At 44.3% G+C, this 288,358-nt stretch overlaps 1 protein-coding gene across 1 annotated transcript; it reads right to left on the reverse strand.

Moving 5' to 3' along the window:
* Positions 1 to 196,824: 196,824 nt before the first annotated feature.
* LOC144148310 (general transcription factor II-I repeat domain-containing protein 2B-like) lies at positions 196,825 to 197,139 on the reverse strand. The gene has a single exon (XM_077679863.1). The coding sequence runs from the start codon at positions 197,137 to 197,139 to the stop codon at positions 196,825 to 196,827; it is 315 nt and encodes a 104-aa protein (XP_077535989.1).
* Positions 197,140 to 288,358: the final 91,219 nt, after the last annotated feature.

The raw sequence follows: 288,358 nt of genomic DNA on the forward strand, positions 1-288,358 counted from the left end.
AAGTACATGGTTTCTTTAACGAGTGAAACATCTTTATAAAAGTGATTGGGACGCGGAATATACGCAAGATACAGACCAACGCGTGGTGCTTTTTGCTCCTATTCTAGGCGCCAGTGTGACCAGTACTGTCTAAAACAAACGATTGGTGGAGTTGGTATATTATGCTTAGTAACAGCGGCAAGATTTTTGGACAAGAGAAAAGGGTGCCAACAAAGGGCTCTGAAAACAGAAAAACATTGCAAATAATTTGCTCTATTTGCCGACTACCCAGCTCCTACTCGCGATCTCATTTCTTTCACAAAAAATGAGCTTTTCCTTGAAGTTATAAAGAAAGCAAGTAATATTACCTGGCTGTAGTATTGGGTCACATAGATAAGATCACATCGTGGCCTCACTTTTCCGCTACGAGGCTGTGTTCTAATGTATTTATTAATATTGCGATGAACTGCACCAAAACGATCCCAGGAACATAAACAGTTCTGGACCTTCTTGTGGAGCAAATGCCTTATAAATAAATAAATCCAGTCCTTGACCACAGGTAACAAGAGTTATATATGGGGTTTTACTTTTTTTTGTATCAACGAAACAAGCAAACGTTTTCTTACCAACAATAGTATTAAAAGACTCATTGCACAATGTTAAGCAGTTAAATTTTAAGTACAATTTTTTACCTTCTTATTGTTGTAGTAATAATAATTCTAAAAATTTCCGTGCTTTTTTTTGTTTCGGCTGGTAATTTGCATTTGTCTCTTGTTGAAATTTCAAATATTTCATTAGGTATTTACTTCGTAATATGTGCGTGACCTTTGATATTTCCATACCAGGTAAATCTCAGATTGATGAATTTTATTTTTTGTTGATTTACGGAGTCGTAAAATAATGCGGAAGCTGTCTGAACTTGAGGTGCACAACCACATTGTTCGAGACTCTAAAATTGCACACAAAAATTAACACAGCCCAATTTCCCTATATTTCTTGTGAACGTATCCAAAAAGTATGTTAACCTTAAATACCCTGTAGCATTCTTTCCGAATTGGAACCATCTGACGCATTTTCTCAAGTACTTCATTACGATAGACTAAAATCTTTGTGTCATACGCACACTGTCATAAAGCGGGTGTAACTGCAGAGGTGTTAAAGTTTTTATGGCTGCTGAATAGAATTACCGAAAAAAAATATACCGAGAAAACAACGGAGCGCTTGTGGACGTGCTCATACTTAGGAGCGCCTGGCGTCGGCCAGGCTTGCGCGTGCGCTGGTGCAGCATGTGGAAATAAAAAGAAAATACCAAAAAGTATCGAGCTCACGTGAGCGCATACGTGATGGAGTGCGCCCGGCGTCGGGGCGCTGGACGTCCGAGAACGCTTTGACCCGTCTTCGTGGGGCGATCACTCGCATGGTCTTCACTCGGCAGTTCACGTGCGCACCTGCAAGATTTGGACCCCAGACGCGGACTGTGTTTCAAAGACGTCGAGTACGGGAACCCAGTTGCTGCAGATTGTACCGAGAGTTGACGCGGTCCATTTGGGAGATATAATAAAGGCTGGTGAGAAATAACCAGCGCCTTCCAGTCATGGACAACATACAACGGCAAGTTTGGAAATGCATGTTAGGTACATCAGCCGGGTCTACGCCGCAGAAAGAGGGGCCGGCAGCTCTGCTGTAGTGGAGCTCCAGCCTTGCACTACAAGTGCAAGGTGTGGCCATTTTTTAACACATTCCCACACCGATGTTTCCACGGTTGTGTCAAATCGCCTTTCCTATTCTTGCCGTGCGGAATTGTTTTTTTTTTCTCTCTTCCTTATGCATTTTCCCAGAGACTGGCGCCTACATGCAATAAAACAGTTCGTAGGAGAACAACTAGGTAATCCTGTCTTACGTACAACAGAACAAGAAATTTTATGCAAGAGCTCTAAACCTAGGTGAAACAACATTTCAGGGGGCAATTTTTCTGAAGAGTAAAGCGTTCTGTCGTCCGTATTACACGAATTTTGTACATTTCTTTCTGGAACTACGAATATAATGTCCAGAAGCACCCTCCTGCTCTGTTCTACATAAATGAGTTAAAATACGCAATGCATTCATTCTTTTCCCCGAACCTAATGATAATGTTAGCATAAAAAAATAATTTTTCAATTGATGCGTATTCTTTAGCACTCCATGATTATATTTGTGGATTATAAGACAGGGGTGGAAAGTGCATGGTATCTGCGTAAGGCGTTCCATTGGAATCGCGGAAACTTGGGGGAGGGAATAACACGAAAAGCTGCACCCGCCGACCAACATTTTGACAACGCCGGAGGGCAAGGCACTGTAGTATTGTGCGCTTGTTTGGAGTGATGCGGATAAAAAGCTTTTTGTCAGCTAAAACTGAAGAATTTTTTCACCTAAAGTGAAGGTGTGCAAAAACGTTAAAAGTACTCAAGTATAGGTGAGTTTAAAGCTTTCTGCCATGTTGACTTAAAATATCACATGGAAAGTTGTAATACTTGCTTCTAATCGTCGTTTATCTTGAAAAACCCGCACTTTGTCCTTGACGCGCGTGATTGCTGCCTCCTTTAATGGCGTACAAGGATGAAACCTTCGGCCGCTCTGGCGGTCGGAGGCATTGCAAACGATTGCGGTTTACCGGAGCTTGCTTTTACTGAAATTTAGCAAAAGTTCAGTTTGGTAGATAGAGCGAAAATGTCCGTATTCTCGTCGATTCGCTGTGACTTGTGCCCGCCCCTTCATTCCCTAGCTGGCAGTGGTTCCTGAGGAACTTGCGGCGACTACGCGATCTGGCGATTCCCTAGCCGCCGTGGTTGGTCGCACCACTCGCCACTCCGCCGCGACCCCTAAAATTGTTTTTTTTTTAAAGTGAAAAACGAAAAGAAAAAATAGAGAACCATAAAATAAACCGAATGAAACAATTAAAAAGGAGAAAAAAAATCATATATATAGAGTAGGGAACGCTCGGTGAGATTCATCCTCAGGCTTCGTCGTCGACGCTAAACCAAGAGGGGGCAACAAGCCGAGGAGACGAAGGAAGATCGAGCCGCACGCCTCGAGGAGTGTCGTAACCGTACAGAGAACCAAGCTAACCAATGACATTACCGTACCTCTCGCTACGCACACTCAAGCATACCTGTAGTAACCACAGCCATTTGTTTGCAGGTGACTGCAATTGGATTTTCTGACTTCCCAAACTGTTGGTTGAAGTGTCTTGACGCTTCCATTTAGTATGCACGACTGATACCTTCAGGGCACGACTGATACCTTAAAAGCGCTTCCTTTTATATCCTCTGGAATTATTTCAGTCTGCTCCGTAACTTATTCCTTTTAGCGAACATATTTTGCAACATAGGTTTTTCTGATCACCACAACATCCAACAACATCCAACATCCAATGTTCACACATACAAAACATTGTTCACCAAATACCGCTATGACACCGAATCATGTAGGAAACTCATCAACCATGGATATTTATAGTGTAAGCGGAGATGGCTGAGTGAATTCTCTGGTTCGTTCGGCGCAGAATGACCCAGGTCTAATTTTGCTACATATGAATGCGGTGAATGCATTGCAAATGTAGCATTTCTGTGCTGGATTACCTGAAGGAACAATGAAAAGCCTGAATTTAATTTACAAATATTTTAGCACAGCGTCCACAAAATATGATTTAGAACGAGTCGTTCTATTGCGAATGATGCTCTTTAACCTGTACATTTTAATGGGTAGAAACAACACACATTTTATCTTGTAACGTATCTGCATATGCTACATCTATTCTGTCTAGCATAACAGCTCGCGTAAAAACGCTTTTTGCTTCAAAACAATAAAATACTAAGTATTTGGTAATAATACCATATACCAAAATTAGCAAAATATTCTTTTTTGTACATGAGAAACCGGGCCGTTAACTTACTGAAGCTTTAATGTAAATCTATTGGCAGTCCCGCTCACGCCTGTGCTTTTAGGGGTACCTTTGAGACCCTGTCTTTCCGATAAATCGTGGTGCTTGCGACAAACTAACATCTTTTTGTGTCAGCGAGAGGGAGGCACATGGAGGCTGAAGGTCACGTGCTCCTTGTACATCCGCTGATGTGTAAACATGTATCTTGATAAGACATGACGCCGACTCGTATCAAAGACGTGTTGTTTTGGTGTAAATGAGTGATAATTTGTAAGTAAACATAACTAATGTTAGTACTAGAATACGACAACATAACAAAAATCTCCAGGGTGGTTGTATCATCGACGACAATGGCACCCCAGCAGTCAAATACGACTTCGGCTTCAACTAAACATTTTCACAACTGAGCGCATCGCCGCTAATTGATTTGTCGCAACAATTCTCGACATCTCAAGTCACGATATTTAATGATAGGCGCTCGCCAAGATTAACAAAGACGGGAGCGAATTTTCCTTATTCATCGACATGTAAACATGCGGCAGACGTAATAAAGAACGATTGATTACCATTTGCAAAAACTTCATTTCACACTGCACACATAACGTGCTAGTCTGTATGAACGCCTTATCTGGAGTGCTAATTGTGGGGAGATTCATATTGTTTCTTTATTACGTACGTTTTCTTTCTACGGGCTTCACGATTCTAAGAAGGGTCAACCAAAGGAAAAATTCCTTGTCCTCCCGATAACCAGGATACAAATGTTATCCCCATGTCCAAGAAATAACAGATACATTAGGGAAAGTATTGTAGCAGTGACCGCTCCCCAGCCTCTGTGCAGCGATTTTGCAAGATGACACGGAATGTTTAACCTGGTTTGGCTAAGAAAGCGGATAAGAACAGGGAAACGTGATGGTCAGAAGCCTTGTCTTGCAAGGAGGAATATTTGCAAAGGCGTGGATTTTAATATGCAAAACAGGCATTATCCTACACGACAAACAAACCAAACTAGGCAAAGCTTTGTCAAAGTCGCGCATAAATAGGATAGCACTAATATGTGTGTTCAAAGAGAGGCAGAATGGGAAATGGTGAATGGTGGAAGCTTGCCCACATTCAGATACACAATCTCCTTCTCAGATAGAGTTACTGATGGTGAACTCACGCAACGTTCACCCTGGCCTGCTATCTGAGCCGTCTCTATAATTTATCCTGTTTTCTGATTGGATAGGCAAGTAATGATGCTGCAAGAATCAGAGAGTGTGGTACGTTTCAATCGTGGCAATGAATGCCCTAGTTGGCTGTGACAACCTTGTCAATGTATTAGTCCTCGCGCAAGATGTTTTTCAGGCAAGAAACTCTTTGGCCACATCGACAATTCAGATAAATAGCGCCGGAAGCCCTCCCATACGTGACATGAAGGGATTTTTGTTCTTCTTGTGGCAGATCAGCTGCCGTGGAGCTTCGCGTTCATTTAATCGACACAAACCTATCAATTCTAGGGGGCGTAAAAACAACATTTAACACAGCAATTCCACCTTTATCTATAGTCTGGGGGAAAGGTCACAAAAAACGGCATAACTGCAAGCCATTGTTTCTTCAGATGTCTTAAACGCAGTTCCATACCTCAGTCTGTCGAGATCGACTGGCGTGCTTGACGCTCCTGAGAAGGTACTCAGTAAGAGCGGGGACCAGCTGTTCCGGGAACACCGCTTCGTGAAGCCGCTGCACCTCCTGAAAGAATCTTTAATAATTCTAACGGGGGAGGACATTTTTCGCATTTGACTAACCGTACTTGGTCACACTCGTTTTACCAAGCGAGAGTGGCCCGACGGTAAATGTATCCATTGATTACTGGTGCGTGTATTGTAGCACCAACGAACACCGCCACTCATTAAAAAGGGGTTCGTATCTAAAAAACTGAGCATGCTTCCTTCCGGCACTTTCTGCGTAACTTCAAAATAATGAAACAGATCTTAAATTTTGTTGGGTCCGTCAGTAAATGAGAAGGAAAGGTTCTTGCGTCGCACGTGATGAACACCAGAAAATCTGTTGTAGCCACTGTCAGAAGCCACAGCCACGAAATGTGACTTGGGTTGGTATTTGCCCTGTAGTACTGAGTGATCTTATTACTTGAATGCGAACTAGCAATAAAACAACAATATTTTTTATGATGCCCATTAAAGGTCGAGTCTCTTCAAATTACCTTACTTGGGGGCGAAATTTATAAAGGGTTTCAATAATTCCATCGTTTTGTTTTTTCACTTGAAAGGCGTTTCAGAGTTTTAATTGACCAGAGTTATTTACAAAAGCTAGTTCTTTCAAACTGAGAAACGTTCCATTTTATACATATGGCGCTTCACCGTAGGCGTTAAACAATCATTTATAAGGTAGTTGGCAAATTGCCAATTCATATGCTCCTGAAAAATATGGTAAATAGGTGCGTTCTCTCGCCTGAACCAACTTCTAAGGCTAATATCGTTCTAGTCAACAATGTTGGTGGCTTTTCACATCGAATATTAATAGCATATTGATTCGATGTTTTCCCAGTTGCTGTGTCCCTGCGCTCTCATATTCACTTCGGTATCAGTGAACTTGTGGTTAGCCAAAGACGATGCCCTGCTTGACAATGTGGACGTTGCGAATTTTTAACTGCAGCTCCTCCAGAGAGCCGATGTTTTTTCTTCATACTTCAGGCCGTATGACGTAAACAAAACGCCATAGCGGCTTCGTTTGCTTTGTTACAAACAAAAGGCCCGTGTTGGTCATTGACCCGACCTAAAAAAACACCTGCCTGGTTAGAGGCGTCCACCTCTCGTTGGTGTTGCCGAAAAATAAAGAGAGCATTGTGTTGCTGCTGCAGAGATGCTCAAATTAAGTTGACAGCAGATTAGGTGTATATTTTATTTTCCTTCAGGAATGCATATCACAGGGCACGTTTCTCCACGGCGTTATATGCAAGTTTGCTCGTGTTTCCCAGGTACTGACTGAGTTAAACATAAGAAAGGATGCTTTGCATCACCTTAACCTTTCAAAAAACTGAATCAGGCAACGACATTTTGATTGAGGGTACATTCCTGGCGCCTATACATCGCTCAGTTATTTAACCCACAGGTTCCTTGCTCTTTTAAAGAATATATTTCCAGGTATTTCCTTTACACCGGTAACATGTTTCTTGTTCATAATATACTAAAAAATCTGTTGTTGCTACTAGCTTCCCTCCTGCCTATTTCATTAAATTATGACACAGACAGCCAACATACGGATGACGAAGCGTATTCACTTATGTGCAATGATCTGCAGATGTTGTGTTTGTTTACATCTATTTACATCTAGACGCGTCTTAAAGTTTATAAAAAGACGTATAATTCATTGCGGTGCCAGAGCGCCTGTTTTATTTCAACACAAAAGACTCAAATGTTTGACCGAACAGGGCGGTGCATAGAAGTTGTCATAAAAAAAATATCCTTTTGTTCTACGTCAAGCAGCTGGTGCATTTGGGTACCTTATGCTCGGAGCGTAAGCTCAGGTCTAAACGAAGCAAGGTACACAATCGTGGCTTTCCAAGCTCCACTTCGACACAGATGTAACACGGCTTATTAGCAAATGTGACGCCCTTCCTTATGAGTTTGACATATATCCTCAAAAGAAAGGATGGCAGTACTGAATTTATTTACATTAGCACTCAAATAAAAATCTATGTATATCTGTGTATTCAAACGGAAAACAACATAGAAATTTATTACTCCAGTTCTTCCTTGGCTATGTGGCGTTAGCCGATTCTGTTTTTCAGTGTCAATGCCATGCCAAAGTGTAATAAAATAAAAACGCTTGCGAGTTCCTGGTGTTGTGAATAAAACGTGTGATGACCCAAATGCGTAAGAGAGAAATAATATATATTTTAATGCCATTTGGACAAAATGGTTCAGTTAATAGTGGCTTGGTGCACATTTCCCTGTAAAATCTATATATTCACCAGTTTTAATTATATACAATACCAACGGCAGAAATGCTAGATGTCATTCTCACATTGAATGGAATGTAATGCATTTTAACGGGAATCGATAGAAGCGTCGGGAGATTTTTCCGGGTCTCTAGCGTTCACCTTAAAGGAACCCTGCAACACTTTTGATAAAAAATTTCACTCTTTCTTTCGTGTCTGGAAGCACTGCGAAAGCCACAGTTATCGCCAGAACGGAGCGGCACTGCGTCAGTTCGTCTTCGCACCAGATACGCCTCCCCTTTCTGCTTTGTTTGTGTGGCTTTATTTTTAACGATGCTATTGAAAAGTATTCATTCCTACGACTGAAGGAAAGCCATCCAACAGCCACTACATGGTCTCAGTGACGTAATTCGGGCCATCGGATAACGTCAAGAGCGGGAAGAAAAAAATATTATTTGAGCGAGTTTCGAAGTTTTCTGATGGGCACAAATCAGTAATTTTTGGCTGAGGTACTTCGTGACCCCCCAATCAAAGTCCTTGTTTTTTTGGGTAACCACGTCCTGCAAGCATTTAAGATTTCAAAAAAAGTCGAGAAACGTGTTGCAGGTTCCCTTTACATGTGATATCTTCTACCTTCGTAAAAGTAAAGAACAAGTTAAAAGCTAAGCAGTGATACGTCTTTTGTAGCCTGAAGGATTTGTAACAGCCTTGCTGACCGCAGAGCTGTTGAGGCTGGAACTCCTTCCATCCGTGCGGATAGTTAACACAAAACTGCCGTGTTGACCGAGTTGGATATGGGGTAAATGGTAGGCCGGTAAGTATGAGGGATACTGGAGAAAAAACGAAGAGCCCACGAGCACGTGTTGGGATCGCGCACTGCAAGACAAAACTGGGGTTTGTGAGGTCCCGGCAATCGAAACCAGGACCTCTAGGCCATGAAAATGGTAAGCTAAGTACTGGGAAACCTAAAAGGCCCGATGGTACCGGGTAAGTCGTGAGAGCCGAAGAATAGCGACGCGCTCAGGACAACTGGGAAAGGAAATGTTTTGTTTGCACGGAGTGTGCACCAGCTACAAGAAAAAAAAAGGCCAGGTGAAAATTTGCACAAATATTAGAGCCCACTCATTATTTTGAATTAAAAAAAATACAGCTGACAAAAAATTAGGCTCCCGTAGCGTGCAAACGTCATTCTATAACGCCTTCCCAGGCCTCCTCGTTACGACACGCGAAGAAGTCTCGTAATGGGGCCGACTGGGAAGGGGCACATTGTTGGGCACAAATGTGTTTGACAAGTTTGAAGGAGAAATACGAACAAAACCGACAACTGTACCACCGAAATTAAGGCCAACTGATGCCAGTTAAAACACCGCTGCCACAGGGAGCAAAAGAAAACAAAACTTGACAAGGCTTTCTTGGTCGGAATACAACCTGGATGCCTTGCGTTATGAAACCGATTTTTAGCAAATTGCGTTCAGGGCGTACAGGGCGTACAGAATTCAGGGCGTACAGGGCGTACAGGGCGTACAGGGCGTACAGAATTCCTTCAGGGCGTACATTCAGGGCGCACAGAATTCCTTTCTGCTCGGTGCAAAGGTGTTGGCTTCGGCTTACAATAAGGTGAAGAGGACTTTCCTTCGGAAGTGGGCAGCGTGTATTTTGGACTGTAGGAGAGTGTATTCTGAGCTTTAATTTACTGTTGTTTTCTCTTAAGAAAATGGCCGACCTAAGAAAAAAAAAAACAAGTTAAATCTTCACATCTCAGTTGCGTCGCTGGTAGAATTTTTGCCTGGGTAATTCTGCCATGCCTTTCTAAACTGTTTCAGTCGGATTCTTTCGCGGAGCATTGAAAGTTAAGCAGTCGAATACTTATCTTTGGCGCTCGTGCCTAATCCTTCACGTGATCGGCCGATCTCCACAAAAAGACCGCCGATGTCTCTGCTGAGGAGGACGTACAGGCAAGTGCTACTCCCATCTTCTAAGTGCAAAGTCAACGTTGTTATTCTTGGGGTTTACAGATATTGGCACTTAGAGCGTTCATTCCGTTGGAAATACTATCGCAGAGAACGATAGTTTTGGTGCAGACTATGCAACATGCGATAATAATACTCGTTGCCGTGAGCGCTACCACCTACTGCTTTCTAAAAAAATGAATTATCGTGTGTACCAAATACCATTTTCTGGGGCATGGCTCCTATTGCTGACATGGGTCCCATATGTATACTCTGTTTCAAAGAACTACGCAACTTGGTATTTCGTTTTTTTTATTATAATGATACGTTATTCGTAGTTTCCTCTTACGCTGTTTTCCCTCTTTCTCTGTGTCTTTTCCTTGTATCGCTTCGTGGTTCTTGTTAACATAGGTTGATATCTTTTGAGAAGAACTATCACTTCGGCTTCCATACATTACTTATTTGCGTCGTTAACGGAAAGGTACACTAAACCTTTTCACTGTAATCTGCCCATTATCAGTATATTATTCTTCTTTTCTCCTTGTTGTGTCACCTGAAGTATGTTGAAGTATGTTGCTTCATTTCTGTGCGTCAAAAATGCGTGTGCATTCTTTTTATATACGTACGCGGTCTGTAAACTTCATTTTGTCTGCCATGGGTAGAACGTACAGCTTTTTGAAGCCTGTTTATCTGTTTTTGTTCATACGAATAATCGTCTGTGATACTGATATAAAGCGAATTGAATTTATTTGCATTGGATTGTAGCATCATGTCGGTCTATGCCAGTTAGGCTAAGGTCGCATATTGCTTGGTATAAATAGTTAATACCAGATGGCTCGTTATAATTATACAGGAGGGCTGCTATGCCGATTGCGTAATGGCAGCTTTCGGGTGACCTTTCGACGTTGGCTGGGGCGCTCGGAGCCTTCAGAATAGCGGATGTTACCAACACAAAAGTTTGAATCACACAGCACTACTTCATATGTTTGGGAGCTGGGAAATGTTAACAAGTAAAACGGCGCCAAAGGTAATAAATTAATCAATATCAGCGCCTTCTTATATGAACAAGAGTTCTACGGTAGCGGAAAGCGTCGAGGTTCGCCCTATATACTCCTATTGTGGGTCCGTGCCTTCTTAATCCGGTGTAACAAGATTGTATGCTCTCACAGATTTGGACCTAGCGGTTGTTTTTTGTTTGTAAAATGGCATGCTTCTTACAGAAATCCGTCATTTCGTGGGGCTGGGTGAAAAGGGGTTGCACTCCTAGGCTTTTTGGCGCTGCGATAAGTTATGAACATTAGCGAAGCTACTATACCATCTATGTCCCTTCCATGAAAGCAAAAGGTAAAGGTGAAGATTATGCCGTGCGGTGTCGTAAGCAGTGTCCAAGGCAGCAAATGCGCCTGCGAAGAAGCATGGGCATTCCCGTGGGTGAACTGAGCGGCCAGTCATGCTTTTAGGCTGCTGATATAGAGTTGACACATAATTCAGTTGCACCGTATAAAAAGTTTTTTTTTTTTTTTGTCTTTGACATCGACGGCTGTTATCACTACGACCAACACATTCATGTACGCAAACATGTCTTTTGATTGCATTGAGTTCGAACACGTTTCTATCGATGACTAATTTAGCGGAAATGCCTATTCAAGTGATCAGATAATAAGACATTAAGACACACATTAAGATTGAGGTCTGGGTCTGGTTCTGTACTTAAAACTGGTTCCCACTACTGACTACTTTAATGCATATCCAAAATAACTGACAAGAGTGAAACTTGATGTCGAAGACCTTTTCTGAACGCGTTCGGCCATGGTGGCGACAGTGGGCTAATAGCCCGCTAAGCAGACATTTGTTGTCGGATACCTCGCGGTGTAAAATGCCCCGAGCTTCAAAGACCCGTGAAACCTGGGACGTTTTTGGTCACGGACATGAGAAATGATTGATTGATTGAATGTAGGGTTTAACGCGCCGACGCAACGCAGGCGATGAGGCGCGCCGTAGTGGAGGGCTCCGGATTAATTTTGACCACCTGGGGATCTTTATCGTGCGCCGAAATCTTGTACACACGGGCGTTTTTGCTTTTCGCCTCCATCACAAAAGCGACCGCCGCGGGACATGAGAAATGCGTGATAACCTTGTTACACACGTTTCGCCGACAAGCACCTTTTCTCGGTAAAACAATGGCCTTAAAGAGGGCAGATAATATTCCAGAGTACCTAAGCACTCCGTATGATCTCCCGAATGTAAAGCAATTAGATTTCGATTGAGGAGCGCATATGATGCTTTATTGTGAGGCGTCATGATTCCCCTGAGCAGTCATGCAAGCGGCCTAGAGACCATTGCGGCATACATCACTTATAAGAAATTGCTAGAATAGGGTCGCGTGAAAAACAGCGCAGTCATTCGGTGCGTCATAGTGACGTAGCATACGTCTATGTATTATCTTCCTTTTGATTATCATCCTCATCACTTTGTTTTCGCGAATAGTTTTTGCCCTTTTCGTTACTATGAGTGAGTCGAAGGTGAATCACCCTTGTTACCACTAAAAACCCCTATTGGGGGCAACATACTCTGCTACTCCCGTAAATGGTACTCGTATAATTAGCATGTATAATTTTTTGTTGTGAAGCCAATTGCGCGTCTGCAAAAGAAAACTCCAAAAGGAAGACCACCAACTTATTGCTAGGGACACCGCTAGTCGCTTGGTTCAGTGATTCCGAGGTCACGTCATATCACGGACGATTATGGGTGGAATCCCACACAGCGCAATATATACCTAAATTTTCCTACTGGATCAGCGACCCCGTTTGTCGAGGTTCTGTCAGAGTCATGGCGTCGCACCGAACATTCACAGTCCGTTTTTTGTATCCTCCCAGGCAGGGGTCGGCAACCATTGGAAGAGCAGTGGCGGGTTCGATGATGCCGACTCGGAGGTGGACGGAAGGCAAATTGGGGGGGGGGAGAGGAGAAGATTGCGCAGGCTAATGTGAACAAAAATAAGACGAAAAATGGAGAAAGGAATGTCAAAGTGAAGAAGTTATCACTAATAATGTGGAGATGGAGGAAATTGCCAAATGGAAACAATCTTTCTTTGCCCCTGAGTAATCCCGCTTCAGGTAAAAACTTCCGTTCGGCGTCCAGATGCGAAGAGAAACGTTTCAAAGGGGGTTTCTGACGCCGCACCGGAGGCCGCTAAAACTCCACCGCGGGCCGGACGTTTACGACCCTTGCTGGAATACTTCTCCCATGTGTGGTCTGGCGTTCTTCAGTCTCTTTTTGGGCAGCATACTTCGCCATGCTTTTTATAGTAAGGGATGCCGATTTTGGAACAGGATGAGGCGATTATGCTTTCCAAATCAACTCCTAAATTAAAGAAGATAAGTATAAAAGTACAAAGGTCAGCCGTGGCGCCCAGTGTGAGACCGAATGAAATCAAACACCTAAAAAAAGTGTTTTCAGCTGTCCGGTGAAGAAGAAAAGCGGCAGAATATTATCAAGCCTGGTGAAGAAACACAAAACAAATGCGAAAGTACAGTGACTTTAGTGGTCTGCTCATATTGCGCCCGCTCATTGTAACGGCCACCTCCGGTTTAGGTGGTCTGCTTGTGTAACCCTCTAAACGTTCGCCAGTTGCGTTGCTGCTAATGACTTGGAACTAATCGAGCGCAGTAAGCAATTCCTTATTATTTTTTTGGCCCCGCTCTACTGTATCGCCGGAATTTTTTGTGGAAAAAACGCTCTGTTCAAACAAACCGCTACGAAGAAGGTCAAGACTAAACGTCATGCCCTGCATTACAATACAATAATAATGTTTAGGCGTAAGTTTTTTTTTAGAAGTTATAATAGTCAACTTGTAAACGTTAGTGGCTTCGTTGGATGCAAGACTCGTGGAGACGTCAAAATTACAGACGCAATCGCTAACGCCGCTACGGCTTTTGTCCAATCCCCGTGTTTGCAAACCACCGCATGCTTACATCAAAAATTAAAAGCCTGTCTACGTTTGTTTCAACAAAATTAACACTTCGTCAAACCTTGATCATGGGCAAGAAAGGCGTTTACTATTTGCCTATTTACTAGTGAACATTGGGGGCTGGCCTAGGTTTTTGTCCTTTTAACTGTAAGGTACAGTCGCCAGAAAAAGTTTGCAGGATGTGCAGCGCCTGGCCGTGTGCCGCAACACTTCATTGCTGCGCCATCTGCAGCAAGGTAGCGCCTGGTCGATGCTGACGGAACGGGCGTACTAGGCGCACTTTGCGCATGTCTGTCCTTTCTTCTTTACGAGGCATCTCTGATCACGAGCTTGCCGTGATATCCTTTCAATATTTGCGGCAGCCCCTGTGGCGCCGCATTACCACCACTGTCGTCGTGCTATCACTGATGCTACAAAATACGTAGCCCACGGCCGCCGTTTCCGCTGTGGGCAACGTTGAATTATCAATTGTTTAGATTATCAATCACCTGCGCATCCACTTGCTCTGCTTCAAAGTGGTCTAATGGCGGTAGTTTTATTACATCTCTGTGATGTATTAGGTTCTCCGCTCTCTTCAACCGTTCAGTCTCTTGCTCTCGCGTGTCCGTCCTGCAATGGTCATTCCACTAAAAGATTGTGTCAATTCCAATATCTTTGACGGCCTTCGCACAACTCATGGACACTTTTGTGGAAAATCGTGCAACTGGCCTCATAGCTTTACGCATTGCTTTTATTTTTTTACAAAAACATTGGGAAGCGTCGCACTGGTGGCGCGAAGGTTGGGCAAACAGAGAAGCTGGAGTCCCTACCTACCTTAATCCTGGTTCAAAAACGTTTATGCGCGGTTAGCCTGGGAGACTCGGCCAAGTTTTCTCCGTGGTTATGCTTCAACAGTCGCTTAACGTTTCTACATGTTGTCCCCCTTAGCCCCTAAAAAATCAAAGAACACTCGGTCCATTGAAGTATGGAGGATGTATGTCCGCCTACCGGCTTTACGGTGAGGCACAACAAGTTACGGAAGGCAGAGCGGCACCAGTGTTTACTCAAATTGTGTGTACTCCTTTGTTGGCAGCCATTCGCCTTTAGTGGTGTGACGCGTGGAATTCTGATTGAGAAGGTGATTAAAGTTATTGCTTCTCAGTACTTCGTCTTTTCGTTTGAAAATAACTCTTCTCTTTGCTGCTTTAAAACTTCAGCCCTCGTAGCATCAAGCGATAGAGCGAGACACCCCGCTACACGTTTCGAAAGCCGCCCTTGTATCAGTTTTATTCCGCCTACGATATGTGGCCGCACGAGTCCTGCCCTAGCGGGGTGAGGCAACGCTACCAACCAAGCAACGGTGCCGCAGCGTGCGATTACATTATGGCTTGGAGAGATGTTTCTTATTACGTTCGCCGCCCATACACCAGCCTAAACAGAATTGCAGGTAAAAAGGTATAATGTATATTCGTTATAGAGAAGCGTTTCTTTTGTTGGTCTTGTATTGGTATACTGCGGCCAAGACACCAGCGTTGAATATGCGCTACGTAGAGTGAACGAGTCCGAACGATAGCGGTTGATTTAATTTTTTTTCTTATTTCTGATGGTTTTACTGTTCGTTGACTAGTTGTTCCAACTTTTGACAGGTTGTTCTAAGCCAGCGAGAGGCCGTTGAGCGGGCGGGATGGCAGTAAGGGAGGCACAGATGCAGGAACGCAGGGAAGCTAAAATTTTCGCGTTAGGGTAGACTAAGAAAAGGTACCGTCTTTAAAAAGAAAACAGCCGAAGTAGCAGCAGCTTGCATTGCTGAAAACACGCGCCCATCTATAAGTGCTTATCCCATATTATAAACATTGGTAGCTGCAGCCAGTGTATGCAACACCTCTGTCTACAAAATTTCTGGCTGTGATTATCAAGCTAACAAAGAGAAGTACTTGAAGCATATGTCTGCTTACGTACTTTAAAGCCAAAAGGTTGCTGAAGATTATTAGGAATTCTGTACTGCTGAATTGTTTTCTTCACTTTCTTGGCTATGAGATACTGTCTTTTGGCGGCAAAACTTTCGACCAGGTTCCTTTCTTCTAGATACATGAAGTCACGTTTCGGTTCGGAGCACCACGCACTCGCCCACAACTTACAGGCTCCAACTTCATCGTTTTGGGAAGTTCTTAAAATCGCTCATTAGCAGCTCGAATCTCGTGATTTCTGCAAAATCAGTTATTGTGTAACTGTACCTTAATGACAACAGCATCCTGTGTTTCCGTTGTTGGTTGATATCAACGTATATTAGATCTTTTGCAAGAGAGTTTCAACCTAAACGTGCATCAAAAAGTGATCCAGTATGTTATCCACACAGGTAAGAACTAGGTGTCTCATTTATATCAATGACCGTTGTGTGGGTGGTCGAGCGCATGGTGTTCAAGAGGCTGCAAGCTCATCTAGATAAGACGGGACAGATGCCGGCCACGATGTACGGCTTCATAAAACATCTAAGCGCAAGACGTGATGATACAGCTCAGTGAACTGGTGGTGAAGGAAGCAACGAAGACAGCACCGCGAGCTATACTGTCTCTAGATCTGAAAGGGGCGTTCGATAACGTGTCGCAGGATGCCGTGCTGCAAAATCTAGGAAGGATGGGATGCGACCGGCGCACGTTCGGCAACATCAATGACTCCCTGACCAAAAGAACAGGAAATGATCAAGATTGGCAAGCAGAAGTCAGAACACGTGGAGCTCGGCGACAGGGGCACCCCTAAGGGGTATGTTCTGTCGCCTCTGCTGTTCAACCTGGCACTCCTTCCCCTACCCTCGTTACTCGAGTGAATACACGGTGTGAGCCACGCATTATACCCCGATGACATCACGGTGTGAACCAACCGGGCGGGCTCTGACGCCTGGATGGAAGGAGTGCTGCAGAGAGAGGCGGAGACTGTCCACGGCTACGCGAAGTCCTGCGGCCTGAGCTGCACTCCGCAGAAGTCAGATCTGCTCATCGTCTAACCGGGCAGGCCAAAGAAGCAAGCACCCCTGAGTATAACCGTAACCATCGACGGCACGCAAATTATACCGACTAAACAGATTCGGATCCTGGGCCTGTTACTCAGGGTAGACGGAAAAGCCTCGGCGCCCATCATCAAGACCAAGCACTCGACTCAACAGATCGCAAGCATGATACGTAGACTTGCGAACCGCAACCGCGGACTGAAAGAAGAAGACGCCCTGCGGCTAGTGCAGGCGTGCCTCGTGTCCCGCGTAACTTACTCCGCCCCGTACCTCCGGTTAACGAAAGCGGAGAGGGAAGCGCTGGACGCGGCGATGCGTAAAGTCACCACGATAGCCATGGGTCTGCCAATGTACTCGTGAACGAAAAGATTGATGGACATGGACACCCTCGACACCACGGATGAACTCATCGAAGCAGACTTGTCCAACCAGAGAGTTCGTCTGAGCAGGACTGAACATGGAAGAGCCGCCCTACACAAGATAGGATGGCAGGTTGAACCAGAGACGGAAGAGCACCACTCCCTCATGGATGGCGTGAATCCTTCACAACCAAACCGTTAAAGGAGACATGACAGTGTAACGGCACGAAGGCAGGCGGATGGCGTGGGCCAAAGCCCTGGCCCGGAAGCTGGAGGAGGACCCCCATGTCCGGTACGTGGTACGTGGATGCCTCACCCCCAAAACACGGAACAAAGGGCGTGGTGGCCGTAGCGGGCATCGACGAGCTGAAGACGTGCGCGTCGGTGAAGACTACGGACCCGACCGTGGCAGAAAAGATACCATAGCGCTGGCCCCAGCCATGCCGGAGGTCAGCACGGGGGTTACCGACTTCAAGAAAGCGTACGCAAGCTATCGGAAGGGGATCGTCTGCTCTGCGGCAGCAACTATACTCGGGAAACATCCCACAACACCGAGACGGGTCACCGAGCTCGTGTGGGTCCCAGCTCACTCGCTCGTGGAAGGCAACGTCATCGCCGACCACTATGCCCGAGAACTGGCCATCCGGGCCGAGGAAGAGCAACCGCACCCCGTCACGAGTTATAAGGAGATCGTCCGCCTATGCAAAGAAAGTAGAACGAGGTTTCTGAAGCCACACAAGCAACTAAGCAGACGGCAGCAGACGATATTGCGCCGCTTACAGGCAGGGTCGCTCGCACACCCGGCGCTTCTGCACAAAATGTACGCTGTAGAACACGACAACACATGTCCGTTCTCCCGGGGAGACGGCACTCCCGCGCACATTATTGGGGAGTGCAAAAAACTCAACACACCCCCTACACCCTTCCCCCTGCCCCCAATTCTAACCCGCTCGACCGATGGGAGACCTTACTATCCAGCTCTGACCTCGCCATTCAGCAACAGCTGGTGGCTCGAGGAGAAGAATTACTGGACACATATGGTCCCGCGATTAGGGAACCACCCCATCTGGTGCGTGCGCGCACCATTCTTTATTTGAAGCTCAGGAAAAGTTGTTCACTCTCTCATTCATTCAAATCAATCATGCTGCGCCGGCTAAGAACACACAGTTATCTCTACAGCTATTTCGAGGGGGCTTACGTTACTTCTTTCTGCTATGCATTTTTATCTAGGAAGGCACAAAGCTTTCCATTCCTTTTTTTGTATGTTTCTTCACTGACACTAACGTTCGAAATGCAATACATGCTCACTTGCGGGTGTAAATGATCCCGAGGTGGTGAAACATAATATTGATTTCCTCCCTATTGTGCGCCGCATAGCCCATGGTATAGCTTCGGCGAGCTAAATCCCCAAACACAACCAAACAAAACGCGCCTAAACACATGTTACGCCGCACTCATTCTATTGTCACAGTGACGGTCACTCAGAATTTTTTAAGAGAGTTTATGTTTTAAATTGATGGCGTTCTTAGGCTCTTTATTCAATTTTCCCCTGCCTGCAAGACATCCGCTTTCATCCGTACTTATCGAGCCTTCACGGAAATGTGCCACTGTTGCCAAACAGAAGCAACGACGAGACAGTCAAAGGCCAAGTGGGAGAAGGAGGGGGTCTCGCTCTCATAACTCACCTTCGGCGTTTGGAAAACATCAATGGTGAATGCAAAAATGCCGCTACGAAACAGTGTCTGGACGTCCATGTAACGCTCTGGTTTCTACACCCTATTACCGGAACGTAGAGACCACTTTATGTCGATTTCAACTCCGCGCTTTATGAATCAAATATAGTGTGGCACATTCGAGCCTTGACTGGATATTTTTTCGAAACTTAACAGCACTCCCCTGCGTATGTTTTTATCCCTTGTGGAATAAATCTATTTCCTATTTCCGCACTCAAGGAGTGAGAACAGGCTGGTTTACGATCCTTTCTGTGTAACACAGAACAAGATTTTCTGAGACCTAACTTTTCGACTGAATAATATATTGAATGTAAAGGCGGGGCTACACCAACAAAGTAAAGTACACGAACACAGCGAACTCTACGTTAGTATTGGTGTTCCCATAAAACGATCTACGCATAAACCCTACAATCAATCAATAAAACGGTCTACGCTATAGGTATACAAGAATGGCTACCCATACAATAAAAAGGAACAAATCCCCCGCGGTGGAACCAGTGGCTAAGGCGTTACGCTGCTGAGCACGAGGTCGCGGGTTCGATTCCCGGCCGCGGCGGCCGGTTTTTTGGTAGACGCGAAAAGCAAAAACACTTGTGCGTGCTAGATTTTTACGCATGGTAATTATGAGTAGGTGGTCAAAATTAATCCGGAGCCCACCACTACGGCGCGCCTCATCGTCTGCGTTGCGTCAGCGTGTTAAACCCTACAATCAATCAATCAATCAATCAATCAATCAATCAATCAATCAATCAATCAATCAATCAATCAATTATTCAGTAAATAGAAGAAACTTCTTTTTTTACAGTTTTGCTGACTGCTTTAAAGGAGTAATGGAGTATAGGATCAGACATTGTACGATACAAAAACATTTTAGTCGATGGCCCAGGTCACGAGCGTTCATCGTGGTCCCTTAAAACTCTTTCGGGACCGCCGGAAAAAGTGATGAAAAAGGGAGGTCTCGGTACAAATTTTTTATTACGTAAAGCAAAGGCACCATCCTGCCTTAGCATATACCAAAATGCAGCTAATTATATGTTCTTTGACATACAATACCAAGTTTTACTTCAACACTGACGATAGAACCATGCAAAATTCTGAAAGTAAGAACTTCGTAAAAAAACTACAGAAAAAGATAGAAAAAAGCGTAAATATAAAAATATAGAAAAAGAATAAAATTATTTCAGGATATACAAAATCTAGCACAATGCTTTGTTTCTTCATTGCGAAAGTTTGATGCGGCTAGGTGAAACTGGTTTTTTGTTTTGTCTGATCTCTTTGGCACTAAGACCATGGCTACGTCGTCGCCCAGGTACATGTCGGGCTCTCGTCTCAGCGAAAACTTGGTCCGTTTCTGCGCCGGTTGCAGGAGATCACCACCATAAGTAGTTAACACCCTAGCGAACAAATATAATCCAGCCAGAACACATTTAGAGCACGCATACCTACTCCAGAGCCAATTGAATCCGAAACCAACACCTACCTTTGAGCGCGATTTGATGTTCCAGGCTGATCGACACCCGAATCCTCACTCGAGCTGAAAATCGATCTCTAAAGCCGCATTCCGACTCTTCACTGCCACTCTCATCGTAAAAATTCACAGTAGAAGGCGAAGATAAGCGAGACGAGACGAGGCGGATTTCTTATCGCGTTCGCGCGAGTATGACGCCATGTTTGTTTGCATTCGAAACCACTGCCCGTCAGAATAAAATATCTGATGCGTTGCCGCCTGGCGATCAAATGAGAAACTTCACAAAAGAGAAAACTCCAGTTTTCAAACTATCTCCTAGATGTCGCTAGGTGTTCGACCGAGCGAAAATTTGTATTGGGCAGGCTCGCGAAACCATCGATCATATGTGATCGATGGCCTATGGAGCGGTCCCGTTAATGTTCTTACTAAACCTTGACGGAAGTCATTCTGAGCTATTATTGAATAATTTAACTAGTGTTGTCGCACGCGTGTAAAAAGAGTCTTTGAGCAGCCGGTTGGTTCTATGACAATTTCGATAAATCTTAAAACGCAGTGAGTCAGCTGGAGTCCGGCAATTATCCCGGCCAGCAAGTTGTGTGAGAATTCGAGAGATAATTTGCTGTGCTTACTAAAGATACATGCTTCAGAAAATTGACGGTGAAGGTGTGTACTTCTAGCCCCTCAGGCATTTCCCTGATACGTACCAATTTCTAAAGAGGGTGCTATCCTCTCCACGACAAAAATGTAGGAAAAGAACGTGGCACGGTAGCAGCCTAGGGGCAGAGAGGAGTGCAGAAAATGTTACTTATTGTAACTTTTTATTAAAAAGATTGGGTATAGACGTTACTCGCGCTATACAACCGCAGGAAGACCGGTAGGGCACTGCGTACCAGCAGCGGAAACTCAAGGCTGTCCTATAACAAGAGCTGGTTCCACTGCTTAATAAAAAATATTTTAAAACATATACGCAACATGTTTGAGCGTAGTTTGCTATAGCAACAAAGAATATCTTTTTTGTAAAATAAAACTGTGTAACCTCGCGTGGAAAAGGCGTTGTTTGTGAAAAAAATTAAACAAAAACTTTATGTAAATGTTTTGTTAGAATAATTGTGCACATTATATATTATCATTTTTAGCGCATTGATAACCATCGATATCATCAACGGTGCAGTTCACTCTTTGTGTAATTTGTCCGTATATCTAATGGAGAGTAAAACTCCACATGTTATAGTGTATGTACGCTGCCCGGTTAACCCCGTCTCCACAGACGCATCATCCATAAAGTCAGCTTTTATTTATTTCTTTTCTGAGGTCTTCGCAGGAGATTCGCTCAAAGAGATAAAAGACATATGGTAGCAAAACGATGTTCTGCTTCAAAATGCCTACCTCACGTTCCAGAAAGTGTACACTCCCAAATACTGAAAACGTTACCTGTTCCGAGCTATACAAATCTTAGGAGAAATGAACACCAGATCGGCGGCCGGTCTGGAAGGTTTGCCAACGGAATTCTACAAGCACTGCTGGGCGGAATTAAGCTCTTCGTTAGGGCAACTTATAAATTCAACCTTAGCAGATCAGCGGCTTCCAAACTCGTTTTAGGGACACCGTCTATTCTTACTTTTGAAAGAAGGAAAACTCTCCCCTCTACCCAGTTCTTACAGGCCAATAACCGTTTTGAATGCAGACTACAAGACTTTAACTACCTTTTTGGTGTCCAGAATTAAAGCTCTTTGGCCGGACCTTCTCTCCCTCCAACAGGTTGGCTGGGTCCAATACAGAAATCCTGAAATCCGATCCTGATGTGCTAGCTCGGGGCTACCCGACCACGCGACCGCTACACTATATAAAAAAAATACTGACCGGCGCATGGTTTCGATACCACGACCCTGCGGGCGGAACGCAAGGTACATGGTGCTCTAACTCCTGCACCACAAAGCCGACACAGAATGGAGGGCTACGAACGCGCCTTATATCCTTGACTCATTCAAACTACGTCAAGTAGCTGCTGATACAACGCATTATCTACCTGTGGGCGGAACGCGAGCTGCATGGTGCTCTTCCCACTGCGCCACAATAATCATACCCACCTGCTAATATATGATGTCACTTGACCACGTTATTACGTCTCCTCATTTAATTATAATACAACAACCAACAGCAACAAGTGCAATAACATTAACGTAACGCAAACTACGTAACGTCGTGCGCCCCCGGAAATGCTCTGCATTTGATCGTGCCCCTCGCGAGGGGGATGCTTAGTTTCCTGCCGCAGCAAGAACCAGGCGGCCTCCTGCGCATTTTGTGGTGCATACCCACTTGGGGGATTAGCCAGGAACGTTTCACTTACTACATGCCGGTTACGGCAGGGTTTGACTCGAACAAATTTTTTATTTATACCGATTTAAACTAGGTAGTTTTGCAAGTTTCAAAATTGCGAGAAACTGAGAGGACTCTTATAAACGCTACTTATCAGAATCAGCTACAACTTTTGCCTTTTGCAATACTAATTACAACACGAATGAATAGCTAGCATTTCTCTTTCGGCCAGATGTCTGCACGTGGTTTTTACAGTGTGTATACCCGCCCTGCAAACCAATCCTTAGCCAACCTTTGCCAAACGACCACTTAATTCTGGCAGATGTCGGTTTCCCAGGAGGTGCTCTTGAAAACGATAATGAAGCCGTGCTAAGGAAGAATGCAATGGACCCGAAGCTGCGCCTAAATAGGACCAAAATAACGATTGCCCTAAGAGACGACAAAGCCGATGGAATCCTTCCCACCGTCGCGCCCGCCACCCCGCAGAGAACGCTGGGCCTTTGCCGTGCCATCTATACCGTGCTCCGATAGTGAAAACCGTCCTATCCCCATTCATCCATGTTAGGAGTTTCTTGTGCCGCTTGGCCGGAACCCTTGGCTGGAAGAGGTAGAAAGCTTTTCTTTAAAATGGCGTCCGTGGCAGGACTCTGAATATTTGCCAGAGGGTTGAGGAGGGAACATTACTGGCGGAGAGACCAGTACTGGGCGCTGGAACGGACATGGAGTTGGAGAAATTGTTAGCGGTTATGAAAGATCTGTGTCAGTCTGGCTGGAGATGAGCTCAGGGAGTAGGTTGAGATTCAGGCGAATTCCGCGACGCAACGAACGGATTTTCGGAGAGATCTCGATGCCAGAGGCTTCGGCTCGAATTTGACGCTCTTGACAGCAAGATCCGGCTCGCAGAGAAGAAAAAATCGAAGCGTTCGTTTGAAGAGCTATATTTCGAAATCGCAGAACTGTAGCTTCACCTAGAAGGCAAAAGATAAAAAGGACAGAACTGAAGCCGACGTACGTGAGGTACCAGGCAGCCGCGTCGCAGCCTGCAAAAAGTGAAGTGAAAAAACGGAGAAAAATGTTTTCAGCCGCCATGGCCGGACGTAAGAGGCTTCGTCCAGGTGTGAGATGTTTCCAATGCTAAGCATTTTACAAAGGCAGAAAAATCGTGTGCTGACTAGCTAACTCACGACGACGGTAATATAAATTGGCTGCGTGAGTGCACGGCGATGGCTATTTCCAGCGGGATATCTGGTAGACAGGAGACTGAGGCTGATGTTGCTGTTCTACGTTCTGCGCGTCAGGGAAAAGGTAAGACATGCACTGCTAAAAGAAATGAGCAGGAGCATTACCAAAGCCAAAAAAAGTCAGGTGGCAAAGTATCTTCCGCCTCTCCCCACTCAATGGTTCAGGAAAGTGATCCAACACTCGTGCGCGAGGGATACGTTTTAGGTAACATCCACTGGCTGATGGCTGTAAAGAGTCTGTTGGGTGACGTCTCGTGTAGTGATCACAGCAGAAAGGAAGAAAATGTGTTACAGGATTGACAGAGATCATGACGTGAAAGGTGTCGATTGGAAGTGGAACCACAAGCGAAGGCGAATGTGAAGAAGCCGGATTGAAAAGCCGGGATTGACTTCGCCAGGAATAAGAATAATACAAGTATATTACACGGCAAACAGAATAAATATTAGAAAGTGTTGTCTGGGGTAGCTTTCTGTAAATATTTAAGATTTTTAGTGCAAATGCAGTAGTACAGTGAAATATTTGTGCACTTTTAAAAAAATGGGAATAAAAAGTTGGCAGAGAAGATTTGAGGCTTGGATCTCGATTATTTTGGCCGGGTAGAAAGCCGGCATGAGCCCATAATTCCTTTTCTACATCGAAGGTTTCTCGTGCGACATTTTTGCCGGTTTACATAACGCCTAATATATGCCTATACGTGCCCGTGTTGCGTGGGAGGTTGAAGTGGGGCGCGCACGCACAGCTGCGCTCCATGGCGTAACCTATATTAATTGTTGTGTTGGTTCGAGATATAAACGTGGAAGTCTCATGGCACATTGGCTCCTTTCGGCTGTCCTCCGTAATCGAGCGGTTTCGGCTTGGGTTGGTGTGTTACACAGAGAATAAGATGCATACGACAGGGAAGAGAAACGGAAGGTCACGTATTTGCAAGCTAGAATAAATCTCGGAGACCTTCCAGCTTGTTCTGGAACGGACGGATGTCGTTCGCTTGGAGATAGAGTGGGAGTTCAAGAAGTTTCGTCCCGAACACAAGGGCGAATAGGAGCGAAAACAATAGATAGCCCCTGTCGCGGCCGTTGGGTCCTCTAATTCTAGCTCGTCGAGTAGCCGCTAATCCCCCCCTGATGAACGGCATCTTGCCCGCGTGGGACGCCGAGGCGGTGAAGTGGGGCAATATTCATTAAGCTGAAAGGTCTTCTTTCAGAATGATATTTTCGACGTTTTTTTATATTCTCAGCGCGCGACATAACCAGTTGCCGGCGTACATGGTGGTGTGGAGGGGGAGCACGCTAAGCTGTAGGTTTCATATTCTTACTGATGACGTGTTCGTTGTGCTGGCGTGAGGTTTAAACTTAGACGTCAAAAGACCCAATGTGACTTGTCCAGTGTCCTTTTGGTGATCGATCGGGTTGGGTCGGTGTGTTGCACGAACTGTAAAATACCTACGACGCGAGAGTAAAACCCACAGATACATGTTTGTCCGCAATACTGAAGCTCAGGTCCTTCGAAGTTTTATTCGGCTAATTGCCTAGGAAGTGCGCTCAATCACAAATTACGAACCAACGTGTTTTCTTTCGTAAATTCCGTGGACCCTACTTCGCAGTTCATCCATCATCACAAAGTGCAATACCACAAATTTTAAATACATTTTTAGCAAGAAAGTCATTAGCCTTTGCCGCCGAGTAAATTGGATGGAGTAATAAACGTATCAGTTGCTTTCTTGCTCTGCTTCTCTGTTTCTTTGTTTTGCTCTTCCGGCAGTAGGACGGCATTTCTAGATCATGCTGTGGCGCATGATTTCTGTGGTATTACTACGTGGTCTTGACGTAACCAACATTTGCTGAAGGGGGCAAGGCTAAGACCCGATTAAGCGTAATATTTATCTAATTGGGTTTGCACCAAGCCTTACATCAAATAACATTTACTGGCTGCGGAAGTTGTACCAAAAATTGTTACAACGCGGCTGTTATTTCAAAGTAACAACAGCCATTAGCCACTTCGCAATAGGCTCACTGTTTGGTCCTTCAAGTGGACTGTGCCTAGCATGCCAACTGCCTTTAAATACACTTACCAAAACATGGGCTCATAGGAACGATAATGAAGATCAATAACACTCGCTGGAGATTGTACACATTATTTATCATCACCAACATAATTATCATCAACAACAGCATCCACATCCGACTTGGGCCCACAGAAGGAAGGAAGCCTTTCCCATTGACTTCTCTGCTAGTTTAGGGCTTCAAGCTTGGCTAGGGTCAGTACGGAACCAAATGCTCTCTCCTAGTCTATATAGGTGATAAAATGGGGTTTAGGAAACTCTCTAGATTTTTTCTATCACTTGATTGACAACATCGATGTGATCCGCGGTTAAATACCTTTCCTAAACACAGCCTGCTCTCTTGGTTGTTGGAAATCCAGGCTGTCACCTATTCGGCGGTGGCCCGCTTAACACTACTTCTCAGTTGTTTGTCTGACCGAAAACAGGTTGTCAAAAGTTCTGACGCGTTTTTCTGTCCAATTATTATTGATGAAGGCGTTCCTCAGGAAGGCATTCTTGGACCACTTCGTTTTCGAGAATGACACGCGGACTAAACTTAACACTTCGAGCTGCATTCTTTACGCAGACGATACCCAGATATTTTGGCGCAAAAAAGACTTAAACAATTTAATTAAAAAAACTGAACCTAGATCGACCAAACACCGCCCCATAAAACGAAAATGACTGTTTGCGCCTACATTCTAGAAAAACAAACTTTAGGATTTTCATACCTATCACAAACGGCTCTTCAGCCCCCCCGCCCCCACCCCCCCTTTGAATAAATGTTGGACATCAGGCTATTTCTCGGTCCTGCATCACGTCATTCCTTGGTTTTGAGCTTGATTCGAATTTAAAACTTCATGTGCAAATTGAATCGGCGACTAAGACCGCATTACGGAAACGTGTATGATTTGGCGACGACATTACTTCCAGCCACATATCCTTCGTAGTCCACATATTCATAGTCGTCTCACTTACTGTTTGTCGTCTTTAGCATTGCATACTTCACCCATTTGTCGTGTCTATAACGTCTCCAAAATCGAAAAGTTCGTGTAACAGTTTTCAGCCCCTACAGGAACTGTGTTACAGGCATTTATGAAAGCGGGAAGGTCCTACCGCTCAGGTGTTTATTGCAGCAAATATGAGGTCTGCTAGTCTACTGTTTTCTCCCAAATAGTGTCCTTGTTGGTGCTTTTGCCACCTCCCACCTTACTAATTGAAATATTACCCTGTTCAAACAGTATAACTGATTACTACGGAAAAAAAACATAACTTACGGCAAGTGAGCTTCCCTTTCTTACAGCCACAGCACTGTGGCTTTCTTTGCCGGTAGTCGCTAGATGTTTGCTATTTCAGCATACATTTTCGCAGTGCTTTTCTGCATACTTACTCGACATGTACTTCCGTAGTTCTTGAAATATTTTTGTCTGTACTTTTTTGTTTTTTAGTTTTAGTTTAGTTTTAGTTTTTTTCTGAATATACGTTCACCTTTCAGGTTTTATTTAAAGTATTGATTGCTTAGAAATATATGGGTTATTGCGCTATCATTGGATCCTGATTTGTAGATGTCCCCAATGTGACTATGCTTTTTGATTTGTATTCACTCATTATTCGTCTAGTATTGCATACTTCGCAACTATATAATGTATGGCCTAAAACAATTAGGTTGTGTTCTTGCGAGGCCGACATACTGGTGCGGCACATGAACGTTGCAGAAACGTAATGGATTTATTCCATCGTGACAAAGGGGTGAAAGGGGTGAAAAGGGCACAACACCGCTGCGAACATGCGCTCATAACTGCTGTTGTTTCAGGCCACACTGCAATGGGCCGCCCATTCCTGGTTTCCTGAATTTCTTCTGCACTACCAAGACCAACCGCCGCTTAGTCCGGTTTTGCTGCGATACCCGCCGTGTTTGGAAGCAACTGCTCCGAACGCTTGGCCACCCGGATTCGGCACGTGTACGGACGACGCATGCGGAGCAAAGCATAAATTGGATCCAGCCGCAATCATCGTCGGACACAATACTGCCGCGAACATGCGCTCACAACTGCTGTTGTTTCAGGTCAGTTACTTAAACCGTGCGACATGTGTCAAAACCAGTAACTTCTGTATTTTTGCTGTATCGGGCCCATTAGAGCTGTCTAGCGTTAAGCAACAGATATTGTCATGTTTGTTGAGTGCATCATCTTTCCTCGCCAACTTGCTTCTCGTGTTAACAGGAGATACAGAATCGAACCCTGCCCCATGAGTAAGGCAGAGGCCGGTGCTTAAGGAACAGCAAGCTGCTACTAATGAAGAATTAAGAAGCTCATAGCGCGAGTGACTGCTCTTGAAGCTTGTGCAACCGAGGGTACTTCCTCTGAAGCGGCTCCTCCTCAGAACACCCTACAAGATATCTAGAGTCAGCTACAACAAATTATGCACAGATGTGACGCCGCTGAAAATAGGTTAAGACGTTCGAACTTGTTATTTTTCAGGTTAGATGATGAAGAGAAAGAATATTGGGCAGTGTCTAAGGAAAAGATCATAAACTTTTGCGAAAAAAACTCGAACTTCCCACAAGCACTACTCACAATGAACGTCTACACCGCCTCGGCAAATTTTCTATTTATTAAAACATGCCCATAATCGCTTTAGGACAAACAAGTATCCTGTCGGCAGCACGTAAGCTAAAGGGGACAACAATTTACATTGGTGAATACTTTGCGCCATCAACACCTGCAGTTCGAAGAAAGCTGGTAGCTTTTGCCAAACCATTAGGCAAGCCATTTAGGTTGGTACTTGACAAACTCTAAGTAGATAAAAAGGTTTATGTTTACGATAGCGACAAAGACTCAGTAGTATTATCTACCAAATACCTAAATGCGACTTCTGGCTTGCATAAGCTGCCTTTTGCGCCCCAAGCCGCTCCGTCACTCTCGTTGGTCTTCACTAACATCCGAAGTTCGCTACCTAAATGAGACAAACTTTGTTAATTTCTAGATGATTGTGATCCGGATTTTATAGAACTAAGGGAGACATGGCTGCATTCAGATATTGGCGATCATGAAATACTACCAAACATTTGTCTTTACGATATCTATAGAAACAACCGCATAGATAGGCGTGGTTGCGGCGCACTTATTGCCATTAAAAAAACACTACAGTCTTATTGTATTGATTCGATGTCTTCTCTTGAGATTGTCTGGGCTGCTTTTCCTAAGTATTCAAGTGCGGTACTTATTGGGGCATGCTACCGGGCCCCAAATTCCGACAATTCGTTTTTGAATTGCTTGCGGGAAATCGTTTCTAAAGCCATCAATCTATGTCCTGCCAGCCGTGTTTATCTTCTTGGCGATTTAAACTTTCCGTTTATCGATTGGGAACATGTCATCTTCATGTCACGCGTCCCAGGAACTAACCAAATTAACGTTAGATTTCAACCTCTTCCAAATCATTAAAGACCCCACCCGTGCTTCCAATATCTTAGACTTGGTTTTCACTAACGCTCCTGACACAGTAATATCACTTTCAAATGTGGACGCCTTTAGTGACCATAATCTTTTTCAATTAACTCTTAATTAACATATTTACTGCTCCAGTTGAGGCATGGTATATCTTCACCGGCTCTCGAGCAGCCCTTCAGCACCTCATGGTGCTGCCACAAGAGCAGCTTGCTCAAGAAATTATTGGCCTGCACACGCAGGCAATAAATAACCACCACGTCGTTGTTCTGCAGTGGCTTCCATCTCACTGCGGTGTGGCTGGCAACGACGAAGCCGACAGAGCTGCTGAATCAGCGCATTCCATCCCAATTATTACGGCAGTGCCTTTCACAAGGCGAGACGGAGCGACTCTGGCGTAATCGCTTGCCAAGAGTTCTCAGGGATTGCTTTGGACCGACCCCAATAATATCTACAATCCGTCGCACACAATAGACCCACAGTGTCGATTTCGGATGCCAAGCGGTCTGTGCAAGGGAGATGAAGCTGTCCTGCATCGAATACGACTGAAAGTGGCGTACACTTAGCATTTCCTTTTTAAACTACGTCGAGTTTCCTCACCTCTGTGCCCTACCGGTACAGTTCGCGAGGACCTGAAGCACGTTCTCTGCGCATGTCCTCGCTACGAACTTGAGCATACAAGGGCAAAGCTTTCTCTGGGCCTGCTCGCGTCAGCCCTGATCTCTTCGAGTCACCTCCTTGGGCCCTTGCTTACAACCGGCATGGCAAGTCGCGCAACAACAGTGCTCCTAACGTTCCTCCGGAGCACTGGACTTGTCAGTGAGCTATGAACTTTTAGACAAATGAATATATCGCCTGATTGTGTGTGTGCTTTTTGTGTGCGTCTGTGTGTTTGAGTATTCATGTGTAAGTTAGAGTTTTCGTTATTCTTCCTCACACCTTCACCCCCATTTGGTGTAGCAAGTCGGGCGCCCCGCCTGGCTGACCTCACTTGTTCAATTAAGATGTTTCTCTCTCTCTCTCTTGGCATCCCGAAACCTGTGCCTGGCACAACAACAAAACAAATTTGCAATTACAATAGAGACAATTACGATGAGATTAACTCTCAACTAGCACAGTTTTTCCACCTAGTGTTACTACCCTCGTTTAACTTTCGATCCGTACACCACAACTGGGTACTCTACCGGGACAAATTTCCAGAGGTAGTAGACAGGTACGTTCCGCTAGTGTCTATAACTAACGATCATTCCAACCCATGGTTCACACAGTCCCTTCGTAAACTAAGAAACAAAAAGAAGCGTTCGCACAAAAGGGCTAAAGACGTGTGCACTTCCGAGGCCTGGAAGGCATACATGGATTCTTTGAAAAGCTATTGCTCGGCAATATCTTTAGCAAAAAATAAATACTACTCACAAGACCTACCATCCCTGCTAAATTCTTACCCCAAAAAATTTTGGCAAACCATATCTCCGGCCAGAGAAGCTAACACAATAACTTTACACGGAACAGATAAAATACCCATCCCTAGCACCGATTGCCCCACAGTGTTGAACGCGTTTTTTTTTCATCTTTTTTCACTCAGGAGGGCTATTCCAATGTACGAACCTTTTCCGAACTTGACGTCGCATATATGGAACCCATTACTATGACTGTTGAATGCATTGAATCCCTCATTAGGAACCTCAAAATATCTACATCAGCCGGTATCGATAACATTAATCCGAAGATATTTAAAAACACCCTCGCTATATTAGGCCAGATCTTATGCCATATATTTCTGGAATCCCTATAATCTGGAATGTTACCTGCCCACTGGTTAGTAGAAAAAATAATACAAATTCACAAAACTGGGGATACTCACTCGCCTGACAACTATCGACCGATATCATTAACATGCATATGCTGCAAAATGCTGGAGCACATTATCATTTCTAACGTGTACAATTACCTCCAGGCACACAATTTCTTTTTTACTAATCAACACGGATTTAGGAAGGGATTTTCCTGTGAAACACAATTGTTCGAACTAATCACTGACTTGCACTCTAACATGGACCGCAACCTTCAAACTGACTCTATCTTTCTTTACTTTTCCAAAGCATTTGACCACGTGCCCCACTGTCGCCTAATCTCTAAATTATCTGCTCCACGACTTGACTCTTTAACATTATCCTGGATTCGAAACTTCCTTTCTTCTCGGCAACAGTTCAAAGTTGTTAACAATTTTTCTTCCCCACTTTCTTCTGTTAGTTCCGGTGTGCCGTAAGGCAGCGTCCTTTGGCCCTTACTCTTCTTAATCTACATTAAAGACTTACCTACACAAATAACTTTCTGCATGCGACTTTTTGCCGATGACTGTATTATTTACCGTCCCATTTACACTTCTGATGATCACTTAGCACTCCAAGCAGATCTTTACCTTCTTTGTAATTGGTGCTCCAAATGGCTCATGACATTAAACTTTACCATGTGCGTGGTAATGTGCTTCAGCCGTAAACATGTAAATTCAGAATTTTCTTATCACTTAAACAACACTGTGCTTTCGCGTACTTTTTCGTACAAGTACCTTGGTGTTCTTCTTACAGCCGACCTTTCATGGTTTCCTCATATCACGTCTTTATGCGCCAAAGCATCACGTTCGCGGGGTTATCTCCGTCGCAACTTGCGAAATTCACCTAATAACATTCGTAAACTCGCCTTTCAAACATTCATCCCGCCACAATTAGAATTCTCGTCGCCAAATTGGTCGCCTCACCAGAATTACGTAATAAATAACATAGAAATGATACAGAATAGAGCAGCCGGGTTTCATGAAAAGGAACGCACATTACAAAATCCGCTCAACCCAAGCCATGAAGGCTTGTCGGGCTGTACCCGGCAGTTCGCGACAAGTAATAAAGGTAAAAAATATGGTTAGCAAGTTTTACGTAAACAGGCTAAAAAACAAGGCTGGCTACAGAACAAAAGTAGACCAAAGCAAGCCATATAACAAACACAAAAAATACAAAGTGCTGTAGTAGCAAGGATGTACTATTATGAGCAATATGAAAGGGAACACGGGAACGCGTGGAAAACACCCTCAGACCCAGATATGAGTGATACGCAGCGGCCGCCGTCCGAAACAAAGTGGAAAGTGGGATGCTGTTCTAACAACTGTTCCCATTCCCGCCGTGTGTCTTTTCGGCTGTCCGACGATACCATATTATCGGTAAAATGACGTAAGCTGCGTCTTTGTAGAAATGTCAGCGTGGTAGGGGTGCCAACAGTTAGTGGAAGAGCGCCCTCCTTTCCCCCTTCGTTTTTCACAGCGCCATCCGCGTATCGCTCCGAGTCTGTTCCGAAGCTGTTTGCCACGCGTTCCTGCGTTCCCTTTCATATTGCTCGTAATAGTACATCAATGGAAACCTACGCATGAGAAAAAAAAGAGCTGGTCTAAAACTACAACAAGGAAGAATGATTGGTTCTGAGATACAGTTTGAGTGCACGTTTTGATGAGATAGAGTATAGCTCAGTAGGTAAAGAATTAAATATGTTAGGAACATAATACTGTCTTGAATAACGACCAAAGCGGGTATAACACTTCGGAGTAATAAATTTGTCATGGTGTCTCAGTTGCCTTATAGGGACGAACGGAAAAAGGAAATCACTCTCCCAAAAACGTTTTGTCACCACAGTCTGAAAAAATAGTGCATCAAAAGCAGGCAACTGTAAAAAGGAAAATAAATCAGTATTAGGGGGACCGACTTCATTATAAGCAACGTGTCGAAGGATAGTTTTTAACATAGAATTCAATTTTGCGCGCCATGTAAATGTACAGTAATAAAATATAGTAATTCCGTATCTAAGATAGCTATACACAAGCGCATGAACAATACCTTTTCGGACAGAAAATGGAAGCAGGTGTCTAGTGTTGTACAGGAGGCAAGATAGGGAACGAAGCTTTTTGCTAATACCTGTGAAATGCATGTTCCATGTCATTTCAGAATCAAACATGATGCCTAAATATTTTACATTACTTGAGAACTTGAGTGGCGTGCATTTGCAGTTATAACATTTTGAGTCATGAACAAAAAATGGCACAGGATGATCAATTCTTTTATGGGGATTATGAAAACAAATAAGCTTAGTCTTTTGTCTATTAATTCCGATTCCGTTATCCGTACACCAGTTCATAATAGATGTGGCATCTGCTTGAAGGTTATAAACGCAAGTATCAAACGAGGCTTGAGTTGACCGTAGGACCGTATTGTCAGCATATTGGAATAGACGGCATTTTGATACTAACTGAGGTAATTCATTGACGTAAAGGTTAAATAACAGGGGGGATAAAACGGAACCCTGGGGAACACCCGATTTTAACATTATCTTTGAACTTGTGTAGTCACCTATACGCACCACCTGAGAGCGATTAGAAAAATAACTGGACAATAGTTTTATAAAGGGGCCACGGAATCCAATTCTTTCTAACTTTTTAAGAAGAAGTGCGTGCATGACCGAATCAAACGCCTTGCTTGCGCCTAGAAAGAGACCGCATGCGAATTCGTTATTATCAAAAGCCGAGTAGATGATGTCCGTAAATTCTTCTAGCAGGGTGATTGAGCTTCTTCCCTGTATGAAACCAAACTGTGCTTCTGACAGTATATTATTCTTATTTAGAAAATTAGTCATTATTATGAGCAGGTGTTTTTCAATTATTTGACTTATTGCAGGCAGAATAGAAAACGGTCTGTAGTTATCTACTTCGCTACGAGAGCCACTCTTATGGAGTGGTTTAACTGCAGCAACTTTTAAATCGTCAGGAATAACGCCATGCTCTATGCACCCATTGATAATAAAAAGAAGTACGGATTCGAGCCCAGCATAATTACGCTGAAGATCATTCATGTAGATGCCATCTATGCCAGGTGGTTTTTTAGGTCGAAAGCTAAATAATATGCTGTGTAAGTCTCCTGAAGTAACTGGTGGAAAAAATGCCGATGATATAGTACTGGTAATAGCTCTAGCTGCATCTCCAGCGAAAGGCTGGAGATATGAGGACGTTTTAGAAAAAAAGGAGTTAAATTCCTGCACCGTGGACGGGAGATTCCTGAAATGTTTTTTAAATACATCTTCTAAAGATTTAAATTTGTTTCGTCCGAATACTTCATTAATAGCTGACCACATTTTTCTGGGGGAGTGCTTGTTTTCATAAAAAGTCTTATTACAATAGTGACGTCTTGCCGACCGAATCATGGCATTTAGCCTGTTGCGCATTGATGTGTGTATATTTCTTAGATCTGTATTGTTTGGGGCACGCTTACAACGTGACCAAAGGGCGTCTTTTTCTTTAATGGCTGTGAGTATATCTAACGAAAACCATGGAAGCTTGTGGTTACGTTTTTTTACTGCAATTGTTTTTTGGGCGGCAGTTTTTAGAGAATTAATTGTATCAACAAAACACGCGTGAGCAGTACAACTCGTGACGTTACGTAAAAATTTGTTCCAATCAAAAGTGGCCACAAGTTTGTCAAATTTGGCGATATCAAGGATGTTCAGGGAGTAAATTTTGGGGCGGGAATTACTCAGAACTGGAAATGCGAAATGACAGCCTATAATATAATGATCGGCCAGTTTACACTTGACTACTGATGAAACAGTGCTAGCCATAGGGGCTCTTACGTTAACATGGTCGAGGAAAGATGACACAAGTTTTCTTCCTAAATATTCTTCCCGTGTATACGCATCAATTGTTAGACTGACTCCCCATTTCGATAATGTGTTTAGATATTTACAAACAGCTGGCCTTGACGGCGATAGGGTGTCAATATTAATGTCCCCAATTAGGCAAACTAAGCTATTTGGTGTTAAGGAGCGGAGGAGATCGTCCAATTCGGTTATAAATAAAATTGCGTTTTCTGAGGGTGGTCTGTACATAGAAATTAAGCTGATATCGGCACCAGGCCAAGAAATTTTGAGCGCTACACACTCGGCAGAGATGAGATTCGTAGCGAAGGGTGAAACTTTCAGTCTCTCGTGTGCAAAAACCATGATGCCACCTACTCTGCCGGTCTGCCGAGTGAAACAATATCTGGAATAGTGCTTAAGCGAAAATATGGGTGTCAAATCAGCATGAATGTTAATTTCCGTTAAAACAATGGCATCTAATATGTGGTCAGTGTTATGGAAAAGCGCAAGAAACTCGTCCCAGTGGCGCCGAATGCTGCGAATGTTCATGTGCACTACTGAAAAGGCCCTGTCACCTCGAAGCGATAAGCTGCAGAAGGCAACTACATCGTCACATTCGTTAAAGACTGTGTCGATTGTCGAACAATCCTATCGAGGTCGGCAAAACCACTGATACGGAATAGGGGAGCGCCTTCTATTTTTCTGACAAAAATTTTGCAATTTTTCGACCAGACAAATTTGTAGTTCATTTCTTTGCATTTTTGTTTCACTGCCCAGAATAATTGTTTGTTGAAGCCTGTTAGATTGTCACAGAAAAACATGGGAGGGGCGTCCTTGCTTTCAACGAGCAACCTCAACTTTGCGCGGGAACTAATCCATTTTTATTTCAACACCCTATTCACAAACTTAACGAGCACTACAGGTTCCCCTTACGCTTCGCTGGCAGTCTGTGAATGGTTTCTACATCAGAATCTTCAAACGGCACTTCCAGCTTCTGCGCCAAGTCAGCGATTAACGAAAGGAGGTCCTCCTTAGGTTTCTGTGGTAAGCCATGAATTTCCATATTTGGCAACCTGCTGTACTGCTCAGCATCGTTTGCTCCCTTTCGCAGATCGGAGATTTCTTCCGACTGCTTAGAGACGAGAGAGCGCAGGGATGCTACATCCGTCTCCAGTTTGTCGATGGTCACCTGGCGCTTTGCTTCTGAAGCACGCATCTCTTCATACTTTTTTGAGAGGAAATCTATAGACTGTTCATATCACGTACAGCCGGGTTCATATCACGTAACTACACCATCAATTGCAGCATTACACAAATAAAACTAGACCTGGAACTTCCATCATTAGACAGCCGCCGTAATATTGCTGATTTGTGCCTTTTCCAGAAATATATTTTCACCCATAAACGAACCCGGCTACAACTTCAAATACCTCATTGTTTTTCACGCAGATTGCATAATCAGTCATGCTTCATGGGCATATACGGTAAAACCAATGCATTTAATTCCTCCGCACTGCCTCGTGTCTTCCGCCTTTGGAATGATCTGCCTGATAACATTGCCACCATATCTAACCCCTAAACATTTCGCAGTCAGCTACTCCTGCATTACAGAATTTATTGCTGTTAAAATATTTTTGTGTAACGCCCTCTACCAGGATTTTCGTGTATGTTGTTGCTGTGTGTGCTTTTTTTCTCTCACAAATCGTAGGCCACAAGAAAAAGTGATCGCCTTGTTCTTTCAAAATATGTATAATGCATTTACATTTTGTTGTTACGATGTTCCTGTCTTCAATTTTCGCTTTGTATTGTTATTACGTTTTCACACGCCCCCTTTACTCCATGCCCTCCGATAGGACCTGTAAGGTATGTATGAATAATAATAATGATTTAAAAGGCAGAGCTCGCTAGCAGGCGAGCTGTATTTATAACCACTGAGACGGGAGCCGAGCCCGAGAGTGTGGTGACGACATGTCACGTGCCTCAAAGGCGCGCAATGCAACATCCCTCCGGACTTAATTTATGACAACAAAACTATGCTTGGTGTCTCTCCGGTGGCTGCCTCTTTCAAAGGGGGTATTTCCGCTGCTCCGGTGGGTGCACGGGGGCCGGTTGAAGGTCCTGATCTGTAAAAGGCTGATGCTGGGCTCCGCTGCTGGCGATGGGCTTTAATGTGGCGGACGTGTCCTTCTCGGGCGGCACGCGAACGATGGGGTCTTGTGACGAGTCCACTGAAACAATCCACGAGGGGTCATGACACTCAATTTGTAAGTCACAGGTCCTGTACGCGCAAGAATTATCCCCGGCAACCACTTCTCTCCACTCCTGAAATTTCGCACTTTCACCCTATCACCCACACTCAAATGTCTCTCGTGTCGCTTCGATGAGCCTTTGCGGAGAGTCTGCGTGAACTGTTTTGCGGCAACCTTTGCTTGAATCGACGGTTTGACCGCATCGAGTCGGGTGCGGAGGCGTCTTCCTAGAATCAACACGGCTGGAGCTTCGCCTGTGGTACTGTGGGGGGCGTTACGGAATGCCAAAACAAAATGTGCGAGAGCGGACTGCACTGGCAGCCCTGCAGCTTCTCACAGCGATGCTTTCAGTGATTGAACAAAGCGCTCTGCTTGACCGTTGCTACTTGGATGATAAGCCGCTGTTCGAATATGACGTGTACCTATAGTGCGCATGTACAGAGCAAAATTTCCAGATGTAAACTGCGGCCTGTTAGCTGAGACGAGCGTCTAGGGGAACCCGAAGCGGCGAAACAAATTACGCAAGAAGCTGATCGTTTTTTCAGCTGACGTTTGCTTCATTACAAACACTTCTGGCCACTTTGAATGCGCGTCAATCACAACTAGTAGCAGAGCACCTTTGAAAGCTCCTGCAAAGTATACATGAACACGATCCCTTGGTCGGGTAGGACAGGCCAATGGGTGCAGTCGAGAGGGGCAGGGGAAGTTCCGTTGCGACTGACAAGTTTGGCATGCGCTCACTTGCCGTTCAATGTTGCGGTCAATGGTGGGCCACCAGACGTAACTTCTGGCCAACTCCTTGGTTCTGACTATGCCAGGGTGTCCTTGATGAAGTTCTTCCAGAATGAAGGACTGGTAGCGCTTAGAAATGACCACACCGGTACCAAGCACGAGGCATCCCTGCTGCAAAGACAACTCGCCCCGTCTGTGGAAAATGGTTTCAGTTCGTCGCTTGGAGCGCGATCCGGCCGACCGCTCAGCACATATGGTAACACATTCTTTAACACAGGGTCGCGGCAAGTCTCACGTGCCAGGCAATGTACTGAAACGCAACACGTAAAACATCTATTCTGAAAGGTTTTCGCTGTGATCAGGAAGTGGCAGGCGTGACAAACCGTCGGAATCTGCATTCTCTGCCGATGACATAAACTTCAGCGTATACGTGTAAGCAGATAGAAGAACGGCCCAACGTTGCAGTCTCGCTGCAGCAAGCGTTGGAATGCCAATCTTCGGGCCCAAGATTGTGTGCAAAGGTTTGTGGTTCGTAAGGAGGAGGAAGGTGCGTCCATACAGGTAGTAGTGAAAACTCGTTCACTACAAAAACTAAGGCAAGCGCTTCCTTCTCTGTCTGGCTTGGGCAGGTTCTGCCTTAGAGAGGGTACGGGGTGCGTACGCAATAGGACAACACTGACCTTTGGCATCCACACGTGACAACACCGCACCGATCCCATACACCGATTCCTCAAAGGATAGTCACAGCGGAGTGGTGGGATCGTAGGGCGTCAGCACTGGGGGCGCCGAGAGTTGACCCTTCACTTGCCGGTAGGCTGACTCGCACTGGTGGCTCCATGACCAGGAAACGTCGTATCCCAAAAGCCTATTAAGGGGCGAGACAACACTGGAAAGGTTAGGCACGAACTATCCATAATAATTCACAAGACCCAAAAGTGACCGCAACTGATGCTTCTCAGTTGGTCGTGGCGCCTTCACTATAGCCTTCAATTCAATTCAATTCAATTCAATTCACTTTTATTCAGCAAAAAGTAACGAAAACACTATCGTCTGCTGGTTGCAGTCGTCTGCTGGTTGCACTCCCTCGGTGCTTACAATGTGGCCCAAATACTTCAGATTATCTTTGAAGAACTCGCACTTGGCCGGTTGAACTTTCACCCCTTTTTCAGACAAGTGCTGTAGCAACGATTCCAAGTTGCGCATGTGTGCTTCGTTTGTTTTTCCCGTTACCATGATGTCGTCAATGTAGCACATCACTCCTTTCAGGCCTTTTAGTATGTTATCCATAGTTCATTGAAAAATTGCCGGAGGCAAAAAAATCCCGAAAGGGAGGCGATTTACTGCATACAATCTTTAATGGGTACTCAGTGCGAGATACCCTTTTGAAGTCTCGTCCAACTCTAACTGTTGGTACTCTCGGTTCAAGTCCAACTTCGAAAACTTCTTGCCTCCTGCCAGGACTGCGAACGATTCGTCGGCTCTGGGAAGAGGATAGTGTTCATGTCCAAGATTGAATTTACGGTCATTTTATAGTCACCGCAAAGCCTGGCTGACCCATTGCTCTTTTTACTGGTACAATAGGGGTCGCGTGCTTGCTACTGGTAACACGCGGAAGTATATCCAGTCTCGTCAGCTTCCCAATTTCCTCTTCGACTGAAGTTTGGAGCACAAAAGGTACGGTTCTTGCCTTCATAAACCTAGGCTCCTGATTATCCTTCAAATGAAGTTGTGCCTTCTCACCTTGAATTGTTCCCAGCTCGTCACTGAATAGATTACTGTACTTCTGGAGAAGTGCCTCGAGTACTGCAGGCGGTTGTCATGAGGCTTGCGACGCTGTCTTGATGTCATGCAGCTCCTTGAGGCTTGCCCAGTCGTGCTGGATGGGCTGTAGCCACTATCGGCCAAAAAGTGGTTTGCCTTCCTGCTGTACAACGTAGAGAGGAAGGACATGTAGCTTGTGACTGTATTCCACCGTGACGTTTACCCCTCCGGCCGGCGTGATGAGCTCTCCTGTGTATGTGCGCAGCCGAAGAGTAGTGCACTCGAGGCGCATGACGGGGAAAAGGCGCTTGAAAAGATTTCCCGGTATAATGAACACTGCAGCTCCTGCATCCAGTTCTATCTGCAAAGGAACACCTTGCACAGTCAGTGCTACCATTATGGGCGTTCACACTGCAGAAGTTGTCACGTCGTTCATGGACCGCTCCATGTCGGATTTTAAAGCCCTAACCTGGAACCCTTGCTTACTTTTTCCAAACTTTGCCTTCCAGGCACGTTTAATATGCCTTTTCGATTGCACTTAAAGCATGTGGCTTTACTACGTGGGCATCGCCGAGCTCCGTGTTTCGGCGATCCATACCGATAACAATTTCCTTTTTGCAATACCTTCGGTCGCGAGCTTCGCACTTTGTGCAATTCCGCGTCTTCCTCGGGATGTGCGTGCGGTGCCGTTGCATTCTATAATACCGACGTTAAGACAAAGCGCGATCGACGGATTTCTGAAAGGTCAAATGCTTATCTTCCGTGAAAAGATGCCTCTGAACGTCGACGGGCTGAAGGCCGTATACAAAGCGGTCACGCAAAGCTTCATCGAGAAAGATTCCGAACTCGCACGTTCAGGCTAGTCGCCTCATCTCCGCCACATACGCTGATATCGCTTCGTCTTCTTTCTGCGTTCTGCGATGAAATTTTGCGCGTTCCGCAATTACAGATGGCTTGGGGGAAAGTTCATTCCGAAATAGCTAGGAAGGGTGTCAAACGATTTTGTTGACGGCTTATCAGGCCCGGTCAAAAATTTCAGTAGTGCGTATCTCTTCGGGCCGATTAGGCTTACGAAAGCGTCAACTCGCAAATCTACGGGCGCCTTGTTAGTAGTTGGTAGACTCGTCAAAATGCTCTACTTGCCCGAACCCGCAGCCCATATCGACGGTTCCAGCTTCCAAAGACGTCATCATTTCCACTGTTGCAGCGTCGTCATTCTTGTTACAGCGGCCGTGTCACTGTCATTCGTTGAAGGGGGCGTAGTTCCGTCGCAGGCTCGTGGTCCTCGTCGCCATTATATTGTGTTCAGGCCAGGACGGCAGACGGTGGCGGCACATGAACGTTGCAGAAACGGAAAGGGTTTCTACCACTGTGACAAACGGGTGAAACAAAAAGGGAGGGCTCGCTAGGAGGCGAGCTGTATTTATAACCACTCAGAGGGGAGCCAAAGCCGAGAGTGTGGTGACGACATGCCACGTGGCCCAAAGGCGCGCAATACAACAAATTATTTTTTTTGTCGCGTGACCCGGCCACCATAAAAATTTTACTTATTTTTTGTGTGTTCCGTTCTGCAATTGTTGTAAATTTGTCTTGAGCATTAAGAGTCACGGGGTCCCGCTGACAGTTTTTAAACCGAGACCTATATGTATTATCAATTACGCATTTTGTAAAGCAAACACGTATTGAATAAACATTAAAATTTACTATTACTTTCGGTAAAAGCTTGTGCACAGCGGAGAGTAAGCTGATGTGCCTGTAATTCTTTAGGTCCTTAGGATCTGCCTTTTTAGGAATAAAAATAATGTTGGCATTTTTGGGGCTATAGAAACTTTTTTAGCGTTCAAGCATTCTCAAAGTAGTACAGCAAGTTTTTCCACTACAACATGTCCTGTCTCCTCCAAAAGATCCATCGTTATGCCATCGCCACTTGCAGATTTTCCTCTGTTCATGCCTGTGTGAGCCTTTCCGACCTCCTGTTCAGTTACTAGTGGGACATCGCAAGTGGCGCTTGTACTGAAGTAGTTTCCCCTGGTTTAACGTCCCTGGAATATAACCCGAGATACAATCATTCTGCTACCTTTATTATCTGACCCATGTTTTATAATGCAACCCTACTTGTATCTGAGTGCGTACAGACTGTCGGTGCCGATGGCTAGCTTCCTCTTTGTTACTTTCTAGCTTCCCCTTATTTTGCAGCGTTTTTTATTCACTGCCATTTTAAATGTGCGAATCTAGTCTCTTTTTCTTCTATTACCCATTTTTGACGGCTTGGTTAAGTCCATCCGATCCGCGACACTTGACACCTTCATGGTATCACACTTCGCACTTACTCCCTTCGTTTTCGTTGATTTCATGCTAGCACCCTAATCGTTGTATCTCCCATCACCTTCTGCTCATTTACTGGGGGACGATGTTGGGTTGTCAATTATCTCGGCTAAACTGACGCCGATCGGCTCGTTCATAACAGGTAATTTGTATTGAGGAGTTATTCTAAAGTCCTACTATCTGCCTCTGACTGAATCCATGTTGGGTTTCTTAGTTTTCACAAGTTTTCTTCTTTCTTTTTGGAGATTGAACCTTAGCTTGTATTCAACCATCCTATGATCGCTGCTTCAAATCTTACTTAGCCCCTCTGCTCAGTAACAATGGAAACGACACCAGACAAGAGTATAGGGCACAAACACAGTGCAGTAAACACACAAAAATGTTTTCAAACAGTTCATTTTATTTACCGCCTACATTGCTCCCAATACTGACGTCATTTCTTTGAAAAAGAAAGCGCTTTCAAATAACGGCGTGATAACAGGTGAAATAAATAAATTCTGATTGTGTCATCATCTTCACGTTATAAGGGTTTCTAATTGTCTTTTAATCTTGTGATAACAGCGCACCCCAACGTGCGCAGAGACACCCTGCTAGTGATTTGCACTTTCCTTGTAGAGCAAATGCCTTATTTAGAAATAAATGCGTTTTTTCGTCAGCAGTCTATGAGAATGTAAAGATGTATTTCCTTGTTTTGTTTAAGCAATGCAACAAAATATGTTTTTGACAAAATAGGTTTCAAACAATTATTACAATGTAAAAGCCGTTTATTTTAAGACACAGCCGTTTTATAACCAGCGTTTTATTATGCTGGTTTAAACATTTTTTTTACTTACTTCGAATGCAGTTTTACAACACCCCTCACAAAAGCGTGAACAGTACCCACCAGTCCAGCCAGCCATTTGAAACATTATACTCACGCACAATTTTGTTTTGTGGTTGTATGTGTCAACGTGCAGAGGGAATTCGAAATTCCCCGATTACCTTATGGTTTGTAACAATGTGTTTGAGGCAGCAAAAAATATTGCTGACAAAATAACTACTATACTACTTCATCTGCATTTTTCTTTAACTTACGCGTATGACAGTTACCTATAAAAAGGTTTCAAACTTCTTTCAAATTTTATTTATTTATTTATTTATTTATATTAATACTTTAAAAGCGAGGAGGGCGTTACAGCAAGGAGTGGTATTGTTACAAATACAAAAAGTATTGTACATGGCGAGATAATTTTGGTCTCGCATCAAATTTGGTCTTTCAGAGTGAGTGAAAGTATAATGTGCGATCTAGGAAAACAACTACCAAATCACATTTATGCATGTTAGGTACAATGCCAACCTGTCCTACCCAAACAAATACATGGTTTATCAATCCAGTATAACACAAAACTCTCTTTGAAAATTGATTCAAACGATAAATATACGCAAGATACAGACCAACACGCGGCGCTTTGAAATGCTTTTCTGGGCACCAAGTTGGCCAATACTGTTTCTAAAACGCACGATTCGTCGGTTTGAGCATTCTGCTTAGTAACAACCAAAACATAACCAGACAAGAGAACAGGGCACAAACACAGTGCAGTATATGCAAAAACATTTTACCAAATAGTCTCCTTTATTTAGAGCTATAGCTGGCTACGAATACTGACGTCATTTTTTTTTAAAAGAATGCGCTTTCAAAGAACTGGTTGGTTACAGGTGAAATGAATAAAGATCGTGGCGTCAGATCGTGGCGTCACCTTCACGTTATAACGGTTTCTATTTGATTTGTTATTCGTGTGAGAATAGCGCACCTCAACATGCCCAGAGACATCCTGCCAGCGCTTTGGGGCCCCCTTGTAGAAAAAATTCTTTATTTATAATTAAATACATTTGTCTGCAACATTCGATTACCACGTAATATTGTAATTTTTATTTCTGTTTAAAGGATCCGGCAAAAAATTGACAAACTAAATTTAAAACAACTTGCAATTGCAGAAAAAACTTAAATCCTAATTACAATGAATTCAACGCTGGTGTTTTAATTTGCTGATCTTAAAGTTTCTCGATTCTTCCATAACGCAACTTTACAACTTTTTTACATAAGTTTCAAACAGTTTTTGACCACGCTCATAACCCTTTATCGCCGTGTATGGTAGTGTGTGTTATGAATACAAGAGGTTTAGGGATTTTTTGTTTGTGTGTGTTGGTGCAAAGAGAATGCTTAAGTTGCTGATTACGTTAGGCTGTGTAACAATCACTGCTCTAGGAAGGAAAAAAATATCTGTTAAAATAGCTACTATACTACTTCCTCTACATTTTTTCCGTTATGCGTATGGCTTGTTGCCCACTGATATCTTGCAAACTTGTTTAGGGATATATTCATTTATTTATTTATTATTTCATTGGTATATTTTCTTTTTCAATGCCTTCAAAGCGCGGAGAGCGTTACAGAAGGGAGTGTTAATGTTAAAAAGGCAGAAAGTTTTGTATATATATCGAGGTGATTTCTTACACAAGAAATGCGGTTTAGATACAGGAAGCAATGAGGTTTGAAGAAATTATACAGGGCTGGTGGTAATATACAGGTTCTAACTAATAAATATGAAGCGAGCGCACGAAAAAAAAGTAATTATAGGTATACCTATAAAAATCGGCATAGAAGCACAACCAAAAGTTCAACCCACAGAATATACAAGGCAAACATACGAACGCATGAAAAATAAAGTCAATCACCAAAAGAAAGTCAGCATAACAGATGATAATACCCAAATACCCGTACGATACAAATACAAACACGTATGTGGCCACCAAGAAGGAAACAACTGTTTACTGAGAACAAAGTAGCTTTCCGCGGCAGCACGAAATTGGCGCGTATCCCTGATTGTGGTCATTGAGATTGGCAAGTGGTTGATTTTTTTTCGGGATCAAATATTTAAAACACAGATTTGAATGGCGTTGCGAAACGTTAGCCTTGTAGGGATGATCAGTTATTGGGGGTATATATGAGGGACTCGTTGGCTCTAAGTTTTTCAGAATTGAGTAAGAATAGTAGGTCCTGTGACAAAGGTTCAATCGAGCTATTTCACTGCTTAAAAAAAAAAGATCGGGTATATTCAGGGTGAGCTTTATAGATGTTACATTTGACATGCGCGTGTAACTGGCCAAGATAAAACGTGCGCTGCTGTTTTGGGCGGATTCTAAAGCGTTAGTAAGACAAACGAGTCCCGGGTCCTATACTGCGCAGGCATATTCTAGTTTGGGACGGATTATTGTTTTGTACATCATCAATTTCAGGACTGGAGGGCCATCAGAAAAGTTACGTCGGAAGTACCCAAGAATCCTATTAGCATTGTTAATTATGTAAAACGCACGCTTACAAAGATAAAGTATGAGTTAAGTGGATTCCTAATTAGGCACCTGTTTTAGTTTGTTCAATTTGGCGGTCTTCGATTGTGCAAACGGAAGCTTGGGGAGGATGGAGATGCCGAAAAAGTCTCGTTTTACATTTAATAATGTTTAGACGCAGTTTGCAAATATGACACCAGTTACAGACTTTGTATAAAGCACACTGTATGTGTGACGAGTCGGTATTTGAAGAAATTGTTCGCTACAGTACATAATCATCCGCAAAAAATTGAAAGGAAGAGGTATTTCAGACGGGCAGATCATTGATATCAATGAGAAAAGGAAGGGGCCGAGAACCGATCCTTGAGGCTCGCCTGACGTGACTGAAAATTAAGAAGACAAGTTGTGTTCGATTAGAAGAAAGGTTTTCAATCCAAGGAACAATAATAGAGTCCAGTTTTACTTTGGGTGCTTCATCAGAAATAAGTGATGAAAGACAAGATCGAATCCTTTGGAGAATTCCAAGAAAATCCAGTTCACAGAAGATCCGTTATCGGGTCCCCCAAAATGTCATGGGTGAAAGAAATGAGCTTGGTCTCACACGGAATTGATGTCTTAAAGTCTTGTTGGCATAAAAAAAGGACAGAATGATTTTTCAGAAACTTAACCAGCCGGGAATAATTCTGTATTCAAAAAGCTTCCATGGGAAGCAACTTAAAGAAATCGCACGGTACGTTTATGGATTGTCTGCATCACCGGACTTGAATAAGGGTACCACCTTGCCAAACATCCAATCGTCTGGTAAGATACTGGTGCTTATTGACTGGTTGAAAATCTAACCAAGAATTATGGATGAATTAGTTGGGTGCTTTCGAGAAATCTTGAATTTATTCCATCTGCTTCCGAGGGCAATATTACCTTTGCAATTCAAATGAGCAGGATGACTCCATCCAGGTAAATAACGACTCGCTTTGTAGGTGGAAAATTGACCGCTTCGATGGGATACGAGTGAGTTTTCGGGGACGTTTGAGGGAAGATCTTTTCAAACATGTCGTCAAATTAAAAACAGCTCTTTGAAAGAGAACGGCAACGCCGGTTTCATCAACCTGAAATACTGGGTTGTTTTTCGGGTCACCCATTACAGTTGAGATTTTCTCAGTATTTTGAACAAGCAACAATTAGGAATATCAACGAAAAAAACGTGCGTTTCTTTTTTTACTGCCTAATTGAAAGCATAATTTCTTTGGCGGCACAAAGATTACTCAACTGGCCGGGTGCACTTTCATGCTTGTGGAACAGTGCCTTCTTTCTATTTAAAAGGCTCTTGAGAGAATAATAAACTAAGGGGCACAGTGCTTGCAAGTAATGATGCGCAAGATAATACTTTTTAATCAAAGCGTGAACCTTAACCTTAAGTAGGTTCCGGTTAGCATTTACTGTAGGTTAATAAAATTGGACCATAATATCATCTACGAAAGGTTGCAGCTCAGTGTTAATAGCTGAAGAGTCGATCGTCGATAAAGTGTCATCACCTTCATTTTATTGGCAGTTCGTTTGTTATGATGTTTATAGTAAAATGAATAGAACAATGATTCTAAGACTTTGCCTAAAGGCGAGCGAGTGGACGAGACCTGGTCAAGTGATTGAAACAAGGTCGAGTACGTTTGCGCTTGGTAAGGATGTGCGGGTCGGATGATTTGCAAGCTGTGAAAAATGAAATGTGCTACATGAGCCGAGAAATTCTGTTGCTTTGCGGGAGGAACAAGATGAGCTCCGGTCGCTTCGAGACCAAGTTATTTCAGGGTAATTGAAGTCGCCTAAAGTGAAGACTGGATATTTGGGCAATCTTAGTATAATGGTGCCTAATACGTCGTGAATATCAGGGCAAAGCGATGAGGGTGCCTTAGGGTGCCGATAACAGGCCCAAACGTAGTGTTTTTGTGCTTGAGGCGAATACATTCGCAACACTCTTCCATGGGAGTTGCAAGCGGAATACGGAACGACTAAGATGACCAGTGACAAGAATTACGACGCCTCCACCCAACCTTGTTCCTCTACCGCAAAGATATATGTAAAAAGATACCTGGCCTTGAAGAAATTTCGCTGCGCAAAACCTTCGCAGACAACCACCACGTTTCAGTTAGACTCACTGCATCAAATTACAAGTATCGATAAATGAGGATGATTCACCATGCTTATCAAAGACACTGCGAATGTTTGATAGCAAACAGGAAACTTCACTGATGCGACCTTTAACATATAGCTATGAAGCTATGAACTGGCAGTATGTAGCTGTTTGAGTGGCAAGAACACTCATTGGCCGAGGCGTCATCGTCGGGAACAATACTTTCGCACACAATGTCACTGGACGGAACGTAAACGTATAATTTCTATTAATTATCAATTGGATGTACCGAACAAAAAACTGTTGTCCCATACCTTTAGTAACTGAAATTTGCTTCTTCCGCGTATTTCGAGTTATTATGCGGAAGTCTTGACTAAGGCTCTTTACAGAAGGTTTTAGCTATGACGGGAAAAAAAGATCGAATCTTCGATTTTGAATTGTGAAAATTTACAATCACAAGCTGTGTTTTATTTGGAACAAACTTCCAAAGTTGATGGACGTCTTCTACTTCTTCAACCTGCCGCTAAATTTTCAATGCAAAAGAATACGCTTCATGAATCCTGCTTTAGGATCCCGACCAAGATTATGCCATGCTTTCACAGAGCCCACAAAAAGAAGATTTTGCTGCCGAGATCTGTTTTTGAATTAATCTCGAGAATGATTTACGGCGTCTGTTTCACTGAGCACAGCATTGGAAAATGATCGAGAGATGTCACAACAAGAACCGCCATCTGGCGCGGCAATTTGTTCTTCCACAGCTATCAGCCGTTTCATTTATGGCGGCTTCTTTTTTTTCCAAGTTCAGCTCAATTTCCTTAAATTTATATAGCTGTGAAGGCACCTCAACAAATTTTGTGTTCAGTGACATAAAAAGGGAAGAGACATCTGCTTTGGAAGTAGAGGATGGGGATACGGGGTTTTTATGCTGTCCTCATTAGTGATTAGAGAAGGAGGAAGTGCGTTTCCAGTTCTACCCTACCCCGCCATCCTGCTTTGTTGCGGTCCACAATAACGTCGGTGCCGAAATCGCTTCCTTCTTGTTTATTCGATAATTAAGACGGTATGCACGCACCGCTACAACTTCCTCTGCTTCTACAAGAATATCGTTATCATCATTTATATCACCCTTTCTATATCAGGTTGTTCCGGGTTTTCTTCAACATCACCACGTCGGAGCAATAAATTTATAAAAAGAACACAATCGCAAAATGAAAAAAGAAAAATACTTCATCTTGGGACAAGCAGCAAACAGACGTTTCTGAAGCTTTTCAAATACGAAGAAGGGTGCGGACCACCCAGGGTAAAATAACAGATGAGAACAAAACAAAACCGCATGACGGCCGCTTTCCCGTGTCTACTGAGTTTGCATGTGGGAGGATTGTCCTTATATAGGTGCTGATGAATTAATCTGGATGACATTGGGGTTGGTGTGGGAGTTCTATATAGAAGAAGTGTGGCGCGACTATCAGCTGGCAACAACGAGCGCTGTTGTGCCATCCCTCATTGGTGACGCCTGGCCCGTGGCGCTGCTCAAAAGGTTTTGTTCATGATATGACTGTAGAACACGACGGAACCGTATGAGGGCTGCTATCCTATTCCCAATTGATGCATTTTGAAGTTTTCCTTCCGTGCTTCATAGGTATGCGTTAAAATCTTCCTGTTAGCCGCATACGATTCTAAAGCCGTTTTAACAACACAGCTCATTAGGCTGCCAAAGGTTCTGCTGAATAGTTTTGAAATTCTAGTACAACGCTCTTGTTTTTTTTTTGTTTTGTTGGGGCATTTCTCCCACAGACTAGCGCACGCATCCAGTTAAGCAGTTATCGAGAAAACAACTGGGCCATCCTCGCTAAGGTAACTACAAAGCGAGCTCCAATTTAGGCTCAAGATAGAAGCTTCTGTAAACGCCATTTGACACGACAATTTTTTGACGCGCACACGGTCTCGTCGTCAGTATAACACGGGTTTTATTACATTTCCTACAACAATTAGGCATACTATGTTCGAAAACACGATTCTCCTCTGTTAAATACCGATCAGTTAAAGCACACAATGCCTTCAGTCTATTCACCAATCCTAAATATTACCCAGTTTAGCCGAAATATCGGACGGCCCAGCCGTGGCCGAAACAGGGGTTAGAAAGAGTGTGGTGTCTGTGTTAGGCGTTGCATTAAAGCGCTAACAAGGAGGAAAGGCTTCCCTCCACATAGGGAAGTCTGGGGGAAGGGATAACAAGACACAGCCGCTCCTGTAGCACTTCATTTTCACGGTGGCGTAGAGCGATGCACTCCTGTATAGAAAACATTTTGGGCTGCATAGAGATCAGGGGCATTTTCTTGCGTGAACGAGTGCCACCCGGTAGAACTGAAAAGGCTTCGCAACGTAATCCGCCACAATGCGAATGGTTGGACCAACCAACTTTTAAGCTTGATGTTTTAAATGTCCCATTGATCAAAAACGCCCTCGATGTTGCTGTGCAGTACTGAAAATTGTCATGGCTGTAACGAGTAAATATCAAAATGGTTGTTTGTTTGTTTTTGTTAAGGAAATAAACCCAGTTATACTCACAAAAAGCTGATTGCTTGAATTTAGCTAGTTAGGGGCGGATTTTTATAGATTCTGGTATGTTGGCTCAAAATATTGCGTTGAAATCTGTCATACAAAATTCCAGCCAGCAGTTATCTTTTAAAACCCGCTCTACGTTCTTGACACCTTTGGTTGGTCCCGCGCTTCATACAGTAGCCAAAAGACTCCTTCGTCCAATCTGGCGGTCGTAGGCGTTGGGAACGACCGGGGGTTAGCAGTTTTGCGTTTACCTCAATCTTGCTAGCAGTTCAGCCTTTACATCTGACTTAAATTGCATTTTCTAGCTTCCCGACCTTTTGGTTTATTTTCCGCGAGGCTTACCTTTGCTCTACATGACCGATAGCTACAATAAGTGACTTTATAGCGTCGGCTCTAGGCTTTCGGTAGAACGTAGGTGAACTTGCCAACCTTGATGGGTCGTTTCAATTGTTTAGGATGACATTGAAAACTGCCCCAGCCATTTTTATTATATGTTTAAGCACTTATGCGTTAGATGCAGATATGTTTTAATATCACTGTACCAGTAAAAAGCAGGCACAACCCATGCGGCGTATATACGGGACAGTACCTATAATAATGGTGGAAGTATAACGAAGACTGCTGCTCACTTCCCTTTTTCTTCCCCTCCCCCCGTTCCCGCTCACACATATACTCGCTCACACGTGGAAGTTGAGCTCCGGTGCCTTTTCGGCCCCTCCTGTTGTATGCGCTGCGGCAGCCTGTATGACTTATATTTATTCTCGACATCTTGAACTATACGGTTCTGTTTATGCTTAAGTTTGCAAGTGGGCACGCATTACGGCCACCTCTATGTGACTTCTTACTCAAGCCAGAGCAAGGAGTTACTTTGGGGTTACATTACTTTTGGTACGACCCGCCAAATGTTTGCGATTGGAAATATTTCGACTGTTTCGCCATAGTTACACTTAACCAAAGGCTGTTTACACACGTCGGTCTCCTACGTATTCTAACATCCCTATTGTTTTTGGGTCTATTTGCCTAGGGGTATTTTCTGTCAACGAGTACGCTAGAGCACAGGTGATCTTCAACGGCAGCTACGCCTTGCCTTTTACAAATTGCAGAAACGAGATCTAAATACCTGCGAAATAAATGCAGCGCACAAATTAAGCGACCTTAGAAACTTTCCAACCTCAGTCTCTTCAAAGGTGTTGGGCGGTATATTCCATATATCTCGGCTCCTACACCTGCAAAATAAGTAATGTTGCGGTGATTCATCTTTCACTTTGTCAGTGTTATTAGTTATCTATAAGTTGGTAGATCTTTGGAGGAGAACCTTGATTTAGTTAAGATAGAAGTTCAGGCTTTGAATTCAATTCAAAGCATTGCAGCAAAATAAAAGTGATGCGTATACAATATACGCATTTCGTGAAGTAATGTGATTTTTCGATGCTTTTGGTTCTTCTGAACGTGTCTTTGGGTCTTATTGTATAACGGTCTAGGATACGGCCTCCTCCAATCCTGCTTGCAATATTTTTTTCGAGTGCAGCAATTTTCAATGAAAATTTTCTCAATTAACAACTGGCCGAATATTGTTGTAATTAACAGTTATCGGGATTGTTATGATTTTTTTACGCAAGGTGTAGCCTTCACTCTAAGTACTAGGTGGTTTGCTCTGCACAAAGTAGCAATAAAACACCTCGAATACACAAAAAAGGAATAGTACTGTACACTATTATCAAGTTTAGGCAGAAGTAATGTACAGTTGCTCAAACGTACAAAATACATTTTGTATCGTCCGCTGCTCCGACACCACTGTTCATCGCATTGGCATAGGAGGGATAGCGCCGCATGGCTAAGCACGGGGCTTGACTCCGAACCACTGCTTTGCTTCTAAAAAAGCCCACTCTAGTCTTAAAGAACTAATTGAGCCACACCCCACATGCGCATGCTCCTGCAGACAGATCTTAATTCTCGCAAACTTTGATGCCTTCTTCGATTTGTGCCCGTACTCGTTCTTATAAATCATGCAGATGATTTATGTTGCACAATATCCACTTTAAACAGTGGACACGCGGATTTCGTATGCGAAGCACAATCCATACGAAAAGGATTTTACTGTTAAGTAAAAAGACAGCGGAAATTCTGCTTATTGCACTCATTCACATTGCTCTCATCTCAGTCCTCTGTACCAGCACAGTTCTACAGCTAACCCACCGAGATCGGCCAGCTTGCACCTATTCCCATGGAGCCCAATCAACCCGCGACAGCCATTCTCAGTTTCCATGAAGTCACTTGGCACTCCCGGCTTCTCTCGCCGGCGCTACTCTCCACACCACTGATCACTCTCTATTACCGAGGGAGAGTACTGGCGCCTTTTGTAAACTAACAACCTTCCCTGTCGCGCCAGACTACACACAACCTATACATAAGTATTACCTTCTCCCCGATTTCCCCAATGTGGAGCCCACAAAACAGTTGCTCAAATCATTTGACAATGCCCTCGAAACTCATTCCCTCTCATCTCTTGTGTGGAGCACTGGGAGGCGGCGTAAGCTCGCCTCCGTGGGTCCAGCAAGGACTCGCTGAATTATCAGCTAAGGTCAACGCCGCCCTCCAATCGCGGGCCGCCACTTGTTGTTGACCCAACTTGTACAGAATAAAGTTTTCCCTCTCTCTGTCTCTGTCTCTCTGTCTCTCTCGACATTAAATACTTTAACTTGCCTTCACTAGGTTTTGCTGTACTATGGTGCCGTTGTACAACTTTCCGTTCATGTACCCGCGTACTGCACTTCAGTCAACTATTCCTGTATGGGCTTTTTTTAAACAATACACGCTTCTGCTGATAATTATCTGTACTCCTGTAGTGTTTTTATCCGCACATGTACTCTGACTTCAACGATCTTCTATCGAGTACCCGCGTTTACTAACGTGCGCTTGGGAGAGGCCTTGAAACGGTGATTCAGGGTAAGTGTGCTATTTAATATTTAATCAATGTGGTGGGTTTGGGGCACTTGACAAAATAACCCCTAGCTGGAATACCAGGGCCCCATGTTTTAAGAGAGCTTCTTATTCTGCGGGTATTTAACATAATTTAAATGATTTAACATGAATTATTTAACATGATATAACATGATTTATTCTGGTGGTATTTAACACGCAACATCGTGGTCAGCAGCGCAACACCTTAACTTATCCGCGGCGGGTTAATCAATTAGTTAAGACGGTGTCAAACAAAAACTTCATTTTGATGACACTTCTAGACGTGGCTGCCCTTTGAATGTAAGTTGCACCTGAAAAGGGTGCTCCGGTCACTGAGCCTCTCATACTCGTTCACAGATTGCGCAGCCGGAAATTGATGATGATGATCGGTAGAAGGCCGCCGCCCGGTTTCAAATTTCTTGCGGACGTGCCGGCATCATGCGCGTGAAATAGACTATAATTTCTGTGACGTGGGGAAAGCTATGTCATCGCGTCATGTGGTAAACCTAAACTATAATGCTTAAATAGGTGTCAATTTAGACTACCTCCGACAACATACCAAATGTAGTTTTACATCGTTATGCTGAATTGTTCTCGCCCTTTGATTTTATATTTCGCTTATCCTCATTTTAAGGCTCTATATCATCATATTGCGGCACTTTTCATGTGATCACAGTACGTCAGAAAGGTAAAAAAACACGTAAAAAAATAAAACTTGTTATGCGAAAATCGCAGTATCCAAAGGTGGTAAAGAACTGAGGAAAATATGCATACAACTTCAGTACTTCACTTTTATTGGGCAACCTTGGTGTAGCTTGTCAATTTAAACTACACTTGTCTTCAGCGCCTAGGTGTACCTTATTCTGGAACGCAAAAAAAAAACATGCCGGTATTCTCCGCTTTAGTGGACACCGTTTGGTACTACAATCCGCCTCAAACCTTCGTCTTCAATGTCCAAGAACAGAGTGATGTTGCCAACGTCTCCGCATAGGATTGACCCGTCGACGTTCACTCATCCGCTCTAGCTTCCTTGAACCATATAAACAAGACGTGTTCCATCAGCTTATGCTTCTCACTTCACGTTTGTTTTACACCCGGGGCCGAAAACTTCCAGCTTTTATTGAAGTTTCCCTTTCTGACCCGAAATAGTGCGGCGATTGTAAACTGGCAAAGCAACCTCGCATGCGAAGTCCGGGCGCTTTCTTTTCGGGTTCTCTTCACATTTTGGTGCAATTTCGGCTTCTAAACTGAGCGCCTCGCGTTTAGTCGAAATTTTTACTAGCTCTGCAGTAGAATCACGGACAGCAACAAGGCAGACAAAGGCGACAAGAATTCCTCGGCACCACAGCAGCACCCCCAAGAAGCGGAACAAAGCACAAAGAAAGCAAAGCTGACATTGGCAAGCACGGCAAAAAGTCGGAACAGAAAACGCTGCCTGCCGAGAGCTTTGAGCATATTTCTTGTTTTTGAAAATTTTCGCTAAATTTTACGGTTCAATTCTTAACATACCATCAGCATTAAACGGAGCGGCTACCCCTGCAGGGATGTTATCGTCGCAAAACCTGTGCGGCTGAGGTCTCAGCGGCTCTGCAACCTGCAGCTCGAGTATGGCCCATGGCAGAATAGTTCTTCTACCTTTATAACTGATCCTAATGTTGCGGAATATTACCCTACTCATATCTGAGTGCGTACACTCCGTCCTTGCGGATGGCTACCTTCCTCTTGGTTACTTTCAAGCTTCCCCTTATTTTCAGGGTTTTTTAATCCCTGAGGTTTGATAGGAACGAATCTCGTTTGTTTTACTTCTATTACCAATATTTGCCGGCTTGGTTAGTTCCATCCCGTCCGGAACACTTGACCCCTTCATGGTATCACTTCTTCGCACAGACTCCCTTCGTTTTCTTTGTGTTGATGTTAGAATCCTAATTGTTGTATCCCCAATACGTTCTTCTGGTTTACTGGGTGATGATGTTATGTTATCATTTATCCCGTGTATACTGATCCTGTTCTGCTCGTTCAGAATAAATAATTTGTATTGAGTTATTTTAAAGTCCTGCGATGTGGCTCTGACTGAATCCATGTGTGGATTCTCAGTTTTCACAAGTTTTATTCTTCCTTTTTCTGAGAATAAACCTGAGCTTGGATCCAACCATCCTGTGATCGCTGCTGCGAATCATACTTAGCACCCCTACGGCATGCATGACACCCGGTTTGTCATAGAAAATGAAGTCAATTTCGTTTTCAGTTGTACCATCAGGAATTTGTCTCGCCCATTTTCTATACTTTCGTTTGAAAAAAAAAATGTGTTCAGGAATCTCACATTCTTTCTCGCGGCAAATCCCAGCAGTGTATCTCCTAGACCGTTGCAGCTGTCTATTCCGGAGTTTCCTACTGACCTTTCTTCAATTTGCTTCTTCCCGAACTTTGCGCTAAAGTCTTCCACTACAATTGTGAACTGCGTTGTTGGGTTCTTCATTGCTGATTCGACATCCTCGTAGCAGCCGTCTACCACAACATGACACACCAGGTGTTTGGTGCATAGGCATGCACAATCTTCACTCTGCTTCGATTGTTTAGCTTGATCACAACAGCCAGGACTCTCACGCTAATGCTGAGTAACTCCTCCACGTTTCGTGCTATTTCTGCGTAATAAAAATCCCATCCCACCCCAGGTTCTCTCTCCTCTTGGGCTTATCTGAAGCACCAAATATGCCCCAGAGTGAGGTTCATGAAGGTATGTCTTGTTCTAATAAGTTCGCTCACGATAGGATATCCCACTTAATGTCCTACAGCTCGCCTAATAATAGCACTACGTTACCCTCGCTAAAATAGTGCCTGCGTTGAATGTTGCCAGGTTGAAATTCCCCACGCTAAAACCAATACATACTATGTTCCGCAATTTGTCTTGCAAAAACAAGAAGCTTACCTGAAGGGGGCTAATTGAGGGTTTGAAACATTTTTACGAAAACGTGCACCAAAATATATTCTCGTGTAAAAACTCTTGCAGCTCGATCTGCTGGATACCGAGTTACCGCGTTTGTCAGTAGATAGGGAACCCACATTTCTGTTCGCGTTCCTGTTTGTCTTTGTCCGCACGCATAGTAGATCCTAGGGGAGTAGCTACAGAGGCAACAAAATGGGCAGATAAGCGAGAAAAAGGGGTCGTTTTGTTCAAGGCCCCGGTTCTAAATAGACACTTGCACTAGCAATAAATAAATGAACGTATAAACGCAACGCCAACTGTATTTTCTCATTGGAATTAATTTGATGAGAATAAAGGCCAACTCAATTGTTACCACATCGCAACTCTTAACGTTATCCTATGATACCGCCGTCTGTACGGTATAAAATCGAAGCTTGTAAGGAAAAGCTAATGTGTGCTAACATGTTTGAACCAAACTATAGGACAGTGCCACAAATCACATGCAGCACCGAGGAAGTCGGTCTTGCAGTGTGAGTGAACGTATAATTTGCGACCTAGTAAATACCAACCTCTGCTGCCCAACCAAATACATGGTTTATACATTGTGTCTAACACAACACTGTCTGAAAATTGCTCCAAACGAAGTATATACGCATGATAGGGGCCAGCGCGTCGCGCTTTGTAATGCTATTCTGGGAACGAATGTGGCCAGTAATATTTCTAAAACGAACGGTTGGGCAGTTGGGGCATTCTGCTTAGGAACAACGGAAACACCACCGGATATTTTAATAGGGCACACACACAGTGCAATGTACACAAGAATATGTTTGCTTATAAGCTCATTTATTTGGCGCCTACCTGATTGACTGCATTTCCTTCATTGCCATACTAATTTCGTTTCTTTGACTAAGAATGCGCTTTTCTAATAACGGCGTGGTAATAGGTGACACGAATAAATTAATATCGTATCATCCCCTTCACGTCTTAACTGTGTTCTAATTGATTGTTTACAATGGTGTTAAAAGCAGACCCAAAGTGCGCAAAGGCATCCTTCCTTAGTAGTGGAACTTCCTTCCTGAGCAAGTGCTTTCTTTAAAAATAAAATAATTTGTCGTTAGCAGTTTATTCAAGCAAAATGCTGTAATTTTTAATTGTCGTTTCAGCAACCAGAAAAAATAAATTGATTTCAACAAGTGGAATATAACTATTTGTTCTTTTGAGAGGCATTTCAATACTTCGTGCAACCATTTGAAATTTTATGTATTAGTTGTTTAATTTGACCATTTTCATTGTGTTCTTGAGTAGGCGTGTACACCGGCCTTATAAGTTTTTAAACAATTGATACATGCGCTAAACACTTACAAATGCAATCATCTCATCGAATGTGCCTTCAATTGTTTCAGTGTTGTGTTACTTCAACGTTTTGGACTGCGTAAAGCGGGTTGTTTGCTAACTCACACATAGATTGAGCACTCGTTCAAATTACGTGTTGGTGTACTTTCTGATGCGTGCTGGTCTTTTGTATTAAGGCTAACTCATGGTGCCGCGTGTCTTCGCATCCAATCGCAACCGGCGATGTTTTCACTGCTGTGGCTTGTGCGGTCGATTCTTCTGAGTCACTTAGAAAATGAGTTTGGCAGCTCTATGCCAAGAAGCATACCTGTTACGCTGGCTCGCGCGCTTCATAGTAGTCAGGAACAACATCCTGAGCATAACTATTGTACCGTATTGAGTTTCAGCTTGTTTCTGCAATCTCTGTGTGAGCACCTGAGAACTTTTTGTTGTATAATTTTTGGAGTAGCTTGTTCCATAACCACAGGATTTGTTGGTGAAAGTGTTGACTGCCCGGTGTACTTGGAAACTGTTTGGGGTATTTTTCTTTTTTTTATACGCCAACGCTGTTTTCAATAGTCGCTGCGCGCTGATATGTGTTTTTTTAAGAAATCTTCTTTTCCACTAAGTATGACAATCACATCAAGGGATTTTTTTGTGCGCGGATGGCGCTACAGAAGGGAGTTGTAAGGTTGCAAATACAAAAACTAGTGTACATGGCGAGATCGTTTAGGATACGCAAAAAATGCGGTTTAGATCAGCAAACAATCATGTTTTAAGAAATTATCCATTGCTAATGATAGTATACAGGATTAAACAAATAAATAAGTACAAAGGAAGCGTACGAGAATATTTTAATTTTCGTATTCCTATCAAAACATCGAAATAAAAAGCACAATCAAAAGTTCAAGCCAAAGAATCTACAAGGCGAACATATGAACAAACGAAAAATGAACTCACTCACCCAAAACGAAATCACCACAAAAGATCAGAATACCAAAATACGTGTACTATAAACATACAAAGCTCGGATCTGGATAACCAGAATGAACCAACTCGTCACTGAGAACGAAACTAGCTTGCTGCGGCCGCACGAAATGTGCGCGCATCGCTGATTGTGGTCATTGAGGTTGGCAAGTGGTAATTTTTTTACGTTTTCGAAAATAAAGAATAAAAAAAATAGATTTATACGGTATTGCGAAACGTTAATATTGTAGGGATTTTCAGCTCTTCGGGATGAATATGAAGCACTAGTTAGCTGTTCGTTTTTTTGGAATTGGGTGAAAAAGATTCATTCTACCTATTTTTCTGCGTTAAAACGATTCGGTATGGTAAGGGTAAGCTTTATAGATGTTACATTTGGCATGCGGATGTAGCTGGCGCAGATAACACGTGCGCAGAAGTTTTGAACGGATTGTGAAGCGTTAGTAAAACAAAGTAGTCCCGGGTTCCATACTGTGCAGGCATATTCTAGTTTCGGGAGCACTAGTGTTTTGTACACCATAAATTTCAGGACTGAAGAGGCCCCAGAAAAATTATGTTTGAGGTACCCAAGAAAGCTATTAACATTGTTAATTAGTTTATTCTCGCGCGTTGCCCAAGATAAGTTATGAGTTCCGTGGATTTTTTAATACGTATATGTTTTAGTTTCTTCAAATTGGCCGTGTTCGATTGTGTAAACGGAAGCATGAGGAGAATTGAGAGGCCGAAAAGTTCTAATTGTTTTACATTTATAATGTTCAGACGCATTGTTCAGCACGTTCAGCACGTGGCCGCTCTGCTCCGCGAAGCGTCGATGCCGAGAAGTGGAGAGAATTGTAGATAGCCTCCATATGTGCGCTGTACACCCTACGAGGGAAAAACCACTCGGTCGTCTGCTACGGTACCCCTCTGCGCCGTACTGCTTGCGATAGCTGGGGAATTTCGCAGTCAGAAGGTCTGAGCGGCACGGCCAAGCGCCGTAGCAACCGACGGAGCTGATTCACCCGCATAGAGTGATCAGTGCGCATGTGCAGACTGTCTGCGATTCTCGCCACTTCTCGGTGTCGGCGCTTCGCGGAACGCAGCGGCTACGTTCTCTCCGTTTCCATTTATCAGTGGCCGCACTGTACTTTTTAAATCGCTAAACCAACCAAAAGAAGATTGTTGGTTTCTAATCGATGTTCAAAGCACACATGACTAGTTATCACATATCACGGGGTATGAAGCATATTCTGGTCCCCAATGGATATCTGTGTTACAGTGTACTAGCGAATGATTGCGAGAATAAAAATTGCAATCTCCATGCGCAATATGTTCTTAAATTGTCTGAGAGCCCTCATTGCGCTTTCCGCTTGCGTGCTTTCAGAATGACTGCATCACATGAAAGAAAATTGGTTAATCGCTCCAGCGAATCTCCCAGCTTAGTTACCATCATCTGCCCAGTAGCCTTGGGGTAGTGCTGCAGGTGGAAGGCCGTTAAAAATACCGTAGTGGGAAGACATTATTATGTCTTATGATGGCTCCATGAGATCGTAGTAACGAACCTGCAGTATGAATACAATATACATCGGCGAAGGCGCAATGCGTTCGCAATCAAACCGCGTAACGAGAAATGTGCGCCTTGAAATCCTTATCTGTGTAGTGGAGGCTGGGTGTGTTGGCTGTGAATCACTTGACTTTTGTCTGGTGTCCCTGCGTTCGATTCCCTTTCATAGCAGTGACTTCAGCCCTAATCCTTATATTCACCCCTGGTGGAATAAATGACCAGACAAAATATACCCTGAACTCCCCATTGAGTTGGTATGACTGTATAACGGAAGCCTAATACGACCAGCATGAGATACGCTGTTTCGGGTTCAAGAACTGCCATCGGAACTGTAAGGTCTGTGCATACAAAGCACGCAAGGAGACCCCAATGGGCCTCGAACTTTACGTTTCCTATTGCGTATACGTAGTGCAGTGATTTGGAAAAGGAAAGTAGATGCAATGTCTTGCTAAACAATTGCATGTCATCAAAGGCCGTCGAGTTTGATACCCGTCCCTACTCGTTGTTTTGTTTATTTTTTGAAGGCGGGTAGCAATTCAGGGTGTGTTCTGTGCTCAAAATGCCTGGTCATAGCCTCATCAAAAACTTGCAATTTTGGACCGCTAGAACGATTTTAGAATGCTAAAAGTACCTGACTTCAAAATATCAATATATGGAAACCAAAATAAAGCACTGACGTTACATATCACGGAAGGCGGAAATATTTGTACAAAGGAAATTCAGAAGGAGCCGCCATTCAAGGCTAATTTGGTTATGTGGTTTCTTCCCTGCAGAAAGTACGAATATTTAGAAGTAGTTCCCACCCAATTTTTACATTGCTAATGCGGTGATTGATAAATAACTGTAAATCTAGGATTATGTTGAGTAGTTTGGCTGCTCAGCACGAAATACACCGCAAAGCAGGGCACACAGTGTCTTTCAAGAGTTATTGTATATGGCAACATGCCATGTTCTTGTCTGTCAGTATGAAATATTTTGCTATGCTACGGAGGCACAAATAACAGTTATGTAATGCGCAGGGTTCATTATTGTATTATTCCTCGCTCTCGAACTCACAATATATATATGATGACTTCACTGGTTTATTCATCTTTCAGACTGTCATGAATGATTTTCTTGATTACGATCTCCTGGCCAGAGCAACCATTCCAGTGTAACGCAATCCCTGAATTGCTGGTTAGGTAATGACATTTATTCCTGAGAAATCGGCATGTTGGCGTTGCAAGTTTACCTTCGCCATGTTATACTTGTGTCTGCTTCCTGTATTCTGAGTTACTTATGACTGGAACGTTTGGCCAATCGCAATTGCTGGTATTTGTTCTTGCTTTGCCTTTGATTTTTTTTTTACATTGATTTTGAGGCAATGTCAAATCGCTGCAGGTCAAGCTGCGGGTATCGGTGAGGTCCTTACGCCGTAAAACACAGCATTAACGATAGCCTCAAGTCGGAGTGCTGTCACATGCACCACGCCCAGTGCAGCCGGCTAGCCGTTAGGTTCATCGCATAGAAATAGTGACGTGGAGTCCAGTGCTTACTCTTACATCTGCTAACTCAAAAGATGTCAGGTTGCAGGTATCTGGAACCAATATTCCTTTCGGTGCTGATAAAAAACATGATTTAGATTATCAACTTCCCGCGCATCCTCCTGTTCTGCTGCAAAGGTGGTCGAATGACAATAGTTTTCAGACATCTCTGAAACGTAACAGGCTCTACGCTCTCATCCACCGTTCAGTCTCTTATCCTCGCCTGTCCCTCACCGAATGGTTATCGCACTAAATATTGTGTCAATTTCCATAACTTTGACCGCCTTCGCAAAACCCGTGGGCGATTCTGTGGGAGCGCACGCAACTGGCCGCATTTTGTAACGCGTTGCTTTTATTTTATTTCACAAAAAATTGGAAAGCTTCGCACTTGTGGCTCGAAGACTGGGCTAACAGCGAAGCTGGCGGCCCTACCAAGCTATTTCCTGGTTCGGGAAAGTTTATGCGCGGCTACGCTCGAAGAGTCAGCCAAATTTTCTCGGTGATTATGCTAAAAAGAGTCGGTCAAATTTCTTATGTGGTGTCCTCGTTGCCCCCTCAAAAATCAATAAACACTCACTCATTGAAGTTTGTACGATGTACGCCCGCCTACCGGCTTCACGGTGAGTCTCCAAGAGTTACGGAAGGCGGGACGGCACGAGTATTTTCTCAAATTGTGTGTACTCCTTCGGTGGCCACCCATCTGTGGTGTGTCGAGCGGAACCCTTATTGAAATGTTGATTAACGTTATTGCTTCTCAGTATTTGGTCTAATCCTTCGAAAATGTTCTCGTTAATCCGGCAAAACTTCACCCTCGTCGCATGAAGCGATAGAGCGAGCCGCCCCGCGACGAGGTCCCAATGCCGCGCTTGTATCTGTTTAATCGCTCCTACGACGTGTAGCGACACGAGTCCTGCCACAGATGGGTGAGCCAAAGCTAGAAGAAAGCGGCGGTGCGGCCGCGCGCGATTACATCATCGCATGGCAAGGTGTTACTGCATACGGACAGCAGTCCCACCACCTGATTAATAGCGGAGCATATCTTGTTTTGGTCATGTACTGATATCCTGCGGCAAACACGCGTGAGTTTGTTAGACATAAGTGGAGTGAACGTGTAGGAACAATGGCGGTGGTTTTAGTTTTTTGCAGTACTTTCTGGTAGTTTTCCTGTTGACTAGTTGTTTCAACTGTTGCCAGGTTGTCCTAAGCCAGGGACGTGCCGTCGAGCTGGCGGACTGGTAGTTAGAAAGGCACAGATGCAGGCACACAGGCACGTTAAATGTTTGTGTTAGGGGAAAATAAAAAGGTTACGGTCTTTAAAAACGAAACAGCCGAAAGAGAAGCAGAGTGAAATGCTGAAAACACGTCCCCATCTACACGTGCTTATCCCGTAGTAGAAACATTGGTAGCGTCAGCTTGTGTATGCAACAGCACTGTCTAGAAAATTTCAGGCTGTCATTATGAAGCATTGAAAAAGAAATACTTGAAATATGTGGCTGTCTACGTACATTGAAGGCGGAAGGTTACTGATCCTTATTTGGAACGCTGTACTGCAAATTTACTTTTCCTTCCCTTTCCTGGCTATGAGGTCCGGTGTTTTGGCGCAAAAAATTTCGATCAGCTTCCTTTCTTCTGGTTACATTGCGTAACGTTTCGGTGTGACGTGCCAGGCACTCGCTTACAACTTATAGGCTTCAGCCTGTTCGTTTTGCGAATTTTTTAAAGTACGCATATTAGCCGCTCCAATCTCTTGATTTCTGAAACATCTATTAGTGTGTAGGGGCCACGGAGAAAGAAAATAGTGGCGACACCACATTGTGTTTCCATTGTGCATTAATATTTACGTATATCAGACCTCTTGCAAGGGATTTTCCACTTAAACATGCATCCAAAATTGACACAGTATTTTATCCACACAGGTTGGAACTATGAGTCTCATTTAAATCAATCATGCTGCACCGGCTAAGGACACAAGTGTATCTCTATAGGTAGTTCGAGGGAGCTTACGTAACTTCTTTCTGATATACGTTGTTATCTAGAAAGGCACAAAGCCTCTCATGCCTTTTTGCGTTTCTTCACTGACACTAACGTTCGAAATCCAATACATGCTGACTTCTTACGGGCGTAAATGATTAGGAGGGAGTGAAACATAATACCGATTCCTTCACTATTGCGCGCCTCATAGCCGATGGCATAGCTTCGGCGAGCTAAATCCCCCAAAAGAACCAAAGAAAAGCGCGTAGACCAAAGGTACTCTCCGTACATTTTATTGTCACAGTGGCGGTCACTCATAATGTTTAGGAGAGTTTTTGTTTTAATTAGATGGCGTTTTTAGGCCCTTTATTTAGTTGTCCGCTGCCTGCAAGCCATCCGCTTTCACACGTACTAATTGAGCCTCCTGGAAAAAATGCGCCACTGCTGCCAAACAGAAGCAACGACTTAGACAGTCAAAGGCGAGGCTGGAGAGGGAGGCGGTCTTGCTCTCTTTACTCACCTTCGGAGTTTAAAGCATCAATGGTAAAAGCAGGAACTCCGTTCCAAAACAATCTCTGGACATCGATGTAACGCTCTGGCTTCGTACATTTTAATACCCTAACGTAGAGATGACTCTATGTGGATTTCAACTCCCTGCTTTCTGAATCAAATATAGTGTGGAACATTCGAGTCCTCACTGGATATTTTTGGAAACATAACAGCACTCCCCTGCGTATGTTTTTATCTCTTGTGCAAAAAATCAATCACCCGTTTCCGCACTCAAGGAGTGAACAAAGGCTGCTGTACGATTCTTTCCTGTGTAACACCAAACAAGATTTTCTGTGACCTAACATTTCGACTGCATAATATATAGAATGTACAGGCAGGCTACACCAACAAAGTAAAATGCACTAAAACAGTAAACTCTACGTGAGTATTGGTGTTCCCACAATACGGTCTACACTATAGGTATACAAGAATGGTTATCTATGCAAAAAATTTCACCATCTTCCCGTAGGGGAATCCTGAGGAGTATGCGAAGCAGCCATGGGGTCGACTCAAGTTCCCATTAGTTCAGATGCGCGAGCTTTCGTTGCATGAGTTGCAGCTTCTTGGCGGCGTTGACCTTTCCTTTCGGCTTCGCGAGCCCGAAGTTTGGGAACGGCCTGTCGCCGCTGCCGTTTCGTGACAGCGGCTCGAGCCCTCTTCACCGCGCTGTCTGCGGCGCTGACACTGGCGTTGACTCTGACTCATCGCGGCTTTGCGGGGTCAGAATGAGAGGAGCGGAATGAGTCATTCACACCGAGGAGCTACAGTGGCGCCCCCAGTAGAGTATGAAGCGACTACCGCAGGTCTTGCCATTCGTTGCGATATCCCGGAAAGCACAGCAGCTTCGGAGAGGAGAGGAGGAATGTCGGAGAGGTGAGGAGGAATGCCTCGCATACTGCTCAGGGCTCCCCTACGGGAAGATGACGACGGTGGTTGGACGCGAACCTATCTCGTGAAGAATTCTTTGGTTGGCCATTCCCTAGAGGCATCCTTCCACAATCATAAACAGCGATGCCTGGCCAGGCATGCGCAGTGGGGATGTGGTACTGTATCTTCCCGTAGGGGAACCCTGAGTAGTATGCGAAGCAGCCATTGGGCCGACCTAAGTTCCCATTAGTTTGAAGTTCGCCGTTTCCGTGGACGTTCAGCTTCGCGTGCATTCGTTGTGTCAGCAGCTTCTTTTTGTAGTTTCAACGAGTGAAGGACATAAGGCGGGTTCGTCGCACATGCTCCCGTCTCGGTTTGTAGCGCAGTGGGAAGAGCACCACGTACCTGCCGTTGCGGCGAGAGAGTCGTGGGATCGAAACCGGGCGCCGCCTATTTCTTTTTATAGTGGACTGCTTTGACGCCCGCCCAAGCGCTTAAGGGGACTGAAGAGACGCGAATGCGCAGTACAGTGTGGACGGCGGACAACAATGACGACAACGAAGGAGGGAGGGACATAGCCCCGAGCATGAGATGCTTCGTATCTAATAAAAAGGAACAAACCCACCGCGGTGGCTCAGTGGCTAATGCGTTTCCCTGCTGAGCACGAGGTCGCAAGTTCGATTCCCGGCCGCGGCAGCCGCTTTTCTGATGGATGCGAAAAGCAAAAACGCCTGTTCGTACGAGATTTTTCCGCACGTTAAAGATCTCCAGGTGGTCAAAATTAATCTTGAGCCCTCCGCTACGGCGCGCCTCATCGCATGCGTTGCGTCGGCGCGTTCAATCAATAGAAATGGAAGAAACTCCTTTTCCCTATAGTTTTGCTGACTACTTTTAGGAAGTAACAGAGTACAGTATCAGATATTGTACGATACACTAACATTTTAGTAGAGGGCCCATGTTATGAGTATTCATGGGGTCCCTTAATGTTCTTACTAAGTGTTCACGAAAGGCATTCTCTGCAGTAGTTGATAAACAAAATCTGTATTGTCGCACACATGTTCAAACAGTCTGCTTGCAGCCTGCCAATTCTGTGAAAATTTAGACAAATCTTCAAACGCAGTGAAACAGCCGGCATCCGGCAGTTATGACAGCCACCCCGTTTTGGGAGAATTCGAGAGATTATTCTTCTGTGCGCACTGAAGATACGTGCTTGGGAAAATTGACGGTGAACGTGTTTACTTCTAGCCCCCCAGGCATTTCCCTGATACGCGCCAATTGAGAAAGAAGGTGCTATCTTCTCCTTAACAAAAATGTCAGAAAACAACGTGGCGTGGCAGCAGCCCAAGGGCAGAGAGAATGCAGAATAACGGTTACTAGAAACCTTGGTACAGAAGTTACTTCCGCTATCCAACCACTGCCAGGCAGGCAGTGCACGGCATACCAGCAACGGAAACGGAGGTCTGTCGTATGAAACGCAACCAGAGCTGCTCACACTTCGAGCTATAAACATTTTTTTCCGCAGCACAAAGGCAACATGTTTGAGCGTAGTTTCACGGTGCATTAAAGAAGATCATGTTTTGTAAAATAAAAGTGTGCAACATTAGCAACTAAAAAGGCTTCATGTCTGCAAATGATCAAAAAAACTTTTTCGATCTTTTCTTGTTTTTATTTTCGGGTTTTGTTTTGTGCTTAAAAATTGTTTAAGACATATGGTCGTGATTTCTAATGACTAAATGACTAAACCCACTATGTCTTTTATATCGATTTCCCTGTACTTGTATTTCAGTGCGGGAGATATTTGGTGATGCGTGAAACTCCACACATTATATATTGTGTGTGCGGCCCGTGAAACAGTGAAACAGCCGGAGTCCGGCAATTAAAACCGTCTGGACCAGGCGCCGATGCGGTATTATTTCTCCTAAGATGTTGTATAGTTCGGAACAGGTAACGTCCGAGTATTTCGGATGTAGGCTTTCTGGAACGTGAGGTAGAGAATTTGAAGCAGAACATAGTTGTGCCCGCCTCTACAGACTCATCAGCTATAAAATCAGTTTTTATTTTTTTCTATTGTGAGGTCTTTGCAGGAGATTCGCTCGAGCCGATGAAAGACGTTGGGCACTGTCGTTGGGCACTGGCGAAGAAATACGTTGGGCACTGGCGAAGAAATACGGCCTTGCCAGCTCCCGTCTACGTCCCAGGGCCGAGCCGCCATTCGAGACCTCCATATTCCATGGAGGACTACGAACATCACAGGCCCACTGAGCCACCGCGCTGTGTTTTTCACCGGGATTTATGCCGACATCAACAGTAGGTGACCTAACTAAAACAGGGTACAAATGATTCACCCTTGTCTGATAGAAATGAAGGAAGGCATAGATTATAAGCCGAAAATAGTAATATTAGGTGCCACTCTAAAGCGTTTAAGCACTTAAATTTTCAAAATACTTTTCAATATTCCTTCCGTTAGGTATCCGCTGAAAGCTCGGTTTGGTAAACTACAGACGCCCCACGTGGCCAAGATAATAATAACACTACAGATAGGTACGAATAGAAAACATCCACGTAGTAATTCTCTGCAGAATTGTCGACAAGCAGTTAGTTCCCAAATCACAATCCCGAAACGCAGAAATTCTTTAGCAAATTTTTGCCCACAAGCAAGTTGGAAAGAGCAAGGAATAGAGAAAAAAACTATAAGACTTACTCAACCACTGATAACGACCCGAATATTGCAGATCCTGCCGTACCACAAATTACCCGCGACAATGAAAGTGAGACATCATCACTAGTAAAGAATACAAGTTAGTTCTAGACCTCGTAATTTGCACCTTTAGAGGAACTAAGAAAGGGTGGATTGCCAGGTTAACAAAATGAGCACGCATAGATGGCTATAAAAGAAGGCGACGCCCATTAACTCGATGTAGAGATAAAATAAGAGCACTGGGAGCAAGGAAACAGCAAGGAAACAGCCGATGAAGGTCAATAGGAGAGTCCTTCATGCTGCAGTCACCCTAAATGAGATATTGGTGATAATGACGATGAATATGTCCTCAACGTGTGTCTTCCTAACGCGTTTCAAGAAATCGGACAAGCAATGCACTCTCCTGGTACCAGCAAAACGGTTGAAAAAACTAAATTGGAAGGGGCCACCATACCCCATTTGAAAAGAAACAGCCACCCCAACGCAGAAAATTTAGGCACCACCACCCCTTTGAAGGGAAACCACTGCGCACCAAGATAGACATGGCACCGATCCAGCGACACCGCCCAAAAACTATCCTCTACCAAGATTTGATACAATCCTACACAAAAATGGGCGGAATGGCAGGCTTAAGGTGATGCGGGGAACGTTTCAATACCATAATGCCACAGTATACACCGATTCCGTGTTGTACGAAAGGACAAGGTACCCGATTGCGTAGTTACGCACTCTGGAAATCTTAGTAAATGCATGATCCTTCAACATACACGAATAAAGACGTCGAATGTGGAGCCATTGACTTGGCAATCCAAAAAGCGGAAGTCTCAAATAACCCATAACATCACTACAGACTCACAATGCTCATTGTACAGTTTTCTGGAGGCAGAATATCAATGACTTCGGTAAGATATTCTTTCCATAATGCAGAAAGTAACGTAACCTGGACAGCTGAATTGAAAGGTCTGAATGCGAACGACGCCCTATACAAGAGGCACACGAACTCACATACAACGCTCTTGTGACACCAACTACCACACCGTCCGCTTCGAAAAACGTTACGAAGAAATCCTCATCGCATCCCTAGGAACACAATATTTCCCCTTAATACAACGAGGTCTTAACGCCGAAGAATCACAAAACGCTGTGAACGAAACACTAACACACTTATCTGAAAATTGATGTGCGTTAAGGGGTTGGGTGGGAACATCAGATATTAAGTTAGAACTCTGCCTAAATAAGGGAACCAAGCCCTTTCTTCGAGGAACCTAGCCATCTACGTCCAAGGGTATGGTCCGGGGAGAACAACTCAAACATAACGTATTCCATTTTTTCGAAGCATGGGAGGCAGATTTCATCAGCTCGTTACGTCAATATCAGCGCGAGCTGATTGAGAGGGCAAGGAAAGGAGCTGCTGCATCTGGTGCCGAATTTGAGTTGGTACCTTTCAGGTTCCACCTTTGAGCTCCCGGCCATCTCTTAACCATATTTTCGTAAACCACAACTATTTCTTTCTGAATAACGATCTTCTCTCTCCCTCTTTGAAAAAAGCAAAAGTATTCAGCCCAGGCTAGATATCACGAAATAAATATTTTGATACGTTGACACGGACTCCACATCTCTCAAACTGACCAACACCTCAACGCTGCAACCTTTCACGCTCACATTTTAATCCACAGAAGCGCTGGGAGCCTTTTCCTCTCCTGCGACACCGCGATTTAAATGCCTGGTTGCTGGTCTTATACTTTTCAATTAACTTTCGTGCCCGTTAAGCATAGATCGAAAAGGCAGCAGGTGCCTACGCAAACACTCCGTGGTAGTCGATAGTATCGCTATCACGCCTTACATCTTAGGATACAAACGTAGATGTCTCTGCAACTCTTTTGGTTATAAAACATCTTCACCGTCTTTTTAACGACACTATTTCGTATTATGTTGCCGATAACGTGCAATTTAGCTCTGGACGAGCCCCGTTACACATAACTGAGACGCCACGTTACTAGAACGGTACCAAGACAGCCGTAGAGAATTTCCATTTTGAGAAAGCTTTGGTTTGTTTTGTCACTAGTTTTCCTGTTGGAGTATTTCGTACCACAAGATAAGTAAATAATACTCGGTCGAAAGAATAAAACCTACTGTAGCGGTACTGCCAGGGTTTCGCCTTCAAATCTCGTAAACAGACTTATGTGCGGCAAGTAATTTCTAAACAACCAAATTGATGTGCCGCAGAACGTTTCGGCGCTATCGAAACCTTCTTGAATAATTTCTCCCGTTTAGACAGCCCAGAAGGTGGGCAATTTCAACGAGTGACGCGAACATTTATTTTATGATTGTAAAACCACAGTATGTATATTACATTCGAAGGTCTCACGAAGCGAAGTCATTAAGAACATGAAACCGACAGAACACGGACATTTTCCATAATTATTCCAATTATGTACGTTGTAGAAGTCATCCTGAAGACATCAAGGATGACGCCAAAAGTGTGAGACAGGTAATTAGCGAGTAATAATACATCTGCCCGATTTCCAGCCGTTTTTCTTCCTCAACACGTTAAGTGCAGAAAAACATCAACGGGGGGACCAGCAAGAGCAGGCAGGTCATTCGGTGAACTTGAATTACTCTGACAAGTAGGGACATTAGAGTAACACTGTAGATTTTCCCGATACTGCAATGCATAATTTGAAATAAGAATGTCATTTTACAATACATAGAATCTGAGGCAGATGCCGCGTGATAGATTCAGTTCTCCAAGTTTTTTGCGTTCTGCTCCTGCAAAGAGGCTTTCGTTTTTGCTTGTGGAAATTAATAGCCGGGACGAGGTGAAATACACAAACGAACTTCTAAGCATAAAACTGAATGCGTAGCATGATGTGTGTGGTGTAAAATGTGATGCAGTCGGTTACCATTATGTATGTTCCCCATCACAACATGAGTAATGTGGACTAAGTACCTATTCCACCGCAGTAAGTAGCCATCTATGCATTCCTATGAAGCAGTTAAGATTGTGCGCCTACTACACCAGAACGAGATGATGACTGAGCGTTGAACAAAAACTGCCGTTTCTGAGAAGCCTTGTAAACCAAACGCATAACATGTAATAGCCTCAAAAAGTATTTAGTTATGAAGGTGCTCACAAAAGCACAACGAATTCTTCAGCGCTAAAGCAGTTATGGCTTTGCCCGAACGGCAGATGGGGAAAGGGAACATGTTTAGTCCTTCACAAATTCAAGTCACTGGTGATTTTGTACTTCACGCCTCAAATAAGAAAAATGCGATGTTGACAAAAACAGTTTGAGTGCCGCAGAACACCTGGACATGGGTTCCTGGAGTTTCTTCTATGCCATCGGATACCCTTCTCTCGTCATTTTTAATGATTTGCACGGGGTTGGAAAAGAATTGGAATTTCGTTTTCTGTGAAAGGACATCACTAAAACTAAACCTTAGCGGTATTATCAAGATGAACTGCTTAAAGGCAGTTACATAGATGTCGGCGAAGTTCATTAAATTTTATATGCGGTGTGCGCGTGTATATTAAATGCGCAAGTGCATCTTCGGTCAAGAAGCACCAAATATATATGCGGTTCTTTGTTCCCGTTGATGCATGAAAGAGTGCATACTTCACTGCCGTGAACGAGTTATGTGGAACAAGACACGAGCCAAAAATATACAAACGAACTCTCCAAAACGGTTTACTGGAACATAAGTGGAACAGTAAGCGGAACCGCCAACATCGAATGACCCCATTTTTTGGGTCCCAGATAAAAACCACAAACATAAAGAAAACAAGTTGACGGTTCCACATTATGTCCAGCTATATGCCTCGTTCCAGTTATTTTTTCGTTCGGATCCGCATAAAATATGCGGATCACCCTTTCTAACAGAAACTTGTATGGAACCAGATTAACAGTGTACAATCGGTGTCGAACTGTCGTCTTCAATGTCCAAGAACGGCGCGGTATTGTGAAATTCTCTGCGTAAAATTGACCCGTAAGTTAACTCCTGCCGTTCTTGCGTATTTAAACCTAATAAGCAAGACGTGTTTCATCTGCTTATGCACCACACTTCGCGTTTGTTTTACACCGGGGCAGAAAACATGCAGCTTCTTTCGAAGTTCCACTTGCTGACCGACCATAGTGTGGCGAGTGTACACTGGCAAAGTGAGGTCGCATGCCAAGTCCACGCGCTTTCTTTTCGGGTCCTTATCAAATTTTCGTATGATTTCCGCTTCTACACTGAGCGCCTCGCGTTCCCTCGAAATTGTCAAAGCCCGGCAGTGCCATCACGGACAGCAACAAGGAACACAAAACTGTAAAAAAAGACTCAGATATATCGCAGCACCACAGAAAACCGTCTCAAGGCAGCAAGAGAACAAATCACAGCGTAGAAAGGACGGCGAGAAGTTTGAAAGGAAATCGCTGCCTGCCGAGAGTAATGCTCATGTTTATTGAGTGCAAAACGTTTTTATAAATTTCGCTTTCTATTGCCTGACATATCATCAGTATTGAACGGAGAGGCCACGCCTGCAGTGATGTTTTCCCCGCAAACCCGGAATGCTGCGGTCTCAGCGGCTCTTCAACGTGCAAATCGTGACTTGTTGGAATGCAGTTGGAGCTAGTACAGTGACGAATTTGCGTAAGATCTCCACAATGTTATGTGAAGACGCACTTTCGCATTCTAAGTATGCAATTTTAGGCAAAAAATGTGATTTTAATACACTCAGGAAAATACATTATTTCTAGGGCACGGGAGCGGAAAAAAAGAAAACGAATTAGGGTGAATATTGTATTATGCGAATCGTATCTAGGAAACTTACCTTTATATACCCATGGCGCTTACAAGCACGCATTTTAAACTGCTGGAAAGCATCATTTCAAGTTACAAGATCATTTTTACGCTCACAAAATGTGCGATCACCTTATCAACCAGCATTGGAAATGTTCTTTGTACAATAGAAACGTTCTTTCTACAACTACAAAACTCATTTCTTGCGCCCATTCTTTGTCCTCCGTTCTAGATAAATAAGGCGAAAGCCGTGTTATCTTCTTTGATGTCAGCAACGCATTTGATAAAATTCCCGACTCCGAACTAATTCGCAAAATGATTTCATTCGCTTTATCTATACAATCCTTGAATGGGTCTTATAATTCAGACACAAATATAGAAATCCCATGGGAAAGGTTGAAAGCGGTCGTAACACACTGCGTTGTTAACTATGTGCCGTTTAAAACAAACAAAACAAGAAAACATAATCTCTGGATAACGCGTGAAACTATTCATTCCAAGCGTAAAGTAAAACACCTCTAGAAAAATTTGAAGGCAAAACCTACGCCACAAATTTGGAACAAGTTGAGTCAAGCTATTAGTAACATAAAATCCCAAATAATATGTCCAAAGCAAACTATTTTAGAAGTACGCTACCCAACATTTTGAAAACGTCTCCCCAGAAGTTCTGGAACTACCTCAATACCAAACACCGTAACAGGCCCGCGGCCCCGGAAGAAAGCAAAGATAAAGCAAACTCGCTAAATAACTATTTTCAATCTGTTTGTACGATTGATGACCCAATTGTGCCTTATGTTGACATTTGCAACCACCGACATATTGAACCACTTGATGTGACAGAGTCCGGAAGCCTTATTTGTTGTTAAAATTAGATACTAAAAGGGTGCTGGTTCTGACAAGTTAGTTGCCGAAGGAATTTCTTAGGAGATATGCTGAATGGATAGCCAAATACTTGCGTATACTTTTCTATAAGTCCCTATGAACCTGTTCCACACCCCTAAATATGGAAAATGGCGAAGGTAGCCCCTGTTCATAAATCTGGTAGCGAAACTGACCCGTCAAACTTCAGACCCATTTCACAACCAGGACAACCTGCAAACTACTGGAACACATATTTCTTAAACATCTAACAATGTACATTGACCGGAATCACATCTTATCGCCATCACAATTTACAAAACGGTTTTCGCAAAAGACTATCCACAGTTACCCAACTGGTTGAACTAATTCACGACATATCCTTCAATGTAGACTGCAGAAAACAAACTGATTTAATTCTATTGGATTTCTCAAAGCCTTTTCATCGGGTGCCACACGAAAAACTTGTAAGAAAATTAGAAGCAACAATAGGCACAGGTCCACTTACTGACTGAATAGACAATTATTGGAGTATCCGAACACAGAACGTGCAAGCCAATCGCGAAAGTTCTACCATAGCCAATGTTGCGTCAGGTGTACCACAGGGCAGTGTTCTGGTGCCCATTATATTCCTGATCTTCATTAATGATTTACCTGCTGGCATTGCTGTTAATGTGATGCTGTTCGCCGATGACAGTATACTTTACCAAGAAATTAACGCCCGAAAAATCATGTAAAATTGAACAATGACTTGCAGTACATGTCTAGCTGCTGTGCTCTCTGGCAAATAACCCTGAATGTTAAAAAATCTGCTCTCTTCAGGATAACCAGAAAAAAGCATGTATCTGAATTCGTTTAGGTTATAAATACCTCTCCCCTTCCGGTAGTGACTGAACACGAATACCTAGGTTTAACTTTAACGCAAGATTTTAGGTGGGGTATCCACATTAGCCATGGCACATCAGCAGCATTAAAACGAATATTTTTCCTTCGCAGAAGTCTCGCTTCTGCGCCCCATGAAACGAAACTTCTCGCCTACAAAGCATTCGTCAGACCCGTCTTAGAATATGCAAGCGTCGCGTGGTTTCCCTTTACAAACAATCTCATAAATGCCTAGAACGAATACAACCAAAAGCGATAAGAGTTGTTTATAACAAGTGCAGAATAACAGACTCACTTACAGAACTTTTAAAAAAAGCAGGTCTCTTAACAATAAAAAACCGCGCTAAACTGGCACGTAAAAAATTAATGTATCAATTAGTGCACGAACACATAAACATAGACAGTTCAAAGTACATGTCATACGCAGAAACAAGGCCAACACGAGAAAAGCATTCACAGACACTGAATGAATATCAGTGCCGTACTGATTGTCTGAAATATTCTTTTTTACCATTCGCAATTAGTGAGTGGAATAATTTTCCAATCAGTATAACAAACAGTCAATCATTGGAACCTTTTTCATCCCCGCTTGAATGTTACTTACTGTCTTTGGAATGACAAACTCAGTTTTTTTGTGCACTGTTAACATAAATATAACATAAACATAACACTGTTAACATAAACGGTGTTCATTTAAATCCTTTCCCATTGAACTCATGCGTTTCCCAGGGAAGCCTGATTTGGAGTTTGCTTTTTCTTATCTATATTACTTAAATTACAGCGCGTTAAAAATTAGCTGCAAAATTTTCTTTTTTGTTGATTGTTGTATTTCACTCTCTTTAATTACTTCCTAATTACCAAATATTGCTTCACCAATGTGCCAGGCCATCCCTCGCTAGGGAGAGTGTAGGGGGATGAATATAAACCTTCATTCATATGTGTTTACACGCATCACCATCAATAAGCAACGATATATTTATCCGTACTATAAAAAAGAAATCCTTATTTTACTAACACAATATTACAAATATACCAGCTGAAGAAACCACTAGCAAACTAACTTGGTGTTTCCACATTGGATATATTTGTTAATTCTCGTGTAGCCATTTCTGCTACCTAAGGCATACACACAAAAGTTATTCCGCCTCTTACCAACTCCTCGCCTACAACAATTAGCCCGTCTAGTTTCGAATATGCTTGTCAGGTGTGGGTTCCGCATGCTAAAAATGATATCAGCATTCTGCAGAAAACCCTGCGATTAGCCATTAGTTTCATTATCAAGACTTCAATTCCCCAAATTCCCCTATGTTTCTCCATTTACTGATAAATATGAACCAAAATTCCCATTTTAACATGTGGAAGAAACCAGCCAGACTGAATATTTTTCAAACTGTCTCGCAAAGAAATTGTACTGGACATAGCAAACGTACTCTATCCGAAATCTTCGCGTCCAACAAGAACGTATCATTCCCACAACTTCACTTCAATCTTTGCCCGGACTAACAATTTTCAATACTTTTATTTCCTCCCACAATAAGAGATTGTTCGTACTGCCACATCACATTTTTTTAGTCTGGAAATGCGCGAAAGTATATTGAAAATATTTGTGGAAGGTGATTTTGATGTTCCTTATTGTGTTGCATATCTATGAAAAAGTGTGTTGGTGCGGGCTTGTTGGTACATAACTGAATATAGAAAAACAGCGCTAAAACGGGCCGTCTATTTTCGTCTAGCGCTAAAACAGCGCCCAGTCTTGTCACGTTCTTTTGTCCCGTTTTAGCGCTGTTTTTCTATATTCAGCATATCTATGTGTTATGTTTGCAACCCCTGTATTGTTTTGTATGTGGACAATCCTCTTTGTGTTGCAACACCCCCCTCTTCTCATTTTGCTGTTATTGCCCTGCAGTAATCTCTAAATAAATGAATAAACGTTTGATTGGCGAAGCATCTACAGGCAAAAATTCTGATTTTTTGCGCCTACATTTATGCGTACATTGGGGGATAGCCTTTTTAGAAGCTGCTTTCAGCCATTTTGCAAATGTATTTAGCAGTAGCCAACAGCGCCAACACAGACACAAGTTTCTCATATCTATCACGGTACTAAAGCTGTTAACGTTCCCAAAACAAGTCGTTATAGTTCAGCGCAAGTGAATATTGGCCACGTATGATTGAAGCTGTGAGTAAATAAAGGAATAATATGAGAGTCTCTTGAATGCCCTTGCACAATGCCCTGCAACAAGGGCCTGTAAGGTATTTTTAAATAAAATAAAATAAAAATAAAATAAATATTTATGCTTAGTTGGTGTTCTGAAAAAGTATTACACAGGTATAGTAAACGATGGTGAAGAGGGACGTGACTAAAGCATTCAGAAAAACCTGCTTACGAGAAATCCAACGCCATTTTGCCTTGCGAGTGTGTGTGATTAGAGGAGCTGAGAAGTCTATGTCACTCAGATCTTTTCGGGATAATTGATTTGGTTAAGAAAGGCAGTGTTTCCAGAGGGTTCTTTGTTGGTGGGCTGAATAAAAGCAAAGGTTTGCCATTATTCTGTATAAGCACAAGTGGCCGTATTGGCTCAGATATGTAGGAAGCCGCATTGGTGCAAATGTTGCTTTTTCAGCATCGAATAAATCAGTAAAATATGAGGGGCAAATACATAGACAGTTGGCGCAATGTGACATTGGAGTTAGCAAAAAAAGTTCTAGTTGTAAGCACAGCCGCCGGTTTGTCCATTGTAAAACGGGGGTTTTATATCTAAGTTCTTTTGATTCTGTACAAATATACACCGGACAAACCCATTGCGGCCTAAATATGAGATTGGTAAAGCACAAAAACTCCCTGAAACACACGACATATTCACGCGTCTCCAAGCATTGTTCTGAACCCGAGGGAATTCCGCTTGTTTATGATACCTCCATCTTTTGGTTGAACGGCAATGAGATCCATTGGGAAGTTATTGAGGCATATCTTTAGAAAAGGGGGGATGTGTGTAATAGCGGGCCGTTGATAACACTGCATGAATAGGATTTTTGGTTTTTTGTTCGGTAAGTCTGTTAATCACGCCTGTTTAAATCTAGTGGTGCCTCATGAAATAGTGCACATGGGTTTGGTTGCGGGCCTTGTGTTTGTGTGGCGTTCTTAATGAAGGAGTTGTGAGTACAGCGTCCTCCTGTCGTCGTCTTTTACGCGTGTCTCTTTTTATCACACGGCCTTACAAGACATCTATCCACTACCAACCCACCCAAATGTCGATACTTTATAAAAAGCTCTAAGCGGGTGCTACGGAGGAGTTTGACTGCTCCCTGCACCCGGCCAGCTAATTACAGCTTTTTCGAGTTCTTGTGTTGCTTTGTAACGGTTGCGCTTCCGAGAGCAGGAACATAATTTTTTTTTGTTCCCAGGCGTTCGGGAGTGGGGCAGGTGCACTTTGAGCAATGGCATTTCGAGTTATCGTGACGCGCTCTTTTTTCTTCTGTCCGGTGATGTGCATTCGTGTAATATAGGACACATTGCGACAGCGCTTTGCAAATTACAAGAATAGTTACGGTGGAACGAACTGCTCAGTATTTCCATTTAAGAGAAAACTCGTCGGTCCTGAATACAAGGATATCATAAATAACACTACCATGTATACGTCATTATAACTTTAGAATGCCTGAGTGGACGTACTTCTTGTTCCTTCCAGTGAACGTATTCATAAATCAAGAAACTACTAGTAAGTAATTTATTGTACCAGTTATTAATTTTTCCAGGTTTTACTTCTGTATTATTTGTCAGGTCGCATGACGCCAGTGATACGTAAAAGTTGCTTCGATGGGGTCATTACAATCTTTCGAGGTTGGACGCTGACCAGGCCTAGAAAAACTACTGAACGCTTATATGTATCCACCCCTTTGAAGGTCCCGAATTAGATCCGTTCGTCCCCACACGGACACTCAAAGGACGCTTGCAGCATACTGGTCATCTATTTTGACTTACAGCAGGAACGCCCCTCCTGGAAGCCGTTTCCCAGTGGCTTTTCCACGTTCGCAAATTTTTTCTGTGCTTTCTACCCAAAAAACAATGATTACAAAAGGTGCTTCGGATCACCTTTATATGTGCCAACGTTTAAACATGAGCCAACTTTAAAAATAGGGTATATTCTTGGTGCACCTAATTGGGGCAATTCTATCATAATTTGCAAAGTGCCTTGCTATTTTAACATAGAATTTCTGGTGTTTGCTCTCTACTGATGATGTAGTTGTTTAGAAGCAACAGAAAAACGTTGTTGCTGCACTTCACACACCTGCATGTTTTCAACAAAGTATAAAACAGACGGATGAGAACACAGGTGTTCACACGCTTGCCACGTGCCACACATAGTCCTGCTTATTTACTTCCATTTTTATACAGATGCGCCATAAAATCTATAAGACATCCAAGACCAGTGCTGGGTGAGCGCGACTGCTTTATTTGCATACAAAGGATGTAAAAAACGCGGACCAACACGGCTTTCTATTTCAGTGGTCATCACAGAGCCCTTGTTGATTCGTTGTACGTCCCCGACGGTTGCAATGTGGTTACCGTAGCCGTAAACACTGAGCTGTAGGACTAAGCTAAGCCCTGGAAATTATTGTAAAATCCAGATTTCCGCTTCTAGCGACATATGACCAAGTTCGTTATCAACATTGACACCCTGTTTTATAGCGGAGCTCTTGGCCTCCCAGCACTCTGGTTTCGCGGCGTCCATCGCCGTCGCCCTCGCTGTAACGGAGATAACGTGGAGGATGGTGTTGTACAACCGAGCAGTCACACACGTACGAAAAAAGGAAAGACACACAAGAGCTGTCAGACCCAAATACCACATAGTCTAACGAAAAAAGTCCAGTAAAAAAGCAGTAGTGGCTTGTATTCACTAAATCCATCCGCCCTTTACTTCCCTGCAAAACGGCACATATGTGCTGCAAAAGAGTTTGTACCGCGAAATCTATCGTTTCTCATCGAGACTGCGCTCTTATAGCGCTTTCCATTGGGCGAACAGGAGCACTTCTAACTGCACTCAAAGTGCTCTCGCGAGGTCTGGCGTCTTCCAGTGGTCGGGCAGGAGCAGGGGCGTTGTGTTTCATTGGTCGAAGAGGAGCACTTTTTTGGCGCCGAGCGGCGGAGTAATAGGGAACGCCGAAGAAGTCACATGACCTCTTTTACGTTACTTATGGTTTTATCCCCGGGGTGGCGGAAGAATAAATGGCGGAATCTAGCAACCGCGATAGTCGTTCAGTGCGTACGGCAGCAGCTAAGCGCCGCCGAATGGACGAAGAATGGCTGCTACTTTAACACTGGTCGCCTACTTTATCATTCGTCGCCGTGAGGAAGGCAGACACAAAACCACCGGCACGTATTTGGCACAACTGGGGCTGAATAACTGCGTGCAGACAGCGCGAGCGTGCTAAATGCTCCGGAAAGCAAGCGCGGGAAAAGTTTGTTCACATGACCCTTGACATCACGCCTTCCCTCTCTTTTCTCTGCTCCCGGAGTAGCGCGAATGTTTCATTCGCGGAGCGAAAGCACACTTCCCCGTTACTCCCGTGTGCTGGTCTGGCTGCTCGCTGCGCTTGCTCCTGTTCGCCCAATGGAATTCGCCATTAGTAACTTCTGCTTGTGTAATGTTAACGTTTACTGGTACAAACAAATTCTATGACTTATTGAACGTATTAACTACAGCCCACTTTCCACTCCAGCTAACGACTACAAAGTTGTTTAAAATTCGCACGCTTACTTGTTTACGCTGTCACTGCAATGCATAATTTCAAAATTACGGCTGAAATATTTCACATTTTTGACAAACCCACTGACTCTATCAGATGACTCTCCGCTCTGGCTACAAATGTCAGAACAAAAATGCCTTTAGGAAACGGAGATATTTACGATCTCCCTGTTCATGCAACTGGTTTTCTTGCTCATTTTATTTGCTGTTTACTTGTGAAATGTGCTTATTGAATGGGTCTTTGTTATTCCGCGCGCTCAGCCGGTTCGCGTTTTCAGGCGTAGTTTTTTTACTACGTTAGGCGTACCCAGTTACTAACAAAATATAGCTACTACCGACAGTATATTAACAGTCTTTGACGTACGTAGAAGCGTCAGGTACTTAGAGCTTTCACGGGTGACCACTGCGCCTGCTCAGAACACAAATGGTCTTCTTGAGTCGTGCGGACGCATGATAGATTCGAATGTTTACGTTGCGGTCCTTACGTTGCTTCCGTACTAAAAGTTGACCAAAATGGCGCGGCCCACCACTCCCGCTTCGCAGCGATAACAGCTCCACCGGTAATGCCTCGATGAGATATCGTGTTGTACGCTCTTGATTTCGGCCTTACATTCTTACCCTCACCTCAAGCTTCACGCGACTTATAGGTTCTGTTTTTTAGATGGAATGGCTATTTTGCAGCTGTAAAGTCAGCAGAAGTATCTTTTGTCCTCGTCATAGCGACGGCATCACGGGATCACAAGTGGCTACAGGAGTGTCGGTGTTTCGCACATGGCTCTAGACATCCAAGCACCCTACGTGGACCGTGCGTCCTGCACGTGTAACTAAAAGAGTCCCCAACTTCATGCGAGTGGACTATACGTATTCCGTACGTGGCCTGTAAGCGCACTTTGAAGTAAAAGTTCGAATAAATACTTAGTTCTTGCTGTAACAAGTTTCCAGTGTTTTGTTAGAAAATGCTTCCACATTTTTTAAGAGCGTAGGATGCGCGAAATTGAGGAAGCCTACGACATTAGCAGGAGGGGTAGGCAATGTGTGAACCTGGCTTTGATTTACTTCTTCGAAAGAACGATTGGGTTTCCCATTGAATCATGTAATCAACGCGCTTCGTTTTGTTGTCCGTGGCACATGGTGTGTCGCATTTGTGTCAATACGCGGTGTGAGGAGGCACTTAATAGGCCCTGTATAAGAGGCGATGTAGCTTTCGTGTTGGTGCCGAAAAACAAGAGCACGCAGAGTTGAAGGAAGACTAAGGAGAAGGAAAGCGGGCTCGAGGGAGCAAGGTGGCTGGCAGAAGAACGCAGACGCCGGCGAGGTTTTATTCGGATGAGATTGACGAGGAGACCTCAAGACCAGCCGCGTCCTCGTCCTCTAAAGCGACCGCAAGGCAGGCCTCTCCTGAGAGCAGGAAGCAGCGTCGGCAAGCCGCTCCCGTTTCGTGAGGAAAAGGGTCTCGGAGAGGGACCGGCTGGGTGAAAACATCCAGGGAATACCGATATCTAGCCGAGTCTACCTCCATGCAATAGAGACTGCCAAGGCATCGAGAATCCGCAACCTAGCCCATTTATGAAACCAGTAAGCGCACGGGGAACAGCGCCACGTCTTCACTTGCCAAGCCATCCCCAACGAGAAGGACACCGGGCCAGCCCACCACTCCTGAGCTCCGAAGCCATCTACTTTACACGTGAACATCAACCTTTAGGACCAGAACAGGTTTCAGAGGACTCTGAGCTAGAGTATATTTGATAGTCATTGGTATATTTGCTGTAGCAACATGTTCCGTTAATACATTTGTTTTGTGTCCGTCACCAACACGCCTCGTCCTTCCCCGCTAAATCGACTAATCTTCATTTCTAAAGCAATCTTCATCACAAACAAATTGGCTCCAATCTATGCTGTGAAGGTGGTTGGAAAGCACAGCTTTTAACGACACCCACAAAAATTGCCCATGCAACATAAATTGAATTCACATACATTGCTATACAAAGAGCGAAACCAGAGATAAGGCCAGCCATTACCTGGAATTCGCGGGGCGGCGTCCCAAACTCAGGAGCGTGGGCCACGTGCGGGTTAGAGCGAGGGACGCGATTGCTGTAGTCCCATCTCGTGGTATTCGCTCGGTTACCCTAATTGTCCAGTGGTTGTCCACTCATGTCACTACATTTTCTTCCCAAGTCAATCACTTATTCATACATTGAACTATTTTATTTTGTACTCCACTTTTTTTCTAATCCAGGCAGCTCATTTCCTGTCCCTGAGCACCACACCTAACATAATTCGTTCAATGGCTTGTTATGCCCACCTAAGTTTGCTATCTAATTGCTTAGCAATGAGCACAGTTTCAGCTCCGTATGCCATACACGGTAGTAGAACAAGTTGTATAGTTTTGTTTTCAGTGTCACCGGAAGCGTACTTTTTAATATTTGGGAGTTTTTGCCGCGTGCTCCCCAACCCATCCGTATTCAACATCGGATTTTTTTCTCATGTAAAGCGCGAGAATTACCCATCTGTGGGAGGTAGTTTTATTTTTTTACTGCTTCTAGAGATTCGTTTTCCACGCTCAATAGGACGTTCTTTGGCGTGCTTATTGATTACTTTAGATTTATTCAAAGTTTCTTTTAGCGGCACGGCAGTGCTCTCTGATCGTTGTTCCTTAAGTATTGTTTCCAAGTGTTGTACAGTGTCTCTCAATAATACTACATCTTACACAAGCCTGAACTGGCTCAGCTATTCCCAATTTATTTTTTCTCCTATGTTACCCAGTAACCCCTCCAGACATGCTGTGAATACTTTTCTGAGAGGGTATCTCCCTGTCTTACTCCCTTTCGCATTGGGAACTTATCGGTTCGGTTCGCTTGAGGAGGGTTTTCCTGCCCGTGCATTCCCTATAGTTGTCGTCTAGAAGTCTTATGTCTGTCACCTCTATTCCCTGTGGGGTTTATTAGTGCATCAAGATTATCTGGGGTGAGTGCGGAACCAATTACTCTCTTCTAGTCTACATACGCAATGGAATGTGGTTTAGTAAATTCTGTGCATTTTTCTCTCACTTGATTGACAACATGCATGTGGTCTGTGGTTGAGTACCTTTTCTAAACACGGCCTGCTCTCTGGGTCGTTGGAAATCCAGGATGTCAACAATGCGGCGGGGGTGGCCTTCTATAACACTACTTCATAGCTTTTTATCTGACAGAAAACATGTCAAAAGTTCTGACGCGTTTTCCTGTCCCATTATATTGATCAAAGCGTTCCTCGGGAGTGCATTCTAGGACCACTACGTTTCCATTATTGACCCGCGGACTAATCTGAAAACATCGCGCTGCATTCTTTACGCAAACCATACCAAGATATTTTCGCGTGATAAAGATCTATACCATATAATATCAAAACTGAACTAAGATCTACCAATAACCGCCCCATGTAGGGAAAACGAATGTTTGCGTCTCAGTCCTAGAAAAACAAACTTCACCTTTTCAAACCTATAACAAATGGCTTTCCACCCTTCCCCCCAACCCACGAAAAAAATCTTGGTGATCAGGCTAATTTTCTGTCCTGCAACACGTCATTCCTTGGTGTTTTGCTTGATTCGAATTTAAAATTTCATGTTCCAAGTGAATCGGTTATTAAGACAGCATTATGAGAAAGTGTATGATTTGGAGACAGCCTTACTTCCAGCCAAACATCCTTGGTTCACTGTAGCATGCATTTATTCATATTTCTCCCCCTTACTGGTAGTCGTCATTGGGCATGGCATACTTCACCCATTTCTCGTCTCTATAACGTCTCCACAATCCAGGTGTTCGTGTTACAATTTTAAGCACCTTCAGGAACTTGGATACAGGCATTTATGATAGAGGGAAGGTCCTAACTCAGGTGTTTATTGCCTCAAACTTGAGGTCTGCTAGTCTACCGTTCTCTTCCAAATAGTGTCCTTGTTGGTGCTTTCGCCACCTCCCACTTTACTAATATAAATATTACCAGGTTCTCTGAACAGTATAACTGAATATTACCGAAAACTATCATCTCTTATGGCAAGCGAGCTGCCCTTTCTTCAGCCACAGCACTGTGGAATTCTTAGCCGGTATGGACTAGATGTTCGTTATCTCGGCATACATTTTCTATGTGTTTGTTAAAGGAGCCATGAAGACAAAATACAAGTTAGGTTTATTAGAAAGACTGCTTAATCCCGATAACAATGATACCAATATCATCCCAATCTTCGAACAAATAACGGAGTTATGAAAGAAAACGTCTGAAGCAGTCGCGACCCCCTAGCCAATTTCCCGCAACTTTTCTATGACGTCACGGAACCTTGTTTGTGCGATTGGCGGCCGCCTAACTGACCTGTCGCGACGACACATGACTGGACGTCTGTAATGGGGCCTCTAGTTCCATTGGACCGCATCACTTGAATGCTAACGTGCAGTTAACGCACTGAAAATTATGTTTTATTGTTGGCCCGTATGACGTCATTCTTGCTCATAACACGTCACTGTGTCGCAAAAGTTGAAAGTTTTTAAATACTTCTTGCTTTTTCTTCGTTAAAAAACATCTTTTGTGGCTGTAATGGAGCTGAAGGAGATACTGAATCCTAGTTCTTTCAAATCAAACGAAGTTGTACTTTCCCTTCATGGCTCCTTTAACATACTTACTCATAATGTACTTACGTTGTTCTTGAAATATTTTTGTCTGTACCTCTTATCTTTTATTTGTATACTTCTTTCTGCATTTACGTTCAGCTTTTAAGTTCTATTTATAATATTGATTGCCTAGAATATAATTGGTGATTGCACTATCATTGGATCCTGATTTGTTGATGTCCCCAATGTGACTCTGCGTTTTGATTTGCATTGTTTGATTATTCGTCTTGTATTGCATACTTTCTAGTTTCCGTTCCTCAAACTCGCGTAAAACTATATAATGTTATGGTCGGAAACAAATATTTTTTTATCACCTGACCCTGACGCGATCGTGGTTTTACTAATTTTGTGTGTGTTCCATTCTGCCATTGTAATAACTTTGTCTTGAGCATTTAGATTCACCGAGTCCCGCTTACAGTTTTTACTTCGGGACCTCCCTGTATAATCAGATACGCGTAGTGTAAAGCATACATGTGTTGAATAAACATTGAAACGTGCGTAACACTTTGGTAAAAATCTTGTGCACAACGGAGAGTATGCTGATGGGCCTGTAATCCTTCAGTTCCTTGGGATCTGCCTTTTTATGAATCACAGTAATGTTTTCGTTTTTTAGTCTATAGAAACTTTTTTTGTTTTCAAGCAATCAGAATGTAGTACAGCAAGTTCTTGCGGTACAACACGTCCTGCCCCCTCCAAAATATCGATGGTTATGCTTTCGCAACGTGCCGCTTTTCCTCTTTTCATGCCTATGTGAGCCATTCCGACCTCCTGTTTATTTACTAGTGGGACATCGCAAGTAGCGCTTGTACTCAAGTACTTTCCCCTGGTTTAACGTCACTGGAATATAGCCCAGGTTATAATCATTCTGCTACCTTAATTATCTGATCCTAGTTTTGCGTAATGATACCCTACTCGTCTCCGAGTGCGTACACCCTGTCCTTGTGGATGGCTAACTTCCTCTTAGTTACATTCAAGCTTGCCTTATTTGCAGGGTTTTTTATTCAATGCCATTTTAAAAGAACGAATGTCGTTTGTTTTACTTCTATTAACCATTTTTGCCAGCTTGGTTAATTCCATCCGATCCCCAAAACTTGACACCTTCATGGTTTTACATGTCGCACTGAGTCCCTTCGTTTTCTTAGTTTTCAAGTTACTAACCTATTTGTTGTACCTCCAAACACCTCCTTCTGATTTACTGGGTGACGACATTAGGTTGTTATTTATCTGGTGTACACTGACCCTGTTCTGCTCGTTCAGAAGCGATAATTTGTACTGAAGAGTTATGTCAATGTCCTGCAATCTGGCTCTGACTGAATCCATGCGTGGTTTATTAGTTTTCGCCAGTTTCCTTATTTCGTTTTGGAGATTCAACCTTAGCTTAAATCTAACCATCCTATCATTGCTGCTGCGAATTTTACTGAGCAACTCCACGCCGTGCACGACACCCGGTTTGTCATACAAAATGAAGTCACATTCGTTTTCAGTTGCACCATCACTAATTTCCCGCGCCCATTTTCTATACTTTTGTTTGAAAAAGAATGTGTTCATGAACCTTAAATTATTTCTCGCGGCAAATCCCAGCAGTGTATCTTCTCCACTGTTGCACCTGTTTATTCTGGAGTTCCCCACTGAGCGTTCTTCAATTTGCTTATTACCAACCTTTGCGCTAAAATGTCCCAACAAAATCGTGAACTGCGTTGCTCCCTTCTTTATGGCGGATTCGACCTCCTCGTAGAATCCGTCTACCGCTTCATCATCATACCTGGTGGTTTATGCATAGGCATGTACCATCTTTATTCTGCATCGCTTCTTTAGCTTCATCGCAACAGCCACAACTGTCTTGCTAAAGCTGAAAAACTCCTGCATGTGGCGTGCGATTTCTGTGTATTAACATACCCACCCCCTGTTCTTTCTTCTCTTGGGCTCCTCTGCAGCACAGAATATGCCCAATGGTGAGCTCTCTGAAGCCCTCTCTTGTCTTTCTAAGTTCGCATACCCTAGAATAAACCACTTAATGTCCCACAGCTCGCCTAGCAATAGAACTACATTTCCCTCTCTAAACAGAGTGCGCGCGTGGAATGCTCCCAGAGGGAAGTTCCACACGTTAAGCCTGATATATACTAAGCCACGCAAGGGGTGTCTGGCTAAAACAAGACGCCTATCTGAAAGGGGCTAAGTCAGGGTTTGGAAGATTTTTACAAAAACGTGTAGCCGAATACAATCTCCTGCCTAAACTTTTGCAGCTCGATACATTTCTTCCAGATTTGTAATGCAGTTGCCGGTGAACCGACATGTAGGGCGGTGTTCCTATTTATCTTTGTCCGCATGCAAAGTAGATCCTATGATCGTGCTTTTCGATGGGAAATATGTTGATAAGATAAAAGGCAGCGTCAACCGAGTGACCACATCGCGACTCTTTCCGTTATCCTATAATAGTGCCATTTGTACGGTGTAAAAGCGAGATTTGTACGGAAAAGGTAATGCATGCTAACAAGTTTGAACCAAACACTCAAACAGTGTTATCAAACCCAGAAGGTGTTACATCAAAGTTGGTCTTACAGTGGGAGTGAAAGTATAAAGAGCAAAATAGTAGAAGACCTACCACATCACCATTATGCGTGTTAGGTAGAAAGCAAACCTGTGCTACCCAACCAAATACATGGTATATCCCTCGAGTGTAATGCAACACTGTCTTTGAAAGTTCATTCAAACGATGAATATACGCAAGATACACGCCAACCCTTAACAACGGAAACAACGTAAACACCACCAGACAAGAGAATCTGGCGCAAACACAGTGCAGTAAACACACAAAAATGTTTTCAAATAGTTCATTTTATTTACCGCTTACCTGGGTGGGAATACTTAAGCCATTTCTTTGAAAAATTTAAATGCGCTTTCAAATAACTGGGTGGTAACAGGTGAAAAGAATAAATGCAGATCGTGGCTTCACCTTCGCGTTATAAGGGTTTCTAATTGATTTTTTAATCTTGTGATAATAGCGCACTTCAACATGCGCAGAGACATCCTGGCACCGCTTTGCACTTTCCTTCTATAGCGAATCCCTGAATTATAACATTCGTTCTCAGCAGTCTACGACGCGGTATGTTTGTAATCGTTGCTGTTGTGTTGGAAATCCAAAATAACAACAATTTTAAAAAAATCAATTTAAAAAAGAATTGCACACCTACAAAGAACTTAAGAGTTTGTTACAGCTGATATAGTTTTAGTAATTTCCTATGGTATTTTGAACATTTTTTGTCTTTTTTGTAATCCTTCTATCCAATAATGCTATACTATGTTTTTGACCAATGTATTACGTTAGCACCCTTTATTCAAAATTACTGCGGATGTGTCATATCTCTATGTGTAAACGTCAAAATACTATGCAGAAGTCCCCGATTACCATTTGTTGTGTAACAAAGTGCTCGAGGTAGGAAATAAAATTGCTGAAAACGTTCTTACTATACTACTTCCTCTACATTTTTCTAGTGCGTATGGGTTGTTCCCCCTGAAAAAACTTGCGAACTGCTTCCAGCATTTATTTATTTACCTTTTTTATCTATTTATTTATTTATTTCAATACCTTCAAAGCGCGGAGGGCCTAACAAAGGGAGTGGTAGTGTTGCAAATACAAAAAGTATTGTACGTGGCGGGGTCATTTGTTACACAAGAAATGCTGTTTAAATACAGCAAGGAATGAGGTTTCAAGAAATTATACAGGGCTGATGACAATATACAGGTTCAAACAAATAAGTCAGAAACGAGCGCACGAAAAAATGTAATTATACGTATACGTATAAAAAAATGCAATAGAAGGCACAACTGAAAATTTAACCCAAACAATATACAAGCAAGCAATCAACGCATGAAAAATAAAGTCAACCACGGAAACAAAATCAGCATAAACGATCAGAATAGCAAAATTCGTGTACGATAAATACAGAAAGCGCGTATCTGGACAACAAGAAGAAAGTAACGGTTTAAGGAGAACGAACGTAGCTTTTGGCGACTGCACAAAATTGTCACGCATCCCTGATTGGTGTCATTGAGGTTGGCGAGTGTTTCATTTTTTTTTGTTTTTGGAACAGGAGAATAAAAAAATAGATTTGTATGGCATTACGGAACGTTAACCTTATAGGGATGGTCAGCTGTCCCTTTTTAAACTATTGGGTTAGAATGGTAGATGCTGTGACAAATATTCAATCGAGTATTTCACTGCTTAAAAAATTTAGGGGACATTACGGGTGAGCTTTACGATTTTACATTTGACAAGCGAGTGTAGCTGGCTATGATAAAACATGCGCTGCTGTTTTGAACGGATTCTAATGCGCTGGTAAGAAAAACGAGGTAAGAAAAACTGCGCTGGAATATTCTAGTTTGGGACGAATTAGTGTTTTGTAATGCATGAATTTCAGGACTAAAGGGGCATCGTAAGGTTACGTCGGAGGTACCCTAGAATTCTATTAACGTTTTAAATATGTAATCACGTCCATTTCCCAAGATATGTTGTTAATTAAGTGTATTCCTAAATACGCGTATGTTTCAGTTTCTTAAGTTGGATGTCTTCGATTGTGTAAACGGAAGCTTGAGGACGATGGAGACGGGAACCAATTTTTATTGTTATACATTTACTAATATTATGCCATTTTCTAATTATTACACCAGTTAGAGACTTTCTTTACATCGAAATGTAATAGTGAGAAGTGGGAATTTGAAGAAATTGTTTGGAACAGAACTCAATCATAAGCAAGCAATGTGGAGGGAGAGGTAATTCTAGTGGGCAGATAGCTGATATCTAGAGAATGAGAGGGAGCCGAGAAGCGATCCTTGAGTCTCGCCCGACATCGCTGAACAGAAAGAAGATAAATTGTGTCCGATTAGGCAAAAGATTTTCGATCCAAGCTACAGTATTAGAGTCCTGGTTTTACATTGGAAGCAATATAACTGATGAAAGAAAGGATCGAATGTTATGGGGAGTCCAACAAAATCCATTCCACAGAAAATCCGTTATCGGGAGCACTAAAAATATTATGTGTGAAGGAAATGAGCTGGGTCTCAGAAGAAATTCATTTGCTAAAGCCTTGTTGGCACGGACAAAAGAGAGTAATTTTCCAGAAATGTAACCAAGTGGGAATAAATTATGTGTACGAAGCGCTTACATGGGTTGGTACTTAAGGAAATCCGACAGGAATTTATTGGATTGTGGGCATCACCGGACTTGAATAATGGTATCACCTTGCAAATCTTTCAATCGCCTGGTAAGATACTGGTGCATACCGACTGGGTGAAAGTCGGACCAAGAAATATGGATCTGTATACTATGGTGCTTTTGAGAAAATTTCAATTCATTCCATCTACCCGTGAGGACGATAATACCTTTACACTTCTAATGAGCAGGGTGACTCCATCCAGGTAAATAATGACTCGTTCTGTAGGTGGAAAATTGACCGCTTCGATATAATACGAGTCAGGTTTTGGGGACGATTGAAAGACCTTTTTAAACATGTCGTCAAAAGCAAAAAAAAGCTTTTGGAACGAGATACGGCAACACCGGTGTCATCAACTAAGAATACTAAGTTGTTTTCTGGGCCACCGATTACAGTTAAGAAATTCTTAGCATTTTGAACAAGCAACAAGGAAAAGTATCAATGATGAAAACATGCTTTGCCTTTTTTTACTGCTTACTTGAAAACATCATTTCTTTGGCGGCACAAAGATTGCTCATCTGGCCGGTTGCAATTTGGTGCTTCTCAAAACAATGCCTTGTTTCTATTTGAAAGGCTCTTCAGGGAATAATAAACCAAGGGGCACAGTGCTTACAAGGAATGATGTGCAAGGGAAAAACCTTTTTTCTCAAAAAGGGAACTTTATCTTTAAGAAGGTCCTGGTTAGCATTTACTGTAGTGTAATAAAATTGGACCGTGATATCATCTACGAAAGCTTTCAGCTCAATGTTAATAGCTGAAAAGTCGCCTGGCGATAATATCTCATGAGCTTAATTTATTGGTAGTTCGTATGTTATCGTGTTTACCAAGAAGTGAATGGAACAATGATACCTAAACCTGGCATAGAGGCGAGCGAGTGGACGAGACCTGGTGAAGTGATAAAAACGAGGTCGAGTACGTTTGCGCTTGGTAGGGAAGTGCGTGTCGATTGAGTTGCAAGCTGTGAAAAACGAAAAGTGCTACACAAGTCAAGAATTTTTGTTGCTTCGCGGGAGGAACAAGAAACGCTCCATCCGCGTCGAGACGAAGTCATCTCAAAGTAACGAAGTCGCCTAAAATGAAGATGGGATATTGGCGGAATCTTAGGATAATGGTGCTTAATACGTCGTGATGGTCAGTGCAAAACGATGAGGGTGCATTAGAAGGGCGATAACAGACCCAAAGATAGCGTTTTTGTGCTTTAGGCGAACAATTCCGCAACACACTTTCAAGGGAGCTGCAAGCCGAATACGGAACGACTAAGACGACCGGAGACAATTAGTACACCTCCGACCAACCTTGTTCCTCTACCACAAAGATATTGCAAAATGGTATGTGTTCTTCAAAACATTTTGCTGCACGAAATCTTCGCAGACAACCACCACGGTTCGGTTAAAATCACTACATCGGAATTACAAGTATCGATAAATGAGGACGATTCACGGTGCTTATTCAAGACGATGCAAATGTTTGAAACCAAAAATAATACGTCATGGATGGGACTACTAACACGTAGCTACGGAGAAGTTGTTCTGTTCACCCCTGTTTGCGTGGCAAGAACCGTAATAGGCTGAGGCGTCATCGTCCGGAACATTACTTTCGCACACAATGTCAGTGGACGGAACCTAACCGTAGCATTTCTGCTAATTCTATTGTAGCGAACAAAGAATTGTGGGCCGTTAGCGTTAAAAAACTCCATTAACGTTTGCGTATATCGAGTTGATATGCAGAAGTCTTCACTAAGGCTCTTTACAGGAGGTTTTACCTGCGACCGGGAAGAAAATATCGAATCCTCAGATTTGACATGGGAAACATTGACAATTACAGGCTGGAATTTATTTAAAACAAACTTGGAAAGTTGATTGGCGCGTTCAATTTATTCATCCTGCAGCCAATGTTCAACGTAAAAGATTACGCTTCACGAATCTTGGTTTAGGATTCATGCCAGGATTAGACCATGGTGTAGCACAGCACATAAAAAGGGTATTTTGCCAGGAAAGAGCTCTTTTAAATTCATCTAGACAATGATTTAAGTCGTCTGTTTAACTGCGCACCGCATCGGAAACTGAACGAGAGATGTCACAATGAGAACCGCCATTCGGGGTGGCATTTTGTTTCTTCCACCTCTATCAGCCTTTTCATTTGTGTCGGTTCTATTTCCTTCAAGTTCAGATGACTTTTCCTAACATCATGTAGCTGGGAAGGCACCTCGACATGATTCTGGCAATGTTTGCGTTCAGCGACGTAAAATTGGAGGAGGCATCTGTTCTGGAAGCAGAGGAGGTAGAAGCGGGGCGTGCATACTATCTTATGAGTGAATAAAGAAGGAGGAAGCGCGTTTCCAATTCTACCCTACCGTGGCATCTTGCTTTGTTGCGGTTAACAATGACTTAGGTGCCGAAACCGGATCCTCCTTCGTTATTCGATATTGAAGATAGTATGCACGCTCCGCTTATACCTCCTCTGTATTCCCAAGAATATCGTTATCATCTTGGATATCACCCTTTACACCATAAGGTAGTTTGGGGTGTTTGTCAATATCCCCACCTAAAAGGAATAAATGTAGAACAAGAACACAATCGCAAAATAAAACAAAAATACTTCCCAATGGGATGAGCAGTGAACAGACGTTTGTGGAGCTTTTTGAAAACGAAGAAGGGCGCGGACAAACCAGTGTTAAATAGCAGAGGAGAACATGATGGAACCGCATGACGGCGGCTCTCTCGTGTCCACTGAACTTGCGAGTGGCAGGATTGCCCTTATATAAATGCTTATGAACTCATCTCGACGACGGTGAGGTTGGTATGGGAGTTGTATGTAGCAGACGTGTGGCGCGACTGTCAGCTGGCAACGGGCACTGTCGTACCATCCTACGTTGGTGGCGGCTGGCCCGTGCCGCTAATCCTCAAAATTACATGCTCCAGGTAGCTTAAGATAACACGACGGAATGCATGACGGCCGCTATCCTATGCACGATTGATACCGTTTAAAGCTTTTTCTTTCGTGCTTTATATGTGTAGGGCAAAATCTTCTGGTTATCCGCCTACCATCATGAAGCCGTTTTAACACCACAGCTGTTTAAGGTTTGCAAGGTTGTCCTAAATAGTTTCGGAATTCTTTTACAACCCTTTTGGTTATTTTTCACTTTTCTTCGGCCATTTCGCTCACAGACTGGCGCATACGTCCATTCAAGCAGTATCCCAGAAAACAATTGTGCATCCTCGCTAAGGTAACTACAGAGCCAGCTCCAATTTAGGCTCAAGCTGGAAGCTTCTGTGAAACACCATTTCACATCACAATTTTTTGACGAGGTCATAGTCCATTCGTCAGTATTACACGGATTGTGTAAATTTCCTACAAAAACAAGTATACTATGCTCGAGACTTCTCCTCTGCTAAATATAAATCAGGTAAAGGACGCAATGTATTCAGTCTTTTCGCCATTTCTAAATAATACCCAGTTTAGCCCGGTTCCTTAGCCTTCCGTCATTTTAAATATCGGACGGCCCTGGACGCTGCCGAAGCAGGGGTAGAAAGACTGTGGTGTCTCTGTTAGGCGTTGCATTATAAATGCTATGAGGGAGGAAAGGTTCCGCGCAACATGGGGAAGACGGGGGGGAAAGGATAACGAGACACAGCCGCTCCCGCCGCCCTTCATTTCCCCGCCACCGTATAGAGAGGCACTGCGGTATTGAAAACATTTTTGGCTGCATACATATCAATCGAATTTTGTTACAAGTACAAGTTCAACCAAGTGGAACTGAAGAAATTTCGCAATGTAATCCGACACAATGCGAATGTTTGAACCAACCAGCTTTCAAGCTCGAACCTTTATGCGCCCCATTTGTCAAAAACGCCCTGGATGTCGCTACGCGGTACCGGAAATGGCCATGCCTCTAAAGAGTAAGTATCAAAATGTTTGTTTTTGTTGATAAAATAAACCCAGTTATAGCCATATATAGCTGATTGCTTGCCTTTAAGTAGTTAGGGTGGATTTGTATAGATTTTGTCATGTTGGTTGATAATATCACGTTGACATCTGTCAGAGATAAGTCCAGCCAGCGCTTCGTCCATGACCAGCGCTTCGTCCATGACACCTCTGATTAATCCCGTCCTTCATACAGTAGAGAAAGGACTCCTTAAGTGTTTGAAACGATCGGGGTTAGCAGTTTTGCCTTTTCCGCAATGTAGCAAGCAGTTAGCCTTTACATGGGACTGCAATTGCACTTCCTAACTTCCCCAACAGTTGGTTCATTTTTCGCGAAGACTAAATTTTCTGTACCCGGCCGCTAACTTCAAAAGAGTAACTTTGTTGCGCCGGCTCTAGGCTTTCGGTAGAACATATGTGACCATGCCCAATTTCAGAGGCATTATGTCGCGACCGGCCGTTCAGCGCACATAAACACACACGCGCTGCCTGCGCTTCGACGTTGTGTGGCGGAGGTTTTTTCAGAAACACAGTTATAATTGCAAGTTGCAGGGTCCGAAAGGATCAAAAGGCTGCAGGAAAGAATTAGTGGCAGCGCCGCTACTGATGCGTGAACGACAGCCACAATAGCGAAATGCAGCCTGCCATCGTTCTGTACACGTTTCTCGCTCAGGCAGCAGTGGGTGAATAAGCATCGCAAGAAATGAGTTTAGCAGCAAGAAGAGTCGAGTAAGCGAGAAAATCATGACATTTTTTGTCAGTGGAAGGAGTAAAATTATACGTTTAAAAAAGTAAAAGTACGATTACCGCTTATGCGCAGCGCAGACACGAAGGGCCGTAAAACTAAAACGTTTGCTTTCAGTGTTTCACACACACCGCGCGCTGCGATGATACCCATGCCGTCGTAGTAGCTGCATAACAAAAGGTATTCTGGCTTCCGCAAACTATTGTTTTATAAACACTAACCTTTTTTAGCGACATTCATGGCACCGAATGAATGCCAAAAGGCGGCACAAGAATATGCATTCACAGCATTTCGCGGGTGGTTCCAAAAGCAATGTCAAGACGGTCAGTACGCATCCAGCTTACTACCCTACTTTGTTACCCGAAGTGTACATAGTTCGGCCACGCATTCCAATCGACAGCGTGGAAAGCTATAAAGTCAAGGTTGCATTCACTCGCGCTGAATGCGTTTCGAGTACTCTGAAAGTTGTGGTTATTATTGTTTAGGCAGGTGATGGGGAAGAGGAGCAAATGCGTTTTTGGAGATTTCCGAACGGCCTGAACAAACTGTATTACAATTAGCCGCTAAGACGACTCTAACATTATTCACAAGATAGAAGCCGAAACTAAACGGAATCTTCATAAAGACAACCGCCGCTCCTCAGCAGATTTCGAACTGTGTGAACTGCGTTTAGTTTGTCTATAGGTAATAATGTTTGGAATGCGCTGTTATTAGTGACAACACCAACCGAGCTAAAGAACGGCAACCGAACAAGTAACTGTAGTGTGATTGCGCGAACAGAGGAAACAATAACACAAACACGCTTCTGTCGTGGAGGGCCGTTTCGCAACGATGACTGTGCCGTCAGTTTCTTTCACGGCGTACACGCGCGCGGCACCGCTGAATCTCTGTAACTTCTCGCGCACGCGAGGCCGACAGTAGTAGTTCAGCCCCGTAATTGTCTGGAAATCGCACAGAAGCACTTGAGACACAGGGAAACTATTTGCCAGAACAGTTTTCAAGGTCGAGACACCTTTCTAAAACAATCGCAGAATCGCAAGAACAAACAACCGAGGTGCCGAATATATGAACGAGCGGCCGCCGTCTGCCTATAACCGACCCAAAGTTAGCTAAAGCTTCCGCGGGGCTCCGCTGGGTGTACGTATTCATCGCGCCCTCTGAGCAGTGACCGGTGCATATACGGGACAGTACTTATATTATTGGAACAAGTATAAGGTACTCTGTTGTCCCAATATTCTCGTTTTTCTCTCTGCTCCCCCCCAACCCCCCCGCACACATATACTCACACAAACCTGGACCCGGAGCTCAAGTGCCTTTTTGGCCCCTCCTGTTCTATACGCTGCGTCACCATATTTGACTTAAACCATACGGCTCTGTTTATGCTAAAGTTTGCATGTGGTTACGCAATATGGCCGCCTCCTCGTGACAGTCAAGCCAGATCACGGGGTTACTTTGTGGTTACATTACTTTTTGGTAAGAACCGACAAGGCTCTCCGCTTAGGAATATTTGACCTGCTCCAGCGTAGTTAGATTTAAACATGTAGCCCTAGTCGTGCAAAGGCCGTTTTCACACTTTTCTCTCATAGTTTTTTTTTCATCTCACCATGAGTTTGGGTCTATTAGCCTAAGGGTGTTTCCGATTAGCGAGTATCGCTGGAGCAGAAGGGATCTTCAAACGGCAACTGTGCCCGCCCTTTTACAATATGAAGTTGCGCGGTGTAAATAGCTGCCACGTGAACGCAGCACACCAATTAAGCCACCTTAAAAACTCGCGAACACAAGTCCCTTCAAGGATGTTGAGCGGTATATTCCTTATCTCTTCAATTCTATACCTGCTAAATAAGTACTGTTGCTCTTTTTGCTCCTTCACTTTGTAAGTGTTTTTATTTACATATTAGTCCAAAAATATTAGAAGCAGAACCAGGTTATTGTTAAGATAAAAGTTTAGGTTTTGAACACAGCCCAAAGCCTTGGAGCAAAACAAAACTGATGCGTATATCATATACACATTGCGTGAAGACATGTAACGTGTTTGTTTTTTTTTTTTGGAACACGAAGGAAGCAACCAGGGCCCATGTATAACAGCGTTCACCATCCTTCCTATCTCAACCATCAGATACGAACATTCGGGTCAATGGCTTTTAAAAAAAAACACACTAGAACGTTTTGCAAAGCATCCAACATTGAGTAGTATATTTCCTGTCATTATTCACGGCCATCAGGCTGTCGCTTCTATATCTTACAAAATGCACCGCATGAGAATATTGTGCTAAAGAACCACCCACGGTAAGACATGTCGGTTTTGGCATTCCTGCCCACATGTTGAACGGCAAAAAAAAAACATGTAACTTTTTCAATTTTCCAAACATCCACACAAAACACAGCGGAAAGAGCGTGGCGCAGGCCGCCGCGGCGGCCACAAATCCAGGTATGGCAATCCAAAACTCCAAAGAGCCTGGTAAGGGGTCGACAACCCACGTCAGGCCGTTTCGGGGCTTTCTCACTTAACTCTGCCCCCCCCCCCCCCAAAAAAAAAAAGTATCTTAAGATAGCGTAGCCTATCCCGAACGGTTTTCACTTCCCCTCTCTGGTCGCTTTGCACAGCCAGAGGGGGATGGTGTACTGGCACATTTTTCGAGCCTTCCGACTATTGCGTCATTTGAGAAAATATTTCTCTTATGGTACAATTCGAAGAGGACTGCGTGCTGTTTAATATTTCTTTGAGTTAAAGAATATCTACACCATCTTTTTGGCGACGCTATACAACAGCGTGTTTACGACAAGGTGGAGGCTAGAGGGCGTGTCTTGTTAACACACACTTGAATGACTCGTGAGAAGAACGGCTGCAAGACAGCTGCGGAGAATTGCTATTATAAGAAAGCTTTCGTTTGACGTGCCACTACTATTCCTGTGAAGTATTGCGCCCCTCAAGATAAGTAAATGAAGGCCCACAAAGCCCCACACGCGGCGTAGAGTAGAACACCTATTGTAGCAGTATAGCCACAGTTTCGCCTTCAATGCTGGCAAGTAGACGTATCTTATCTGCCTGGAGCAATTTCTGGAATTGTTTCTTGATGTGATCCGGATAACGTTTGGGTGTTATCGAAACCTTTTTAAATGACTGCTCCCTTTTACACAGCCCCAAAGGTGGGGATGTTCAACGGGTAAAGCGAGCATTCATTTCAATGATTGCAAAACCACAATATGTATAATAAACAAATTGGTCTCGCAAAACCGAGTCATTCGTAAACATGAACCGAGCAGAATACCGACATTTCACAAAAACTACTTCAATCATGTGCGTTGCATAAACCTTGAAGACCTTAAAAGGGACCTCAGAATTTGGTTACTTTCCGAGGTTTTGCGTACGTAGTCGTTTTACTTGCAGAATTGTGACGAAATATGTGAATAAACGATCTTCCTACCAGTCACCGGTATACCTATTTTTGGCGTGTGGGATCACTTAACGTGCCGTACCTCGAGACATCACAAGAATAATGTAACATTATACAATTCATCGTATAAAAACTGGCGTTCAAAACAACGAAAGTAGCAGTTTCCGGGACAGATTAAGTAGGAAGATTTCATGTAATACCAAAGTGATTATGTGAAACCCGAAAGGCACACTAATACACAAACCTAGGATGTGTATTGCTCTTGACAAAAGCACAGAAAACGCTTGAAAAACAGACATATAATTGTTACGCTGCCTGTTAGGACGTTCTAGACAAACCGCTAGAATACCCCAAATAAAATAGAAGCGTAATTGCAACACAGAACAAAGAGCACGACTAAAGGAGCAAAGAAACTTCCAATAGTCTGTTTATGTTAGTGCGACTACGCATAACTGACACCCCTTACCCATCTGGTTGGAGCGGTTGCTTAAGGGGAAGGCGAAAATATTTACAATTTTAAAAAATATCGACCAGCAGCAAGTACAAATTGAATAGTTCCCGTATACAAAATATTTTCGCAATATTTTAAATAGAAGCGGCGCAATACGCAAGCAGATGTGGCCCGAAGCTCAGCCCTCATCTTGGCGCACGATGCCGGAAGACAAAAAAAGGGAGGCGAAAACCGGCCGGGAAACGTCATAGCTGGACTAACGGGAGGAGCGGCCGCCAGTGCCACGCTCTTTTCGCCGTATTTTCTCAAGAGGCTCACCCGAGGAGAGTGCCATTCAATTTTTGTTGTTGTTTTTTATTGACAGCACTTGTGCAAGTTTTTCTTCAGAACGTTTGCACGAACGCCACATCAGACTTCCGTTACTATGTCATGCTCCTAAGGGGATACTACCATGCTCCGATGTTTCATAACATATGGAAGCGAGAGCCGAGGTGGCGGAGCTTGATGATAAAGATTACATTCTACCTGACGTTACATGCGTTGTAAAACACTGTAATGCGTTTTTTGCTTCTGAGCGATGGACATGAATGTTCATATCGGATGCTGAATATAGGAATGACGGTGAATACTGCGGTACTTTGGCCCGAGATATTTTGTTCATTTTCCAGAATAGAAGTCATATTTGTTCAGAAATGCCTATTTCAATAAACGCGTCGGTTTTCTTTCCCTGAGGAACTTAGGATCGTGCTCAAAAACCCAACTTTCAGCGAAGCCAAGGCAAGGTTCGAATCGTGAGAAAAATTCTTTTCCGGCTCAAAGCAAAATAGTATTCTTCTAAATTAAAGGAACCAAAACCACAACATTACCAAATTTGGAAGTATAGTTGCCGCAGAATGATATTTGTCTGTAAGTGAAAATACCCACTCCAACGCGTATTATACCAACGTATAATACGCGCATGGCTAAGTGGGCGTAATGTTTTGACCAAGGCATGCTGCTGATATATTAGGGGCTATTTATTTCGTGTACCTGCCTATGAAAACCTGGCAGCAACTTGTTGCCGCTGAACCTGACCTGTACTTCAGCGATATTAGTTTATAGGAAGCACCCAGAAGAGAAAAAGCCCAGAAATCACGATGAGACTAAAAATAGTAAGAGCTGAAATTGAATACACGGCCTGCCCGACCAAAGGCGTACTGGCTTCACGTCCACTATGTCCACTGTCTTCCCTACTTTCCTTCCACCACCCCTCCAGCCGACTCTTCGTAAGATCTATGGCCCTGAAGTTGAGGCTCCCTTCACACCAAATCCCTAAGGATCCATAAACTTCCCTTCTCCGTTAGTTCGCCTCTATCGTATCTCTGTGAGCCTAGGACAATATACTCTATCGTTACCCGATCCCTGCCGCAGCATACACACGTTTCGTCCTCGTACGGGTTAGCCGTGTATACTCACGTTCGCAGACATCCCAACCGTGCCTCAAAGAACAGTGCACTGCCTCGCATATTGCTATAAAAACTTTCCTTCCTGATTTCGAGTTCCTGTGTTTCATAGGTATCGAGGGGTTTTTTTCGCTTCCACTCTCTGCACCCGATTCGTTGTCTCTGCTGCGTTAACTGTTTTTAACTGTTGTTTTTACCCCACCTTCCCGTACCAAATTTCCGTATACCTTTGTCAGCCCTGTGGTATTCCGTCTCCACCGTGTGTCCACGCCCATCATGTAGAGGTACCTAAACACTCGCGCCCCAACTTTCTTCCTCCATGTCACCTAGTATCTCCTCAAACTTTATCTTGCTCTGCGCTTCCAATGACTCGTAGGCCGAGAAGCCGATATCCCCATGTACAGCTACATTCGTAGCTTAGGTATGGTAACCTGAGGCCAACCTGCCTACCACTTTATTTTCCTTTGCCCGCTTGATTTTCTTACTTTATGCATATAACGGGATTTGCGAAAGTCAATCCTGGTACTATGACCCCTTTCCAAACTCCCATTACCACTTCGCGTTTGGTTTAGCACCACCGTGCTGTATGGTTCATTATAGACGCGTTACCTCTTCTTTTTATTTTAAGGTGGGCCTCATGCGCATGCGTGTAATCTGCTGCATCGTTAAGCCATAGCCCTAATTATTCATACTCCTTTGCCCGTGGTATTTCCACTTGTCGAAGTGATGCCTATTTTCACCCCCTGTCGCCTTTGAGCACTATGATCCCTGATTTTTCTCTGCTAAAGTTGAGCCCAGGTGTCTTGCTTCCTGTCCGCATACTTTTGGGGTCATTCGCCATCAACAAAATGTCCTCTCCTTACATTATTCCTGGAATTTGCTGTTCCACCACCTGTGCGTTGTTGATTTATGATAAATAAAAACCTAGCCTAGTGCCCTCTAGCTTCCTTTTTAAACCCGAGAAGTAGATCATGAACAGCCATGGAGAAAGTGTATATCCTTGTTTTTAACCCTTATAGGTGAATACTGGCCTATTGTAAGTTACCCTGCTATTTGCACTTCTTCTCCCAGTATACTTCCCTGAGTAAATAATTAAATTATGGCTCCCCCTTCCCCACCCTCCAGGATCTTCCATGGCTGCGCCCTGTCTACGTTGTCACACGCCGCTTTAATGTCTAGAAAGGTTAGCCTTCCCGGGGAGTTAGGCGTTATCAGTGGGCCCACTGTTGAACACAATGTAGCCTCCACAGTGCTGTGTGGAATCCGTGGTGTGAACTATAGATGCGCGGTTGCTCCTTGCCGGATTCTCTGTATTCCACACTGCAGTTATAGAGTTGTTATTGTATACAGTTCACGTTATCCTCAACGAAAAATATGTACGCGAGGGATATATGTACGCGAGAGATATATGTACGCGAGGGATAAAGTTTGGGAGGTTTAAGATCTGTCTGCAGTAGCGTGCGCACGTGGGGTGTTGCTGAGTTAGTTCTGTAACACTACAGTATGCTTGTTTAGAAGCACAGCAGTGATTCAGAGCCAAGCACCGTGCTCAGACATGCGGCGCAACCCATTCTATGGCAATGCGATGAACACCAGTGTCGGAGCAGCGGATGATACAAAATTAATTTCACGTTTCAGCAACTGTGCCATACTTCTGCCTTAAATTTGTAATAATGCGCATTAATATTTGTTACGGTGAGTATTTGAGGTCTTTTATTGCTGTTATGTGAAGAGCAAAACCATCCAGTGCATATAGTAAAGGCTACGTTTGCTTAAAAATCTACAACATTCCAAAAACCTGTTAATTGCAACAAAATGTGTACAGGTATTGATTGAGAACAGTTTAATTGAAAGTTGCTGCACTCGAAAAAATATTGCAAGCAGAATCGTAGGGGACCAAAACCTAGATTGTTATATAATAAGAACCGAAGACACGTTGCAGTAGAGCCAAGAGCAGCGAAAAATCATAACTGTTCACAGAATGCGTATATTGTATACGCCTCAGTTTTATTTCGTTGCAAGGCTTTGGACTGCGCTCGAAGCCCGAACTTCTATCTTAACTAAAACAAGGTTCTGCTCCCAATGTCTCCCGACTTATAGATAAATAATAACGCTTACAAAGTGGAAGAAGAAAGACCACAATATTACTTATTTTGCAGGTGTAGGACTCGAGACATATGGAATATACCACCCAATACCAATGAAGGAACTTAGGTTCGCGAGTTTCTAAGGTTGATTTTTGGCGCGCTGCAGTGACTTGACAGCTATGTACTGTAAAATGGACGGAATAGCTGAAGTTGAAGATCACCTGTGCTCCAGCGATACTCGTTGATCGGAAACACCCCTAGGCAAATAGGCCTAAAATCATTGTGCGGTGAAAAAAAGTAGGACAGAAAAGTCTGTAAATGGCATTTGTCCGACCTGGGGTATATGGTAAGATGTAGCTTTGGTGGAAGAGGCCAAATATTTCCAATCACAAACCCTTGGCGGTTCTTACCAAAAGTAATGTAACCCCAATGTAACTCCTTGTTCCGGCTGCTCTGTCACAAGGAGGGGGCCGTGTTACGTGCCCTCATGCAAACGTAATCCTAAACAGAGCCATATGGTTCAATATGTCAAGAATAAATTCAAGTCAAACAGGCTGACGCCGCGGAAACAACAGCAGGAGGGCCCTAAAAGGCACCGGAGCTCCACTTCCACGAGTGTGTATGTGTGTGAGCAGGGCAGGGGAAGAACAAGGGAAATGGGGCAGCAGTCTGTTACACTTCTACCGTTATATAAGTACTGTGCCGTATACATGCTGCATGAGACGTGCCTGCTTTTCTCCGGTACAGTGATAAAACATATCTTTATCTAGGCCATAGGTGCTTAACCATATAAAAAAAACGTCTGGGGCAGTTTTCAATGTCATCCTAAACAATAGAAACGGCCCATGAAGGATGGAAAGGTAAGCAATGTTCTACCGAAATCCTAGAGTCATGGCTACAGAGTCACTCCTTTGTAGTTATCGATCGTGTAGAACAAAGTTAAGCCTGGCGAAAAATGAACAAAAGGTCGCGAAGCTAGAAAATACAACTTAAGTTCCCTGTAAAGGCTGAGCTGCAAGCTAAATTGAGGTAAACGCAAAGCTGCCTACCCTTGATCGTTTACAACGCCTACGACAGCCAGAGTAGCCGAATGAGTCCTCTCTGTACTGTATGAAGGGCGGGACCAACCAGAGGGGCCAGGGCGAAGCGCGGGTTTTGAAAGATAAATGCATGCTAAACTTTTGTATGGCAGATTTCTACCATATATTTTGAGCCAACATGCCAGAATGTTGACAAACCCGCCCTAACTACCTAATGCAACTCAGCTATTTATGGGTATAGCTGGGTTTATTTCCTCAGCAAAAACAAACAAACAACCATTATGATATTTACTCAATACAGCCATGGCCGTTTTCAGTACCGCGCCGCAACATGGAGGGCGTTTCTGATAAATTGGACACTTAAAATATCAAGCTCATTAGTTGGTTGGTCCTACCATTCACATTGTGGCGGATTACGTTGCAAAACCTCTCCAGTTCCACTGGGTTGCACTCGTTCACGTAACAAAATGCTACTGATCTGCATGTAGTTTAAAATGTTTTTCATACAGCAGTGCACCCCTGTACGGCGCCGTGAAAATAAAAGGCGGCCGGAGCGGCTGTGTCCTGTTATCCCTTCACCCCAGTCTTCCCTATGTTGCGCGGTGCCTTCCACCCCTCTTAGCTCTTATATTGCAACGCCTAACACAGACACCACACTTTTTCTACACCTATTTCGGCCAGCCTGGGACAGTCCGATATTTAAACTGACGGAAGACAAATGAATCCGGCTAAACCATGCATTATTTAGGAATGGCGAATAGACTGAAGATATTGTGTCCTTTATTTATATTTAACAGAAGAGAAGCGTGTTTGCCAACATCGTCTGCTCAGTTGTAGAAAATAAAAAAAACAATGTTATACTGACAATGGTACATGTGCTCGTCACAAAATTGTCTAGTGAAATGGTGGTTCACAGAAGCTTCGAGCTAATCCTAAATTGGAGCTCGCTCGTTTAGCGAAAATGGCCCAGTTGTTTTCTGGATAAATACTTAACTGGATATATGCGCCAGTATGTGAGAAAATTTCCTCAAGAAAAGAAAAAATAAACGAAAGCGTTGTACGAGAATTCCAAAACTGTTCAGCAGAACCTTAATAATGAGCAGAACAGAATAATGAGCTGTGTTGTTAAAAGGGCTTTGTGATCGTATGTGGCTAACAGGAAGATTTTAACATATACCGATGAATCACGGAAGAAATGCTTCAAACTGTATCAATTGGGCATAAGATAGCGGCCGTCATACGTTTCCGTAGTGTTCTCCTATCATATCTTTAACAGGTCACTGCAAGTAGCAGCACGGGCCAAGCGCCGCCACGCAGAGATGGTACAAAAGCGCCCGTTCTTTCCAGCTGACAGTCGCGCCACACTTTTGCTAGTTACAACTCCCATACTGACACCATCGTCCTCTACATAAGTGCAATCCTGCCACTCGCAAGTACAGTGGACACGAGAGAGCGACTGTCAGGAGGATTCGTCTTGTTCTCCTTTGCTATGTTCTCCTCTGCAACCTACTTCGCTGTAGGAAAGCTCCAGACACGTCTATGTGCTGCTCATCCCATTGCTAGGTATTTTTGTTACATTTAGCGATTTGCTAGTTCTAAATTAAGGTGGTGATGTTGAAGAAAACCGCGAATCACCAGATGGTGTAAAGGGTGATTATATCCAAGGTGATAACGATATTCTTGTAAAAGCAGCGGAGGTAGAAGCGGGGCGTGCATACCATCTTCATTATCGAATAGAGAAGGAGGGAGCAGTTTCGGCACAAAAGTTATGATAACCGCAAAAAACCAAGATGTCAAGGCAGGGCTAACTGGAAACGAGCTTTCTCCTTTATTCACTAATGAAGACAGTATGCACACCCCGCTTCTACCTTCTCCACTTCCACAACAGATGTCTCTTCCCTTTTTAGGTGACTGAACGCAAAAATTGACAGGAACTATGTCGAGGTGCCTTCGCAGCTAAATGAACTTCAGAAACGTCAGCCGAACTTGAAGAAAGAAGAAGCCTACATAAATGAAAACGCCGATAGCTGTGGAAGAACAAATTGCCGTGTCGGATCGCGGTTCTTGTTGTGACACCTCTCGTTCAGTTTCCGATGCTGTGCGCAGTGAAGCAGACGCCTTATTCGAAAGCAGATCTTGGCAGCCAGATCTCCTTTTTGTAGGCTCTCTGACAGAATGGAATAACTGTGGTCCGAATCCTAAACCAGGATTCGTGAAGCGTATTCTTTTGCGTTGAAAATTTAGCTGCAGGATGAAGAAAGCGAACGTGTCCATAAAATTTGGAAGATTGTTACAAATAAATGCCAGCATGCGATTGTATTTTTTCATGATTCAAAACGAAGGATTCGATATTTTCTTTCCCTGTCATAGCTAAAACCTCCTGTAAAAAGATTTAGTGAAGACTTCAGCACATCAAATCAAAATAAGCGGAAGAAGCTAAATCAGGTTGCTCAAGCTAGGTGACAACAGTTCTTTTTTCGGTAGAACAAATTCATAATTAACAGAAAAGGTACGTTTACGTTTCGTGCAGTAACATTGCTTACGAAAATAATGTTCCCGACGATGATGCCTCTGCCAATGAGTGTTTTTGCCACTCAAACAGGGGTGACCAGCACAACTTCTTCATAGCTACGTGTTAGTAGTCCCATCAATGAAGTATCATTTTTGCTTTCAAGCATTTGCATCGTTTTGAATAAGCATGGTGAATCGTCCTCATTTATCGATACTTGTAATTCCGATGTTGGTATTGTAACCGAAACTTAGTGGTTGTCTGCGAAGGCTTCGCGTAGCGAAATTTTTTGAAGGCCCGATATCTTTTTGCATATATCTTCGCGGTAGAGGAACAAGGTTGGGGGGAGGTGTACAAATTGTTGTCGCCGGTCATCTTAGTCGTTCCGTATTGCGCTTGCAACTCCCTTGGAAGTGTGTTGGGCATGTGTTCGCCTCAAGCACAAAAACGCTATCTTCGGGTCTGTTTTCGGCCTCCGTATGCACCCTCTTCGTTTTTCACTGATCTTCGCGACATATTAGGCAACATTATTGTAAAATTCCCTAAATATCCAATCTCCAGTTTAGGCGACTTCAATTACCTTGAAATATATTGGTCTCGAAGCGGCTGGAGCGGATCTTGTTCCTCCCGCGATGCAACACAATTTCTTGACTCGGGTGCAACATTTTATTTTTCACAGATCCCAACTCAACCGACACGAACATCCTTACTAAGGCAAAACGTACTCGACCTTGTTTTATTTAATTCTGCAGGTCTCGTCCACTCGCTCGCCTTTACGCCAGGTCTTAGTATCATTGTTTAATTCACTTCTCGGTAAACGCGATAACAAACGATGTGCCAATACAATGTAGCTAATAAGATACTGTCGCTGGGCGCCTTTTCACTATTAGCACTGAACACTGAATTAACACTGTTTCCATTAATGCCACTATTTCCACTACTAACACTGAACACTGAATTTTATTAGCCCACTGTAAATGATATTCGGGACCTCCTTAAAAAAAGTTCACTCTTTCATAAAAAATGCATTCCCTTGAGCATCATTCCGTCTAAGCAGTGCTGCCCTTGGTTTACTATTCCCTCAAGAGCCTTTAAACAGAAAGAAGGCACTGTTTCGAGAAGCACGAAAGTGCAACCAACGAGATGCGTAATTTTTGTGCCGCCAAAGTATTGATGCTTTCATGTAAGCAGTAAAAAAACAAATCACATTTTCTTCGTTGATACTCTTTCTTGTTTCTTGTTCAAAATAATAGGAATTTCTGGACAATAAACGGCGGCCCGAAAAACAACCCAGTATCTTTACTTGATAAAACTGGCACGGCCGTCTCTCATTCCAAAAGCTGTTTAGCTTTCGACGACATCTTTAAAAATGCCTTCTCTCAACCAACCACAAAAAGTGACCCGTACCCCCACGAAGCGGCCAATTTTCCACCAACAGAGTTAATTGTTGTTTAGTGGGATGCAGTCATCCTGCTCCTTGGAAGTGTAAAGGTATTATTGCCCTCGAGGGTGGATTGAATAAATTCAAAATTACTCAAAAGCACCGAAGTATACCAATCCATAATCCTTGGCCAGATTTTCACCCAGTCAATATGCACAAGTATCTTACCAGGCGATTGGAAGAGTGGCAAGGTGGTACCGTTATTCAAGTCCGGTGATGCCCGCAATCCAATAAATTGCCGTCCGATTTTGTTATGTAGCAACCCATGTAAGCTTTCGAACTCATAGTGTATTCCCGCCTGGTTAAGTTTCTCAAAAATCACTCTGTCTTTTCTTCATGGTAACAAGAATTTAGGAAATCAATTTCTTGTGAGACCCAGCTCATTTCTTTCACTCATGGCATTTTGAGTGCTTCCGATAACGAATCTTCTGTGGACTGAATTTTTTTGGACTTCTCCAAAGCATTCGATCTTGTCTTTCATCACATATTCCGGATGAAGCTCCCAAAGTGAAACTGGACTCTGCTATTGTAGCTCGGATCAAAAATCTTTTGTCTAATCGAACAAAATTTCTCTTTTTTCTGTTGAGTCACGTCAGGCGAGCCTCAAGGATCGGTTCTCGGCCCCTTCTCCTTCTAAATGATATCAATGATCTGCCCAGCTCAATTACTTCTCCCGTCAGATTGTTTGCGGATGGTTGTGTACTGTAGCGAACAAGTTCTACAAATTCCGACTCGTCACACTTACAGTGTGATCTATACAAACTCTCTAACTGGTGTAATAATTGCTAATTGCATCTGAACATTATAAATGTAAAACAATGATAATTTTTAGTGTCTCCATCCTCCTCAATCTTTCGTTTACACAATCAAAGTCCGCCAAATTGAAGAAACTAAAACGTATGCTTATTTAGGAATACACTTAACTAATAACTTATCTTAGGCAGCGCGCGTAATTACATAATTAACAATGCTAATAGGATTCTTGGGTACTCAGACGTAACTTTTCTGATGCCCCTTCAGTCCTGAAATTGATGCTGTACAAAACACTAATCCGTCCCAAACTGGAATACGCAGGCGCAGTATGGAAAGCGCGACTCGCATGTCTTACTAACGCTTTACAATCCATTCCAAACAGAAGCGCACGTATTATCTTGGCCAGTTACACTCGCACGTCAAATGTAATATCTATAAAGCTCAGTCTTAATATTCCCAATTTTTTGTAGGCAGTGAAATAGCTGAATGGAATATTTGTCACAAGATCTACCATGCTAACCCAATGCTGAAAAACGGACAGCTAACTAGCCCGTCATATTTATCGACAATCACTGATAATACCCACAAGGTTAACGTTCGGAAATTCAGCAAAAATCTGTTTTGAATTTTTTCATCCAAAAACAAAAAAGAAACGAACCACTTGCCAACCTCAAAGACCAAAGTCAGGGATACCCGCCAATTTCGTGCAGCCGCGGAAAGCTACTTTCGTTTTCATTAAACAGTTGTTTCCTTTTTGTTGTCCAGATACGTCTTTTGTATAGTTATCGTACACGTATTTCGGTATTCTGATCTGTTATGACAATTTTCGTTTGCTGTTTGACTTTATTTTTCATGCGTTCATATGTTTGTCTTGTATTTTCTTTGGGAAGTAGTTTAGATTGTGGCTTCTATACCGATTTTTTTATAGGTATACGCATAATTACGTATTTTACGTACGCTCGCATTATACTTATTGTTTTGTTTGAACCTGTATAATATCATCAGCTCTGTATAATTCCTTTAAACCTCATTGCTTGTGGTATCTAAACCGCATTTATTGTGTAACAAATGACCTCGCCATATACAATACTTTTTGTATTTGCAGTATTACCACTCCCTTTTGTAGCGCCCTCCGCGCTTTGAAGCTATTGAAAAAAAAAAAAATATAAAAATAAATAAAACAAGTTTGAGAGATTTTTTACGGGTAACAAGCCTTATGCATTAGTTGAAAATATGTATAGGAAGTAATATAGTAGCAACTTTCCAGCAATTTTTTTTCCTTTCTTGAGCACTAATTGTTGCACAGAATAAGGCAATCGGCGACTTCCGCATCCTCTCTGCACCTTTACACATGCACAACACAAACACAAAATATCTCGTAATACATCTCTCACATACAACAAGGAGTAGATATTAGCGGGGTAAGTAGTTGTAAAATCTAGTACCTCTTCAACAATCTATGTAAAAAGCGTTGCATTATTGTGTTAAGAAATGTTTTTTTGAGCAATTAAAAACGCAAAAGTTCAAAATTTGCGGAATAAAATTAGAGCACTTTCAATGTTTACAGTATGTTTTAAATTACTTTTTTTAATGTGTGTTTGTTGGACTGCCTAAACAAAAACAAAATTAAGTTAATAGATTCATATAAAAATTTCACGACGAATGCATCTTTTATAAATAAGGCATTTCCTCTACAAGGAAGGTGCAAAACGCTGACAGGATGCCTCTCCGCACGTTGGGTGCGCTATCATCACAAGAATAAAAAATCAATTAGAAACCGTTATAAGTGAAGGTGATGCCACGACCTGAATTTGTTCATTTCACCTGTGACGACCCCGTTATTTGAGAGCGCATTCTTTTTAAAACAAATGACTTCAGTATTCGGAGCGAGGTAGGCGCTACATAAAACAGATAATTTGGAATTTTTTTTTTCTTTACTGCACTGAGTTTGTGCCCTATTCCGTTGTCTGGTTATCTTTGCGTTCTTACTAAGCAGAATGCACCAACCGCCGAATCGTTCGGTTTAGAGACAATATTGGCCAATCTTGTACTCAGATTAGCGTTACAAATTGACACGTGTTGGCCTGTATTTTCCGTATATTCATCGTTTGAATCAATTTTCAAAGACAGCTTTGTGTTAAACTGGATGGTTAAGCCATGTATTGGATTGTGTAGGACAGGTTGGCTTTGTACCTCACACGCATAATGGTGATGTGATAGGTCTTTTACCAGATCGCCCATTATACTTTCACTCACTCTGAAAGACCAGCTTTGATGTATGAACTACTGCGATGAATGGCACTGTGAGAATGTTTGGTAGAAACTTGTTATCACGCATTAACGTTTCTTTACAAATGTCACTTTTATACCGCACAAACGGCACTATCATTAAATAATGACAACATGCGCGATGTGGTCACTCGATTGACGCTGCATTTAATCTCATCAAAATATTTCCCATCGAAAAAAAAAAACAGTTGATGTTTCATTTACTCATTTATTTATTTGTTTATTTATTGCTCGAGCAGGTATGTATTTAGAACCGTGGCCTTCACTAGATAAATCCCCCTATTTCTCTCGTATCTGCCCCGTATTGTTGCCTCTGTCACTTCTCTCCTAGGATCTACTTTGCGTGTGAACAGAGTTAAACAGGAACGCCGTCTTAAATGTCGCTTCCTTGGCTACTGACAAACGCGCAAACTAGTTATCGAGCAGCTCAAGCTGCAAAGGCTTATGCACAAGATTGTATTCCGGTACACGATTTCGTAAAAATTTTACAAACCCTGACATAAACGCCTTCAGATAAGCGTCTTGTTTTTTCAAGGCAAATTGCGTGACGTAGTATGTATTGGGTTTAACGTGTGGAACTTCATTCTGGCAAAATTCAACGCAGGCACTCTTTTTAGCGAGAGTAACGTAGCTCTATTACTAGGCGAGCTCTAGGACATTAAGTGGGATATTCTAGGGTAAGCGAACTTAGAAGGACAAGAGAGGGCTTCATAGAGCTCACTAGGGGGCATATTCTATGCTGCAGAGGAGCCCAAGAGAAGAAAGAACACAAGGTCGATTTTCTATTACACAGAAATAGCACGAAACGTCGAGGAGGTTTTCAGCATTACCGATAGAGTCGCGGCTCTTGCGATGAATCTAAACAAGCGATAAAAATCAAAGGTGGTACATGCCTATGCGCCAACAACCAGGTATGATGATGTAGCTGTAGACGGCTTCTACGGGGATGTCGAATCAGCTATGAAAAAGATAAAAACGCAGTTCAGGATTGTGGTGGGATACTTTAGCGGAAAGTTCGGTAAGAAGCAAAATCAAATTGCACCATCTTCCAGTAGGGGAACCCTGAGTAGTATGAGAAGCAGCAATGGGGTAGAGCAGGAGGAGGAATCAACTTTTACTGAGCCCAAGAAATCGGTGGTGCGCGCTGGCACCAGACGGGGTGGTTCCCTAGTCACGGGACCCATATGTTCCCAGCAGCTCCTGGCCCCTGTCTTTCAGTGCGAGCTGCGTCGGCAGGGCGGGGCTGATCAACAAGGTCTCCCATCGCTCAAGGGGTTGGGGATAGGGGGTGTTGTGGGGAAGGGAAGGAGGGGGGGTCTTGAGTTCTGTACACTCTGCCAAGATGTGCGGCAGGGTGCCCCTCTCTCTTTTGCAAAACGGACAGAGCGTGTCGTGTTCCGCAGGGTACATGGGGTTCATCAGTACCGGATGCGCAAGCGATCCCCCCTGCGCTCGACGCAGGATCGCCTGTTGCTGCCTAGTCAGTTAGGGGTGCGGTTCCGGCAGTCTGCACCTCTCCTCTCGGTACATCCGGGTAATGTCCCGAAAGCTGGTAACCGGGTGCGTGAAGTTCCCATTACTTGTCATTGCGTCGTTTCCGTTGACGTTCAGTTTCGCGTGCCATTGTTGTATCAGTACCTTCTTAACGCAGTTTGAATGAGTGGAGGACATAAGGCGCGTCCGTAGCACATACTCACATCTGGGCTTGTAGCACAGTGGGAAGAGCGCCCCCTACCTCCCGTTGCGGCCAGAGAGTGGTGGGATCGAACCCGGTCGCCACCTAACTATTTCTTTTTATAGTGGACTGCTCTGACGTCAGCCGAAACGCTGACGGGGCTGAAGAGACGCGCATGCGCAGTAGAGTGCGGATGGCGGACAAAGCCAACGAGGGAGGGAGGGACACAGCCTCGAGCATGAGATGCTTCGCATCTGATGGCAGAAAGGTCAGTGGTCAGTTCTGGAATAGAGAGTTGCACCAGTCGGGGAGGTGCACTGCTGAGATTTGCCGCGAGAAATAATGTACGGTTTATGAACACATTCTTCTACAAAACGGAAGTATAGGAAATATGCGCGGAATATCCGTTATGGTACAACTGAACACGAAATTTACTTTATTTTTTATGACAAACCGGTTGTCGTTCAGGACGTAGACGTGCTCAGTACGAGTCGCAGCAGCGATCATAGGTTGGTTGGATGCAAGCTAAGGTTGAATCTCAAAAAACAAAGAATGAAACTTGTGAAAACTAAGAAACCCCGCATGGATTCAGTCAGAGCCAGATAGCAAGATTTCTATAATAACTCATCAATACAAATTATCGCTTCTGAACGAGCAGAACGGGATCAGTGTAGACGGGATATATGACACCCTTACATATTCACCCAGTAAATCATCAGCCGGTGTTAGGAGGTACAAGAATAGGGTTACTAACTTTAAATTTAAAAAAAAGAACGAAGGGAGTCAGTGCGAAGCGTGAGACCATGAAATGTCAAGTGTCACGGATGGTATGGAATTACTCAAGAAATCAAAAATGGGAAACAAATGTCATTCGTTCATATAAAATGGCACTGATTAAGAAAACCCTGCAAATAAGAGGAAGCTTGAATGTAACCAAGAGTAAGCTAGCCATCCGCAAGGACAGGGTGCACGCAATTAGAGACGAGTAGGGTTACATTACCCAAACCTACGATTGGATAATAAAGGTAGAATAACGATTCTGCCTCGGGCCACACTTCAGCTACGTTAGACTAGGGGAAACCACTGAGAGTACAAGCGCAGTTTCCGATGTCCCACTAGTAACTAAACAGGCGGTCGGAAAGGCTCTCAGAGACATAAACAGAGGAAACGCTGCAGGTGTTGACGGCATAACCATGGTACTTTTGGAGGAGGGAAGACATGTTGCACTGGAAAAAATTGCTGTACTACTTTGGGAATTCTTGAACACTCAAACAGTGTCCATTGCCTAAAAACGCCAACATTATTTTGATTCATAAAAAGGGAGATCCCAAGGACGTGAAGAGTTACAGGCCTATTAGCTTACTCTTCGTTGTGCAGAAGTTTTTTAGCGAAGTAATACTTAGGTTTCAATGTTTATTCAAAATACGTTTGCTTTACGCAATCCGTAATTGAAGCTAGTGCACAAGGAGGTCCCGAAGTAAAACCTGTCAGGGGGGACTTCGTGACTCTAAATGCTCAAGACAATGTTACTACTATAGCAGAACGAAACACACAAAAAGTAGGTAAAACCACTATCATGTCAGGGTCAGGCGACTAAAAAATATTTCATTCTATCATAACATTACATAGTTTTCCTCGATTTTGAAGAACGAAAATTGGAAAGTATGCAATTCTAGACGAATAATCAAGGAATGCAAATCAAACTGCATAGTCACATTTTGGACATCAACATATCAGGATCCAATGATAGTGCAATACCCGACCGGCCTGCCGAACGCACCTCTCCGCCGGTGACGGCGTTAGTTTCCCTTTCCGCCGCAGCGTCAGTCGTGGCGCTAATCATCGGTGAAAGAAGAGCGGCGGCTGCCGGCCGCGGTCACGGTTTCAATGCGGTGTAAACGACGGCAGAAGTCAGCATCTATATAATTTATATTAATATGCGGTGATACGTGAGGGGGAAACTCACAATATAGGCGTCACGTACTAACTATTATTTCAAAAGTAGGCACAGCGCTAAATTTGTTTTCCTTTTAGCGCACCGTATGCTACATTATCATGTGGCGGATTGACAAAGTCGAGCGCAATAGGCGTATTTCTTTCTAAAGACTTTCCCAAGGTTTTCAGGAATAATATTTGGCGTGGCAAGCTAGTCTGAGCAACCGCATTTATTTATAACAAAAGCCGTTATAACTTGCGCGTACGTAAAAATTACGTAAACGTTTTGTGCTGCGCCGTACACGCCCATTTCTCAATGCGCGTTTGACAAATGTGACTGGATATTTTCACACCTTGATTTAACTGCGTTTTCAAAGGGAACTGGAATAATCTTAATACCTTTCAGGGTCCATTGGCCCATTTCTTTTGGAAATATTGTTAGACTGCGCGTTAGGTTACAGGGTACACAAAATTATGGAGGACACACGAATAAAGTGGACACGGTGAACGCAACTATGAACTGATTAATGGCAACAAGAGCACTATTTACATGGGAACCAAAACTCGGAAAGGATGCAGTTGGAATGGGGTAAAACTGTGGCAGTCGTTCTTTGATTTACACTAGTTGCAAAAAGTAATATACAGTTGAAAGGTAATTGAAATGAAATGGCTGGGACATCAAGGATAAATTTAATACACCATTTAAAGGGGGATTTATTGGGTTTGTCAGAAAATATGTAAGTCCTCTTCGCCTATGGCTAACCGGCCATCAGCTTTACAAGCGGAAAACCTTTGGCGAGAAATGTTTTCGCCAAAGCTTCAGTGAATTCTCCACAGAGCTATTAACGTCGCCAGCCCAGGTGGCAAGAAGCATCCTCAATAACTTTTTCAAGACCATTTCGCACAGCTCATGACAGTGGTACGGGTCTATCTTGATGGCGCACCACATCAGCGGACAGTCTGCGAGGTGTGGGAATACGGTGTCTGAAAGGAGCTTACAAATTTGTCTGCTGTGTCGAACTGCCTGTACAGCGCGGTCCTCCTCGAACTTCTTCACTTGTTCGCGAAATTCGTCGCAGCGTTTTTTCAGTTTTTGTAGTTTTTCGTTTAGTCTGTTTTCTTTCATTTTAAGTCGGCGGGCATTTCTCTGGGTGTTATCGAAAAAGCCTGCCAGATCCAACCAAGTCTGGCATTCTCGAGTCTCAAAATTACGTTGGCCGCATGATAGCATGTCCGTGAGAGCGTACAGGATTGTGTCTTCCTCTGCCGGTGAGTGCGGTTGATCTCTTTCTTCATTCCCAGTTAGGTCCAGAATTGAACGTTCAATCGTTTCATTTTATGCAACCATTGCGCTCACTTGCTCTTCATTGCTTGCTTGAGATGACGGCGCACACGCCTTGAGCGGCTGCCGAACAAGCGCCCTCCTTCTTTTCGGGCTTCCCGGCTGCATGTACGTTGGGTACGACGGGAATCTTGTCGGCACAGCTGTTGGTAGCAAGAACTTGCGCTTCAATACCACCTTGTAGTCATCCTCTTTGAAGTGCAGGGAGCAAACGACTGATCGGGAGCTTGGTTTCCATTGGCTGCCCTTGTCGATACCTTGACGGGAGATGTTGTGCAGCCAGGCGTCACGGAGTTGTACTTTGGCCGGAAACTCGTGGTAGCAGACGTCCGAGGTTTTCGAGGAATTCGACTTGCAGCGCGGCACGCAGCAGTACTTAGGCATTTCATAGCTTGAAGCACACTAGTACGTTATATTAAGCGTGCAATGCGCGGAAGTATGCGAAACGAAAAGCTTAAAGCGCTCACGCGAGCTTCAACACTCCCGCCACTGCTGCTTTTCGCGCCCAAACCGTAGTCTGCGCTTATACGTGGCGCCCCACTGCGAGTACAAGGGGCAACCGTAAGCTTCGCTTTCATGACCTCGCCCGTCGCCCACGCGCGATGGTGCAAGCCGAATTAATCCTTCCGACCACGGCTGCTCGATGGATCCCATCGAGGGGCCGTGTTCCAACCGTGTTGCTTGCCCGGGTTATTCCGGTTCCACTCTCCTGAAGTTAACATGTACGGATTACTAACACTGGAAGCTGAGCTAATTCGTTGCTGTTCTCCTGAAGTTAACATGTACGGATTACTAAAACTGGAAGCTGAGCTAATTCGTTGCTGTTCAAAGTGAAACACGACAAGCAGTGCAAATGCTAGACGACATAGAATCACGCAGAAATACACAAGTTCTCACTCGCACGCAGTTTTTATTACATCTTTGAATACACACCCAAGCGGCCTTTCAGACTTCACACAACAAATTTCACACATACGGGACACTCGATCGCATATGCGAAATCAAACCACGATTCAAACGAAATACGGAAAGAAGAAAGCAAACCACAAACACATTACCGATAGCACGCAGGTGTTTCTCTAGCAAAACAATCAGGTTCGCAGCGCATCTCAGCATTTTACGTCCCTGTTTAACGAGTAAATAACTGGTTTACTAAGTGATGTGGCCAACTATTTCTCCGCATTTGGGGACACGTAGTTCGGGGCAAAATTACCGTGCCTGAATTCAAACATGAGACAGCCCTGGTGCTGCTGAGCCTGTGCTTGGCCATGTTAAAACACGGCCGTTTTAACATTGTCCTTCAATTAGCATATGGTGAATGGCAGCTTAACAGAATTTTATTTTCCAGCACAAACGGGCTGCAGTGTTCAAACCGAATTGGCATTGTAAGATCTACAGTCATATTCCCGAACATCGCGGGAACTGGGTCGCGGGAGCGGTCGCATCGCTTTCGTCCTTTTAAACCGCGAGCAAGAATTCCTTACCGCCGTCAAACAGATGAAATTCTTAGATGTTGAAGGCATGTCTTTGCCGTAAATTGTGGGGTTATTATTTTCCAGATACGCATGTTACAACGCGAGTGAACGACATTTGAAGGAACGATGACCGTCGGTATTCCGTAGGCGCCCCGAAGCGACCGCCGCGGGAGCGGTCACCGATGCGTGGCGCCCCATCGAAAGTAGCGGCGGCAACTGACAACTCCACTCTCACGCCACCGCCCATTGCCGGCGCGTGAATGAGCAGACCGGACCTAGTTTCCATCGAGCGGCCGTGGTCTGGCACACCGCATACCACAGGGACAACCCCCATTGAGAAAGCAGACGGCGCCGTCGGATTCCAGGTCGCTCCGCGTGACGGCCGGAGGTGGTGGGTTTACCGGCGTCGAAGCGCGCGCCGCGCAAGACACCACTGTTAACGCACCCCGGTCAATACAGTGCACTGTCTCCGTCTTTCGCTCTCACCCCGCGGGGTCGTGCGCACCTGCTCGTTCGCGAGCGTGCCGTTGAACCAAAGATGGCGGCGCCTCATTGAATATTCCGTCGCGTGCTGAGTGACAGCTGTCTACGTGAATTTGGGCACTCCCTTAGGTGTGTACCAACGCTAAAGAGGCGTTCCCGAGAGTGCGTGATATCGAGGTTTTAAAAAGCCGAACTTGGCCGTTGGGAATCGTTCTTGTCTGAGCGCCGAGCTCGGCAGTTCCCGGCGGGTCAAGGAGTCTCTTCCGTTAAAGCTAGGTCGGGATTTGTGAGCCTCCTAGTCGAGGTTAAGATCGCGTCGGAGGTTTAGGGTGCAGCGCCGTACCGGGCAACTAGACGGATCTTGCGGCGAGACAGAGTCTCGGCCGTCGTTTCTCGAGCGGTTTGTGTACGATCTGAGAATAGGAGAGTTAGACGAAGTTGAGGAGCTCGAGTGATTTGTGCGCACTCGGAGCCAGCGTCTCGCTGAAGTTTGAAGTTTTTCTTTTCTTTACCCATGTACCCAGTTATCCTACTGTAAATAGCCGTATATAAACTCTTCGCTTCATTTCATCAACCTCAACGCCTCGAGTTCGTCAATCCGACCGCCATATCCAAGAACTTCAACATCATCGCCCTGCCAGTCTCCTGCCAAATCAACCGGAGCCTGGGCGATTGGGTTCTTCATCGACACCGAACGTCGGGGAAACGAACTACAGGACCATCATTACTGGAGGTAAACAGGTGTAGAAGGGCAGAAAGAATGGAAGCTATGGGAGTTTAAAACCGACTTGGAGGTGGGGTGTGGGGCTAACCAATTAGGGTAAAGAAAATAGGTAGAAAAAAACAGACAAATAGCTTGGTTACAACCGACATTCCAAAACAAAGGGAGAGCCTCTATCACCACCATCATCGTCGTCGTCATTGTCACCATCAGGGAAGCGACAGTAGGCGACAGGACCTTGCGGTTCAACCTGGCGATGGGGAAGACTGAAAGGCCCTCTCGAAATCCCCTTCGAGGTGAGGTAGGCGTCCTCAGTGGACCCTGTATCGGCAACAATGTAGCCTCCACAGTGCTGCAGGGCCCTCGCGGTATAGACTATGCGTTCCGTCTAAAACAGGTTAAAACAGCTCTTGCAAGTGGAACGAACTCTGTACAAAGTAAGCGGAAGCGGTGCTCACTCCAAATCGTCTAAGGCCGCCCATCACACTAACTAAATAAACAAACCAAGAAAAAGAATACACAAACTCAATGGCTAAATAACAGCTCATCTTTCTTGCAAAGGGACACAAAATAAAGAAGCAGTGATGGAGCTGGTTAGTGAGCTGGCGTGCCGCTTGTTACAGTTTGAAAAGTTTTCCCGCCAACAAAATAATTTCTTTTGAAGACGTCAACGCTTTCAGGAGATGTTTATAGAGCCTTTTAGAGAATAATAATATTTTTCTTTCGCGCATAAAAGCAAGCGCCTCGCCAATATCCTGCGCTGAAAGCAGACTTGGAACATCAAACAACTTTAAAGGATTGGACGTTTTAGGATTCTTCTGTGCCGTCTTCTGATGCCGTTCGCCGAAGCTGGGTGGGGTGCGGGCACTCGGACACAAAAGACATGTGCCATCCACCTGCACACTAGGCGGTAAACCAATTTTTCAACGCCCACCAGGTGGCTGACTGTATCTTTCGATTGATGAATCTGCTCAAGCGTTTTTCGTGCGCAACTGTGGTTGGAACGCATAGACCTCCACGAGAGAACCACTGTTGCAATCCTTGGGACGAGTAGACACAGGATATATTCACATCTCGCCGGTGAGTGGCATTTTCAACCGCTGTCAGTTCAATAAACCCCAAACACGCCAAGTGGCTCGCTAAACCTAACTTGGGAAAGGATAGCCGCCACACGTGGCGGGCGCCACGTGCCACGAGAGACAGCCTCACCGGGGTCATGCTCTGCCCCGCGTTCGCCTCCGGCACAGACCGCAGGCCTTGCCCTACCAATGGAGTTAAGTATACACCGCTCAAGATCCCCTCGAAAACCCGACAGAAGTGGAAGATGGAAGCTCATGCGCCAACTGTTTCCGGAAACCCCTCGTGCGACGCCTTTCGCAATGGAGCCTTCACAAGCCATAAAATTACGATCCGAAAACCACAAGGAAAAGGATTTCGCACCACCAGAGCAACATGCAGAAGCGAAAGAAAGCTCATGCATGTATATACACCACCGCAGCAGGCGAGGAAAACTGTCCAAGGAACGCTAATAGCTAGCACTTCAGCGGCACCACCTTAGACCACAGGCCATAAATGAACCAAAGGAAGGTACCAATGCTGACGCCTCTTCCAGGGAATGCCTCCTAGGTGATCACGCTAGAGCCCTCGAGATTCATTGGACCTCAATCACGGGACGACCGTTCTAGTGGAAACAAGCCTGCGCAGCAGGCTCAAAGCCGATACATCGAATTATTTCGTCAAAACCATCGTACGACACAATGAACTGCGCATCGACCCGAAGCAAAACATCTTTATTTACAGCACTCCGGATGTGAACCTCGTGAGCAAGGTGACCAAACGTTAAACTTTGCGTCTCGGAGCAACCAACTACGTCGTCGCGTCATAAACGGCTGCCCCGTGTGATTCAGTGGAAGGCATAGTGCGTGGAATTTCTCAGGGAACAACACTAGACGACATATTAGAAGACCTTGAAGCTCCAGGGCATGCAATTCTCTAGGCCGGAGTTTTGGGACAGACGTGCACGTCACGAATAAAGTTTGCCAGAAAACGACTCGTTTTTTCGTGCACTTCACGAACGGCGAAATGCGGTGCACTTCTACCGCCCAACAAGACATGTCTGCCGATTTTGCCTCCACGAGGGATGACACTTCGAGTTTGGCGGCCCTCAGAAGGTAAGTTCCAGACGAAAGAGGCGCTCCTGTCGCTGAGCCTCTCCTAGTCGTTTTGGTACAGACGTACACGTAATTGTGGGACGGACTTACACGGCAGTAATCACGTTCGCCGGAAACTGGTCCTTGTTTTCGTGTACTCCCTGAACGGCGAAATGCGATGCACTGTTTACCACCCAACAAGACATGCCTGACGAATTTGCCTGCCAGAAGAACACTGAGCCGACCTGTGCCCTACCGCAGACACGGAGAAGTGTCAGACATGTGGAGCAGCCTCATCCTGTCAACTACGCGTGTCAAAGTGTCTGTTGTGCCAGGGAGCACACCGAACGCAATCGCGCGGGTTTCCAAAGAGACTGAAGCGCCCGTACCACCGGACTACACCCTGCTTTTGGCCGGATGTACCGCAAAGACTTTTCGCTTCTCCGGACAGAAGACCCCGGCCACCCTTTCCAAATTCCAGGAAACCGAGTACATTCGCCGTCTTTTCGCACAGCCGAGAAGGGGCAATCCAAGGCCAGGGCCAGAGCCAGCAGCCACCACCAGCCTGACACAGGAGCACCAAAGGTGAACTGGGCAGCGCTGCTGTTTCAGAGTACCACTACCAGAGTACCAAAGACCTATGATTAGAGGTTTAGTTACAAATTGAAGTCATCAAAGTAATATTTTAGGAGCGGGTCACATTTGTCCGATTTTTAAAACGTGACCTTGGCGGTCACGTTAGAAGCATTCGCAATCCTATTCGCAAATATTTGCCCTTCGATGGAATGGCATGAAATTGTCCTCGGAAGCGGTAGCACATGTTGTACAAATTCGTAAAGAAATCAAACAACTTTCAGATCAATACAGTTAGAGCCTGTGCCTCAATATTTGTTTTTCTGTCAATACGTCTACACCAGAAGCATTCCCCAACAAAGCTCGAACTTTATTACGTATACCGCTGGCCCCCTTTTGAGCAATTCTACAAGATATGTCTCCCTAAGGAACCGATTCAATCACGGTCAACCCGGTCGTACCAAAAGCGCCGACTCAACGCCGGCAATAAGGCGCGCCGTAGTGGAGGGCTCCGGATTAATTTTTACCACCTGGGGCTCTTTATGGTGCTCCGAAATCTCGTACACACGGGCGTCTTTGCTTTTGTCCTTTTCGCTTAACCACATTCTGGTGCACTGTTCGTGTAATCCCAGTAGGTCACAAAGGTAAAAAAAGCACGTAAAAAATAAAGACCTAAACAAAAATCGTAGTATGCAGAAGTAGTAAAGAAATGAGGAATATATGCATACGACTTCAGTATTTCACTTTTATTGGGCAACCTTGGTGGAGCTTGACAATTTATACTACACTTTGTTCACTTCAGTGCCAAGGTGTACCTTATTATGAAACGCACAAAACAAGGAACATGCCGGTATTCTTCGCATCACTGGACACTATTTGGTATTACAATCCGCGTCGAACCGTCGTCATCAATTTCCAAGAGCAGCGTGACGTTGCCAACTTCTCCGCATAGGATTGACCCGTCGATGTGAACTCCTCCGGTATAGCTTCCTTGAACCATTAAGGAAGACGTGTTATATTTGCTTATGATTATCCCCTCACGTTTGTTTTACACCCGCGGCAGACATTTTGCAACTTCTTTTGAAGTTCCTCTTTCCGACCGACAATAGTTTGGCGAGGGTACACTGGCAAAGTGAGCTAGCGTTCCACCTCTACAAGCTTTATTTTCGGGTTCTCTTAAAACTTGCGTACAGTTTCAACTTCTTCTAAACTGAACCCATCGCGTTTCCTCGAAATTTTCAAAAGCCTGGCAATCCATCACGGACAACAACAAGGCCCGGAAAGGCAACAAAATGCCTCGCAACGACAGCAGCACCACCGACAAGCACAACAAAGCAGAAAGATAGCAAAGAGGATATTTGGAAGCACGGCGAGAAGTCGGAAGAGAAAACGCTGACTGCCGATAGCATTGGGGATGATCCTTGTTTTTGAAACTTTTTGCTAAACTTCACAGTTCATTACTTGACACATCATCAGCATTGAATGGAGCGGCTACGTAAGCAGTGATGTTGTCGTCGCAAAACAAGTGCTTCTGCGGTCTGAGGGGCTCTCCAACGTGCAGCTGGAGTACGACCCAGGACAGAACCGTTCATCTAACTTTATTATTTGATCCTAGTTTGGTGTCATGTATCCCTACTGGTATCTGAGTGCGAACAGCTTGTTCTTGTAGTTACTTTCAAGCTTCCGCATACTTGCATGTTTTTTTAATCACTGCCATTTTGTAGGGACGAATGGCGTTTATTTTACTTCTATTAACCATTTTTACGGCTTGGATAATTCCATCCGATCCGCGACACTTGACACATTCATAGTCTTACGCTTCGCACTGACTCCCTTCGTTTTCTCAGTTTTCAAGTTACTACCCTAATTGTTTGATATCCCAACACCTTCTGCTGATTTACTGGATGACGAAGTTAGGTTGTCATTTATCCAGTCTACACTAATCGCGTTCTGCTCGTTCAGAAGCGATAATGTTTATTGAGGAGATATTTCAAAGCTCTGGGATCTGGCTCTGACTGAATCCATGCTGGGTTCATTAGTTTTCACAAGTTTCCTTCTTTATTTTTTGAGATTCAACCATAACTTGCATACAACCATCCTATGATCGCTGCTGCGAATCTTACTTAGCACCTTTACCAGTGGGCGGCACGTTAGCCTCCAACCAAGCGTAACGGATAATTGTGGTCGTAGCACCAAATCCTCCCATGGCGAGCCTCGGAGGGCGAAAGTGAGTTGTAATTGCCATAGCAACGTCGCCGCCATCTTGAGCTTGGAGGCGTTCTAATATTCATGGCAACACCGCAAGGAGGCACAAAACGGGATGGAGGGGGCTGATGCTTTCCTACCCCCTCCCCCAGCTTCTTCCCGCTGCTCTGCTGCTGGCCCCGCGCCCTTTGCGCCGCCCGCTAGGCCTCGCCGTAACCGCTGCTCCAAAAGTAAGACAGAAGCCAAAATCGCACTTCAACGCTTTATTCATGTTACGAAAATTCGACTGACCACAAACGCAACGTGCCGTGATAAGCACTGTTGTACGACACGGCATAGCTTAAGTTTACATCGAACACGGTACACGCAGTTTTACAGCACTTTGAACGACACCAGCGCTATCGTTAATATTAAATTCACGCTTTAGGAACGAATACCTGACCTTTTGCTAACATGAAGCAAAATGACTTCTTGGTGAGCTTCGTCGCTGTGCATGGGGCATATAACCACTTTTCTGTGGTTTTCAGAGCGCTGATACAACATTTCTACTATGCTACGACACGCACCCGAGCTCCGAGGCTTCCCTAGCGCACGGCCGCCTCCACCGCCACTTTTGCTCCGGCAGCTGCGGCGACCGTTATCCCGTTGTCGCGTATGCGCGCCTGAAGTGGCCCCTGGTCACGCCGGTCGCCCCGGGAAGAGGCAGAGTGGGAAAAATAATGGGGGAACGTGGAGTGTTTTGCTCGCCCAACACCGCTGTGACTTGGGGCGGGTAAATCAAAAGGAACTATTTAAAATCACCTCGGACTGCCTTTACGTCATTCACGACACCCTATTTGTCATACGAAATGAAGTCAATTTCGTTTTTAGTTGTACCATCACGAACTTTCCGCACCCATTTCCTATACGTTCGTTTGAACAAGAATGTGTTCATGAACCTTGCGCTATTTCTTGCAGCATCACCCAGCAGTGTACCTCCTGGACTGTTGCAACTGTCTTTTCTGCAGTTTCCCACTGACCTGTCTCCAATTCGCTTCTTACCCAAATTTGCGCTAAAGTCTCCCACCACAATCCTGAACTGCTTCGTTGCCTTTTTTATTGTAGATTCGAAACACTCATAGAAGCTGTCTACTCCTTCGTCATCATATCTAGTTGTTGGCGCATTGGCATGTACCATCCTTAATCTGGATTGCTTGTCCAGCTTGCTCACAAACACCGCGACTCTCTCGATAATGCTGAAAAGCTCCTCCTCGTTTCGTGCTTATTCTGTGTATTAAAAATCCCACCTTATGTTCTTTCTTCTCTTGGGCCCCTCTGCAGCACAGAATATGCCCCATATGAGCTTCATGAAGGCTTCTCTTGTCCTAATAAGCTCGCTCACCCTAGAATATTCCACTTAATATCCTAGAGACCGCTTAGTAATAGAGAACGTTACTCTCGCCAAAAAGAGTGCATACGTTGAATGTTGCCAGGGGGAAGTTCCACACGTTAAACCCAATGCATACTTCTTCACGGAAGTTATGTCTTGTAAAAACAAGACGCTTATATGGAGGCAGCTAATTCAGGGTTTCGAAGATTTTTAAGCAAAAGTGAATCAGAATATGTGAGGATTGGCCATCATTGCTGGAAAACGGGGACCACGCGCTGGCGCACGAAGACGTGAAGGAGAAAGAAGAGGGCTGGAGTTGGAACACGGTTCCGGCGGCAGCGGAGACTCGGATCTGACGAGCGGGCAAGGACCGGGGGCGGACCCGAAGTTCCTGTGATCCCGTTCCAGTAGTTGGAGGCGTGTGAGTCGGGGCCCGCCAACCCGTGTGGGACCCGCAGACGACCGGGGCGTGACCGTGCGACTGGCCAAGGCTCGGGATCACGGCCCAGGGCGGCATCACCGCTGCACCCGCCACGTAGGACGTGGTGCATCTTCTGCCTTCTCGATCGGGCAAAGCTGGCGACAGACGGCCAGTGCTCGACCGTGACTCGGACTGGCGACGACCCGCCATCGACGTCGCCGAACATCTACCATGGAGGCGGCTGTGAGAACGTTTTTCTTTTCTCTCGGTTGAACGCTGGTTAGGGGTATCGGACTAGTGTCTTGTTGCTGTTGTGCTTCGCAACTGGACCGCTTTTCCGCTGTCTCGTTTTCTGGTGGCGCTGTTAATATACTTTCTTTTCTCTTCCCTCTCGAGTACCGTTCTTACGCGTCGTACACCCACAAAGCCAAACGAGTCCATCACAATCTGGCATCCGCGACAGGACTTTGCTCTTAATTCCACCTTAAAGAGCCTTGCCTTGTTACCGTGTGTCTGACGGACAAAAATGGAGCTCGAAAAGTTGGTGAGCCTAGGGTTGAAGTTTGGCCTCTCCGGTACTGAGTTGAAAGAATTTGTTGACAGAGAGCGTGCCAGACTCAGGGAAGAACGCGCAGCCGAACGGAAAGCGAATCGCGAAGCGGCAGCTCGCTTAGAAACGGAGCGGTCGGTCCTTGAACTCCAGTTACGAGTACGACAGCAGCCTAACTAACGCTAGCGCAGAGTCGGGCACGTCTGCAGCTACAAGCGTCGCCCATGGGTACGACAGACCCCACAAGCTGATCCCGACATTCAATGAAGAGCGCGACGAACTTGACGCTTACATCCAGCGTTTCTAACGCGTCGCGACGAGCCAGAATTGGCCGCCGGACAAGTGGGCGTTTTCATTGAACCTGTGCCTAACTGGTGAAGCTTTAAGTGTCGTCGGACGCATGGCTGCAGATGATGCGCTGAATTATGCTAAGCTGAAACAGACCCTGCTTCAGCGATTTCGCTACACTGAAGAGGGGTTCCGCACCAAGTTTCGTGGAGCCAAACCAGAGAACTCTGAGACAGGCCGCCAATTCGCTGGTCGCTTGTTAGGTTATTTTGATAACTGGCAGGAACTGGCTAAGACCACCAGAACCTACGAAGCTCTCCGTGACAAAATAGTCTCGGAGCAGTTTTTGAGCAAGTGTCATGATAAGCTGGCCATTTTCTTGAAGGAAAGGGGCTATCAAACGTTAGACCAGTTAGCCGAGAATGCTGACAACTACTTCGAGGCCCAAGGTCTTACAAACCTAGGGAAACGCCGAGAGGAGAAAGAGTCCGGCAAGCCGCCATTGCCTCCAAGAATGCTTGACCTCCAGGATGTCGAAGGAAAGCCGCACTGCTTCCTTTGTAACAAGCGAGGGCACAAGCCAGCCGACTGTTGGCTGAAGATCAGGGCTTCCACTAGCCAAAAAACCGTTTCCTGTTTTAAGTTCCACAAGACCGGACACAAAGCGGAAACGTGCCCTAACGTGGACTCTGAGAACAAAGCGTCATGTTCGCTGAGCCGTCAAACGGAGTGTCGCGATGGTAATGAGGAGAAGGTGGCAACCATTTATGAACAAAAGAACTTTGCCCTCAGCCGCAAAACCTCCCAGACTTCCAAGGACCGGATGCCTACCGCTAACGGTTGGTTGGAAGGAAGGAGAGTAACCGTGTTACGGGACTCCGGCTGTAACACTGTAATTGTGAACCGCTCTTTGGTTCCCGATTCCAAGCTTACAGGAGGAATAAACACTGTGCACCTTCTTGACCGCACTGCTCTGTGCCTACCTGAAGCCGAAGTGTATGTTGACTGCCCATTCTTCACCGGCCACGTAACAGCGACCTGCATGGACAACCCTCTTTACGAGGTGATTTTGGGAAATATCGCTGGCGTTCGTGATGCTGCAGCGCCGGATGTCAACTGGAAGGGTCAGCAACGCACTTCCGTCTCTCCAAAAGGAGATCCCTCTTCCAAGCGGAAGTCGAAGTCCAGCAAGGTCAACGACAGTTTACGTAGGCCAAGCCAATTTGCGCCACCACCGTCCGTCGAGGCGGAGGAATGCGCGAGTGCGGCGAAACGCGTGGACCAGCTACCTGTAGCCTCCATCAGCCCACTCAACATAAGCCCAACAAAGCTCGCTTCGATGCAGAAATGAGATCGCACGCTTCAGTCCTGCTTCGACTCGGTTGGCAGGAAAATTACCGTGAAGGCAGCAGAAACGGTCTTCGTCCTCGTGCACGGAATTTTTTTCCGCCGATGTCGGCTCCCATCGAAGAAGGAGATGGAACAATTAGTCGTTCCTAGTGGTCTTCGGGACTTCGTTCTAAATATGGCCCACGAAGGGATTCTCTCCGGCCACCAAGACATCAAAAGGACAACGGATAGGGTGCTGGAGGAGTTTTATTGGCCAGGAGTGCGATCCGATACCACGCGCTTTGTAAGAGTATGTGATGTGTGCCAGAGAACCGTACCGAAACATCTGGTGGGGCGCGTACCTCTTGGAAGTATGCCAGTCATCGAGACCCCGTTCCAACGGGTAGCGATCGATATTATCGGTCCTCTCTCCCCAACCTCCCAGAAGGGGAATCGGTACGTCCTCACAATGGTAGACTTTGCAACACGTTATCCAGACGCAGTTGCTCTACCGAGTATTGAGACGGAGAAGGTGGCCGAAGGGTTGATGGAAATGTTTTCCCGCGTTGGTTTTCCACGAGAAATTGTTAGCGACCGAGGAAAGTCATTTACATCAGGCCTGATGAAGGAGCTGAGCAGGCTCCACTCATTTGCACAGTTGCCCACTACACCATATCATCCCATGGCCAACGGGCTTGTCGAGCGGTTCAACGGCACGCTGAAGCAAATGGTTCGCCGCATGTGTCAGGAGAGCCCTAAAAACTGGGATAGGTATCTGGCGCCGCTACTATTCGCTTACCGCGAAGTGCCTCAAGCCAGCCTGGGTTTCTCGCCCTTCGACCTGATCTATGGCCGCTACGTCAGGGGTCCTATGGCCATCTTGAAGGAGTTATGGACAGGAGAAGGGATGGATCAGGACACAAAGACATCGTACGGTTACGTTGTCGATCTGAGACGACGCCTGGAAGACGCCTGTCGCACACGAACAGCTTAGCAAAGCCAAGGTAGTGCAGAAACGCTACTACGACAGAAGGGCGAAAAGGCGCCAACTCAGCCCTGGAGACCAAGTATTGCTTCTTCTCCCGTCCGACACGAACAAGCTCATCCTGACATGGAAGGGGCCCTTCATTGTGCTTGAAAGAAAAAATGATGTCGACTACGTCATGGACTTCGGAACGCGAACCAGCGTGTTCCACATAAACATGTTGAAGAAGTATGAACCCCGGATTGCAGCTGCACAAACACGCCAACAGGCTTCTGTCGCACTCTAGGCTGAGGACGCGAAGAACCGCCGTGTCAGCCTGTAGACCAGCAAGAAACGTTTCACGGCGTTGCGGTTTCTCCGGACTTACGCAAAGAACAAGGAGAACAAGTTACTGGCCTCCTAGAGACGCACAAAATGATTTTCTCAGATGTCCCAGGCAGGACCGATCTGGTCCAGTGCAAGTTGCGTCTCACGTCGGACACACCGATCTAGGTGCGCCAGTACCCAATCCCTTTCGCCATCCAGGAACCGGTGAACAAAGAGGTGCAGCAGATGCTACAGCTAGGTGTCATCGAGCCTTCGGATTTCCCCTTATCAGTCCCCCATCTTGGCGGTGAAAAAAAGGGATGGCACCATAAGGCTTTGTGTCCACTTCCGTCAACTGAATTCGATCCTCGTCTATGACAATGAGCCCATCTCAAGAGTTGACATGATGTTCGCAAAACTAGGCAAATAGAGATACTTTTCTAAATTTGATTTTACGAAAGGTTATTGGCAGGTGCCTATGGACGAGGATTCAAAACCAATGACAGCGTTCTCTTGCGCCTCTGGCCTGTACCAATTTCGATTTATGCTTTTTGGCATTAAGACAGCACCTGCAGTATTCCCACGGCTAATGCGAAAACTAGTCAACGGCCTCCCAAACATCTACCATTACTTTGATCACGTGCTCATCTAGACATTCTTCAGGCATTCTTCCGACGGGTCGGGCAAGCCGGCCTGACCATTCGACCGAAGGAAAGCGAGATCGGCTACTCCTCGGTCAAGTTCCTTGGTCACATGGTTGGTCATGGTCTCCTTCGGCCCCAGGTAGAGACGCTTGAAAAAATTCAGGCTGCACAACGCCGCTAGACGAAGAAACAGGTGCGCTCTTTCCTAGGCCTGACTGGGTACTACAGAGATTTTGTACCTCGATATGCCTAAGTGTGTCATCCATTGACGGGGCTTACAAAAAAGAGAGCACCGAATCAATTCGCCTGGGGTGACGCCGAGGAAGCGGCATTCAACACCCCGAAGCAAATGCTTTCCAAGGAGCCCATTCTCAAAGCTCCTGATTTTTCCGCACCATTCATCCTTCGGACCGATGCTTCCTCGATCAGCATTGGCGCCGTACTCCTGCAGAAGCATGACGGTATTGCGCACCCTGTTGCGTATGCCAGCCGACGTCTCCTACCTCGTGAGGCTGCCTACTCCACGATAGAAAGAGAAGAACCTGCCCTCATATGGGCCGTGAAGAAGTTTCACGTCTATTTATTTGGGAAATCCTTCATACTGCAAAGTGACCACCAGCCCCTAGCTTATATAAACTCGGCAAAGCACATCAATACTCGTGTGCTACGATGGAGCCTGGCTCTTATGGAATACGATTTTGTGGTGGAATACATCAAGGGTAGGGAGAACATTGGAGCCGATTATATGAGTCGACTGTCCGCACCCAGACTGTATTCATTTACCTTTCCTTGTTTTTTCCCCCACCGCTACAATGAATTTTTCACTTGTTTTGGCTAGAGTGATATGTGGTTGTTTGAAATTTATCTCTGCCTTCGCTTTATCACCGGGTGTGTGTGTTTTTTTATACCCATTAATTTGAACTATCCTCGCGCTTGTGAGTGTGCGCGCTGTCAAAGACATTGAACGATCCGCATCAAGGCCCACGGACAACCTCCGAAAAACCTGAGCAGGTTGTTTGAGCGCAACAACCTCTTGAAGTGGGGGGTGATTGTGAGAATTGGCCATTATTGCTGGAAAAAGAGGACCACGCGCTGGCGCACGAAGTCGTGAAGGAGAAAGAAGAGGGCTGGAGGTGGAACACGGTTCCGGCAGCAGCGGAGACTCGGAGCTGACGAGCGGGCAAGGACCGGGGGCGGACCCGAGGTTCCTGTGATCCCGTTCGAGTAGTTCGAGGCGTGTGAGTCGGGGCCCGCCAACCCGTGTGGGACCCGCAGACGACCGGGTCTTGACCTTGCGACTGGCCAAGGCTCGGGATCACGGCCCAGGGCGGCATCACCGCTGCACCCGCCACGTAGGACGTGGTGCATCTTTTGCCGTCTCGATCGGGCAAAGCTGGCGACAGACGGCCAGCGCTCGACCGTGACTCGGACTGGCGACGACCCGCCATCGACGTCGCCGAACATCCACCGTCTAGGCGGCTGTGAGAACGTTTTTTTTCCCCCTCGGTTGAAGGCTGGTTAGGGGTATCGACTAGTGTCTTGTTGCTGTTGTGCTTCGCAACTGGACCGCTTTTCCACTGTCTCGTTTTCTGGTTGCGCTGTTAATATACTTTCTTTTCTCTTCCCTCTCGAGTACCGTTCTTACGCGTCGTACACCCTCAAGGCCAAACGAGTCCATCACAGAATACAATCAGTGCAAAAACTCTAGCAGTTCTAGGGGCTCGATACCCAGTTTCCGCATTTGTCAGTAGCTAGCGAACCGACATTTCAGTTGGCGTTCCTGTTTGTCTTTCTCAGCACACAAAGCAGATCCCAGAAGAGGAGTGACAGAGGCAAACATAGGCAGATAAGCGAGAAATAGGGGGAGTTTTTTTTTTTTTGTGACTGGCGCGGGTTAAAGGGGCCCTGAAAGGCATTTTGAGCACACTAAATGAACTAGCGCAATCGCTAGATTGGGTCGCCAACGTCACCTGTGCCAAGTATTACTCTTTTACGCGCAGCGGAAAGCTCACACTTTTGTTGCAAAGTTTGTCGCTTTTTTCTCACCCTTTCCTTCGTGTTTTTGGACGCCGCCATCTTCACATGTCTACATCATCGATTCCCAGATGTTCGTCATGAGCTAGACATCCTGCTATTGGGCGGCTTTTTCACGCACTTCCGGCAAAGAGATGAGTTGTCTGCTCAGCGTCGGCTCGCCGGCTGATCTGCCAGCGGAGTGCCGGAGTGCTTTGACATTTTACGACAAACGAAACAAGTGTAAACAAACGCTTAACCGTTTGTATTGAATGCAACACGGCCATAACACGACGTGGATTTTATCTTACGTGAGTACGTACCATAAAGAAAGTCACGTGGCACTTCTTTGGTTCAATCGCAGAGAACGCCCTGAGCCGAATACCCGGGTTTGACGCGTACATTTTATTCAACTTCAAAACAATCCAGAGATGCGTTTCGAACGAACGCAACGTCACAACATGCGTTGCAAGTCTGAACCGCGATTGACAGACGATGAGTTGCCTCCTCCTGCCCGTCACTCACCTCACACCCGGTTTGCGGGGACGAGCAGGAAGTCACAACTCTGGCGCGCAAGCGAGAAGGCTTTTAGCCAGCACACTGCACATACCCCATGCGAGGTTGAGTGGTACGTCGTTCGAGAAAGATAATCCAGACCATGGGAAGCACTATCCACCCGCAGAAGTACAATGTCGCATTTCATCGCGAAACGAACGCGTCCACAACACACAGGAGGCGATGCACACACACACACACAGCTTCGGTCGCTGCATTGGCTTAGCTGCAAGCTTCGTTCGGACAATCAGCGATGCTACGACGATACAGAGCTGCGTGAGGACGACGTGCTAACCACTTCACGTATTTAAAAACACAGGGGCAAAGAACTAGGTTCATCGGAAGCAAAAAATCTTTCCTCCATTATAGTGCCTGAAATATACTGGCTAGTGTGCCGAGGGCGGGCTCCAGGCGGGCGTCGGGAGCGATGTACGCGGCCATGTGCCGCTTGGGGCGCTGCCGTGCGGGAGTGTGCGCGTTCATCCGGCCCGAGCAGATCGCGCGGTTACCTCCGAGCTGCGTAGCAGACGGCAGCGGCAGAACTTTCCTTTCCCGCTTGCGACGAAAGCGAGCGAAAGCGACGGGAATTCTGTCGCGCAACCAAAATTTGTCCCGACCATTCGACAAAAACGATCGTCGCGCGACAAAGCGACGGAATTCCTGCCGCTCTCACTCGCTTTCGTCGCAAGTGCGAACGGGCCTTTATGCGCAATCTCCGCCCCACATAAAAACAAGCTCTTTCTTGTCGCCTGAGCATACGGTTGATATCTGACTACGTTACACTGTGCTTTCCAGTGTATTTAAACGATGTCACTAGGTTTTAAACGTACGCGCTCGGCGTGCAGCTTTGTAAACGCAAGCGGTTTCACATACGCACGCTATTTTGCTGCTAATAGAGTTTTAGTACAGCGTTTGTGGCCTTTGCATACGCTAAACGCTAAATTTTTGCGTCCCGCTACGTGACACCGCGATGGGAGTTTTAGTAGAGCGTCTCATCAGTTTTGCGTAGCGACACACTAATGCATACGGCGCCATCTGTCAAATGTTTTCCGACATGTCTCGCCGGCTGATCTGCTAGCGGAGTGCCGGAGTGTTTGGACATTTTACGACTATCCAAACAAGTGCAAACAAACGCTTTCCCGTCAATGTTGAATGCAACACATGGGTGCAGCTTGTCAGAACACGGGTTCTCGCTGATCGAGTGCAGCGTTGGTTTGCTCTTCGCCTTCACGTTCATCGCCGCTGATAAAGCGATCCGATCCGGCGCGTTTTGTGCACGGGTTCTGTGCCGGTTGAAAATGTCTTTTTTCACATGCTGCCGGTAGTAGGAATTACAACCACCGCAAAATAACTCAACTCAATCTACTCAACTCAACTCAATCAAACTTTATTTCAGGAATGTATACATTTACATGAATAAAATGTTGCAGTACAGAGGAGGTCCCGAAGTTAGAAAACTGTCGGGGGGACCTCCGTTAGAGAATAAGTCTAGTGCAATAAAAACGCAGCAAGCAGTGAAAACACTTTGTACGAATTAAACAAAGAATGGGTAACATTTCATAACAACAAGGCAAGGAAATTTCCGTGTAACAGCACGTGGTATGGTAAGTAAAAAAGATACTAACATGGTATAAATTAGAAACATGGCATGATAGTAGAATTTAGCAAAAAACACGTTTTGTGATCAGGTACTCTTTAAAGAGTTTGCGAAACGAATAGAATGTGGGACATAACTTTATTTTAAGTGGTATGTTGTTCCAGACTGATACACCTGTAAATTTAAGAGTTAGTTTTCCATAATTGGTACGCACTTTAGGGAGAAGGAAATTGTGACAGGCTGAAAATCTGGTGTTATTAGTATTGACAAGATGTTGCGTGGATAGCCCTGAAATACATAGATGATGATAAATAAGGCGGTACATCATTATAGCTAACTTTAGAGTGAATAAATGATTAATTGGGAGCACGGAAAAATGAATAAAGAGTGGCGTAGAAGGCGATTGAAATGGAGCGAAGGCGATCAGACGTAGTGCCCGCTTCTGAAGATGTTGAAGGGGCTCTAGGTGACTGGCATATGTATTACCCCAGGATGAAATGCAATAGGAAAAATGGCTATGAATATAGGCGTAGTATAATGATAAAATAATGCGTGGCTGAAAATAAGGGCGGGCTTTAATGAGAACATGAATCCCAAAAGAAGCTTTTTTTAATATTGAGAGTACATGATAATTATATTTCAAATGTTTGTCTAGTACTACGCCTAAGAACTTCACGTGATCTGATACAGAAATAATGTGGTTGTTAAGAGATACGGAAACTGGTGTAGGAAATGTGTTCTGTGCGGATGAAAACACTACAAATGTAGTTTTTGAGGGATTTATATAAAGATGATTGTTAACACACCATTTATAAATATTAGAGATATCGGCGTTTAAGCTTCTTTCAAGTTCAGCACTTGTTTTCTTGGATGTGAAAATAGTAGTGTCATCGGCATATAGAAGACAGTTAGTATGGTTAAGAGAACTAGGTAAGTCGTTAATAAAAAGTAGGAATAGAAGAGGGCCTAAGATTGAACCTTGAGGGACTCCCATGTTAACTGGTTTAGCAGATGACGCAATGTTATTGACATAAACTACCTGTGATCGATTTGTTAAATAATCGCGAATGAACTAAATAATCGCGAATGAATAACACCGGCACCAGCGGGGCCACATATGAGACCGCGCTTTTTGGATAAACAGTGCGCGGTGCACCAAAGGGAACGAGCGCACGATTCTCCCCACGCGGCTGCGAGTTCGCCGCCGATACCAACTGCAGCCCTGCAGCTACGTACACCGCGAAAGGACAAGGCCAGGCCGCACACATGCGGCCAGGTCATTCGTTCGCTTTTCCAGCCTGTCTCCATGGTGTCTACAGAGATGAAAAAGCCGAAAGAGCTGGCCCGTAGCAGACGGCAGTCTGTAGGAGCGCAATAGCGGAAGTACGTTACCGCTGAGGAGCGGAGCATCATGGGAGGGGAGGCCAACAGCGAAGAAACAGTTGAAAGGAGGAGGAAATACGGCGCGACGATAATTCGCGGTTTTTGATTTACGATTTCTCAGCTAATACTCATCGCTTTAACAAAATTCTTGCAGGAGAAGATTGCTAATACATTGCTTTATTTGGTTACATGTACATCCATGCATCGGCGGAAGGCATTTCAGGACCCCTTTAAATTAGATACCTGACCTAGCAATAAATAAACGAATAAACGAAAGGTCATGTTTGTTTTTTAATTGGAATTATTCTGCTGTAATTATTGATTAAAGCCATCCTCAATCGAGTAACCACACCGCGACTGTTGTCGTTATCCCATGATACCTGCGTCTGTACGGTATAAAAGCTAGGTTTGTAAGGAAAAGCTAATGTGTGCTAACACGTTCGAACCAAACTCTCGCACAGTGCCACAAATCGCATGCAGCAGTGAGCAAGTTGGTCTGACAGAGAGAGTAAACGTATACCTTGCGCCCTATTAAAAATGCAACCTCTGCTACCCAACGAAATAAATTATTTATCTATCGAGTCTAACACAACACTGTCTTTGAAAATTGGCTCAAACGAAGAATATACGCAAGATACAGGCCAACGCGTGGCGCTTTGTAATGCTACTCTGGGAAGGAATGTGGCCAGTAATGTTTTTAAAACGAACGATTGGGCTGTTGGTGCATTCTGATTAGCAACAAGGAAAACACCACCGGAGAAGAAAATAGGGCACACACAAAGTGGAGTATACAAAAAAATGTTTGAAATAATGTCATTTAATCGGCGCCTACCTGGTTGACTGCGTTTTTTTTTTCATTTCAATGCTGATTCTATTAGTTTTACTAATAAATCTCTTTTCCAATAACAAGGGTGGAAATTGGTGACATAAATGAATTCATATGGTGGCATCACCTTCACGTCATAACGATGTCTTCTATTTCATTGTTTGCACTTGTGATAAAAGCCCACCCCAGCCAGTGAAACAGCCAGAGTCCAGCAATTATGACAGCCAGACCGTTTTGCGAAAATTCGAGAGATAATTCTTCTGTGCCTACTGAAGATACAAGCTTCGGAAAATTGATCGTTAAGGTGTTTGCTTCTAGCCCCTCAGGCATTTCCCTGATACGTACCAATTGGGAAAGAAGGTGCTATCCTCTCCATTACAAAACTGTAAGTAACGTGGCGCGGCTGCAGCCGAAGGGCAGAGAAGATGCAGAATAACGGTTACTAGAAACATAGAGTGTAGAGGTTGCTTGCGCTAGACAACCACAGGCAGGCTGGCAGGGCACGATGTACCAGCAGCGGAAACGGAGGGCTGTAGTACGAAACGCAACAAAAACTGCTGCCACTTCGAGCTATGAACATTCTTTGTCCAGCACAAACGCAATGTCTTTGAACGTAGTTTCACAGTGCAAAAAACAAAATCTTGTTTTGTAAAATAAAAATCTGCTACCTCGGAAACTTCGAAGACTTTATGTCTTGAAATTATCAAAAACAATTTTTCAGATTTTGTTTTTGTTGTTTTATTTACGGATTTTGTTTTGTGCATAAACAATGTTTAACACATATAGTCGTCATTTCTAAACATACATTCATCTATTGAAATTGTAGGATCCACTGCTTATGTGGTGTATAAGAACTTCACTATATTTGTGTTGGAGTTGGAGAATATTTGGTGATACGTGAAACTTCACACATTGTAGATTGTGTGCGCTGCCCGTGAAACAGCTGGAGGCCGGTAATTATGACCGTCTGGACCAGGCGCCGATCCGGTTTTCATTTCTTCTAAGATGTCGTATAGTTCGGAAAAGGTAACTTCTTTCGGTATTTCGGAGTGTGCGCTTTCTGGAACGTTAGGAAGGAAATTTGAAGAAGAACATAGTTGTGCCCGTCTCTACAGACCCATCAACTACAGACCCATCGACTTTTTATTTCTTTGTATTATGAGTTTTTTGCAGGAGATTCACTCGAGGAGATGAAATACACTAGGTAGTACAACCATGTTCTGCTTCAACCTCCCGACCTCACGTTCAAGAAAGTGTACCCTCCTTAATACTGAAAGACGTTACCTCTTCCGAGATATACCAAATCTTAGGAGAAATGAAAACCGGATCGGCGCCTGCTCCATACGGTTTGCCAGCGGAATTTTACAAGCGCTTCTGGGCGGAATTAGGCTCTTCCTTAGTGCAACATTTAAATTCAACCTTGGCAGATCAGCGGCTACCAAACTGGTTTAAGAGAGGCCATCTCATCTTACTTTTGAAAGAAGGAAAACACCCCTCTCTCCCGAGTTGTTACGGGCCTATGCCCGTCTTCAATGTGGACTACGAGATTTTAACTTCCCTTCACTTGTCCAGAATTAAAGCTCTTTGGCCAGACTTCCTCTCACTCCAACAGGGTGCCTGGGTCCCATGCTGAAATATTTTTTCGGCACTGAGCCTAACTCGAGACCTACTAGCCCCCCGCACGGGGCACCTTCAGCAATCTTGGTGACGGTACTGGCGATACCGCGGACCTCGAGCCCCCAAACATAAGCTGGATCCAACCGTGGCGATGTGTTTATAGGTGGAGGGTTAGAAACCACGAACGGTGGCCGTCGGAGCCCAGGTCAAGCTCCGGCGGATGGGCTCCCTGTCGGTTTACCAGGCAGGGAGCTCCGGGACCTCTTTGGCTACCAGGGTAAGGTCAAAGAAGAAAGTACCCCCGTCTCCCTGCTTTTTCCTATGCTATATGGATAATTCAAACCCCCCCCCCAAAAACGTGATCGGCCCCCGAAAAGGGGCCGCACCGAAGTCTAGTTTCCTCCCTTGACAGAGTTGGCATTTCCAAAACCTGACAATTTTTCCCGCTTTCTAATAATGGAATCTCTTGACAAGTCAAAGCCCGTCACTGCACAGTCTGTTTTTCTCATCTCCAAGTTCCTTGAGGGCATTGTAGGGAAATCCTACAAAGCCAAGAAACTCAGAACAGGGGAAATCCTGGTCGAAATTAACAACAGGCAGCAATCTATCAACCTCCTCAAACAAACCCGCATAGTAGATACAGACATAAAGATCACACCCCACCGCACGCTGAACAGTTCCCAGGGCGTCATCTCCGATCCTGACCTGATGAACGAAACAGAGAAAGATCTGCTCGATGGCCCTCGAGATCAGGGCGTGACGGCAGTGCGAAGGATAATCATGCGTAGAAATGACACCGAAATTCGTACGAAACACTTGATCTTGACATTTGACTGCTCAACGCTCCCCGAGTCGGTCAATGCAGGCTTCATACAATGTCCAGTCCGACCGTACATACCAAACCCGCGCCGCTGCTTCAAATGCCAGCGGTTCGGGCACGGTACCAACTCATGCCGCGGCAAAACGACCTGTGCCAAATGCGCCGCACAGGACCACCCGACAGATAACTGCAACTCCACCACCTTCCCTTGTGTTAACTGCGGGAGATCGCACGCGGCGTACTCCCGCAAATGTGAGAAATTCCAACAAGAAAAGAAAATCGTCAATGTCAAAGTAACAGAGAACATCACCTTCCCAGAGGCGCGGAAGAGGTTCGCCTCTTTCCCCTTGGGGAGGTACGCCGACGCGGCTCGCCGGGGGGCGGAGCGGCGTCTGGTGTCCACAGGGACCCAGTTCAGCGAGTCTGACCTGGTCCCTTCTGCGCCCCCCGCCCCACTGGGGTGCCTCAGGCAGCCCAATCAGTTGCCACGCCGCTTGCTGAGGCAGCAGCGGTTGTGCTGACAACCTCTTCTGTGGGGACCGGTGCCGCTCCCGCCTCTGCCTCCCCGTCCTCCAGTGCGTTGGAGGTTGCCGACCGGATGGACACCGGGGGCCCCGCATCGGCTCCCGCCGCCACCGCCCCTCCCGTGCCACCTCTGGTGCCCCGGACGCCCTCGGCGGTGGCGGCTCAAACGAAGGGCTCCCGAAAGGGGGCAAAGTCCGGGGGGCCTGGTCCGCCGGGCACCCTTCTGGCATCCGACGAGGAGATGGATGTCACGCCGTTCCTGCCTGCTACGCAGCGCAAGGAGCGGCCTCCGATGTCCAAGCAGACAGAAAAGCCTAAAAATCCCAGAATAACAGCCCCGAAAGACGACACATGAACAAACACACACACACACACACACACACACTCCAGTTAGTCTTAAACTTAAATAATGGGAACAGAAAACATCATCCAATGGAACTGCAGAGGCCTCCTTTAAAATCTTGACGATGTGTATGAGATTCTGCATACCAGTCAGCCAAGTATCATGTGTCTCCAGGAAACCCACCTCCAGTCTAAACAAACAAATTTCTTAAATAGGTACATGGTATTCAGAAAGGACAGGGTTCGCTGCACACACTCTTCAGGAGGTGTGGCAATTGTCGCCCGGAAATCCTTAGCCTGCCACCCTGTCACTCTGAAAACTGTCCTTGAGGCTGTAGCAATCCGTACGATAATATTTAATAGGTTAATAACGGTATGCTCCATTTACATCTCTCCTGATTTTGCACTTCTGAGCTCTGACTTCGAGGCGCTGGTCGACCAGCTTCCCGAACCATACATCATAACAGGCGACCTTAATGCGCACAACTCCCTTTGGGGCTCCTCTAGAATGGATGCCCGAGGTCGCCTGATAGAGAAGTTTCTTACATCCTCCGGAGCATGCCTTTTCAACAATAAGCAGCCTACATACCATACCATAGGACACAACACATACTCATATCTTGACTTGGCGATTGGCTCCGCAGTTATCTTTCCTCTTCTCGAGTGCGGTGTGGGCACTGACCCATACGGTAGTGACCACTTCCCCACCTCACTAACGTATATAGGTAAAGGCCCATACAGTCCATCTTCCCAAAACAGGTTCAATGAAGCAAGAGCTAACTGGAATACATTTACAGAGACATCCAAACTACACCACACATCCATAGGACACCTACACGTGGAGGAAGCCGCCCAACTCGTCACGGCGCACATCCTCGACGCCGCCGAAAAGTCCATTCCCCAGGCCTCCAGTGGGTCCAGCAGCCCAAGGAGGCCCTGGTGGAACGAGTACTGCAGGCGGGCGCGAGAGGCCCAGAAGAAGGAGTGGGGTGTCCTTCGCCGGTACCCCACGTCAGATAACCTCATTTCTTTTAAACGGGCAAAGGCTCTGGGAAGCGAGTGCGTCGTGAGGCGAAAAGGGAGAGTTGGCGCACCTTCCTCACTTCCATCAACTCATACACTGACACACACAAAGTCTGGACACGAACACGAAACCTAAAAGGACAACAGACACACAGCCTGCCCCTGGTTAGTACAACAGGGGACACACTGGAAGACCAGGCTAACACGCTCGCACAACACTTCGAACACGTGTCCAGTTCAGTACACTACAAAAACACTTTCATGAAACACAAAAAATCTGTAGAAAAGAAGTCCCTGCGTGATAACAACAAGTCGCACACTTCTTACAATTGTCCTTTTTCAATTCATGAGCTGACGCTTGCTCTGAGCACATGTAAGCCTTCAGCTCCAGGTGCAGACAAAATCACATACACCAGGATACAACACCTACACCCAGACACTCTTGAAACACTCCTACATCTATACAACAACATATGGCTTTCGGGGCACATTCCTCGCTCTTGGAGAGAAGCCATAGTAGTGGCTTTCCTGAAGGAAGGAAAGGACCCTTCCTCTCACGCTAGCTATCGGCCCATCGCCCTCACAAGCTGCCTGTGCAAGCTCCTCGAGAAGATGATAAACAGGAGACTCGTGTACTTTCTTGAGTACAATGGTCTTCTCGAGAGCTGCCAGGCAGGCTTCAGGGCGGGGCGGTCCACCAACGACCAACTCGTTGCGCTCGAGTCCTATATAAAGGACGCCTTGATTCACAAACTGTTTTGCACAACGGTGTTTTTTGACCTTGAGAAAGCCTATGACACCGCTTGGCGTTACGGGGTCCTCAGTGACCTAAAGTCTTTCGGTGTTTCGGGCCATATGCTCAACACCCTTGCTAGTTATTTGTCCGAAAGAACGTTTCGCGTGAGAGTAGGTGGCGCACTCTCAAGAGTTCATGTGCAAGAAAACGGCGTTCCGCAAGGTGGAGTGCTAAGCTGCACTCTGTTCATAGTTAAGATGAACTCCCTTGGGAAGGCATTGCCACCTACAATTTCTTATTCAATGTATGTAGACGACATCCAGGTGTCTTTTAAATCATGTAATATGTCCATCTGTGAGCGTCAAGTCCAGCTCGGTGCCAAAAAATTTGCCAGCTGGGCAGACAAGAACGGTTTTAAACTTAACCCAGGAGGTGTGGGATCCATCCGGACCCAGACATTATCCTTAATGGCGTATCGATTCCTGTGATGAAGGAACACAGCTTTTTAGGTGTGGTGTTGGATGAAAGGCTTACGTTCATCCCTCACATTAAACAATTGAAACATAAATGTCTAAAGGCTCTCAAACTTCTTAAAATCTTGTCCCACCAGTCGTATGGAACGGATAAGCAACTCCTATTACGTATTTTCACGAGCTTAGTGGGGTCTAGATTGGACTATGGGAGTGTTGTGTATGGGTCAGCCACTGAAACAGCACTTAAAATGCTCGACCCAGTGCTTCACTTGGGGCTTCGCCTCTCTTGTGGCGCATTCCGTACGAGCCCTGTACAGAGTCTTTATGCAGAGTGTGACAAATGGTGCTTATCACACCAGCGAACCTATGTTGATTTGTTATATGCCTCTAAAATTTCATCAATGGACAACCATCCTTTTAAACCGGTTTTTAATGATACATCTACATTAAAGCTCTTTTTAAATCGCCCATCTATTCCTGTTCCCTTCTCGCTCAGAGTAAGGGACGAGGTCACTATTCATGAGGTCTCCTTTGTAGACACATTCAAGTCATCTATCACTGATCTTGTAGCACCATGGCATCTTCGTCCTGTTGCATGTGACTTGTCTTTCTTAAAATACAATAAGAACAGGACACCAAAAAGTGGGATTTGCAGCATTTCATGTCTCTGCAGAATAAATACAAGGCTGCAGAGTTTTCAGCGATGCATCGAAAACGTTCACTGCAGTGTCTTGTGCGGCGCATGGGCCGAATTTAGAAGCATATAGAACAATGAATGTAAAGACAAGTATTTTTACGGCAGAAGCATATGGCATTTTTCTTGTTGTAAGTCACAGAGTTGAACATCATATTCCTAAATCCATCATCTATACAGATTCGTTGAGTGTCGTCCGTACATTGTCATCCGGAGAGTCCTCGAAAAACCATGTAGTTAACCTTGTTGTGAAATCAATTGTGCTGGCATATTCTTCAAACCTTGAGGTGACTGTGTGTTGGGTGCCAGGCCACTCTGGCATCGGCGGAAATGAACTGGCGGATGAAATGGCCGCCAATGCTGCACTCCGAAACACAGTAGACATAACAACACTACCTTACACAGACCTGAAGCCACACATAAGACAACACCTGCGCAGAACATGGCAAACACACTGGAACGAACAGACAGACAACAAACTACATGTAATAAAGCCACACTTGGGACGGTACACAGCTGACTCACACAACAGACACACGGAAGTCGCCTTGGGTAGGCTACGGATAGGGCACACCCATGCGACGCACTCGTATCTGCTGACGGGATCTTCTAGACCCCAGTGCAGCAGGTGCGGAGAGGCTCTATCCGTAGTGCACATACTAATCACATTCAAGGCACTTCACACAACACGACACAAACACTTCAGAGAACCCTACAGACAACATATTCCCCTACATCCATGGTTTTTTCTAGGTGACGATGCCATTGTTTCTGTGAAACGTGTGTTTGAGTATTTGTTAGACGTCAAATGTTTAAACCTCATTTCCTATCACGCATCATGAAATCTGGCCCTATACACCAGCCATACTCATTGTCGTTTTGTAATTTCACTTTTGTTTTTGCTGACTTTACTTAGTTTTTAAGGTTTCACCCCTGATATATGACTATTGTTTTGGTGCTCTTTGCCCCAGTTGGCCTTGCGCCATAAACATCCAACCATCATCATCACCAACGAGACCTACTAGCCTATAAGCACAAAATTGGTATTGCCGGTCTGTGTGTCTCTTTAGACCAAAAATAGCCATTTAATATGGTCAACCATTCATACCTCCTTGCCAGATTTCAAGCATTTGTGTTTCCCTCCTAATTGTTCAGCTTATCCGAGAATTACATGATAATCTATCCAGTGACGTGGTCATTAATGTTGTGGGGCATGGTGAAATTATAATTCATACAGGTGTCAGACAAGGATGCCCCTTCGCCGCTTGTTTTTGTCTTAGGAATAGACCCCTTCATAAGAATACCAGTTGATAACCCAAATTTTGGGGTCTCCCCTTGCCCGTACAAGGCTAGGTTAAAGTGTCTGCATACGCAGACGACCTCTATACTTTTATCCGGCACAGTGATAGCACCACGGCTTTTTTAAGGGACTTCGAGTCTTATGCTCAACTTTCAGATTCCGAGTTAAATGTCACAAAAGTGCTGTCCTCCCTCTGGGAAACGCTACACTCACCCCCAATCATAACTTAAAAATAGTTCGAGAGCTGAAGATTATTGGCGTCACATTCAATGAAGAAGGTGTTTCTCCAAACATGTGGCCCGAGTTTTTGATTGCATTCAAAAGAATGTTGCCCTAGGTAGGTCTTTCAACTTCTCTTTTTCGGAGAAATCGTATCTGATTAAATGTGTTTTTCTTGCTAAATTCTTTTTTGGCTGCAGTATTCTGCTGCCCCCCAATGCTTTTAGGCATAAAGTGTCCCGCGACGCTATTTGTTTCTTTTTGATGGAAGCACGGAGCGTTTACCGAGAGATGCCCCCAGATTCCCACTCCGCTCTGGGAACTATGGTCTCCCTTGCATCGACCTCAAGAGACAGTTGTTGGCCCCAGTCTCTTCACTTCTCAGTGACTTAGAATCTCCGGGCAGACCTTTGATCCTCTACTTTCTCGGTCCTTCTACACGGGTTCCTTGTCCAACCATGGCCAGACACGTAGACCCCAGTGCAGCAATCCCGTCGAGACTCTTCAAGGCTGTCATTACTTTAGCTTGGGAAATTAGTGCACTGAATGTGATCTGGATTTTGTGAACAAGAACCTGCTAGGCTGTGTGAAAAAACAGTTACTTCGAGGTCGGGTAGGCGTGTGGACCCACCAGTTATCCCCTGGTTACGGCTGACTTCAGGTAGGCTGCCAGAGGACGCCAAAAACATCCAGTGACAAAAAGCGTGGCGCACTCTCAAAAAAAGACCCATTATTTCTCTGGGGAGTAACACAGAACCTTTCCTGTTCCAACTGCAGTCGACCAGAATTCACGGCACACACTTCCTCGAGCTTAACTGTTCCGTGTTGCGTTTGGCGCATCATACACCGTGCGGCTCCAGGTTTCCGGCTCCACGTTTGCGTACGCAGTGGCCCTTTGCCGTCCTTTTTCAGACAACACCTCGTGAGCTTTCTGGAAGGCCCATTAGAAATTTTTGGTGAAGAACAGTGTCGGCGACATTGGTCTACTCGGTTTATTGAGGTTTTGAAAAAAAGAGTACTTATTTATGCTAGTTTTCCAAATCGTGTCCTTATGAATTTTCATTGTAACAATTGATTTCGGTCTTAGAATTGTGTTATGGCGCTACAGTACCCGTTCTGACACAACACCAACGCTGTTCTTTATAGTGCTGCATTCTTGAAGCGAATGGTTTTGTATCCTTGTTTCCCTAATGCCAAAAAGAACTTTGGGCACACAGTTCTTCACATTTCCTGCCGAGGAAGGTCAGGGGCAGCGGTGATAACCCGGCGTCAAACATGAGTATTTTAGCTTCGTTTGTGTCTCATAAGTCAGCATGATTAAAATTTGGTTTAGCCTTATGATGTCTATCTGCATCGACGGTTCCTACTGTGGCCATGTTTAAAACATAAATGGCATAAAAATCTTATTTTAGAGACGACATGACTAATTAACTGCAATTTTATGAATCTGAGGAACGATGATAGGGCAGAGGCAGTTCAAGGCTTTGCGTCGTTCACTGGTTGCCCGCTCGCTTCAATAGGTGCCAGCCGGCACCTTAGATCAAGAAACAGCAGCCAGAAAAGTCATGCCATACCTAAGTGTTTTAGAGTCAAAAACAGCAAAATGTGAACGTGCTCTTAGACAGCCTCATGAAACCTCGAACATGATAACGCACGTTTGTCCCAAACAACGCCTGACCTGACCTGCAAGGTCAAAATATGCATGAATCGCGGTATATTATAAGAGCATTATTAAAACGCTGCACTTTTATTGGCAGCAAACGTTAAACAAAATCGCAGAATAAACTGTTTTCCAGGCAGATTAAGGGGCTCCACATTTACCTTCGTACCTGGTTTTGTCTTGCCAAAGTAAAATGTTTGTACCGTGTTTGCGAAGTTGCGATAACTAGCCATAATTTACTTATGTGGTGTCAGTAAGTGCCTGATTTATAAATTACGTAGAAAAATGTAGCTGATGTGTATGGTGCGACAGATACTGCGTGTTGGTATGTGAGTGTAAACAGTTCCCTTTGTTAAGTATTGGTCACCGACAGCGTTGCGAAATAGCCACCGAGAGCGCTGTTCATCACTCTTCTACTATAACTGTTATGAAAACAGCACTATTTTTATATTAACCACAGCAATATATCAGTATCTAAGTATGTGTTCGACAGTGGGAAGTAGTTGCTTCAACTACCCCTGCACTAAAAGCTATTGTCATGCGGTCTGTCCGTCCACCTGTCGAAATAATCCGGTTGCGAGCAGACGCCTGTAAAAAATTTCATCATTTTCGTTAACATACAAAAAAAGTTATTCTTGCATGTATGCACTTCCCACAAGAGATAAAGATAGAAAACGGTAGGCAGTCGAGATAAATTGATAATTTAGAGGTGGATAACTGTGGGAACGTACACGTCACGAGCGAAGCGCATAGCGTACGATGAGTTCACGTAAAACAAGATGCTGGGTTTTCTAGACAGAATTCATTGGCATCGTCACCATTTTTCTTTTACGCACGCAAACCATGATTGTTACTTAGAACAGGTTGTTCCCGGTAAGGCGCGCGGGTTCACAACGATATCCATCTTCGTAAAATATACAGGTAATCGGGCATAGCGTGGCCAGATGTTTTGAAAAGAAAACGTTCCTATAAAAAATCCTTGTATCAATGATACAACGTAAAAATCCGAAATAAATAAAGAAGTTCAGTTCCTGTAGCTTCAAAACTAATAGAACCCAAAGGCTGCCAGTTACAGCCATTTACAGAAACAACCCTCTAGCAAGCCTAAGTTGTCGTTTGATATCTCCTCAAGTTACGAACATCTTAGACACATTTGTATAAACCGGTGTAGCAGCTCCATACTTTTTTCTGTAGAAAATGTGATGCCCAAATTCCCATTGGTTAAACCAGCGTCGTTTCTCCACAGGTATTATAGAGCTTAACGAAAAAACTGATGAAAAGGTCATCTTGATGGTTTTCTGCTTTTTCAATTGCAGATACATGTTCTAATAGCGGCAACACTCACTGCTGCAGGTGAGACCATCTTGCTGGCCAGTTGCAGTTTTTTTGTACATAAGCGCCGGCCCTGCCTCAAGATCTATGGAACCAGTCAACTCTGTATCATGTATCAGGATCACAGAAAAAAATAGCCTCAAAAATATTGAATTTATGCCGGACAGGAACGCAATGTTTCAATTAGGCTAGGAGATACCTCCACGCGTTTTCCTTATGGCGTTACATGCAAGGCTAATTTATAAAAGGCTAGGCTGATTCGTCAAGTACGATCATCTGTCTTAACACAGCTCCATATCCAGAAAGTCTTTCACCTGGTCAGAAAACGTTTTCTCGCGGTAGTGATATACTTGAATACAGTAATCCGCAATCCGACTCCTTATTATTCTGTGTCACCCTGCTGACAAGCATGATTGTAGCATGACGTAATTCGTAGCAGAAACCGCTACTACAATGTTGCTAGCTAAACATCGCTTATGGCACCAAAATTACTTATGACTGCAGGTAAACAAACAGCTGAATATCAAACATTATTTTTGCAACTTTCTCAATACTGCAGGCGGTGCATACCTGCCTTAGGTAAAGGTAACGTGAATGTATGACTATCCGTCGCGAAAACGAAAGTACCGCATTTTTTGTAGCTTCGGGCTCTGTGCCAAATCGAGCATCAAATGATTCACATTCTTATTGTGTATTATCTTACTCGTTATTACGGCGTAGAGTAACTACCAAAAACCGAGGGCGTGCATTTTTAAATATGACTTTCTTTTTATACCCGCAGACATGTCTCATGCTGACGCAAACTCGGTTGCCTTCCATATTAGGTCACGACAATTTTTTTTTTGTTTTGAATAACGTGGCCCTAGCTGGAAACTGGCAAGACCCGATCGTTTGCCGACCACTGCTTACCAGACGAAAGTGACTACAAATATTGGTTTCGAACCACGTTGTCGCCATGGTACACTCCATTTGCGTTTAATCGTTCTATAGACTCGTAGTTTACATACTCGTTTGCGGCTCGGGCCAGAAGTGTGAAGAAACGCAAGCGGGTTGCGTTCATTTTCTCGTCTGCCATGAAGCTTTCTTTGCTATATTAGCCGTCTCCTCCGCTGTCTCCTCTACCTTCCTTCCCGCTTCCCTCCGACTGCGCTAATTTTGAATAGCATGAAGTAACCACCCGGTTGCTTTGAAGCGACGCCTCGTGCAACAAACGATCTTGTCTCGAATTCTTTTTCACGAACCATCCAACAAAAGAATGGGAATGCATACCCACAAACAAGTGAAATAAAATGACAGCGTGCCCTTTTTATTTGCCTATGCGTGTACGTGCGGCGTCCGGCATGGGAACTTCGCAGATAGCCCAATTCAAAACGATTGACAAACGCATCGATTGATGTCATACGACTCATCACCCACCTGTCCACAGCTGTCGCTGTATCCAAATGCGGTAAGGTCTTTTCTTCGTGTGACAGGAGCACATGAAAATGTTTCTACCAATTCACGGTACTCGTTCTTCTCAAACAAGAAAAAAAAAACGACAGGCCAAGGTAAGACTTGGACCTCCAGGAGCCCTTAGTAGCTCAATGCTATTCGTTGTTTGCACCGGCATCCATTTTTCACATGGTTTACATCCAGGCTTCACAGTAGTGCATGTAGGGCAACTTGAGTATCTGCGATTGGTTGCGTTGGTGCGCTTGTAGTATAATTTAAACCGTCCATATGCGCGCAAGGAAGCGGAGCAGATGGACATTGCAACTGTTTCAATTGCAAAAATGGTCTCTTTCTGAGAATCAGTCTCGCAACGGCTATCACCAAAATGAACAGATCTTAACGACTAGGCCACGCTATCTTTCAGTGATCGCGCTTGCTGAAGCATCTGTTCGCGTTTACGTACGGTATCAATATAGTAGCTGCAGGCGATCGCCGCGCTCTTCTCATTCGTTTTCATTAGCATTAAGTAAAGTTGAAGTGCTGATACATTGTTTGCTGATATACGTAAAGAACACAAGGCTAACATGGTGCTCGTCCGCTTCACAAGATACCCACGTCTGTAGAGTTTTTTGGTCGCGTGGGAGCAAACCCAGGCACGATCTTCCTTAAGAAAGGTGAGTTAAATTGTCTAATTACTTTTTTTACTCGTCATACTGGCTACTAAAATAAAAATCGGATTTTGCCCCATTTTTTCACCCTACTTACGGAGTAAATCTTTTTGGTAAGGAGTTTCTATGGCACATCGCAAGTTAAAAGCTTCATTTCTGGCTAATTATTGCTTAGAGTGTGTTATAAATTGTTAAAATGCATAAGTCATTCTAACCTAACGACCGGCTTTCGCAACAGTACGGTACGATTTCTGCTTGGTTCTTGAACTAAGCTTTCCCGGAGAATACCAGATCGCTGCAACCGTAAACCTACCAACACGTAGAGTCATTTTAACGAGAATAAGAAGCAGTTAATACTCGCTGGAGGTTCCGCGTAATAAACCTAATACGTACCACGTCAGAAGTCGCAGTCAGAGTCTGGAAAATACATTACTCAAAACTATAGCCGATTTCAATGCTGTCAATTTACTCTCAGCAGCTTGATCTTCTTGATACGCTGTTCCCCCGTTATTCAGTACCAGTGAACCAACATTTCAGTCACCGTTCAGAGTTTCTTTGCTCTCGGGCAAAGTAAATCGTAATTGTGGTCTGCTGGACATAGCGATACGGAGCAGAGAATTGAGAAACAGGCAGACTTCCCATTTGAAGTCCCTTTGTTTCAATGTTACCTACAATTCATACACATAAATGAATAAACGAACCGCCAAGTGTGCATTTCCAGAATATTCTGATGAGAACAATGGCCGCCTCAATCCAACGACCGCATCATGATAGTTATCGTAATCTTATAATAGGGCTGAATAGGAGGCGTAATAAAGCGAGATTTCTCACAAGGAGCTTGTTTGTGCTAAGACATTCCTACGAAATTGCTCCATATCATCACAAAGCGGATGGCGCAGCGAGAAAAATAGTCGCAGAACGTAGCGAATGCCAATATAATGTGCGGCATATATAGCAACAAAGCTACCACATCGCCATTATGCGTGTCCGTTATTAAATGGAAACCGTTCCTCAAATATTTACATGGATTATCTATCGAGCCTAACATGGTTTCGCAAACTAGATTTAGATGAAGAATATACGGAAGACACGGGCCAACGCGTGGCGCTCTTTATTGCTGTTCTAGGCACTAGTGTGACCGCTACTGTTTCTAAAACGACCCGCCGCTGTGGCTCAGTTGCAAAGCCTTTGCGCTCTGTGTGCACGATGTCGCTGGTTTCGTTCCTTGCCGCGGGAGCCGCTTTTCTGGTATGGCGCGAAGCAAAAACGCCCCTTTTGAACGACATTTCTGTGCACGTTAAAAATCCCTAGGTGTTAAAAATTAATCCTGAGCACTCACTACGGCGTGCCTCATCGCCTATGTAGCGTCGGTGTGTTAAATCAATCAATCAATCAATCAATCAATCAATCAATCAATCAATCAATCAATCAATCAATCAATCAATCAATCAATCAATCAATCAATCAATCAATCAATCAATCAATCAATCAATCAATCAACCAATCAACCAAACAATCATTCAATTATTCAATCAATCAATCAATCAATCGTTTCTAAAACGAAAGATTGGGGGGTTCCTACATTATGCTTAGTAGCAGAGCAAATAAAAATCTAGACAACAAAAAAGGGCACCAACACAATGCCGCGGTAACAGAAAAAAATATTGGGCATATTTTGTTTTATTTACCGCCTACCTTCTCCTAGTACCGATCCCATTTCTTTGACAAAGAACGCGCTTTTTCTCTGAGTTATAGAGAAAGCAAATATTACTACCTTGCGGTGGTAATAAGAGACATGGACAAGTACATATCGTGGCCTCGCCTTCACGTTATAAGGGCGTCTTCTAATGTCTTTAATAATGTTGTGGTAATGGGGCACCCAAGCGATTGCACGAACATTTTGCAACAGTTTTAGTCCTTCCTTGTGGAGGAAATGACGTAATAATGAATAAATATCTTCCTTAAGCTCAATTTAGGTATGAATAATTTTTGCAGTTTAATGTCCCTTCGTCATTACAGGCGACGCATTGCTACAAAATATTGTTTACAGCTCTTAGAAGAGAAAAACATACAATTGAAATATCTTAAAAACATTTTAAAGTTTAATTGGAATAGTTGCAAAACTTTTTGTATATTATCTTGTTTTTTAAAGACAAAATTTAATCGACTTGAATAAGTAATTTTAAACAATATTTTTATAAACTTATGTTCTTGTTGCTTCCTAAAACTGGCATACATAATGAAGCTGGTCAGAAATTTTGTATTGTTAATACCGAGCCGCAAAAGGAATGCGAAATGTGTCTATTAGCTTGTGCATAAGATATAGTTTGAGACTGGAACCAATTTGCGTGAACAAATTACGGCTATCTCACTTTCCTTGTATTTTTTCGTACCTATTTGTATAGTATGGTAAGAGTAAAAATCATGCAACCTTCATTCCCAAATAACAACATGTGAAGGAGCTGTCTTCCGTGCTTAATTATTATAGATTAAAATATTCGTGTTATACGCACTGTTACGACCGGCAGCACGGTATTTCGAAGACCATCCGCCATATAATTTGGTTCAATAACCGATTTCTTCGGTAGTCCGGTTCCGCCGCACCCCCCCCCCCCCCCCCCCCAGCGATCCGGCTCTTATTACGCAATGACGAGGCGGCGACTGACGCTGGTACTGGACGCAAGCAGCTTTCAGCGGCCTCACAGTAACTCAAGCGGCCGCGGGTGAGGCAAGCCACATTTACGGAGAACATTCCATGGAGTGGGTGACAAAGGCGTCGCGCGGTATTGCTTTCGGTGACAATCTAAGTGATCCTGTCATCTTCGGCTGTCATCTAAACGCATCATGGGAACTCTTTTCGGCATGTCAAAAACGCCGCTGTTCAACGAGTGCCCGACGCGGGAGTACCATCAGAATCCAGGCGTCCTGCTGTCGCTGAGCCTCGCCTTGTCCTAAAGGCTTCGACCTTAAGAAGATTGCACCATCGAAGTCAACATGACGCTGACTTGTATTATAGGAAATGTGTCATTTCTGTGTGAGTGTGCTGGCATCAATTTCAGCGCCAGGGATTTTCGTGATTGGTACGTTCCTGAAAACGTGGGTGAAAGGGTAAAAAAGGGCGGTTCCAACCTAGTTATTGAACAGGGTACGGCGCAAGAGCGCAGTACCCTCTTCACTCAGTCAAACAGTATGTAAGTATCTGTACATCAAGTTTCTCTCTTCGCCCTTCTCGGGCCCAATATTTGCCCCAACTCTGGACCAACGGACGCCATAACCGCTCACGCTACCAGATTCGCCACACTGGTTGCCAGAAAGTGGGATTGTCTCCACCACGGCGAGATCATCTCCAGTGCGGATGGGATCGCCTCCATGAGGCATGGGCCGACACCATAGCAACCGAACCGACTTCATAGAACCACTGGTGCCAGGAGACATGGAGGTGTGCCTCAGGGTAAAAACCAAAAATTTACCAAACTGCCCGAACACCATCGTACAATTCAAAAGCAGATCAAAGCGCGACTCCTTGCTTTCCAAGGCAAAAAAAGCTAGGCTATCAATGAATGACCTTGGCTTTTCAGCAAACACAGCGGTGTTTGGAAATGAGCATCTCTGTTCTGCTTTGAAGAAGCTGCTAGGCATGGCTATTGCGTAGAAAAGAGACTGTCAGTGGTGATTCGTATAGACAAAGGAGGGGCGAATTCTCGCCAAAAGAGATGAACAGCCTAATATCATTCTTATACAAAGTGAAGGAGACATCGACAAGATCGCAAAATAAAACTCAATCACCATTTTTACCATCGCAACCACCATGGCCCTACGGTGCAATGATGTCAAGAACATCCTCAGTAATAATGGCAGGATAGGAATCAAATTCTTTCACCTAAATATACCTTTCGCTAGAAAGAAGGGGGAGCTCCTAAGTATCTTTTTAAAGGAACCTATTTTACTTTGACGCAGTTATGCTTACAGAAACTTGGTTTGCTTCAGAGTATGACGTAATCAGAAATGCAGGTTACAGCCCATTTTAGTTAAACCGACGCAGCAAGCAGGGGTAGGGGGGGGGGTGTTGCTCAACATAACAAAACCGCTTTGAATGTGATCTTCTCCAAGAGTTTTCCTTTTGCACCGATGATATTGAGGGTTTATCTGTCAGGAGTCGTAAATATATGTTTGTAGTAATGTATTGCCCACCTGATGGCATCATTGATAGCTTTTTCTTAATGGTCTTGAAAGTGTTTTAAACTACACAAAGCAAATTAATCTAACATTAGACTTGGGAGGGGATTGCAACCTAAACATGCTACAACCATCACCCTCGCAACATGAGTTCAAAACACTGCTGTTATCCAATGGTTTCGGTCAACAGATTAAACCGCTATGCGTATTAGAACAAATACGCAAACACTACTAGATGTTTTATCTCCAACATCTCCACCGACGAAATAATTACAGGTGTGCTCGAATCAAGCATCAGTGATCACCTACCCATGTTTTTGTTTTCAAAGAAACATACATACCGAAGAAAACCTGAATCTAATCCAAATGAAAAATTCAAATTATAGACGGCGGCCGTTTAGAAGTCTTTTGTTGAAGCATTGATGATATAAATTGGGATAAAGAGTATCAGTTCGGCAACCCAGATGAAGCATATGAGGAGTTTTTGGGCCTCTTCGGGGAGGAATACCCGCAATCTTTTCGCCTGGTTAACGTTCAAAAGCCTAGGAAGGCACGTATATCCTTTATTTAAAACGAATGCTTGAAAATGATAAAACTGAAAGATGAACTGCACAGGAAATTTCTAAAAACGCGTAAACCATCTGACAGGGAAATACTTAAGAAACATTGAAACAAAACCAATACCTTAATTCGGCATGCCAGGCAACAATATTTCTATAATTACTTTGAACTTGGCTGTAATCAAAGCCAGACAAAGTCAGGAAAAAATTAATGAACGGCTATACCACGTCCCCAGCCAGCATCCCATAATGCAATAGAAAGTAAACAAGGACCCGATTAGTGGCACTGATTTAGCTAACTCCTTCAGCCAATACTTTACAAACGCTGTTACCAGCTCTCATCCCCCTGAATCTGCAAATGATGTCATCAGAAGGGATGCGAGTCTCTTTCTCCGGCACACAACTTAAGCCGAGGTAGGCTTAACATATAAACCTTTTGCGAATAGGTCAGCACGTGACTTAGACAATTTTCAAATCAGACCGGTGAAACATGTTTTCGATTTATTTGTAGCTCCAATTACATATGTATATAGTCTTTCTCTCACGACGGGTATATTTCCTAAGAAGATGCAAGCATCGAGAGTGACTACTATTTTTAAAGGTGGCGGCCGCAATTCTCTTACGAACTACCACCCGATTACTATTCAACTAGTATTGTCCAAAGGTTTGGAGGAATTGTTGCACACTAGAATAACAGGTTTTACATATCAGTTTAATTTGATTATTCCTGAACCATTCGGATTTCGTAAGCACAGATCTACGGAGCTTGCCCTTATTATCCAAAAAGAATTTATTTTGAAAGCGTTTGAAGAAAAAAAGGTTGTAGCTGGAGTGTATATGGATCTTTCAAAAGCATTCCACCACCTAAATCATGCGACTCTACTATTTAAACTTAGAACTGTATGGCGGATGAGATATTCCATTGGCTTTATTAAAATCGTATTAACAAAATCGTACGCAAGTGGTTTCAAATGGGGAACAGTCATCTGATTTTCGGTCATTGTATGCGGGCGTTCCCCAGGGAAGTATTCTTGCACCCCTTCTAGAAAACTTTTTCGTTAGTGATATAACTACAATTAGCCAAACTCCGCAGTGCGTCATATATGCAGGTGATGCAACACTTTTATTTTCCAGCTCTCATTGCCAAACGCTTGGATCAGAGATAAATAAAACACTTTTAAAGCTGCATGGATGGAGCGTAGTGAATTTCTTAGAAATTAACACTAAAAAAACCAAAGTTGTTCTCTTCTCCTATAGACAGTGAAAAGGATTCCGAAATGCAAAAAAATACTCTTCGCAATGAAACTGAAGAAGTAGTGGATTCCGTAAAAACACTTCGTGAACTATTCAACACAAATATGTCTTGGAAGGGCCATGCAAACAATGTAATTACGCGCATATCCAAAATTGTTGAAATACCAGATGAGTTTAAGTATTTTTGCCACCTACGGTTAAACTGGATATCTATAACTCGTTGTTTATGTCTCAACTCATGTACTGCTTTCTGGTTAGGGGAAACACATCCAAAACAAACCTAAACCAAATGCAAGTGTTTGAAAAAAAAGCAAAACGACATATAGCTGGCGTAGAGCATAATGCACATACATAAAACCTGTTCCACAAACTCATTTTGATTTCAGTTCACAACCTTTGCAATTAAACCTAGCAAAATCACACCAATCTTACTTGCATCATCTTGACACTTTCATAACATAAATTGCGAGCATAACAGCAAAAGCATACAAATACCCAACGCGTTCACAAGTGATATAGACTGTACCATTTTCGCGTACTACCTTTGGAAACCAAATGATTCGACACACTTTGAATTCCTTTTTAAACCACCTTGTCGCCAATGAGATTACCACTGACCGTGCAACCAGCATTGTATTAAAAACATTTTCGTTACAACAGAAGAATTTCTGAGAAACTTTGTATAATGATGCATCGAAAACGAATTTCTCTGGAAAGATGTACTTTTGTGATGCCCGTTGCTGTCTGTAACAGGGGCTCGGACTTTGTCAAGTGAATTTTTCACTTTTTTTCGAGCGCCCGGCTTGTGGGAAATAAAGTTTTATCTTATCTTATCTTATGACTGCAAAGTTTGGTGAGCGCGAGGCCGTTCTCGTTGAGGGACTGCCAGGCTGTCTTCACAAAGTGTAGCGAGGGAGGTAAAGTGTATTACGCTTTATACGCAAAGTTGCTTTGGTGCGTCCAGGTAAAAGATTGTTTGCAGGAACAGTTGGCAGCACTCGAGACGGACATGAACCTGAAGTGGCTACGAAGGCCGCAATTCCTAGAGTTGCCAACAATGTTGGCGTTAAGCTTAGGCGATGGGAAAAGAAAGACAAAAATCATCGAGGCTATCGAAGCAGTGGGGGCAGACGACGATGAGCTCTCAGAGCGCGTGGAGGTTATGGAAGAAGCGGGAGCAAGCTCTCAGTGAGAAATGGCAAGCAGGGGAGGAGCTAGAGAAAACATTGGCCGCGTTTCTGCTCCTTTTGTTGCAAATGTCGTCAAAATACTATAGTCTTTGCAGACATTTGCAAGGAAATGCCCCCCCCCCCCCCCTTTGCTTTCCCGCTCACCGCTCATGCTGTTCCGGTAACGTCACGGTCATACCAAGGTAAACACACTAAACGTGTGCGGAAGGTAATTTGAATTTACCGCGTTCCACTGCTACAGGCCGAGTTCCTCCATACCAGCGCTGCAGTACGGCGGAGACGCGCGTGAATGGAGGTAGTAAGAACCGTAGCAAGGCTTTTCTCTGCAGATGGTAAAAGGCGGATCCTGGCAGGCTCGCCACTTTTGTAATGAATGTTGGGCCGAACCGCATAGAAGGTCACGAGCCTGGTCTACGCTTTCGCAAATGCACACACACACCTACTATAATAACTCAATAATGTACAAAGCCGGAATTAACACTGCAGCAAGCAGACGCACTACACTCGGAAACACGAAGGTACGAATGGCGTCGGACAAAGTCATGAAGGGAGTCGTATGCTCACAGACGGCGATCGGTGACACGAGATGGTGTTGATGTGACGACTCGTGAGACGCAGTTCCCTGGATGGCCACTGGGAGGTTACTGGAGTCGTTGTGGAGGTGTCTCGCTGGGCAACCTCGTAACGGTGGCCGATGACTGGCGGCGGAATGGAAAGGCTTAGGCATGCGCCACAGCGGGGCCTCACTACCCGCGCTCCACGCCACCGGAACACCGCTCACTCCGACGGGCGCAGCAGCATCTTGGGGTCCCTTTGTCGGCCGTCGTCTCGTAGACAGCCTGAGTGGTGGCTCGGACGGAAAACCCGGCGACGGTCCTCGGGCCTACACCGCGAGGGTGGCCGTCTTGCTGCCTCCAATTACAAACAGCTTCATCCACCTCCTCTACTTCAGACTTGCGTTCTCCGTAGGGTACACCTGTAAAATTTTGTGCGTTGGCCTCTCCTTGAGTTGGGGCAGCGACACTTCATCACACCGCCATCGAAGTAGCGTTCATTATTTGTTATTTTTAGGAGAATGGAACAATAAATTGTAGAAGTGGTTACTGAGTTGGACACGTAGGGAGCAATGACTCAGTTCAAAACAACGGCAATGAACAGAATGGATTCAATATGTTCAAGAGAAGAAACATACACTTCATATTTTCTGGTTACCTTGCTTGAAAAATAGGAAAGATTAGTTTATTGATTTATGGTCAGTCAAGGTAACCACATGCTATATGAAGGGGAAGTGATTTCCTGCAGCGTCGTTGCATGCTCCGAGAATTCGAAAACAGTAGATCGTATTTCCGCAATCATTATTATTCGTTAACACGGCGAACGATCAATTCCCCCTATCATCTGCTCTTGAGCTCAGCGTCGTCATCATCATCAGTAAACCATCGGAGTCATCATCGACTGACCGCCAAAGGAAGACGACATTGTTCGCTCTCGACCAGCGCGCAGCCGCTGTTTATAGGACCCAACGAGTTCATGGCAATAAAGCCAATTCCTTCATCGTAAAAAAAACAAGATCCGTCGTCCTATCTGCGGCAATCTGGTGACGGTGCTGCGTATATTCCCCCATGTCCACTGGTTCTCGACGACGCTGAGAGGCGAGTGTAATTTGAACGTGATCGTAAAATATAAAAATGGTGAAGGTCTTAGTAGACCACACCATAAATCTTTTTTTCTTAACCTTGCCTTAGATCTTCCCGAGCGACGCGAAAAAGTTCTCTACCCAAATGGTAAATAACTGCACCCCTGTTTATTTTGCACAAATTGTTTCGCTCTTTTGTGCTATTCCTGCTTCCCGTGAGAGCATTATTCTCAATATCTGAGCTGCCTCCTTATTGCTTTGGGTTGTAAAGCGCATATTGATTACCTTTTGTCGCTGTTCGCTTTCGGCGTTTTAAGAGAATTGTACGAGTATGCCCCGCCTAAAGTTAAGGGCCCAACGATTCCGTTTGAAGATCTCTCATCGATCTTGCAAGTTATTGTATCGGAGATGTCAGGTTTCGCTTGGTAAAGGCCCTTGCTGTTCCGAAAGTTTGCGAATATTCCAGGGCTAACACCATATAGACAATTTCTCGCTTTGTGTTCTCTGATAAAAATGGCAGCCCAAAAATTCGTAAAAAAAGTAATGTCCAAAAATGCTCGCCGCAAAACAACCTCTAACTATTCGTCTGAAGAGGGGGTGCGCACAAACCTTGAAAGATTCATTATTCATGATTGCAGGACTGATGATAACTACAATAACGCTCTGTGGAAGCCAAAAGAAAACTATATTCATTTTCACATCTGAGAACTTTCTGACAGGAATTGGCTGTCAACCATTGGGGAAGTGGGCGGGCGCACTAGCCGAATTATAATACAGTGCGAGAATAGAAAACTTACTTCGCGAATACAGGAATGCCTTTAATGAATGAAGTGAAGTCAGCCTGGCAGTGAGCTCTGCTTGCTACTCCACATAAACATGAGATGTACGAAAGTGAAGGGAAACGAATACACAAAAACTCATACAGACACTACAAAAGCAAATAAGCACACAAACTGACAAATGCAGGATCACGCAAACACGGCGCAAAAACTGAAGTGAAGTTCAAAGAGCGTCGTTCAGGCCAGAGTCAAGGAGAAATGACACCAAAGCCCATGTGCTCCATGTTGCCGCGGCAGTAGAAGGCATGGACCAATGGCGTTACAAAGCTTCAATGGTGCATAAGCACGCAGTCCAAAGTTGTCTTCCAGGTTAGCCGCGGGGTGTCATAACGGGGACACACACAGTACATGTTCTTTGTCCTCACGGACACTGCATACTTGACAGTGAGGGGAGGCAACTCGGCGCGCCTTGCGCAAGTATTCACTGGTAAAAGCGACGTTGAGGGGAATGCGGTGAACGACTGCTTCGTCACGCTTTCCCAGGCCACACGGCATTCGAAAGTGCAGGTGGGATCAATTCTGTATAATGGCTGACAATGTTTTGTTACGTCCGTCCATATAGAGATTTGTGACTGCCGCGCCATGGAGTACGCAAGTGTCGGGGCGTCACGTCGAGAGAAAGGAATCGGGATGATGACACTAGATTGGGTGTTGGCCGCGCAAGCTATTTCGTTGGCCCCCACATTCTAATTTACCCCACAATGTCCAGGTAGGCACTGTAACACTACCTCGTGAAGCATTCTGGCAGCCTGTGTATGCAGGGTGTGTATTTCGTGGGCCAGTTGTTCGCGCGGGAATGATGCTAGTTGGTGAAGCGCCGCCCGTGAATCTGTGAAAATCACCCACACTGAAGCTTCTTGCCCAAGAATGTACTGCAAAGCGGAGCGCAAGGCTGAAAGTTATGAGGTCGTCGACGTTGTTTTGTGGCTTAACCTGGCCGCAATTGTGGTGCGCGTTGATGGAACCCAGATTCCGACAGCAGATGATGTGGCCGTCAGCAATTCCTCAGTGTAGATATACTTGTGGTTAGGGTAACAATTCCATATGTCCTCTAGAGTGAAGTACATTAGGGCATGAATTGGCATCCTATATTCACAGCTGATTCCCGGAATTATGGCGACGATTCGCCAGGGGGAGTATTACCAGGGCGGGAGGTGAAGCGGCGCAAGGCACTTCTTACACAAGAGTGGTAGAGTGTCTTGTACCTCTAAGGCAGAACTAGAACTCAGCGGATGTCCATGCGTCCTAGTCGACAGCCGCACATTTAGGCGAAGCTGCTCCTCCTTCACCAGTACACTGGGCAAAAAGCACCTAGACTCTCGAATGGCCCCCAGCGTAGAAGTTACCTTCGGAAGACCCAGACAAAACCGCAGAGCTCGGGCCTGCATACTTTCTAACCGCCTTGTGTTGGTCTTGGAAAGAGGACCGAATACTGGGAGGCTGTATCGTAGCAGTACTTCACAGAGTTCTGTGTAGAGACGCAGGTGGGGCCCAGCAGAACAATCTCCTGAGCCGATGGTCAGCAAGCGTAACACATGAGCAAAGGAGCCCAGTTTCTCCTTCAGGAGACGAACGTGGTGCGACCACGTCATCGACCTGTCAAGTGCTACGCCCAGGAATCGGTGTCAGTCCACAAAGGCTATGGGAACCCCTGCCGCTGAAAGATGATAGCGGGAGACATCAAGCCTGGTGAAGGCTATTGCCGCACATTTCCTAGCCCAGGTTTCGATGCCAGGTCTTGTCAAAAAGTCCGCTATAAAATTGATGGAATTTTGAAGGCAAGCTTGTAAAACTCGCCTGTTGTGGCCAGAGCTCCAGATGCAGATATCGTTAGTATAGAGCGATATTTCGACAGTGTTTGGCACGAACTTCTCAATTCCAATGAGGCTGATAATAAATATGGTTGGGCTTGAAATTCCGCCGTGTGGCACACCTCGCGTGACATTGTGAGGGGCTGTTTCGCCGTATTTCGTGGACATAAAGACGGATCTGTCAGTCAGATAATCGGATATCCACGCATACAAGCGATCTCCGATGCCTACCGACCCCAATGCAGGTCTCATTGCCTCATGTGCCACACAGTCAAAGGCTGCATTAATCTCAATGAACACTGCTAGAGTGATGCTACGCCGGGATTTCGCACTGTTTATGTCATTGACAAGGGCAAGCACGTTGTCGATGCTGCTGCGGGACTGTCCGAATCCAGTCATCTGTGGGGCATACACGTTCCGCTCTGTCAATTCCCAGTCTAGGCGAGCAAGAACCATATTCTCCATCAGCTTCCCCAAGCAGCTCAGGAGTGCAATGGGGCGGTAAGACTCAGTTTCCGTAAAGATATTGCCGGGTTTGAGCACGGGAACAAGGCGACCGCGCTTCCAGACCGGTTCGAGGTGGCCCGTTTCCCAGCTGTGGTTGTATGTGCCGAGAAGGAAGCGCTTAGCTTTGTCTCCAAGGTGTGACAAAGCTGCATAGCTTATGCCATCTGGGCACGGTGCAGAAGCCTTATTTACGGAAGACAAGGCAGCACCATTGTCAATGGCTTGTCCATGACGGTCACACTTGCAGAGGGCAGAGAGACATCGGTCAGTCTTGCAAATAAGACTGGAGCCGACAAGGTTGTGACCTTGGCGCATAAATCTTCCGCGACGTCTAGATCACGGCGGTTCTGTGCAAAGCGACAGAGTGGAAATGATGCAGAGCAGTAGGCGGCTACCGTAGGCTGCGTACTAAGCTCGAAATCCTTGTAAGAGGTTTCAGAAATAGTGAAAAGATGAACGATTGCTTTTAACCGCAGCTGGGGAAAGGGAAGGCTGCCATAATTTTCAAAAGAAGAAAGTATTTGGCAAGACCTCGCGAAAACGTGCGTCGCTGAGTTCCTAAGTGCAGAATCTGACCTTTGTCTGCTCCGTAGGTTTTGAGAATTCATCGACAAGGAGAACGCGCGGGGATAGGCGTACAACTGAAGTTTCAAATAAGCGATAACCTGTTGCATTTCTTGAACACTAACGAGAATTGTTGCAAGCGAACACAAAACATCACTTTTGCACACAAAATATTCGTTACACTCTGCACGCAATAAAACTATAACATTTTATTAGAAGTGTAGAAACAAATTGAGGGTCATCAACTTATTATTTCAAGAGGGTCAAATTTGCCGTATTTTTAAATCATGACCGTTCACGTTACAAGCATTCGCAAACGTAAATGATTCAACGCAATTAATAGGCGTCCTATGAGTAAATTGCATGAACGTGTCTTCGGAAGCGGTCGCCAAACTTGTGAAAATTCACAAAGAAACAAAACAACTTTATGAACAACTATTTTCCAGCCTGTGCGTAGTTAGTTCGTTTTCGTTCTTACGTAGACACTACCAGCGTTAACTAATTAAGCTCGAAATCTATTACGTTTACCGCCGCTACTCCTCCCTTTGACGCAATCGCGAGGATATCGTTTTCTTTTTGCTGAACGTGTTCGTGTAAAATACAATGGCGGTAAACTTTCTAACTAGCTGCCCATCTGCGAGCATGCAGCGCCCCCGCAGCAGCACTGCTGCCTTAATCAGTGACACGAGTCGGCACCGTCACCGCGTTATAGAACTTATGAATGTCCTGCCCATTTCTCACATTCAGTAAGGCATAAGAATGGAGCGATGTAGCAACGGCCACTAATTTCCCAGCATATAGCGCGACCAAACGACGACAGCGTCCATAGCAGCGGCACCGACGTAAACAGAAACAAGTTTCTACAGCGGTTTTAACACCCCAAGCTCCACTATTTCAAATTAACCGCTCATTTTCCAGCATGCATTTTGGTGTAATGATGGGAGCGCATGTGGATACAGTGCAGTGCAAAGGTAACCTCGAATGCTTTCCATAGGAACAATACCATGACTTTGTGAAGCAATTGTACTCGTAATGTGACAGTCGCTGCTTCTATCCTGGCCGAACGCGGCAGCCTGTGCTGACGCCGAGAGGACAACCTACGTCGTGAGCCATGTGAACATATATGTAACAAATTAGTTAGCCCGGTGTGAAACAAAAACTGCATTTTGACAACACTTGGAGAGATGGGGGCACTGGAAAGTTAAGTTCCACCCGAAAAGGGCTCTACGGTCGCTAAGCCGCTCCTACTCGCTCGTAGATGGCGCCAGACGAAATTGATGGTGATGATCGCTTGTAGGTCTACGCCAGTTTTAAAATTTCTTGCGGACGTGCGGGCATGCAGCGCGGGAGTGAGATTATGATTACCGCGACGAAGGGGAAGCTGCGTAATGGCGTCACACAGAAAAGCTAAACTTGAATGCTTGAACAGGTGAAGAATTGCACTACTAAGGACAACGTACCCAATGTAGCTTTAAGATAGATTGCTACGGTGAATTGCTCTGCCCCTTTTTAAATTTCGGTTATCCTCAATACAATGCTTTTCACCCTCAGGCTGGCGCACCATTCGAATAATCCCAGTACTTAGAAATGGGGTTGTCACCGCGTAACCAACTACATTGACATTTTGTTAATGGGATTATCACAGGAACAGGAAAATAAAACGTGGTATGCGAAAATCGTAGTATCCAAAGAAGGTAAACAACGGAGGGAAGTATGGATATGGCTTCAGTATTTACCTTTAGTTGGGCAACCTTGAAGTAGCTGCTCAGTTTGTACTGGCTTTTATTGTTTTAACGGCCAGGAGTATATCATTCTAAAACGTAAAAAAAGAAGGTACCCGTATTTTTTGCTTCACCAGACCCTGTTTTGTACTGAAATCAGCGTCGAACCGTAGTCTTCCATGTCCAAGAACCACGCGGTGTGGTTAACTTCTCCGCGTAGCATTGAGCCGTCGACGTTCACCCCTTCGCTCTACTTGCGTGAATAATATAAGCAAGGCGTGTAACATCTGCTTATGCTTGGCACATCACATACGTTTTACACCGGGACAGAAATCTTGCAGCTTCTTTCGAAGTTCCACTTGCTGAACCACAATCGTGGGCCGAAAGTACACTGCAGAGCGAGCTCCCGTGCGAAGTCCACGTGGTTTCTTTTCGGGTTCTCTTCAAATTTACGTACAATTTCCAGTTCATCTAAACTCAGCGCCTCGCGTTCTCCCGAAATTGTCACAATGCGGGCAGTACCATCACGGATGGCAACAAGGCAGACAAAGGAGATCAAAAAGACTCAGAACTACAGCAGCTCCACCCAACATCGCAAAAACAGCAGAAAGAGAACAAAGAATAGCGTTGGGAGCACGGCGAGAAGTCAGAACGGAAATCGCTGCATTCCAAAAGCATTGCGCATGTTCCTCGGTTATGAAAACGTTCGCTAAATTTCGCGGCTTTGCTTGACATATCATCAGCATTGAACAAGTGGGCATGACCGGCAGGGATGTTTTCGCTGCAAACCCTGCGCTTCAATGGTCTCAGCGGCTCTGCAACTGGAAGATCGTGTCTTGTTCGAATGTATTTTGAACTAGTATACCGAAGAGTATATGTACGTTTTGCGGAAACTTTTGTCGAAATGCAGTTTCGCATTCGAATTGTGCAAATGTCGCCAAAAATGTGATAATATTTAACTCAGGAAAATAGATTATTTCTTAGTCACGTCGGCCGGTAATGAAAGAAAAACGTATTAGGCCAAATATTGTATTATGCAAATAGTATCTACTAGAGTTCACTCTATATACCTATGTCGCTTACAGGCACTTCTTGCACAATGCTGGAAAGCATCATTTCAAGTTACATCATCATTAATTGCGCTCATACATTTTGTGATCGCCATAATAACGGGCATTGGTAAAGTTCATTCTACGACTGCCGAAGTCATTCCATTTCTTGTCATCTGTTCTACATAAATCACACGAAACAAATGTTATCTCCTTTGATGTGAGCAACACATTTTATACAGTGCCCGGCTCCGAACTAATTCACAAAATTGATTTCATTGGCTTTCTCTATACAATTGTTGAATGGGTTTATTCTTTCTGAAGTTCACGTACCCAGTTTGTTAACATAACGGTGTTTATAAAACTATCGCCCCTTGAAGTCATGTGTCTCCCAGGAAAGCGTCCTTGGGCCTTTGCTTTTTCTTATCTATATCAGTTACTTTACAACTGTTTAGAAACAGGTGGTTCCTTTTTTGTACACGGTGGTATTTTATTCACTTAAATTTTCTCCCGAAATTACCAAATAAATGCTGATCTAATATGCCGAGGCCACCCCTCGGTGCGAAGACTTGGGGAATGAATATAAACCTTCATACTGTTATGTTTACGCGCATCGCCAACAACAAGTGACCATTTATTTATCCGTAGAGTAAAAAACATAAATCTGTATTTTACTAACAGAATATTACAAATATCTTACCTGAAGAAATCATTAGGAAACTAACTTGGTCGTCGCACATAAAAACTATTTGTTCGATCGCATGTACCAAATTCGGATAGTTAAGGCATAAACTCAAGTTCTTCCGCTAGTACCATACTCCTCGCGTAGATTAAAATTATTGTCTAGTTTGGAAAGCGCTTGTCAGGTGTGGGTTCCGCACACCAAAAAAGGATATCAGCATTCAGCAAAAAACCAAGGTATTAGTCTTTTGTTTTATTTTCAATATTGCAATTCTCCAAATTACCCTATCTGATTAACAATTTACTAATAAATATAACAAAATTTAGACCTTGGAATGCCAAAGAAAACAGCCAGGCTGAATTTGTTTCCTACCTATCACATATCTAGCAAAAATATTGTGCTGGACCTAGCAAACATTCTCTTACCCAAATGTTCGCGTCCAACAAGAACGTATCACTCCAACAACTTCACTTTAATCTCCGCCTGGAGTAATAATTTTCAATAATTTCATATCAACGCACAACAACAGACTGTAAGAACTGCCACATCAATTTTTTTTCTAGTCTCGAGATGCTCTAATGTGCATTGAAAATTATTGTACAGTGTGATTTTGATGTTTATTGCGTTGCACATCTATGTCTTATGTTTGCCACCCCGGTATTCTTTACTATTTGGCCATTCCTTTTTGTCTTGCAACATCCCCACTTTTGTTTCGGGTGCTATTTCCCTGCAGTAATACCTAATTAAATGAATCAAGCTTTTCATTGGCGAGGCATCTAGGAGCGAAATTTGGGATTGTTTGCCACTAACCTAAATACGTACATTGGGCGACTGCCTTTTTAAAAAGCAGCATTCAGCAACTATGTAAACGTATTTAGCCATAACCAATAGCGTAAACGCAGACACATGTTTGCTAGATGTCTCACGATACTAAAGTTGTTAACGTTCCACAAACGCATCGTTTTTGTTCAGCGGAAGTAAATATTTGGCACATAAGACGCAAACTGTGAGTAAATACAGAAATAATATTGGATTCCCTTGAATAAACATTTCTTCTGGGTTGAGGTTCTAAAAAAGTATTTAACAGGGATAATAAACGGAGGTGAAAAGGGACGTGACTAACGCATATCGAAAAAAAAAAACTGCTTACGAAAATCCAACGCCATTTTACCTTGCGGGTCTATGTGAACAGTTGAGCTGAGAAGTCTATGTCACTCATAGCTTTTCGGCACAACTGATGTGGTTTAGAAAGGCAGTGTTTCCATTGTGCTCTTTGTTGGGGAGTGGCGCGAAAAGAAGATATTTGACCTTATTCCGAATAAGCCCAAGTGGCCGCATGGCCTCAGATATGTAGCAAGACGGTTTGATGCAAATGGTGCTTTCTAAGCATACCGTCAATGATTAAAATATATGGGTAAATACATGGACAATTGGAGCATTGTAACCTTGGAGTTAAAAAGCTAAGATCTACTGGTAAGCGCATGCATCGATATGTCCATTGGAGAACGGGGTTTGTATATCAAAGTTGTTTTGATTGTCAACAAGTTTGCATCGGACAAACCCGTTGCTGCATAAATATAAGATTGTTGGAGCACAAAACCTCACTCAAACCCACGACATATTCACATTCTGCAAGCATTGTTCTGAACCCGGGTGCGTTTCGCTTATTTATGATACCTCCATTCTTTGGTTCCACGCCAATTAGATCACTTTGGAAGTTTGTGAGGCATATCATTAGAAAGTGGTGATGTGTGTATTACAGAGCCGTTGGTAACACCGCATGAAAAATATTTTGGTATTTGGTTCGGTCTGTCTGTTAATGAGCAGTTTCTCCTAATCTAGTGCTGCCTAATAAAGTAACAGCGCACGGGTTCGGAGAAAGACCTGATGTTGGTATTGCGTTTTTAAGAAATGAGTTCTGAGTAAAGCATAATCCTGTCGTCGTCTTTCCCGCGTGTCTTTTTCTATTACATGGTCATTCAAGACCTTTACTACTACCAACTCACACAAGTGCCGATACTTTTATCGAAAGTTCTAAGCGGGCGCTACGGGGAACTTTGACTGTTGGTGATGGAGTACACAGCACACGGCCCGGTAATTACCACCTTTTTAATTTCTTATATAGCTTGGGAACAGTTGCGCTTGCGAAAACAAGAACGTAATTTTGTCGTCTCTGGTTGGGGAGTTGGGTAGGGGCACCTTGAGCAACGGGATTTCTAGTTATGGTGGCAGGGTCTTTTTTCATCTGTCGGGTGGGTGCATTTGTGTATTATAGAAAACATGGTGACAGCGCCTTGCAAATGACAAGAATAGTTCCGGTGCAACCGACTGCTCAGTATCTTCATAAAACGAAAACTCGTCGGACCTGAATACAAGAATATTATATATACCTTAAAAAGGATTGCATAATATTACCTATAGAACGCCTGAAGGGAAGTAATCCATTTACCTTTCTGGGAACGTCTTCAGAATTCAGGAAAATACCACAAAATTATTGCACTAAATCTTTTTTTTTCTGGGTTTCACTTCTGCGTTATTTTTCACGTCGTATGACGCCAGTAATACGTAAAAGTTGCTTCGGTTGCGTCATTACAAACAATCTTCCGAGACTCAAACGACGCTTGCAGGAAATTGGTCGTCTATTTATCTTATGTCAAGAACGCCCCTCGAACAAGCCCTTTCTCAGTGGCGTTTCCACGTGAGCAACGTCTTCCTGTTTTTTTTTCACCCAAAGAAGAAGGTCTTGATTACAAAATGTACTTGGCATCAACATAAAACGTTCGAACGTGTAAAGAAGAGCCAACTTTGAAAATAGGGTATATTCTTGGCGCACCTAACTACGGCCATTTTGTCCATTTGCAAGTGCCTTGCCATTTTAACATATTATTTTAGGTGTTTACTCTCTACTGATAATGTATTCGTTCTTTAGAAGCAACGGGAAAACATTGGTGCTGTAGTCCCCACACCTGCATGTTTACAAGAAAATATAAAACAGACAGATGAAGACTCAGTTGTTCACATTTCAGCCACGAGACACACATTGTCGTCTTTATTTACTTCAATTTCCGTACAGAGGCGCCATAAACTATATAAAACATCTAAGACCAGTGCGGTGTGAGCGCTTCTGCTTTATTTGCATACAAAGGATGCAAAAGATACAAACGAACACGGCGTTCCATTTCAGTGGTCATTAAAAAGCCATCGACGCTTCGCTGTACGGTAAGCGACGGTTGCAATTTTGTGACCCTAGCCGTCAAAGACGAACTATAGGACTAAGCTTGGCCCGGGAATTATCGTATCATCCCATGTTCCGCTTCTAACAAGATCTTACCTAGTCCCTTAGCAATGGTGACCCTCTGTTTCATAGCGGAGCTCCTGGGCTCCAGTTCTGTGGTTTCGCGGCGTCCCTCGCCTTCGGCTTCATTGTAACTACGATAACGAGGAGGATCGTATCGCACAACCGAGCAGACACACGTACAAGAGACCGAAAGACACACAAGCCCTTGCAGACACAAAACCCACACACTCTGGACAAAAAACGCCAATAGAAACGTAGTAGCGGCCTGTATTCCCTAAACCCTTACGCGCTTTACTTCCCTGCAAAACGGTACATATGTGCTGCCCCTTAAAGTTGTACCCCAAATGCTATCGTTACTCATCTAGACCGTGCACTTAGCAACTGCTGCTTGTGTGATGCTAACATTTACGGATACTAACAATATCTATGACTTATTGAACACCATTACGACAGCACACTTCCCACTCCACCTAACGACTACAAAGTTTCATTTGTATAGGCTCACACTGCAACCCATCATTCCTAAATTATCCCTGAAATATTTTACTTTTTTGACAAGCCAAATGACTCTATCAGAGGACATTTTGATTTTGGCTATAAAAGTCAGAAAAAAAATGTCTTTTTAAGAAACGAAGATATTTTTTTACTGCTGATTTACTGGGTGACTATGTTAAGTAGTCATTTATCCCGTCTACACTGACCCCGTTATGCTCGTTCAGAAGCGATTATTTTAATTGAGTAGTTATTTTAAGGTCGTGCTATCTGACTCTGACAGAATGCATGCGGGGTATCTTATTTTCACGAGGGGCAAGCAAAATTGTTTTCTTTCTCATTTTAGTAGTTTTGTTTACGTGTGACATGTGCTTGTTGAATGTGCATTTATTAAATGCCGTGCGCTCGACCTTTCTGCGTTTTCACGCGTAGTTTTTTTTACTAGGATAGGCGGATCCAGTTAGTAACAACACGTAGCTACTACCTAAAGTAAATAAAGTCTTTTTACTTACGTACGTATTAGCGCCAGGCATGTGGCGCTTTCACGGGTGACCAGTGCGCTTCCTCAGAACACAAATGGTATCTTTGACTCTTAGAGACGTACGTGAGATTCGAATGTGGACGTAATGGTTCCTACGTGGCTTCCGTACTTAGAGTTTACCAACATTGCGCCGCCCTGTCCTCCCACTTCACCGCCATAGCAGATTGGCCGGTAATGCCTCGATGTATATCGTGTTGTACGCTGTTGATTTCAGCTTCAAGTTCCCCATTCTTTCCCTCACATCAAGCTTCACGCGACAAATTGGTTCTGTTTGTTTTGATGGAAGGGATATTTCGCAGCTGTAAAGCCCTACGAAGTATCGTTTGTCGTCGTCATAGCAACGATCTCGCAGGATGACAAGTGGCTACAGCAGTGTCTGTTTCTGTTTGCAAATGGCTCTAGGCATCCAGGCATCCTATGTGTGCCGTGCGTGCCGCAGGTGTAAATAAAGCAGTTTTAAACTCGTGGCGCATGGACTACGCACATTTCTTACGGTTCCGTACGTGGACTCTGTACGCACTTCAAACTTAAAGTGCATATTAACTACTTAGTTGTTCGTCTGAGAAGTAGCCAGTGTTTTGTTAGTAAATGCTATCACCTTTTTTAGGCTCGTAGAATATGCGAAATTGTGGAGCATACGACAATATCAAGAGGGGTAGCAGTTTGCAATCCTGCCTTCTATTAACGTCTTGGAAAAAAAGATTGGGTTCCGTTTTGAAACCTATAATCAATGCGCTTCGTTTTCTTCTCCACGGACACGGTGTGTCACGTTGTGTCATTACTCGGTGTGAAGAGGCGTTTAAACGGCAGTGTAGAAGGGAAGACGATGAAGCTTTTGTGGTGGTACCGAAAAAAAGACCGCGCAGAGTGGAAGGTATACTAAGCAGAAAAAAAGTGGAACCGAGGGGGCAAGGTCGCAGGCAGACTAACGTGGAGATCCGCGATGGCTTAACATGATGTTCTCTTAAATGTTCTCTCCCAAATAGCGTCCTTGTTTGTGCTTTTGCCACCTTTCACCTTACTAATAAGAATATTACCCAGTTCTCCGAACAGTATAGCTGATTACTACCGAAAACTAACCTCAAGTACGGCAACCGAGCTGACCTATTTTAGGCCACAACACTGTGGAATTCTTTGCCGGTATGAATTAGATGTTGGCTCTCTCAGCATACATTTTCTAAATGTTTGTAACATGCTTGCTCGAAATGTACTTACGTAGTTCTTGAAACCTTTCCGTTTCTACCTTTTTCTTTTATTTGTTTACTTCTTTCGGTATTTACGTTCAGCTTTCCCGTTCTATTTAAAATATTGATTGCTTAGAATTTTATAGAATATTGCACTATCATAGGATCCCGATTTGTTGATGTCCCCAAGGTGACTACGCCTTTTGGTTTGCATTCCTTGATTATTCGTCTAGTATAGCTTACTTTCCAATTTTTATTCATCGAACTCGCGCAAAACTATGTGGTGTTATGGTAGAAAATTGTTTTTTCGTTGTCTGACACTACCATGATAATGGTTTTACAGAATTTCGGTGTGTTCCTTTCTGTGTGTGCCATCGACACCTGCAGCTTTTGCTCCGTTCATGCCTCTGTGAGCCTTTCCGATCTGCTGTTATGTTACTAGTGGGCATCCCAAGCTGCGCTTGTACTCTCAGTGGTTTCCCCTGGTCTAACGTAGCTGGAATGTGGCCCGGGGCAAAATCGCTCTTCTACCTTTATTATCTGATCCTAGTTTTGCGTATTTTAACCCTGCACGTCTCTGATTTCGTACACACTATCCTTGCGGATGGCTAGCTTCCTCTTAGTTACATTCAAGCTTCCCCTTATTTGCAGGATTTTTTTATTCACTCTCATTGTATATGAACGCATGTCGTTTCTTTTACTTCAATTAACCATTTTTGACAGCTTGGTTAATTCCATCCGATCCGCGACACTTGACAGCTTCATGGTCTCGCGCTTCCCACTGACTCCTTTCATTTTCCTAGTTTTCTAGTTAGTACCCTAATTATTGTACCTCCCAACATCTACTGCTGATTTACGGGGTGACTATGTTAAATAGTCATTTTTCCCGTCTACACTGACCCCGTTATGTCTGTTCAGAAGCGATTATTTGTATTGAGTAGTTATTTTAAGGTCCTGCTATCTGACTCTGACAGAATGCATGGGGAGTATCTTATGTTCACGAGTTTCCTTGTGTCTTTTTTTGATTTTAAACCCTACCTTGCATCCAACCTACCTATGATCGCTGCACCGAATCTTAATTAGCACCTCTACGTCCAGCGCGACGCCCGCTTTGCCTTATAAAATGAAGTCAATTTCATTTTCAGTTGTACCATCAGGAATTTCTTCCGCCCATTTCCTATACCTTTGTTTTGAAGAAGAATGTGTTCATGTACTGTACATTGTTTCTCGCGGTATATCCCAGCAGTGTATCTCCTCGACTGTGGCAACTGGCTCTTCCGGGGTTTCCCAATGACCTTTCTCCAATTTGTTTCTTAGCCACACTTGCTCTGAAGTCTGCCACCACAGTCGCGAGAATCCTTGTTATATTTTCATTGCTTATTCGACATCCTCGTAGAAGCCCTCTACCCCAACATCATCATATCATGTTGTTGGCGCATCAGCATGTGCCATCTTTATTCTGCATCGCTTGCTTAGCTGGATCGCAACAGCCGCGTCTCTCTCGCTAGTGCTGAAGAACTCCTTCACGTTTCGGGATATTTCTGTGTATTAAAAATCTCACCCCATGATCTTCCTTCTCTTGGGCTCCTCTGTAGCACAGAATATGCCCCTTACTGAACTACATGAAGCCTTCTCCTGTCCTTCTAAGCTCGCTTACCCAAGAATATACAACTTATTGTCCTAGAGCTGGCCTAGTAAAAGTTCTACGTTCCCTGTCTAAACAGACTGCGTGCGTTGAACATTGCTAGAGTCAAGTTCCACACGTTAAACCGAACATATACTATGTCCCGCGATTGATGTCCCACAAAAACAAGACGCTTATCTGAAAGGGTCCAAGTCAGGTTTTGGACCATTTTTACGGAAACATGTACCCGATTAGAATCTCGTGCTTGAACTCTTTCAGCTTGAGCTCCTCGATACCCAGTTTTCGCATCTGCCAGTAGCCGGTGAAACGACATTTAAGAAGGTATTCCTGCTGGTCTGTGTCCTCATGCAAAGTGAGTCCTAGAAGTGTTGCAGCGGAAACAATAAGAGGCAGATAAAAGAGAAATAGGGCGTTGTTTCTTGCGAACGCCGCGGGTGTCAATAGATACCTGCTATAGCAACACACAAAGATATGAATACATGAAACGCCAAATGTGTTTTTCGATGGTAAATATTTTGATAAGTATAAAGGCAGCGTTACTAGAGTGACCGCATCGCAACTGTTGTGATTATGTCATGATAGTACCGTTTGTACGGTTAAAAGAGACATTTCTAAGGAAAACTTAACTTTTGCTAACATGTTTGAACCAAACTCTCGCACAGTGCAATCAATCACATTAGGTCTTACATCAAAGTTGGTCTTACAAAGCCAGCCTGTGATACCCAACCAAATACATGGTTTATCCCTCCAGTCTAACACAACACTGTCGATTAAAATTGATTCAAACGAAGAATATACGCAAGATACAGGCTAACACGTGGCGCTTTGTAATGCTATCTGGGCACCAAGTTGGCCAATAATGTTTTTAAAACGAACAATACGGGGGTTGGTGCATTCTGCTAGTAACAACAGAAACAGCACCAGAAAAAGTAGTAGGGCACCACCACAGTGCTGTAAACACAAAGAAATGTTTCCAAAAACCCTGCTTTATTTACCGCCTACCTAGATCCGCATATTGACGTTATTTCTTTGAAAAACAATTCGCTCGCAAATAACCAGGTGGTAACAGGTGAAATGAACAACTTCAGTACTGGGCATCACCTTCACGTTATAACGGTTTCTAACTGATTTGTTATTCGTGTGATAATTGCGCACCACAACGTGCGCAGACATCCAGCCAAGGGTTTGCGCCTACCTTGTAGAGAAAATGCGTTGATTATAAATAAATGCATTCGTCGCCAGCATTTTATTAGAATGTAATATTGTAATTTTATTTTTAGTTGAGCAATCCAGCAAAAAAACTTCACCAAGCGGATTTAAAACAATTTGTACTTTTAAAAAACACTTAAATTCTAATTCCAGTTATTTTAACAATTGTCTTAATTTGCTCATTTGAACATTTCTTAATTTAACGCTAACGCAACTATACAACGGTCTTCACATAAGTTTTTAAACAGCCTTTGCTAGTTCACAACATTTAGCAAGGTACATTGACCCATATGTTATATGTGAGGAGGTATAAAGGTGCAAAGGGAATGCGGAGGTGGGCGATTACCTTATGCTATGTAAAATAAGTGCTAAGGCAGGAAAAAGAATTGGTGGAAGAATTGCTACTGTACTACTTCCTCTACATTTTATCCAAGTTATGCAAATGGCTTGTTACCACAACACGACACGAACACTTCAGAGAACTCTACAGACAACATATCCCACTACATCCATCGCTGTTTATAGGTGACGATGCGATAGTTTCCGTGAAACGTGTGTTTGAGTATTTGTCCGACGTAAAGTTTTTAAACCTCATTTCCTATCACGCATAATCAAATCTGGCCCTATACACCAGCCATCACCATTGCCGTTAATTGATTTTATTGTTGCTCTGGCTTTAGTAGCCACTAATTTTTTTAAAGATACTTTTGTTTGGCGCTGTTTGCCCCAGCTGGCCTTGCGCCAAAAACTCCAACCACCATCATCATCAAATGGCTTGTTACCCGCGAAAATCTTGCAAACTTGATCGTGGATTTATTTATTTATTTATTTATTGATTTATATTGATTTATATATTTTTTAATACCTTCAAAGTGCGGAGGGCGTTACAGAAGCGTGTTTTAATGTTACGAATGCAGAAAGTGTAGCACAAGGTGAGCGAATTTGTTACACAAGACATGCAGTTTAGATACAGGAAGCAATGAGGTTTCAAGAAATTATGCAGGGCTGATGATAATATAAGAGTTTCTAAAAATAGAAGTAAGTATGAAGCGAGCGTACGAAAAAATGTAATTATACGTATACCTATAAAAAATAGGAATTGAAGGGACAATCGAAATTTGAAACCAAAAAATAAACAAGGCAAACGTACGAACGCAAGAAAAAAAAAGTAAACCACCAAAAGTAAACCACTAAACCACCAAAAAGTAAACCACTGAGTGGGCATGGGAGAGACGCAGAAATGCAGCCTCTCCAAAATCCGTTTTGTTTCGTCTTGCAGTTTTTGCTGGCGCTTGGATCATGCGTGCTCTACGTTCCCGGAGGATGGCCTGTCCCGGACAAGGCGAATTTGGCTGCACTGGCATTGCGCGCATGCGCTGCTCCCTCAAAGACAGAGCCTGACACAGCCTTCCACGTGCCAAGCATCAACGAGCCTATCAGTGCACTACCACGGTGTCTTCGCGACTACGCGCAGTGCCCTGGGTCCCTTCCGTCATCTATGCCACGCCTGGTTCCCGTTATCGGCGACGTACTCTCGGCTACAATGTCTTCACTTCCTGACGACTACATAAGAACCCGGCCGACGTGTTGTCCCTTCAGTGGGCATGGGAGAGACGCAGAAATGCAGCCTCTCCAAAATCCGTTTTGTTTCGTCTTGCAGGTTGGTACCGCTCCATCCTATCATTGTAAACGGTCAAACAATCTGTGTCTGCTTCTCTTCCCATGCCCACCAGAGTTATGCATGATTATTTGTGATTGTGTAGATACCATGAAGCTATTAGTCTTATGTGGGGATGTCGAGCTTAATCCTGGACCTAACAAACAAATCAGCTGCAACGTACTCTCAGAAGAACTAGCGACGGTAGTTAAGGCCATCAATGAACATGCTGACTCGCGTCATGATGAGTTAAAACGCATGCTGGATGATTTAAAGACCAGCCAAATAAAGCTAGAAAAAAGTGTTCAAAACATCACCACGAGACTAGTAGACGTTGAATCACGTGTTAGCTTGATTGAAAAGTCCAACAGTACTGAGCTTCAGCAAGCGGTCGCGCAAGCAGTGCAGAGCGAGAGCCTAGAGATGAACTCCCGATTAGACGACCTAGAAGATCGGTCTCGCAGGGAAAATCTGATATTTTATGGCCTGGCTGACACTTCGACCGAATAATGGGCAGAATCTGAAGAAGTAATTAGAAATTTTGCGTCCTCTACACTGGAGGTTGAAATACCCTCGGAAAGCATTGCAAGGGCGCATAGACTGGGCAATTACATCGGAACCAAATGTCGGCCTATAATTGTCAAATTTTTGTCTTCAAAGGTTAGAAGCCAAGTTTTGTCTAACAAAAGCAAACTAAAAGGTACGGATATATCGATTGGGGAGGATTTTTGCAAATCTACGCGTAATTCAAGGAAAAAGCTTCTGGACTATGGCAAAGCGAGCGGTCAGCAATACTCACTCTGGTATAACAAGCTTTATATTAACAAAAAATGTTTCGCCTACTGTTCAAAGACTGATAAAGTGTACGACATTAGCCAGATCACCGAACCTTCTGATTCCCCGAAGTCAAGTGCCCTAGGAGCATCTAATAGCCCTTCGACTGTCTAGCAATCACATCGCCATAATGCCAGTAGTACCGCATACACAGTGTCATTTCTTGTTACCAATATCCGTAGCGTTTTGAAAAAGCGTGACGATCCTACTTCCGTAATCGATGACTGTGCCGCCGACATTGTTGTTCTCACGGAGACATGGTTGTCAAGCAAAATAAAAAATAGTGAAATTCTCAAACCGCACAGGAGTATAGATTTTACAGATCCGAACGTGAGACAAGAGTTGGCGGTGGCGTCTTAATCGCTGTTTCTGCACATTTGCATTCTCATATTATTCCCATAAGATGCCCTCTCGAGCTTGTTTGCGCATGCGTTCGTTTCGGCCACAAAGAAGTTGTTTATGTGCCTGCTATCGCCCACCAATTTCATCATCCACGTTTTGCGACACACTGTACGACGCGTTACACAGCCTAGTCGTTCGATATCCCGCCTCGCCAATCTTCGTCCTGGGGGATTTTAACTTTGCGGATATTTTCTGGAAGGGAGTTAGTAACCCACCTGTTGCCCCTTCATCTGAAGGCACAAGGTTCATTAGCCTTTGTGAGGATCTCAACCTAACCCAACTGGTAACAAAACCTACACGCGTTACACCTACTTCCTCCAATGTGCTTGACCTAATCCTCACCACTACCTCCGACACCATTTCACCTGTGACATACCTAAGCGGTCTAAGTTACCATTGTATACTACAATTTACTTACAGTACCAAATTTCCTCGTAAAGAACAAACTACAAAGATAATAAGAGATTATGCAGGGGGTGATTTTGCTGCCATCAATATAGAATTTGAAGAGTTTACAGATTCTTTCATCAGCAGTTTCGAAAATCGCACAGTAGAAGATAATTGGAATGCATTTAAAACCAAAGCTTTATCACTGATCGACAAATACATACCCGCCCGTACCGTACCTTCTAATTACAAGTCTCCGTGGTTTACGTCTAACCTTAACAAGCTCCGCAACAAAAAAAAGCGCCTGTTTCGGCGCGCTGTGTCGACAGATAAGGCAGACACATGGTCCGCTTACAATATCGCTGTTTTTGAGTACAAACGGGCACTTAAAGAGAGGAAATCAAAGTTTTTCGTTACCACCTTGCCTTCTTTGCTCGAAACTAACCCGCGCAAATTCTGGAATTTAATTAATGGCTCTAAACAAAAACTGATCAACCTTTGCGATGAACAAGGCGCGGCTATTCCTTCTAACCAATGTTGCGAAGCTTTACAGGACGCATTTACTGTCTCATTTGGTAATAATCATTGTACCGTTTTGCCCTGCACAATGTGTCTTTGCCGCCAATGGATTTCATTGTTATTGACTGGGTAGGAATTCAATCGCTCATTAATAATACCAAGAATTCATCCCCTGGAACTGATGGAATTCCCGCTCAATTTTTAAAGGGCACTGCAACGTATTCTTCTATAATCTTGTCTCACATATTCACACAGTCCTTGCAATGTTCTACCCTCCCCAGTGATTGGAAGGCGGGAAAGGTGGTGCCAGTGCCCAAGCAAGGTAACACTTCTGACCCGTTGAATTACAGACCCATCTCACTAATTAGTATATCGTGCAAAATTCTAGAACACACATTGTATTCTCATCTCAGCACATTCCTTGAATTAAACAACTTCTTCACTAAATTCCAACATGGGTTCCGAAAGCACTACTCTTGCGAAACACAGCTACTACTTTTCACTAACGATCTGTACTCTACCTTTGATCAGGCTTCTGTCACCGACTGCATCTTTCTCGACTTCCGGGAGGCATTTGATTCTGTGTCACACCACCTTCTTCTTTATAAACTGAGCAAGCTTAACCTAGACTACAGCCTACTTAAATGGATAGAAGATTTTCTAACAAATCGAACGCAGTATGTCACCGCCAATAACTGCAATTCACGCATGCGCCATGTAACATCCGGGGTTCCCTAAGGCTCTGTCTTGGGCCCCTTGCTTTTCCTTATTTATATTAATGATCTTGCTGACCACGTTTCTTCTTCAATTCGACTTTTCGCGGACGACTGTGTAATCTATCGTAAAGTAACCAACCCCGCAGACTCTTCTTTACTACAATCTGACCTCAATAACGTATCCTCGTGGTGCAACAACTGGCTCATGAACCTTAGCCCAAACAAGTGCAAATATATGAGGGTCTCTAACACTACTAATCGCCATAACCTGCCTGAATACTTTCTTAACTCAACACAATTAGACACCGTTCTCTCCTACAAATACCTCGGTATTCACATAAGTAACGATCTATCATGGCACAAACATACTGATTACATCACTAACAACGCTAACCGCATGCTTGGCTTCATCCGTCGTAATTTTTCGGTAGCTCCAGTCTCTTTAAAACTGCTTCTTTATAAGATTCTTGTTAGAAGTAAGCTCGAGTATGCTTCAGCGATTGGGGACCCTCACCAGCTATCTCTTTCTTCCCTAATTGAATCGATCCAAAACCGCTCAGCTCGTTTTATTGTTTCTAACTACTCCCGAACCGCTAGCGTATCTATCATTAAATCTAACCTTGGGCTTCCTGACCTATCTATCAGAAGAAAAGTATCTCGCATCTGCCTCTTCCACAAAATCTACTTCACCAATCCTGATATTAAACACGACCTTCTCTCACCACCTGCTTATATTTCCGAACGTATTGATCACAGATTTAAAGGTAGCGTGCCGAGCTCTAGAACAAACGTGCAATTCAATTCATTCTTGCCAAGGACAGCCACCGACTGGAACCACCTTCCCGCCTCCATCGCCAGGAACCCTGACCCTTCATCGTTCAAGACGGCCATAAACCTTACCCACTCCTCTCCGTAACGCCCTCCGAGGCCTGGAGAGTATTGTAATGAATGAATGAATGAAAAAGAAAGTCAGCATAACAAATCAGAATACCAAAATACATGTACGGTAAATATACAAAGACGTATCTGGACTGCCAGAAGGAAACAACTTTTTACTGAGAACAAAGTAGCTTTGCGCGGCTGCACGAAATTGGCGCGTATCCCTGGTTGTGGTCATTATGGTTGGCAAGTGGTTCATTTTTTTGTTTTAGGAAAAAATAATTAAAAAACAGATTTGTAAGGAATTGCGGAACGTTAACATTATGGGGATGATAAAGTGATTGTGGGTATATACGATGGACTAGTTAGCGGTCCGTTTTTCAGAATTGGGTTAGGATAATAGATTCTGTGACAAAGATTTAATCGAGCTATTTCACTGCTTAAAAAAATATTGGGTATATTGAGGGTGATCTTTATAGATGTTACATTTGACATGCGAGTGTAACTTGCCAAGAAAAAATATGCGCTGCTGTTTTGAACGAATTCTAAAGCGTTGGTAAGACAAACGAGTCCCGGGTCCCATACGGCGCAGGCATATTGTAATTGGGGACGGATTAGTGTTATGTACAGCATCAATTTCAGGACAGAAGGGGCCTCAGAAAAGTTACGTCGGAGGTACCCAAGAACCCTATTAGCATTTTTTTTATGTAATCACGCGCTTTTCCCCAAAATATGTTATGAGTTAAGTGGATTCCTAAATGCGCGTATGTTTTAGTTTGTTCAAGTTGGCGGTCTTCGACTGTGTAAACGGAACTTGAGGAGGATGGAGTAGCCAAAAAAATCCCATTCTTTTACATTTACTAATGCTTAGACGCAATTTTCCGTATTACACCAGTTAGAGACTTTGTTTAGATCGCACTGTATGAGTGAGAAGCGGGAATTTGAAGAAATTGTTCGGTGCAGTACGCAATCATCGGCACACAATCTGAAGGAACAGGCAATTGAGCTGGACAGATCATTGATATCAATGAGAAAGAGAAGGGGCCGAGAACCGATCCTTGAGGCTCGCCTTACGTGAGTGAAGAGAAAGAAGACAAGTTGTGTTCGATTACATAATTGATTTTCGGTTCAAGCTACAATATCAGAGTCCAGTTTTACTTTGGAAGCTTCATTCGAAATCAGTTATGAAAGACGATACGGAATGCTTTGGAGAAGTCCAAGAAAATCCAGTCCACCAAAGATCCGTTATCGGGAGGACTCAATATGTCATGAGTGAAAGAAATGAGCTGGGTCGCAGAAGAAATTGGTTTCGTAAAGAAACTTAACCAGGTGGGAATAAATTCGGTGTTCAAAAAGCTTACATAAGTTGCTAATTCCTGAAATCAGACGGTAATTTATTGTATTGTAGGCATCACCGGACTTGAATAAAGGTACCACCTTGCCAAACATCCTATAGTCTGGTAAGATACTGGTGCATATTGACTGGGTGAAGATCGGACCAAGATATATGGATCAATATACTTCAGTGCTTGTGAGAAATTTTGAATTTATTCGATCTACCTCCGAGGGCATTAATAACTTTATAATTCTAATTAGCAGGATGACTCCACCCAGGTAAATAACGACTCGTAGGTGGAAAAATCACCGCTTCGATTGGATACGAGCCAGTTTTGGGGGACGGTTGAGGGAAGACCGTTTTTAAACACGTCGTCAGAAGAAAAACAGCTGGGTTGTTTTTCGGGAAACACATTCCAGCTCAGAATTCCTTAGTATTTTGAACAAGCTACAAGGAAGAATATCAACGAATAAAATGTGCTTTGATTTTTTACTGCTTAATTGAAGGCCTAATTGTTTGGCGGCACAAAGATTACTCAACTGGCCGGTTGCACTTTCGTGCTTGTTGAAACAGGAGCTTCTTTCTATTTAAAAGGCTCTTGAGGGAATATCAAAGTAAGGGGCACAGTGCTTAGAAGGAATGATTCGAAAGGAAACACACTTTTTATTCAAAGACTAAACTTTATCTTTAAGTAGGTCCCCGTTAGCATTTGCTGTAGGTTAACTAAATTGGACCATGATATCATCTACAAAAGCTTGCCGCTCATTGTTAATAGCTGAAAAGTCGACTCGCAATAATATCTCTTGAGCTTCATTTTATTGGCAGTTCGTATGTTATCGTGGTTACCGTAATGTGATTGTAACAATGATTCTAAGACCTGGCGTAAAGGCGAGCGAGTGCACGAGACCTGGAGAAGTGATTAAAACTAGGTCGAGTGTGTTTGCGCTTGGAGGGAAGTGCGTGTCGAATCAGTTACAATCAGAGAAAAACAAAATGGGCTACACGAGTCAAGAAATTTTCTGCTTCACGGAACGAACAAGAAACGCTCCAGCCGCTTCGAGACCAAGTCATATGAAGGTAAAGGAAGTCGCCTAAAATGACGATTGGGTATTTTGGGAATTTGCTCTTCCACGCCTATCAGCCTTTCCATAATTGTAGGCGTCTTTTTTCTCCAAGGTCAGCTGAATTTCCTTAACGTCATTTAGTGTTAAGGCACCTCGACATGATTCTTGTCAATTTTGGCATTGAGTGACCTAAAAAGGGAAGGGACATTTGTTCTGGAAGTATAGGATGTAGAAGCGGGGCGTGCATAATATCTTCATCAGTGAATAAGGAAGGAGGAAGCGCGTTTCCAGTTAGCCCTACCGTGGCATCTTGATTTGTTGCGGTTCACAAACACTTAGGTGCCAAAACTGCTTCCTCCTTTTTTATTCGAAAATAAAGATGGTATGCACGCCCCGCTTCAAGCTCTTCTGCTTCTATAAGAATACCCTTACCATCTTGGATAACACCATTTTCACCATCTGGTGGTCCGGGGTTTTTGTTCAACATCACCACCTAAGAGCAATATATTTACAAAAAGAACACAATCGCAAAATGTGACAAAAATGCTTAGCCATGGGACGAGCAGCAAACAGACGTTTCTGGAGCTTTTTCAAAGCGATTAAGGGCGCAGACAAACCAGTGAAATAGCAGAGGAGGACATGACGATACCGCATGACGATTGCTCTCCCGTGCCCACTGAACTTGCGAGTGGCAGAATTGTCCCTATATAAGTGCTGATGAACTCATCTCGACGATGATAGGGTTTGTATGGAAGTTGTATGCAGAAGTGTGGCGGGACTATCAGCTGCCAACAACGGGGCTGTTGTACTATCCCTTCTTGGTGGCGCTTGGCCCTTGCCGCTACTCGAAATGACCTGTTCAAGATATAATAGGAGAACACGATGGAACCGCATGACGGCCGCAATCCTATGCCCAATTGATACAGTTTGAAGGTTTTTCTTCCATGCTACATAGGTATAGGTTAAAATCTTGCTGTTATCCGCATACGATCATAAAGGCGTTTTACAACACAGCTCATTAGGCTGCGCAAGGTTCTGTTAAATAGTTTTGGAATGCTTGAACAAGCTTTTGCTTATTTTTTTCTCTTGAGGATGTTCGTTCACCGACTGGCGCATACATCCAGTAAATCAGTGATCCAGAAAACGACTAGGCTAACCTCGCTAAGGTAACTACAGAGCGAGCACCAAATCGAACTCAAGCTCGAAGCTTCTGTGAATCACCATTTTACAGGACAATTTTTTACGAGCACATGGTCTCATGGTCAGTATAAGATGGCTTTTGTAAATTTTCTACAACAACCACGCGAACTATGTTCAGAAACACGCTTCTTCTCTGTTAAATATCAATCAGTTAAAGAGCGAAATGTCTGCAGTCTATTTGGCATTCCTAACTAATAACCAGTTAAGACGGATTCGCTAGCCTTCCGTCATTTTAAATATCGGATGGCCCCTGACGTGTCCTGCACAGGGCAGAAAGAGTGTGGTGTTTTTGTTAGGCGTTGCATTAAAAGTGCTAAAAGGGGGAAAGGCTCTGTGCAACATAGGGAAGAGGGGGGGGAAAGGATAACTAGACACAAGCGCTCCTGCCGCCCTTCATTTTCACAGCGCCGTACAGCGAGGCACTGCTGCATTGAAAACATTTTGGACTGCATGCTGATCAGTAGCATTTGTTACGTGAACGAGTGCAACCCAGTGAAACTCAAGAGGCTTCGCAACGTAATCCGCCACAATTGGAATGGTTGGACCAACCAACTTTAAAGCTTAATCTTTTAAGTGCGGCATTGATCAAAAACGCCCTGGATGTTCCTGCGCGGTACTGAAAACGGCGATGGCTGTAATAATTAAATATCAAAAAGTTTGTTTGTTTTTTAGAGAGAGAGAGAGAGATAACGCAGTTTAATGGTACTGACGAGGTCTGTCCAGCAGATAGCCTAACATGCTACGTCAGGTGAATAATGACACAAACGAAACAAAAAATGGCAAGCGTTCTGTGGACAGAGTTCAGTAGTTCAAGGTAAAAATGAAAGAAGTGTAAAACACACTAGAGAAATGATCTAACGCACTAAGGAAATGTTCGCTTTCAATTTTAGCAGAGTTCAGGCAACTGCGGAGCGGCTACACGTGGTCATAAGATCACAAGGTCAGGTTAAAAATAAAAGAAGGGGTAAACACGCAATGGCTGAGGAAATTAACCCAGATAAAATTGTAGAGGAAATTAACCCAGTTATGCCCATAAATATATGAGTACTTGCCTTTAGGTAGTTAGGCCGGATTTGAGTTGATTCTGGAATCTTGTCTCAAAATATCGCGTTGAAATCTGTCATATGTAAATACACCCAGCCTTTATCTTTCAAAACCAGCGCTTCGTCCTTGACACATCTGGTTTGTCGCGCCCTTCATACAGTGGAGGGAGGAATCCTTCGGCTACTCTGGCTGTCGTAGGCGTTGGAAACGATCGGGGGTTAGCAGCTTTGCGTTTACCTCAATTTAGCTTGCAGCTCAGCCTTTGCATGTGTCTTAAATTGCATTTTCTAGATTCCCGACCTTTTGGTTCATTCAACTTTGCTCTACCCGACCGATAACTTCAAAGGAGTTACTGTTGCGTCGCCTCTAGGATTAGGTAAAACATATCTGACTTCGCAAACCTTAATAGTCGTTTCTGTTGGTTACGATGACATTCGAAACTGCCCCACATGTTCTAGATTGTATGGTTAAGCACTTATGCCTTAGGTTCAGATACGTTTTATAAACAGTGTACCAGCGAAAAGCAGGCACGTCCTATGGGGCGTATATACGGGGCAGTACTTATATTTATGGTACAAGTGGAACGGACACTGCTGCGCATTTTCCTAGTTCTGCCCTCCCCCCGATCACACAGATACACACACGCACGTAGAAGCAAAACTCCAGTGCCTTTTCGGCCCCTCCTGTTCTATCCGCTGCGGCAGCCTGTTCGACTTCAGTTTATTCTTGACATCTTACACCATACGGCTCTGTTTAGGCGTACGTTTGCAAGTGGGCACACCATACGGCTACCTCCTTGTTACATACAAGACAGAACAATGAGTTACCTTGTGGTTTCATTACTTTTGGTAAGAACCGCCAAGGTTTTGTGGTTGAAATATTTGGCATTTTTGGTAGTTGTTCGAACTATTTGAAGAAGCTGAAATTCTTAAAAATAATAGCGCCATTTATTGAGGCAGGCAGAATAGCAGTATTGGTTAGATCTGAACGTTCCAAGCAAACCACGTTACGTCGTGCAGATATCCCGGAGACGTCAGCAATCGACATTGCAAATGTCCAGGAGACGTACCGTTGGGATCAAAGTTACATATATTCAACGTTCCTACAACTGCAAAAAACCCATCCAAATCACACAAAGGATATTGTAGAATAGACGTCTCATGGTACTTTTATACAATGTTTACCGGACGTTACCTTAGTGGTACGTCTTGTGGAAATTGTCGTGGTACGCAGGCAAAACGTATATAGATGTCTGTTCTAGATACGTTTTCTGGCTTTGGCACAAGCGTTAGTTCTTTATATTCATGACTAGTGTACGTTAGTATGATATTGTTGAGATGAACCTGTATGCCTGAAATGTACATTATTTATACATTATTTGGACGTTTGGCCAGCCCCCTTTTCAAGGTAGCCTACGTGTTGTGGGCATTTATACTTCAAATACATGTCTTACTAGCTATTCAGCACTGTTTGCTGTTACTTGTCACCTGGTTTCTAGATTAAGGTGATCCCACTCATGAAGTGCTACATACTGCATGAAGTCTCATATATGAAGTGTCAAGCTGACCACACACACTCGCAGAAGCACACGAAGCACAGCTCTAAACAAGAAATGTCGCATCGAAAACAAGAGGCAGTAAGTAATAGCAAACCAGTCCTGATCAGCACAAGCGCCCTGGACACTAAGGCAACCACAGTAGCGTCATCGAATTGTACCATACAGCATGGCTGTACAGGCCTTCTGCAAATAAACTATCACAGAAACAAATAAAAATTAAACTAATTAAAATAACAGGCTCCCATTCTATCTGTAAGTACCTGCAGCTGGGTAGTAAGAACGCTTTTAAAGTAAACATAAAACACAAAAGAGTTCAGGTAAAACAGTTTATATTAACTTCCAAATTATGTAATATGCTTTCGCAACACAACCACTTTAATTTTCATTCCTATCTGCCCTGGCCCACAGGGTACACATTGTACAATTAAAAGAATAGTACAAATATTCATGAATAAAAAGAAGTCACACACAGCAGAAAGGTTGAAAAAAAAATAGGAAGAAAACCAAACATGTAAATCCATGGTACAAGCACAATATAGTTACGCAAGTTGAAATATCGCTCATTAAAATAATTGGGTGAAACACAACGCAAGAAAAGTGTGAAAACAAAGAAATGATTGAATGGTGGTTATAAAAACACAGCAAATGTACGAAAATAAATAGTTCAATTGTAGTGAAAAGTTTGTGGAACAATGAAACAAAAGCACCTAAGAAACACAGAAGTGGTGTTGAGTGGTGGTTGTGAGTGCCATACACATTTAAGCTGCTTTAAACAAACTTACGACTAGGGAAATGATTATGAGCTATAGAAAAGGTTTGTATTAAAAAAGGACTCTACGGCGCTTACAGGAGCAGTAGAATTTAAGTGATCAGATGATTCACACTTAGTGAAATGGCAGGACAACAATAAAACAACAAAAACTTTAGAAACAACTTATTGAGTTCTGGTTAGGAAAAAAAAGTTACACTATTTCAATGTTTCACACAAATTGATATGATTTGGGAACATACGAAAAAACGGGGAACACGGAAATGATTGAATATTAGTTACACGAAGACAGATTTACTTGATTCCGTGATTCACATCAAGTGATACGCTCAAAGAACAATCACACAAAATAAAAACGTATGGAAGCACGGAAATGATTCAATGGTGGTTCGATGGTGCATGCCTCCATCATCAGTAATGGTAGGGATTCTTGAACAGTTTGCGTTCTTCGATGTGGTGCCAAAAACTGCCAAAATAGTTGCAGACCGGCTTGGTTGGAAAGTGAGTAAAAGTTTCATGGTCCAAAGGCTGAAAGATATTTAATACCGCTTTCAGCTATAAAAACTAAGCAGCCGCAGGTTGTCGACAAAGCTGGTATTTGCACAGGATGTGACTGACAATAAAAATTGGGCCCTAAACATTATCTGGTAAAAGACTTTGATGTCTGTAACTACACGAACGTATCTAGTTACACACAATGCAGGATGCCACTCGCAGGTGGAAAAAAGCGCGTTCCCTGTTTCCCAAACCAGGAGAAGGCCGGCGCCAAGTGGACCGTCAACCACAGCTTGAGCAGGCGCCTTGTGCAGACTGTTGCAGTAGCACCTCCCTTGCAAGCCAGTTCATCAATCTAGGCATGGGTACAGGAAAATCTGTGTTTTTAGAACAGATTTTTAAGACTGGTATAGTACAGAATGGCCGCTTACATTGTCCCTGAAAAAGACAGTGTATGACAGCTGCATCCTACCGGTACTCGCCTACGGGGCAAAAACTTCCAGGCTAACTCAAAGGGTCTAACTTTAATTAAGGACGATTAGCAGGCAATAGAAAGCTTGAAGATGGGTGTAACTTTGAGGGACAGGGAGATAGCGGAGTGGATATAATTTAATGTCAGTATTGACACTACTAAGACAACCTTAACACTAGGTATGACAGCTAATGTGAGGTACCACTAAACATAAGAACTATATTTCGTGAATGAGGACTCTGAGGACATTTTAGCCCAGCTACAGGTCCGATCTGAACTTGCAAATTTTTTTTCTGTGTCTATCCTCACCTCTTGGTGGATTGAAGTGACAATATATACACGGATGAAGCCATGTCCACAAAATGTGGCAAAAGGAAACATGCACAAACCACGACAGCGTGAATGCCATGGACGTAGACTTCGGGCAGCAGAATGGCGAGGTGGACTAGTTGGTATATATGCATAACTAAACCTTCAAAAAGCACATCACTGAAACACTCGTCTAGTTGTCCTGTTCGCTTGTCCTGCTAGGCTTACATTTTTAGTTGAAGTATATGTTGTACAGCGGGAAGCATCAAAGTAGTGCAAGAAATTTTTACAGCACAATCACGTTCACACATAGTCTAACCAGTCAGCAGCCTGCAACATGTAAGCTATTAGCAAACGACAGGCCATACACCAGAATCATACTCTGTCTTAAACCTGCAAAATCCCAAATGTCGTGTTACTCTGATCACCAAGGTGTGTTACGCACTAAATTCATTAAGCTGAAAATTCCATAGGTGACAGAAATTTACCAGCCATTTTTGAATATTTTTACTAGGTTCTGAAAGGTTAATGTACGTTTGCGATGCTGCAGTAAGAGCACGAATCACAACCAGCGCTGCTCATACTACTGTACCAGTTATGACTTGCGTGTATTTCTGACGTTACAAACAAATTCGGTTTGCATAAACGTTGTTTATTTTAACATTTCACGACCAAACTGAGCGTTCGAAAAGATTGAACACTCAATTGTAACTCGAAAAAAGCATCCAGATGGCATTTTAATTTAATGCTGTACTCTCGGAATTCACTCGATTTATTATTTTAGTTCAATGCTACACGTACGGCACGACAATCATTCAATTTATTGTGCACGTTTTTTAACCGAAAACTATGATGACGGAAAAAGACGGCATCTGCGGAAACGAAACAAAAACCAACATCACGATAAAAGTCTAACGCAGCAGCGTCTTTGAAAATTGATTCAAACGAAGAATATATGCCAGATACAGGCCAACACGTAGGGCTTGGTAAAGCTTTTCGGGGCACCAAGTTGGCCAATATTGTTTTAAAATGAACAATTCGTGGGTTGTTGCTTTGTGCTTACTAACAACGGAAACAAAACCGGAAACGAAAATAGGGTACAAACAATGTGCAGTAAACACAATTTTTTTTTTCAAACAGTCTACTTTACTTAGCGCCCACCTGTCTCCCCCTTATGTAATGCCTTCGGGCCCTCAAGGAAGTAATAAATAAAATGAAATACTGAAATTATTCCTTTAAAAAAAGATAGGGCTTTCAAATAATGGTTGGTAGCAGGCGAAATGAATACATTCAGGTTGTGGCATAACCTTCATGTTATAACGGTTTTTAACTAATTTTTGAATCTTGTGATAATAGCGCACCGCAACGTGCGCATAGACAGCCTGCCAGAGCTTTCCTCCTTGCTTGCAGACCGAATGCGTTATTTGCAAATAAATGCTTTAGTTGTAAAGAGTTTTCATAAGTGTTTATATAATTTTTTGTCCTTTAAGCAATATTCTTGAAATAGCTCTTTTAAACAAACGCGTTTAAAAGAATTTAAACAATAAAAAACAGCCAGAGTACTCATTCCAACAATTATATCTTAATGTTTTATTTTGCAGATTAATAGATTTTCCTGACTTTTTGTATGTTTAATGTGCACTGCTCTTCTTATATTTTCCCGAACAATTTCCGTTCCAGTACAAAACTCTTTCATCCCCCCGTGTGATCTGGTGGTATGGTACTGCTCAATTTTTTGTAGTGGTTGCGTGAACGTGCTAAGACAATGCGAGCCCGCCTATTACCTTTTGCTGTGTATCAATGAGTATTCCAGGAACGAAAAAAAAATGATGAAAAAGATTGCTGCTATACTGCTTCCTCTACAATTGTTCCTAAATTATGCATATGGCTTGTTACCCGTGAAGTCTGGCAAAGTTGTTTTAGGATTTATTTATTTATTTATTTATTTAGTTAATTTTTATTTATTTATTTTTGAATTTTTTATGTATTTATTTATTTATTTCAATACCTTCAAAGCATGAAGGACATTACAGCAGGGAGTGAAATGATTGCAAACACAAAAAAGTATTGTAGATGGCAAGATCACTTGTTATCAATAAATGCGCTTTAGATACAACAAACAATGAGGTTTCAGGAAATTATACAGGGGTTATGATAATATACAGTTTCAAACAAATAAATAAGTACAATGCGAGCATACGAGAAAATGTAATTATATTTATAGCTATCACTAATTAGAAATAGAGGCCACAGTCGAAGCTTCAACCCAAAGAATATACTTGCAAATACATGAACACATAAAAAATACACTCAGCGACCAAAAGAAAATCAGCATAACAGATCAGAATACCGAAATACGTGAAGGATAAATATACAAAGCACGTATATCTAAAACAAGAAGGAAACAACTGTTTACGGAGAACGAATGTAGCTTGCAGCGGCGGCACAAACTTTTTGCGCATCCCTGATTGTGGTCATTCAGATTAGCTAGTGGTTATTTTTCTTGTTTTCGGGATAAAGGAATTCAAAAACAGATTTGTGAGGCATTGCGGAACGTTAACCTTGTGGGGATGATCAGTGATTGTCGATAGATATGACGGACTAGTTAGCTGTCCGTTTTTAAGCATTAGGTTAGAATGGATGATCGTGAGACAAAGATTCAATTGAGCTATTTCACTGCTTAAAAAAAGGTTGGGTATATTAAAGGTGAGGTTTATAGATGTTACATTTCAAATGCGAGTGTAAGTGGCCAACATGAAACGTGCGCGGCTGTTTTAAAAGGATTCTAAAGCGTTTTTAAGACAATCCAGTCCGGGGTTCCAAACTGAGACAGCATATTCTTGTTTGACGGAGTAGGGTTTTGCACAGCATCAACTTGAGGACTGCAGGGACAACAGAAAAGTTACGTCGGAGTGCTTAAAAATCCTATTAATGTTGTTAATTATGTAAGCACGCGCGTTCCCAAGATAAGTTATGAGTTAAGAGGATTCCTAAATGAGCGTATGTTTTAGTTTCTTCAAGTTGGCGGTCTTCGATCTTGTAAACAGAAGGTTAAAGAGGATCGAGATGACGAAAAATTCTCATTACGTTACATTTACTGTTGTTTAGACTTGTTATCGTATTATTACACCAGTTAGAGACTGTTTAGATCACACTGTAAGAGTGAGGAGTCGGAACTTGAAAAAAAAAATAGTTCGGTACAGAACACAATCATCCGCAAACAATCTGAAGGAAGCGGTAATTAAGCTTTCCCGATCATTCATATCAATGACAAAGAGAAGTGGCCGAAAACCGATCCTTGAGGCTCGCCTGACGCGACTGAACCGAAAGAAGACAAATTGTGTCCGATTCGACAAAAGCTTCTCGATCCATGCTACAACATAGAGTCCAGATTCAGTTTGGAAGCTTCATCCGAAATAACTGATGAAACACAAGATAGAATGCTTTGGATAAGTCCAAGCACATCCAGCCAACAGAAGAGCCGTTATCGGGAGGTCTTAAAAAGTCATGTGTGAAGGAAATGCGCTGGGTATCACAAGCAATTGATTTTCTAAAGCCTTGTTGGCGCGAAAAAAAGACAAAGGGATTTTCCAGAAATTTAACCAGGTGGAAATAAATTATTTGTTCGAAAAGCTTACATGGGTTGGTACTTAACGAAATGGGACAGTCATTTATTGGATTGTGGGCATAACGGACTTGAATAACGGTACCACCTTGCCAATCATCCAATCGTCTGGTAAGATACTGATGCATATTGACTGGGTGAAAACCTCACCAAGAAATATGGATGAACATACTTCGGTGCTTTTGTGCAATTTCGAATTGATTTCATCTCCCCTGAGGACGATGACACTTTTACAATTTTATTAAGCAGGATGATTCCATCCCAGTAATTAACGACTCGCTCTGTTGGTGGAAAATTGACCGCTTAGATATGATGGGACGGTTGAGGGAAGGCCTGTTTAAACAAGTCGTCAAAAGCAAAACAGCTTTTGGAATGAGAGACGTTAGCATCGGTATCATCAAAGAAATATACTGGGTTGTTTTTGGGGCCACCGATTGCAGTACAGAACATCTTAGTATTTTGAACACGCAACAAGGAAGAGTATGAACGAAGAAAACGTCCTTTGCTTGTTTTACTTCTTACTTGAAAGCATCACGACTTTGGTGGCCGTTAGATTACACGTCTGGCCGGTTGAACTATCGTGCTTCTCGAAACAGTGGCTTGTTTCTATTTAAAAAGGCGCTGTCAGGATAATAAACCAAGGGGCCCATTGCTTACAAGGAAAGATGCGCAATGGAATACGCCTTTTTATCAAGGAGTGAACTTTCTCTTTAAGGAGATACCGGTTAGCATTTACTCTAGGTTACTAAAATTGGACTACTATATCATCTACGAAAGCTTACAGCTTAGTAATTATAGCTGAAAAGTCGCGTGGAGATAACATCTCACGAGATTCATTTTATTGGGAGTTCGTTTGTTATCGTGTTTACCGAGAAGTGAATGGAACAATGATACTTATACCTGGCGTAACGGCCAGCGTGTGGACGAGACCTCGAGAATTGATTAAAAGAAGGCCGAGTACGTTTGCGCTTGGTAGAGAAGTGCGTGTCGAAGAGTGGCAAGCTGTGAAAAACGAAATGTGCTATACAAGTTAAGAAATTATGCTGCTTCGTGGGGGGGGGGGGACAAGAAGCACTCCAGCCGCTTCGGGAGCAAGTTATTTTAAGGTAACTGAAGTTGCCTAAAATTCTGATTGGATATTTGCGGAATCTTACGATAATGGGGCTTAATACGTCGTGAAAATCAGTGTGAAACGATGATGGCGCATTAGGAAGACGATAACAGACCAGAATCTAGCGTTTTTATGCTTGAGGCAAACTCATGCGCAAAACACTTCCAAGGTAGTTGCAAGCATAATATGGACCAACTAAGACGACCGGCGACAACAATTAGTACACCACCACCCAGCCTTGTTCCCCTATCACAAATAACTATGCAAAACGATATGTGGCCTTTAAAACATTTCGCTGCACAAAACCTTCGCCGACAACCACGACGTTTCGGCTAAAATCACTACATAGGACTTACAAGTATCGATAATTGAGGACGATTCACCATGCCTATTCAAGACAATGCGAATGTTTGAAACAAAACGAATACTTCATTGATGATACTACTAACATGTAGCTATAAAGAAGTTGTACTGGTCATGCCTGTTTGAGTGGCTAGAACACTCATTTGCAGAGGCATCATGGTCGGGAACATTAGTTTTGCGCACAATGTCAGTGGACGGACGTAAACGTAGCATTTCTCTTAATTATCTATTTATTTTAGCTAACAAAGAACTGTTGGCCGCTAGCTTTAACAAACTTTAATAACGTATTCCGCGTATTTCGAGTTGATGTGCAGAAGTCTTTATTATAGCTTTTTACAGCAGGTTTTAGCTGTACCGGGAAGAAAATATCGAATCCTTGGTATCGAAATGTGAAAAATTGACAACAACAGGCTTTCATTTATTTGGAACAAACTTCCAAAGTTGATGGACGCGTTCACTTTCTTCATTCTGCAGCTAAAGTTCCAACCTAAAAGAATACGCTTCACAAATACTGGTTTAGGAGTCGGACCAGTATTAGGCCATGCTGTCGCACAGCACATAAAAAGGGGATTTTGCCGCCGAGAACTGTTTTCGAAATATTATACAGAATGATTTAAGGTGTCTCTTTCACTGCGCACAGCATCGGAAACTGAATGAGAAAACCATGACGTGTACACACTCCGGAACAGGGTGCGCCAACCACAGCCAGCGCGTCGGCTTCGTGACGGGAGCCCCGAAGTCGGTAGTTTGGGGCAAGTGGCAGATGATGTCATGTCAGCTCGCTCTGGGCTTTCTCGTGCGGGCGAAGGTTAAAATGAATTTAAAATATGTTCCGCCGAACGATTGCTGTTGAAACTTGCTGGCAGATATCTCGTGATAAAGGGGAAAGATTTTACATAGTTACCTCAAGTTTGAAATTTTGTATGAGTACTCATTTACTTCATTTACTTCTGAAGGCACCTCGACATGAATCTTATCAATTTTTGCGTTCAGTTACCTAAAAAGGGAAGAGAGATCTGTTGTGGAAGCAGAGGAGTTAGAATCGGGGCGTGCATACTATCTCCATTAGTGAATAAAGAAGGAGAAAGCGCCTGTCAATTTTTCTCCTACCGTGGCATCTTGGTTTGTTGCCCTTCATAATAACTGCGGTCCCGAAAAATATTTCTCCTTTTTTATTCGATAATGAAGATAGTATGCACGCCCTGATTCTACCTCCTCTGCTTCTACAAGAATATCGTTATCATCTTTACACCATCTTGTGGTTCAGAGTTTTCTTCAACATTACCACCTAAGAGCCATACATTTACAAGAACAATATCGCACAATGTAACAAAAATACTTAGTCATGGGACGAGCAGCAAACAGACGTTACTGGATAGTTTTGAAAACGAAGAAGGGTGCGGACTAACCGCTGTAAAATTGCGGAGGAGAACATAGCGAAACCTCATGGCGTGCTCCCTCCCGTGTCCACTGAACATGCGACTGGCAGGATTGTCCTTGTATAGGTGCCGATGAACTCATCTTGACGACGAGGGGGTAGGTATGTGAGTTGTATGTAGCAGAAGTGGGGCGCGGCTGTCAGCTGGCAACAACGGGCACTGCAGTACTATCCCTCCTTTGTTGCGTTTTGTCCGTACCGCTACTAGGTTTGAACATTTCAAGATATAATAAGAGAACACGACGGAACCGCATGACGGCCACTATCCTATGCCCGATTGATACACTTCGAAGCTTTTTCTTCCGTTCTTCATAGCTTAGGTTATAATCTTCGTGTTATCCGCATACCATCATATAGCCGTTTCACCACCAGAGCTGTTTAGCTTTGGAATTTTCTGCTGAATAGTTCTTGAATTTTGTAAAACGGTTTCATTTTTTTTTCTACGGGCATTTCGCTCACGGACTCGTGTATACATCCAGTTAAGCAGTTATACAGAAAACAACTGCGCCATCCTCGCTAAGGTAACTACAGAGCAAGCTCCAATTTTGGTTCAAGCTCAAAGCTTCTGTGAAACATCATTTCTCATGACATTTTCTTGAAGAGCTCATACCCATTGTTAAAATTACTTGGGTTTTGTAAATTTCCTAAAAAAACTAGGCACACAATGTTCGAAAACACGCTCTGCTCTGTTAAATATAAATCAGTTAAAGAAAACAATGTCTTCAGTCTTTTCCCCATTCCAAAAGAATACCCAGTTTAGCCTTGTTTGTTACACGTCCATCATTTTAAATATCGGACGGCCCTAGAGATGGCCGAAACTGGGGTAGAATGCATGTGGGGTCTTGTTTAGGCGTTCCGTTAGAAATTCGAGGAAAAAGGAAAGGCTCCGCGCAATATAGGAAAAATGGGGGAAACGAATAACGAGACACAGCTGCTCCCGCTGCCCTTAATTCTCCCGCCGCCGTGCAGCGATGCACTGCGGTAATGAAAACATTTTGGACTGCATACAGATCAATGGCATTTTGTCAAGAGTACGAGTGCAACCACGTGGAACTGAAGACGCCTCGTAACGTAATCCGCCACAAATCGAATAGTTTCACCAACGAACTTTTATGCTTTATATTTTAAGTGCCCCATTGATAAAAAACGACCTCGATGTCGCTGCGCGGTACTGGAAACAGCCATGGCTCTAAAGAGTAAGTATCAAGATGGTTTTTGAGGAAATAAACCCAGTTATATCCATAAATAGCCGAGTGCTTGCCTTTAAGTAGTTAAAGCGGATCTGTATAGATTCTGGCATGTTGGCTGAAAATACCGTGTTGAAATCTGCCATAGATAAGTCCAGCCAGCATTTATCTTTCAAAACCTGCGCTATCTCCTTGACAACTCTGATGGGTCCCGCCCTTCATACACAAGAGAGAGGACTCCTTCGGACACCTCTGATTCGTCCCGCCCTTCGTACAGTAGAGAGAAGACTCCTTCGTCAGTCCGACTGTCGTAAGCGTCGGAAACGATAGGGTGTTAGCAGCTTTGCGTTTCCCATAATTTAGCTAGCAGTTCTGTCTTTTTTTAAAACTTAATTGCATTTTCTAAATTTCGGAACTTTCGGTTCATCTTTCGGGAAGCTTAACGTTGCTCAACACGACCGATAACTACAAAGGAGCGACTCTGTAGCGTCGGTTATAGGCTTTCGGTAAAACACAGCTGAACTTGCCAACCCTCATGGGTCGTTTCTATTGTTTAGGATGACATTGAAGACTGCCCCCGCTATTTTAGGTTATATTGTGTGAGCACATATGCCTTCGATTCAGATATGTTTTATAAACATTATACAAGCGAAAAGCAGGCATGTCCCATGCAGTGTATATACGGGGCAGTACTTATATTATTGGTACAAGTATAGAGGACTCTGTTGCACCATTTTTTTTTTGTTCTTCTCCTCCCCCCGCTACCGCACATACTCTCACACACGTGGACGCGGAGCTCCAGTGACTTTTCGGCGGCTCCTGTTGTATATGTTGCGTCAGCCTGTTTGTCTTGAATTTAATCTCGACATCTTGAACCATGCGGCTCTGTTTAGACTCAAGTTTGCCTGTGGGCACGCAATATGGCCGCCTCCTTGTGACACGCAACCCGGGACACGGAGTTACTTCGTTGTTACAATACTTTATAGTAAGAACCGCCAAGGTTCTGTGATTGGAAATATTTGGCCTGGTCCACCCTAGTTACATTTAATCATATACCCCTATTCGGACAAAGGCTGTTTACACACTTTCCTCTCTAACTTGTTTTCACCTCACCATGACTTCGTGTCTACTTGCCTAAGGGTGTTTCCGATCAGCGAGTATCCCTGGAGCAGAGGTGATCTTCAACGGCAGCAATGCCTTCCCTTTTACAATATGCAGGCGCACGATGTAAATAGCTGCCAAATTAACGCAGCCCACCAATTAAGCAACCTGGGCAACTCGCGAACATGAGTTCCTACAACGTTATTTAGCGGTATATTGCTTATCTCTCAAATTCTATACTTGCAAAAAAAGTATTGTGGCTGTTTTTGCTCTTTCAATTTGTAAGTTTTATTATTTACATATTAGTCGGAATATATTAGGAGCAGAACCATGTTTTTGTTGAGATAGAAGTTTAGGGTTTGAACACAGCTCAAAGCATTGCAGCGAAATAAAGCTGATGCGTATATAATATACATATTTCGTGAAGAGATGTCACATGTTTTTTTTTCTTGAACATGAAGGAAGCAACCAGGGCCCATGTATAACAGCATTCATAATGCTTCGCACGTCAACCATCAGATACGAACATTCGGGTGAATGGCTTTCAAAAAAAAAAAAAATAGAACGTTCTTTGCAAAGAATACAACATTGAGTAGTATATTTCCTTTCATTAAGCAGGGCCACCAGGCTGTCGCTTCTATTTCTCACACAATGCACCGTATGAGAATATTGCGGTAAGGAACCAGCCACGGTAACATACGTCGGGATTGGCGTTCCTGCGAACTTCTTGAATAACGAAAAAAGCAGGTAACATTTTTAATTTTCTGAACGTAGCAAAAAACACATCGGAAAGGGCGTGGCGCAGGCCGCTGGTGTGGCCCCAAATCCAGCTGTGGCATACCAAACCGCCCACAAGCCTGGTAAGGTGTCGACAATTCACGACAGGCAGTTTCGGAGCCTTTTCACTTATCTGCCCCCCCCCCCCCCCCCAAAAAAAAAACCCTCGTAGCATAGCACAGCCTATCAAAAACGGTTTTCACTTCTGCTCTCTGCTCGCATTGCGCAGCCAGAAGGGGGCAGAGTACTGCGCACGTTTTTTCGAACCTTCCCTGTATTGCGGGTATTGCGAAAATATCTCAGTTATGGTACAATTCGACGAAGACTTGTTGCTGGTTAAATGTTCTTTTATTTAAAACATATCTTGACATTCTTTTTAGCCACTATATACAGCAGCGTGTTTACGACAAGCTGCGAGTTTGCTCTGGGCGTGCCTTGTTAGGGTAAACTTGAATGACACGTCACAAGAACGCTTTCAAGGCAGCTGTGGAGAATTCCTATTATAGGGAAAGCTCTGGTTTGACGTGCTACTAGTATTACTGTGAAGCATTTCGCAACACACGATATGCAAATAAAGGCCCACAAAGCCCCACGCACAGCCTAGAGTAGAAAGCGTATTGTAGCAGTATAGCCATAGTTTCGCCTTCAATGCTTGCAAGTAGACGAAAGGGCCTCGAGCAATTTCTGGACAACTTTAATGATGTGCCGGATAACGCTTGGGTGATATCGAAACCTTTTTAAATGACTGCTCCCTTTTACACAGCCCCAAAAGTGGGGAAGGTCAACGGGTAAAGCGAAAATTCGCTTCCATGATAGCAAAACCACAATATGTAGATTCAACAAATGGGTCTGACAAAACGAGCCATTCGAAAACATGAACCGAGCCGAATACCGACATTTCACCAAAACTACTTCAAACATGTAGCTTGCAAAAATCATCTTGAAGGCCTTAAGGGTGACCACGAAATTTCCTTACTTTCCGAGGATTAGCGTACATAGTCGTTTTGCCTTGCAGAGTTGTAATGAAATATGGGAATAAATGATCTTCTTCCCAGTCACCGGTATATATTTCTTCGCGTGCAGGATCAAGGAAGGTGCCGTTGCTCGAGACCTCACAAGATGATTGTAACATCATGCATCTAAACATATTAAAACTGGCGTTCAAAACAACGAAAGCAGCAGGTTCCAGCAAAGCTTACGTAAGCCAATAAAATGTAATAACAAAGTGAATATGAAACCCCTATAGTGTGAAAGTGAAACCCCTATAGGCACACTAGTACAAAAACCTGGGATATGTATTGCTCTTGCCAAATTCACTGAAAATGCTTGAAAAGACAGAGAGGTAATTGTTACGCTGCCTGTTAGGACGTTCTAGACCAGGGGTCTCAAACTAACATGAGGTAGGGGGCCGCAGTCACGAATTTTCGCCCCGCAAGGGCCGGTATAGTTAAGAAGGTTGAAACGAAGGGAGGGGGGGGGTAGGGATAACAAAATGTGAGATAACGCTGCCGTTTGAAAGAAATAAGTGTTGTACATATGATTGGTCATTCATGAAAAGAATTGGTGTCACAATTTGAGACACATATCGATACCGATCTAAGGATGACTAAATTGGGGACGCCGATTCTGAATTATAATTATTTGTTGCAAAATTATGCTTCAACACATGGTGACCGCATTGGGTTATTCACACACAAAAAAAAGGTTTGAAGGCAGTTGCGTCTGTGTATCTCACGAGAATAAAGCGTTATTGATAGTAATAGACGAGAAAATATTGCGAGTATTATTTAAAAGAGTCACAAAACTTTAATCCTTGAGAAGAAAAATATAGCTGATATTGTTATAAACATGCCATCTTGATGCCTAGGAACGCTTGGCTGTGACTAGATAGAAATGTGCGAATGAATTCCTTGCGAAGATACGATCCTCATGGTCTATCGCAGGTGCTCATCAGTCATCCTGGACCGGACAGCTGACTTGTTCACCTTCAACAAGGAAACCAGGTGCTCGCACAAGTAGGTACTTCCGAACTTGGCAATGATCCTGGCAGCCTGTTTACGTAGCGCCGGGAAACTTGCGTCGTCAAGAAACCTGTAGACGTATGGTAGAGCCACGATCTGAAATGCCTGCTTAAACAGGTTGTTAGCCTGCAGCTCATGAAGTTCCATCTGTAGCTTGGGCGCGGCGCCATTCACCGGCACCGAAAACGGCAAAGAGAAGATTCGGAATTCATCACCGAGGCTGGCCATGTATTGAAAGCTCCCCTCGAATTCTCTTTGGAGACCATGGAGGAGGTCAGCGAAGTTATCACAGGGTTTTTTATCCCCGTATTCCAGCGACTTCAGGGTTAGAAAAGGATCAAACTTCTGAATTTTCATCTGTCTCTCCTAAAGCTGCAAGTTGAATTGGGAGGCCTGAATGTCGTCATGGATTTTTCTGATCAGTTTGTTTTTTCCCACAATTTTAACGTTGAAGCAGTTGAAATGATCCGTGATATCAGTGACAAACGCCAGGGACACAAGACACGCTTCGTCTGACAGGTCAACAATGGCCCTGTTCTTGCTCTTCATGAAGGCGTCAATTTCGTCTCAGAGATCAAAAAATCGTTTCAGCACTCTTCCACGACTCAACCATCGCACCTCTGTATGGTACAAACTTTCACCATATTCGCTGCCGACGGCTTCTAAAATAGATACCAATTGGCGGTGGTTAACAGCTCTTAAACGGATGAAGTTCACTGCGCTGAGCACGATTCCCATAACGCTCTTCATTTGCATAAACTTGCCGCACAGCGCTTCTTGGTGCAAATTTTACTGAACCGGGGCAAATTGATTGGTGATTCCGAGTGCAGCGAGTTTCGTCCGCAATCGACCAACAAGCCCGCTCTTGCATCCCGCCATTAAAGGCGCACTGTCTGTAGCCAAACAAACCAACTTTTCCCACGGTAGTCCTGCGTGTTCGACCACTCTTTCAAGAACAGAAAGATTATCCGCCTCTGTGGTCATGCCTTGCATTGGGATTAAGTCCAGAAGTTCCTCAGTGACGTTCAGGTTTTAGTCGACACCCCTTTAATAATAGCACGTTGTACGTTGTCTGTAATTTCAGTGCTTTCATCAAATGAAATAGAGAATGCTTCAAACTCGTGGCATTAGTTGAATAATCCTTTTCCAATGTCTCCATTGATCTCGTTAATTCTCTGGGCGAATGTGTTTGGAGAGAGGCTTATTTTCTCCAATGTCTTTTTCATGCTGGGACAGGTAGCATGAGCAACTCCGAGCAGGCACTGCTTCACGAACAGACCTTCAGTGAAGGGCGTGGATTATTTGGTTATAAGCTCAGCAATGACGAAGCTTGCCCTTGCCGTTTCGTCGCTTGCTTTGGCCGCCTTTTTGAACAAGTTTTGTTGCTTTCCCAACGCCCTTCAGTTGAGTACCGCTGTGCTCGCGAACGTTGCCAGTAGGAGCACCATAATTCTTGTGATGGCAAGATATGAAGTGGCGTCGGCCATTGTATTTCTTCAGCGCAGCCACAGTATGGTGGCAGACTAAGCACAACACCTTGTCTCTTGATTCTGTGAAGAAAATTGCGTCCACCTGCCCGCGAGGGGAACCCTGTGTAGATGCGACGCATCGTGGAGTTCACTTGGTGTTTCCGTTGAGTTGATTCTGAAATCGCGTGAAACGTGTCGAGAACGCGTATGATTATGATTATTATTATGTTTTATTGGCCAATCTTGGTCAATCTCTCTAAGTGGTATGCTTTGGGCTTCGCTGTCGCAACGACCTTTACTCCATCATTGTTGCTGTAAGTGGGAGCTTCTTTTATTGCAAGTGTTAATCATTGCCCCATCATGCGTTGTATCAGTAGCTTCTTAACGTAGTTTGAATGAGTCAAGGATATAAGGCGAGTTCGTAGCATTTGGTTCTGTATCGGTTTTGCGGCGCAGTGGGAAGAGCACCATGTACCTCGCGTTCCGCCCACAGTGTCGTGGGATCGAAAACGGGCGCCGCTAGTGTTATTTTTTTATAGTGTAGGGGGAGAGGTGTGGGCGGACAACGCCGTATGGAGGGACAAGTCGAGTGAATGAGATAAAGACGCATCTAATAACAAAGTTCCCATCGCTCCTGGAAGCCCCTATTCTCGTCTTCCACTTCGCGTTTTGCAGCATGCCTGGACAATGACAGACATTGAGGCCCGTTAGACTTCCACATCAGAAACCTTCGTCGTTTGAAGATCTTCCAAAAACCTACAGGTCAAAAATCTACAGGCCACTTATCTACAGGTCACTTATCTACAGCTCACTTATCTACAGGTCACTTATCTAGTGCGCCTAAACCCACGTGGTCGCATTTTGTTGCCCGAAACCAGAATTCGACGTGTGGCTGCGGCCTTTTCTCCACATCTGCAGTGAAGTAAAAGTGTTTGACACGAAGACAAACAGGAAAGCAAGTATCCTCAAACACCACACAACGCCCGGAAACCTTTGCACTTTCACGGAAGCCTGGAGAACTCCGGTCTAGGAGCTTTCTTCTCATTAGCGGTGTGCAGCTCCGTACGCAGGGGCATCAAACGCCGCGTGGAATTTCTACGCGGCCCGAGCTCGCCCAGCACGGTGCACACTGTAGAGTTTTCGATTCACAATTCGCAGTTGCTCGCGACCATGTGCACCTGATTTAACGGCGCCCAAATCTAGGAACCTCTGGAAAATAGGGTGTCCACTCCGGTAACGCAAACCCGTGAAAGACGATACCTACGCATTTTCGAGCAGTCTCTGGCCATCTGCGTCTTTGGCGGCACATGCAGGGCACGCAGTCACGAAGTAGGTTAAAAAACAAAAAAATAATGAACCAGGACACTCATGAGAGGGCCGCGGGCCGCCATAGAAGAGTCCGAGGGGCGCATGCGGCCCGCATGCCGCGTATTCGAGACCCCTGTTCTAGACAAACCGCGAATAACCCAGAAAGAAATAAAGTGTAATTGCAACAGAAAGAAAAGTCAACGACCAAAGGAGCAAAGGAACTTCCAATAATCTGTTTATGTTAGAGTGATTACGCACAGCTGGAACACATTACCCATCTGGATTGAGCGGCTGCGGAAAGAGAACGTGAAGATGTTTTAGAATTGAAAGGAAAGTTGATCAGCATCACGAACACATTCAATAGTTCCCGTGTACAAATTATCTCACAATACCTGCAATAGAAGCGGCGCAATACGGAAACAATGTGACCCGAAGCCCCCCCCATCATGGAGCGCAATGCCGGAAGACAGAAAAGCGGAGGCGAAAAGCGGCCGGGAAACGTCATAGCTGAACTTCCGGGTGGATCGGCCGCCTGTGCCACGCTCTTTTCTCTGTGTTTTCTCTAGAGGCACACCGCAGGGAGAATTCCGTTCAGTTTTTTTGTTTTGCTTGACAGCGCTTGTGCAATTTTCGTGTTCAAAAAGTCTGCACGAACGCAAATCAGACTTGCGTTACCATGCCATGCTCTTAAGGGAGATACTCCCATGCCCGGATATTTCATAACATACGGAAGTGAGAGCCGAGGTAGCCGAGATTGATGAGAACGAATATACTACCCGACATTGCATAATTTGTAACACACTTTTTTGCATTTTTTTGTTTTCTTTTGACAGCAATGGAAATGAATCTTCATATGTGATGCTGGATATAGCCATTAAGATTACTACTTCGTACTTTCGCACGGAATGTTTCGTTCATATTCCAGAAAAAAAAGTCGTATTTTTTAAGGAAATGGCCATTTCTTTATACGCGGCAGTTTTCTTTTCGTGAGGGAGTTAGCATCGTGCAAAAAATCCAACTTTTAGCGGAAGTAAAACAGGGTTAAAATCCTGATAGAAATTCTGTCCCGGCTAATAGGAAAATAGTATTCCTCTAAAGTAAAAGAACCAAAACCACAATGTAACCTAATTTGGAAGTATACTTTTCGCAAAATAATATTTGAAAGTAGAAAATACCACTCCAACGCGTATCTTTGACCAAGGCATGTTGCTGATGTATATGGGGCTATTTATTTCGTGTGCCTGCCTATTATAACCTGCCAGTAACTTGTCGCCGGTGAACCTGACCTGTACTTCAGCGATATTAGTTGAGATGGAGCACACCGATGAGAAAAAGCGCAGAAATTACGATTAGACTAAAAAAGTAGAGCGAAAATTGAACGCACGGCATTTGCCCGACTAAAAATAACAATGGTGGGACAAACCAACCATTTATTTTCGCAAACCATTGATGATTGCTACCAAAAAGGATCTAACTACAATATTACTACGTATGCCAGAAATGGGCAACACATGCGAAAATTCAGCCCCACTAGATCTGTTAATTTTGCGGAGGAACCAGTATGCTACAAGATTTCGAGAACGAATGCAAGGCAAACAGGAAGGCACCACTGATCGAACCGTCGGAAGGGATCAAGGAGGCACGTAGCGGCGCTGCTAAAATCGCGCGTCTGCCCGCATGCGCGTGTGAGGGCGAAGGTTGCGGTGTGGGAAAACGAACAAAGCAAATTTGAAAGCACAGTCCTCCTATCATCTTTAGCTTGTACTGGTAAGATAGTGCTACCCCCCATATCGCTAACAGCGCATCAAAGCATTATTTTTTGCGCAGGGCACGTACCTGCTTTAGACATTCCATAAACACTACTTATTCTTAGGCGTAAATGGTTTCTTACATATGAACGACCAGTTGAGGCAGTACCTAAAGTCAGCCCAAGAAATATAAACGCCCTATGTTGGTTGCCCAGTTCAGAAATGTTCTTACGAAACCCTCCCGCCGACGTCACGGAATCACATTTTTTGGGTTATCGGTCGTGTAAAGCAAATTCAAATTCGAAGGTACTTAAACCAACAGGACGGGGACTAATAAAAGGAAGTTGCAGCCATGTCCGAACACTCAACTGCAAGCTAAATTGTGGAAAAGGCAAGCAAGCTACCGCGAGAGTTTCCCAAATGCTTCCCACAGCCGCGTGGTGGGACGGTGTCCCCCTTTGACGTCATGAAGCGCGCTACCAATTAGAGACGTCAAAAACGAAGAGCGCGCCTCTTTCAAACGGGACGTCACATTTTGCAAGATAAAGAAGGGTTGGACTCATGTATTTCAAAATTTAATGTGCTATTCGGAGCCAGCATGCGAGAAACTGTATAAACCCGTCTCTAACTGAATTTTTTTTGAAAAGCACTTTACCTTCCCTTTTACGACGCAAAACACTTCCACACAATTTGCATTCCTGATCATTAGAAAATGAAGTGCTAGAAAGCTCGAGGATGCTGCTACAAGAGTACCACAAATTATGATGAAGACGGTAGCGCCTTGAGGAATCACGAAGAGTGGCGGTCGCTTCGATGGTAAAATGTTTTTTTTTCTTGTGCGAAACAATGATTGCGCGGCACCACACAACATGGTCCCGTTGAAGCTGCCTTAAAAAACGTGAATGCTTTCCTACGCAACAGATAGAGGTTCGGAATATTTGAACGAACTTCAATGCTATAAAATAATAACGGTATTGTATGGGGCCAACACATGGCTGTATCGCGTAGATCTGAACGTTGACTTTCGCATAGCTGAGAATTGATAGCGTACGGGCAGGTATATTCAGGGTGCCAACTGGCATAAACCGGCAACGATTCAGTGTTCCTCTGCGGAGGCATGATACTGGAAACGCTGATTAGCAGAGATGTGCACTTATCTCGGAAACCCGAATACTACAGCAATATTCTACTGACGAAATTACGCCTATACATACTCAGAAAAAAAATCAAACGTTTGGTGTAAAGCACTACAATCGGAAAACAGAACCTCAATTGAATTTTTGCATACAGTGGAATTTAAAAACAAGACATCAAATCAAGCGTTTTTATTTTGTGTCGTTTTTTTTGAGCGTATCACTTGGTGTGATTTACGTAGTAGTAACTATGTAACTATGTAACTTGTAACTATGAGTGAATCGTTTCCGTGTTCCCCATTTTTTTGTCCCCAAATCATTATACTTTGTGTGAAATATTGAATTAGTGTAACTTTGTATTGTTTTCCTAACCACAATTCAATTGATTGTTTGTAAGTTTTTTGTTGCTTTATTCACTGAGTGTCAATCATTTCATCACGTAAATTTGTACTGCTGTTGTAGTCGCCGTACAGTTATTTCTCTATACGCAATTTTGGTAGTGTTCATGACCATTTCCCTAGATGTTGGTTTGTTTAAAGTAGCTTAAATTTTTATGGCACTCACAACCACCACTCAACACTACTTGTGTGTTTCCAATGTGTTTTTGTTTTATTGTTCCCCAAACTTTTCACTAGATATGAACTATTAGGTTCGTAAATTCGCTTTATTTTTGTAACCACCATTGAATCATTTCTTTGTTTCCAAACTTTTCTTGTGTTGTTTCTGAGCCATTTCACTTTATGTGAGATATTTAAAGTTCCTTAACTACCTTGGGCTTGTACCCTAGTTTCCGTGTTTGCTTTCTTTCCAATTTTGTGTCAACCTTTATGCGCTGTGTGACTTACTTATAGTCATAAATATTTGTACTATTCGTGTAATTGTAGAATCCGTATCCTGCGGGCCAGAGAAGTTAGGAATCAAAGTTAAAGTGGTTGTTTGTTGAAAGAATATTACATAATGTAGTCGAGTGTTCGACGAAACTTCGTCTGGTCAGGGGTCATATTTGCGAATATAAAATCGTGGTCACTGACCAAGGCAAAAAGGAAACAATTTGACGTTTCGGAGCCCATACGGGTTCCTTGTTCACAATAAAGCGGGCAAGAGGCCGTCGTCAATTTATATGCAAGATATGGCGCAATGACTTCGTGTAGATTGCAGGCATGTTGCCATCAGTCCGGTTGGCAGTATGAGGTGTGGTTTGGATGATGAGTGACTCGAGGAAAGGACGGGAGGCCAAATTTCTTTCTTTTGCTATGATAGCGGTGTCGTCCCAACCGATGCGGTGATTGTGCTGGCAGGCGTGCTCTGCCAGTGCATTCGTCGTTCGATTTTCTTTTGCAACGTCACGTTGATGCTCCTTCAATCTTCGTGAAAACTTGCCCGTTTCGCCGATATAAACGCAATCGCAGTCAGCGCAAGGGATTTTGTGTACGACTCCCGGGAACTTGTCACTCTCCATCTTGTCCTTTACGTTCACGAGTCTGCTGCGCAGCTTGCTTGAAGGCACGTGCGCTACACGTAAATCGTATTTGGAAAATACGCGGCAAAGTGCCTCGCTGACTCCTCGAACGTAGGGAATGGCGGGGCGCATGGTGGCCGTCTTGCTGGCGGTTCCGTCCGGTCGTAAAATCTGATTTCCGATTCGTGCCACAAAATTCCTAGGGTATCCATTTGCCGACAGCTCTTGATGCACAGTAGTCAATTCTTCCTTCAATCTGTGTTGATTGGAGCATAGGCGTTTGGCTCAGTAATCAGTGCCGATACGACAGACCTCTTGTGGGCAATGGGGTGGCATGAGCTGTACTGCAGGTAGCGCCCGGTGTGTGTCTTCTTGCGATAAACAGTGAAGGAGAGGCAGCCGTTCGAGCGACGGATGCAAACATCAAGAAACGGTAGGCACTCCACAGTCTCTCGTTCACACGTGAATTGCTTGTGAGGGTCAACCGAATTTAGGGCTTCCAAGAACCTCGGCACGTCATCCTTAGGGAGGATGCAGAAACAGTCATGAACATATCGTAGAAAAGACCTTTGGGGGGGGGGGGCGTGAAGTTGTCCAGGACCTTCTGCTCGACCGCTTCCATGACAATGTTGGCTGAGGTGACAGATATAGCGGCGCCCATAGCTGTTCCGTGGATTTGATTGTCTATTTTGTGCCCGTAGGAAAAATAAGTGTTACTGAGACAAAAGCGAAGTAGCTCACTCAGTTAAGGCACGTCGAAGGGAGTCCGGTCGGCGAGTTTGGCGTCCGAACGCAGGGCTTCCGTGCAGGTTTGTACTGCAAGGTCTGTTGGAACGCTAGTAAACAATGCGGTTACGTCGAAAGATACCATAACCTCGTCCTCGCGCAAAGCCAAGTCCCGTACGTTTTCTACAAAATCCACTGAATTGGAAATATTCGTCGTTGTCCTGCCAGCTAAGGGGCTCAACACTTTGTGAAGATACCGGATAGCCGGTAGAGCGGAGACCTAGTGAAGTCTACGATCGGCCTCAAGGGAACGCCAGGCTTGTGCACCTTTGGAAGGCCGTAAATAGCGGGAGCGGACTCGTTTGTACACAACAGGCGGTAATACAAACTTTTGTGTTGCGGAGGAACTAACTGAAACCGCCTTGAAAGCACCTTTGAAGCTGAGTCTGCAGACTGCCGGTCGGATCCTTTGCAAGGGGGGCCTAGGTATCCGCGTCGCTCAACAGGTGCAACATCTTGTCGTGGTAGTCGCTTCGGTTAAGAAGAACGGTGGCGTTGCCTTTGTCAGCCGGTAGAATGGCAATGCTGTCGTTGTTGCGGAGGTTTTTGATGGCTTGTTTTCGGAAGTCATAAATCGCGTCCACGGTGTTCGCTTCTTCAGCTCGAGAAAACGCCGATGGCCCGCGTGCGTGCCTCATCACGTACCCCCGGTGGAAGCTTGCCCACGGCTTGCTACACGGCGCAGATAACTTTCTTCGGGTCAGGCTGAGACGTCGTGTTATAGTTCATACCGAGGCACATGATTGAAGATTCCGCCGGCGTTGGCCTCTACGATGACAAGTTTAGGACTGCATTCTTGGGGTGCGTTTGCTTCTTTGGCCTTAAACATTCCAGTTTCTTACTTTGAGAAACTTCGCATATTTCTTTCCTTTTGCTTGCGACGAAGCTGGCGTGAAGCTGGATGTCCGGGAAGTCATCTTGAACCAGGTGTCTGAGCTGCCGTCGAGCAAAAAATGCTTCGGTTTCCAAGCTTCTTATGTTCTTGCGGCATTCCTGGACCCGTGCAGCGAGCAGCTTCTTCTCCGCCTGTCGAACGATTGATGGCCCCATGGCGTTTTTACGGGCGTCTTCATTCGAAGCGACTTAGGCATGAGATTCTCGTGTGTGCAAGCAATGTTGAAGCTCAGATGCGTCTTGAAGGCGGCTACTTTAGAAGAGAAGGAAACAAATCGCCGTATCTTGGTAACAACCTCTTGTCCGTGTTTGCTCCAATAGCTAACGTAGTCGAGTGTTCGGCGAAACTTCGTCTGGTCAGGGGGCATATTTGCGCATATAAAATCATGGTCACTGACCAAGTCAAAAAGGAAACAATTTGACGTTTCGGAGCCCATACGGGTTCCTTGTTCACAATAAAGCGGGCAAGAGGCCGTCGTCAATTTATATGCAAGATATGGCGCAATGACTTCGTGTAGATTGCAGGCATGTTGCCATCAGTCCGGTTGGCAGTATGAGGTGTGGTTTGGATGATGAGTGACTCGAGGAAAGGACGGGAGGCCAAATTTCTTTCTTTTGCTATGATAGCGGTGTCGTCCCAACCGATGCGGTGATTGTGCTGGCAGGCGTGCTCTGCCAGTGCATTCGTCGTTCGATTTTCTTTTGCAAGGTCACGTTGATGCTCCTTCAATCTTCGTGAAAACTTGCCCGTTTCGCCGATATAAACGCAATCGCAGTCAGCGCAAGGGATTTTGTGTACGACTCCCGGGAACTTGTCACTCTCCATCTTGTCCTTTACGTTCACGAGTCTGCTGCGCAGCTTGCTTGAAGGCACGTGCGCTACACGTAAATCGTATTTGGAAAATACGCGGCAAAGTGCCTCGCTGACTCCTCGAACGTAGGGAATGGCGGGGCGCATGGTGGCCGTCTTGCTGGCGGTTCCGTCCGGTCGTAAAATCTGATTTCCGATTCGTGCCACAAAATTCCTAGGGTATCCATTTGCCGACAGCTCTTGATGCACAGTAGTCAATTCTTCCTTCAATCTCTGTTGATTGGAGCATAGGCCTTTGGCTCTGGTAATCAATGCCGATACCACAGACCTCTTGTGGGCAATGGGGTGGCATGAGCTGTACTGCAGGTAGCGCCCGGTGTGTGTCTTCTTGCGATAAACAGTGAAGGAGAGGCAGCCGTTCGAGCGACGGATGCAGACATCAAGAAACGGTAGGCACTCCGCAGTCTCTCGTTCACACGTGAATTGTTTGTGAGAGTCAACCGAATTTAGGGCTTCCAAGAACCTCGGCACGTCATCCTTAGGGAGGATGCAGAAACAGTCATGAACATATCGTAGAAAGACCTTCGGGGGGGGGGCGTGAAGTTGTCCAGGACCTTCTGCTCGACCGCTTCCATGACAATGTTGGCTGCGGTGACAGATATAGAGGCGCCCATAGCTGTTCCGTGGATTTGCTTGTCTATTTTGTGCCCGTAGGAAAAATAAGTGTTACTGAGACAAAAGCGAAGTAGCTCACTCAGTTCAGGCACGTCGAAGGGAGTCCGGTCGGCGAGTTTGGCGTCCGAACGCAGGGCTTCCGTGCAGGTTTGTACTGCAAGGTCTGTTGGAACGCTAGTAAACAATGCGGTTACGTCGAAAGATACCATAACCTCGTCCTCGCGCAAAGCCAAGTCCCGTACGTTTTCTACAAAATCCGCTGAATTGGAAATATTCGTCGTTGTCCTGCCAGCTAAGGGGGTCAACACTTTGTGAAGATACCGGATAGTCGGTAGAGCGGAGACCTAGTGAAGTCTACGATCGGCCTCAAGGGAACGCCAGGCTTGTGCACCTTTGGAAGGCCGTAAATAGCGGGAGCGGACTCGTTTGTACACAACAGGCGGTAATACAACTTTTGTGTTGCGGTGGAACTAACTGAAACCGCCTTGAAAGCACCTTTGAAGCTGAGTCTGCAGACTGCCGGTCGGATCCTTTGCAAGGGGGGCATAGGTATCCGCGTCGCTCAACAGGTGCAACATCTTGTCGTGGTAGTCGCTTCGGTTAAGAAGAACGGTGGCGTTGCCCTTGTCAGCCGGTAGAATGGCAATGCTGTCGTTGTTGCGGAGGTTTTTGATGGCTTGTTTTCGGAAGTCATAAATCGCGTCCACGGTGTTCGCTTCTTCAGCTCGAGAAAACGCCGATGGCCCGCGTGCGTGCCTCATCACGTACCCCCGGTGGAAGCTTGCCCATGGCTTGCTCCACGGCGCAGATAACTTTCTTCGGGTCAGGCTGAGACGTCGTGTTATAGTTCATACCGAGGCACATGATTGAAGATTCCGCCGGCGTTGGCTCATACGATGACAAGTTAAGACTGCATTCTTGGGGTGCGTTTTCTACTTTGGCCATAAACATTCCAGTTTCTTACTTTGAGAAACTTCGCATATTTCTTTCCTTTTGCTTGCGACGAAGCTGGCGTGAAGCTGGATGTCCGGGAAGTCATCTTGAACCAGGTGTTTGAGCTGCCGTCGAGCAAAAAATGCTTCGGTTTCCAAGCTTCTTATGTTCTTGCGGCATTCCTGGACCCGTGCAGCGAGCAGCTTCTTCTCCGCCTGTCGAACGATTGATGGCCCCATGGCGTTTTTACGGGCGTCTTCATACGAAGCGACTTAGGCATCAGATTCTCGTGTGTGCAAGCAATGTTGAAGCTCAGATGCGTCTTGAAGGCGGCTACTTTAGAAGTGAAGGAAACAAATCGCCGTATCTTGGTAACAACCTCTTGTCCGTGTTTGCTCCGATAGCTAACGTAGTCGAGTGTTCGGCGAAACTTCGTCTGGTCAGGGGGCATATTTGCGAATATAAAATCGTAGTCACTGACCAAGTTAAAAAGGAAACAATTTGACGTTTCGGAGCCCATACGGGTTCCTTGTTCACAATAAAGCGGGCAAGAGGCCGTCGTCAATTTATATGCAAGATATGGCGCAATGACTTCGTGTAGATTGCAGGCATGTTGCCATCAGTCCGGTTGACTGTATCAGGTGTGGTTTGGATGATGAGTGACTCGAGGAAAAGACGGGAGGCCAAATTTCTTTCTTTTGCTATGATAGCGTTGTCGTCCCAACCGATGCGGTGATTCTGTTAGCAGGCGTGCTCTGCCAGTGCATTCGTCGTTCGATTTTCTTTTGCAACGTCCCGTTGATGCTCCTTCAATCTTCATGAAAACTTGCCCGTTTCGCCTATATAAACGCCTTCGTTTCGCCTTGCGCAGTCAGCGCAAGGGATTTTGTATACGCTTCCCGGGAACTTGTCACTCTCCATCTTGTCCTTAAGACAAGATGGAGAGTGACAGGATTGTCCTTAGGACAAGATGGAGAGTGACAAGTTCCCGGGAGTCGTATAAAAATCTCTTGCGCTGACTGCGATTGCGTTTATATCGGCGAAACGGGCAAGTTTTCACGAAGATTGAAGGAGCATCAACGTGACGTTGCAAAAGAAAATCGAACGACGAATCCACTGACAGAGCACGCCTGCCAGCACAATCACCGCATCGGTTGGGACGACACCGCTATCATAGCAAAAGAAAGAAATTTGGCCTCCCGTCTTTTCCTCGAGTCACTCATCAACCAAACCACACCTCATACTGTCAACCGGACTGATGGCAACATGCCTGCAATCTACACGAAGTCATTGCGCCATATCTTCAATATAACTTGACGACGGCCTCTTGCCAGCTTTATTGTGAACAAGGAACCCGTATGGGCTCCGAAACGTCAAATTGTTTCCTTTTTGTCTTGGTCAGGGACCACGATTTTGTATTCGCAAATATGACCCCTGACCAGACGAAGTTTCGTCGAACACTCGACTACGTTAGCTATCGGAGCAAACACGGACAAGAGGTTGTTACCAAGATACGGCGATTTGTTTCCTTCACTTCTAAAGTAGCCGCATTTAGGACGCATCTGAGCTTCAACATTGCTTGCAGACACGAGAATCTGATGCCTAAGTCGCTTCGAATGAAGACGCCCGTAAAAACGCCATGGAGCCATCAGATCGTTTACAGGCGGAGAAGAAGCTGGTGGCTGCACGGGTCCAGGAATGCCGCAAGAACATAAGAAGCTTGGAAACCGAAGCATTTTTTGCTCGGCGGCAGCTCAAACACCTGGTTCAAGATGACTTCCCGGACATCCAGCTTCACGCCAACTTCGTCGCAAGCAAAAGGAAAGAACAATGCGAATTTTCTTAAAGTAAGACACTGGAATCTTTAATGTCAAAGAAGAAAACGCACCCCAAGAATGCAGTCCTAAACTTGTCATCGTATGCGCCAACGCCGGCGGAATCTTCAATCATGTGCCTCGGTATGAACTATAACACGACGTCTCAGCCTGACCCGAAGAAAGTTATCTGCGCCGTGGAGCAAGCCGTGGGCAAGCTTCCACCAGGGGTACGTCATGAGGCACGCACGCGGGCCATCGGCGTTCTCTCGAGCTGGAAGAAGCGAACACCGTGGACGCGATTTACGGCTTCCAAAAAACAAGCCATCAAAAACCTCCGCAACAACGACAGCATTGCCATTCTTCAGGCTGACAAGGGTAACGCCACCGTTCTTGTTAACCGAAGCGACTACCACGACAAGATGTTGAACCTGTTTAGCGACGCGGATACCTATGTCCCCCTTGCAAAGGATCCGACCGGCAGTCTGCAGACTCAGCTTCAAAAGCTGCTTTCAAGGCTGTTTCAGTTAGTTCCTCCGCAACACAAAAGTTTGTATTACCGCCTGTTGTGTACAAACGGATCCGCTCCCGCTATTTACGGCTTTCCAAAGGTGCACAAGCCTGGTGTTCCCTTGAGGCCGATCGTGGACTTCACCAGGTCTCTCCTCTACCGGCTATCCGGGTATCTTCACAAAGTGCTGAGCCCCTTAGCTGGCAGGACAACTACGAATATTTTCAATTCAGCGGATTTTGAAAAAAAGGTACGGGACTTGGCTTTGCGCGAGGACGAGGTTATGGTATCTTTCGACGTAACCGCATTGTTTACTAGCGTTCCAACAGACCTTGCAGTACAAACCTGCACGGAAGTCCTGCGTTCGGACGCCAAACTCGCCGACCGGACTCCCTTCGACTTGCCTGAACTGAGTGAGCTACTTCGCTTTTGTCTCAGTAACACCTATTTTTCCGAGCAGAAGGTCCTGGACAACTTCACGCCCCCCCCCCCCCCCAAAGGTCTTTCTACGATATGTTGATGACTGTTTCTGCATCCTCCCTAAGGATGACGTGCCGAGGTTCTTGGAAGCCCTAAATTCGGTTGACCCTCACATACAATTCACTTGTGAACGAGAGACTGGGGAGTGCCTTCCGTTTCTTGATGTTTGCATTCGTCGCTCGAACGGCTGCCTCTCCTTCACCGTTTATCGCAAGAAGACACACAGCGGGCGCTACCTGCAGTACAGCTCATGCCACCCCATTGCCCACAAGAGGTCTGTCGTCTCGGCACTGATTACCAGAGCCAAACGCCTATGCTCCAATCAACAGAGATTGAAGGAAGAATTGACTACTGTGCATGAAGAGCTGTCGGCAAATGGATACCCTAGGAATGTTGTGGCACGAATCGAAAATCAGATTCTACGACCGAACGGAACCGCCAGCAAGACGGCCACCATGCGCCCCGCCATTCCCTACGTTCAAGGAGTCAGCGAGGCACTTTTCCGCGTATTTTCCAAATACGATTTACGTGTAGCGCACGTGCCTTCAAGCAAGCTACGCAGCAGGATCGTGAACGTAAAAGACAAGATAGAGAGGGACAAGTTCCCGGGAGTCGTACACAAAATCCCTTGCGCTGACTGCGATTGCGTTTATATCGGCGAAACGGGCAAGTTTTCATGAAGATTGAAGGAGCATCAACGTGACGTTGCAAAAGAAAATCGAACGACGAATGCGCTGGCAGAGCACGCCTGCCAAAACAATCACCGCATCGGTTGGGACCACACCGCAATCATAGCAAAACAAAGAAATTTGGCCTCCCGTCTTTTCCTCCAGTCACTCATCATCCAAACCACACCTCATACTGTCAACCGGACTGATGGCAACATGCCTGCAATCTACACGAAGTCATTTCGCCATATCTTGCATATAAATTGACGACGGCCGCTTTATTGTGAAGAAGGAACCCGTATGGGCTCCGAAACATCAAATTGTTTCCTTTTTGACTTGGTCAGTGACCACGATTTTACGTTCGCAAATATTACATAATATATGGAAGTCATTATAAACTGTGTTACCTAAATATTCTTGTGTTTTACGTGTACTTTGGAAGCTTTGTTACTACCCAGCGGCACTTACAGCTAGGTTGGGAAGACTGTCATTTTAAGTATTTTATTTTTGGAATTGTTTCTCTGATAGTTTATTTGCAAAAGGCCTGTAGAGCCGTGCTTTGTGGTACAATTCCGTAACGCTACTGTGGTTGCCCTAGTGTCAAGGGCGCTTTTGCTGATCAGGACTGGTTTGCTGTTACATACCGCCACTTGTTTTCGATGCGACATTTCTTGTTTAGAGCTGTGCTTCGTGTGCTTCTGCAAGAGCGTGTGGTCAGCCTGGCACCTCACATAGGGGTCTTGATGTAGTATGCAGCACTTCAATAATGGAAACACATTAATCTAGAAACCAGGTGCCAAGTTACCGGAAACAGTGCTGAATAGGAAGCAAGACAAGTATTTGAGGTATAAATGCCCACAACACGTAGGCAACCTTGAAAAGGGGGCTGGCCAATCTCCTTAATATCGTGCAAAAAAATGTAAATTTCAAGTATACAGGTTCATTTCAACAATATCATACTACCATACACTATACATGAATATAAGAAAAATAATGCTTGTGCCAAGGACACAAATACAATGCAGAACAAACACATATATATATATCTATACGTCTCGCATGCGTAACACTACAATATTGATAAGCTGTACCACTAACGTAACGTCCTGTAAACAGCATATAAAAGTACCATGAGAGGTCCATTCTACGTTACCCTTCGTGCGTTTTGGATGGTTTTTTTTCGGTGTAGCAACCTTGAATTTATGTAATTTCGACCATAACGGTACATCTCCTGAACATCTGCCATGGCGATTGCTGACGTCTCCAGGATATATCCACCACGTAACGTGGTTTGCTGGGTAGGACTGATCTAAGCCCGGGAAAGTGTCCTATCATCCCGAGTTCCGCTTCTAAGGAGATCTGACCGAGTCCCTTAGCAATGGTGACGGCCTGTTTCCCAGTGCTGTGGTTTCGCGGCGTCCCTCACCATCGGCCTCATTGTAACTGAGTGAACGACGAGGATTGTATTGTACAACAGACCAAAAACATACATGCACGAAAAAAGGAAAGCCACACAAGGGCTGTCAGACACAAAGACTACACACTCTTAACAAAAAAGGCCAGTAAAAACGTAGTAGCCGCTTGTATTCACTAAATCTATACACACTTTACTTCCCTGCAAAACGGTACATATGTGCTGCCACAGTGTACATTGAAAGCTATCGTTACTCATCTAGACCGTAGACTTAGCATTTGCTGCTGGTGTGATGCTAGCATTCACGGATACTAACAAATTCTATGACTAATCGAACATAATAACTACAGTACACTTCCAACTCCACCTAACGACTACAAGGTTTTACTTGTATGCGCTCACTGCAATGCATAATTCTTAAATTATGGCTGATATATTTTGCTTTTTCGACAAGACTACTGACTCTATCAGAGCACTTTTCGGTTTTGGTTACAAAAGTCAGAAAAAAATGTCTTTCTAAGAAACGGAGATATTGACGATCTCCATGTTCATGCAAGTGGATTTCTTTCTCATTTTATTTGTTGTTTACGTGTGATATGTGGTTGTTGAATCTGTGTTTATGTTATGCCGCGCGCTCAGCCTGGCTGCGTTTTCACGCGTATCTTTTTTACTAGGTTAGGAGTATCCAGTTCGTGACAACATGTGGCTTTTACCTACAGTAAACGAAGTCTTATTTTACGTACGTAGAAGCGTCAGGTACGTAGAGCTTTCACGGGTGACCAGTGCGCTTGCTCAGAACCCAAATGGTATCTTGAGTCTTAGAGACGTACGTCAGATTCGAATGTTTACGTTGCGGTCCTCACGTTTCCTCCGCCGACCTGCCCTCCCACTACGGAGGCATAACTGATCCACCGGGAGTGCCTCGATGTGATGTCGTGTTGTACGCTGTTGATTTCACATTCAAGTTCCCCATTCTTACACTCACAGCAAGCTCCACCCGACAAGTTGCTTCTGTTTCTTTAGATGGACGGAATATTTCGCAGCTGTAAAGCCCTACGAAGTACCATTTGTCCTCGTCATAGCAGCGATATAGAGCAATGAGAAGTTGGCTACAGCAGTGTCTGTTTCTTTACGCTCACGGCTCTAGGCATCCAGGCATTCTAGGTGCGCCATGCGTCCCGCATGTGTAACTAAAAGACTTTCCAACTAAAAGTGCGAAGACTACGCATACTTGTCACGGTTCCGTACGTTGACTCTGTACGCACTTCAAACTAAAAGTGTCTACGAACTTCTTAGTTGTTGTTCTGACATGTAGCCAGTGTTTTGTTAGTAAATGTTAGACCTTTTTTCAGCACGGACGATATGCAAAATTATGGAATCATACGACATAAGTAAGATGGGTAGCAGTGTGTGGCCTGGCTTCTATTATCTTCTTGGAAAGAAATATGGGTTCCTTATTGAAACCTATAATCTATGCGCTTCTTTTTCTTGTTCACTTGCACGGTGTGTCACCTTGTGGCAATACTCGGTGTAAAGAGGCTTTTAAAGCTCCGTGTAGAAGGGAAGACGATGAAGCTTTCGTGCTGGTACCGAAAAACGACTACGGAGAGTGGAAGGTATATTAAGGAGAAGGAAAGCGGATTCGAGGGGGTAAGGTCGCAGGCAGATGAACGTGGACATGGGCGAGGGCTTAACTGGATGTTCTCTTTACCGTTCTCTCCCAAATAGTGTCCTTTTTGGTGCATTTGCCACCTTTCACCTCACTAATAGAAATATTACCCAGTTCTCCAATCAGTATAACTGATTACTACCGAAAACTAACATAAATTACGGCAAGCGAGCTGCCCTTTTTTCAGCCACATCACTGTGGAATTCTTTTCCGTTATGGATTAGATGTTTGCTATCACAGCGTACATTTTCTAATTGTTAACATCCTTACTCGAAATGTACTTACGTAGTTCATGAAATATTTTAGCGTGTACCGTTTATCTTTTAGTTTTATACATCTTTCCCCGTTTACGTTCATCTTTCTTGTTCAATTTAAAATAATGATTCCTTATAATTTTATGTGTTATTGCACTATCATTGGATTTTGATTTGTCCATGTCCCCAATGTGACTATGCGTTTTGGTTTGCATTCCTTAAATATTCGTCTAGCATTGCGTACTTTCCAATTTTTGTTCTCAAACTCGCGCAAAACTATGAAATGTTACTGTAGAAAATATTTATTTTTTGTCGCCTGACCCTGCCGGGATAATGATTTTACTAATTTTCTGTGTTCCGTTAACTTTGTCTTGAGCCTATAGAGCCACCAGGTCCCGCTCACACTTTTTACTTCGGCACCTCCTTGTGTACTAAAATAAATTACGCATTGTGTAAAGCAAACATGTGTTTAATAAACACTGAAACCTGAGTATTACTTCGGTAAAAAGCTTGTGCACAAAGCAGAATAAACTGATGGGCCTGTTTATCTTCAGGTCCTTGGGATCTCCATTTTTATGAATCAGAATAATGTTGGCGTTTTTTAGGCTATGGGCACGGTTTTAGTGTTCAAGCATTCCGAAAAAAGCACAGCAAGTTTTTCCGGTACAACATGTCCCCCCTCCAAAAGATCCACGGTTATGCCGTCAACACCTGCAGCTTTTACTCTGTTCGTGTCTCTGTGAGCCTTTCCGACCCCTTGTTTAGTTACTAGTGGGGCATCCCAAGCTGCGCTTGTACTCTCAGTGGTTTCCCCTGGTCTAACGTAGCTGGAGTGTGGCCCGGGGAAAAATCGTTCTTCTACATGTATTACCTGATCCTAATTTTGCTGAATGTAACCCTAGTCGTCTCTGAGTGCGTACACCCTGTCTTTGCGGATGGGTAGTTTCCTCTTAGTTACATTCGAGGTTCCCCTTATTTGCAAGGTTTTTTATTCACAGCCATTTTACATGAACGAATGTCGTTTCTTTTACTTGAATTCACCCATTTTTGATGGCTTGGTTAACTTCTTCCAATACGCGACATTTGACACCTTTATTGTCTCACGCTTAGCACTGGCTCCCTCCATTTTCTTAGTGTTCAAGTTAGTACCCTAATTGATGTACCTCCCAACACCTACTGCTTGTTTACTGGGTGATGATATTAGGTTGTCATTTATCCCGTCTACACCAACCCCGTTCTGCTCGTTCAGAAGCGATAGTTTGTATTGAGTAGTTATTTTCAGGTCCTGGTGTCTGGATCTGACTGAATCCATGCGGAGGTTCTTAGTTTTCACAAGTTTCATTCTTTCTTTTCTGAGATTCAACCTTAGCTTGCATCTGACCATTCTATGATCGCTGCTGCGAATCTCATTCAGCACGTCTACGTCCTGCACGACACCTGCTTTGCCATACAAAAGGAAGTCAATTTCGTTTTCAGTTGTACAATCACAATTTTTTCACGACCGTTTCCTATACTTTCCTTTCTAAAACGAATGGGTTCATCAACTGTACATTTTTTCTTGCGGCAAATCCCAGCAGTGAGTGTACGTCCTCGACTGTATCAACTGTCTATTATGGAGTTTCCACTGACCTTTCACCAATTTGCTTCTTACCCACCTTTGCGCTAAAGTCTCCCACCACAATTCTGAACTGCGTTGTTATCTTTTTCATTGCTGATTCGACATCCTCGTAGCAGGCGTCTACCCCTACATCATCATATCCTGTTGTTGGCGCATAGGCATGTACCATGTCCCTGCATCGCTTGTCCAGCATGATCGCAACCACCGAGACTCTCACGTTAATGCTGAAACACTTCTCCACGTTTCGTGCTATATCTGTGTATTAAAAATCCCACCCCATGTTCTTTCTTCTCTTGGGCTCCTCTGCAGCAAAAAATATGCCCCCTAGGGAGCTCTATGAAGCCTTTTCCTGCCCTTCTAAGTTCGCTTACCCTAGAACATCTCACCTAATGTCCTAGAGCTGGACTACTAATAGAGCCACGTTACCACCACTAAAATGAGAGCGTGCCTTGAATGTTGCCACGGTAAAGTTTCACACAATAAACCTAATACATACTACGTCAAGCAATTTATGCCTTGCCAAAACGAGAAGGTTATCTGGAAGGGGCTTAGTCAGAGTTTGGAAGATTTTGACGAAATCGTGTAACCGAATATATTCTTGTGCATAAACATTTGCAGTTCGAGCTGCTCGACACCTATTTGGCGCATTTGTCAGTAGCCGGTGAACCGACCTTTAAGACGGCTTTCCTATTTATCTTTGTCTGCACGCAAAGTAAATCCTAGGAGAGGTGTTGCAGAGGCAACAATACGGCGTAGATAAGAAAAAAAATAGCGGGTGTTTTCTTCTGAAGGCCCAGGTTTCTATAGATACCTGCTCTAGCAGTAAATAAAAGAAATAAATAAATAAATAAAGCGCCAACTGTGCTTTTCGATGGGAAATATTTTATTGAGATTAAAGGCAGCGTCAATTGAGTGACCACATTGCGACTGTTGTCGTTATGCTATGATAGTGCTGTCTGTACGGTATAAAAGCGACATTTGTAAAGAAACGCTAATGTATTTTAACAAGTTTGAACCAAACTTTCGCACCGTACCATCAATCGCCGTCGGTCATTCACAGTGAGTGAAAGTATAATGTGCAATCGAGTAAAAGACCTACCACATCACCATTGTGCGTGTTAGGTACAAAGCCAACCTGCCCTACCCATTCAAATACATAGTTTATTCATCCAGTCTAACACAAAACTCTCTTTGAAACTTCATTCAAACGGTTAATATATGCAAGACACAGGCCAACACGTGGCGCTTTCTAATGCTATTCTGGTAACCAAGTTGGAGAATAATGTCTTTAAAAAGAAACATTCGTCGGTTGGTGCACTCTGCTTAGTAAGAACGGAAACATAACCAGACAAGAGAATAGGGCACAAACACAGTGCAGAAACCACAAAATCATTTTTCAAAATAGTTTGCTTTATTTAGCGCCTACCTGGCTCCGAATATTGACGTCATTTCTTTAAAAAGATTGCGCTTTCAAATAATGGGGTGGTAACAGGTAAAATGAAATAATTCAGATCGTGACATCGCCTTCACGTTATAACAGTTTTTGATTTTTTAACCATGTGATAATAGCGCACCCCAACGTGCGCAGAGGCACCCTGCCAGCGTTTCCCTCTTCCCTGTGGAGCAAGTGCCTGATTTATAAATAAATGCATTCGTCGTCAGCGTTCTATAAGATAGTAATACAGTAATTTGTCTTATTACAGCAACCTATCAAAACAATTTGAACAAGTGGATTTAAACCAACCTCTACTATGAAAAAGCTTTTTAAAATCTATTTCCAGCAATTTTAACATTTGCAATTAAATCTGCTGATTTGAACATTTCTTGCTTTTTGTTATCGCAACTATGCAACGCTCTTCACACAAGTTTTTGAACAGCTTTTGCAGATGTACACAACTTTTCTGAAGGATCATTTTGACGACGTTATATATGAGAGAAGTCTTACGAGATTAGTTTCTTTGCAGGAGAATGCGAAATTCGCTTATTGCCTTATGCTGCGTAACAATGAGTTCTCGGGCTGGAAATAAATTTAATGGAAAAATTACTACTATAATACTTCTCTACATTTCTTCCAGCTTATCCATATGGCTTGTTACCCGCGAAAATCTTACAAACTTGTTCGAGGATTTATTTATTTGTTTAATTATTATTACATTTTTTTTCAATACCTTAAAGCGGGGAGGGCGTTACAGAAGGGAGTGTTAATGTTGCAAATACAGAAAGTGTTGTGTATGGCTAGGTCATTTGTTACACAAGAAATGCGGCTTAGATACAGCAAGCAATGAGGTTTCTTGAAATTATACAGGGTGGTGATAATATACAGGTTGAAACGAATAAATAGGTAGGAAGCGAGCATACTAAAACATGTAATTATACGTATACCTACCAAAAAATCGGAATAGAAGCCAGAAACGAAACTTCGTCCCAAAGAGTATACCAGGCAAACATACGAACGCATGCAAAATACACTCTGCAACCATAAAAAAGGCAGCATAACAGATTAGAATACCTAAATACGTGTGCGATAAATATACAAAGCACGTATCTGGACAACAAAAAAGAAACAACTGTTTACTGAGAACGAAACTAGTTTTCGGCGACTGCACGAAATTGGCGCGCATCCCTGATTGTGGTCATTGAGATTGGCAAGTTGTTCATTTTTTTGTTTTGTGAATAAAAGAATAAAAAGTCGAATTCTAAAGCACTGCGGACGTTAACCTTGTAGGGATGATCAGTGACTGGCGATACATATGACGCACCAGTTAGCTGTCGGTTTTTGAGAATTGCGTTAGAATGGTAAATCCTGGGACAAAGATTAATCGAGTATTTCACGGCTTAAAAAAAGATTGGGCATATTAAAGTGAGCTTTACAGATTTTACATCTGACATGCGAGTGTAGCTGGCCAAGGTAAAAATTGCGCGGATGTTTTTAACGGATTCTAAACCGTTATTAAGACAAACGAGTCCAAGGTCCCATAGTGCGCAGGGATATTCTAGTTTGAGACGGATTAGTGTTTTGTACAGCATCAATTTCAGGACTGAAGGGTCATAAGAAAAGTTACGTTGTTAATTATGTAATCACTCGTGTTTCCTAAGATAAGTTATGAGGTAAGTGGAATCTTTATAAGCATATGTTTTAGTTTCTTCAAGTTGGCGGTCTTTGATTGTGTAAACGGAAGCTTGAGGAGGATGGAGACGCCGAAAAATTATCATTGTTATACATTCACTAGTGGTTGCAAGCATATTTGAATATGACTCCGGTTAGAAACTTAGCGTAGATGACACTGAAAGATTGAGGAGTCGGAATTTGAAGAAATTGTTCGGTACCGTACGGAATCATCCGCAAAGAATCTGAAAGAAGAGGTAATTTGGCTGGGCAGTTCATTGATATCAATGAGAAAGAGAAGGGGCCGAAACCGATCCTTGAGGGTTGCCTAACCTGACTGATCAGAAAGAAGACCAATTGGGTTCGATTCGACGAAAGATTTTTCGATCCAAGCTATAATATCACAGTCCACTTTTTTTTGGACGCTTCATCCAAAATATGTGATGAAAGACAAGATCGAATGCTTTGGGGAAGTCTAAGAAAATCCAGTCCACAGACGATCCGTTATCGGGAGCACTCAAAATGTCACGAGTGAAAGAAATGAGCTGGGTCCCACAAGAAATTGTTTTTGTAAAGCCTCGTTGGCATGAATAAAAGATAGAGGTATTTTCCAGAGACTCAACCACGTGTTAATTAATTGTGTGTTCGAAAAGCTTACATTGGTTGCTACATAACAAAATCTGACGGTGATTTATTGGATTGTGGGCATCACCGGACTTGAATAACTGTACCACCTTGCCAATCATCCAAACTTGTGGTAAGATAGTGTTGCATATTGAGTGGGTGAAAATCTTACCAAGAATTATGGATCAATATACTTCTGTGTTTTTGAGCAATGATTAATTTATTTCATCTACCCCCATGAGCAATAATACCTTTACAATTCTAATGAGCAGGCTGACTCCATCCAGGTAAATATCAACTCGTTTTGTAGGGGAAACCTTGACCGCTTCGATTAGATAAGATTAAGTTTCGTGGGATGGTTGTGGGAAGACCTTTTAAAACATGTCGTCAAAAGCAAAACAGGCTTTGGAATGAGAGATGGATACGCCGGTTTGATCAAATAAAAATACTGGGTTGTTTTTCGGGCCACCGAATACAGTTCAGAACTTCTTAGTATTTTGAACAAACAACTAGGAAGAATATCAACGAAGATAACGTGCTTTGCTTTTTTTACTGCTTACTTGAAAGCATCATTTTTTTGGAGGTGCAAAGATTACCCAACTGCCCGCTTGCACTTTCATGCTTCTCAAAACACTGCCTTCTTTCTATTTAAAGGGCTCTTGAGGGCATATTAAACCAAGGGGCGCAGTGCTTACAAGGAATGGTGCGCAAGAAAATACACTTTTTAATCAAGGAGTGAACTTTATTTTTAAGTACTTCCCGGTTTTTATTTAGTCTAGGTTAATAAAGTTTGACCTTGATGTCATCTACCAAACCTTGCAGATGAGTGTTAATAGCTTAAAAGTGGTGTTGCGATAATATCTCATTAGCTTCATTTCATTGGCAGTTAGCTTGTTATCGTGTTTTCCGAGAAGTGAATGGAACAATGATACTAACGCCTGGCTCAAAGGCGAGCAAGTGGACGGGACCTGGTGAAGTGGTTAAAACAAGGTCGAGTAAGTTTGCGCTTGGTAGGTAAGTGCGTGTCGATTGAGCTGTGAAAAACGAAATTGGCAACAGGAGTCAAGAAATTCTGTTGCTTCGCGCGAGGAGCAAGAAACGCTCCCGCAGCTTCGAGACCAAGTTATTTGAAGGTAATTTAAGTCACCTTAAATGTAGGTTGGATATTTGGGGAATCTTACAATATCGGTGCTTAATACATCGTGAAGATCATTGCAAAACGACGAGGGCGCACGAAGAGGCCGTTAACAGACCAAAATATAGTGTTTTTGTGCTTGAGGCGAACACATGCGAAACACACCTATAAGGGAGTTGCAAGCGGAATACGAAACGACTAAGATGGCCGGCGACAAAAATTAGTACACCTCCATGCAACCTTATTCCTCTACCACAAAGGTATATTGAAAAGGATACCTGACCTTCAAAAAATTTTGCTGCACCAAACGTTCGCAGACAACCACCACGTTTCGGTTAAACTCACTACATCAGAATTGAAAGTTTCGATAAATGAGGATGATTCACTGTTCTTATAAAGACGCTGCGAATGTTTGAAACAAAAATAAAACTTTATTGATGGTACTACTAACATGTAGCTATGAACACGTAGTGCTGGCCACGCCAGTTTGAGTGGCGAGAACACTTTGTGGCAGAGGTGTCATCGTCGGTAACATCACTTTCGCACACAATATCACTGGACGGAACGTAAACGTATCTTTTCTGTGAATTATCGATTCGTTGTACCGAACAAAGAACTGTTCACCCCTAGCTTTAGCAACCTAAATTAGTTTCTTCGGCGTAATTCGAGTTGATATGCAGAAGTCTTCACCAAGGCCCCTTACGGGAGGTTTTAGCTATGACGGGGAAAAATATCGAATCCTTGGTTATGAATTGTGAAGAATTCACAAACGCAAGCTGTCATTTATTTGGACAAACTTCCAAAGTTGATAGCCGCGTTCGATTTCTTTATCCTGCAGCTAATTTTTCGATGCAAAATTACACGCTTCAGGACTCCTGGTTTAGGATTAGGACCAGAATGAGGTCATGGTATCAGAAAGCCCACAAAAAGGACATTTTGCCTTCGAGATCTGTTTTCGAAATATTCGAGACAATGATTGAAGGCGTCTGTTTCACTGCGCACACCATCAGAAACTGAAAGAGACATGTCACAACATGAACCGCCATCCGGCGAGGCAATTTGTTTTTCCACAGCGATCAGTCTTTTCAATACTGTCGGCTGCTTTTTTTTTCATGTTGATCTTAATTTTCTGACCTTCATTTAGGTGTGAAGCACCTCGACATGATTCTTGTTAAGGTTTGCGTTTCGTGATTTGAAAAGCGACAAGACATCTGGTGTGGAAGTAGTGGAGGAAGAAGCAGGGCGTGCATACTATCGTCGTTAGTGAATAAAGGAGGAGGAACCGCGTTTCCAGTTAGCCTTAGCGTGGCATATTGCTTTTTTTTTAGGTTCACAATAACTTCGGTGCTGAAACGGCTTCCTCCTTCTTTATTCGATAAAGAAGATGGTATGCACGCCCCGCTTCAACCTCCTTTGCTTATTCAAGAATATCGTTATCATCTTGGATATCACCCTATACACCGTCTGCTGCTTCGGGGTTTTCTTCAACATAACAACCTAAGAGCAATAAATTGACAACAAGAACAGAATCGCAAAGTGTAAAAATAAACACTTCGCCGTGGAACGATCAGCAAACAGACGTTTCTTGATATTTTCTAAAACAAATAAGGGCGCGGACCTACCGGTGTAACGTAGCAGAGGAGAACATGACGAAACCGCATGACGGCCGCTCTCCTGTGTCCACTGATCTTGTGAGTGCCAGGATTTTCCTTATACAGGTGCTGATGATTTCATCTCGACGACGATGGGATTGGTATGGGAGTTGTATAAAGCAGAATTGTGGCGCGACTGTCAGCTTTCAACAACGGGCGCTGTGGTACCATCCCTTCTTCGTGACGCTTGGCCCGTGCCGCTACTCGAAATGACCAGTTCATGATTTGATAGTTGAACACGACGGAGACGTATGAGGGCTGCTATCCTATGACCAATTGATGCAGTTTGAAGCTTTTCCTGGGCTCTTCATGGGTATAGGTTAGAATCTTCCTGTTAGCCGGATACGATCATAAAGCCGTTTTACAGCCACAGCTGTTTAAGCTTTGCAATGTTCTGCCTAATGATTTTTCAATTCTTGTAAAAAGCTTTCGTTTATTTTTTTCTTATTTTCGGGCATTTCGCCCACGGACTCCCGTTTACTTTCAACTTAGCAGTTATCCAGAAAACAACTGGAACATCCTCGCTAAAGCACTTAGAGAGCGAACTCTAATTTTGGCTCAATCTAGCAGCTTCTGTGAAACACCATTTCGAATGACAACTTTTTGACGCCTCATATTCCCATCGTCAGTATTACATGGTTTTGTAAATTTCCTAAAAAACTAGGCATACAAAGTTCGAAAACTTCCGTTTCCTCTGTTAAAGATAAATCAGTTAAAGGGCACAATGTTTTCATTCTTTTCGCCATTCCGAAGTACTACCCAGATTAGACTGGTTCATTAAACTTCCGTCATTTTACATATCGGACGGCCACAGACGTGGCCAAAACAGGTGTAGAAAGAGTGTGGTGTCTGTGTTGGGCGTTGCATTAGAAGCGCTAAGAGGGGGAAAGGCTACACGCAATGAATGGAAATGAATAACGGACAAAGCCGCGCCGGCCGCCCTTCATCTGCACGGTTCCGTCAGCGATGAACTGCTGTACAGAATAAATTTTCGACTGCATACAGATCCGTAGCATTTTGTTATGTGAACGAGTGCCATTCAGTGGAGCTGAAGAGGCTTCGCAACGTAATCCACCACAATGTGAACGGTTGGACCAACCGACTTTTAAGCTTGATATTGTATGTGCCCCATTGATCGAAAAACGCCATCGATGTTGCTTGCGCGGTACTGAAAAGGGCCATCGCTGTAATGACCAAATATCAAAATGGTTTTTTGTATGTTATTGTTGAGGAAATAAACAGAGTTATACTCATAAATAGCGGAGTGCTTCCCTTTAGGTAGTTACGGGGGATTTTTAGAGATTGGGGCATGTTGCCTCAAAATATCACGTTGAAATTTGAAATTTGAAATTTGAAATTTGAAATTTGAAAGTTGAAATGCCAGCCAGCATTTATCTTTCAAAATCCGTGCTTCGTCCTTGACACCTCGGGTTGGTCCTGCCCTTCATACAGTAGAAAGAGGACTCATTCGGCCACTCTGGCTGTCGTAGGCTTTGGAAACAATCGGGGATTAGCAGTTTTGCGTTTACCCCAATCTTGCTAGCTGTTCAGCCTTTACATGGGACTTAAATTGCATTTTCTAGCTTCCCCACCTTTTGGTTCATTTTTCGCGAAGTTTACCTTTGCTCTACACGACCGATAACAACAAAGGAGTGACTCTGTATCGTCGGCTCTAGGCTTTTGGTAGAAAATAGCTGAACTTGCCAACCTAAATGGGTTGTTTTTATTGTTTAGGTTGACATTGAAAACTGCCCCAGCCTTCTTACATTAAATGGTTAAGCACTTATGCCTTAGATTCCGATATGTTTTATAATAACTGTACCAGCGAAAAGCAGGCACATCCCATGCGCGTATATAAGGCACAGTACCTTTATTAATAGTAAAGTATAACGAATTTGCTGCTCATTTTCCTAGTTCTCCTTCTTCTCATTCCCCCCCCCAACAGCTCGCACACATACTCACACACACGTGGAACCGTAGCTCTGGTGCCTTTTCGCCCCCGATTTTTCTAACCACTGCGGCAGTCTGCTTGACTTGAATTTATTCTTGACATCTTGAACCATAGGGCTTGGTTTAGGCTTAGGTTTGCAACTGGGAACGCAGTACGGCCACCGCCTTGTGACAGACAAGCCGGAACACGGAATTAATTTGTAGTAAGATTACTTTTGGTAAGAACGGCCAAGGGTGTGCGATTGGAAATATTTGGTCTGTTCCGCCGTAGTTAAATTTAACCAAAGGCTGTTTACACACGTCTGTCTCCTACGTTTTCTAACATCCCTATGCTTTTGGGTCTATTTGCCTAGGGGTGTTTCTGGTCAACGAGTACCGCTAGAGCACAGGCGATCTTCAACGGCAGCTGTGCCTTGCCTTGTACAATATGCATAGGCGCGATGTAAATAGCTGCCAGATGAATTCAGCGTACAAATTAAGCCACCTTAGAAACCGGCAAACCTAAGTCACTTCAAGGGTGTTGGGCGGTATGTTCCATAGGTCTAGGCTCCTACACCTGCAAAATAAGTAATGTTGCAGTCTTTGTTTGTTCACTTCGTAAGTGTTATATTTATCTATTAGTCGAGAAATATTGGGAGGAGAACCTTGTTTTAGTTAAGATAGAAGTTTGGGCTTTGAACACAATTCAAAGCCTTGGAACGCAATAAAACTGATGCCTCTACAATATAAGCATTTCTTTAACAGATGTGATTTTTCGCCCTATCTTGGTTCTACTGTAACGTGTCTTTGGTTCTTAGTGATTAACGGACTAGGTTTTGGCCGCCCCCAATCCTGCTTGCAATATTTTTTCTAGTAGAGCATTTTCCAATGAAAATGTTCTCAATGATAACTGTAGGAATTTTCTTGTAATTAACATTTATTGGGAATGTTGTGGATGTTTTGGGCGAGGTGTAGCGTTTACTGCATATACTTGATGGTATGCTCTGCACAAAGTATCAATAAAATACCTGAAATACACACCGTAAGAAATAATATTGCACACTATTATAAATTTTAGGCAGGAGTATCGCGGAGTTGCTCAAACGTGCACAATACATTTTGTATCATCCGCTTCTCCGACACCGCTGTTCATCGCATTGGCATAGAAGGGATGGCGCCACAAGCTAAGCACGGCGTTTGGCACTGCATTACTGTTGTGCTTCTAAACAAGCGCAATGTTGTTGTTAGAACTAACTCAGCAATACCCCACTTGCACAGGCTCCTGCAGACAGATCTTAAACCTCGCAAACATTGATGCATTCTTTTATTTGTGCCCGTACTAGTTCTTATAAATCACGCAAATGATTTATGTTCCACAATATTCAATTTGCGCTGTGGACATGCGTATTTCGTATGCGAAGCACAATTTTTACGAAAAAGATTTTACTCGCATGTAAAGAAGACAGCGGCGATCCTGCTCATTGCCCTTACACACATTGCTGCCATCAGTCCTCTGTACCAGCACCGCTCGAGGGCTAACCCACTGAGATGAGCCAGGTCGAACACTTTCCCATGTAGGCCAATTTACCCGCGACAGCATTCTGACTTTCCACGAAGTCACTGGTCACTCCCGCCTCTCTCGCTGGTGCTACCCTCTACACCATTGGTCCCTGCCTATCACCGAGGGACGGTACTGGCGCCTTTTGAAAACAAACTCCCTCCCCTGTCGCGCCAGACTACAGGCAACTTATGCATCTGTATTACCCTCTCCCCGATTTCCCGACAGTGGAGCCCACAAAACAGTTGCTCAAATCATTTGGCAATGCCCTCAAAACTCATTCCCTTTCATCTCTTGTGTGGAGCACTTGCAGGCGGCATTAGACAGCTCGCCTCCGCGGGTCCAGCAAGGACTAGCTGAATTACAAGCTAAGGTCAACGCCGCCCTCCAATCACTGGCCACCACTTGCCGTTGACCCAAGGTTCCAAAATAAAGTTTTCTCTCTCTCTCTATCTTTATATCCTTCCTCTCTCTATCACTCTCTCTGTCTCTCTGTCTCTCTACATCTTAAGTACTCCAACTTGCCTGCACAAGGTTTCGCTGTACTATGGTGCCGTCGCACTACTTTTCATTCATGTTCCAACGTACTACACTTCAATAAAGTATTACTGTCTGGACTTTTAATAAACAATACACGCTTGTACTGATATTTATCTGTACTCCTGTAGTGTTTTTATCCGCACTTGTACTCTGACTTCAATGCTCTTCTATCGTATACCGCAATTATTAATGTGCACTGGGTAGAAGCCTCCAGAGGGCGATCCAGCGTATGTGTGCAATTTAATAATCAATTAATGCTGTATGTTTGGTTCACTTGACAAACTAACCATCAGCTGCAATTTCATGGCCCCATGTTTTTCGAGAGCTTGTGATTCTGCGGGTATTAAACATATTCACGGTTTAGATACCTAAGAGTTGAGGCTGAGTAATATTTAATTCTATGTCCTCTCACAGTTCCCTGTTATTTCTTTAATTATTCATGGTGGAACTCTTCTAGGTTGGGGTGCATGAGACAGCACGCCTAGCTTCTCCGGCTCCACGCAGGCGGCTAGGTATGGTGATCCAAATATGCTGCGTGGAATAACAGGTCACGCTTACAAAAATAAATGTTGAGTTTAAATTCAGTTCCTGCTGAGTTTTTATTGAGTCAAAAGAAACGTAGTTGAAACTCAAGGGGTCTGGAGATTTGTCATCAGATAGTCAAAAACGCTTGTATTGAGAAAACGCAACAGAAAACCATACTACATCAGTCTACTGAAACTCTTTCGAGAAACAATTGAAAAACTAATTACGCTGAAACATTTATCTTTGAAGAGCTGTTTTTTTTTTTCAGCGCTGCCCAGTGTACGTTTTGGTTTCTATAATAATAAGACTACTAATTATGTCTATGCTTTTTTTCTGCGTTCATATTTCTAATGAGTGCAGTAAAGAAAATGACCACAACGTTTTCATAATAAAACAAAAACTCAACGGAATATCAAGACTTCGGTTAGCTGAAACTCAATCGGTTTCTTCTGGCAAGACTCTTAGGGCAATCTAGTAGCCTTTACCAACAGCATCTTTGTGCAAATATTAATTATAGTTGGCTAAGTACGGAAATAAAGAATATTCCACAAAATTGTGGTCATTTTCTCAAATACTGCCGCAGCATGGCTTGCACAAAACATTGGCGCAAATACACATTGACAAACCTCAAACGGCTCACATTTACCGGCACCAGACCCCCCCGAAGTCGGTTTCCTGCTGAAGAAGCAGCAGCAGCTGATTTTTCTTCTTCATACAAAAGAAAACTTTCGTAACGGGGATACATTACCGCTCGTGACGTTATAGGTGAGCACTCTCCACTACTGCTAGGCTCCAGCTTTGCCGCGATTTTGCGTCAGCGGAGATATTTTAAATTCTGTCTTTCCGAAAAGCTGCATTGGATATGAATAGAAATATTGCCGTGGCGTTCGTCTTTGCATTGTTAGGCTGAAGCATGGTTCAGTTCATGTGCAGACACTAGGATGTGCCCCGAATAGCCGAATATGTTTAAAAAAGACGTAAACATGGCGCGGCTATTGCCTTTCTTCCTTTCATATATCCGCCTGATTCCGCTTTTATAGTTATTTCTTCGTATTAGTGCCCTTCCTATGTTGCATACATTTGGCACACCACTACAAGCGAGAAAAGATGCCGATAAAGCTTGGGGTGTATTTTTTATTTGCGGGATTCTGCATTTTTTGATGACGTTGCGCAGGATAGAATTTGGCATGTCCACATTTCCACTGAGTACAATGTTTTCTTTTTTTCACAACTTTTCAATAAGCCGCTTACGTTCTACAATTATGACCACGTCGATACCGAGTATTATTTACTTGTGGTTTTTATTGCATCTGCTAAGACAATAAAATGCACTGTTGCCATCGATAGGCGCATATAATCAAAGGGTAATTCCACTTGTACAAATAGCAGAAACTACACCTTCCAGATGATCAGAATAAACCACAGGGTAACATATGCGTGCTCTAGCGTATAATTAAGCCGGAGAGCAGGAGGCTGCTGTTTGCTGTAACTGTGCGTGGATGCTTTGCGCCAAACGTAACGGCACGTTTTAGGCTTCCGTCATTAAAATTTCGAACGCCAGCTGTCAACCAAAAAAAATAAAATTGCATTTAATTGAATGTCTCAACGAAGTTCCCACTACGAATACCTAAAGAGCACCCCTAAACTAGAAGCATACCAAGCGGCGGTGAACAAGCATTAGGTAGCCTAATCGTCTTCACGAAGCAGCATTGTCAAGCTTGTACGAGGCGGTAGCCATTTTGTGCCTTACGTCCAATGTCCCCGCAAGGTGAACCTTACAAGAAGGTTTGTGGATATTTCTGTAGGGAGAAAAGCTGGCCTTCGCAAATAAGTGAAGGCCGCTGTACAATAAAAAAATATAGCTCAGTTGCGTATACCTGAAGGTTAGTAGCAGGCTATACTAAAGATGCCTGTTTTAAGGCCGATAGGTTGAAACATTTTCATGATTTGAGCAACGATAAAAACAATAGCAGAAAGTAAAAATCAACGTTTGCGTTAACAAATCCTGAAAATTGCGTTTCTATGAAGACCAACGCTCTTTGTTTGTCTCGCACGCTTGTGGGCCGCCGTTGCCACACAACGGTATAACTTATCTTCTTTGGGTGCAATTCTAAAACGGAGCATGATATTTTTTAATGACGGAGGCTTTGCTTGGTTGCTTCTTTCCGTAAAAATGACCCCTTTGTGCAGCATAATTAGTCATTCGTTGTTCTTGTTGCGACTTGGTGATTAGAATGCCGAGGGTTTGTGTTGGAGTAAATGAAAAAAAAAATACATTTCTTCCCCCAACTCATTGGTTAATGTCCCTCATATGAAGTGATTTCCAGGGAAATTAGGAATGAACGCATAAAGGAAACACGTGACAAATCCAGTTCTCGTGGTACTCGTACAGGGGTTCCGGTTTTCTTACCTAAGTAATATCGTCTGCCACGCTTGGCAGTAAATAACCCTACGTTTCCTCCTAATTGTTTAAGGCGTACTTTTAAGTGAACAATTTAGAGGCTTTGCCACCTTTGATAAAGTAAGACATCGAAGATGCAGCTTTGCTGGGTTTCGGTATGAATGGATTTGTCTAGGGCTATGATGAATTCGTTATTATATTTGTTTCTTAACGGCTGCGTTTCAAGCGGGAAAGTTCTTTTTCATCCGGAAGGAATTTGCAGCTTCTCGACGAAGTCGGATGTGAGGCGGTGCGGGCGGTGCCTGCCTTTTCCACCGCACGAGCTTTCCGTTGCTTTCGAGTCCAATCCCGCTTTTAAGTAGGCTGACGCTCCAGAAATACCCGTCCGTTTTTCTCCCAGCGAAAGAAACCCGTATTTCCCATGGGCATCAAAGCTGAAACTGCACGATATAGCTGCGATCAGACCATTGTGCAACCCTTTAAATATGCATCGATCGGTGCTGACGCTGGGGTAAAACTACTGAAGGCGGTTTTTACGGTTGCGAGGAGAAACGGTCGGAGGAACGGTTCCGAAAGATCGTTACCTGCGGAATAGAAACCTGATATCCGAAACTTATGCACCGTCGCTATAAAGGGAGGCGTTGCGATTCCGCTCCTAGGTATTTCGTGGAGAACCCATCTACCTACAGGTGCACCTTCTTTTTAAAGCGGACAAAAAGAAGTTTTCAGCAAAAAAACCGGGATACAATGCATCTCAACATCACTCGTTTTCACTCCTAAGTAATAAGATGATTTTCATGTATATCTCATCTAAAGATACGTATGTGTATGCGAAACGATTATTTCTATTTGAGTGACTGTCAGCCTGTATGTTAAGGCTTGTACACAATAATACTAAGTTGCAAAGCGCAATGAAACCTCATTCTAACTTGAATAGTCCGTATTTATACATAGGTCGTACTGAATTTTTTGTGCCGTCCATCACCGATTCAATCATAGGTATAATAAGCCCATTAAACCGAATGTACGTGGGCTCCCAAGGGGTAATTCAAACTATGACCCCCCCCCCTCCATCCGGCGTCGGGAGCTTGGGGTCCTGGGGTAGGCCGTGGTGTCTCCTCCAGAACGTGCTGCAAAACGTAGAGAGAAAGTGAAAATGGCCAAAACCAATTAAAACACCCTTTGCAGATGCTTTCGAAAACGTCTTCTATAGGACTACACCGGTGCGACCACGAAGGAAGGTTTTGTGCGGCGCTGACAGGTGAGAAGATCATTTGCCATATCAAAAACGCCAAACTTTTCGCTGATAAGTACGGCGACTGAAAGTGAGACGGTTCGGCAGCAGTGACGCCATGCGCTGGAGTGTCGTGGAGGGACCGGTCGTGTCTCCTTTAGTGTTAAAACCTTCAAAGAGGAGGCCTTCCGCCATATCCGCCACTTTCGCGAAAAGTGCTTGCTGATTCTTCACAAGGCGAAAGGCAAGCGGCAATCATTGACTTTTCAAGAAATAAACTATTGATATGTCTTAGGGCTTCCCTGTCGCCTTGTACGTTTGTTATTCCTGACTTTCTTTAGCTATATCTTTCATTATTTCGAACTGAGACGGCATATACTTGAGATTCCAGTTAACGAGTTTTAGTATTATCGAATAAAATTTCCATTGAACCTTAAAAAAACCCGTTTGGAGTGCTGTTTCTGCCAAATACCGAATTCGCCAAATCGTCCAAAAAGCTTAATAGTTCGAGAATATTTTAAGTGGGCTCCAATGAATATTAGTGCTTACTCTGCAATTTGCTACTCCAATCTTACAGTAGTCATCACATCTTCTTCAAGCATTGCAACATTCGCAGATGGAACAAACAAATGACATTTTGGGACGTTGAATCACTTCTTTAAAGCGTGATGAAAAGTTGATTTGTAGGGCTTGAAAAGGCCCATTAAGAGGCGTTTTTCCAAATGTTCCGTTAGGATAGATAAATTACTGAAACAGACGGTGACAGTGACTGAAATCTAAAGATATTGTGACGGGGCATATACGAGGTCAATACCCCACAGCGCCATTACGAAACAACGGCGGCGACGACAACGAAGAACGTACTGGTGTACTCGGCGCCGGTGGTCAGATCGCCGCCATGTAAATACTACAAATAGATTGTTCATGAACACTCATTTTTCGTGTCCTGCCGGTGCGTAACATGTTTGGTGAAAGTTGCGGCGTTGTCATCCCCGCCTTGGCCCCAGCTTCGCAGACGTGAGGCTGCGCCGCAATCGTGTTGGGTACGCTTGCCGCGTCCGCAAACCTCCGCCCACCGCGACGAACTGTACACCAATTTCCCCACCTCATGTCCCCAGCCCGTCACTAAAAATGATGTCAAGTCGATACCAGCCGATCATGCCAAACGAGACCTGCTGACCATGCCGCTACTCCAGCCTCTTCGTATGGCACGGTTACCGGTGCCCAAATCGGTTGGCTGAAGCCTTGTGGGCGCCTTTCTTGGGGGACCACTCTTCACCGACCCAATGATCGTCATACGTAGCAGCAAGGACTTCACTGTTTATACTCATCTCATCTCATCCTCGCCGCAAGTGTTTATGTCCAGTTTTTCAGCTGCGCGTCGACGTCACCGTGCTCGCTGCAGGCGCTTTTGACGGATTCTGCGCGATGGCAAAAGATTTGCTGCTCTGAAATGGAGGCACTGGGGCAACAGCTTGTCGACCAGGAGCTGCCTGGATCTGCCCACTCGAGTGGCCCCAGCAACAAAGCGGAACATCATACACGGATCCACAACCGCATACCACCCGTCTTTCGCGATTGCGCTGTGGGGTATTGCTCATCGACATGGGCCACAACAATATAAACGAACCTTGCAAGTGTTACATGATTGGCAGCATTTTTAAGACGGTAGTCTTTGTTGGCCTACCTCAACTTGAAAAGTTTTTACAGCCTGTTTATCTCTTCCTGTCTGTCCCTCGAATAAGGCATCCGGTCACTTCTAGGAATAAATCTTGAACTACATGTAAACAGGAAAAATGTGTACCAGTGACGGTAACGAAATTAAGAAACAGGCTGAAGATCGAGCTAAAAAGAGTCAAAAGCATCGTATTTCGAAAACATATTCTGTAATGCATACACGTGAGATACGTGAGAAAAAATAGCTTCCTAGGGGATTTCTGGAAAGTTATAACCAAACGTTACATCAATTATCGCTGTTTGGTGAATTGAAACTGAGAATAGGCAAACTGAACCCATCTGCGAACGCGCAATACGTTCGCATTCAAACCACGTAAGGAGATATGTGCGCCCGTAAACCAGTACCTGTGTCGTGGAGGCGGGGTGTGTTGGTTGTGAATCACCTGACTTTTATCGCGTGTCGCTGCGTTCGATTCCATTTCATAGCAGTTACATCAGCCATAATCCTTGTATTCAGGTTCCCCTGATAGTTTAAATGACCGGACAAAATATATGCTGAACTCCCCACAGAGTTGCTATGACTGTATAATGGTAGCCTAATACGACCAGCATGAGATACGCTGCTTCACGTTCAAGAACGGTCATCGGAACTGTTAGGTTTGCGCATGCAAAGCGGTCAAGGAGAGCGCAATGAGCCTCGGACGTCACGTTTCCTGTTGGGTATACGTAGCGCAGTGATTTGGAAAAGTAAAATACATGCAATGTCTTGTTAAACACTTCCATGTTATCGAGGGCCGTTGAGTTCGATTTCCGTTCCCACTCGTTGTTTTATTTATTTGTTGAAGGCGGATGCCAATTCAGCGTGTGTTGTTTGCTGAAAATGCCGGGTCCGTAGCCTCATGAAACACGTCATGATTTTGGAATAACAAAAAAGAGCGCGCATCATTTGGAAATAAAAAAAATCAAGCGCACGGTGGGATAAGGTACAGTTGTTGGTAAAGCACAGTTTTGGACCGCTAAAAAGATAGGTTTCAGCGTGCGGTCAAAATATCAATAAATGAGAAGCAAAATAAAGCGCCGAAATTACAAATCAAGGAAGACGGAAATATTTGTACAAAGCAAATTCAGCAGGATTCGCCATTCAAGGCTATTTGGCTTATGTGCGTTCTTCCCTGCGGAAATTACGAATAATAAGAAGCAGTTCTCACCCAATTTGAACATTGGTAATCTGGCGATTGATAAATAACTGGTAAGGGAACAATGAGTTGGAGTAGTTTGGCTGCTCAACAATAAAAATCCCGGCAAAGCAGCGTACATATTTTCTTTCAAGAGTTACTTATTAGGCAACACGCCATGTTCTTCTCTGTCGGCATGAAATAATTTGTAAGGCTACAGAGACATCAACAAGATTTATAATGTGCGCATTGCTTATTGTTGGTATTATTCCTGGTACTCGAACTCACAATAAATATTTGATTGGTTCAATGGTATATTCAACTTTCGGAATGCCATGAATAGTTTACTTGATTAAGAGCTCCTCAGCATAACAACCATTGTAGTGTTACGCAATCACTTTGATGTTATTTAGGTAATGGCATTGCTTCCTGAGAAATCGCTATGTTGCCGTTGCAAGTTTACCTCGCCATTTTCCCCTCTTGTGTATTTATTGTATTCTGTGTTACTTATGAGACAGAGGTTTGTCCAATCGCAATTGGCCGGTATTTGTTCTTGCTGTAACTTTGGTTTTCTTACTTTGATTTTGAGGCAATGTCAAGTCGAGACGCGTCAAGCTGTGGGTATCGGTGAGGACATTACGCGGTACAACACAACGTTAACGAAAGCCTCAAGTTGGCGTAGTTTTGTGTGCATCACACGCTTTGGGGCCCGGTAGCCGTTCGGCTCTTCAAATACAAATAGTGACGTGCATGCCAGTGCTTACTCTTGCATCTGCTAAAGCAAAATAGTGTTCCTTGCAACTTATTGCAGAAGTGCGTCCAGTCTTGCTAGCTAAGTTAACGAGCGTACGCAAAATATGTCAGGTTGTAGGCATCTGTAACCAATATTGATTTTGGTGCTGATAAAAAAAAAGAATTAGGTTATCAATTTCCCCCGCATCCACTTGCTATGCTGCAAATCGGTCGAATCACGATAGTTTTCAGACGTCTCTGCAACGTAACAGGTTCTACGCTTTCCCCCGCCATTCAGATCTACCCTCGCTTGACCCTCCCACAATGCCTATTGCACTAAAAATTGTGACAATTTTAGTACCTCTTACCGCCTTCGCACAACTCGTGAATACTCGTTTGAGGGAGCGTGCTACTGGCCGCAGTGTTTACCGCATTGCTTTCACTTTATTTCACAAAAATGGGAAAGCTTTACAGTAGTGGCGCGAATACTTGGCAAAGAGCGCAGCTGGCGGCCCTGCCTAGGCTATCACTGGTTTGGCGGAGGAGGAAGTGATTATTGGGGATGGGGGAAGGGGAGATAGGGGCCGATAACTGTGTGGCGTTACGCCGACACCTCAACCAGCCGAGCGGAAGCGAGAAGGGGGACAGAACAAAAGTAGAGAAAAGGACAATAAAGAATAAGACAATCGCCCAGAAAAAAAAACAAGATAAAAAAGCAATAGGCAAGGCAGAGGAACAGGGGATACACAGGAATCTAGACAATAACAAATCACAAGGTAATGATAATGGTAAGAGGGGATACACACAAATCTAGATAATAACAAATCACAAGGTAATGATAATAGTAATGGAAATACGGTTGACGTTAATAAGGGGGAGTGATAGTGATAATGATAATAAGGTAATGATAATCATAGTGAAAATACTAGTAGTGCTAGTAAAGAAAGATAAAAACACATGGTGATACTACCCATAGTGCCAGTAAAGCAAGATATAAGCAGCACTAACAGGGGGTCATTTTACAGACAGGAGTACGATGTAGTGAATGTAAATACTCACAGAAGGAGAACAAAAGTGATAATAATGATAAATTATTGGTGGTGCGAGTAATAATAAATATAAAAAGCTAATAAAGGAAAATATAGGCACCACCAACAGAGGGTTCGTCTAACAGACAGGTGCACAGAGTGATTGTTGTCGGTAGAAACGAAAACGCTATGAAAGTAATAATAATAATGAATAAAAAAAACAAATAATGAGTGGAGTAGTAATATTGTCAAACACAAACAGAAGGTCATGAGAATACTAATAAATGTAAAAAGCTAATAAAGGAAAATAGAGGCACCACCAACAGAGGATTTGTCTACCAGAAAGGTTGGTTCGGCGAAGTTGATGCGTGGTTATGCTCGGAGAGCGTTACAAGTTTTCTCGGTGGTTATCCTTCAAGAATCGGTAACGTTTTCAACATGGTGTCCTCCTTAGCCCCTCAAAAACAATGAACACTCGGCCATGGAAGTATGTACAATGTACGCCCGTCCACCGGCTTTATCGACACGAGTGTTTTCTCAAATTGTGTGTACTCCTTCGGTGGTCGCGGTTCACCTCCTGTTGTGTGGCGCGGGGGCGCAAATTGAGTAGTTGATTGAAGTTATTTTATCTCAGAATTTTGTCTACTCGCGTTACAATCCTGAGCACGAAGTGACGGGTTTGATTCGAGGCCGCGGCGGCCGCTTTTTTGATGGAGTCGAAAAGCAAGAACGCCCGTGTGTACGAGATTTCGGCACACGTTAAAGATCACCAGGTGGTCTAAATTATTTCTGAGCCCTTCAATACTTCGCGCCTCATCGCATGGGTGGCGTCAGGCTCGTTAAACCCCACAATCAATCTGTCAATCAATGTTGAGTACTCCTTTTAAAATTCACTCGCCTCTTTGCTCCAACAAAAGTGCGCCCCTCGTCACATCAAGCGATAGAGCGAGCCACCAAGCTACGCATTTCCGAAGCCGCGCCGCTATCATTTTTATCGCGCCTACGACATGAGGCCACACGAGTTCTGCACCAGCGTGGTGAGGGAAAACTTAAAAAGAAGCGATGGTGCCACCGCGTCATCGGCATGTAATCATCATCGGCGTCATCGGTAGGTAAACATCATCGCTTGGCGAGGTGTTTCTGCCAAGCGATGATGTTTCTGCATACGATCGCCGGCCCAAACACCAGCTTAAACAGCATTAATGGTAAAAAGGTATCATGCGTATACGTAATAGAAGATCATTTCTTCTGTCCGTCATGTACTGATAAACTGTGGCAAACAGGCCTGCAGAATATTAGGCGCGAAGTGGGGGGAACTTGAAGGAAAAATCGGGTGATTTTAGGTTTGGAATGATTTCTCGTAGTTATCTCTTTGTTGACGAATTGTTTTATTTTGACAGGTTGTCTTGAGCCAGTGACAGGCTGTCAAATGTGCAGGCTGGAGATGCAGGCCTGCCTGCAAGCCGTCCGCTTTCAGCCGTACTCATCGAGCCTCCTCGGAAATGCTTGACCTCTAACAAACGAAGCAACGACTGAGACAGTCAACGGTGAGGCGGAGAGGGCGGGGTCTTGCTCTTTTTACTCACCTTCGGCGTTTGGAAAGCGTCAATGGTAAATACAGGAACTCCGTTCCAAAGCAACCTCAGGACGTTTATGTAACGCTCTCGCTTTGTGCCTTCTAATACCCAAACGTAGGGGTCACTGTATATAGATTTAAACACCGTGCCTCTTGAATTACATATAATGTAACATTCCTGTCTTGAGTGGATATTTTTTTTAAACTTAACGCCACCCTCCTTCATGTGTATTTGTCTCTTGTGCAATAAATCCATCTACCAATTTTGCGGTCAAGAAGTGAATAAAGGTTGCTTTACGATGCCTTCCTGTGTAACACAGAACAAGCTTTTCTGTAACCTAACTTTTCGACAGAAGAAAATACAGAATGGACAGGCGGGCACAGCAACATTTAAAATAACCTGCACCAACATAGCGAATTCTACTTTACCGGTGGCCTTCATACAATACGGTCTATGCTCTGGGTACACAAGAGTGGCTGCTAATGCAATAAAAGAGCAACAAACTCCTTTTTCTTATAGTTTTGCCGACGGCATTTAGGGTAATAAAGTATATGATCAGGCATTGCACGTTACACGAAAACTTTAGTAGAGGTACCAAGTCACGAACGTTCATGGGTGTCAATTGATCTCCTTACTAAATGTTGACGAAAGGAATTCAGTGTGGTAGTTGTAAAATATGATCATTATTGTAGCACACGTGTTGAAAAGAGCCTGTGTGCAGCAGGTCGGTTCTGTGACAATTTGAAAAAAATCTTAAAACACCGTGAAACATTCGGAGTCCGGCAAGTGTTACGGCAATTCAGTTTGTTGAGAATTCGAGAGATAATTCTGCTGTTCTTATGAAAATACTTGCTTCGGAAAATTCACTGTGAAGGTGTTTACTTCTAGCCCGCAGGCATTTCCCTGATATGTACCAATTTGGAAAAGAGGTGCTATCCTCTCCACCAAAAAAAAGGAAAACAACCTGTCGCGGCAGCAGCCGAGGGGCAGAGAGGGTGCAGAAAAACGTTCCTAAAAACTTTCGGTATAGAAGTTCCTCGCGCTATACAACCATAGCAGGCAAGAAGAGCACGATGTACCAGCACCAGAAATGGAGGAATGTCATATGAAACGCACCAAAAGCTGCGTCCACTGCAAACTCATAAACATTTTGTATGTCGCACAAACGCGATTTGTTTAAACTTTATATTAAATTACAACAAACCAGATCTTTCTTTTGATAAAAAAAATCTGTGCAACATTAGTAGCTACAAAAGTTTGTTCTGTAAAGTACCAAAAATATTTTCATTTATCTTTTGTTAATTTTTTAGTGCATTTCTTTTCATTGACAAAAAATACGCAAGATATATAGCTGCCATTTCTAAGCAGAATGATTAACTCTGGAAACATTGCCCCACTGACCCATGCTCATAATAAAATCTCTGTGTTATTAGAGTGCGGAAGAATCTTGGTGACGCGTGAAACTCCACGTATAAAGTGTGCGCGCTGCCCGGATAACCCTAACGTAGTTTCCCTTGCTTTTCTTATTCAGACAACACCTCGTGACCTTACTGGAAGGCGCTTAGCCCTTTTTGGGGAGGAACAGTGTCTGCGATATTGGTCTACCCGGTTTACTGAGGTTTCGAACAAAAGGGGTATTATTCATTCTAGTTTTCCAGACCTGTGTACTTAAGGATTTCTCTTGTAAAAAATGATTTTGGTGTTAGAACTCTGTGCGAGTGCGCTACAGTACCCATTCTAACATAACACCAACCCTTTTGTATATATTTCTGCATTCTTGAGGAGAATAGTTTTGTATCTTTGTTTCCCTCGCATGCTACTCTTTTGGTTTCAAGCAACATTAAATTGTGTGTATGGTAATCTTTTGTCTACAATCAACTTGAAGCTGTTTATGTGTTTCTTTAAGTGTCTGCAACTGGCAGCTTTCGGGTTCTATTAGTTTTGTGGGAACAGGGAGTGAACTTGTCTAATTATTTCTGGTTGTTACGTTGTATCATTGATACCAGGATTTATTATAATAAATTTATCCTTTCAAGAAGACTGGCAACGCCATGCCCGATTGTCCTGGTATTTTACCAAGATGGATATCTGTTCGATCCCGCGCCTCACCGGGAACAACCTGTCCCAAGTAACAAGCGTTGTCTGCCTACGTAAACTAAAAATTGTCACGATGCCAGCGGACTCTGTGTAGAAATCCCATCCCCTTGTTTAACGTGGACTCGACATACGCTATGCGCTTCAATCATAACACGCACCTTCCCGCAGTTATCCACCACTCAATTCTTCCTGTATCTCGACTGCCTACCTCGACTGCCTACCTACCCGCAGTTATCCACCACTCAATTCTTCCTGTATCTCGACTGCCTACCTCTCGACTGCCTCTTCCTGTATCTCGACTGCCTAACGACACAGGCGCTTACTATCAACTGAAAGTTTTAATGAAAACGAATACACATTTATACCACCCCCAGACCGAACAACCCAGCACGTGTGCCCTTCGCACATGCGTTCGGCCGTACAAGAGAACCGCCGCATTCCCTTCTCGTTTTTGTTCTCCTTTCCCTCATCACTACCCCTCTCCTTGAAAAGTTGCACTTCTTTATCTAAAATACTCAGCGACGGGTGACTTATACAATCGGGACCCTTTATCCGGATATGGAAGGCTTCTGCAAGTTCCCTGGTGGCACGGTCTCTGTGCTTAAAAACTACTACCGTGTCCGTGAAGTGTGGCTGACAAAGTCGCTGATAACCGCATTTAGAACAGTGCTGCGCCAGGTGTGTGTAGGGCTTTCCTTTCAAAGAGGAATGATGCTCCCTCAGGCGTACATTTAGACAGCGGCCGGTCTGGCCGACGTACACCCTGCCACAGGACATGGGAATGCAGTAACAACATTTGTCATGCAACGAACAAATTGGAGACCGTGTTTTATCAAACAAACTCGTGGGGGGGAATCGCCCCGGGAATCGAGCCTATTGCTCACCATGGCGCATAAACTGCCCAGCTTGTTCCTGGCCGAGAACACCACCTTGACGCCAAATCTGTCACCTGTCTTCTTGAGGCGATGCGACAGCCCATGTACATAGGGAATGACGGCCACTTTTTTGCTCTGTTCGGTATCTGTTACGTGATGCGCGAACACTTTCAACTGTTTCACAAGACGCTGACATATTGCCTGGAGGACGGAGAGGGGAAACCCTGCATTCTCCAGCCGAAGTACTTGTGCATTAAAGCTTTGTTGCGCCAAATGATAACAGGACTTGCTGAATGCGGATTTGAGACACGTGTGGGCTATCCCGTTCTTAACCAGCTTGGAATGAAAGGAGTGAAGTTCAAGAGTGGCTTATTAGAACGGGGCGCGCACATCCAGCATGTATGGTGCCGTGAGAAACGAAGCTCGAGGTCAAGAAATTTCAGGGTGCCTTAAACTGGAACCTCGGTCATGAACTTCAAACCTTCACCATTCGCATTGAAGGCAACAAGAACCGCACACTGGAAGGACTTCATTCGTACGTTGCAGCCCAGAACCAAAAAATCGTCCACATATCGGAAAACCTTAGTGGCAACGCCCTGTAAAGCAAGCTGCAAATCACAGTCAGCCTTCCCCAGGAAAATCACTAAGCTCACATGCCGGATTATATCGGGGTCTGCGTTAGTGCCGCGCGGTGTTGTAGCCGCAAGCTAGCACTTCAGGATGGCTAGGTTCCGTGGTGTAACCCTTCGAAAGACGCTATTCTTCGGTTTGTTTTTGTCCCGACGAACGGCTGGGCTACAGCGGTGGCGTCCACTCCCAAACACGGATGTGGCTGATGCTGCTGCTACGTTCGGGATGCCGCCCCCGCAAACTCCATGTAGAATGTCTGATTTCGCTCTTTGTAGAGCCACGTGTATGAATTCAAGTGACGTCGCATGGGCAGTTGTTGGAGATGTTGTTTAAAGCTTTGCTTTCCGACCACCGCAATAGCGTGAATTTGAGCGGTTGTTTTTTGTACGGGAATTAAACCTAGATGTACCACTTAATGGCTCAGGGCGTTAAAGGTAATCAGAAGCGTTTCCAAAAAAATTGATTTAGTGGTGGGTTCAAATAGCTACTGCCAGGTTGACTCAAAATATCCAGTTGAAGGTTGTCATACATGCATCCAATCGTACTTTAGCTTCCGAATCCCACTCTTTGTCCTCGACGCCTCTGATTGCTCTCAATCTTCATGGGGTAGAGGGAGGACACCCTCAGCCGCCCTGGCTGTCGGAGGCGTTGGACGATCGGGCATCAGCGGTGCTGGGCTTGATTTCCATTTAGCAAATGTTGACTTTCTGCACGTTACTGCACTTGGATTACCCAACTTACTGAACTGCTCGTTAACGTGCTTTACAACCTGACTTTCTTCTACACCACCGATACCCACAAAGGAGTGGCTTTGTGGAGTCGGCTGTAGGGTTCTGTTAGAACATATCTAAAGTTGCCAACCATAATAGGCCGTTTATATTGCTTAGGCTAACATTAGCTACTACAGCAACGTTTTTATTTTGTATTATTATTCACTCATAGCTCAGATTCTGATACTTTGCGCCCTATTCTCGACTGGAGAAATTCCCGAAAATTCGCCATGTTTTTTGAGTAAGCATACGTTAGTAATCAGTGACGTATAGCCTTGACGCCATGCAGTGTAATTTGACGCTTCACTGATAAAGATCTCAAATAAGCTATCAAATATTGCACACAGAACATATAAAAAACCTTGGCATGCCCTATAAAAATTAGGACGGTTGCTGAGGCTGGCAAGAGAAACATATTTCTGCTGGTACAAATTGGCGTCAACACCACAAGGTGATCGAGTAACGTTGATCCAAAAACGAGCGAAAGGGGGATGTTGAGCTAAAGAACATCTTTTTACGGCGTTCATTTATTGCTTTTAATCGCGTTTAGTAACATAGTTGAGCTCTTTTCTTCAATGAAAAATTTGTAGCGTTGTCACCTTTCCGGCCGCCACTGCCGCCACACTATCGTCTGCTGCCATGTTAAATTTATGGCGTGATGAAATAAAAAGACGGCCGCGACCATCGCTTGTGCGACGCATAAGACCAGTGAAGCGTTACCCCTGATAACCGCGAAGCGCACCGATGTTGCCGATTCACTTATTCGTCAAGTTCAACTTCAATCAGCGCTGTAATGAACAAAAGTGTCACTTTTCTTTGTTATTTTCCTCGTGAATTCGATCACGGCACCCAGCTGCTTACTAGGAGCTCCGTGGGCACATACGAGGCATTAGGTTGTCTTTGTCATCGAGAGCCCTGTAGTGCCCTCTTATGTTGAAGTTACGCCACACAAATCATGTTTATTTTAGTGCAAAACATAAATGCAAATAGTGCACGTTATTTGTATGCTACGTGATCGCTCACTTGGTAACAGTGAAAACTATAATTTGTTTTCGTATAAAACCTGCTTTAAACCACGTGTCATGCGAAACTGCGCCTGCTGAAAATTGCTGGACATTTCGCTGCGCCGAAGGTGAGGAAATTTTTTTGCCTTATTCACCGCAAAAACAGCCGCAATTTTCAAGTTGTTACGCATTATTACGTCACTTTTACGCAACATAAAGTTGGTAATGTGTGACGTGTACATTCCCGAAAGCTGTTTAAATTACGTCACTCTTTTTCGGCACAATCACTTAGACGGCGTGTATTACAAGTTGTATTGTTGTTGAATAGCCAAGAGAGGCCAGCGATGTCATGTACGGTGCATTTAGTCTAGTTTTTTTATTTCCGATCAAGAGTGAATCGCTTTTAGTAAAGAGAAATAGCGAAAACTTGAAAACTGGTGCCCGCAAACTACATAAAACGTACAAATGACGAAGGCACACACAATCGCTTTGTCAACCGGATGCACATGACCAAATTGAAAGCCCATCAGAAAACACTTCCGGCAAATTCTCAGATTTTCCGGACTTTGTGCAGTCAAGAAAAGGGCCCTTTATATTAACAATGCACAAGCAAAAAGCAAGTACGTGTCATACGCCGTATATACGGGAGAGTATTTGTGTTAATGGTACAAGTACAAGGGACTTTGCTGAACGATTTTTTTTATGCTTTCCCGCACAACTCCAGTATATGCATACTCACAAACACCTGGAAACGCCGCTCCGGCGCCTTTTTGGCATCTCCTGTTGTTCTATCCGCGGTGTGAGCCTGTTTGATTTGCCCTTATTTTGGAAACCGTCATCCCTGCGGCTCAATTTGGGCTTAGGTTTGCATGTGGGCTGCGCATGCTGCTCACGTGTTGCGGCGGATACCTTGTGGCAGACAAACCGAAAAACGGATTTAGATTGTAGTTACATTTGTTTTGGTTAGAGACCGCAAAAATTTGTGATAATAAATATTTTGCCAGTTCCACCATAGTGAGATATAGAAATTCCCCTCTGGTCAGACAAAGGCCGTTTCAGCACTTTCCTGTCCTTCGTTTTTAACAACACTACGATTTTGGGTCTATTTGCCCAGGGGTGTTTCCCATCGACGAGTATCGCTGGAGCACAGGTGATCATCAACGGCAGTTATGTACTCCCCTTTATATTGGGCAGATGCGCAACATAAATAGCTTCCGAGGTAACGCAGCACACCTTGGGCGAAGTAATTAGGCCACCTTTGCAAATCGCAAAGCTAGGTCACTTCAACGGTATTGGGCGGTATTTCCCCATTATCGCTGCATCCATACTGGCAAGAGAAGTAATGCTGCGGTCTTTGTCCCCTTACTTTGGAAGTGTACAATTCACTATAATCGTACGCGGTAGGACTGGAACCTCCTTTTTAGTTAAGATAAAAGATTGGTCTTTCAACGCAGTTCAAAGCCTTGCAGCGAAACAAAACAGATGCGTTTACACAGAACGTAAATCTTGAACAGATGTGCCCTTTTGTTTTTCCGGAACATCAAGGAAACAACCAGGGCCCATTTAAAGCAGTATTTACCGTATCTGAAGGAAAGTTTGACATCCACCCAAAATGCAGCCATACGGATACAAAAGAAACCTATAAAGCTTTCTCGTAAACTTCGCAGTTGAAGAAAAATTCGTCCTGGTCCGGGTTTCGAACCCGGACCACTGCTTAACCGGAGCAGTCGCTCTACCAACTGAGCTAACCAGGAGGCTAGCCGTTAGTAGCGCGGAGGCGTATTGATCAAGGACACGTGTTGTTGATCAATTCGCTTTCGCGCTACTAACGACTAGCCTCCTGGTTAGCTCATTTAGTAGAGCGACTGCTCCGGTTAAGCAGTGGTCCCGGGTTCGAATCCTGGACCAGGAGGAATTTTTATTCAAATTCCAAGTTTCCGAGAACGCTGTATAGCTTTCCTTTGTAGCCGTATGGCTGCATTTAGGTGGATGTCAAACTTTCCTTCACAGAAACTCACTCCACCTTGGGGATGTCCCCTAACTCTGGTCATAATTATTAAGCATCCTTCCAATATTTAGCACAAAATATGACCATTCATGTAAACCGCTTTCAAAAAACTAATTATAACGTTTTACAATGCATCAAAGATAGGGTAGTACATTTGCTGTGGTAAAGACGGACCACATGGGATTTCGCATCTCTATGTTACACGTTGCCCCGCATGGTGATATCCCGGTAAAGAACCCGCCATGGTAACATGTGCCTCGTTTGGCGTTCCTGAATACTTTTTGAACATAGAACTTGAACTGATAAGTGTCATCATCAACAACAAAAAAACGAATAACATCCTCAATTTAGCGACATGCTGTGGCGGCGCAATGGCTATGGCGTTGTGCTCGTCGCACAGGGAAGCCGGTTCGATTACCGGTCGCTGCAGCAGCTTTTCTGATGGGGGCGAAAAGCCAAAGACCCAGTGTGTTCATGATTTCGGCGACCGATAAAGATCCAAATGGGGTCAAAATTATTCTGGAGCCCTCGACTACAACGTGCCTCATCGCCTCTGTAGCGCCTTGCGTCAAACCCTAAATTAGCCAATAAATCAATCGATCGATCGATCGATGGATCGGTCAATCAATCAATCAATCAATCAATCAATCAATCAATCAATCAATCAATCAATCAATCAATCAATCAATCAATCAATCAATCAATCAATCAATCAATCATTCAATCAATCAATCAATCAATCAATCAATCGGTCAATCAATCAATTAATCAATCAAAGTTTAAGTTTGCTAGTCTCCAGACAAAACACCGATGGAAATACGATAGCGCAGGCGGCCGCTTCATTTTTCATACTCAGCTACGGCATAGCCCAATCGTTTTGAAAGGAAAGCTTTCTACCCCTCCTAGCCAACCGTTTTTTCATGGCGTGCGGTCCAATAAATTTCCAACGCGCCGGAGTCAGGCGCGTGGGTTTGCGGAGGGTTTTGTTCACGGAGCACACTGTGAGTGGCGCGGCGAATTATCCCAGCGTTCACCACGCGCCATAGCTGCTAAGGTCGGTAGTCGCGTCGGCGGGGCCTTTCTGTAAGCTTGTTCGTCTGCTTTAGCGACAGTTGTTTTGGGCCTGTTTTGGCGCAGCTTCGCGTCCATTGTGCACTTCCTTCGCACGGCTCGATTATCGTGTTCGACAGCAACTCATGGTTAACCCGGAACCGACGGAAATATATTGTCGTACGGCAAAGAAATGTTAATTATTGGTTTCCAGGGCGGGAAAACTAAATTAGAGACCACATACATATATCTGGCCGCTGGAGAAGCGCTACAGAAACACACTGCTTGCCTTGAATGAGACTTAGTGTTGTAAATTGTGTAATACGTAATCGGTTGCTTTTGAACGGGCATTGCAAAATGCAAAAAAGCAACTGGTTCTGATTAATAGCAATTTTAAAAGTTTCTTTAGCTTGCTCAAGATTCTTAAACTTACTAAACTGACTTGTTTAAGACGGTATAAAGGGGAATCACTAAGCCCACTTGTCGAACTCTTCCGGTGTCGTGTGCGCTTGTGCCATGCGGTGTTGTAGCCCCAAGCTAGTACATCAGGATGGCTAAATTCCGCTATCTCACCCTTCAAAAGAAGCCCCTCTCGATTTCCTTCTGCCAACCCACGGCATGGCTACAGCGGCGGCGTCCGCCGCTCAATCCCGGCGGTTGCCTACGATGCTGTTACGTTAGGAACACCGCCCCCGCGAATTCCGGGTAACGGCTGGCGGAATGTCTGGTTTCACTCTTTGTAGAGCCGCGTGTGTAAATTGAAGTGATTTAACATTGGTATGGGGGTGTCGTTTAAAGCGTTGCTTTCATACCACTTTTACACCATGGATTCCAGGTATTCTTGGCTTCCGTGCTTTGGTGTCATTCCGCGCGCAGATGGGGGTGGAGTGTTGGGCACTTGGACATGGGTACTATTCAACGTGCACTTAGAACAGGTAAGTTGTTTCTTTTTTATGAAAAATCTTCACCTTCATTTGAGCAATATTCTAACGCCGCGTGCTTCCGCAAAGGTGCAAGTTAGCTCTGGGCGTGCCGCGTTACAGGTAACGTGGATGACGCGGGACTAAAAGGGTAGCAAAACAGCCGTGTATAATACCTAATTAAAGAAATCTTTCGTTTTTCTTGTAACTAGTTCTCTTGTTACAGTAGTTCGCACCTGATGATAGGTAACTGAAAGCACGGAAAGCCGCAGACCCGGCCTAGAGCAATGATCCTATTGTGGCTCTAGTGAGACGTTTTCGCCTTCAAAGCTGGTAAGAAAACTTAGGTGAATAGATTAATTTTTGTAGAACCTTCATGGTGTGCCGCAGAAGGTATCAGTGCTATTGAAAACTTCGCAATTAATTGCTTCTATCAAAACAACCCCTAAGGTTGCGAGGTCAAGGAGAAAGGCAAACAATTTTTTTATAATCGTACAACCACAATATGTATATTGAATACATAGATATCACAAAACCAGGTCAATAAAAACATGAACCGAACAGAACACCGAAATATAACCAAAATACTAAAATCATGCACGCTGCAGAAATCATCCTGAAGACCTGAAGGATTACCTTAAAATTTGCTTTGATCCTGATGTTCGGCGTACGTAGTCGTTTGGGCTTGTATTATAATGTAATATGTAAATAAACGATTCTCCTTGCTTTCACCGGTACCCCTGTTGCCACCTGAGAGAAGGAGTGTGCCGTAGCTCGAGACCTCACAGGATGAATACAACACACTCAACTTGAACTATTCAATCTGGCGTCCCAATACGAGGATAATAGCAGGCCCCAGAAGAGCTTTCTTCAGTATATTATATGTAATACCGACGTGAAAAGTGGAAAGGCGATAGGCACACTAGCGCAGGAACCTGTCGGATTTATTGCTATTACCAAAAGCTGACAAAATGATTGAAAAGACAGACTGATAATTTTTGCTCTGCCAATAAGACGTTCTAGACCAGCCGTTGAAATACCTCTGATAAAACGTAAGACTCATTGGAAGACACAGCAAAGTGCATGACCAACATCACAAAGGAATTTCCATTATTCTATGCATTTTTGATCGGCCACGCAAAGTGATATTAAAATAATGTCTGGTCCATTGAGCTGCTGCTTAACAACGCAAAACCCATTGCAACTAAGGCCTTTCTGTTTAGTTTAGAAATGATATGGAGGAAAGCTCGAGTAGGTTGCCACAAGAGGAGCAGTGATTTTGGTAAACACCCGTAGCCCCTGAAGGATTTTCTCGAGTAGTTCCTACGCTTAAAAAAAGGTTTTGTTAGTAAGTAAGAATGACTGCGCTGCATCACTGAGCATGGCCCTGTCTGTTGGAGCTGCCTTACAAAACTTCAATGCTTTCCTACGCAGTCAGTAAAGTTTCTGAATATTTCAAAGATTTGAGAGGGTCCAAAATATGAATTCTAATTAATGAGGTAGATTGTCAGGTTCCTAAACAATCATAAGTATTAGCAGAAACTGAGTGATCTAGAATATGTTGACATAACCCAAAATCCAAATACAAATCGCACTACGGACAAAGACAAACTACAGAACAATAGGGAGCTACTACAATGTGGTATACAAACGGTTCACTAGTTCCAACGGGTGAAAACTCACAGTCGGTAAACGAAGGAATGGGATACAGTTCGTCCTGGTTGAAGTAGCGTTGAAATGCTCAGGCGAACTGTCGCGGCCGGTGGGGTAGAGCGCGCTCCGAGCTCCCGTGGCAAGTGGACGCCGCTCTCTTGGGGCACCGCGGTGTGCAACTAATGTGCGACGACCCGACTTTCTTGGGGGAGTCGGGTCGTTGTACTTCCTGGAAGTTGCAGTTGTGGAGACCATCTTGGTGAAGAGCACGTTTCTGGTCGCCTGACCGCCATCCATGACGGTCACGCTCTTCACTCAATTTCCAGGTTCTTCTTCATGGGATCGCTTCTCTTTCAGTTTTCGGGGGCTGGAGCGTGTGATTGGCCTGCTCGTGAGCGTTGGGTGAGTGATGCCGCAAGACGATGGTGATGATGGTTATCTCGGGGTTTTTCGAATGTACTCCGCATCTCGCACCTTGTTTATCGTCGTCGTCCTCTTTTTTCACTTCACTTAATGACACTTCCCCCCCCCCCTCTAAGCCTTTTCCAACGAAAAATGAATCTTCAAAGTCGACCAGTCCAGCACACGACAACAATATACATTCTCTCCGGAACAAGTCAGAATTGCTATATTCCACATAATTGTAAGGGTAGCACACCGACTGTACAACATGACTTCACGTAAACTGATGCTTCACATAAATAAGCAAACATACCAAATCAATGACCGCATATACAGAAAACATACAGAGGGAAAGCACGATCCAAAAAGAAACCAACAAATCGGGCTTTCACAATTTTTTTTCTGTTATCTACATTGGCTGCGATGCCACCCTCTGCGTCTTGTTTACACACACCTGGCCGAGAGGTGATTGGGCTTTCCCTTAAGTGGCGCGGTACCCATGCACATGGGAACTTTCTGGCAGACCGTGGCAAACGATGAACGATGTCTGTTGGCGCCTTTTGCATTTCGTGAACGAATCGGAGTTGTGATACAGCTCTTTGTCCGGTACAACAGATCTTTCGCTTGGTTTTTGAACATCGACCCTTTGCCTGACTAGAGTAGTGCCTGTTTAGCTTGCGACCATGGTGCTTCCGTTTTGTCACTACCTGGTGCTTTAGGAGTGAAATCCTGGCTTTGGGATATTCTCTTCTCTGACAGTACTCTTTTTGGGTGCAGAGCGGCGCTGCGGAGCCGGGATATCTTCCAAACCCGCTTTAATGACATCCTCAACCCCGAGCTTAGCAGACGCGAGAACGGGGAAATTTGATCTCGCTGCCTGCAGTTGTCTAGAGGTTGTGCTGTTTCATTTAGCACGATGTACCCTCTCACGTTTTGTGGTTAAGTCAGGTTCACATGGTTGGTTTTCCTCTAGTGCTCCTGGTAAAGGCAGCAGAATCTGGTCAGCGCTAGAGGTCGGTGGTTAAAAAGGTATGACTCTATCATAAGCTTCGGTATCATCACCTGACTGAAGGGAATTCCTTCGAGTCGCCTCAAGCTCTGCGAGTCCTAGCCGCAGCTCCAAAGTTTGTTTTTCAATTTCCACGCGCGCTCCCACGAGCTCATCAAGCTCCCTTTCTATTTACTCACGCGCGTTCTCCAATTTGACAATCTCGTTGACTGCTTGTAGCTCTAACGCTTTCTCTTCCAAGCAATTACTCTGCCCCTCAAGCACGCACTGTTCCAACTCGTCGTTGCTTAATCCTATGCTCTCTCCCTGTTCAGTTATCTTGGCTGTATCCGTCACTTCTTTTAGGGTGACATACAACAATAAAGCCACGTCCTGTCACGGACGCAAATTATTGTCATGTTTGTAAACAATAATAGCTATTACAAAAAACTGAGTGATGGAGAATATGTCTATATGATCCTGAACCAAAATCAAAATCACACAACGGACAACGACAAACTAAAAAACAATGGGAAGCTGCGGCAAGCTGTAATACATATGCATCCATATTTGAAACAGGCGGGAAAGTCACAGTCGGGGACTGAATACGATACGCGTAAGATTTGGCTTTTGAAGTACGCTTTGTCGTAGCATAAGAGCTCTCTGTAACCCTAAACAAACAAAGAAACGGACTCATTTGAACGATAACAAAGTGCAGCTAATATCCGCTGAAGGTTGCGCATTTGAAACAAAATGTATACCACGTCACACTATTTTTAACGAGAAGACAAGACGGTTGTCTGCGGTGGTCGTAGTCGGGTTCAGAAAATGTGTTACTCAAAACTGTACACGATTAAAATATTGTGCAAAACCTTTTAGCAGCATAATCGTCTTGAAACGTTGATTAGCCATTTTTTAGTACCCGGTGAACAAATATTTCAGTCGGCATTCCCATTCTATCTTCGCTCCAAAGCAAAGTAGTTCCTTGGAGCGGTGTGCTAGAGGCTACAATACCGGCAGAGAAGTGAGAATTAAATGAACTTCCCGCATGGAGTCTCTTGCTCTAAAACGCTACGTGCATCGCAATAAGCAAATGAATAAATGAAGCGCCAACTCACTTTTTCCATATTTATTCTGATGAGAACAATGACTGCCTAAATCAAAGGACCACCCCATGACTGTTATCGATACCTTTAGATATTGCCGGATATCCGGTCTGAAAAACGGGACTTCTTTAAGCGCGGTAATTCCTGCAAACAGGTTCCTGGAAAAGTCTTCCGCAGCATCATAAAAGACATGCAGCAGTGTGAAAGTTGTTCCCAGAATACCGCGAGCGAAATATAATCTGCAAAATATAGCGTAAACCAAGCTACCACGTCACGAGGTAGCGGGTTCGATTCCAGGACGCGGCGTCCGCTTTTCTGATGGAGGCGAAAAGCAAAATCGCCCGTGTGTATAAGATTTCGGCACACGTTAAAGATCCACAGCTGGTCCAAATTAATCTAGAGCCCTCCACTACGGCTTGACTCAACTCCTGTGTTGCGTTGGCGCGTAGAACCCTACAACCAAACAGGCAATAATCAAATCTACCACCTCACAAAAATGCGTGTTCGGTGTTAGAGCGGACCTCTGCTACTCAACCAATTACATGGTTGATATATTGAGTCTACCTGTGTCTTTGAAAGGGGATTTAGACCGAGAATATGTGCGAGATACAAGCCACCGCATGGCTGTTGAACTGATTGATTTTGGCACCAGTGTGACCGGTACTTTTTCTAAAACGGACGATTGGGGGAGTTCGTACATTATGCTTAGTAGTAGCGGAAAAAAAATATGGGCAGCAAAAAAGGGCACATCCACAGTGCTGTAACAAGGGAAGAAAGGTGGAAAATAGGGTGCTCTATTGGCCGTCTACCGGGCTCTCAAAACCGATCCCATTTCTTTTAAAAGAATGCGCATTTTCCTGTTTTTTATCAGCAGAGCAGATACTATTCCCTGGGGGTGGTAATTGGAGGCATGGATAAGGTTTTATTGCGGCCTCAGATTACGTTATAAGACTGTCATGTAATGTATTTATAAAGGTTGTTATAATAACATGCTCATTGTGCACAGGGACATAATGCACAGCCTTGAATTGTCTTTGTAAAGCATATGCCGAATTGATAAATCAACAAATTCGTCGATAACAATCTATGTTAGCAAACATGTTTGAATTTTGTTTGTCTTTAACAAAATGCAATAGCATGTGTTGTTTCAGAATATGAATTTAGAATTCTGTGCACAATTAGAACAAAATAATACCTGTATTACAAGCTAAGTTTTCTGTTGCTGTAAGAAGGGTTGAGTTGAACTTTTTTAGTGTTTTTTCTTTCTTTTTAAGATAACGTTTGTAAAAAATAGAAATTTATATTGCCATTTTACTAGCAATGTTCAATATTTCAACCAGGGCGCTGTAAAACGTTATTGAATAATCAGAAAATTCATAGAAAGGGCGCTATTTCTGTGCGTTTCAGCCAAAGCAATAGAGAATGTGAAGCTGTCGATTAACTCATGTGACGTAACAGATTGCTCCAGAGTGAGAACAAATTACACACATTCTCACTAGCCTAGGTTCCGTATAATTATTTCTAACCTATGCGTAAAGTATGTTAGACCAGATTCCTTCAATGCTTCTCTGGTCATGAAACTCTCGTCCAAGTTTCGTACAGGGACACAGGCTACCGCAAGGGGCGCGACCGCCGATGGGAGGGCATTGGGCGGCCGCCGCTGCTCTTTAACCTGCAGGCAGGAACGCAGTAGCCGGATGCCCGTTCACAACACATTTATTTCGCACTCACAAAATGACAAGTTCGTTTGAGCGGCCGACGACACGTAAAGCGAGAAAGCGCACTGCTGATAAGACGGCGATCGTCTGTTTTATCTTATGCTCTGGTCCGTTCCCTGCCAAACGCGCTCTGACCACGCCCCCGGCTGACCTCCGATATACACCAGCACCGCGGCGCAGCCTCCATGGGCAGCGTACGAAGCTCTCCCGTAGCGTGACGGCGAAGTTTCTTTTACCAGAAAGGCACTGAAGGAATTTGGTTAGACCTATAAACCCTGCAACCTTCTTCGCCAATTGCTTATGTGTAAAGCGTTTTAGGTTCGAGGCTTCTCATAGTCGGGGCTATGTGTCTCGCTTGTCGTTGTTGCGCCGTCCACACCGCCACTGCGCATGCTCGGTGTGCTGACCGCAAGGTGGTGTCTTACCTTTTATTGGCTTCTGGAGCTTCTGTCTTCCTGTGCCGTCGCGAGACGATCCCACTTCACGCACCTTCGACGTTGCATCGTCGTCTACAACGGCTTGCGTCGGCGAGTCTCGTAGGGTAGTGATTACAAGCAGCCCACAACCATCCGCGGAACGTGCATCGGCCTCATCTTCAGCAACTTTAGGGATCATTCACTAAAACAGCCCTTCACTTTACATTTCGTAGACCATAAGGCGGTCATAATCAAAGCGGAACGCCAACGACAGCTCGACATCACCTATGTTGAACATTATGATCATAATGCTTAAACAAAGACAAACTCATACCAGTTGCAACGTCTTTCTCTTTCACTCTATTTATTGCCTCTCCACTCTAGCACCTGCTCCCCCTCCAATAAAATTACACCATCTTCCCGTAAGGAAACTTTGAGTAGTATGCGAAACAGCCATGAGGTCAACGCAATTTCCCAGTTCTTAGTTCCGGTAAATGAAAAGTGTGGTAGTTACCACGAAAACCAAAAGATAACTATAACGGTGGCTACGTACTTCAACCTAACAGAAACGACGAACTGAAAACTAAGGGGCACTTGAATCGACTCGACGGCTACTTCGCATACTATTTAGGGTTCCCCTACGGGAATATGGTGTACTTTTTGTTTCGTGCATCATTACTATAGATTAAAATCTTGGTTTTATCCACACCATCAAGCCATTTTAAAAGATGAGGTCTTTAGGACAAGGTTGCAAATTGGGCGAGTGGGATAGCATTCATAGTGGTCACCGCGAGCGGAAACATCACACAAAGAAGAGAATAGACGACACAGGCGCTGTCTAGCAACTGACATTTTACTGAAGAACACGTGTTATTTAGGCAACCAAAACGAGATAAAAATTCATGAAATCATACACGAGTCACCCAACCATATTACGTACGCACTTTACACACACAACTTGTCAAGAAAACCTACTTCTTCATCTAGTAGTGCGATAGACGGGTGGCTCACGCACGTGCCGCCGCATTTTATAATTGTGTACGCTTCCCTAATTTCCCTCGTGCGCTGGCTTCTGATTCTCATCATAACGACGGTTTTTTCAAAGCGGGAGCGCAACCGTATTCCTTGCGGTGGCGGGACGGGTGGAGGACGGCCCTCCCTTCAGAGACCCAGCATGTTCTCTCAATCGGACATTAGAGCACCGCCGCGTCAGGCGTATGTATTGCCACCGCATGGAAGCAGCGGGATGGAGTACGCAACTCCGCAGATGCATTAGGTGAAACACTTTTCGTGCTTTATCGAGCACTTATCACCACGGGCTGCTCCCCCATGCTGCACCTTCCTGTCAATGCTGGCACACACACTCCCCAGCACGTTGCCTGCCCGAAATACGATATTCACGTCGTACTGCCCGGCAATATTTTTGATCCGGTGTGAAACAGCGTCAAGATAGGGAAATACGGCGAACCGTTTTCTCCTATCTGAAAGCGGTGCAACCGCCTCCTGGCAAGTGTTTGTTTCTCTCTTCAAGCGATGAAACAGTCATTGCGACACAGATGCAAGAGCCGTGCGCGAGTAACCTGCCGCTTCACTTCAATGCGGTGGCCAATACATACGCCTGACGCGGCGGTGCTCAAATGTCCGATTGAGAGAACATGCTGGGTCTCTTAAGGGAGTGCCTTCCTCCCACCTGTTCCGTCACTGCAAGGAATGCGGTTCCGCTCCCGACTTAAAAAAACGGTCGTAGTGATGAGGAGCAGAAGCCAGCGCACGCGGGAAATTGCGGAAGCGTACAGAATTATAAAAAGCGGCGACACGTACGTGAGCCAACCGCCTATGAATGGGCACTGTAGAGCAGCAACGATGTGGTCGTCGCGGCAAAACCCCTTTTCAGATGTGGAGCATGTTATAGCGGTGGCCGGTCCCGCGTCGGCATTGGCGTCGTCGGTGTCAGCACTCACACTGCGCATGCGCAACTCTCCTCCTTCCCTCTTTGCAACAGCAGCGCGTTACTGTCTCCGGTGTCTCTCTCTCTCTCTACCAGCTGCGTGCGCTTCACGTGCGTTCGCTTCTACTCACACCGCGCATACTCGGCGCTTGCGCATCTCTCCTCCGAAGTCTCCTCTCCTTCAAGTGTGAATATAAGCAGCGGTAGCGCGCTGCGCCCGTCAGTGCAGCGCTTGCTTCGGTTGACGTCAGTTGACTCCGCGTGAATCCGTTGACTTCAGATGCAGTGTGATGGAAGCAACAGCCCCGTCTGCGAGTGGGCTGACGCAACCTCATACTAGCATCAGCACAAACGCACACAGCAACGTTACTTCCAACTATGACAAAGCTGCGAAGCGAAGAGCATGCGACGGTGAACGTAAAAGTTTGAAGCGAGCGGTAGACCCTGAACTACGACAACGAGAAACCGCTTCGAAACGACAACGTCGAGCAGCAGTACCTTAAGTTCGAGCAACGTGAATCAGCGTTGGTTTTTAAACGTCCAGCGGCGGATGCTGAACTACGACAACGTGCAGCAGCGGCGGTACGTGAACGTCGAGCAGCGGAACCTGAACTACGGCAACGAGAAGCCGCTTCGAAACAACAACGTCGAGCAGCAGTACCTGAGCGAGCAGCAGTACTTGCTCCGCATAACCCCATGGTTCCCCTCGGGAAGATGGTGTAATTTTTTGTTCTACATGCAGATAACTCCCCTGCTATGCACGTTGCTGTTTCCACATAGAGGGACGCCATGTTTGGTATCAGCAACACCGGAGATATCTTCTGCGGATACTGCCGGCCATGGTCTATGCTATCAACCTAACCTCGGCACCATCGTCAATCCACTCTCCGACAAACAGGAAGCATCGTCAGCGAGAGCAGCATGGGGGCGGGATATAAACACCTGGCATTGCCCTTCAGCTTCCAGTGGGCACGGGAGAGCAGCAACGGTGTGGTCGTCGCTGCAAAACTCCTTTTTGTTCTACATGCAGATACCTCCCCTGCTATGCCCAGTACTGTTTCCACATCAAGGGACGGCATTTTTGGTACAGCAACGCCGGCGCTATCTTCTGCGGATACTGCCGGCCATGGTCTACGCTATCAACCTAACCTCGGAACCATCGTCAATCCACTCTCCGACAAACCGGAAGCATCGTCAGCGACAGCACCATGGCGGGGGGATATAAACACCTGGCATTGCCCTTCAGCTTCCAGTGGGCACGGGAGAGCAGCAACAATGTGGTCGCCGCTGCAAAACACGTTTTTGTTCTACATGCAGATACATCCCCTGCTAGGCACAGTACTGTTTCCACATCAAGGGACGGCATTTTTGGTACAGCAACACCGGCGCTATCTTCTGCGCATACTGCCCGCCATGGTCTACGGTATCAACCTAACCTCGGCACCATCGTCAATCCACCCTCCGACAAACCAGGAGCATCATCAGCGACAGCACCATGGCGGCGCGATATAAACACCTGGCAATGCCCTTCAGCCTCCAGTGGGCATGGGAGAGAAGCAACGATGTGGTCGTCGCTGCAAAACCCCTTTTTGTATTACATGAAGGTTGGTAAACACCCATCGCTTTATAGCAAGTGCTCTAACAACGTTTGTGTGCTGCTCTTCCTGTGCCGATGTGTCTTACATGAAAGCTTGTGTGCCTGTGTTCTTGTTTTGAAGGAGCGCATCCTTTGCGGTGATATTGACGAGAACCCTGGGCCTCTTGACCAGGAAACTCTATCCTTACATTACAAACTACTCACCGCAATCCCCGCCCTTTCATCTAAGTTTGACTCAGAACATCGTGATGTAATGCAGACTATAGGAGGATCACTTAAGCAAAACCAAGACGAGCTCACGCAAAAAAGTATCCGACTTAACGGCTAGAGTGACAATCGTTGATTCTATAATTGAAACTATTGGAACTCAGCCTTCTTCATCAGATATTTCGCCTTTGGTTTCTGATGCTGTGAGAATTGAAAATGCGGAGATAAATTCCCACCTAAACGATCTTGAGGATCGTTCAAGAAGAGACAACCTGGTATTTTATGGGGTTCAGGACCGTCCATCGGAAACGTGGGGTGAATCAAAGGCTCACATCCGGAACCTTGTTTCTGAGCACCTCAACACGGCCCTTACTGATGACGCATTTGCGCGAGCACACAAGTTAGGCGCTTACGTTCCGACCAAAATACGAACTGTAATAGTTAAATTTTCGTCATTCAAGTCTAAAGAGAACCACCTTTACCAGAAATTTAAGTTCAAAACGGCTGGCGTTTCGGTAGGCGAATATTTGTGCAGGGCTACAAGACAATCCCGAAAAAAAAATAATTGAGTATGAAAAAGCTAGCGGTGAAACTTAATCGCTGCGGGCAAATAAATTGATAATTAACAAAACGAAATACATGTACTGTACACCTACGGATTCTGTATGTGCAATAGGTCCCATCCAGAACATGACTAAAACAAACGACAATCTAAACAGCACCAAAGTCTCGACCGTACCCCATCCTAAATTGACAAAGCTATCTTCTGAAGCCAGGCAGCAGCAAAACAATGTATCCGTTTTTTACACAAATGCGCGCAGTGTGCTTAACGAACGCTCGGATTTGTATTCAATATTCTACTCGTGTTCGGCTGACCTTGCCGTTATTAATGAAACTTGGTTGTCTGCGAAAATGCTAAGCAATAAAATTCTACATTGTGAAAAGGCATACACGTTATACCGATACGGCCGCGATTTTCGGTCAGGCGGAGGGGCCATGATTGCGGTTAATAATTGCCATCTTTCGAATTCTGTTGCTATTGTAACACGTTTGGAAGCTGTTTGTGCTCGTGTTATCCTAACCGGCCGTGAAAGACCTACATGATTTATTAAACTGACTTATCGTCAGATTCCAAAATTCTCTCCTATTACTGTTTGGCGATTTCAACTTCTCCAACATCGAATGGCACAAGGACTCTATTGCTGTTGAAAAAACACATCTGAGTCTACATACTTCTTAAACGTTTGCAACAATTTCAACCTCGTCCAACTTGTTCATAGGCCTACGCGTACTACAGCCACATGTGCAAACACTTTATATCTTTTTCTTACTAATCTACCGTACCTGATTCATCCTATCACATACCTTCCTGAAATTAGTGACAACTCATTTCACCTTAAAACTTAAATCCCTTCTAAAAAGCATACAAAAATTATACAAGATTTTGGCAGAGCCGATATTGCATAAATTACCAACGAAATAGAAGCATTTACCGATGATTACGTTCCCAAATTTTCGGAACGATCGCTTGAAGAAAATTGGTCAATATTTAACAAAAAGTTGCTACACTTGATTGAGTGCCACGTGCCTAAACAACGAGTAACTTCTAATCCCCGCTCCCCGTGGTTTAGCGTAACCCTAAAGCAACTGCGTAACAAAAAGAAACGTCTTTTTCGTCGCGGTAAACAAACAAATCACCACGATAAATGGTCTGCTTATCGTCAAATAAATGCAGAATAGAATACGGCCACCACAAACGCTAAAAATCATTTTTTGACCTCACGTTTAACTGCGTTCTGAAAGACAACCCCAAAAATTCTGGAGCAATATTATTCCGCTAAAAATACGCAGATAACTATAATTGATCGTAGTGATGTGGTTGCTGCGCCTGACAAGTGTTGAGCAGGAGGGAAAACATTTTATTGAGCAAAAAAAAGAAAGAAGAAGGTGGGTAGCGTCCTCAGTTCAGAAAGCAGCGCGCTTCCGCAGCCCGGGTGGCCCGGCTGATCAGGCGTTGCTGGTCCTCCGGGTGCAGGCTGGTCAACGCGCGTTCCCACCGCTCAGGGGATGGGGAACGGAGGGGATCGGTTTGGTGCGGGCAGAACCATACAAGATGGGCTTTTCTGGCGGGGAGGTTGCACGAATGGCATAAGTAGGAGAATGTGGTAGGAGAGATGTGCGACAGTACGGTACAGTTGAAGTGTGTGCCTGTCTGTAGCCGGCGATACGTCCGGGCCTCTGCTGTAGTGAGCGACGGGTGGGGAGGGGGGTTGGGGAAACGAGTGTGGCGGTAGTGGGCAAGAAGGTCGGTGTTGTGTTGTTTTAAATAACGCGTTTGCCTCTTTCTCAATCAATGAATTCCAAACTGTTATCCACCACTACACAATGTTAGTTTCCTACAGATAGAGCCAATTATTATGGACTGGGGTGGTGTGAGTAAATTGATTAATAATTTCACAATTTCCTCAACCACGGGTCCGGATATGATCAATTTGAAGATGTTGAAATTTACGGGTTTGTTAACGTCCATAGTCCTTGGTCTGATTTTTGAGCAATTTTTGTTCCATTGTACCTTGCCGAGCGATTGGAAGATGGGAAAGGTGGTTCCCGCTCATAAATAAGGCAATATCCATTCGGTTGGTAACTACCGCCCCATTTCTTTAACACCCATTTCTTGCAAACTTTTATTGCGCATCTTGTATTCTCGCCTTATTGAATTCCTCGAGAGCAACTCATTTTTTAATGTGTCGCAGCATGGTTTCAGACGAATGTTCTCTTGTGAAACCCAACTAATATCTTTTACCAATAAATTGTTTAGTGACGCTGACACAGGAACTGACACCGATTGCATTTTTCTCGACTTCTCGAAAGCATTTGACACCATTTCTCACGACCAATTAATTATTAAACTTACCACGCTTAACAATTGTGCGAACGTTCTTGGCTGGATCAGAGACTTCCTCTCAAACAGAACACAATACGTAACAGCTAACAATTACACATCTGATACTCGTGCATTGAAATCAAGAGTTCCGCACGGTTCAGTAATGGGGCCCTTACTTTTTCTTATCTACAATAATGACCTTCCTGATTGTATTAAATTTTCATCAATCAAGCCTTTTGCGGATGAATGTGTAATCTATCGTAAAATTACTAAGCCGAGTGACGTCCACAGGCTTCAAGAATATCTTAACAATGTGTAGAGCTGGTGTCATGAATGGCTGATAAAACTAAATTAAGAAGTGCAAACAATGCGTGCAACTAGGAGCAGCAAACAGAATTTAAGTTTGTATGTTCTTAATAACTCCGCCTAATTGCCAGTTAACATGTACAAATACCTCGGTCTTCATATCTCGAACAACCTAACCTGGAACGCGCATGTTGACTAACTAACAAGGCTAATCACATGCTTGTTTATCTGCGTCGCAATTTCGCCTCTGTGCCTAGCTTGCTTAAATCAACCTTGTACAAAACCCCATTCCGATAAAAGCTAGAGTACGAATGCGCCGTATGGGACCCCTCTGAAACATCGCTCGTCACAGCCTTAGAAGCCGTACGAAACCGAGCAGCTCATTTTATTTTGTCAAATTATTCCCGGCACGCCAGCGTCCTGCTCTTTCGCTGCGTAGAAAATGGTATCGCCTCTGCATATTTCATAAATGTTCTACCGCCACCCCATTCTCAAAAATGCACTTTTCACTTGTCCCTCGTACCTATCATCACAATCTGACCACGTGCATAAAGCAGGCGTACCGACAAGCCGTACTAACATGTATTACGATTCATTCATTCCTACAACCAGCAATGACTGGAACCACCTTCCTTCCTGCATCGTTTAAATACGTGATCCTGTTAAATTCAAGATTGCTGTACAAAATGCCCTGGATTGACAATTGACAATGTGCGTTTTTTCCCTATGTATGTACCACCTTTGTACTACTCCTTTACGTAAAGCCTCCGGGCCTTGAAAGTATTCTAAATAAATAAAAAAATAAATACCGCAATAATTGATGACGAAGTATATCTTCTTGACACGTCGTGTGGGTGAAGTGCGTACGTCATATGGTTCTGTGACTCGTGTATGATTTCATCATTTTTTATCTCTTCTTGGTTGCTTAAATCGCACGTGTTCTTCCAATAAAATTTCAGTTGCTAGACAGCGCATGTGTCGTGTATTCTCTTCTTTGTGTTGTTTCCGTTCGCGCTGACAACCATGAATGAGGTCCTTAAGGTTTTATGTCTGCCGGATAATGGGGAGTTTTAGAATAGGGGGCCCCAACGCTTTGGGGTCCCCGGGCGTCTTGGGGCGTCGTACTGCGCATGCGGAGAACCCAAGCCGTCCTTGTGGTTTTGGGTTTGCGTTTAGCGCGCACGCTATTTTGCTGAAGTAACTGGCGCCCCAAAGCACGAGTTTGCGTTCTTGCGTCGCTCTCGCATCCAGCGAGACTGCGCGTGACCATGGATGAAGCGAAACCTGCGGCTCGTTCCTCGACTCACCCGATCAACCACGACGATCGCTGAGCTGAATTTGTTGATTCCGCGCGTCTTTCGCTAGAAATGGATAAAGCAGGTATTCGTGAGGTGTTTTCTGCCTTCAGAAACATTCCGCGCACATGCCGTCCGCGCCTGCCATCTCGGCATGCTCAGCGGCTCGAACCGGCGCAGCCTATGGTAGCAACCGCTTGTCGCTGTTCTTGCGAATCAATCTGATCGCTAAAAAGAAGTTCCACATGCGAGGAAGTAGGTGTTAGTGTGATGAAAAATTGTGCTAGGGCTTGTTGTCAGGGCTTATTGTATAAGCGGCGATCCGATATCTGCCGCGAAGCTAAGCCTACGCTGACCGGACGCGGACGTTCAGCGATAAGATCGATCGCCGCGGCGCGGGGGGCGCGGAGCGGCCGAGAGATGGCGCTACCTGCGCGGAAGCATCGAAACAGGCAATGCAGATGTCTTGGTCACCGATCGCTCAAACGGCAGTTATAGCTGAAATACACTTGCACATGCGAGAAAGGGGATGATAGTGTGTTGAAAAGTTGTGTTACGCATTGTCATTCGCAGTTGCACAGATAGCGGCGATGAAATTTCCGCCACGACGCTAAGCCTAAAGTTCCCATCACCTGAGCTGAGCTGAGCAACGCAAGCCGGTTCCGGGCTGTCGGGGGCGCCCCTCTTCTAAAACTCTCCGTGCGCGAGCTCCTTGCGTTTGGGGTCTCCTAACTTCTTGGGGGACCTCAAAGCCGGCTTCCCCTATTCTAAAACTGCCTATTTTTAGTGAAAAAAAAAATACCAAGAAAAAAAACCAGCACACGGGGTCGCGCGCCTAGTCCTGAACGCCTGGCGTCGGACAGGGTTGCGCTTGTGCTGGCGCAGCGTGAGGAACTACTAAAAAATATCGAGCGCACGTAATCCTGCATGGTCGGGGGTGCGCCCGGCGTCGGCGAGCCCGACATCGAGAAAACTCTGTCCCGCTTTCGAAGCATGATCACCCGCGTCCTGTTCACACGGCAGTTCACGTCCGTCCATGCATGAAATTGGACCCCCTACGCGGATTTTCCCTTACAGACGCCGATGTTTGGAAAGTGGTTGTCGAATATAATTGCGCGTGCTAACGTAGTCCATTTTGGGAGAGATATGGAAGGCTTGCTAAACATTATCAGGGCATTCCAGTCACGGAGAACGTCGTTCGGAAATGGAGGTCGGGTTCATGAGCCGCATCTCCGACGAAGGCACAGAAGCCGCCACCTCTGCTGTTTCACCAGCATAGCACCAAAAGTGCATGTTGTGCTAACTCTAACACATTCCCAGAGCGATGTTCGCACTGTTTTGTTTAATCGCTTTACGTATTCTTGTCGTGCGCTTTGGTTTTTTTTTTGCCTTGTCTATAAACATTTCGCCCTTAGACTGGCGCATAGAATGAGCAAAACCGTGCTTAGAAATATCTCAGGGATACCTAGAGCAAGCTCAAATTTAGGCACCAGCTTTAAACCTCTGTGAAACACATTTTTCAAGCGACAGTTTTTTGACGAGCAGAGCGTTCCATCGTCAGTATTACGCGGGTTTTGTAAATTTCTTTCTAGATCTACGAATACATTGCATACAAACACCCTCATTCTCTGTTGTACATAAACCAGTTGAAATAGGCAATGTATTTGTTCTCTTCTCTTAGCAATTTTAGCGTCAAGAATAATTTTAAAATTTAGACATGTGTTTAGTACTCTGTCAATATAGATATCGGACCGCAAGGGGGGTGGAAAGTGCGAGAGGTGTGAGTAAGGCATTCCATTAGAATCACCCGAAGGGAAGAACGGCTCCGCGCGGCGCAGGAAAAACTCGGGGGAAACGACAGCGTACCACAGCCGCCTTCCCCAACCCACCTGTTTACTTGGCTGGAGAGAGAGGCACGATGGTATTGGGCACTTGTTTGAAATCATGCCGGTAAATACATGATTGTTACTTGCATGAGTGCAACCAACAGGAACAAAAGAATTTTCCCAAGGTAATCCTCCACAATAAGAAAAGTTGGTCTTACCATCGTTTAAAGTGCCCCTTGGTGCAAGAAAGCCCGCGTTTTTGCCGCGGTGCTCAAAACGGCCGTGGCTCCAAATAGTAAATAAGAAAAATGTTTTTTACAGCAATCCTTTCTATTTTTACAGCTAACGGTTTTCTTGTGGCACGCGGCACCATAAACTCCCACACGGCAGAGACGGCAGCGGGTCGGAGGGCCGGAGGGTTTCAATCAGGAGCATGCTATAGATGACGTGGCAAATATACCCAATACTGCCCGAACGCCGCGCCTGCTCACCTCGGTGGTCGCATCAACGCGGCCAATCCGTTGGATCTGTCGGATGCATTAGCGACGTTTGTTTCGGGCCTCTTTTGGCGCAGCTTCGCATATATTGCGCACTTACTTCGTACGGCTTGATTAGCTTGTTCGAAAGCACATCCTAGAACACAGGTACCCGACGGAATTATATGGTAGTACGGCAAAGATACGTTAATGATTGGTTTCCAGGGTGGGAAAACAAAATACAAATACCAAATTGAGACATCTTCCAGCTGTACAAACGCTAGAGAAACGCCGTGCTTGCCACGATTGGAACTCAGTTTTTTAAATTCGTGAATATCAATTCGTTTGTGTTTTAACATGAACTGCAAAAGACAAAAGGAGCAACTGGTTCTGACACATAGCACTAATAAAGGTTTCCTTAGCTTTCTCAAAATTCTCAAACTTACCAAATAAACTAGCTTAAATCGGTATATATGAGAATTACTAAGCTCACATGCCGAATTGTTTCGGTATTTGCGTTTGTGTCGCGCAGTGTTGTAGCCCCAAGCTAGGTCATCCGGATGCAGTGTCACCCGTCAAAAGATGCTCCTCTCCGTTTTCTTTCTCCCTACTCACGGTCGGGCTACAGTGGCGACGTCCACCGTTCAAGCCCGACTGTGGCCGGCGCTGCTGCTGATTTGGGAATACCACCCCCGCGAACTCTAGGTAACGGCTGGCAGAACGTCTGGTTTCAATCTTTGTAGGGCCCCGTACACGAATCCGAGTTACGTCGCATGGGAAGTTGTTGTGGGTGCCGTTTAAATCGTTTCTTTCCAACCACTTTAACTACGTGAATTGGAGGAATTTTTTTGTAAGGGAAATAAAGCGAGTTGTACCGCCGAATGGTAAGCAAAATTTTTCCAAAACAAAATTGAGTTAGATGTGGTTTTAAATAGTTTCTCTGCAGTTGACTCAAAATATCCGACTAAAACTTGCCATACATGCGTCGAACCATCCTTTAGCGTCCGAAACCCACGCTTAGCCCTTGACGCCTCTGATTGCTCCATGCCTTCATGGCGTTGCGAGAGGACACCTTTAGCCTATCCGGCTGTCGGAGGCTTGTACGATCGCGCATTAGCAGCGCTTGCTTTTACTGCCATTTAGAAAAAGGTTAACTAACTGCAGTTGACTGCACCTGACTGGCTGAGCATACGCTCAACCAGCTTGCAGAGCGTACATGTCAGAGCAATCACTCGCAGATTGGTTAGCGCATCCATTGGTTTTCCGCTTTCGGGATGCTTATAATTTCTCCGTGCTTCCAGAAAGTGGGTACGCATCCAGTGGCCGAAGCTTTTGTTATAGTTACCAGTGTCACCTGACTGGAATTCGCTGTGCAGTTCTTTTACACCTCATACTGTATGTCATCAGTTCTGTGGCCTTATGTGTTCCTGCTGAGTCGACAGCTGTCAACAGTTCCTCCATGCTCAACGTGGAAACAAGACCAGCTGCCTCTTCTATAGTAAGGGGTCGGCCTTCCTCACGGGACGGGGTGAAGGTTCTAACCCTGAGGCTGGGGGGAAGGGTAGATTTTAAGGGTAGATATTGTAAGTTGCGGCTAATGTTGCGCGTAAGTAAGTTGTAAGGGAGGGTAGATATTGTAAGTTGCCTAAATTTAAGAAACTTTAGTTTAGGCAATAAATTTTAGCAACTAAAATTTAAGCAACTAAAAGTTAAGTTCTAAAATGGTAAATGTGGAAGTACGTAAATTAATATACCCAGAGTTACTGAATCATTGTTTCACGTCACTCAGTTTTTCTTGTTTATTTGCTGTGCTCGCTTCGTTTTCGTCATCTGGGGATCCATCTTTCACCGATTTCCTAATTGCCATCTGAATTCATGATATTCCAGTTCAGAAGAGTGCACAAAAACTTCTGAAAACACCCACGAAAATATCTGAACAGTCATTCCCAAAGCACACTGCCATTGCACAAGTGGATTTGGCTCATTCTGATTAACAAAACACCATGATCTGGATCATTTTTGACGGCGAAATATGACATGTGTACACGTTTGCAGGAAGTATCTCACGAGTTTTATTGGCACCCCTTTTTTCGGGGAAAGTGGCGGAGTTTTTCTTGTCATTGTAGTTTAACGTGACTTAGCTTTGTTTTCCGGATCTAGCACGTTTCGAACAAAACAAACCCCTCAAATGCCCCGCAAATGAAATTGCGGCCAGAGGTAAAAGGATACCCAGAAAATTGTTACCTGAACAAGAACGGTCGCGGGGGACAAAAATTTATTTGCCACCGAAGGAGTCGGTGATGTTGTAGGGTTCTTTGTAAGTAACTGCTGGACGGATTTATACCGAGTTTGTAGGGCGGCCAGTGGGTCTTCCGTACCCTCGTGCGCTACGGCACACATCCGCAGCATATCAGGTGTATTTATAAGTGGACCGGGCGTCGGAACGGTAGAATCGTTATCATCAATGTCTTCTTCACCGTTTTCAGCCGCCACTTCCTCCACGCTTTCCACTAGCCGAAAGGTATCTCTGTCATCCAAAACGTCCAGTATGGACTGCATTTGCGTCGGCGATCACGTATTCACGGAAGTTTATCCCGACTTTAACTTCTTCCACTGAACGAAGGTGATCCGATGCATCTTCATGCTAGTGCACGTGACTCGCGCAGTCCTGTAAAGCTTCCACAGTTCGATGACCGGGCGTACAGAGGGAGAGCAAATTTGAAACAGTTGAAAGAACTATCGACTGCGTTCCACTCAAAATTATAACTTCCCTTTTGTGCCAACCATTTTCGCAAAAACACACGAACGTGCCCCTCGGCGTTCTATTTGCACGCCATGAATCAATATTAAGGTATTCTCAACAAAATGAAGTGAAAAGTAACACTGTTTAAGCTGAATGTTTTGAAGCCGTCGTTAAACCGGGAGAGACCATAATACTGTTTTCGTTATAACGAGTTAGTCAAATCATTGGGCTGTATGGGTGTTGCAAGGGGGATCGGGATATCTTTTTTAACCAGGGCGTCCTCTAAATTGGAATTTGTAGTATAGTTTTAGCGGTATTGCATCAGAATTGCTCCGAGATTTCTTGAAAAGCACCAATGCCTGCACACAAGTTCCAGGAAAATTTCCCTGCAGTATAATATAGCACATGCAGCAGTGTGAAAGTCGATCCGAGATTACCGGGAGCGAAATATAATGCGCAACATATAAAGTAAACAAAGGTACCACATCACAATTATGTGGGTTCGGTGTTAAAATGGACCATTGCTTCTCAACCAATTACATGGTAATGGGAATCAGACGAACAATATACTCAAGATACAGGCCAACGCATGGTGCTTGTTACTGCTTGTTTGTAGCAGCAGTGTGACGGGTACTGTTTCTAAAACGGACAATTGGAGGAGTTTGTACATAATGCTTAGTAGCAGCGGAAAAAAACTGGACAGGAAAAGGGACACAAACACGGTGCTGCAACGAGAAAAAAAAAGGTTACAAATAGTGAACCCTATTTGCCGTCTAGCGGGCTCCCACAACCGATCTCATTTCTTTAGAAACCATGCGGATTTCCTGTTTTTTTATCAACAAAGCACTGAATTTCACCTGGGGTGGGTAATTGATGGCATGGATAAGTTTTTATGGCCCACTCACATTACGTTATAAGACTGTAGTGGTATGTGTTTGTGAAGGTGGTTATAATAGCGTATTATTAATGCGTACGAAGATATTGCAACAGGTTTGAAGTTTCTTTGTAAAGCAAATGCCTTATTGATGAAAAAATGCATTCGTCAAAAAAAATCTACATGTGAGAAACTTTCGTAACAATGATTAGTGTTTGCAACATTCAACAGGACGTAATGCTACTAAAAATTGGTTTAAAAATATTTGAACAGTAATAAAACAATAAATTGTGTGTTAAACATTGTTGTTTGTTGTGTTGCAATTAGTTGTGATTTGAACATTTTTGTGGTTTTTTCTCGTTTTTTAAGTACTTTCTTCGAAATAAATTGTTTTGTGAATTGGTGTTTTGTTATCAATCAATCTCACGAAATAGATTGGAAGCAAGACGCTTATAATATATATCGTGCTCTTCACATGGAGGTATTTAAGACGATGCTCTTTCTTGTGTTCCTTCTGTCTATCTGTCGGCGACCCGATTCAGCCACCCAGCCAAAGAAAAACAATGCCTGCTCAATCGTCTTTTATAGTCACTGCTAAATCTACCCGTCTAAGTCCGGTGTAATGTTCATACTTGTCAACATTGTTGAAAAAAAAAAAGACATTACGCAAATATATGACAACAAATTAATACGGAAGTGATATTTGCAATGTTCCTATATATATTCATACCTGCTTGATTTTTGAGAAATTAAATACTTCATAAACTGAAGAAAAAAATTCACTCCGCCGTCACCAGCTGTAGGCTACACGCCACTATAGCTTCTTGCGCCATTTTAAGAAATCAACCGGCAACACTTACGAAATGTTCCACTGGATAGGTTCCACGTTGTTTGCAACGCACGTGGAGTATGGAAACGCGGTTCTATAAACGTTGAAGTGCGGCACCTCGATTTACGCGCATCTTCGCAGTACGGCAGCATTGGCCTCGAGACACCCGGCCTGGAGCAGTAGAACGCGTTAAATTTAAAATGATTTAAGCAAACCTTTGGCGTCATTACATTGGGAGGAGCGTTACGCAAGATGAACAACATGAGAGGTGAGCGGCATAGCAAAGGGAGGTTTTTACTTAACAAACGTCGCTAAAGACTACCATCTTTTATCGACATTTCCAACAAAAGAAGCAGATATGTTCCTTTAAAAAAGATCATACATGCTTGAGCTTTGCGAAATCAAATACTTCGTCAACTGCAGAAAAAAAATCATTCCACCGTCGCCTGCTGTCGACCGCTCCAAAATAGCTTCTGGTCCCATTTTAAGAAATCAATCGGCTACAGTTACGAAATGTTCCACTAGATAGGTCCCACGTTCTGCTTGGAATGCACGTGGAGTAGGGCAACTTGGTTCTATTAACGCTGCAGTAGGGGGTCTCGATTCACGCGCATCTCTGCCCTACAGCAGCGTTTGCATCGAGACACCCGGCCAAGAGCAGTGGAACCCGGTAAAGGGAAAATGACTTGCGCAAGCCTTTGGCGTCTTTACCGTGGGAGGAGCGCGACTCAAGATGAACGACATGAGAGGTGAGCGTAAAAATGAAGGGAGGCATTTACTTGGCAAAAGTCTTTAAAAACTATTGTTTTTTGTCGACATTTGCAATTGTGTGGTTTCGGCAAAAGCAAAAAAAAAAACCAAAAGCTGTCGACTAGCTTGTGGTGCCTAACCAGATTGCTCGAGACTGGAAACAAATTACATACATTGTCACTACCCCATGTTCCCCAGATTTCTTTCTAAACTATTGCAAAGTATGTCAGATGTAAAATCTTGCAACCTTCTTTCACAATTCGTAACATGAGAATCGTTTTCTTCAGTGCTTCATCACTATAGATTAAAATCTTCCTGTTATCCGAATAAATCATGAAGCCATTCTAAAAGCAAAGGTCTTAAACCTTTCATGTCTGCGCACAATGTTACCAAAAAATAATAACGAGAAAAAACACCGAGCTCACAAAGGCGTGCGCCAAGTTAGAAGCACCTGGCGTCTCTCAGGCTTGCGCTTGTCCTGGCGCAGAGTGAGGAACTCCCGAAAAATATCGAGCGCACGTGAGCCTGCATGGTTTGGGGTGCACCCGGCGTCGGTGAGCTCTACCTTCGAGAACGCTCTGACCCGCTATCGTCGCGTGATCACGCGGGTCCCCTTCACTCGGCAGTTCACGTGCATTCACGCATGAAATTGAACAGACGCACACGGAGTGTGCCTTACCGATCCTGAGGTTCGGAAAGCGGTTGTCGAATATTGTTGTGCTTGCTGACGTGATCCATTTTGAGAGAGAAGTGGAAGACTGGTGAAAAAACAATCAGGGCAAGCCAGTCACGGAGAACGTCCACCGAGAGTTCGGAAATTTATGTTACGTGCAGGTTCCGCCTCTCCGATGAATATGTTGCGGCCGCAAAAGCTCCTCTTTATCTCTAGCATTGCAGGAAAAGTGCAAGCTGTGAAATTTATTTCACACATTTTCAGAGCGATGTTCACACTGTTTTGCCTAATCGCTTTCTGTATGCTTGTCGTACGCTTTAGTTTTTTGTTGTCTTGCTCATGCGCATTTGGCTCTCAGACTGGCACATAGTAAAACGGTGCTTAGAAAAACGCCTAGGCATTCCCATCGTAGCGAAGTACAGAGCCAGCTCCATCTTAGGCACGAGCTCTAAACCTCTGCGAAACACCATTTCACGTTACAGATTCTGTGACGAGCACAGAGGTCCGTCGTCAGCATTACACGGATTTTTTAAATTTCCTTCTACCACTACGTATACATTTTTAGAAAACACCCAACTCCTCTGGTCTAGATAAATGAATTAAAATTCGCAATGTATTCCTTGTTTCACCTAGCCTAATAATAAAGTTAACATGAAAAATATTTTAAAATGTAGACATATAGTTTAGGACTAAGTTGTTATAAATGTGGGGCGGCCCCAACCCCGGTATAAACGGGGGTGGGAAGTGCGTGAGTTCTGCGTTAGGCATTGCAATAAAATCGCCGAAAGCGGAGACCGGGTCCGCGCGGCACAGCAAAAACCCGGGGGAAACGATATGGCGACACAGCTGCATTCGCCGACCCACCTGTTTACACCGCTGGAGCGCGAGTAACTGTGGTATAGGCCGCTTGTTTGAAACCATGCCGATAAATAATTTTGTTATATCAATGAGTGCGACCAACTGGAAGTAAAGAATTTCCCAAGGTAATCCACCACAATCCAAATCGTTGAACATACCAACGTTGAACCTAATAGCCTTAAGGGCCCCTTAGGGCCAGAACGCCCGCAATTATATGGTCTTATGGCAAAGATATGTTAAGAATTGGTTTTCAGGGTGAGAAAAGAAAATATAGATATCAAATACTGACTTCTGGCCGCTGGAAAAACGCTATAGAAACGCACTGCTTGCCACGAATGGGACTAAGTTTTCTAAATTCCTGAATACCCATTCGGTTGTGTTTTATCATCTATTACAAATGCGAAAGGAGCAATTAGTTCTGATAAATAGCAATTATAAAAGGTTCCTCAGTTTTGTTGTCATTCTCGAGCTTATCAAACTATTTATGTTATATCGATATAAATGAGAATCAGTAAGCTCACATACAGAATTGTTTTGCTGAATGCGTTCGTGTCGAGTGGTGTTCTATCCCCTAGCTAGCACATCGGTATGGCTAGGATCCGCTGCGTCACCCTTCGAAAGACGCGCCTCTCTGTTTTCTTTTTCCCGACTCACGGACGGGCTAAAGCGGCAGCATCCTCGCTCAAGCGTGGCTGTTTGCCGACGCTGCTACTTCGTTCGGGACGCCGCCTCCGCGAAGTCCATCTATCGGCTGGCAGAATGTCTGTTTTCATTCTTTGTGGAGCCACGTGTGGGAATTCAAGTCACGTCGCATAGGCAGTTGTTTGGGGGTGTCGTTTAAGGAGTTGCTTTCCAACCGCTTTAATAGCGTTAATTGCAGCGCTTCTTTTTTGTATGGAAAATAAACCGGGTGGTACCACCGAATGGCTGAGGGCGTAACGGCAAGTACAGAGTGTTGCGACGATAATTGGAACACTTTAAAAACTTCTTCTGTGCGCGCTGCCGATCTGTTCGCCCTAAAACGTGCCACGGAGGTCGCAATTTGTGGTCTATCTTGTGTGATACCGGGAACAGCGATGATACTTACCTGTGTATTCCGAAAATAAATGAACATGATTTTCGCCTATGGGGAAAATGGCGGCTGATATGCACGTGCGAGCCAGCGCAAGTTGATGTCGCAATGACGAAACCACCTGCAGAATGAAACGCACGTTTGGGATTCACGTACGGAGCCAAATGGTGCAGCATACGATCAGAAAATGCACCTATAAATCAGCTAGCAGACGATCAGAAAACCCGGTTTTCGGGCTCGCACGTCCAAATCGAAGTTATTTTCCCATAGGCGAAAATCGTTTTTATTTCTTTTCAGGATAAACCGGTAAGTACCGTCGTTGTTCCCGGTATGAAACAAAATAGACTACAAATTGCGACCTTCGTGGCAAGTTTGAGCGCGAACAGAGCGGCGGTTCGCTCAGAAAAATTGTTGAAAGTGCTCCGAATACCACCGCAACACACTTCAGACAACAAGCTACCCCGGAGGCGAGAGCTCGGGAAGCGGCGGAGAAAGGGCAAAAACGCCAAGCGGACCCGGGAAGCAACGGCTCAACGGCAACGCCGACAACAAGCTACCCTGGAGTATATACAGTACACAAGCGTAGTCACTCATTCACATAAGCGAGTGGGCAATGTCTCGGGTGATGTACGGTAAGAATGATCGCCAGTGCTTCGCCCACTCATCATGATTCACTTCTTGGAGATGCGTGAATTTTTTTGCTGTCACCTGCTGTTTGCTGTTTGTGGCCAAATTGACCGTCATCGAATCAGCTTCCTTGGGCTCAGCAGAACAACACCTTAGCCACTGAGCCACTGCAGCCGGTATCTTAAGTTATTTCAAGGGCTTCAGATACTCGAAAAGGTTGGGACATCCACACAAACCCGAGCTCCTGATAGTTCCTTCCTTACTTTTGTGGTTTCAGCGAAACAGCTGTGTGATACCGCGGCACGTATTAGCGTTTCCAAACAAATGAGTTTCAGGTGGATTCAAATAGGTTCTCGCATTTGACTCAAAATAACCAATTGTAAGTTGTTATACATGCGTCCAATCACTCTATCTTTTGAAACCCGCGCTTTGCTTTTGAAGCCTCTGATTGCTGCCTCCCTTCATTGCGTAAAAAGAGGACCCCTTCGGCCACCCTGGCTGTCGTAGGCCTTGGACGATCGTGCATTAGATGCACTCGTTTACGCTGCCCTTCATCAAATATTCACCTCATGCACGTGACTGCAAATGGATTTTGTAACTTCCCAAACTGTTCGTTAAAGTGTTTAAAAGTCTGAGTTTATTCTACACGACGATACACTCAAAGTAGTGCTTTGTGGAGTCGGTTGCAGGGTTCAGTTAGAACATATCAAAACTTTCCAACAATATTAGACGGTTTCTATTGCTTAGGCTAACATATGGCACTGCCGCAACGTTTTTATTTTATATTAATATTCATTCATACCTAAGATTCTTATACTTTATACAATAAATGTTCCAGCCAAAAGCAGGGACGTGCCGTACGCCGTAAATACGAGACAGCATTTATGGTAATGGTACCAGTACGAGGGACTCTGCTGAACGATTTCCTTGGTTTTTGACCCCCAAATACCCCCCTCCGCCCACCCCCCACACACACACACGCACACACGCACGCACGCACGCACGCACGCGCGCGCACGCATACACACACACACACGCACACACACACGCACGCACGCACACACGCATGCACGCACGCACGCACGGACACACACACACGCACACACGCACGCACGCACGGACACACACACGCACGCACACACGCTCGCACGCACACACACACACGCACGCACGCACACACGCACGCACGCACGCACGCGCACGCACACACACACACACACACACGTACACACACACACGCACGCACACACACACACACACGCACGCACGCACGCACGCACGCACGCACACAAGCACGCACGCAATCACGCACACACACACACACACGCGCGCACGCACGCACGCACGCACGCACACGCACACGCACACGCGCACACACACACGCACATACTAGACCACACGTGGAAGCTGCCTCCGGTGCCTTTTTAGCACCTGTATTACTCTACCCACGGCGCCAGCCTGTTTGACTTTCGTTTACTTTTAAAATCTTCAACCATGCGGCCATAATGTTCGCTTAGATTTGCCTGTGGTCTGCGAATTCTGCTCACACAATACGGTGACCTCCTTGTGGCGGATCAACCGGATAACGGATTTTGATTGTAGTTACGTTACTTTTGGTAGGAACCAAAAAGGGTTGTGGTAGGATATATTTGGCCTGGTCCACCATTGTTACATTGAAGCCTACTCCCATGGTCGCACAAAGGCAATGTCAGCACTTTCCTCTCCTACTTTTTCCAACTTTAGCGGGATTTTGCGTCTATATGCATTGGGTGTTTCCGATCAACGGGAACCGCTGGAGCGCAAGGGATCTTCAACGGCTATTATGGACTCTATTTATAATCGGCAGATATGCAACACAAATAGCTTCCAATATAATGCAGCGCACCTTGGGCGAAGTAGTTGAACACCTTAGCAAGTCGCAAATGTTAGTCACTTCAACGGAATTGGTTGGTATTACCCCATTATCGCTGCATCTGTATTAGCGACAAAAGTACTGTTGCGGTCTCCGTAATCTCACCTCTGAAGTGTACAGCTTCTCTATTAGTCGTAAGTGGTGGGAGTGGAACCTTGTTTAATTTAGATAAAAGATTGGTATTTCAAAGCAGTTCAAAGCCTCGCAAGAAAGCAAGACGGATGTTTTTAACCAAAACCTAAATCGTGAACAGATGTGCACTTTTCTTTTTCAGGAACATCAAGGAAGCAACCGGGGCCCATTTATAGCAGTATTCTCATTCCTTCCAATCTCTACAATAAGATATAAACATTCATGTCAATCGATTTAAAAAAAAAAAACGAATTGTAACGTTTTACAAAGCATCCAAGATAGTGTAGTACATTTGCTGTCATCAACCAGGGCCACCTGGGCTCTCACTTCTGTATGTTACACGTTGCCCCGTATGGCGATATCCCGGTAAGGAACCCGCCAGTGTAACGTGTGCCTCGTTTGGCGTTCCTGAATACTTTTGGAACATGAAACTTGTAGAGATAAGTGACATCATCAAAAACAGATAACCAGTAACATTATCAATTTACCGACACGCTGTGGTGGTCTAATGGCAATGGCGTTGTGCTCTTCAGCACAGGGAAGCCGGTTCGATTCCCAGTCGCTGCTGCCACTTTTTTGATAGAGGCGAAAAGCGAAAGAGCCCATGTGTTCGAGATTCTCGCAAACGTTAAAAATCCCCATGCGGTAATAATTATTCCGGAGGCATCCACTACAACGTGGCTCATCGCCTCTGTAGCGCCGGCGCGTTAAACCTTAAATCATTCAATCAATCAATCAAATCTCAAGTAGCCAGCATCCACAAAAAACACCGATGATAACGGAGGCACCCGCTCCGCTTTTCAATTTAGGCTATGGAATATCCCAATCGCTTTTAAAGGAAATTTTTCTACCCCTACAAGCCAATGGTTTTTTTCGTGGCGTGTGGTAAAATAAACTTCCAATGCGGCAGAGGCGGGAGCGGGGGTTGGCGGAGTGTTACATTCAGAGAGCACGCTGTAAATGGTGCCGCGAATTTACCCACCGTTCCCTGCGCGCCGTAGCTGCTCAGCTCGGTGGTCGCGTGGGCAGTGCCTTTCTGACGGATTGGACGTGTGCTTCAGCGACGGTTGTTGTGTGCCCTTTTTGGCGCAGCTTTGTGTCCACTGCTCACTTCCTTTGCACGGCTTGAATAGCTTGTTCGACAGCAATTCCTGGATAACCAAGACCCGACAAAATTATATGGTCGCCTGGCAGAGATACATTACTGATTGGTTTCCAGGGCAAAACAACGAAATTAGAGACAATATAAAGACATCAGGCAGCTGGAGAAACGCTAGAGAAACGCCGTGATTTCAACAAACGGGACTCCCTTTTTAAAATTGGTGAATATTTATTTATTCATTTACCCTAAAGGCCCTTACGGGCGTTACATAGGGGTCGCAATGAAAAAAAGAACACATTGCAACATTAAAAACAGCAACACCCAAAAAAAATCCGAATACAAATACATTCATGTCGAAATGCATAGTTTCAAAAAAAGGGTACACAAAAGGCGCACAACAGTTATCCAATACCTAAAATGCGAGGGTTAAAAAATGACCCAGGTTCAAAATAACACAAACATCGAACATTGAACCAATCTAAGAGGTTCAAAAATGACACAAACACTGGAAAATGATTTATACATTGAGGAATAATTGCAACTCTTTGATAAATGAGTCGTGATTACTGAGGGTGACGATGTTACCTGGGAGCTGATTCCAGTGACGAATAGCAAGTAAGAGTGGCGAAAAAAAAAATAGGTTGGTACGCGCGAATATTGGTTGAACTTTGAATGCATGATCCAAACGGGAAAAAACGCGACCAGCGGGTCTTATGTGCGAGGCAGCGAAAGAAGACTGGCTGTGGTATAGCCTATGGAAAACCGATAAAAGACTATAAAGCCGGCGTTGTTGTAGAGGTGGTAAGTTCAGGGATTGTTTCATTTCTGTTATACTTGATGATCGTGAGTAGTTCCTGAGAATGAATCGGGCAGCTTTATTTTGGAGTGCCTCGAGTTTATTTACGAGATACGACTGATGGGGGTTCCAGATTAGCGCTGCATATTCAATCTTTGATCGAACAAGTGTTTGGTAGGCCAGAAGCTTTGTGGATGTGTTAGCTGAATGCAGATTGCGCCTAATGAATCCGAGTGATTTAGAAGCTTTGCTGTTTATTGTATCGATATGGTGATTCCAGGTTAGATCAGACATTATGTGGACCCCCAAGTATTTTATCATGGTTACGGTTTGTACAGGCATACTATTGAGAAAATAGTGACGGGGCTCAGACGCGCTAGTTTTGGTAAATGTTATGGCGTTAGTTTTGGGCACATTTACTTCCATCTGCCAATCCCTACACCATTTCGTCAGTTGATTAAGGTCTGCTTGCAAGGATAAGAAATTTGGGGGTTTTTAATTTGCTTATAAATGACGCAGTCATCCGCAAATAATCGGATAGTAGAAGAGATATTAGTGTTAATGTCCTTGATATATATTAAAAATAAGATAGGACCCAAGACTGAGCCCTGTGGAACACCGGAAGTTACTTGAGCTAAAGAGGAGGAATTATCATTAATGGTTACTGACTGAAACCGATGGGTTAGGAAGTTCTTAATCCACCTGTTAATCTTAGTGTTGATATTAAGAGCAGAAAGTTTTTCCATTAGACGGATGTGAGGGACTTTGTCGAAGGCCTTGGCGAAATCTATGAATGTAGCATCTATTTGTGAGGACGAATGTACTGCATTATGGAGATCAGTCATTAATTCGAATAACTGAGTTTCACAAGAACGGCCTCTCAAAAAACCATGTTGATTAGAAAAAAAGAAGCTCTGTTTTGTTAGGTAGCTTTGTTAGGTAAGGGTAATTGGTTGCCCTTTAATAGGTATTACCAAAGGCGAAAGCAGTAACTGCTTCTGATGAATAGCAATATATAAAGTTTCTCAGCTTTCCCGCGATACTCAAAGTTACCTGCTACCTATTTTAAATCGGTATAAGTGTGTATTACTAAGCTCACATGTCGAACTGTTTTGGTGACTGCACCTGGGCCGCGCTGTGTTGTAGCTTCAAGCTAGCACATCAGGATAGCTAAGTTCCGCTGTGTCATCCTTCAAAAGAAGCTACTCAAGATTTCTTTCTGCCGGCTCACAGCTTTGCTACAGCGGCGGCGTCCGCCGCTCAAACCCGGCTGTGGCCGATACTGCGTGTACATTCGGGACGCCGACCCCACGAATTCCAGGTAATGGCTGGCGCAATGTCTGGTTTCACTCTTTGTAGAGTCACGTGTGTGAAATCAAATGACGTCGCATGGAAAATGTGAGTGGCGTTTAAAGCCTCGCTTTACAGCGGCTTTCACACCTTGAATAAGAGGGAATTTTTTTGCTTCCGCTCTTTCCTTTCATTCCGCGCCCTGATGGGGGCGGAGTATTGGGACCTTTTCGTTTCCTCCCGCTAATGCAGGTATTGCGAAAGTATTTCTGTGATGGCTACTATTCAGCGTGTACTTAGACATGGTTAGGTTTTTTAGGTAATAAACATCTTCACCTTATTTTGAACAATGTTCTACCGCCCCATGTTTCTGGTAAGGTGCAAGTTAGGTCTGGGCCTGCCGCGTCAAAGGTAACTTGGATGACACGTGACTAGGAGGGTAGCAAATCAGCCGTGTAGAATACCTATTTCAAGAAATCTTTCGTTTTTTGTGTAACTACTTTTCTTTTTAAACACTTTCGCACCACAACATGGGTAAATAAAAGCGCGGAAATACGCAGACCTGGCCTAGAGCAACAACCCTATTGTAGCTGTACTGACACGTTTTCGCATTCAAAACTGTTAAGAAAAATTAGGTTCCCAGATTAATTTTCGTACCACTTTCATGGTGTGCCGCAGAAGGTTTCGGTGCTATTGAAAACTTCACATTTAATTGCTTCTATCTAAACAACCCATAAGGTCGGGAGGTCAACGAGAAACGCGAACATTTTTTTTAATTGTATAACCACAATATGTATAAGAAATGCATACGTCTCACGAAACCAGGCCATTAAAGAGATGAACCTAACAGAACACCGAAATATAACCAGAATACACAAATCATGCATGCCACAGAAATCTCCCTGAAGACCTGAAATATTACCCCAAAATTTGCTTGGTCCCCGGGGTTCGACATACATAGTCGTTTGGGCTTGTAGTATAATGCAATATGCAAAGAAATGATCTCCCTTGCTGTCACCGGTACCTCTGTTGCCAAATGAGGGAAGGAGTGTGCCGTAGATTGAGACCTCACAGAATGAATACATCACTCTACTCTCACTATTCAATCTGGCGTCCCAAGGCGAGGGAAACTGCTTATTTAAGCGCAGCTTATTTAAGCACAGCTTATTTAAGCACATTTAGCGTAATACCGATGTCAAAAGTGGAAAGGCGATAGGCACAATAGCGTAGACAACTGTGGGATTTATTGCTGTTTCCTGAAGCTAACAAAATGATTGAAAAGACCGAGAGATCATTTTTTCGCTAACAGTAAGAGGTTCTAGACCAGCTGTTGAAATAACTCTGGTAAAACGGAAGTGTCATTGGAACACACAACGAAATGAACGACCAACAGAACAAAATAATTTGCATTATTCTATATATTTTTGAACGACTGCGCTTAGGTGACATTAAAATAATGTCTGAACCAATGAGCCGCTGCTTAACAACGCAAAACCCATTAAAACTAAGGCTTCCTGATTATATTATAAATGATATGGTGGAAAGCTCGAGGAGGCTGCTACAAGGGTGGCAGAAATTACGATAAATATCCGTAGCCCCTGAAGCATTTCTGTCGACAAGTCCCTACGCTTAAAAAACGTTTTGTTTGTACGCAAGAATGAAAGCACTGCACCACTGACCATGGCTCTGTTCGAGCTGCCTTACAAAACTTCTATGCTTTCCTACGCAACCAGTAAAGGCTCTGAATATTTCAAAGAATTGAAATGTTCAAAAATATAAATGCTAATTAATGAGGCAGATTGTCAGGTTCGTAAACAATATTACTATTAGCAGAAACTGAGTGATCGAGAATATGTTTATAAAACCCAAAATAGAAATAAAATTCGTACTAGGTACAAAGGCAAACTAAAGAACAATAGGGAGCAGCGACAATGTTGTATACAAGCGGGTCACTAGTTCCAACGGGTGAAAAATCACAGTTGGTGAACGAAGGAATAGGACATAGTACGTCCTAGTTGAAGTAGCGTTGAAATGCTCAGACGAACTGTCTCGGCCACTCCAAGCTCCCGTGGCAAGTGGACGCCGCTCTCTTGGGGCGTCGTGGTGTTCTACTATTGTGCGACGACTCGACTTCCTTGGGGGAGTCGGGTGGTCGGGCTTCCTGGAGGTTGCAGTTGTGGAGGCCCTCTTCGTGCACAGCACGGTTCTGGCCGCCCGACCGCCGTCCATCACGGTCACGCTGCTCCCTTCAACTCCCTGTTCTTGTTCTTCACGGGATCACTTCTCTTTCGGTGTTCGGGGCTGGCGCCTTGCGATTGGCCTACTCGTGAGTGTTTGGTAAGTGTACCTTCAAGATGATGGTGATGATGATGCTCTCGGGATGTTTCAAATGTACTCCGAAGCTCGCACCTTGGTTATCGTTGTCGTCCTCTTTTTTCACTTCCCTTCATGACACTGCCCCCCCCTAAGCCTTTTCCCACGAAAAATGTATCTTTAAAGTCCTCCAGTCCAGCACACCACAACACTATACACTCCCTTCGAACCCAAGTCAGAAAAGCTCTATTCCACATAATTCTAATGGTAGCACACCGACTGTACAACATCACTTCACGGAAGCTGATAGCTTCACATAAATAAGCAAGCGTACCAAACCAATGACCGTATTTACACAACACATACAGGTGGAAAGCACGATCCAAAAAGAAACAAACAAATCGAGCTTGCACGAGTTCTTTTCTTTCATCTACAGTGGCTTCTATGGCACCTGGGCGAGTGGTGATTAGGCTTTCCCAGTAAGTGACGGGGTACCCATGCACACGGCAACTTTCTGCCAGACCGTGCGAAACGATGAACAATGTGTTTTGGTAGCTTTTGCATTTCGTGAGCCACTTGTGAGTTGTAATACAGCTCTTTTCCCAGTACAAAATTTCTTTTACTTGGTTTTTGATCATCTACACTTTCCCCGACTAGAGTAGTGCCTTTTTAGCTTAAGTCATTGGTGCTTACTTTTTGACACTACCTGGCGCTTTAGGAAAGAAATCTGGTGCTGTGGTATGTTCTCTTCTCTTGCAGTACTCCTTTTTGCAACAGTGCAGCGCTACGCAGCCGGGATATCTTTAAACTACGCTTTAACAACATCCTGAACTTCGAGGTCAGCAGATGCGCGAACAGGAAAATTTGATGTCGCTGCCTGCTGATTTGTAGATGTTGTGGTGTCTTGGTTAGCATGAGGAACCCCTGACGTTTTGTGCTCACGTCAGGTTCACATGGTTCGTTGACCTCTAGTGCTCCTTTTAAAGGTAGCACAATCTGGTAGCACAATACTCTAGTGCTCCTCTTAAAGGTAGCACAATACTGTACCCGATTAAGATCTTGTGAACAACCTCTTAGGAGCTGGATGTTCTTGATACGATGATTACATAATTGTGAGTAGCCGGTGTGCAAATACTTCAATCGACGTTCCTAGTTTGTCTTCGCTCGAACTCTAAATAGTTCCTTGGAAGGGTGGGCTAGGTGTAACAATACAGGGCAGGAAAGTAAGAATGAGATTAACTGGACTTATGAAGGCTCTCGGTCAAAAATTGTACCTGAAATCGCAAAAAGCAAATGAATAAATGAAGCACAAACTCTAGTTCTACATTTATTTATTCTGGCGAAACAACGACGGCCTCAATCAAAAGACCGCCTCGTGATTTTTATCCTAACCCTAAGATATTGCCCAATACCCAGTGTGAAAAACCGAAATTTCTTAAAGAGCGCTAATGCCTGCACACAAGTTCCAGAAAAATTTCCTGCCGCATCATAAAGCAAATGAATCAGCGTGAAAGTTGGTCCTAGTATCATCATCATCATCATCATCACCACCAGCCTGTCTACGCCCACTGCAGGGCAAAGGCCTCTCCCATTATTCTCCAATTACCTCGGTCCTGTGCCAACTGTGACCAATTTATCCCCGCGAACTTCTTGATCTCATCTGCCCATCTAACTTTCTGCCGCCCCCTGCAGCGCTTGCCTTCTCTAGGGATCCACTCTGTTACCCTTAATGACCAGCGGTTATCTTGCCTTCGCATTACATGCCCTGCCCAAGCCCATTTTTTCTTTTTAATTTCTACTAATATGTCTTTAACACCAGTTTTCTCCCTGACCCACTCCGCTCTCATCTTGTCCCTTAATGTTACACCTATCATTTTCCGCTCCATTGCCCGCTGAGTCGTTCTCAATTTAAGTTGAACCCTCTTAGTGAGCCTCCAAGTTTCTGCCCCATAGGTGAGTACCGGTAAGATGCAGCTGTCATACACTTTCTTCTTCAACGACAATGGTAGGCTGCTATTCATTATCTGATAATGTCTGCCATATGCACCCCACCCGATTCTGATCCTTCTAATTATCTCTGCTTCATGGTTGGGATCTGGGGTCACAACTTGGCCTAAGTATATATATTCGCTTACCACTTCCACTGCCTCGCCATCTATCTCAAACTGCTGTGCTGTCCCGAGGTTATTGATCATTACTTTAGTTTTCTGCATATTAATTTTCAGGCCCACGGTTCTACTCTGTTCGCCCAGTTCGGAAAGCATGCTTTGCAATTCGTCCCCCGAGTTACTTAGCAAGGCAACGTCATCAGCAAATCTGAGGTTACTGAGGTATTCTCCATTAACCCTTACTCCCACCTGTTCCCAATCCAACGTTCTGAATACTTCTTGTAAGCATGCTGTGAATAACATTGGAGACATTGTGTCTCCTTGTCTGACACCCTTCCTTATAGGTATTTTACTGCTCTCCTTATGGAGGATGATAGCAGCTGTAGACCCATTATAGATATCCTCTAGTATTCTTACATAATGCTCATCTACCCCCTGGTTCCGTAATGCCTGAATGACTGCTAGGGTTTCGACCGAGTCAAATGCTTTCTCATAATCTATGAAGGCTATATATAGGGGTTGAGTATACTCAGCGCACTTCTCTATCCCCTGATTGATTGTGTGAATATGGTCCATTGTTGAATAACCTTTACGGAACCCTGCTTGTTCTTTAGGTTGACTGAAATCTAAGGTTGCAGAGATTCGGTTAGCGATTACCTTGGTAAATACCTTGTAGACGACTGACAGTAAGCTGATCGGCCTGTAGTTTTTCAAGTCCTTCATGTCGCCTTTCTTATGGATTAGGATGATGTTCGCGTTCTTCCAAGATTCCGGTACCATCGCGGTCATTAGGCATTGCGTATACAGGTTTGCCAGTTTTTGAAGTACAATTTCTCCGCCATCCTTCAAGAGGTCTGCTGTTATCTGATACTCACCAGGTGCTTTGCCCCCTTTCATTTCTTTCAAAGCCTTCCTTACTTCTTCGGTCGTTACTGGTGGGATGTGTGTCTCCTCTGAACTACTGTCTCGTTCGGCATTATCCTGTATGTCCCGGCTACTGTACAGATCCTTATAGAACTCCTCGGCCACTGTGACTATTTTATCCCTATTTGTGATGACGTTGCCTTGCTTATCCTTAAGTGCATACATCTGATTTTTCCCCACGCCAAGACGTCTCTTTACTGCTTTCAGGCTACCTCCGTTCTTTACAGCGTATTCGATCCTCTCCATATTATACTTCCGTATGTCAGCTGTCTTGCGCTTATTGATTAACTTCGAGAGCTCTGCTAGTTCTATTCTGTCAGCTGCGGTAGAGATTCTCGTGGTTTGCCGTTTCCTGATTAGATCTTTCGTCTCCGGTGAAAGTTTACCAGTATCCTGTCTAGCCATAGTGCCCCCGACTTCTACTGCACACTCCGTGAGAATGCGTGTAAGTTTGTCGCTGGCTTCCTGTGTCGTAAGCTCGGCTTCCTCGTTAAGGGCGGAATACCGGTTCTGCAGCGCGATCCTGAATTCTTCTACTTTACGTCTTACTGTTTGCTCATTTATCGGCTTCTTTCGTACTAGCTTGTTGCGGTCCCTCCTCAACTCAAGCCAAATTCCAGATCTTACCATACGGTGGTCACTACACCTTACCCTTACGAGCACTTCCACATCCTGCACGACGCCAGGGTTATCGCATAATATGAAGTCTATTTCATTTTTGTGCTCCCCATTCGGGCTCCTCCAGGTCCACTTCCGACTCTCCCGTTTACAGAAGAAGGTATTCATTATGCGTAGGTTATTCCGTTCTGCAAACTCAACTAGTAGCCCCCCCCTGCTATTTCTACAGCCCAGACCATAGTTCCCAACTGCCTTGTCTCCAGCCTGAATCTTGCCTACTTTAGCATTGAAGTCCCCCATAACTACAGTATACTGCGTTTTTACTTTAGCCATAGCCGATTCCACATCTTCATAGAAGCGTTCCACTACTTGGTCGAGGTGGCTGGATGCGGGCGCGTAGCCCTGCACCACCTTGAGCTTGTACCTCTTATTGAGCCTAATTACAAGAGCAGCTACCCTTTCGTTAATGCTGTAGTATTCGTCTACGTTGCCAGCTATACTTTTATTGACTAGAAATTCCACTCCCAGTTCTCTTCTGTCCTCTAGACCACGGTAACATAAGACGTGTCCATTGTTCAGCACCGTGAAGGCTTCGCCTGCCCTCCTAACCTCGCTAAGGCCTATTACATCCCATTTAATGCCCTCTAATTCCTCGAACAACCCCTAGAGACTTGCTTCGCTAGATAAGGTTCGCACGTTAAACGTTGCCAGGTTCAGATTCCATTGGCGGCCTGTCCGGATCCAGTGATTCTTAGCACCCTCTGCTGCGTCACAGGTCTGATCGCCGCCGTGGTCAGTTGCTTCGCAGCCGCTGGGGACTGAGGGCCGAGGGTTAGTTGGCGTATTCATGGGAGGTTGCGGCCGGTACTACACCAGGGTGGCCAAACCTGCTCTGGTGAGGGAGTGCATTACCGGCAATGGTCGCCGGGGTCAGGCCGCACCCCAAGCCCCTTTATGCAATTCCATCAATACGCGGATTTTTTTTTATCCGGTGGGAATTGTCCGGCACCGGGATTCGAACCACGGTCCTTCTGCACGCGAGGCGGGTGTTCTACCTCTACGCCAGCGCTGCATATTCTCGCTCCCGGTCCTAGTATACCGGGAGCGAAATATAATGCGCAATATATGTAGTAAACAAAGCTACCGCGTCACGACGTAGCGGGTTTTATTCCCGGCCGCGGCGGCCGCTTTTCTGATGGAGGCAAAAAGCAATAACGGCCGTTTGTACGAGAATTCGGCGTGCTGCAAACATCAACAGGTGGTCAAGATTAACCAGGAGCCCTCCACTACGTCGCGCCCCATTGCCTCCGCAGCATCGGCGCGTAAAACCCTACAATCAATCAATTAATCAATCAAATATAGCACGTTACAAATATGCGTGTTTTTTTGGTAAAGCGGGCCTCTGCTTCTCAACCCATTACAAGGTGTAATGAAGGCGCCCGACCACGCGAAACGAAGGAAATGCTCTTGGTTCGAACGAGGAGAAGACATTATATTTACAGAAGTCACAGACAGAGGTTTTTTAGCAATGACGGAAGGTTACACACGAAATGTTAGACGAGACACTCAGCTAATGGAAACAACCCAAGTGGCCCGCTCCGCCAACCACAACTACAAGGTCCGCGACCGTACCCGCGTAAATGTCCGGAGAACACAACACGCTCACGGTCGGTCGTATGAGCACGTGGGTGCCGACGTTGTCCTCGTCGCGGTGCTTGCGTAGTCGGTGTTGACTCCACAGGTTGTGACGTAGAAAAGAATCTCAGTCGAAGCAGTTAAAGGGCTTGATCTCACCTCGCGCCCGGTCACGCGAAGATCAGCACGCTGGAGCCCGGTAGACGGTAGTCCGTGGTGTGGGCGATGCCCTGGGCATTGGCGACGACGCCCGGAACCGTAGCGTAGACTGGCGACGGCCTTCTGGCACGTAGACCGGATGTCTTTCGCGGATTCTCACAGTGCCGTGCCCCGTTCGACCAGCCTTGTCCCTTGGCTCGGTCTCGCTCACTCTCTGGCCATGCGTATTTCACACCTCTTTTTCCTGAAACTCAGCAGCACCAGCTGGGTCTCGAGCTTCGTCTTTCTAGCGTACAATGCGGCGTCACTACCCTTCCCGGGTATGTTCCATCACACATGGTTTATCTATGAGTCTACCTCTGTCTTTAAAAAGAGATTCATACGAAGAATGTAGGCAAGATACAGTCCAATGCATGGCATTTCTTACGGCTTTTTTTGGGACCAGTGTGAAAGCGACTGTTTCTAAAATGGATGATTGCCGAATTCGCACATTATGCTTAGTAGCAGCGGGAAAAACTCCACAGGAAAAAAAGGCAAGGACACAGTACTCAAACAAGAAACAAAAGGTGGCAATTTGTGTGTCCTATTTGCCGTACTAGGCTCCGACTACCGATCACATTTCTTTTGAAAGAATGCGCTTTTCCTGTATTTTATCAACAAAGCTGGTAATTATACCTGGGGGTGCTAATTGATGCCATGGACAAGTTCATATCGTGGACTCACATTAGGTTATAAGGATGTCGTGTAATGTATTTATCAGCGTTTTTATAATAGCGTACTCATGGTGCACAGGAATATTTTGCAACAGCTTTGAATTTCTTTCTAGAGCAAACGATTTATTGATGAATAAAAGCAATCGTCGATACCAATTTACATATGCTTGTTGTTTTTTATTTATTTTGCCGTTTACAGAATTCAAACAAAAATTTAACTTAAGAAAATAGTTTTAAAACTTGTTGCACATTTAAACACCAAAGTAAAATTTGTCTAAACGTTGCAGCTTTTTTGGTTAAATTTAGAGCTAGTTTAAAAGTGTTTTCTGCTTTTTTCGTAATACAACTTAATGTGGTCTAAGAATTTAGAATTTGACGGTCTTTATAATATCACTCCAGGTCACTTATTTGCAGTCTCTTAAGAAGGGCATTCTGTGTAATATCTTGACATCAATTATTTGCGGGGTACTAACAAAGCAAAAAAACTGCGATAGCTGTCGATTAACTTGGTCTGCCTAATCAGATTGCTCTAAACTCGAAACAAACGAAACATTGTTGTTACCCTACGTTCACTATAATTCTTTCTTAGGTATGGTTAGAGTAGAACCCTGCAAGCTTCTTTCAAAATAAGTAACATGTGAAGCAGTTTCTTTTTTTCTTTTGGGCTTCATTGCTATAGAATAAAATATTGATGTTATCCGCACACGATCATAAAGCAATTTTAACAGCAGAGGTCTTTAAGCTTTTATGTCTGCAGTATATTGTTAAAAAATAACAAGAAAAACACCGAGAACATGCGGGCCGCCGCCTACACAGGAGCGCATGACGTCGGACAGGCTTTCGCTTGTAATGGCGCAGCGTGAGGAACTGCCCAAAAATCGAGCACACGTCAGCCTGCGTTGTCGGGGGTGCACCCGGCGTCGGCGAGCTCGACCTTGGAGAACACTCTGCCCCGCTTTCGTAGCGTGATCACTCCCGTCCTCTTCCCTCGGCAGTTCACGTGCGTCCACGCATGAAATTGGACCGCAGACGCGGAGTGTGCCTTACCGATGCCGAGTATTGAAAAGCGGATGTTTAAGATCGGTGCGCGTGCTAACGTGGTTCGTTCATTTTGCGAGTGATGTGGACGGCTGGTGAAAAAATAATCAGGGCGTGCCACTCACGGAGAACGTCCAGTGGCAAGTTCGGAAATGCATGTTAGGTGCATGAGCCGTGTTTCCGATGAAGAAAGAGAGGCCGATGACTATGCTGTTTCTCCAGCATCTCACCGAAAGTGCAAGCCGTGCCAACTTTTAAGTGCGAATGCACTTTATAAGCGACCCCAAACCATCCACCGCCGGCGGCGTTGGCGTCCGCAGTGCTCCTCTATATTTGAAAAAGAAACAGCAACCGGCGCAGGGTTTCGATCCGAGGACTTTGCGGCCGCAGCGCGACGCGCTACCGACCAAGCCACGGACGCGACGGTGATAGCAGTGTTAGACGCGCCTTATATCTTTCACGCATTCAAACTACGTCGTCAGCGGCGTGCGTTGGCGACTCAGCGGCGTTATAGCGGCTTGATAACTGCGTGGTGTACACGTGATACTACAAACCCGATGGAAGAGATGGAAGAGAAGGCGGCGAGGCGGTGGGCTGCGGGGGCCGAGCGCAAGCGCCGCAAGCGGGCCGACAACCGTGCATTCGCACTTTCACATTCTCCCCCTCGGGGAAATGCGGGGGAATTTTTTAAAACGTGCACAGAGCGATGCTCACACATTTTTGCCTAATCGCTTTCATATTCTTGTCTTGCGCTTTCGTTTTTTTTGTCTTGTTCATAGGCATTTCGCCCCATGACTGGCGCATAGATCCAGTAAAACAGTTCTTAGAAAAACACCTAGGCAATCCTATCTTAGGTAAATCCCCAGCGAGCTCAAGTTTAGGCACGAGCTCGAAACCTCTGTGAAAAACAATTTCACGTGACAGTTTTTTGACGACCACAGCGTTCCATCGTCAGTATTACTCGGATTTGGTACATTTCCTCTACAACTACACTTACCATTTTAGAAAACACCGTCATTCTCTGCTGTACATAAATCAGTTCAAATACGCAGTGTATTCCTTCTCTTCGCTAGCCTGATATTACCGTTAGGATCACAAATAATTTTAAAATTTAGACATATTTGTGAGCACTAAGTAAATATACTTGTGGGAAGGCCGCAATTATGGTGGTTAAAGATGTGTCAGGTCCGCGCTAGGCATTGCATTAAAATCGCCCAACGTGGAGAACGGCTCCCCGCGCCAGAGCAACGATTCGGGGGAAACGACTATTCGACAGGGGCGCCTTCGCCGACCAACCTCTTTACACCGCCGGAGAGCCAGGCACTGTGGTATTGGGCACTTTTTTTGAAACCAAGCCGGTAAATACATTTTTGTTACGTGAATGAGTGCAACCAACAGGAACGAAAGATTTATCTCAAGGTGATCCCCCTCAAAGCAATTCGTCGACATACCAACGTTTAGGCTGATAGCCTTAAATGCCCCTTGGTGCAAGAAAGCCCGCATTGGTGCTGCCCGCTACTCAAAACGGCAGTGTCTCTAAAGAATAAATACGAAAATGTTTTTTTTAA

This window comes from Haemaphysalis longicornis, unplaced genomic scaffold (genome assembly GCF_048455015.1).
Source record: "Haemaphysalis longicornis isolate Haplotype H1 unplaced genomic scaffold, Haemaphysalis longicornis Haplotype H1 scaffold_8, whole genome shotgun sequence".
Lineage (NCBI taxonomy): Eukaryota > Metazoa > Arthropoda > Arachnida > Ixodida > Ixodidae > Haemaphysalis > Haemaphysalis longicornis.

Coding starts and splice junctions, on each gene's coding strand:
- LOC144148310 (XM_077679863.1), bottom strand. CDS start 197,139: ATGGCCAGCCTCGGTGATGAATTCCGAATCTTCTCTTTGCCGTTTTCG.